We start from the raw sequence: 232,236 nt of genomic DNA, 5'->3' as shown, positions 1-232,236 counted from the left end.
GCTCTGCCATGATCCTTGCTCTGTTAGCGATGGCCAGGATGGTCTAGGGGTGATCTTGAATTCAATTAAGCCCTCTCGCCACCTGGTGGCCACGTTGCAGAACTGCAGCCCCAGGGAGCGCCATTGGGAAGCCGTCAGATGTGGCATCTAAAGGTGGGGTAGATACCAAAGGTGGTAAACAAGCAGGGTGAGAGGGAATCCAATGGGCGTGATTGCCCACGGCCTGAGAAGCTGCCTGTGAGCAAAAACTGGAGAGGTGGGGACAGGGCCAGGCTGCTAGGGCAGCGACTCTAAACTCGGGCTGAACATTAGAAGCACCTGGGGGGAGAGAAAACAAACCAAAAATGCCCAGATGCTACTTCCCTGAGTAACGACAGCCATCTCTCTGGGGCTTGGGTCTCTATATTTTCCAACGTTGCTCGGGTGACCCTAATGGGCAGCAGAGCTGAGAGCTACTAACCTGGTTGGAAGAACAACCCAGGTAGAAGGAAGAGCAAGAGTATAAAAGGCCTGAGGCGGGAACCTGGCTTCTTTCAGGAAATAAGGCAGGCCAGTAAGGCCAGGACCGAGGAGCTCAGAGAGGCAGAGGGCTGGCCGAGGGGGGAGGTGAGATGGGTGTATTTGCATTAGTTAAAGTCCAGTGGTTGGCAAACTGCGGCTCGTGAGGCACGTGTTGTTATAGTGTAACCCCCTTCTTACAAAGGACGCCTCAAAAAGCCGAATTATAAAGTCATTTCTCGACAAGCATTTTTACAGAAGCGAAATTGAGCAACTTAGTTATCTAAAGTATCTACGAATCACGGAGTCAACAGAAACACATTATCTGGGACCACCGGGGCAATTTAGAATAATTGTGCTGTCCAGATTCCGGGACCACTGAGTCAACCGAAACTCAGTTATCTGTAGCCTCTGAGACAATTTGGGATAATCGAGCTGTCCTGGGTCCCAGAAGAATGTGCTTCCATGACCACTGAGGTCACAATCAATGGGACATTCAAACCAGCATCCATGGAGTATTGGGACAGCATACATAAGCTCAGAAAATCAGAATAACTTTTAAATGGGTACAGAACCCAAAACAGCAAGGTTAAAATATTAAACAGCAGCAATTTTTACCCAAGTATGGTTGCTACCATACTTCAATGCCTCAATCAGATTGAGGATGTTTTTTAGCAAACGGCCAGCTTAGGAGTACCTTAATTAAGTTAATAACAATGTACCTTATCTATATAGTTTAAGTTTAAAAAATTTGGCTCTCAAAAGAAATTTCAATCGTTGTACTGTTGATATTTGGCTCTGTTGACTAATGAGTTTGCAGACCACTGGGTTAAACGTAGGTTTCACCTGGGTGTATCTGATAATTGAGTCTAAGTACCTGAGATATTTAATTGGCTGAACCTGGATACCATCTCGGTCTATCTGATTGGCTGAGCATAGGTCACGTGCTTAGTCCAATTGCAAGGGAGGCTGGAAATGTGACTGCGTCTGGTGCAGACTCCTGAGGTGGGGAATTGTCCAAACAAAAGGCCTTGGGTTGACAAAGACCTTGACAGCACCCACTGCAGAACTGTCCAAAGTTTCTGTCCGTCAGGTCAGTCGTAGAGAGCAGAATTCACCCAGTCAGTGAGAGCAGAAGGATTTGGTAAGCCCACAGGGGTGTAATCAGTATGGTGTCCATTTGGCTAGGTTGGGAACTACATTTTCCAGAATCCCTTTCCTCGAATGGTTCTGAGCTAGAATTGACCAAAAGAGCAACTTGTGTGAGATTTTTGAAGGTGGATAGGAAGCAGCGTTGGGGGCAGAAATAGAATACTGGGGACTAGCTATTAGTTATAAGAAATACTCATAAGAAATGTGAATCATGCTCTGTGAACTGTGACTGATTTGTTCTGGTTAGAGGTGTCGAACTCAATCAGAGAAGGGGCCAAAATCTAAAATCCAGCCTAAATCGCGGGCCGAATGGTTTACTGAACAGTCATAAACTGTCATTGTGATGGAAACGCAGCGGAGTGCAGTGATGACAGCGCGGTGCGGGCCACATTGCAAGGCCTGGCGGGACGGATTTGGCCCGCGGGCCTTGTGTTTGACACATGTGGGTTAAAGAAAGCACATTCTAACCTGGCTGGGAGGTGTACGGGGGACCTGGGAGCTCCCCGGAGATGCTGGTCACCCGCTCCATCCAGGAAGTGCCTGTTACCATGGAGAGGATAACCTTGTTGAGGAAAGGAGACAATGGAGTCCCCTGCCCTTTGCAAACCCTCTCCCCTCCACATTGCCCACGTTGCTTGTAATCTGTAACCATTATACCCATTCTTATTCCTGTGCCCACTTCCCCACACACCCTTCACCCTTGTACCCCATATGGGGGATGGGGTGCAGAGGGGATTTTTGTGGGTGACCTGCTGGCATTAATGGAATAAAGGCTCCTATATGATCCCACCCGGTCTCTGTTGAATTGGCTCAAACAGTGACCGGCAGCCTGGCCCCCTTGGCGGTCCAGTTTCAGCAGCAGCCTCTTTGCCAGGCCAGTGGCTAAGCCTGGCAGCTGACCGCGGCAGCAGGCTCCCTAGTCCTGGCTGTCCTCGGCGCTGCGTCCAGGGCTCCTGGGCTCCAGTGCCTGGCCCACCCCCTGTGCTTGGCTGCCGAAGTGATGGCTCCCCATCGACTTACCTACCAGTGCCCCTCTGCAGGCCCACGCGGGTGGCTGTTCAGAATGCCTGGCTGCTGGCTCCCTATGCTCCCCCTTTCAGACCTCCACTCCCCCAGCTCCTCCCACCACGGGGGAAGGTCCAATGCCCACAGGTCTTACTCACCCCAAACACCTGGGCCAGACCTGGCTGCGTCCCTGATTGGGTCTGTTTGACACCGGATGAGTATTTACAGAATCACTGGGAGGATGGAGAAAGCCACCCTGCGGGCCTGAGTCGCGGTGGGGGTGGGGGTGGGGGTTGAGTGGGGGTAGGGGTGGTGGTGCTGCTCCCACGGGAGAAGGCACGTGTCCCTAACCTTCCTCCCCATGGACCTCAGCACCTAAGACGGCCGTTCTCTGCGACGCGGCTGGCTGGCAGCCGCACCCGCTCCAGATCCCGGCTGTAAAGCGTCTGCGGGCCGGTTTCAGCTTTCTAGCCTCAGCAGCTCAGGGGAGCACAGCAGGAGGAGGAGGGCGGGCTGGATGTGGAACAAGCCAGTTTTCACCCAGAGACGTGGCCGGGGATTGAACCTCTGGCTTTGACATTCAGCCGGGGACACGGTGTTCTGGGAAACCGTTGTCGACCCGGCCCAGCATAGAGTCCAAGGCCAGGCCAGGGGGGCACCAGGCCGCTTGTTAGAACAACCCAGCAGTGACCTTGGCTCACCGTGGTAAGCGGGAGAAGACGGGCAGTATCTTTTACAGCTCAGGCAGTTCACGCACAGAGCACCGAAGGACCCGCTTTCTGCAGGGTGACATCAGCCCAGAGACTGAGAAAGCTGCCTGAGGTCACACAGCCGTTTAGTGGCCGAAGCTGAACTTGACCCCAGTCTGATGACACACAAAAAAATGCCTGCTCTTAGCCATTACTATACCTTTGTCACTACTGGAGAAGCTTTTGTATAAAAGCCACTCATTCCCTCACACACTCATTCTTAACTATGTACTCAGTCTCCGCTGGGCAGTTTCACGTGCTGGGGACAGTGGTGGACAAAACAGAGGTACTCCCCGACAGGTGTGGCTCAGTGGTTGAGCACTGACCTATGGACCAGGAGGTCGTGGTTCGATTCCTGGTCAAGGCACACACCTGGGTTGCGTGCAGGAGGCAGCCAGCCGATCAACGATTCTCTCTCAGCATTGATGCTTCCATCTCTCTCTCTCTCTTCCTCTCTGAAATCAATAAAAAATATTAAGAGTAGAAATAAAGAAAAGCCACACAAAAACAGACAGAGGTAGACAGAGGGCAGTGGTTAAGATGGGAATTACAAACTGCTCCCTGGGCCACACAAAGAATAGAAACCAGAGGAACAGTTGGGGAGGAAAGTAGACATAGACATGCTTTCTTTGTAACTTACACATGTTAGATTTGTGTATACTTTTTTTCCTCCTTGGCTTAGTTTTTGTTTTTCCACTTTTGATAGAAAAATATTTCTCCACGATGAAAAACACAGCCAGCATGTGTGATGCTAAGTAGTAATGATACTTGGCCTCAGTGTGTCGGGGAGACACTAGGGTGTGGTGGGGACTATGGCAAACAGGCGAGCTGGGAGAGTGCCTGCCACCGTGGTGTGGCTCCGGTGATCTGGGGCAAATGCAGGCCCAGTGCCTCCAGATCATCCACCTTTTTCTTTTTTTTTTTTTTTTTTTGAGGAATGTTGAAAATTTAGGCTTTGAGTTCCATCTCCCAGTTTTTTAAAATATATTTTATGATTTTTTTATAGAGAGGAAGGGAGAGGGATAGAGAGTCAGAAACATCGATGAGAGAGAATCATCGACCAGCTGCCTCCTGCACACCCCCTACTAGGGATGTGCCCACAACCAAGGTACACGCCCCTGACGGGAATCGAACCCGGGACCCCTCAGTCTGCAGGCCGACGCTCTATCCACTGAGCCAAACCGGTTTCGGCCCACCTCCCAGTTTTAAATAGTTGGATCAAAGTTTTGAGACATATATATATATGTATATATACACACACACACACACACACACACACACACACTAATAAAAGGGTAATATGCTAATTAGAATGGGTGACGGGACATCTTCCGGACTTCTGACTTCCTTTCAGACAGTTAGGGGGCAGCCAGGCAGGCAGGCAAGCAGTTAGGAGCCAGTGGTCTCAGATTGTAGAGGGATGTCCAACTACCGGTTTAGGCCCAATCCCAGTCAGACATCCCCTAAGGGGTCCCTGATTGGAGAGGGTACAGGCCAGGCTGAAGGACCCCCCCCCCCCATGCATGAATTCCATGCACTGGGCCTCTAGTGTGTGTGTGTATATGTGTGTGTATGTATGTGTGTGTGTGTGTGTGTGTGTGTGTGTGTGTGTGTGTATATATATATATATATATATATATATATATATATAGAGAGAGAGAGAGAGAGAGAGAGAGAGAGGGGCTGGGTCTCTGTAGGCCCATTTATAGCGGAGTGGGGGTGAGGCTGTAAGGGCAAAGACATACCCTCACTACCTACAGCCAGTGTTCACCAAATATATACATATATTGAATATTTTGCCAAGTAGTTAATGATGGAATTTAAAAAGCAGTATTTGACTAAAGCAAGTTTATCAGCATCCTCAGAAGTTCTGGATATAAAAATAAATCCCTATTTTCCCCAAACAATTTAAACTATTACATTCACGTTATTAAAAATCAGAGCAGGCAATGTTTTTAGTTGGGCAGAGCGTGGGGACCAGCGCTTCCCAGCCGTGGGGCCGATGGCTCCTGAGGCCACCACAGCGCCCAGTTGCCTCCCAGCACAGACACTCCTCTCGACTGGGATCTCCATGTGGCACAAGTCAGTGTACCAGGAAGCCCGGACGGACGGGGCCTGAAGGAGATGCTTTAGGCAGCCTTTCCAGGGCCTGAGCAGGAGGCTCAGGCCGGCCGCGGCACCGCACTGCCCTCTGGTGGTCACTGGAGAGCACAGCCCCGCCTGCGCTGAGCTTGCCTCAATAGGGGCTGAACAGTGCGGGCAGAATGGTCCAGCTTTTCCACTCAGCTTCTCCTTTACCCAGAAGGACTGCAGACCATGCAACAGCGGGAGCCACCTCAAAAGCACCAGGCGAAAGCGAAGCCAGGCACCGAGCGGGACGTTATGAGGGCCCGCTTACTCGTATATGAACTACAATAGATGTGGCCAAATGCAGCGACAACCTGAAGCCTGTGGAGTGTGGGCAGAGGCTGGGCAGGGCCGAGAAGCAGCTTATCCTCCATCTTGATCAGGGTGGCGCCACCCACGGGCAATCACAGGTGAAAACACATCAAGGTGCTTACTTGTGCTCTGTGAGTGAATGCCCTGGACTATAAAATAAAGCTAGAAAATCTCCTTTAAGTTCACAGGGAGTCCCGTGACCACAGGCCCTGCCCCCATCCTCCTCACTCCAAGCCATCCTCCCCACTGTGGCCATTCTCCCGCTTAGAAGTCTGGCGCCCTCATTGGGTTTGGAATAAAATCCCTACTCCACCAAAGTCCAAAAGCCATGACCAAAGGATCCAGCCAGATCCGACCCGGCCTTGCCCTCTGCCCCCTGGCCTCTGCCCAGGCCTCTGGCCACTCGGCCTCCTTTTGTTCCCTGCAGCTGGAAAGCTCCCCTCCCGCTCACCTGGGAACGCTGAGCCTCCCAGTCTCTCCCTGGAACGCGTTCTCCGGCTCTTCTCACCATCCGGGGCTGATCTCGGCTCTCCCCTGAGCAGAGGAGACCAGCACTGCATCGCCCCACCTGCAGCCAGGGCCTGAGGAGGAGGCAGCCTCCACCGCTGACCGAGCAGCTCCAGGCCGCGCATTCTGAAAGCCACAACCTCAGCCACCAGGAAGCCTGTCCCTGGGACAAGCACGGCCACTCTGTGGAGCCTGCATGCTGCTCGGGGTACAGCCTGGGACACTCACTCTCAGGACCCCTTTCAGCTGGTCTCCTGGATGCTGGCTGGCCTCAGCCTCCGACCCACCTCCTCCTCCCCCTGAGGTCACATGACCTGCTCTCCCCTCCTGCCCCCTCCTCTTCCTGAAAGGGGACTGAGGTGTGGTTCAAGCGGGAAAGCAAGGCCGTGTGCGGAGGAACAGGTGTGCGTGCTGGCTCCCTGCTCCCTCTCCGCCTTTCCTCTCACGGGAGAAGGCTGGTGCGTGAGAAAGCCGGGGTCACAGTGCGTCCGCCTGCTTCCTGGCATGTTCTCTGCGCAGGGATGTCAGCTCCGGGAGGGTAGGGACGGCTTCCGTCCATTCGCACCCGGAAGTCGAGAAGAGCACTTGGTAGATGGTTGTTGACCCCTTGACCCCGCCTGACCAGGTGAAGTGAATGAGTGGCTGCAGCACCACCACGCACACCTGCCGGGCCTTCCTGGGTCCCAGCCCAGACTGCTTTGGCGGCAGTGGCTCGGTAGAGGCGAGGCTCCTGGGATGGGGCAAGGAGGAGGTCGTCTGAGTCACAGAACCGGTTTTCTCAGCCTTCGCACCAGCACCATGAGGCCCATGAGGAAAGGGCTGGTGCTGTTATTTGGGGGGAGACTGTGGCCAGAAACAAGCTCCATCTGTCCATGCAAACACCTATTCACTCACTCACTCACTCACTCACTCACTCACTCACCTTTCCATAATACCACACCATCATCCACTCATACAAACAGCCATCCACCCTCTCATCTCACCACACAAGCATTTTGGTCATCAGTTCAGTCTTCCATCCCATCATCCATCTACCCATAACTCTCTATAAAAAACCATCTTATGGATAGTTAACCATCCATTTACCCATCCATCCTCCTATCACCCAGCTAGCCATTTACCTTCTAATTCTCCACTATCTGGTCACCTAACCAACCATCCACCTGCCCACCCAACTACTTAACCACATGTTCATCCATCTGTCCAAATGCCCATCTGACTATGATTCCAGCCATACTTCCATCCTCCCTTCCATCTCATCTAGAATGGGATTCCAATAGGTATCAGCATCCACTCTGTGCTTGCTCTGGGATGCAGAATCGAAACCAACAGAACCCGCCCCAAGGGAGCTCAGGGTCTAGTGTGTGGTCTGTCTCACCCTGGGTGATGGCCTTTAGCCTCAGAGATTCTAGCTGGGAGACCCCAATTACCTTGTCATCTCCTGACTCCACCCACGTGGATACACCAGCAACTGGTAACCTGAATTTCACCAACACGGATAGCGGGGGAGGGGTGGGATGGGGGGGAGCCTATACTTGCATTTAGCATCTAACCAGATGGATCCGGCCCTGATTGGACCTCTATGAGCAGCACCAGTCCTCCAGGTGTCCTCAGAACTTCTCTAAACGACCCTCCTGCCCCTCCATGGGTCCTTGGCTCACCCGCTGGAAAATAAAATCTCACCATTGGACCGGAAGGTGTTGTATTGTTCAGCCCAGCCCTCATTCCCCCCAGTCCTTTTAGTAACAGCCACTGACTTTCGCTTTGGGGACCAGCTCTCCCCAGCTTTATGCTCATGAGGGATCACACCCCAAACCCAGCTCCATGGAGCCCGTGACCCTTTCGGCCCGTGTGGTTTTGCTAGAAGATTCTCGAAGCCTCTCTGCCGCTCAGGGAAGAGCCTGCAGGGAAGGAAGGCCACCCAGGGGAACATCGTTTGGCCACCTGGATCCAGCCACGCCCAGAGGAGCCATCACCTAAAGTTTCCGAAAACTTTTTTATTTTTATTTTTTGGCTTCAGCAAGTCCGAGCTGGGTTTTATTCCTTTGTAAGTGAAAAGGTCCTGGAAAGACCAACAGGTTCAGAAGCCGCAGGAGTGGCCATGAAGTAACGACACCCTATACCCGGTTCAAAATGTAAACGTGGTTTTATTGAATGCCTTTTCTCCATCACAAGGTACCGCCTCCTCCCCACACCCCCTCCTCCAGAAAACAAGATGGCAGCATAAGGCACGTGCACTGTCCACACGATGTCAGGTTAGGTCCTTACACACAGAAATAAGCAACAGTCTTCCCACAGCCCCCCGGCGCCGCCCTCGCCGATTGCTCGAAGATGATTGTCCCCCCAAAAGCACGCCGGGAGCGGTGTGCCCACATCAGAACCCAGGCCGCTCTGCATGCCTGTTCCAAACCAAGCCGGGCCAACGCTAAGGAAACCAACCACACGGGATGAGAACATAACAGCGGGGGAATGAGATTCGTCCATAAATTAAGAAGAAGAAGGAAACCCGAGCCTTGTCCGGCCTCGTCCCAGCCCTCCCCCGGATCGGCCACCCCGTCTTTGTTCTGTGAGACTCGGAGGAAAGTCTGGCCTCCCGGTCAGCCCTCTCCCCCAAAGTCAGACGCCCCAAAGCCACTGCCAGGGACTCTGCGTCTCCGGACCCGCGTCTGGACGGGAAGAACAGCTTCAGGGATGGTCCCGGACGGACGGATGCCTCCTCCTGGCTGCAGGGACCCTGCCCCGGGCCCGGCGTCCGGCGGGAGGCGAGGCCTGGGCGGGTGGTCCGGGGGCAGGTGTGACGGACGTGTGGGCTCTGCTATAAATACTCCAGTTCCAGGGCATGCCTCAGCGCCTCCAGGTCGGCGTGGCAGGATATCCGCCAGAAAGGCATGTTGTGCTGGAACACAGAACACCAGCCCACGGTTAGGCCCTGCTCCGCACCTCGCGGCCCCCTGGCCCGCATCCCCTGGCCCTGTGTGATGGCAACGCCAGACAGCAGAGCCAGTGGGCATTTTCCTAACCAGGAGGCACCTGACGTCGTTAGCAAACTGGCACCCACCCATCAGGCCACACCTGTTTCACCCCCTCTGGCCTGTTCTGACCAGGTCATCCACCGAGACACCTGGCATTAACCACAAAGCGAGAGGGCGCCTGATTTAAAACGTGTTCTCAGGCCTGCTGTTTCCCTCCCTCTCTGTAAAATATCAATAAAATATATTAAAAAAAATAAAAAAATGTATTTTATTGATTTTTTACAGAGAGGAACAGAGAGTCAGAAACATCAATGAGAGAGAAACATCAATCAGCTGCCTCTTGCACACCCCCTACTGGGGATGTGCCCACAACCAAGGTACATGCCCTTGACTGGGATCGAACCCCGGACCCTTCAGTCCACAGGCTGACGCTCCATCCACTGAGCCAAACCGATTTTGGCTCTTTGTCACTTTTGTTTTTCTCTTTTCCTTTCCTTTCCTTTTTTTTTTTTTTTTTTTTTTTTTTTTAATATATTTTATTGATTTTATACAGAGAGGAAGAGAGAGAGAGATAGAGAGTTAGAAACATCAATGAGAGAGAATCATCGATCAGCTGCCTCTTGCATACCCCCTACTGGGGATGTGCCCGCAACCAAGGTACATGCCCTTGACCAGAATCGAACCCGGAACCTTTCAGTCCCTAAGCCGACGCTCTATCCATTGAGCCAAACCGGTTTCGGCTCTTTTCCTTTTCTTTATAGCAGGCGATGCTCGCTCTGTATTGCCACCATGGGATCAAGTTTCTTTTAATTTTTATATATTGATTTTATTTTAAAAAATATATATATTTTATTGATTTTTTACAGAGAGGAAGAGAGAGGGATAGAGTTAGAAACATCGATGAGCGAGAATCATCCATCAGCTGCCCCCTACTGGGGATGCGCCCGCAATCAAGGTACATGCCCTTGACCGGAATTGAACCCAGGACCTTTCAGTCCACAGGCCGACGCTTTATCCACTGAGCCAAACCGGTTTCAGCTATATTGATTTTATTTTTTTTTAAATGTGTTTTTATTGATTTCAGGGAGAGGAAGAGAGAGGGAGAGAGCCTCATCCACTGGCTGCCTTAGGCATGCCCCAAACTGGGGATTGAGTCAAAAACCCGGGCATGTGCTCTGACCAGGAATCGAACTAGAGTCCTCTTGGCTCATGGGTCGATGCTCAACTACTGAGCTACATCAGCCGGGCTTATTTATTAATTTATACAGAGAGAGAAAGAGAGAGAGAGAGAGAGAGAGAGAGAGAGAGAGAGACACACACACACACACACACTATGCATTTGCTGGTTGATTCTCTTACGCTGGGAGGGCTTTGCTGACCAGGGATTGAACCTGCAACCTTGGCATATAGGGACGACTGAGCTACCTGGCCAGAGCAGGATCAATTTTTGAAATTTAATTTATTTTTAATTAAATAATTAAATTTTGTTGTTGTTAATCTTCACCTGAGGATATTTTCCCACTGATTTCTAAAGAGAGTGGAAGGGAGGGGAGACATAAAGAGAGAGAGAGAGAGAGGGAGGGAGAGAAACATTGATGTGAGAGCACCATTGGTTGCCTTCCACATGCATTCGATCCCCAACCAGGGCTGGGGATTGAGCCTGCAACAGAGATATGTGACCTTTATTGGAATTGAACCCAAGACCTGCCAGTCCTCGGCCCAATGCTCTATCTACTGAACCAAACTGGCTAGGGCAGTTTTCCAATTTTAAATAGAAGTGAGTTGATTGGAAGGAACACATTAAGTAGATAATAGTGTAGGTCAGTGATTTTCAACCGCTGTGATGCAAGAATTTTTAAAGCATGCAATACCTGACCTCTTTCCCCTTAGATTGTCAAAGAAAAAAACAAACACGACAACATCCAACACAGCAACAGCTGTCCAGTGTTAATGAATCAAAATTACACTTTTTTTTTTTTTTGTCAAATCAACAACAAAAATTTTTTTTTGTGTGCCACAGAATTTTACAATAATAATTAGTTTACGTGTGCCATGAGATGAAGAAGGCAGAAAATTGCTGGTATAGGTAGCATGCAGATAGAACAAAAGTGGTGGCTAGTGTGTGAAGTGGTGTGTTAACGCTGAAATCACTCATGTGAGCAAGAAGTGTGTGAACTATTTCCACAGCCTGAGGGTTAGGAGCAGCGTCCCGGCCAAAGCTCGGCTCTACCGCCACCTGCTGGGTGACCTTAAGCAAGTCACCCTGCTGTTTTGTAAGATGTTAGCTATTTGCCGAGTCCCATCACCATGGCTAGTCACAGTGCACGTCCACTAAGTGCTCCATAAGTATTAGCTGCTATCATGACTATGTGTATGTACGTCATGTCTATTTCTACAAGGACATGTTGTATAAGTGGGACAAAGTCAGGAAGCATGCAGGACAGGCAGTATATGTGTGCGAAGGGATGAATCTGGGGGGTCTTCAGCAGTTTAAACAGTAAGATGTGCGATGTTTTGACACACCATGCTTTAAATAACAGTCTTTTAAATCTACTGTTACTGCCAAGACCTGTTTGGTTCAATGGATAGAGCGTCGGCTTGGGGACTGAAGGGTCCCTGGTTCGATTCTGGTCAAGGGCATGTACCTTGGTTGCGGGCATATCCCCAGTAGGGGGTATGCAAGAGGCAGCTGATCGATGACTCTCATCGATGTTTCTAACTCTCTCTCTCTCTCCCTTCCTCTCTGTACAAAATCAATAAAAATATATTTAAATCTACTGTTACTGAGCCAGACGCTGTGCTAGGTGCTTTATTATCTTGCCGAGTCATCCACACAAACAGAAACACTCAAAACAAAAAAGGCTTTTTCCAGAGAGGGAGGAGAAAGAGATGAGACTTTATGTGACTAAAGTTACCTTAGTGGCAAACTAGTGATAACTAGGATTGCAATCACAGTCGTAATGCAACACATTACTCCATCTAACCAGGTCAGGACCCTCCGAGAGAGGCATATGTCTATCTTATTTTACAGACGAGGCAACTGAGGCACAGAGAGGTCATGTCTGGCTCCGGAGAAGAAAGCTGACTGCATTTTGTCACTGGAAAATGTAACCATTGGCTAAAGTGGTTGCCTGCCCAAAAGCCATCCTTCCTACCCCTTGCTTCCAAAACCCTGAATCTAGCAGCGCCGTGACCAGCTGCAGGCGAGGACCTGTGATAATCCGAGTGAGCCATGCAACCCCATTCCTGTCTGCCGGGATTTGTCTGGCATCTCTCTGACTTGTGATCTATTGAAGCCAACAGGGAAGGTGGCTGGGGGCAAAGCCCTCCCAGCATAATCACAGCCAGAGGCTATGGTTATAAGCTTGAACCTATGGTCTGAGCACGGCTTGATAGAGTTCAGGTGCAAGTGGTTGAGTAGATTAGAACATTGTGAACATCTTGACCATGCCCTTACTTTGTCTGATGGAATCTGGCTATAAAGTGAAGACTTGGCTTGCGGGCACTGTCGCTGTCTCTCCATCAGAGAAGCAGTGACCCACAGAGAGCCAGCTTTCATTCTCTTGTCTGTCTTTTCTAAATCCTTCACTGCCCCCAGGTTTACCCTTGGCCGTGCATGGTGCAGGAAGGAGGAAAGAGGGAGGAGGAGGGGGAAGGTGAGTTCGTCAAGCAAAGTCCTCAACAAACACATTTCCTCTCTCTCTCTCTCTCTCTCTCTCTCTCTCTCTCTCTCTCTCTCTCTCTCCCTCCCTCCCTCCCTCCCCCCACCCCTCTCTCTCTCATTCTCAACAGATGGTGGGCTGCTAGCTGGCCAGAACCAGCCTTTGACATTTAGCACATTCTTTTGCTCCAGGGAAGCAGAATCTTATCCATCATGGGCACATGCCATCTCTAATGGCTTCCAGTGGCCCAGCTCCCCATCCTCCCCCCACCCTGCCCACCCTTCCTTCCTCTGCAAGGGTGGCTTCTGGTCGCAGCTCTTGTCCCCCTTTAAAGACGGTCATTCACTTTTCTGCGAGGATCTGAGCAAAGGAGGGAGGAAATGCTTCGGCCGCCTCCATCCCGGGCCTGACGGGCCACAGCACAGGCGGATTTATCACGTGCGGAGACGGGGAGACAAATGACCCACTAAGATGGAGATATTAACAACACTGTCGGCCGGAACAAAGCCCTCTGTCCTGTCGCTGTATTTCATGCTGTTCAGGTGTCAGGGGGGCTAATGACTGCCCCCATCAGGCCAGGAGAGCCGCTGGCACCCAGCGCTCCTCACTAATGGGCAGCCTGCTGCTTCTGACACTGGGGAGGGTTTTAGGGGAGTCGGTGTGTGTGGGGGTGTGAGCCCTAATCTCTGGTGGACTCCATCTCATCTGACAAGCTCAGGAGTGTGGTCTGACAGTGAAACTCCTAAGTCTGTCTCCTTCCTGCGAGGTGCTTGGAGCAAAACGCACATCAGTTTGCCTGTACCTGCTGTGTGGCCTTATTAAGTAAGTTAATTAACCCCTCTGAGTCTCAAATCTGTCTCCTGCAAAATGAAGTGGAATAATACCCATTTTGCAGGGAGGTCTTAAGGATTAAATAAAGTGGTAATGGCAGGAATAAAGAGCTGTAGTTAAGGGCATGAGTGTAAATAATTCTCCCGTTATTTCTCTAATAGAATCATTAGATACTGATGTTTTGGGCAGTTACCTGTTATACTATCATTAGTATTTCACTTCAGGATAATAAAGGGGTTATTTAAAAATATCTATGCCCTATCCCAGTGGTTGGCAAACTCATTAGTCAACAGAGCCAAATACCAACAGTACAACGATTGAAATTTCTTCTGAGAGCCAAATTTTTTAAACTTAAACTTCTTCTAACGCCACTTCTTCAAAATAGACTCGCCCAGGCCGTGGTATTTTGTGGAAGAGCCACACTCAAGGGGCCAAAGAGCCACATGTGGCTCTCGAGCCACAGTTTGCCGACCATGGACCTATTCAGTTGGGCATCTGGCAGTGACTGGTCCAAGGACGTCCCTGACATTCTCCAGCTGAGCTCAGGGCCACAGGCAGGGGAGCTCTCCAACCCAACTTTGATTGAAGCAAAAAGCTCAATACTCATTGTCCCGGCCTAGGGCGGGGCTTTCCGCTCCGTCTGCACTGGGAGGGGGAGGGGGCTCAGTGGGCTATGGGCAGTCACCACGCAGACCACGCCGGGACCTGGCACGGCGCTTCTGGCACTCCGGTGACTCAGGGATAATTCCGGTGACTCAGCCACCACCTTGGCCGTATTCTTGTGTATCGCCTCTATCACTGTCATTTATTCAATACGTTTCCCTCTAATCCAATTCATCGTTAAAAGTGAAAGCTCTTCCTCTTAGAGCGAGTGCTCAGAGTGAAAGCTGAGGTTCTCCTGAGGGCCCCTCCCCTCCCCGCCACCACTCCCCAGTGCCTGGGCCTCCTCTGTGGCCATGCCCGCTCCTGCAGGGGCTCCAGGCCTCTGAACGTCCTGAGGGTTCCTCGCGGAATGCCCTCCCTCTGATATCCACTTGGCTCACATCTTCAATCCGATGTCACCTCGCAGGGAGGCCTGCCTTGGCCCCGAGCTACACGTGCAACCTGCCCCTTCCCTGGAGTCCCCTCTGCTCCCACTTTCCGCTTTATTTCCCCTAAAGCCCTGCTCACCACCTGACAGGCAGTGACACTTCGGTGCCTACTGTCCCGGCCTGTGAGCTGAGGAAGGGGTGAGAGCCCCGTCTGCTCTGCTCACTGCGGGACCCCAACAACAGTGGCCGGCACACAGTGGGTACCAGCCAGTGGACCTTACACTGCGGCTGGAGGATTTGTGACTAAGCCACTGATTGCAGAGACAGTCCTCTCATGACAAGTGGGGACAACTTCCAGAAGAAAGAATAAGGACTGTGGGGGTGGGGAAGGGGGTCGCCGGCAGGACTGATGTAGCTGGAAGGGCAGAGGGGGAGCCGGTCTGAGAACTCCTCACGCAGGAAGTCCTGCTGGGCTGAGACTGAAGGATGTGTGTGTGTGGGGGGCGGGGGGGGGGGGGGGAGGAGGAGGGGGAGGGGAGAAGGGAAAGGGGAGGGAAGGAGCCTTCAAGGTGCAGGGAGCAGTGTATGCCCAGGTTCCAAGCTCTCCTCCTGAGCCCCTCTCCCACAACCTTGGGGTCCTCCCTCTCTTTATGGTTCACCCTCCGAGACCCTAAACATGGTTGCATTTCCTTGGAATTAGTTGCTGTGGAAGAGGGAGGAACCTGCCCGAACGAAGCTCTGTGACATTAACAATCCATTCCCAGGCCTCTGGGGGGGCCTGCAGGTCCCAGGGACGCGGCTGACGGGCCCTGACCCAGGCCTCTGGCAGCTGTTTCTTTTCCAAGAGCAGAGCTGCGGCTACCAGGCCCCTGGCCCCTCTCCCCCCGGGCCTGAGATCACACGCGGGACTTTCTTTCTCATTAGCCTAATGCTGCCTTTATTAACTGGGGAGGGTTCCTGGAACACGCGATCAGTGAGTATTAAATAAAGCACACGTGGCCCAGCCCCGCCGGCCTGCCCTGACAGCGTCTCCTGCTCAGAGCAGCCGTCCCAGAAACAGTCCAGGGCTGCCAGGACGGCGGCCAGAGGCAGGGAGCGGGATTTGCAGAAGGAAATTACTCGGGATGCTTCTGCGATGTGCAAATGGGAAGCAAAGAGCCGAGAGGGGGCCGCCGGCAGGCAGCAGGTGTGCTCAGAGCCCTGGAAACTCGAGATGGCTCCGGAGAGGAGCGACAGCACCAAGAGAGGGAAGAAGTACCTTTTTCGCTCCCTGCTCCTCTTCGACCCCGTCCCCGATCACGATGTACACGGCCTTCCTGCCGAACCTCTGCATTATCCGCTCGAAGCAGCTCTCCTTCCCTGCAGGCATGGAGACGGAGAGGGAGGAGAGAAGCTGGTGAGGCACAGAGCCTGGTGAGTGAGGCGCGCTGGCCGAGCCCTCCTGGGTGCACTGTCCCCCTCAGGGTCAAGTGCTCACCATCTCACCCTCCAGCAACTCCGGCTCACACTGGGTCGTCCCCCAGTGACCCATGACAACCAGAGGCGCAGAGAGGGTAAGGGGCCAGCCCAGGGGGACCAGCGGAAGAGGCAGCGCAGGGTGTGCAGCAGGCTCCGGAGTCCATGCAGCCGCCTGGGGGAGGAGTGACGGACCGTTTTCCTGAGGTGGTCATGAGGCTCGAGGGGCGAGGCGGTTTTCCCAGGGTCCCCGGCCCACCTGTCCTGACCGCCTCCCCCGTCACCTTCTTCCCGGTGTCTGGGCGGCAGCCTAAGTCCAGACACGATAGGTTCACATCTTAGTTCTTCCTGATTGTGTCAGCACGTTCGGTAACCATAACAACAACAAACCAGCACTAAATAATAATGAGGGACCGCTGCGCTGACTTCACTGTACACCGGGCTCTCTGCTAAGGGCCTCCCCGCGGCCATGTGGGCCGGGCGTCTGTGCTGTGGTGCATCCCGTGCCCTGTGGGCCAGCAGCATTCCTGGTCTGTGCCCCGTGGCTGCCAGGAGCAACTCTTCCGGTTATGAAAATGAAAACTATCTGGGAGGCACCTTGGCCCCACTGCTGGGAACCACTGACTTACATGAACTCACTCACTGGCCTGACACCGCGATCCTGGTGAAATTGGCATCAACACGGTCCCCCATTTTAGAGATAAAGAGACTGAGGCTCAAGGTCGTTCGGTGCCTTGGAGAGGAGTGGGATGGGAGGAGGAGGAATGAGAGCAGTCATACAATAGCTCCTGTTTTTGAGTGCCTGTGCTCTGCTGGGAGCTGCTCGATGTTTTACGCACACCATTCACTGGATGCTTAGAGGCATGAGAGCATCCACTTTACAGATGGGCAAGCTGAGGCAGAGAGAGGGGACGTCACCTGCCCGAGGCCAAGCGCAGGGCCAGGATTTGAACCCAGGCTGCCTGCCTCCAGTGTCTGAGCTCTGAACTCCTCTGCTAGCACTGCTCTCAAGGGACTCGACTCTGTCGCAGACCATTCCTCCCCGGTTTCCTTCTCTGTGGGAGCAGAGGCTGGGTCAAAGCAGGGGGTCCTAGCTGTCATCTGAGTGAACAATTACACCCACTGCAGTGCCTCCCACTAAGGAGGTTGGGCCAATGACATGTGAGGGACCTGCAAAGAGAAGTGGGCGTGGGTGGTCTGTCTCGGCTCCTTCACTTCTGCCATGGGAAGAGGGTGGTCCCGGGCGGCCGCAGGCTCCACAGGGAAAAGCCATGGGGAGCAAACTGGAACCTGGAGCCGAGCCCAGCACAACCACAGCTGAGTGCGATGTCAGCCTTTTATCTGGGGTGTTTGTGAGAGCAGGAGTGCAGGTATCCTAACTGTAGAAAACTGTGTTCCCAACCAATTTCCGGTTGGAAGCGTTGTTTTGGGGATCTGAGCCCTGTCCTTGGGCAAGTTCTGGAACATCACTAGCGTCTTCCTTGAACTTCGCACGCTGGGGGCGGAACGCTAACCCCGCCCTGAGTCCCCTGAGGCTGGGGTCCCCTTACCTGTCTTGGTTGCGCTGTAGATGTTCTCGATGGGAAACACGGAGCCCAGTCCGTACAGCAGGACTTTGGCCAGGGCGGGGATCAGTTGGGTGGTGGTGACCAGCACGTTGACGCAGTTGGGCCTGAGGTCGGGGAGACAGTAGTCAGAACCCCAGGGGACCCCCAGGCCAGGCCCTCGGTGGTCACGGCAGCTCCTTGCTCATCCGTGGCACCAGGCGTCCACGATCGAACGTCTGGAAAGTGCCGGTGAGGATCTGGAGAGTCCTGTTCCCTGAGTGTGGACATGGGAGGAGGGAACACGAGGGCTCCCACTTACCGGGAATGGATGAGGTTCAGTGCCTTCAGGGAGTGGGTCAGCCAGAGGTCGGTCAGAGCTTCCAGCTCGGCTCGGAGCTGCAGCCAGGTCTCTCTTTTGGGAGCGCCTATCAAGCCTGTGGGCGCAGGGAAGGAAGACATGGCGGCTGTCATTTACGAAGGCCTGGGAGGGCTTAGCACTAGGGAAGGGGAGTCGAGCTACTTTGAGGTTTCAAATCAGAGGACCCCCAAGGTCAGCTTCACTCCAGTAATCTCAATCTTATTTTGGGATTGCCTGATTGATCCGTTCATCCAACAAAAATTCAGAAGTGCCTTTGGCATGGTCATATTGTGACAAGCATGGAACATACAGGGATAAACAAAATATCCCAACTATAGAGCTTACACTGTTACAATGGAGACAAAAGTTAATAAGTAAAAAAAAGACTAACATTTATTGAGTGCCTACTGTGTGCAGGGCCCTGTGCTTTTAACATGGAATTTCATTTTATTGTTACATGGACCCTAGAGGTGGACACTTTTTGTTTTTTTGCGTTGAGATATAACATCAGGTTAGCCAGTTAAAGAAACAGGCTTTGTGGGGCTCTGTGCCTGGCTCACCATCGAGAGGAAATAATGGAGACGGGCAGCTGACCCCCAGAGCCCACTTCACGGTGTTTCTAACCCTGACTGTCCTCTCTCAGCCATCTGTGTCCTTAAGAGAATATGCACTCAACAGCCCATGGCCCTGCCCCACTGCCCTTATGTCCTTCCACTCCAGCCGAGGGGCCTCCTCATTGGTCCTTGAAATACCAAATATGTTCCTGCCTCAGGACCTTACACACCTCATGTCTACCCTGAACCACTCTTCTTATCTTAAAAAAAAAAAAAAATTATATATATATATATATATATATATATATATATATATTTGATTTTTTACAGAGAAGAAGGGAGAAGAAGTGAGAGTTAGAAACATTGATGAGAGAGAAACATCAATCAGCTGCCTCCTGCACACCCCCTACTGGGAATGTGCCCACAACCAAGGTACATGCCTTTGACTGGAATCGAACATGGGACCCTTCAGTCCACAGGCCAACGCTCTATCCACTGAGCCAAACCAGTTAGGGCTCTTATCTTTTTTAATCCTCACCTGAGGACATGCTTAGAGAGAAAGGGAGGGAGGGAAGGAGAGAGAGGGAGAGAGAGAGAGAGAGGGAGGAGACTGGGGATAGAACCCACAAGCTTTTAGTTTTTAGTGCACCGCATGATGCTCAACCAGCTGAGCCACGCTGACTGGGCCCACTCTTCTTACTTACCTTGCCTTTTTGCCTTGCTGAACCCTTCACGCTAATCATAAAATGCCATTAATTCTGGAAGGCCTATTCTGGTCAGTTCCTTCTACTTTATGCTCTCCCAACACACTGCACCTCTTCTCACAGCTGTGATTTAAAGTGTCTGCGTGATCATGTGTTTGGTGTTGGCCTCGGCCATTGGATGGTTGGCTCTGTGAGGGAGGAACCAAGTCGGTCTTGTTCCCGCCTCAGGAACAGCCCTACAGCCAGGCGAACATGGCTGGTGATGAGTCGATATGTGTTGAAGCAAGGATGAATCACTGGGACCAAGTGCTGCCTCATGCCTTTGCTATTTAGACAACATCCTCTCCACGCAGAAGACCCTCCGTGTGGCCTACAAGGCCTGTGCCATCTGGGCACTGGCCCCTCATCCCATCGCTTTCCGCACGCCCCCTCGCGGCAGCCACACTGGCTGCTGCTGCTGCTGCTGCTTCTTTTCCTGAAAAGCACCAAGTTCTTTTGTTCTTGAGGCTTTTTGTTTGCTATTTGTAGTGGACATGGCTAGCTGCCTTCTACTAGACATTTCTCTCCTCAATAATTAACACAATAACGCTATGACAATCTCATTAGTAACGAGAACCAGGATTTTTTAGCTAAGTACCTGGCTGCCACACTAGAAGGCTACATTCCTGTCTCCACTGCAGCCTGAGCAGGCTGGTTCTGTGATGCTCGGAGGTGGGGGAGGAGGCAGCAGAGACTGAAGAGGGAGAGGGGAGGGGGGCTGCTCACTGGCATCCCTGAGCTCCCGGCCTGTTGACACAGCGAGTAATTTCCCCTCAGTTTATGGGAAAGCAAAGCAGCCCGACAGAAACCCCGGGTATTTCCTGGGGCTTAACCTGGATGGGGGCAGATGGCCTCCACTGGCTGACTCCATCCCTGTCTCTCCACCCAAGCTCCCTTCCTCCCCTTTCTCCTTGTAGGGCTGGGTGAGCGAGCAGGGCTGAGCCTGAAGCTCCCTGCTTCACTCCTGCAGTCGATAGACAGACGGGTGTGAGAGGTCTTGAATGTGGGTGAGGTGGTGGAGCTGCTGGCCGGAGCTGTGTGATGCCGGGCAGGTTACTTAACCTCTCTGATCTCAGTTTCCACCCTCACCCTAACATTGGTGATAAAACCACTTAACTTATAGGGAAGTTGTGAAGAGCAACTAAACTATTAGACCACATGTGTCAAACACAAGGCCCGCGGGCCAAATCCGTCCCGCCAGGCCTTGCAATGTGGCCCGCACCGCGCTGTCATCACTGCACTCCGCTGCGTTTCCATCACAATGACAGTTTATGACTGTTCAGTAAACCATTCGGCCCGCGATTTAGGCTGGATTTTAGATTTTGGCCCCTTCTCTGATTGAGTTCGACACCCCTATATTAGACGAAAAGCCAATAACACAAAGTCTGGCATAGAGGAAGTGCTCAATAAACATTAGTTATTCCCAGGACTGCGTTCGTCTGCAGCCACAGGCGAGACAGAAAGTCCTGAAGAGCTGATGGTCCCTCTGGGAAAGAGGGAGACCCAGGAGATCCCGAAAAAACTCCCAAGCAAAACTGAAAGGAACTAGTGATAAATGCTACCATTTGTTACTCAGTGCCTGCTATGTACCGGGCCTTTTGTCTGTGTTAACAACAAACCTCTCCATTACCCAGGGAGCAGGATTATTTTTAGCCCCATTTCGTAGACTTAGAAACCGAGGCTCAGGGAGACTGACATGGAAGGTGCCAGCACTGGGAATGGAAGTGGAATCTACCCGGTGTGAGACCCTCCGGGGGTGGAGGAGGGAGCCTTGGAGCTTTGGGGCCAAGGGCATACGGTAGATGCTCCTAGCTTTCCCTTTGTGGGCTTTTCAGTGCCTCCGGGGATATCATCTTCGTTAAGATCCACGGACTTAGAGTGAGCGAGCTAGGGCCTGGGGACTGCCCTAGCTCACTCCCTCTAAGTGGGAGTCACCTGCCCCAAACCCCTCCCAGATGGCTCGTTCAGTGCGATGACACTCCGCTCTCCTGCTCTGGTCTGCCGCATGATAGCATCACCAGGGGACCGTATGCATCCTGATGCCGGGGCTGCGGGCAGACCGAGGAAATCAGATCAGACATCCCTCAGGTGGTGCCAATAGGAGCCAAGTTCGAGAACCAGTGGCTTCCAGTGCTTCTCGGACTCTGTTGCCACAGGTGACTCGGCGTCCTGAGAGCTAACAAGCATCCAGGTGATGCTCTTGCGGCTGGTCCACAGACCACAATCGGAGCAGCGAGGGTTGAAACCCCAAACCGGAGTGAGCATCAGAACCCTCCCGGAGGCGTGACAGAAACCGAAGGCCGGCCCGCCCAGAGCTTCAGACTCCGCAGGGAACCTGCATTTCCAGCCCCTCCAGGCGATGCCCATGCTGCTGACCGAGGACCACACTGGGAGGAGCAGTGGTTGTGAGGGAGGCGTGGGGTGGGGTCCTGCAATCTTGAGCAACATGCGTCCTCGACTCCTCCGTCTCCTCCCCGCACAGTGACGGTGCGGACACAGGGGCAGCATGAGGATGGCACCGAGTGAGCCGATCCCCGCAACCCGCTCAGAGCAGCGCCTGGCACAGTGCCCTCGAGGCCAGGGATAGCCATCCTGGGTGCCCTTCCCCTGGTGGGTGTGGCCCGCGCACCCACAGGCCCGTGACCACGGCGGCGGCCCTCCCCCGCACACTCACCGCCCACGTTGTTCTTGTAGGTGTTGTACATCTCCTTGACCCGCCGGTAGCGGAAGGCCAGCTTCCTCATCCAGTCCACGCCGCCGTGAACGCCGGAGCCCAGGCACAGGCTGGCTCCCGGGGCCGAGCTGTGGAAGCCATCGGCGGAGAAGTTGTACGTGCTGCGGAGGGAGAGGGGGCAGGCGGGAGAAGGGGCAGTGTTAATGAGGGAGGGGGCCCTCAGAACCATGGGTGGGGCTCAGGGACCCACAATGCCCCCCGCCCCCCCCCCCCCCGAGTGTGTGAGGTGCCGTGTGTGTGAGCAGCAGGACCACAGGGTTATCAGCTTCCCGAAGAATCGGGGTGCCTTCTGCTCTTGCCTAACCAGCACCCGCTTTCCTTTCTTTGGGTAGGAAATAACATGCCTATTTTCTTTTTTGAGGACTAGCCCTGTCCCTGTGTGCAGAGGCCACAGTAGGGAAAGCCCCTCTTTCTCCCTTTAGAATTTCTGGGTGAAAGAGAATTAAATGATAATACAAAAAGGTTGGATTTGGTTCATCCTGACAGAAGAGTCCATAAGAAAACCGGTTCCCACTACGGTGATCCCTGAATCTGCCCTGCTCCCCCTCCTTCTGAGGCCAGCCTGCCGCCCCGCTCCCCATTCTGTGAGCACCTCCACATCTTGCCACGGAATTCCCTATTTCAGTCCAGAGGCAGAGTGGATTGCTGGTGCTTGGCAGGTAGAACCCCGCCCCGAATGTGGCTGCTGGGCCACGGAGTTCCCGTGCGGAGACGGGGGCACCGGCAGAGCCGCTGGCCGCTGGGAGCCATGGGGACAGTAAGGAGGGTCCCACCCCCGGCAGCCACAGCGTGAGCGTGAGAACCCCAGCTCCCCAGGGCGCACGCTCTCCTCCCCCACCAGCAGCTTTGGGAGTAAATCACGGGGAGCGCTTGCTTTAAGGTCTCGGGGTGGCGGTGGGGGGGATACCTGAGTGTGTGTAGCAGGGGGTGAAGCCCAGAAGCTTCAAGGACACACGTGAGCATCCCTTTAGAGAGAAGAAGGCGGGAAGGAAACAGTCACTGGGACAGGGCCGCCTGTTTCAGGGTGTGGGTGCGGGTGCGGCTGATGATTTTCTCTTTGCACTATTTGCTCTTTCTGGATTTTCTACAAGTTCAGGAGTGAGACAATTCGTCTTTTGAAAAGATGCAATGTGAGGACAATGAAACAACACCTGGAAATTGTATCTTAAGTACCTCCTGGTTAGCACCACTGCTACGCGGAGATAAAAAGAAACGAGCCCGGCTAGCATGGCTCAGTGGTTGAGCATCGATCGACCTCTGAACCGAGAAGTCACAGCTGGATTCCCGGTTGCAGGCTCGATCCCCAGTGTGGGCTGCGCAGGAGGCAGCCGATCAATGATTCTCTCTCATCATTGATGTTTCTCTCTTCCTCCCTTCCTCTCTGAAATCAATAAAAAAAAAAAAAAAAAAATATATATATATATATATATATATATATATATATATATATATATATATATATATATGTATGTATAAAGGAATTTGAAAAGTGTGATGTGGGAACCAGAACGTGACGCGTTGTGACACGTGGCCATCGCCCACGAAGCCTGGGCTCAGCCTGAACACAGGCCAGGCTCCATGCCTGGGTGTAAAACTCTTTAATCAGCTTTACTTTCTTATCCATTTACAGACCAGAGTACTCACACATGCACACAGACCCACATAAACACTTATGCACCGTGTGAGGGAGCACAAAACCGGAAGCAAGAGAGGCACAATGCCAGAAAGTGGTCTGTCTCAGGTGTGTGTGTGGGGCCCCTACAGTGATTTTAGCCTCTTCTCTGCTCTTTACGGAATGACTCAAATTTAGAGAGACCTGTGGAGACATGACTGCTCTAACCACTCGTCTGCATAGACACTTCCTCTTTCCTGTGAAAGGTATGATGGATAGTCTGCTTCTTTGTCAGCTGTGAGCCTGGCTTCTAGTTGAGCTGTACTCCCTGTGGGAGCGCATTGACCACCAGGGGGCAGCTCCTGTGTTGAGCTTCTGCCCCCTGGTAGTCAATGTGCGTCATAGTGACTGGTCGATCGGTCGTTCTGGCCATTCTGCCATTCGGTTGCTGGGCTTTTATTATATAGGATATAATATATATATATATATATATATATATATATATATATATATATATATATATATATATATATATGTGTGTGTGTGTGTGTGTGTGTGTGTGTGTGTGTGTGTATACTAAAGAATGCAATAAAACTTTAGAAGAATATATACCAAACTCTTTAAAAAAATTAAAAAAATTTATTTCAGAGAGCAAGATAGAAACATCAATGATGAGAGAGAATCATTGATCAGCTGTCTCCTGCAAGCTCCCTACTAGAGATCAAGCCCACAACCCAGACAATTGCCCTCCCCAGGAATTGAACCAGGACTTGTAGGTCTGCAGGCCGAACTCTATCCACTGAGCCAAATTGGCTAGGACAATACCAAACTCTTAATGGTGGTGATTCTGGGAGGCAAGGTCAGGAGTGGTTGGATAAAAAAAAAATGTTTTTACTTATTTATTTATTTTTGAGAGAGAGAGGAAGGGAGAGGGAGAGGGAGAGAGTAAGGGAGGGAGAGAGAGAGAGAGAGAGAAAGAAAGAAAGAAATCAACGAGAGAGAACCACAGATAGGCTGCCTCCTGCACACCCCCTACTGGCATGTGCCCAGACCCAGAACCAGACTTCTAGGTGCATGGGACAACGCTCAACCAACTGAGCCACACTGGCCACAGGTGAATTTTTTTATAATGTGCATATATTACTTTAGCGAACAAGAAATAGAGAGAAGATCATAAGTAGGCTCACAGAGAATTAGTGGAAGTCTCAGCCTCAAGGACTTGAGGGGATGTGGAGGAGGCTGCAGGTGGAGGTGTGGTTTCTGAGCGCAGAGAAACACAAGTCCCAGTTCTGGCTGGAGGCAGGCGTGTCTTGTTCTGACAACCAGCCAGCCCCGCCTCTCCACTCCCTAGTGGAAGGCCAGTGCGATGACCAATCCAAAGGGGCTTACTTGACTCCCTCCACCCATTCCTACCTTAAATCTTGGCCGTTGTCATCGGATGAGACGTCATCGACGTGGATCTGGTCACAATCCTATGGTGCATTTGGCAAGAAGAGGGAAAGAGGGAGAAATGTGACTGGTTAGATGCCGCCTTTAAGAACTGGTTTCATAAAGGGAATTTGTTACAACGGCCACAGGAAACGGATACCTTTTCGGTTTAAACGAGAGGGGGAGGATGAGCACTGGATTGGGAGACAGAGCCCTGAATTCTAGCCTGAGCTTTGCCACTAAAGGCCGATGACCTTGGGCAAAGTCTCATTCCTCTTTCACCGCTAGTCTCCTCATAAACAATGGGTTGGCTATAAGGATATGATTTATCATGCAAACCAAGGGGCTGCTATTAATATCACATTGGGAGGATGGGCACACACTAGGCCCACCCTGTCTGTCCACTCCCAGGGACACCAGGCCACATGGTGGAAACCTCTGCTTTGTTCCAGGTGTTTCCTCTGCTTGGAATTTTCTCCCACCCTCACCTACTTAGTGAGCCTTGTCTTCTTCTGGCATTAGCTTCTGGATGTACCCCCTCCCCAAGTCCCCTTCTGCGTCCGATGACCTGAGATCATGGCCTATTGAGCACTTACTATGTGCCAGGCACTGTCCCAAGGGCTTGCCATTCAACAGAATCCAATGACCTGCTGCTTGCGACCACCCACAGGTCTCTCAGTTCCCTTGGGGAAGCACCTTATCAAAGGTGGGTTAAGACCACAGGGAGGGGAATGATGAAGGTGGGCACATAATCCAGGCCCAACCAATCAAAGGGACGACCTGGCAACCCTCTGGCCAAAGTGATTGCTTCAGGGAGAGCATGTGGTCTAAGCTGGACCAAGGGGAATGAGCCATGGGACTCTGGCTGGGACTTCTGGAAGAGAGGTGCTCTCTGGGAGCTGGAGGGACGGGTCCCATTGTTTGGTCTCCTGGATCCAGCCATCACTGAAACCAAGCCACCCGGACCATGGTCGGCTGGATAAAGGTCCCCCAAAGATGTCCACGTTCTAATCTCTGAAAACCTATCTGGCAGATGTGATTAAGTGAAGGATGTGAGGTGGGGAGATTATCTGGATTCTCCAGGTGGCCCCAAATGTAATCACAAAGTCCTGTAAATACGAGGCGGAGGGATATCTGATGACAGAGAGGATAAGGAGATTGGAGTGGTGCCCTTTGAAGATGGAGGAAGAGGCCAGAAGCCAAGAAATACAAGAAGAAGCCGAAAAGGCAAAGGACAGATTTCCCCTCCGAGCTGCAGGAGAAACCCCCCAGCTGACACCTGCAGCCCAGCGAGCCTCCCGTTGGCCTGCTGGCTTCCAGAACCGTAAGAGAATACACTTGTGTTGTTTTAAGCCGCTAAGTGTGCGGTAATTTGTTACAGCAGCCATGGGAAACTGATACCTTCTTGGTTTAAGCGAGAGGGGTTGGATTTCTGTCACTTTGCAACCAGGAGTTAAGAGCCATGCTAAGCACCCCACAGAAGCTGCCCCCAGTACACACCAATCCTGTCACCTCCACCTCCGCCGGAGCGTGCATCTGGATATGCTGATGCGGCAAAACCTGTGAGCCCGCCGGGCCAGCCCGTGAGAGCTCAGGCTCCAGAGCCTTACCGCCTGGGCTTGGGTCCTGGGTCCAACCACGTCCCAGCTGTGTGACCTCGAGCTGGTCGGGCTGGTCCGTGGAGATGCTGGTGGAACCTTTTCCACAGGGGTGACGGGAGAAAAAGGGAGATGCCTGGCACGCAGTAGGTGACACATAAATGTGAGTTCTTATTACTGCAAAGAACCCTGTGGGCAGTGAGTGGCACTCCCGGTTGTGAGACTCTTTGGAGAGTGCTGGAAAAAACTGGGGGACAGCGGGAGACCCCTATGGAGCCGGCAGATAACTGGCCTACCCCTAAAGCCTCTTCTGCTCATTATTTCGTATTTACTTTCTTCCCACGTACAGGACTCTAACTCATGTTTGGTGGTCTCAGGTATAATCTATGACCCCCTCCCCAAAGTAGCCGAGTTCTATGGGGCACCCCGAAGTTATAAACATCTCACCGTCATGTTAATATTGTAGCAATTAGCCACATGTGGTTATCTATAGTTATATTTAAATTAATTAAAATGAAAGAAACTTCATAATTCAGTTCCTTAATTCAATTTTTCTTTCTTTTATTTTTCCCTTCCTTCGTCCGATTTCAAGTGCTCAGTAGCCACACGGAGCTGGTGGCTACCATCGGGAATGGTGCATGTATTCCCATCATCACAGAAAATCCTATTGGCATGTTGAGGGATAAAAGAACCAGGCTGACGACTTATCCCCTAGCTGGTAAAGTCAATTGGGGAAGAGCTGACAAGCTGGCCGGGCGACACGGCTTATTTAGCCACAGAGCACTTAGCGTTTGTTTTTAGAAACCATACCTGGGTGAAAACTCAGGGAGTCTCCGTGTCTCTGTCTGTGTCTCAGGTTTTCAGCTACTCTGAGAGTTTACAAGCCCTGGCAATGCAGTGCTAGCATTCCTGTAACCTGGCAATGGGTGGCTGGGACAGTGTCTCTGGGGCTTTCACTTTACATCGCCTGGTCGCTTGGCCTCTGAGGGCACCTGCGTTTGAGACCTCTGTTGGAAGGGTCTCAGGACCAGTGCTCCTGGCATATTAATGAAAACTACTGAAGAGCCAACGCAGACTGGACAGACAGAGCACAGAGAAAATGAAATGAATAGCGAATTACCCCCAGCCCTTTGCTTTGCCTGAAATTGGAAAAACACCTCCCTATGCCCTCCCGTCCTTTGCTCAAGCTCAAAAGCTGCTCTGGGGGTCACAGGCTCTGGGCCCCTGGGCAGGGCTCCCTGTGCTTTCCCTGATGTCAGGGGAAAGGTATGTGGGAGGCTCTGGTTTTCTCATTTGCAGGGGGATTGTTGGGGGCGCTAAAGTGTGACAACAGTAGCGATCACATTTCGGACTTGGTAAAATACCATGACGCTCAGCGAGACACTACCTCATACTCCACCAGCTGACCTGGATTGAGTTACCTGCGCTGGGGGAGGGGGACGAGGCGAGGACATAAGGACGGTGCTGAGCTCTGGCGGAAGCGGGTCTTATGCCTCTCAACCCTGCTAATGGCTTCCCGGGGGCCAAGTGTGATTATCCTGGGGGGTCTGAGCCGAACCAGCTGGCAGAGACAGAGGAAGGAGGCGGGGGGGGGAGGGGGGCAATGGGCGAGGCCCCGTGCGATCCTGGCCTCAAAGAATTCGCGCTTTCTGACTCAGAGAGACACCCGCCAAGAGCGGTGCACGGGTGCCCATCCTCCCAGTGAGAAACTGGAAAACACCCGAAGTCCCCGAGATGGGACCAGAGCTAAATGAAATATGGTCCATCCAGTCCGGGGAGCCCTACCAGCAGCTCAGAAGAACGAGGTGGGTTTTCACGTTAGCACATGGAATTATTTCCAGGACACCCTATCGCGTGAGAAAAGCAGGCTGGAGGCTGTAACAGCCGTGGCACAGGACCTACCGCAGAGGGTGTCGTAAAGGTTCATGAACCACACAGGTAAAGCACTCTGGAAAGTGCTCTCCCACAGAAAATGCCGCGTGAACGCTTGGAGAAATCACTGCTGTTATCACCTTCCTGCATTCCATAGGCCCAAACTCCGTGCCTGGTACCATCAGGGTCAAATGAAACCGAGGTCGTCACCCCTGAGAGAGGCTCATGGAGGCCGTCCTGCCGGTGCGGCCGTTTATAAGGTGACCAGGTGTCCCGTGGGACGTGGAACAAATTGTTATAAATGGGGACTGTCCCACGAAAAGCGGGATGTCTGGTCACCTTAGTTCAGAAGCAAAGCAGGACACGGACTCCCAGCTCATGCTCCATGCATGCTCTGCACTCATGCACCCCAGGGAGCCAGGCAGACAAGGGCTAGGGCAGACACGCTAAGGTCCACGTGACCGAGACATGTGGTGCCCTCGGCGTTCCAATGCCCCTCTCTGGGCTCTAATCCCTGTCCTGCATGTTCCAGGTGTGTCATCTCGGGCCACTTGCTTAATACCTTTGAATCTTCAGTTGTTGTTTTAAATAAACTCTTAATGTTATTAATAGAATAATTTTAGATTTATAGAAAAGTTATGATTATTGTATAGGGAGGTCCCCTATCTCCAAGCCCAGTTACCCTCATTGTCCACAGCTGATAGTCCCTGTTAACACCTGATAGTTATAGTCACAACTAATACATAAACATCGCTGTATTATCATTAACTAATGCCAGTTCTTTATCTGTTGTGTTTCCACTCATGTCCTTTTTCTTCTTCTAGGATCCCAGCCAGGGAACCCCATCACGTTTTGTCATCTTGTCTCTTTAAGTTCCTCTGAGATGCTCTGGTTTCTCAGAATTGTTCCCTTGGTTTTGATGACAATTTAAAAGCATCATCAAAATTTTGTCGAGTGTCTCTCAACTGGAATTTGTTTGATGTGTTTCTCTCGGTTGGACTGGGGTTATGAGTTTCGGGAGGGGAGATCACAGCGGTGAAGTGCCGTTCTCATCACATCGTATCAGGGTGCATGCTACAGGCATGGCTGATCGCTGTTGATGTTGACCATGATCACCTGGCTCAGGAGCGCTTGCCAGCTTCTCCACGGGAGAGTGGTTCTCCCTCACCGTTCTTCATTCTACTCTCTGGAAGGAAGTCACGATGCAAAGCGACTACACAATGAAGGGTGGAGGATCTGAACAAATTATCTGGAGTTTTTCTGAATGAAGATGAGTTTATTTTCCCATGCCATGTTTAGGGTGCGTCTTCCCTGCCCCACAGAATTAGCCATTTCTTTAGGAGCCCTTGTTCTTTTTACTGGAGAATGGTGTTAGGAACCAAGGTCTGGGCGGTGGGTGTGCTTGTTGCTACAGGAGTGTCATGGCTTCCGAGCCCTCTCTAGCCACAGAGCAAGGCCTCCAGTTCTTCTTTTTTAAAAAGTATGAAACACGGGGCCCTGGGAATGTAGCTCAGTTGGTTAGAGCATCGTCCTGATACGCCAAGGTTGCAGGTTCTAGCCCTAGTAAAGAATCAGCCAATGAATGCATAAATACAATAGGTGGAACAACAAATCGATGTTTCTCTTTCTCTCTCCCCTGCCCTCTAAAATAATTAATTAAATAAACATGTAAAACTATGGAACAGGGCGACTGTATCCACGTCAGGTGTGTTACGAGGCACGTGGCAGCCCTACTACATGGCCCCAGTTAGGGTCCAGAGCATCCTTCACCCGAGGTCTGAAACGGACGCGCAGACAGGCTCCAAGTGGAATCACGTTCAGAGTCACAGGGCACCAGCAGAGCGATCTGAGGGGTCGCAGGGACTGTGTATCTGTCATGTGCCCAAAGCCCTGGAGATTTAGGATCAGGGCGACACTGGTCTCCTAAAAGGCGTGGGAGAGGATTCCATTTTTCTCTTTGCTCTGTAGTTTGTGCAAGACGAGACTTATCCTTTCCTTCAGTGTCTGGTGGACTCATGTTTAAAACCAGCTGGTGCCTTTTTTTTTTTTTTATTACATCCTCAACTACCATTTCAATTTCTCACGACCACAGGTTTCACTTATTTTTAAATTCCTTCTTGAGTTAGTTTTGGTAATTAGTATCTTCCTGAAAAGTGTCCACTCCATCTAGGTTTTCAGATTCATTGGTATAATATTGTACATGATGTTCTCATAATTTTAAAGTAAGGATCTCCCCTGAATCTGTAGTAACGATCCAGCCTTTTAGTCTGAATGTTGTTTATCATCGATCTCTTCTTTCTTTTCTTCTTTTATTTCCTGTTCATGCTTGCCAAAGGCTCCATGACCTCCACAGCCTTTTGCAATGACCACTTCTTCTTCGTTTTCCTGTTTTTCTAGTGAGTGTAATTCAAGGCTGGCTGTGTCTGTCTGGACCATCCTTTATCTGCATCCCACAGGTCTGGACACTTGGCATGCTCATTGTTGCTCGTTTCTGAACAGCAAGTTCAGGGACTAATATTTATCAAACAAACCCTTTTCTGATTAAGCTGGTGACAGCCAGGGTTCCCCAACCTGCCCTCCTATGGCCCGATCCCATTACTTTTTGTCCTTGGCTGCCTGGAGACTCAACTGCAGAAAGGAAATTGTTGACAAATTTGCTTGAGAAAAATGGCTCTTGTCAGGGCCCAGATGGGCTCGCTGGCCACCCCTCCTTGGAGTCAAGTATGTTTTTAAGTGCGATTGCTTCATGCTGCTGCTCCCCTCGCAGAGAGGGGCCTGCTCCCTGGAGGGGAGCCGGGCCATCTTTCTTGTGTTGTCTAAATGTTTAACTTATCTTAAGAGCATTAAAGAGGCCGAGGGCCGCACTGCATTAATGGCCAGTTGGGCAGGACGCCTTGGAGAGCGGCTCGGCGCTGACACGGTGAAATATTACCCGCCCCGATAGCTCCTGCAGAACGGTAAATCACGCCTGCCCAGACCCAGCCGCTCCGAGTCCCTCCGCAGAGGTCCTGGCCGAAGCTCCCCGCATGTGGACGCGCTCCCCTCCAGCCTGCCGCCTGCCTGGCCTCTCCTGCACTGGACCAGAGCTACCTTCTGAGGAACCCTTTAGGTCCGTGGTCGGCAAACTGCGGCTCGCGAGCCACATGCGGCTCTTTGGCCCCTTGAGTGTGGCTCTTCCACAAAATACCACGGCCTGGGCGTGTCTATTTTGAAGAAGTGGCGTTAGAAGAAGTTTAAGTTTAAAAAAATTAGGCTCTCGGCCGAAACCGGTTTGGCTCAATGGATAGAGCGTCTGCTTGGGGACTGAAAGGTCCCAGGTTCGATTCCGGTCAAGGGCATGTGCCTTGGTTGCGGGCATATCCCCAGTAGGGGGTGTGCAAGAGGCAGCTGATCGATGACTCTCTCTCTTCGGTGTTTCTAACTCTCTGTCTTTCTCCCTTCCTCTCTGTACAAAATCAATAAAAATATTTAAAAAAAATTAGGCTCTCAAAAGAAATGTCAATCCTTGTAATGTTGGTATTTGGCTCTGTTGACTAATGAGTTTGCCGACCACTGCTTTAGGTTAATCTTGCTTCTTATGAAGGACTCTTTCCTTCCACTCACTCTGCTGACCCGAGCTTACTCTCTGCTCCGCAGTGCCTCTGAAAACCACCTCCCAGGGAGAGCAAATGCCTCAGCGTAGAAGTCAGCTTGGCCGGGGGCCAAATCCACTCACTAGCTAGGAGACCCTGACCTCTTTGGGCCTCGCCTTTAAAACAGGTTTACAAAACCTCCATTGCAGGGCTGTTGTGAGGTTTCAGTGAGAAAATGCATGTGTGATGCCTGGCACGGATGAGGTAAGAGCTCAACACATGTCAGTGCCTCCGTTTCCTCACCTGTAAGAGGGGGACACACGGCAGTATGTATGTACCTCCTGTGGCTGTCTGTAAAGGTTAAAGGAGCTCTCAGTACCTGTCAGCTGTGGTCCTGTTTATCATTCCCCTCTGGACCCCCACTCAGCCCCACTGGCAGTCCACGTCCTCCTTTCTAGAAATGCCGTCAGACCTTTTGCATATTGCTTTGCTCACCTTCAGGGTTGGGAGTGACGCGCTTTCTCCGTTCAAAGTGGTTTTGGTGGTTATTTGTGTGACCTTTGTTTCGTGTATACAATGCGCAGATGTGCTGACTCCCGGAGGAGTTTTCCCTCTCTCACCCGTCCTCCACGTCTACGCCGGGGATTTCCCCTCCCCTGGCTGCCAGCCCTTGCTTGTCCTCCTTCAGGCTTCCTGGCTGCTCCATCCATCCCTGCTCTTCCTGTGACTCCACCCTCTCCAGGACTATGTAAGTCTAGATTTCTCGTAGGGAGTCTTCTATCTCAAACCAGATGGCAAGCATGTTCCCTGGGAAAACCCACAGCATAGCAAGTAGGTAAGTGCAAGGACTATGTGGCCAGGTCACACGGGCCTGAATATTGCCACTGCCACCTGTGTGACTTTGGGCTGCTCACTTAACCTCTCTGTGCCCAATTTCTTCACCTGTACAATGGGTGTTATGGAGTGAATTTTTGTAGTCCCCCCAGTATGGCTGTATTTGAGGATGGGACCTCTGAGGAAGTAATAACGGTCCAATGACGTCATAAGGGTGGGGGCCTTGATCTCAGAGGATTAGTGCCCTTTCATTAAGAAACATTAGAGGGCGCTCTCTCTCCCCCATCTGCCCAGGTATGGAAAAAAGACCAGGTGGAGACATAGTGAGAAGGTGACCTTCTATAAGCCAGGAGGAGAGTCCTCATCAGAAACCAAATTTGCAGGCATCAGAATCTGGGAGTTTTGCCCCCAGAACTGTAAGAAAGTTAATGTGTGTTGTGTATACATCCAGTCTGTGGTTATTTTGTTATGATAGCCCGAGCAGATAAATACAATAGAGATAATAATAGTGAAGATTAAATCAGTTAATATATAAACGGCTCAAGACGGTGTCTGGCACAAAATAACTTCTCAGTAAATCTCAGCTATGTCTACTGTTATCACCATAATAATGAAAAATGCAGTCCATATCTTACAAACTAAAACTCTACAGAGTTACACTGTCTGGTAGAACTTTCTATAAGGATGTAAATGTTCTGTTCTGTCCAATACCATAGCCACCAGCCACATGTGGCTATTACATTAAAATTAGAAAAAAGTTGCTTGGTGGCATTGTTCAGTGGTTGAGAGCACACCTATGAACCAGGAGGTCTACACTCAACCATTCAGTTCCTGGTCAGGGCGCAAGCCCAGGGTGCAGGCTCAATCCCCAGTGTGGGACATGCAAGAGTCAGCCAATGATTCTCTCTCATCATTGATGTCTCTCTCTCTCTCTCTCTCTCTCTCTCTCTCTCTCTCTCTCTCTCTCTTTCTCTCTCTCTCTCTCTCTCTCTCTCCTCTCTCTCTCTTCCTCTCTGAAATCAATAAAAAATCTTTAAAAATTAGGAAAAAAAATCAATAAAAATGTATTAAAAAGCCCAGCACTGCACAGTGGTTGAGCATCAACCCATGAACCAAGAGGTTGCTGGTTTGATTCATGGTCAGAGCACACGTCTGAGTTGCAGGCTCAGGAGGCAGATGATCAATGATGTTTCTCTCATCAATGTTTCTGTCTCTCTATCCCTCTCCCTTCTCTCTCTCTAAAAATAAAAAAATCAATAAGATTAGTTTAAATGAAATACAATGAAAGAGTCAGTCCCTCAGTTGCACTCGTCACATTTCAAGTGCTCAGTGACCACATGTGAGAATGGAGACCGCATGGGACAGGACAGAATGGAACTCGGATGCCATTGCAGAGAACCCCACTGACAGCACTGCTCTGCAGACTGGCTTCCCCATGCTTTTGACTGTGACCTTCAGTAAGAAATACACTTTCCATCACACAGACACTTACATGGCTGGAACACACCTTATACTACTGAGATAAATTTTAAAGCAATAGTCACCACTACCATTTGTGGCATTTCCTATATTCTACTTTATTCCTTACTCTTAAATTATTTAAGATATTATGCTGGTCTTGACCCTTTATGTGGGTCATGGTTTGTTCTACTGCAGTACTGATACTGAGTTATTGTAAAATCAGGGGTTGGGCAAGCTAGTTATATTTTCTAACTTGCAGTAAAATAAAGACCTAACAATTTGCACAATTTGCCCTTGCATAATACCAGTGGCACCTGTAGCCCTTGCTGTAAAGTCTGCCAGGCTCTGGGCTGACTGCTTTCATCCATCTCCCACCATCATCACCACCTTGGAAGGTAGAGGCTTTTTTTCTCACCATTTAACAGAGGGGGCTACTGAGGCTCAAGGAGAGGGAGCAACTTGCCCAAGACACAGCCTGGAGATGGTGGAGCCAGGACTTAAAGGCAGATTTGAACTGGTTAGGTGTTTTGCTTTCTTTCTTCTTCTTCTTCTTCTTCTTCTTCTTCTTTTTTTAAACATATTTTATTGATTTTTTTTACAGAGAGGAAGGGAGACAGATAGTTAGAAACAACGATGAGAGAGAAACATCTATCAGCTGCCTCCTGCACACCTTCCACTGGGGATGTGCCCGCAACCAAGGTATTAATACATGCCCTTGACCGGAATCGAACCTGGGACCCCTCAGTCCACAGGCTGATGCTCTATCCACTGAGCCAAACCGGTCAGGGCAGAAGGTGTTTTTCTTAAACTGAGAACACACATCCTGAATGGCCTGAGGTACAGCTAAACGTGGCACCTAATCTGTCTTTGATACGCCTCACAGGCTCTCCTTCTGAGTGCTCTGAGTCTGGGAACCACTGATCTAACATGGACACCTGTTTCCACCCCTGCCTCCTCCAGTCTGTTCTCCACCCAGCAGCCAGAGGGAGCCTCTAAACCGTAAATCAGATCATATGGCTGCCCGGCTCAAAACCCTCCAATCGCTTTTTGTCATCCTCAGAATATCATCCAAAGCCTAACAGCCTAACGACGAGATCTGCATCTAACCCCCACTGATCACCACAATCCTTCCTGTGCCTTCTGCTCCCACTACCATGTTCGTGTAACCTACCCCAGGGCCTTTGCACTGCTATCTCATGGCCTGACAAACTCTTCATCCAGGTTCTCACCTCCTTCCCATCTCTGCTCAGATGTCAAAGTAGCCTTATGCGGACAAGCCAAGAAAAATAACAGCCCTGTAGCCATCACCTCCCTGCCTCCACTGGCCTCCCTTTGGAGGCCTCCACCCGACATCATATATTCAGCTGTTTAAGGTCCGCTTCCCCAGCTGGAAGGTCAATGCCTTGAGGGTGGGGATCTTGCTGTGTTTGTTTGCCTCCGAATCCACAGCACTTAGGGTAGGGCTGGCCGAGGGTGAGTTCTCCCTAAATGGCTGCTGCAACCGGGAGCCGACCTATCTGCAGCCGGATGGCAGGCTCAGAGGGGACTTTGTTCCTTAAACCTACCATCCTGCAGGAGCCTGGCCTGCCCTGGCCCCCCACAGGCCCTGGGCCTCCCCGGGAGCCACAGGAGGCTGCCGTGAAATGCCCACAGGACCCCCTGCACCAGCAAGCAGTATGTTTTCACTTGTGCGAGTCTTAACTTCTCCATCGGTAACGTGGCTTCAATCCTGCCGAGATGCCCTGGGGGCTTCTGGCACTGGGGACGTTTTTGAAAAAAGTTGGAGAATAAAAACAAACTGCCTTTCCCTGAGCAGCTACAGCTGGTAATTAAGGTCCTTCTCCAGGAGCTGCAACCTTGCATTGGGGCCGGGGAGGAACAGGAGGGCAAGAAGCTGAAGAATGGCTCCAAACACACACCAATCTCGCAAAACACCTGCTCTGAGCCTCAGGTTCAAGCAAGACTGACAAATGCCTACTGTGTGCCTGGCGTTCTTACTGCATGGGAGCTTCAGGCTGGTATATCTGCCTGTCCACTGGTATCTCAAACCCCAAGTGCCCTTGACAGAGGACCGACTTCCCACTGCACACCCACGTCTTCCCTGCTTAGCCCATCTCGGAGAACGGCACCATCGCCCTGGTGGGACCACGCCCAGGGGTCCCTCTGACTCCTCTCTCTCCTCATTCCCACACCCAGCCTGTGAGCGAGCCCTCTGGTCTTTACCTCCACCCCAGGGCCCACAGCTTCTTCCCACCTTGACCCAACCCATTTTTCCTCTTTTGCTTGGACAACTGCAATATCTCCTTCTGGCTTCCCTGCTTCCACCTTTCCCCTCCTATTGCTCATTCTCCATGCAGTAACCAGAATGGTCTTTTAACAACCCAAACCAGGTCATGGGCACCCCAGCCCCGTGGCGGTCCACAGTACTTGCAAATAAACTTATGTCTGTGACCATGTCGGGCCCACGCCTAGGGCTCCAGCCTCATCTCTCCCACCAATCCTGCACTCCCCCATTCATGGCTCTCCTGTGGCCTCGCTGACCCCAGATTATTCCACATGCGTGCTCAGCTCAGGGCCTCGGTACTTGTTGCTCCTGCCTCCCTGGATCTCCACTCTGCTGGCTCCAGTGTCACCCCCTCCGGAGGCATTCCTGGCCCCGTGAGAATGCTGGTCACCACCCTGCCCCCTCTCACCCATCGCTCACTATCACATCTCACTGTTTTACTTTTCCCACATCCTTTTCACTACCACAAATTCTCTTGTTTATGGATCCATTTGGCTGTTTACTGCCTGGAAAGTTTAGGTAAACCAGGCAGACGTGATCCCTGCTCTCAGGAAACTGACATCCTAAGGAGGAGATAGGGAAGAGTTAAATCTACTTTTCCACTACAAAGGCCAATAACTCCCCCCCTTTTTTTTTTATTAAATAAAGTGAGTTGGGTTTCTTTTGCTATTTGCAGTCAGTGAAGCCTTTATTATGCTACTCCATCAGCCCTTGCTGAATTCACCTGACATGCTTATTTTGTTTTGTTCTGTTTAACTCTTAGTTTCTCTCCCTCTTCTTCTATTCCTCCCTCCCTCTCTCTTTTACCCCCCAACACATGAGAGGTCATTTCAAGAGAAGCTGCACACTGCTTTGGCTGGGGAGACAGTCCTGGGCCTCGGTGCTACTGGTATTCTCCTTCTTCATCAACAAGTTTCTACCTCAGTCCTCTCTTTGAAGCCCACGGAGGGCTGAGAGCAATGCCTTTTCGTAGACAGGAGGGCTGAGGCCCAGGCTGGACAGAACGTAGCCGGGTGCTTTCCCGCACCCTGGAACTCGAGGGCTGCCGGCTGGAAGGAAACCCCGAGTCCCTTCCTGATGGTGGACAACAGCAATGATCTGGCTGGTCAGGATGGATTTGGAACGCAGAGCCTTTACATTTCTGCCTCGTAGTCTAGTCTCCAGAGATTTCCCAGATTTCGGGGGGGGGGGGGAGGGGGGGAGGTGAAATTCCTACAATTTTCAGTAAAATTGGGATTCTTTCGCAAACAGTTTTATTTTAGGTTGCCTTTATTTCTCAATCTGGTAAACCAACAATGAGGATATAATTTATAAAGCCAGAAGATCCCTACATTACTCCTCCTATCAGCCAAAACAGCCCTTTTCACCTTGGAGAAAGCTGCTTGCTCTTTCTTTGGGGGAGGTAAGCAATGCATATTTCCCTTTTTGCTTTGGCTACCAGGAAGCTCGGGGATTAACTCCGAACTTAACATCAACAGTTGGCCTGAGCCGGATTTTTGGGTTACAATGCCTTGCCCTAGCTTTCTATTCCTTTGCTGTAGTAGTTCCATGGAAAACACGTTTTCCATTTGAAATGATGTGTACATCGTTTTGACACAGGCTAGATATAAGCAAACAAATTAAACTGATTTCTGAAGCTCTTCTCCTCCTGTGTCCTATTTCCTTTGAAGGGCGCTTAGGGCACAGAAGCAGATACTTTAAATAAGCACAGTCCCTCTGCTCGCCTGCTCTCTTTGTCAACCATGTTTTCAGGGGGATGTAAATTGTTTTTGAAACCTTCCATCCTGGCCCACTGCTAATTATTACTGACCCAGGAGGATCTGTACTAATTTGCCTTAATTAAGTTATTAAACAGCAAGTTTCGGGAGGAAGAAACTCTGCAGCCTTTACTGGATTAGCAAAGCTGCCAGGGGACATTGCCGCCAGAGCAGAAAGGCCCATTAACTGCTCTGGTCGCTGGGGAGATAATCCCGTCAAGTGTGTTTTCAATAAACTGTCGCTGGCCATAGTTTTGTGCCTTTTTTTTTTTTTGGGGGGGGGTGTGTGCTAGCACAAGTTTCTAGCCTCCAAAGCATAAAGAGGGGGCGCGGGAAGTTGGGCAGCATCTCTTCCGCTGAACCAGATGCAGGGGGCTACATACGGCGAATAGGAAACAAAACCAGCGATTCCAAACCTCCAGGTCATTGAAGAACAGGTGCGTGTCCGCAAGGTTGAAGATCATCTCCTCCATCATCAGGCCGATGCGCACGGACGTCGTGGTGTCCTGCCAGAAGGAAGGGGTGGGCCACGGGTGAGTGAGCCTCGTCATTACGGCCTCCAGCCCCCTCTGTCCCGCCTCCAAAAGGCCTTTCCTCAACCGCAGGGCCCAGCCTAAGTCGTGTCTCCGGTGTCTCGGCTTCTGAGACTTCCCTTCTAGCTTCTCATCTCTTGTATTTACCTTCTTCGTATCCAGTCTCCCCCAAACACCCCTGGAATTGCAGCCGTGTTCAGTGATGCAAGGACCAGAGTGGCTCTAATAGAAAGGGGCCCTGGGAAATGTGTCTTTAGGCAGGCCGGGCGATCTCGGGAAGGCAGTATAAACCATGATAAGCCGCTGGAGAGCTGGGATGCTGGCTCTCTCTTTACGACAATCTCTCTGTGGAGGCTGCCTTAGTCCTCCTGGTATTTTTAAATGCCACTAGTCCCTAACCATGGAGATTCATTTAAAAAACAAACATTCAAACAAAACCCGCTATGGTGCATCTGTACCAGGGAAAACGAGGCAATCATTAAAAAAAATAAAGTCATGCTTCTGCTGCTGACATGAAGCTGTCATGAAGAAATATACTATTAAGGGACAAAACCTAGTTATATCACAGTATCTGTGGGGAGCACACTGGACAACACAACAGCCCATTCTCAGTCTCCGTTTCTTGTCTGTACCCATGGCGTGTAGACTCTTCACTCAGATTTGGGATCCCTTCCTTAAGAATCTCCCTAGAGGAGGTGATGTCTACCAGGTGTTGGCAAACTACATATCACCTGCTGCCTGCTTTTGTATGGCTCATGAGCTAAGAATGATTTCTGCATTGAAACATTAATTTTTTTTTTTTTTTTAAGGAGAGGGAGAGAGAGAGAAACATCGATGCAAGAGTGTGACATTAATTGCCACCTCCCGCACATCTTCCCTGGGGATTGAGCCTGCAACCTGGGGATGTGCCCTGACTGGGAATCAGATCAGGCAATCTGGGATGATGCCCAACCAACTGAGCCATACCAGCCAGGCTGATTTCTGCAGTTTTCGACAGCGTTTGTCTATGACTACTTTTGTGCTTTGAAGGCAGTGGAGAGTCATTGCAACAGCAGTTGGTCTATGTCCCGTAGATCCTAACATATTTACCATCTGGCTATTCCCAGTCTGCTGGCCCCGATGTAGACCATTCCTATTGAATTCAGGTGTGATCATGTGACTTGCTTTGGCCAATGATAGCTGAGCAGCAGTCATGTTTCACTTCTGGTCAGAAGCTTTAAGAGTCAGTGCATTGTTTGCTGTGCTTCACATAAAAGCTACCCTAATAGTCTGGGTTCTAGAATAAAGATGATATGTGTTGGGGCTGCAACAGATCACAATGGACATGTACCATAAATGAGAGGTTGTTGAGATTTGGGGGATGTTTGTTACTGTAGCATAACCTCACGGATCTAAACTGATACATTTGGAAAATACGCAGCATAAGATTTCTCAAACCTGGCTGTACACTGCAATGATGTGAGGAGCATTTAAAAACCCCGAGGCTCAGCACCCCACACTGTAACATCAGAATTGCTGAGGGTGAGGACTGGGCATTGAGAATGTTTAAAGCTCCCCCACGTGATTTTAATGTACAGCCAAGGTTAAGAACCACTGACCTAAAGGGATATACACACTTAGGCATATTCCTGGTTAATACCTATTATTAATACATGTTTTCTCTGTGCCACTTTATAAATATTAACACTTAACTCAGACAAAGCTCTTTGAGGTGAGCACTATTGTTTTCCCATTTTATGGATGAGAAAACTGAGTCCCACAAAGGTTAGGTAACTGCCTCGAGGTCACATGGCTAGGAAGTGCTAGGATCGGAACCCAGGAAATCCGGCTCTAGAGCAGCACTGCTTTTGTGGGGGTCTTGGAGGGGCCGGCGATGGGGTGAAAGGGGACCTGTACTGTCACTCTGTATACCTCTTTCTGTTTGAATTTTTTTTCTTCCCACTGAAAGGCTGTATTACTTCTGTTATAAAAATAAAAACGACATCAACCCTTCTTGACCCTTAAAAAAAAAAAAAGGGAAAGAACGTGTAGCTGGTGATCTCAGCTTCACACACACCACTGTGAAGAATGAAGCCCAGGCACTCAGCCATTAGGGGAAACACCTCATCAGGGCCCCGACCGCCAAAGCTTAGCACTCTGAGTCCTGGCTGGATGTGGCGGGGTAGAGTCCTCAGTGAAAAATGGAGAGAAAATGAGGAAAACAAACTCCTCAGGGCCAAGGAGGGAATCATTGTGTGACCTGGGAAAAGGCTTTTGGGGTGTTTTCACACATTACTCATACCCAAGCCAATCCACCTCTGCACACTTGCACATTCTTTGTAGGCCAGGCTGTCTGAACACCTAACCACCGATGGCCAGCCCTCGAAGCACTGACAGGAAGCAAGAAGACGCTGCCATCCACAGGCATCCGCTGAAAGGATTGACTTAGAAAAATGTCAACTCGCAGGCCAGCACATAAAACAGGAAGAGTAATTATTGTGTACAAAATGGCTTATCTGTGAAACAGATTTGTGTAGTTATAAAAGGCAAATACTCTATGGTGATAAAGTGATTATTTATTGATATTGGGAGGAGGTGAAGAGAAAGTGTGCATGTGTGTAATGGAGGCAAGGATGAGAAAAAAGAATTGAATTCTTGTCTTCTAGTTTGGGAAGCCAGAGATCATGCCTTAAATAGACAAAAGAAGAACCAAGAAGTAGTAACATAAGTAGGTTCCTTAGAAATTTGGAAGTAAATACCAAAAGAATTAGCAAGAGTTGAAAGTTGTCACCTCTAGGCAGGCAGAGAGAAGGGGAATGGGGTGGTGGCACTGGGGACTGCTGTTTTTCATCATACTTCTCTTTGGAGGACTATCCGAGTTTTAAACTATATGCATAAATTTTTTAAAAATTTATTATTTTTATTTTATTTTATTGATTTTCCACAGAGAGGAAGGGAGATGGATAGAGAGCTAAAAATGTCGATGAGAGAGAAACATCGACCAGCTGCCTCCTGCACACCTTCTACGGGGAATGTGCCCGCAACCAAGGTCATGGCCTTGATGGGAATCGAACCTGGGACCTTTCAGTCCACAGACCAACACTCTATCCACTGAGCCAAAGCGGTTCCGGGTATGCATATACTTTTTGGATTAAACATATAAATTAAAAACAAAAGAAAACATTCTCAGTAATTCCACTTCTCGTTATCTATCCTAGAAAAAACCCTATACACGTGAGTAAGGAACATGTAAAAAGATGTTCATTACAGAATTGTTTAGAAATAGCCAAAGAATTGTTTGTCTAGCCAAAGGAGATTAGAGATATGAAATATCTCTCTATATAAAAGCCTAAATGACTGAATGACTGAACGAACTGTTTGACTGGTCATTATGATGGGCGCAGGTCACCAGAGGGCAGACACTCAAAGCATACATCCCCTGAAGGTCCCAGATTGTGAGAGGGCGCAGGCCAGGCTGAGGAATCCCACCAGTGCACGAATTCATGCACTGGGCTCCTAGTAATAGTAGTACTAGTAGTATATTCAACAATAGAAAACCAAATTCAATTGAAAGAAATTAATCCTACTTGACATGGATACATACAAAAAATGTTATTGTGTGAAAAAGTAGCAATCTTCTAAAAGTTATATACAAAGTTATTACCATATATTAGAAACACATAAAATGTTCTTACATATATTCCATGGGCACTTACATATTTATAAATATCAGAAAGGATATACCTGGAGTCAGAACAGTAATTACTTCTGGCAGACAGAGAAGAAGGAACAAGAATTAGGGGTGATGATCAAAGTAAACCAGCAGTATCTAGAATATTCTAAATTTTTTTAAAAGAGAAGGGATTCAAATAGTTATGTATAATTAAAAATTAAAATAACTCTAGCTGGTGTTGCTCAGTGGATAGAGCATCGGCCTTCAGACTGAAGGGTCTCAGGTTTGATTCCAGTCAAGGACATGTACCTTGGTTGCGGGCACATCCTGGTGGGGGGTGTGCAGGAGGCAGCTGATCGATGTTCTCTCTCATCAGTGTTTCTAACTCTCTATCCCTCTCCCTTCTTCTCTGTAAAAAATAAATAAAATATATATTAAAAAAATTTAAAATAGCCCTAGCTGGTGTGGCTCAGTTGATTGGGTATCATCCTATGCATCAAAAGGTTGCCAGTTCAATTCCTGGTCAGGACACATGCCCGGATTTTGGGCTCAATCCCCAGTAGAGGGTATGCAGCCCATCAATTCTTCACTCTGGCATTGATGTTTCTCTCTCTCCCTCTCCCTTGCTTTCTCTTTGAAAAATCCTATATAACAAAGAGGTAATATGCAAATGGTCATTACACCTTGATGCATAATGACCAGCCATGATGTATACAACCAACAGCAGGAGGGTGGGGCAGCGAGCTACAAGCAGCAGAGAGCTAGAGGAGGGCGGGCAGCAAGCTACCAGGCGGAGAGCTATGAGCGGCAGTGAGCTGGGCCGCCAGCTGGGGTAAACGGCAGCGAGTTACTCAAGTAAATAAATAAAACAAAAATTCAAAGATGCTCATATATTTCTGAGGAGAACTCTTAGGATACCAAGCTATTCCTTGAGCATTCTCATTATTTCAGGTTTTCTTAAAATCTGGGTGCATGTTGCTTATTAGGTTGTTTTAAACTGTGGAGGTGGGATCGCCTTTCAAGTTGTACAGAGGCAGAAAAGTCTGGAATAGCCCAAGAAAAGCACAACCGTCCCAATAGTTAAGTAATGCAGAGTGTTACCCTGGGCCAGACCATCTTCCAAGCAGAAGATGTTTTTCCAGGGTTGCAAAGACTGAGAAAATAAGAAAAAAAAAAGTTGGTGGCGACTTGGCATTAATGAATGTGCAATACATCTGGAATAAGGGTAAGACAAAAGCCATCAGTTTCATCGTGAGTGGCCTGCTGAATATGTCCCTAATATAATCCAGAAACACACCACCTGGTCTGGGCTCAGTCACCCTGAGCAGCTCTGAGGGTGAGGCCCCTCTGTCTGACCTAGCATGTCACCCAGTGAAAAAAGCCTCCTCGCCATGTCCTCAGCTAATGAAAGGCCACTGACCCATTCGAGTCCACTCTGATGCCTCTACCATCTACTGTCGCCATGAGGATGACATGGGATAGCACGTGTGTAAACACCAGCCCAACACGCAGCAGGCTCTGCAAGCGCCCCTCCTTGTCCAAATCCTGCAACCCTTAAGCAGAGAACACGTAATCAGACGGTACCATCTCACATGCACACCATTTTCTTCATCGTTCTATACTCTGCGGAGAGTAAAGACAGAAAATCAGTGTTTAATTTCCTAAACAAGCAACAGCAGAAAGAGATTTGCTTTTAAGAAATGAGCAGTTTAAACCAGAACAGAGAACTGAGAAAAGGGAACTTTTCCAAAACAGGCTTCCATTTGTACCTTGTCTGTCCAAGGACTGTGCTGGGGGCTGGAGCAGTGGGGTGGATGGAATGTCATCTTTGAGAGTTTGGGGGGTGATTCTCTCCCAGGGAAGAACCAACCGACTAGGGCACTGCAGTTTTTTTTTTTTTTTTTTTTTTTTTTTTTTTTTCCCCCTAATGCTCTATAGATTCTCAGGGTTTGGTTTTGATGATGGTGAGGTGGGCTACGCACCCACTCATTTAGGAGGCTCAGAGCACTGGACACCCCCTCCCTGGGCCCCAGGCAAATGCTGAGGACATGGATGCCGCTCGGTAACCTAATTATCACGCATTCTTGGCAAAGTTCTCTTAATTAGAAGAGTTGGTGGGGACTTCCACCATATGGACTGCTTTCAGATCTGCCTTGAGGACCAGTCAACGATTTTGTGATGTATGATTGCCATTCCTGGATGGAGGGGAGAGGGTAAGAGTGTAAAAAATATATTTTTATTGATTTCAGAGAGGAAGGGAGAGGGAGAGAGAACCATCAATGATGGGAGAGAATCATTCATCGGCTGCCTCCAGCACGCCCCTTACTGGGGATGGAGGCAGTAACCAGGGCATGTGCCCTGACTGGGAATCAAACCATGACCTCCTGGTTCATAGGTCGATGCTCAACCAGTGAGGCACTCTTGCTGGGCAAGAAAGTCTTTCTAAAAATCAAAATTAATCTGATGTCACACTCAAATGAGGAAAATGGCACGTGGATTCAAAACCCGAACGCAAAAGTTCATCAGGGTTAAGATGAGAGCAGTTGTTTCTATCAAGGGTCTCCACCATCCCCAACTTCCAAAGCTCCCCAACTGAAGCTGCATCTCTACAGGTCTACTTCCCAATCCCCACAGATCAGGAGGTAACCATTTTCATTAAAAACAAGTTGTTTTAATAACCCACAACTCTATTCATCCATTGAAAAATTTCCTGAATTTTCTAAGTTTTCTAATAGATGGGTTTAAAGGATGTTTAAGTCAAAGAAATGAGATCCACATACTCTTCAGCATCACAACCCTTTGAGGCACACCCTAAATTCATCTTGGAATCGGCTTTTATGACTATGGTCTTTTTGGATTCTTTCACAGCTGACTGAATAACAGTAACAAAAACAACAATAATAACAATGGTAACATTAGCCAGTATTTATTGAGTGCTTTGGAGTATATGTTAAAAAGGTGGGCCCTGACGCTGGCTGGTGCTCAGTGGTTAGAGCGTAGTTCTATAGACTGCAGGGTTGTGAGTTTGATTCCTAGTCAAGGGCACGTCTCTTGGTTGCAGGCTCCATCCTCAGCCCTGGTTGGAGTGTGTGAGAGGCAAGCAATCAATGCACCTCTCTCACATCGATATTTCTCTCTAACTCCTTCCTCCTCTCCACTCTCTCTAAAAATACTGAATAGAAAAAATATATCCTCAGGTGAGGATTAAAAAAAAAAAAAAAAGAAAGGTGGGCTCTGAGCCAGACAGCTTATAATCCAGGTGGTTCCATTTCTTACCAGCTAGATGACCTTGTACAAACAGTGTGCCTCAGTTTCTCCTCTGTGAAATGAGGTAATTTACATCATAGGATTACTATGAAGATTAAATGAGTCTTTCAAAGTGCAGGTAATAATCCTCTTAGTGAAAGTTTACTTTAACAACCAGTATTAAACAGGAAAAAATAGTGGAAGAAATACAAGAGAACCAGGGGTAAGTAAACTATGGCCCACGGCCTATATTTATAACTGGAGTTTTATTAGGACACAGCCATGCCCAGTTGTTCACGTTTGAGCTACAATGGCAGAGTTAGTAGTCACTACAGAGCCTAGCTTAAAGCCTGAAATGTTTATTAACCCTTTAGGAAAAACTGGAGGCCTGGTGCCCAAATCTGTGGGGTCCCTCGGCGTGGCCTGCAGACATTCCCCAAGGGATCCTAGTTTGCAAGAAAACGCAGGCCAGGCTGAGGGACCTCTCCAGTGCATGATTAGGGCTGGGGAGGGACTGTGGGAGGGCTCCAGGGCATGTTTGGCCCATCTCGCCCAATCGCGATCTGCTGGACCCCAGCAGCAAGCTAACCTACAGGTTGGAGTGTCTGCCCCCTGGCGGTCAGTGCATATTATAGCGACTGGTTGAACAGTCAAATGAATGGTCAGGCACTTATTAATAGCATATTAGGCTTTTATTATATAGGATATTTTGCTAATCCCTAGAATAGATGACAAAATGACAGAGTATGTCATATACAGTAATGGTGAACTATTTCGGTTGGAGTATATGTGTGTGTGTGTGTGTTTACTATATTTTATTGATTTTTTACAGAGAGGAAGAGAGAGGGACAGAGAGTCAGAAACGTCAATGAGAGAGAAACATTGATCAGCTGCCTCCTGCAAATCCCCCAATGGGGATGTGTCCGCAACCAAGGTACATGCCCTTGACCAGAATTGAACCCGGGACCCTTCAGTCCACAAGCCAATGCTCTATCCACTGAGCCAAACCGGTTTCGGCTGTGTGTGTGTTTTATATTGCCATGACTATTACTACTGTTACTATGTGACTTGTTCAAGGACACCTCTAAGAGGCAGTATGGGGACAGGAGCTCAGATTCCATAATCCTCTGGCTATGCATGATGCCTGTTCTGGCTTCCCTGCTTCGAGAGCATGTTGACCTCCCGTGGCCCAGCTGCATGACAAGAAAGAGGTCCCCTCAGGCCTTCATAGAACCTGGCGGTCTCCATTTGAACTGATCCCTTTAAATGATTTCACTTGGGGTCCTGTCTGTGCAGGAAAGACTTGACGCAGCAGGCCTGGGGTGATCGATCAAACCCTGCACGTCCCTAGGAGAGACCTGTTTTCAGGACTGGCCCGTGGCTGGCTGCTGGCAGATGAGCTCTGAGACCTGAGGCCACGCAGTCTCAGTCGCCCTGATAGTTGACGCTAACAATGTGATTTATGGGGAACACCTGTTTTTGTTCTGGGGGGCTGGCATCTGAGTAGCTGGGGTCAACCCCAAAGGCACACATGCCTATGTCATTGATCTCAATAAGACCCTGGACATCAAAGCTCAGGTGAACTCCCCTGGCTGGCAACACTTCCCGCGTGTTGTCCCACATCAGTGCTGGGAGAGTGAACGGGTGTGCGGGTGCTCCACTGGGAGAGGCCGCTGGAAGGTTGGGCCTTTCTCCCGGACCTCACTCCATGCCCCTTTCCCTTCGTTGGCCTTAAGATGTTTTCATCGTCATAAACCGTAACGGTATGATAGCTTATAGGCCCTTCTCGCTACTCATCCAGACAGAGGGTGTCTTGGGCACGCCCACTGCAGGGTCTTTATCAGACACCTTGAAAAAGAGGCAGTATGATATTGTGAAGCTTCGTAATTTCTCTGGGAATGAATTTCCATGTCTGTGAACTAGCGGTTAATCATTCTCATAAAGAACATACCCAGGATAATCTTCCTTCATAGGCCTGGTCGGGATCATAGTGACTGGTTCAGGATGGTCATGTGGTCAATGGGCCAATGAAAATTGGCTTTGGGATTTTAGCTAGAACTATTGGGAAAGAGGAACCTTCTAAACTCTAGGGAGGCAGAGTTGGTAGACTCCACCTTGAGGATGCTGGTCGCCATCTTACCATTAGCACAGGTGGAGCCTTCTTGACAGTGCACACAGATTCACATGAACGTATTTGGGGATCAGATCCCATTGCTCCTGAGGTCTACTGTGTTTTTCCATGTATAAGATGCCCCCCCACTTTTCCAACCCAAAATTCAGAAATCAATATTGTAAACATTTTGCTGGTTTTTCTCTTAAGGCCTTCTTCTTTTTTGGCATCTTAAGGAGTTATTCTTCCTGTTTTCCACTGTCTGGTCATACACTCAGTGGGAGGAGGTCCAAATTGTCTCTCTGCAGCTCTACTTCCATGCTCTTTTGCATAGCTGATTACATCCAGTTTGAATTTTTCAGAGTAAGATACTGGCTTACTGGTATTTATCTTTTTATTTTTTAACATATTTATGGGCTCAGAACACTCGGTCCCTGTTGCACCTGTGCACTCTCCACCTCCACCTCCAATTACGGCATCAGCTGTATACTCTTCCTAGTGCACAGCCAGCGTGGCTCAGTGATTGAGTGTTGACCTGTGAACCAGGAGGTCAGGGTTCAATTCCTGGTCAGGACACATGTCAGGTTGCGGACTTGATCCACAGTTGGGGGCATGCAGGAAGTAGCCAATCAATATATATATATATATTTTGTCATCATTGATGTTTCTATCTCTCTCTCCCTCTCTAAAATCAATAAAAATATGTAAAAAAAACCCCAAAAACCAAACCCAAACCCACTAGCTTCCCATGGCCTTTACTCAAAGCCAGCATCCTTCAGTGGCCACCATTTACTTCTCTGTCCAGCTCATTTCTCTGCTCCTTGAACCTGCCAAACTTACTCCTGCCTCAGTGTCTTTGCACTTGCTGTTGCCACTACCCAGAATTCCTTTTCCCTAGGCATTTCCAAAGCTGGTTCCTTTGTGACATTCAGTTCCCACAAAGGACTTCTCTCATCATTTCATCTAAAGCAGTGTTTCCCAAAGTGTTTTGCGTACCCCCAGGGGTACGGGAAGAGTTTGGTGGGGATATGCACTGCACTGTGCTTAGCTGCGCCTAATTCTATGTTCTCATGAATATGAGGGGTACTCAGCATTACGAAAATTATAGAAGGGGTACACATGTCAATAGTTTGGGAAACACTGATCTAGAGTAATCCCAATGCCCACCCTTCCACTCACTCTACACCTCATTATCCTGCTAAAGTTTTGACAGCATTTATCATTATCTGAAACTAGAGGCCCCATACAGGAGATTCGTGCACCTGTGGGGTGGGGGGAAGGAGGTCCCTCAGCCCTGCCTGCACCCTCTTGCAGTCCAGAAGCCCTTGGGGGATGAGCGACTGCTGGCTTAGGCCTACTCCCCATGGGCCTAAGCTGGCAGTCGGACATCCTTAGTGCTGCCCCAGAGGTGGGAGAGGCTCCTGCTACCGCTGCTGAGCTCGCCAGCTGTGACCTGGCTTCTGGCTGGGCGGTGCTCCCCCTGTGGGAGCACACTGATTACCAGGGAGCAACTCTTGAATTAAGCATCCGCCCCCTGGTGGTCAGTGCAGGTCAGAGCAACCATCGTTCTGCCATTTGGTCAATTTGCATATTAGCCTTTCATTATATAGGATAACCTTATTTTTAAACTTTTGATTTTTGATGCTTCTACCTCAACCAGAAGGCTCTATGAGAACTATTGCTATGTCCCTTTTACCTGGCACATAGTCCAATACACAGCAGGTGCTCAGTTAAGTATTTTTTAAATGAGTGTATGAATGTGTGTGAGCTTTATATACATTATTACATTTTCTCCTCAAAATATCTTTTCCGATTTCACAGAAAAATCAAGACTCAAAGCAACCATGTGACTTGTTCAAGGTCACTCTGCTAATAAGTGTCAGAGTTGGGATCTGAACCCAGACTATCTGCTGAAGAACTGCCCAAATCTTAACCTTTTTACTCACTGAATATGTCTTTGTTGGAACTAATAACATCAAATAAAATACTTTATTAGGGGAAAGGAGCTTAAGGCAGATTCTCGTCAGATTTTTAAACAAAAACAAATGCCTCATTTAAGAGGGTTGAACATCTATTTTTAGTGAAATGAATGGTCTATTGAATGAAATTACACTTCCATCCTTGGAAGCACTGACAAGCAGCTGCCATGAAAACGCAGCCCTGATTCCTGTCCCAGGCCTCAGACTGGCTTTCCCTTCTATAACCGTTGGGCTTTGGGAGGATAAAGCTGGACCCTGGGGCTGGGAAAGATCTCCCCTGACTGCCTCTGAGCATTGGTGCTTTCATTTCCTGGACTTGATATGAAAAAGCAAAGTTCCCTTGTTAAATCCTCACTCCTCACTGCCCTCCTCCCTGCCCCAACGCCGGGAATGGCGCTATGGAAACCAGACACCTTGGCGGAGATTGGAAACCAGATCACTTTAGCTGACCCTAGAGGGCCCAAAACCCTTTCTTTGCTTCCCCGCCGCCTCTACGCCCCTCCCCACACACTTACTGGTACCCCTGTAACTTTTTTAGGATGTCATCCTAGGAGTCAATAAGAGGTGTGATATGGAAAGACCCATTTTAGTAACCAACGTTAGGGCCTCTCTGGGTCCACTAATGGTTATCAAATGCAATGTTTCCAAAGCCAACTTTCAGAAAGAACCCAACCCACCCACCCACCCACCCACCCACCAACCAACCAACGGAGCAAACTAAAAGCAGAAGACAACACAATGTAAATGTCGTTTCGTCTTGTCTCGTTCTCACAGTGACCGTGCCAGCTGCTTCCTGGTCCGGGCCGCCTTTACCAGGGCTGGCTCAGGCGGAATGCCACGGTCAATCCTTTGAGATGAGGACAGGAAAGCCCAGTCTCTACTCCCAGATGCGTGAGTTCTGACATCCTGCCCATTAAGCGCCCTCCCAGTCCTGGTCCTCTGAGCAGGCCCAGGCCTGGGGCTGTTTGCTTCTTTCTCCTGCTCCGAACGCAGCTCTGAGAGCTCCCAGGAGGGGAAGGTCTTGGTGGCTCCCAAGAGGCACCGGGAGGATCCTGACCACTTCTCAGCACGAAGCTTCCGGAATGAGGAACTTCGCTTTAACCCTGCTTCGTGCTCCTCATGAGGCCTTTGTGAAGGAAGCTGGCACAGAAAGTCGAGGTAGATGTTTGGGAACTGGGACGTGGCTGTCAAACAGTCCTGGGCCAGCAAGGTCATCCGTGGCTCATGTTTGGGTGAGAACTGTTGGCTTCTTAGATGTGTTTCTGAAACACTTCTGGTGGCCTGGTGAACAGTCTACACCACTAAGATAATGACTTAATTATTTTAAAATTAAGTTTTAAATAACTTAATTTAAATTAAGACTGGGTTTGACCCAGTCTTTATGGGGTCTGATTAAGTGAGCACATTAATATTGCTTTTGTGTCCTTATAAAATATCTCTAGAGTGAGAAATGTGAGTGTTCAATAAATCCAGGTTTTTCAGTCGCAGCACAGTTGACATTTGCGCCAGATCTATGGTGGGCAAATCGCGACTCGCGAGCCACATGCAGCTCTTTGGCCCCTTGAGTGTGGCTCTTCCACAAAATACCACGGCCTGGGCGAGTCTATTTTGAAGAAGTGGCATTAGAAGAAGTTTACGTTTAGAAAAATTTGGCTCTCAAAAGAAATTTCAATCGTTGCACTGTTGATATTTGGCTCTGTTGGCTAATGAGTTTGCTGACCACTGTGCCAGAACGTTCTTCACCGTGAGATTGTGCTGAGGCCTCTAGGGTGGTTAGCAGCCTCCCTGGCCGCTACCCACTAGACACCAGCAGCACCCTTCACCCAGTGCCAGCCCACATGGCCCCTAGACATTGTCACAGGAATTAGGGAAGCAAAATTGAACCCCGTCCCCAACCCCTTCCCACACACTGGAGAACCACTGCTCCAATGATTAAAATAATGAAAAGGCCTGGGCCTTACTGTCCGTCAATCAACTCTGTACTTACAGAGTGGGCAACCTTGTTAATGAAACTGACTGTCTAACTAAGGGATCGGTTAAAAAAATTTTAATCTGTCAACCAGCTGAGTGGGAGAAGCTGTTTTCCTGTCTCGCTTGAGACCCTCACTGCATGGAGACCTGTCTGCGAGCCCGGCTCTGCCCTTCCTGCTGGAGGTGGGTGAATGGGGGAAGTCGCTGTGCCGTTTCCTCGTCTGTACGGTGTGGGCAGCTGTGGCATTCCCCTCCTGAAGTGAGGGGCAGAGCAGGGGAGCAGATGCATTATGGAAAGCATGGTAGTGGGTGTGGGCTCAGAGCTTGTGGTCCTGGGTGGGGGTGAGCCCTTATTCACAGGACGACTTCTTCCTGGGGGCTCCTTCAGCACTTGCCCGTGGCTGTCCTTTTCCCAGGCACTACCTGAAGGCAGGTCAGGGGATTACTGCAGGGTTGAAGCTCGGGTTGGCATTTTTCCATCGGGCCCTTCCTTCTCATCTCAGCGCCCAGACTGCCGAGAGCCAGGTTTGTGTCTCGGTGGGACCCTGTCTGGGCTTGCAGACTTCTGCTGCAAAGGGCAGGCGTGCCCGCTCTGGAGCCAGCTCACACACACAGGCAGCCCGCCACCTGCGCTCGCCTCGCTTTTCTTCTGCGATTACCCTGCCGTCCCAGGACAATGAGCTTCTGCACCTCTCCTGGAAGGGAGACCTCTCCCGCCTCCCTCTTAAAGAAAACACACACAAACACACCAAACCAATCAAAGCCATCACACCATGCAAGCCAACTGGGCCTTTTAAAAAAAATCACTGCCAAGTAGCTGTTTACAAGCTGAACAAATAATTACTCTGCCACAAGGAAGAAAAGTATTAATTAGAGCTATTCATTAAACCAGCCTCCCTATTCAGTGGGGCTTATCTCTGGGAAGTGTCAGCCAGAGGTTAGGGATGGATTAACACACAATGGAGGGCTTTGCCAGCTAAATCTCCTCCTTGTGGTTAGCTTTGAATAATAAAGTTGTCATTAAAAGAGAGAATTTAATGGTTTTAATTGGGTTTAATTACTTGGAAACTCCTGGAAAACAGATCAGCTTGTTTAAAAGAGGAAGACAAGAAAATGATGGTTGTAAGAAAAAAACAGGTTGATTCACATGTTTGAACAGTCAGTTAAAGAACACACAACAACCCGGCCTTTCCACAGAACACGGAAAATAGACCTTAGCTCAGCAAATGGGTCTGTTTGTACTAATAAGAATTTTACCCAAAGAGCTGTAAGATAAATCCCATCATGGCTGGATCACAAAAGAGTCAAGCTGACTACCGCTGATAAAATCCCAGTCAAACTCAAGAGAACAAAGACAGATGTCTACGCAGGTTCCTCTCTGGGAACTTTACGCAAATGCAAACGCTCGGTCTCCCAGGTCGGTTTATCCTTTGAAAAAAACGTTCTTTCGGCTGGAGGTATCTACCAGTGTTTAAAGCATTCCCTAGGATATACATTTAAAGTCAAAAGCAATAAAAAAAAAAAAAATAGACACATGGAGCTGCGAACGTAGAGTTGGAAACCAGCTGTCCCCATGTGCCCCAGCTGAGGGGGTCCTTGGGACCTGGGACCTTGAGTGTTTAAAATGTGGAAGTTCCAGACAGACCTAAGTGAGATGTTCACCCTAAATGCCCAGGACCAGGGGGACTGCAGGGCACGGAGTTTACAGAAGTTCATACAAGTGCCTAGAACAGAGCCTGACACTCAGCAAGCCCCTGCTGAGTCTGTCCAGCACCACCATTCCTCCTCAACTCGGTGACTCTTCAGGAAAACTTCAGCATGCCTTCCACGGAGGGGACATTCTGACACAAGCAGCAACAAGCCCCCAAAGCTGCAGTTCTTTAAAAGACTTTTATTCATTCATTCATTCATTCATTATTATCAATGATGATATTTATCCATTTACTCTACAAAAGCTATTCACTGTGTATCAGGCACAGCATCAAGCACTTCACATGCATTAGCTCATTTAAACCTCCCCACAGTCCTGATGAGGTAAGTATCATTGCTGTTAGACCCCTGTTACACAGGTGGAAACTGAGACACAGGGAGGCAAAGGGACTTGCCTGAGGTCACTGGCTAGACTCGGAGCTGGCTTTGAACCTGAGCAGTCTGGCTCCAGAGCCCATGTTATAAACCAGAAGTGGGTGACCTTCTCTATAAAGGGCCAGACAGCAAATATTTTAGGCTCTGTTGCCCATACGATCTCTGTCACAACTACTCAACTCTGCTGTGTAGCAAAAAAGCAGCCATAGACAAAATGTAAACAAATGGGCTTGGGTGTGTTCCAATAAAACTTTATTTAAAAAAACAACAACAGGTGGCATGCCAGATTTGGCCCACAAGATGGATGTAGTTTGCCAGCTGCTGGTGTAGACCTGTGGTCGGCAAACTGTTGCTCGAGAGCCACATGTGGCTCTTTGGCCCCTTGAGTGTGGCTCTTCCACAAAATACCACAGCCTGGGCAAGTCTACTTTGAAGAAGTGGTGTTAGAAGAAGTTTAAGTTTAAAAAATTTGGCTCTCAAAAGAAATTTCAATCATTGTACTGTTGATATTTGGCTTTTTTGACTAATGAGTTTGCCGACCACTGGTGTAGACTATTATGTTACCTGGCTCCTTGCTCTCAGACAAGAAAGTCCCTTGCCCCATGGAGCTTGCATTCTATTGGAGGGAGAGGGCCAGGAAAAACTAAGACACATTTCAGACAGTGACAGGTGCTCTGAAGAAAATGAGACATGAGGATTGCTGGGGGTGGGGGTTTAGTGGGTGGGAGGAGAGAGAGAGAGAGAGAGAGAGAGAGAGAGAGAGAGAGAGAGAGAGAGAGAATACACACAGTGAATGTGTATGTGTTTGAGGTTTATAGAGGACTACTAGAGAGGGGTGGTCAGGGAAGTTCTCTCTGAGGAGGTGACATCAGAGCAAAGACCCAAATGAAACAAAGATGCCAGCCAGGGGCAGAAACAGCCAGTGCAAAGGCCCTGAGGCAGAAACAAGCTCTGTGTGTATGAGAAAAAACCCCACAGAATGTCTGACATGGGGAGAAATTGACAGGGTTAGATTGCAAGTTTTGAACTTGGGGACCTTGTGGTCAGCCCGGATGCAGAAAGGCTTGGAATCGCCTCTGGGGTTCTGGATCTGTTTCCTTCTCTGCCTCTTGCTAGCTTGACAGTCTTGGCCTCCGTGTCCTCTGAGTAGAACAATGATCTCCATGTCTACCTTGTAGTTTTGTCTTGAGGACCAAGGCTATGACTCATGACTAGTGCCATACACGTGGGGAGAGATTTATAGTTTTTATCCCTATAATTGAAGGTGTCTGGGTATGGCTTCTATGCTACTAACTGAAAGTCACCGTGAAAGTAAATAGTTTGTTTATTTATTTATTTATTTTTAATTTAGCTCTAGACACATAAATTTGACAATGAACGAAATGAACCAGTTCCTCGAAAACCACAACTCCTAAAACTCACCCAGGATGAAACAGCTACAAGTATGAAAGCAACCGAATTCACAGTTAAAAACCTCCGAAAACAAAGTCTCTAGGCTCAGATGATTTCACTGGAGAGTTTTACCAAACGTTTCAAGAATAATTAGCACCAGTTCTCCGAGACCTTGGCCGGGAAAGAAAGGAGGCGGCAGCGATTCACAGCTTGTTTTATACGGCCAGCGTTTCCCTGACACCAAACCAGCTGAAGAGAAGCTAAAAACACACCAACAAACAAAACACCCCAATTTTTAAAGTAAAAAATGTTCATTTTTTTTACGGGCTCCGGGAAGCTTGTCCTCCATCAGCAGTTCCCACAGTGCCCTTTGGGAAACAGAGGAGCCTGGTCTTTTGAGGTCAGTGGGGCAGGAATGGTTATTCCGGTTTCACAGATGAGCAAACCTCTAGCTAGACAGTTCCAACCTATTTTCACCCGCTCAAAGAGGAACTCCATATCCCCGAGGCACATCTCTACGGCTTTACCTGTCCGGGACATTCCATATGAATAGAACTCCACAGCCTCTGAACGTTGTGTGTCTGGCTTCTTTCACTTAGCATGATGTTTTTTTGGGACCGCGTTGTAGCTCAAATCAGAACTTCATGCCTTTGTACAGCTGGAAAATATTCCATTGTGTGAATACCCTACGATGTGTTTATCCATTTATCCATGGGTGGATTTTTCCAAAGAGATTCTTAAACTGCATATTTCTACTTTGAATTAGGCCCCTTCAGGGGAATGTGCATGGAAGTTTCCCCCTCACCTGCCATCAGAAAGGCCTGCAAATTCACTAATTTACCTAGGAAGTGTGGGAAATAGGCATGGTGTGTGCGTGTGCGTGTGCGTGTACGCGTGCATGCGTGCGTGCGTGCGTGCGTGCGTGTGTGTGTGTGTGTATGACCTCCTATTTCCCCTAAGACAACCACCTTGACACCTCCCACCATCCAGGGAGCGACACCCTCACCACCAGGGGCTCTCCGGATTTCCAGTGATCTTTGGGCAGCTCAAGAGCCCTATTGTTGGAAAATAAGTACCGCAGACAGGGCAGGTGGGGCGCTGGGGGAGACAGCCTCTCAACCTGCTAGTTAAGTGTGAAGGCAAATTGTTCCCGTTATTGAGGCTCGCAGGGTACCTGGGATATTTTTTTCACCGCTTAGCATTGTGAGCGGCAACCCCTGTATTTACAGAAGACAAAAGAGCTTCTCACTCTTCCCCAACCGGCAATTTGTTGTAGATTTTGCATAGGAGACTTAAATCCCTCTTATTACCATCATTTTTTTTTTTTTTCAGTTGCCCTTCAGTACTCATTGAGGGGTGGGACTAAGAGAAGGGGTGGGGAAAGTTGGCCAAAGATGCCGGGGGAAGCAGTTGGCATGTGTGAGATTTGCGGGTGGAAAATGAGAGCATCGGGAGCCTTCACTAGCCCGAAACTCTCCACCTCCGACGAGTGCTTATGCGAGGTCTCCCTCCTGGCAGCAGTGAGCACGGGCCTTCAAAGGCAGTCTCTGCTAATGAGCACCTTCCTGACAACCCCAAACCATCTCTAAACTATATTTTATGTTGGAAATAATCCCTTAATGCTCTGAAATATATAAGCAGAGGCACTTGGGGAAGCGCTATTACAGGGGATTAAATCTACAAAGGGTCGCCCCCTACCCCCCAGCCCGTGGCCCCGGCAACTGTCATTCACCTCGAGGACATCTTTCAAAGCTCCAGCCTCCTCCTCAGCCCCCCCACCCCCCCTCGCCAAAATGACAGCTGCAGATGTCTGCTTCTTGCCCTGACTGGATGGAAAGAAGTGATGAGTTAAGTCACCATCCCTCATCCTACAAAGCAAATAATCATTGCAGGAGAGGGCCAATCAAAGCCACCACGTCTTTATTCGCCGCAAAGACCAAATGCCTTTTACTTAACGGAAAAAAGGGCTGGGGGTGGGGAGGGGGAGATTTTAAATACAAGGCTTAACCCCCAGTGGGGGAAAGAAATCTCTGACTTCCTCAGAAAATCCTTTCCAAATTGTATTCATCTTGACTTAATCCACATCTACCGAGTGAATTAGGCAGTATTTATTTTGAAAATCTATTTTATAGAGTTCCAAGGACTCTGTTTTCCTTGGGCAGGGCTGGAGGCCGCGGCGAGGGAGGGCCCGGCCGGGCCTGAGCCATCCAAGGTGCTCGCCTCACATGGCTCGCACAAGGTAAATAAACACAGCTGAGCCCGGGGAAGCAGGAAGGTTTTCTCATTAAAGAAATAAAATAAACAGATGTCCTTAAGCACTTTGGCTTGTGTTTTGTCAGAGGATGGAAAGCTCTGGATGGCGGAGGGCAGACGTGAATTAGAGCTGCATCTCAAAGGTGGACGGGAAGAAAGAGAAGGAAAGACTGCGGTCCTCTGAGTTAACTAATAGTCCTCCAGAGAGGGCACTTTTGATTTGAACCTTAGCAACTTCTACAAATAGTTTTTAACTGCAGGGTCATAAAAGTGGTTGGTTTTTTTTTAGTTTTTTTTTTTTTTTTTTAAATTTTTTCTCAGGTTTGTAAAGCAGTAACGGACAGGCCAGGCGGTGTATCGCCAACTGGATCTGATTACATCCCGATGGCACTGTGCTGGGGACTGGATTCTGGAACCCGAGCCGGGACCCTGTAATAACACGGCTGAGGATGGTTCCGGGGAGGCCTGGCTGAGCGCAAGGGCACGGGGGGCATGCTCTGGCCAGGTGCTCCCTGCCCAGCCTCTCTTGGGCCCACAGGAGGCTGGCTGGACCCCTGGGAAAAGCTGTCACCAGGCGAATTCATGGCTTACATCTCACTTCACAGACCAACATGTGAAGGAAACACCTGGAAGTCAAGTTGACATGTCCATCCTAGGTCAGTACCTCTGCAATGGGACCTGAGACCGCACGTCCAGCAGATGCTGGTCCCTGGACCACATTCCAGAAGCCAGGGGGGCCTGTGTTACCGCAGGGGTCTGCCAGTGAAGTGTTCGAGTTCTTGTAAGAAGTCTGAGCCATCACAGCCCCTCGATGGCTTAGTCTGCGTCTTCCCGAAGCACCCCCAGCCTAGGATTCAGGTGCACGCAGCTTCCCGGTGAGGTGACTGGGAAGCACTTGGTGGCAGAGTGTGGGGGTCAGGGGAAGAGAAAGGAAGGCAACAAGGGCGGGTGAATGAGCAGGCTGCTGCTGTGGGCAACTGGCCTCTGTCCCTCTGGGTGGCACGTGGGACACTGTGAAGAACATTTCCGAGAGTCACAGGTGCCCAGCCATCATGCCTATGAAAATGGGGACGCTGAGGGATAACAGTGGGGCCTTCACTATGCTGCTCACTGAAAATCCAATCCCAGCACGTTTATTTATTTATTTTATTTCAGAGAGGAGAGGGAGAGGGAGAGGGAGAGGAAGAGGGGGAGGGGGAGGAAGAGGAAGAGGGAGAGGAAGAGGAAGAGGAAGAGAGAGAGAGAGAAACATTAATGATGAGAAACAATCATTGATCAGCTGCCTCCTGCATGCCTCCTACTGGGGACTGAGCTCGAAACCTGGGCATGTGCTCTTGACCAGAACCGAACCTGGGACCCTTCAGTCAGCAGGCTGATGCTCTATCCACTGAGCCAAACCGGCTAGGGCTATTAGCGATGATTTTAGAATTCAAGAAAATCCCAGGAGACGCAACTAAACCTGTGTTCAGGCCAAATATAACCATGGGTTTCCAATTTGAAACGAATCTCTTCAGATTGAGCAGGGCACCTGGCCCTTTAAAGAAGTATGACACAGAAGGAAAGGATTCTGTTCAGTAGACGACAAGGGTCACGTGGCCCCATCCCAGATCCTCCACCTGCTAAAGTGTCAGTGGCCCCAAGCGTTGAGGAGCCACTTGCTACACACCCCACAGCCTCTGCTGAGCCCTGCTGTGGGCCGAGCTCCGGGGGAGGCCAGGCCAGATGGCACGCAGCATCTTGGCCCTGGAGGGACGCGGACAGGCCCCTGTGTTGTCACAGTGTGGAGACTTGTTCCTTCGAGGGCAGGCACCCTGGAACCTCTTTCCTGCCGTGCTTGCAATCACACACGCTGAAAAGTCCCTATCCACAAGCTGTTTATTTACTTGTGTACTCAACAAACTTTTGTCAAGTGGATGTGCCAGGCACTGCGGGGTGCCAGGAGATGAAGCTATGGACTCAGCAGACCCAGTCCCTGTGCTCTTGGAGCTCACAGGCCAAGCAGAAAGGTTTATTCCAGAGCCTCTTATTTTCCACCCCAGTCCATTCCCGTGACCCCTGGGGGTGCTGCTTAGATACACAGTTCAGAGCAGTGGGCCACATCCTAACTTTCATTCCTTCCAAGCTGGGTAACCTTGGCTGGCTCGCTCCACCTCGGAGCCTAGCTTCTCCGCAAACGGGCATCGCAGGAGCAGCCATGCCTTCTAGGTTTGTGGTGGGGATTCAGTGAGAGAGTGGGGTAAGGCTCAGAGCCGTCCTAAAGGAATCTCGCCACACGGCTGTCTGTGCTGGTGGGCAGTTAGCGGAGCCTGGTGTCCTCCCTGCGGGGGCCGCGGATAAGGAAGACATGGGACTTTGGGTTCAGAGCAGCAGTTCCTCAATAGCAGCACGATGGACATTGGGGCTGGATAATTCTCGGTTGTGGGGACCATCTGTGTGCGGCAGGATATGGAGCGGGATCCCTGGCCTCCACCCACTAGATGCCAGCAGCACTCCCCTAAGACGTGACAACCACACGTGTTTATGACACTGCTAACCGTCCTATGGGGCTACATCACCTCCAGCTGAGAACCACTGAGCTGGGCTTGTGGCAATGTGGAAGCATCTAGAACCACCATGCAGAGGGGGAAACGTGAGAAGCGCCGGGTACTTAATGCCATTGACAGACGTGACGAGTTAATGCACACAAAAGAAAAATTCAAGTTTTACAGGAAAGCAAACAAGAAGCCACACATGAAACCGTGGAGGGGGCGGGAGCATGAGTGGGTCTGAAAGGAAACACGCCCACCTGCTCTAGGTGGAACAAGAAGGGGACGTGTGTGGACAAAGGACATGAACAACTCCGTGTCCGCCTTTGAGGCCCAGCTTATAAGAACATTCATAGAAGTGCACTCGGTATATAGTGAACATGCAAAAAAGGGGAGAATTTGTCCAGCGGGAATTGAAGAATTTGTCCAGCTAATTGGAGAAGAGACCAGGTCCCTTCAGAGGGAGGCCGTGGGCAGAAAACAGAACATCCTTGTAGCCTGGGGGGTGAGAATAAGGAGTCACGTTACATCTGTGGTAAGTTCTGCCTTCAGAATGTATCTGCTTTAAAGGACACTATAAATAAAGTGGAAAGAAAAGCTACAGAATGTGAGAAAATAGTTGCAAATTATATGTCTGATAATGGACCTGTATCCAGAATATATAAAGAACTCTTACAACTCAACAATAAAAAGACACACTAAAAATGGGCAAAGGATTCGAATACTATAGCTATTTCTCCAAAGAAGATATTACAACTGGCCAATAAGCAACAGAAAACATCATTAGTCAGTCAACATAATTAGTCATTAGGGAAATACAAATCAAAATTACAATGAAATACCACTTCACATCCACTAAGAGGGTGATAACCAAAAAGACGGACAATAACAAGTGACGGTGAGAAGGTGGAGAAACTGGAGCCCTTACACATTGCTTATGGGAATGTAAAATGGTGCAGCTACTCTGGAAAGCAATCTGGCAGTTCCTTAAAATCTTAAACCTAGAGTTACCATATGACCCGCAATGCCACTTCCAGGTATATTCCGAAGAGCATTGAAAATGTATGTCCACGAATGTTCACGGCAGCATTGGACATAACAGCCATAAGTGGCAGCAGCCCAACTGCCAAGTGTTGAATGATGGACCAAACGTGGTAGAATGGAAAATTACGTGGCAACAAAAAGGAAGAAAGGACTGTGCATCTACAGCGTGGATGGCCACGGAAAACATCATGCCACGTAAAAGAAGCCTCACACCCAAGACCACATAATGCATGGTTCAGTTCATACACAGTGTCCAGAAGCAGCAAATCTACATAGAGGGGAAGATCAGCGGTTGTCAGGGGCTGTGGGGAGGGGGAGATAGGGAATGTTTATTAATTGCTATGGGTTTCTTTTTGGGTGATGAAAATGTTTTAAAATCAGACAGTGGTGATGGTTACACAACTCTGAATATACTAAAAGCCACTGAATTGTACACATTAACACGGTACATTTATGGTATGTGATTCTTTCTCACTAAAGCTGTTATTAAAAACACACACACAACTGGGCCTGGAGTTGAGTTTCCAATTGGTACTGAGTTGTCTGGAAGGCAAGTTACAAAGAAGGAGCCTGGGCTGAGCCACTGGGAAGCCCAGGACTGCTGAGTAATCCCTCCCAGAATCCTGGCCACAGGCAGAGACTCCTGACCACCTTGTCTGATCTCAGCTGGAAAAAACAGAGTTCAGGGACAGGGCGGGAGGGGGGAGGTCAGGAAAGAGGTGGCAGTTTCTGGCTCCGCCAGCTCTCCAGGGAACGCCTAATGGATCCACAGCCTGTGGGAAGGTACAGACACCAAAGGGATGCTCTGGCTCTGAGAACCGGGTAGGAAGAAGTGGAAAGGAAGTAGAGAGATGACAGCCTCGAGCAGCACATGCTCTGCCTGGGAACAGGAAGAGAGCCCGGTTTCTGTTTTAAAACTCAAACATTCTGTTTTGAATCATTCCTTCATCATTTTAGGTCTGCTGGTCTGATTTCCCTAAGTAAACACGGAGCCACCCCTTTGGCCAGGACCACAATCGATATGATTTCTGCTTCCTGTACGGTGCTCAATACAATGGCCACAGACAAATGGCGTGGATGTACAGGGGTCTTCGACTTCAGAGCCAATTCTGGACCTCCATCGCCTTCACCCTCTTCTGGAAAGAGCACTAAAGTTCCTTTTGGGGGACCATGCCTTTTTACAGGGTTCATTTGGTTGGGATGGAGCCGACCTGATTCTCTACTCTCTCCATGCCAGAAGTGGGCTGTTGATCTAGGCTTGCCAATCAGAGGCACAGAGGTTGGTGAGTGGATGGGCATTTGACCCAGTTGGGGGCAGTGAGATTTGAGCCTGAGAGTTGTGCTGGAATTTGGGAAGTAGAAGGTCTCCTTTTCAAGTTGGGATTGCTGAGAGGGATCCACTACATGAAGAAAGTTGGCTGAGGGGTGCAGAAACACTAAACTCTGAGAATACTGCTTGAGCTCCCGGATCCAGCCCAACCTGAATCCCATATACCCCTGGAATTTTCATTTCTTGTGATCCAGTAAGTTTCCATTGTAACCTAAATAATCTATTCTTCACACTGAGAGTCCTGTTTGATACTAGCTATTGTTTTTTCTTTAAATTTTAAAATTTTTATTTTTACTGTTGATAATACTAGATATTAATAATAAGCTCCACATGGCTGCAGCTACTGGAAAAGCACAAAGATTAAGAGCTATGGGCAAAAAGTCAAGGCCAAGTGTTTTAGGTCTGTTGTGAATACCTTGACTATATAACCTCCCTGTGTCTCAGTTACTCTGTCTGCAAAATGGGGCTCATGCTCTCCTATTCCTCTAGAATCTAGAGTCTAGATCTTCTATAATTTTATGACCTTCAAGTTTATAGTCCAGACTTCTCTTTGGATCTTCAGACCTACAAATCCAATTGAACAGAACTTTTGAACAGCACTGATTTTATTTTTCCACAAATATTTTTCTTTCATTGTTCTTCCTCTTATTACATGGTACTTTGTGCTGAAAATTGCTAGTTGTCTTCCAATAGCAATTCTTCCTTTATCCCTCTGAGAAAAATAGCCTCTAGATTTTAATGGGGCATATGACTAGACTACACATCTCAGACTCCCTTGCAGCTAGGTGTGGCCATGTGATCAAATTCCAGTCAATGGGATGTGAGTGGAAATGATATGTGTAACTTCTGGGTCTGGCCTTTAAAAAAAGGGACAATAAAATAAAATAAAATAAAATGAAATGAAAGATAGAGGGGTGAACTTCCCTTTTCCTCTTCCCCTTTTTAGCTGGCTAGAATCCAGATACAGAGTGAGCTATGTCTTATCTTGGCAACGAGGGCAATGCTAAGATGGCAGAGAGTAAGACAGAAGTTCCCTGGTGTCCTATAGCAGCCTTGTCAGCTTGAACTGCTACTCCAATTAGGCTAGGGCCGTGGTTGGCAAACTCATTAGTCAAAAGAGCCAAATATCAACAGTATAACAATTGACATTTCTTTTGAGAACCAAATTTTTTAAACTTAAACTTCTTCTAACGCCACTTCTTCAAAATAGACTTGCCCAGGCCGTGGTATTTTGTGGAAGAGCCGCACTCAAGGGGCCAAAGAGCCACATGTGGCTCGAGAGCCACAGTTTGCCGACCACGGGGCTAGGGGAATTTTCTATCTTGTTTAAGCCACAGTTATTTTGAATCTCTCTCAGGGTTGTTGAATTTAGTAAACAAAAAATACTAATTTCTCACCTAAGAGAGAGATGGAGGAGGGAGAGGGGAATTAATGAAGATGGCACAGGACACTTGGGGGTTCCAATAGCTTCTCATCTCAGTTTTCCCTGCACATCCCGAGAGCACAAGGAGGTATGTGAGCCTGAAATATGACTCATTCTGTCCTGGATGATCTTTTGCTGAGCCTCAGTTTCTCTTTATGTACCATGAAGACTAATTGGGCATGATGGTCTCCTAGATCCTTCCAGCTCTGAAGTTCTGTGGTTCTGTAATTTTAGGATGAATGTGGAAATTCAGATGCTAGCCCTACCTGATTTGGCTCAATGGATAGAGTGATGGCCTGCGGACTGAAGGGTCCCAGGTTCGATTCTATCAGGGGCACATGCCCGGGTTGCAGACTTGATCCCCAGTGTGGGGCATGCAGGAGGCAGCCAGTCAATGATTCTCTCTCATCATTGATGTTTCTCTCTCTCTCTCCCTCTCACTTTTTCTCTGAAATCAATAAAAAATATATACTTTAAAAAAGACATGTTCACTCAAAAATGATATGGCATTAAAAAAAAGAAGGAAATTCAGATGCTAATGGGGCCAGCAGGGCCCCATAAACAAATTAAATAGGCCGTGTTGGGGCTGTGGATGGGCTGGAGAGCATACAGCCTGATAATAAGGCAGTTGCTACTCTGCTCCTGCTGATAGCTGCCTTTGGGAATGTAGGATAGACAGATTTTCTAATTTTTCAAGAAGAGCTAGAAATCTAGATTGTTTTGGTCTGTGCAGTCTCCTGATTTTTAAGTGTTGGCAACAAATTCACATTTTTTCCAAGCACTCTAGAGACCAAACTAAAAATGTCTGCAGGCTGAATTTGGCTGGCAGCCATCAGTTAGAAATCTTTTGTTTTGGTATTATTTTCCTTCCTTCCTTCCTTTATTCAACAAATATTTATTTGATGACCACTATGTGGGGGGCACTGTCCTATGCCCCAGGGACAAAGCAGCAAACACAAAAGGAGAAAGAGTGCCTGTCGTCACACAGCTTTCATTCTAGAGAATCATGCTGATTCATTCATGCAGCAAATATTTATTGAGCAATTCTGGACCATGCATTGACTTGTTGGGTTGATAAAATAATGTTCATGGTCCCTGCCCTCACTGTACATATATCCTAGGAGGGATAAAAACAGTAAGTATAGAGTTATAATTATAAATAAAAAAAATACAGTTATGGGGAGAAATGCAATTTAGATGGAAAGTCCTCTTGGAGGCACTGAAAAGATAAATAGGATTTGACCTTGTAAAACAACTTTATAGATATAGTAAAGGCTTCTAATGTGCCTCTTTCCCAGGTCCCCTCAGCTGTCACTATTCCAGTACATGCCAAGGCTTTCCTTGCCCTCAACCCATGATAGAAGGGAGCCTGTTGATAAGTATATCAGCACCCTCATTTGTTGGGTGGGTCAACTCTGAGGGTTCCCAGTGGAATTGAACCCCAGCTATCATAGTAACTATTTATGCATGTTACATGGGCTGCCTCATTTCTTCCCTCTGCATCGAATGTCTCTTGGATTCCACCCCCAAATAAACTACCCGCACTCATTTGTCTGAGGCTCTTTTTCTGGAAGAAGTTCAGCGGATATGGGCGAACGTAGCAGGTTCAAGGACAGAAAGCGACTCAGGATGAGTAGGAGAAGATGGGGCTAGAGAGGGGGGCAAGAGCCAGCTCTTGAAGAGCCCGGGAGGCTGGGGCTAGGGCTCGTCAATGGGAGCCCACGGATGGCTTTTCAGGAGGGGAGTGATAGGACCAGGCTTGTGTGGGGGGCTATAAAGGGCAAGAGTGGGAGCTGAGAGACCAGATAGCTGGAGGTGAGGGTAGCTGGGATTAGGTGTTAGGGTTGGAGAGGTGGTTGGCAAGGAGGAATCCTATGGACCAGGTGACATGGGGTTTTTTGAAAGCAGCTCTTTCCTGGCTTTGCCCCTGTCTTGAGGGAGCCCACAATTCGGTTTAAGAAGTGGTGGTGGGACACAGACACAAAAATCATCCTCAAGATGACAAAGCCCTATACCATTCCTGAGAACCGATTGCTGCACAAGGTGTACAACCTCAGAGTGGGCTATCTCTAAGGAAAGAAGGGTGAAGGAATGCTTTTTGGGAAGGTGACTTGACCAGGGTGAAGGTGGGTAGAAAACCTGCAGAACACCCAGAGCTGGAGAGCAACTCCCTACAGCAGCCCCTCGGAACAGCCCCAACTCTTGGCAATGGTGGCCAACTCCACTTGGCTGTTTTCTGCAGCTCTTGACTCTGCCCTCCTTTACCTAACCTGTGCATAGACCAAACACGCATGCGGGATTTCCCGCAGGCACTGCTAGACATATTAACGGCATTCCTACAACCGTAAGATATTTCTGCACCACCAACACCATTTTTATATTCTTTACAACATAATGGCAGACGATAAATCTATCTTGCTAATTGCACATCCAGCTTGTTATACCTCCCATAAAAAACACGAGCAGCTGGAAAAACCATGAGGTGATGTCAAATCATATTCCTGGTCTCTAAACAGAAACAGAAATATTTTCCAGGCGCTGGCGAGTCTCATGGTTCCTACCCAGGCGTGGAAGCAGCTGCCAACAGGTCGTTCACCCCGGATGAGTTGGGAACTCGCCACCCTCCCACCCCCACCTGTCTGTAGGGATGGCAGACATCTGGTGCATCACATGTCGTCTGTTGGGAAGCCCACAGGATGGATGCAAAGAATCAGCAGGGTTTGGGTGTTCGCAATTGAGCCCATTTTTGCATTCTTCAGGTGGTTTCAATGTTTCTTCCATTCGCCACCAATCAGCCCTTAGCAACTACCCGGAATTCTAAGGGAATGGTTCCCCAACATCATTTGTCAGGGATACATTTGCAAAGCTGCTGCTAAGTTCCATGCTGGAGCTGACAAAATGCCTCCCCCTCATCTCAGAAAAACGGAAGGAAAATTAAATCCAACTGCTGGAAACACTAAGATAAACAACAGGGAAGAAGAAAAAAGATTTCACCTCATTTTATTTAAAGCTAGGATTACCGGGTTTGGACTGCAGCGTATCCTGGCCCTCTTAGAAAGAAGGTAGCCAACGACTATGAGCTTCTATCTTATCAAGTGGGTTGTTGAATGCTTCATGTGTTGGGAGAAAAGGCATGGGAGACAATAGAAGGGGAAGCTAATTCAATGTTCACATGTCAGGGGAAAATTCCGTAGGCTTTCTCCAGCAGAGGCAGACCCAAAGGGACTGCTTTTGTGTAGAGAAGCTGCCTCATAAACTGCCCCCACAATTCCCTGGACAAATCAGCTGCACACAAAGTCATGTTGGAAAAAAAGAGAGACAAATGGATTCTTACCTTCCCGTATCTGGATGCAAAAGTCCCCGTGAGTAAGGAGTGAAAAATAATTATTGTCTCATCCAAGTCCCACACGAACACACGCTGTGATAAAAAGAGAGGAAGAGAATGGAGACAAATGGACTCACTTGTGTCTGACTTAATGTCTGCAGGAATTAATTCCCTGGAGGAAAAAGAAGTCTTGAAAAACATCATCTTTAAGTTATAAAACATTCGACCTACTGATGCGTCCTTACGTCCCCATCCAACCTCAGCTGTGTAAAGAGTATGCTGATGGCCAAGTTTTGGGTTCCTCTCAACCCAGTCAATGCCAGAACCAAGAAGCCCGTTCCTGCCTTCCACATAAAAGCTCAAAAAAGGAAAAGTTCAGTCCAGAAATAGCAATAAAAATCATATAGCTCACTTGACAAAATGAAATATTAGCATTTGACATTCACAGCTCACCGTTAAGTCCAGCTACTTCTGACCATTTCTCTTTTTAGCAATTCTGTTTGGTTAACTCTAACCTTTTGCACTCCGCTGTCCCCTCTCAGGGGACATCGGAATTCTAGCATATCACTCGGATGTCTCCTCTCAGGGGACATTGCAGTTTATTAGTGATTACGGGGAATTGAGTTATTTCAACGCAACTTTTTGAGACAGGCGTCAAACCACTTATTACTGTCAAACATGCAATCAGCCTGCAATGCATATTGGGGAGTGTTTCAAAACTTACCATACTGTACAAAATTATAAACAATAAAATATTGGGTTTTTTTTTTTTTGCAAATATACATTCCTCGATGTCACCCAATTCATATAAGTCCAATATCATTATAATACGTTACTTGGTTCCAAAATTATACTAAATAATACGGGGGTCTGTAAATGCACGTTTCCGCCGCAAAGTAGCGTCGAGAGTAGCTGGTAGCCAATGTCCAGAACGGTTCGGAGTGCAAAGGGCTAAATAACACACTTATATCTTTGTTTATTGATGTGCCAACTCTAGACAATATTTTTTGACTGAAAGATTTGGGGTTTATTTCCCCCCATATATGAATGCCTCTATTTTCCTTTCCATCAGCTTTGGATATTCTTCCTTGGCTAAAACAATAAATCCAATACGAAGATATGAATATTGGAGTCCCTAGCCTTTTCCCTACTCCCTCCCCTCAATCAGTGTTCACCTTATTTCAGCATTGTCAGGGTGGATAAACTGGTTTGTGCATTTGGTTTAATAACTACACTTAAGGCTTCTCTGCTCTGTCTATATGTTGCTTTTATAAGTTGGTAACCAGTAAAGAGCACTCACATCTTGTGAAGACTGTTCACTGTAAAGCCAAGTAACGTACTAGAATTTCACTTCATTCTCCGTAGGACCAATGTTCTAACTCCAGAGCCAAGACTGTTCTTACCATCAAGATCAGTCTCCTTTTTTGCACTCCATCCAATTAAAATGATGCAATGTCTCAGTTTGTTCACATAGGAATCATACCTGTTAGATATAACTTTGTTTTTGCTGGAGTTTATTAATTGCCTTAATTTTTTTCTCATTTCCATTAATGTGCCTTTATTAGAATCTCAAATTCAGCCACACCCTCAGTATCGAAGTTGTCCATCTTCCGTGACAGAATGCTCTAATATGGTGTGGATCATCTTTAGTCTGCTGCATAGCTAGCATGACTGTTATTTCTGGGTCAAATCTGCTGTTTCCTAGATCCCAAATCTCTTGCTTTTCTTCCTTGTTGTGCCTGAGTACATCTTTGAGTTTCTTCTTCTGAAAGGGTTCATGGGAAATAATTTTTCAGAATTCTTGCATATCTGGTGATATCTTCATTTTGCTCTACAGTTGTTGTGGGTTCAGAATTCCAACAGGAAAACAATGCCCTCTGGTCCTTTGAAAGAATTCCTCAGCTTGTGGTGTCCAGCGTGATTGATGAGTAGTCTGATGTTTTGTTGGTCCTCATTCCTTTGTAGGTTTTACTTTTTTTTTTCCTCTTTAGAATTTTTTTAAAAGAATCTTTTCTTTATACTTGGTATCCTCAAAATTCCATAAAGATATATCTAGGTGTGGTCTATTTTTCATACATACAATTCACATTTCCGATCTTTTTTCTTTAAATAAGTTCCTTCCATCTTTCCCACTGTTCTCTCTGGAATTTCCAATAGTCAAATTAGACATCCTGAGTTGATGCTACTTATCTTTAAAAATGTATTTTCTATAATTTTATCTTTTTTGTTGATAGATTTCTTAAACTTTCTCTTCCAACTCTTCTATTAAACTCCTGATTCTTGCTGACATTTAAAAATTTACACTCGTTGTTTGCCTTTGAGTGTCCCTTTCCCAATAGCTCTGCATCTTAATTTTTTTAAAATTTCTTTATTGATTAAGGTATTACTCTGCCTCTTAATTTAAGAATGCAAGATCTTCAATCTTTATAAGAAAACCAATCAGAATTTTAAACATTTCCTTTCTCTTTCACCTTTCTTGATATTTATTTTATTTATTTTACTTGGACCTTGTTTTTCATACTGTTGTCCTAATTTTCCTAGTGATCATTATTTTTAAGAACCAAAGGCCTAGTGATCACTTACGTAGCTAGTCTTTGGCAACGTCAGAATGGGGGATAAATGGAGCTGCTAAGTATGCCATTGTCAACGAGCCACCTTTAAAACCTTTCTGGAATTCAGTGGCTGTATTTATTCTTTAGCATTTGCCATGCCCTTAAAGATAAAGAGAAGGGTTGTATCTAGAAGTAAAAAGGTCAGTTAGTGCAGGGATTTTCAAACTGCAGACCTGCATATTATTTTTTGTGAGGTTTTTTTTTTTCAAACTGCAGACCTGCATATTATTTTTGTCTTGTTATATATTTATGCATATGCAAATGCTGGGTCATGATATTAAGTATAGTTCTTACTTTGGGTCATAGTAAAATGTTCAAAAACCACTGTTTTTGAGGAGGGCTTCTGAAGTTTAAATATGCTAGTCCTAATTTATCTGAACTAACTAGGTTGGTTAAACTTAGACATTTTAGTAAGATAATTTAAAAAAATCAGCAAATAGTTTCAAATTTAATGCAGGCTCAATGAATTTACCTACATCACCTCTGAAGAAGGCCTGTCCCTGCCCCCAATAGCCTGCACTCTATCCCGCTGGCCTAGATCCTTAGTGGGCAAGTTCCTGGGGGCCATTCTGCAGGTAACCCTATTCCCTAGCCCACTGGGTTTGCTCTAGGATGGGCCACTAACCCCATTTGAGTCAGAGGCCTTGTCTTGGGAACTTAAAATTAGGGCCTGGCAGGAAATTAATCATCTTTGGGTGGTTGCTGGAGGCTACATGTGAAGGCCAGGGAAGGCCAGTCTGCAGAGAGAGATGAACAAAGAGGTGAAAAATGGAAAGACATGGCTTCAGTTAGAAGCAGAATGAGCCTGGCCGGTGTGTCTCAGTGGTAGAGCTTCAACCCAGGAACAATGAGGTCACCGGTTCTATTCCCATTAGGCACATGCCTGGGTTGCAGGCTCGATCCCCAGTAGGGAGGCATGCAGGAGGCAGGTGGTCAATGATGTTTCTCTCTCATCGATGTTTCTACCTTTCTATCCCTCTTCCTTCCTCTCTCCTAAAAATCAATAAAAACATATTAAAAAAAGAAAAGAAAAGCAGAATGGGCTGTGCCTGGGGTACTCAAAAGACATGCTTGCTTGGAGCTTCTGGCGCCTTCGCTGTGGTACAGGGGACAGAAGTGTAAATGCAATTCCTTGTCCTGGCTACCTGTGGTCCTAGGCTGATACGCCACTGTTCCCTGTCCTTGGGTTCTAAGAGAATCTGTGTATCCTTAAAATAAATTCTGCTTTTTCGCTTAAGCTAGCTCAAGTTGGTTTCTGGCACCTGAAGTCGAGGAATTTAAACTAATACACACTCAGAATTTTCCTGCTTTCCACTTCTATATATAATTTCTGTCTCACGGGCTTCAGTCATTAGCAAAACTGCCAAGACTTAGGAGGTGCGATCTTGCAAACCCTCCCTGTGACAAGAAGCACAGAAGTGAAACACGGCTCACACCTTTTCAACTGTTCCTGCCCAGTGGTACTTAATTTGGAATCAAGAAGCAGATGTTTCCAGAATAATATCACCCTGCAATCCGCGACTTCCATGCTACCTCCACCTCCCTCTCAGTTTAATGAAAAAAATGTCTTTTTACCCCACCATCCCCTACCAAGAGCAGAAACCATGTCAGCTGACTGAACATACAAGCATATTGTTTTTTAAATACTGAAGTATGGATTGCTCTGGGTGATTCCTATAGCTCGGCAACTTCAAGCTGGTAGAAAACCCTCAGGAATATGGGAGGGCAGAAAGCAGGGACCGCCTGGAGTCAAAACATTCCCTCTTCCTTTTGCTGAAGGGATTGTGCAATGTCTCCCCAAGTTTGAAAGGTGGGGGCCTTTAAGAATTAGAGGAAAAGCAAAGACAAAATCCCCTGGATTGAGAACAGTCCCACGTGGCAGGCTCCCAGGGTGGTCAACTCCCAGAGGAGATGGCTGCTGGAGGTGGACCAAATGTAGGGGACAAGCATGATGTCAGCGTGATGTCCCAAATACTTAACATCTGGGAATACTGGGACAGGCACCAGTTGTAAATAACCACTACAGCCCCACCAGTGAACACTGGCTGAGTAACACAGCCCTACTAGCAAACACTGGCTGAGTAACACAGCCCTACCAGTGAACACTGGGTAACTAGTATAGCCCTACCAGTGAACACTGGGTAACTAGTACAGCCCTACCAGTGAATACTGGGTAAACGTCAAATGCCCTGGTGGTGAGCATCTGTTATTTGGGCCACCCTCCTACTTACAAGAGCATCAGTTTGCTTCTTTGTCCACTGTGTGCTGTCTTGGTGGGACTGTCCATCGGAGGAAAGCATAAGAGCCATGCCAGGACCATGGGATGCTGTCTCCTTGCATTGGAACATGGAGTGACGTGGCACTAGAATCAAATGGCTCGCCTCCAGCGGGGGCTGGCATCCAAGGGTTCCCTGCGACGGTTCTTTCTAACCCTGGTTTCATGACTTCCTCCCAGTAAAATCCTTTTGGCTTAAGCATCCAGGACTGGATTCTGTTGCTTATAACCAAAGGATTGTAGCTAATAGTCCAAGGTTCTTGTCCTCAACAAGGATTTCCATGCCTGATGCACAGCACGGAAACCCCAGAGAGTGGTAGACTTGCACTGACCACAGCAGGCACTGTCGGTGAGGAGGGTGGCAGTGACCAAGCCACACTGGACATTAGAAGCTCTTCTTCTGATTCCTGAGACCACTTAAACCCCCCAATTCTCATACAATTCTGGGAGGAGAGGGGCCCCAATAATAATATGGTATTTCCTACCCACGCAGATGGGATGGGGACTCAGGGTCAAAATTACCTTGATCTTAAAGAAATGACGAAAATGGTCTTTCGTAGCATATCTGAATTTGTGGGCTGAGCTTTGTAGCTTTATATGAACTGGACAGGATAAGGAATAGGGATGTGATGATGCATTTGAGTTTTTGCACTGACACTGCCTTTGAAACACTATACACATTCCTATGGCGCACTCAAGCCAATGACTGACTGCCTTTTACAAATAAGTACAAACTACTGCACATGCTCATTTTTCTCCCTTGACAGATACTAGTTGCCTCTGTTTATTTTTTCTCCCCTTCCTTCCTTCCTTCCTTCCTTCCTTCCTTCCTTCCTTCCTTCCTTCCTTCCTTCCTTTTTTTTTAATGTCAGTGCCTGGTAATAATCCTACACCTGCTTTCTTACAATGAAGACTGGGGCATCCCTTACATCAGCCGTTCTCAGCCTGGGGCATACGCCAGAATCACCTGGATAGCTTAACATCCTGATGCTTGGGTCCTGTCCTCAGGGAGTCTGATTTAGTCGATCTGGGGTCCAGCTTGAGGACGATTTCTCAGAGCTCCCAGGAGATTCCAAGGTGCAGCCCAGGCTGAGAACCACCGTCTGAGAAACTCAGAACCATAGGAACCATGCATGCTCATCTGAGCCAGCCTCCTGTTCCCAGGCAGTTAGATATCTAGGCCATATTGGAACCACTAGGGGAGCTTTCAGAACTCCCTGCAATGTCTATTTCATTACTCTGGGGTGGGGCCTGGGCATCTATATTTTAAAAGCACCCCAGGTGATTCTAACATGTAGCCAGGGTTAAGAACCACTCTGCACCAATGCCCATTGTCCTGTGTATCAGGGGCTCCCAGAGTGTGGTCCCCAACCCAGCAGCATCAGCAGCATCTGGGAACTTGTTAGATATGCAAATTCTCAGGCCCTGCCCCAGATCTACTGAATTGGAAACTGGGGGGTGGGGCCCAGCAGACTGGGTTTTCCTTAGTCCCCGAGGATTCTGCTGCTGCTTATGCTTGAGAACCACACTGTTCTTTACTATCTTCAGGGCCACTTTTCCTAGCCCGCCAGCCAATAGTGTTTCTCTGTGGCCAGCCCAATTCTTCCCCACGTTTCCTCCAAGGACTCTTTTCTCTGTAACTGCACTTTGTGAATGCAAGCGGCCATTCTCCTCCATGTACGTGGACAGAACTCTGTCCCCTGGCCTTCTGTTCAAGCCAGAGATGGAGATTACATCCACCAAGTCAGAGGCAGTTGGGGTTACCTCGATCTCGTTGTCCCCTGCTGGGGAGGGGTCACTGCTCCGCTTGGAACGCCCTCGGAGCTTCCCGTCGGAGGCCCGGTGCGGCCTGTCTGTGTCTCCCTCTTTGGCTGGCGTGGAAGGTCCATTGTGCGTGTTATATTCACCTGGTGGAGGAAAGAGAAGCTTTGCTGAGAGTCTCCTCCCAGAAAATATCACATCAGAACTGTCTAACGCCAAAGTGGTGGGTCCCAAAGTCAGCATCAAAGGCAAAGATCATGTAGAATCAAAATCACTCTTGTTAGGCTCTTAAATTGCCCATACATACTCATTCATTCGGCCAACAAACATTTACTGAGTAGGCATGGTTTCAGGCACTGATGCTCATAGCAACTAAATTGTAGAGAGAGGAGAGACATTAGACAAACAAGTAAATATGTAACTTGCCAGATGGAGACATGGCTTATAGAGAATGAATAAAGTGCATGGGGATCAGGGAGTGCTGGGAGTGACTAATTTATACGGGGCCAGTCAGGGAAGGCCTTGTGGATAAGCGGGCATCTGAACAAGGATCTCAGTAAAGTGAGGGTGAGACCTCTGGGGGAACAAATACACTAATAGAGGAAGAAAACACTTTCTTATATGTGGCTGGGCCTCAAATTCTTCTACCCTTAAGAGACCCCCCTTGGGGCTAATGGGGTATTAGAGAATTCTCTATGATCCTGTCCCTATGCAGCTTGAGACTTGTCCATTTGAGAATTAAATGAGTTTATATACATCCAACACAGGGCTGGCAGTTAGATGCTCAACTCAACCCACATGCACGCAAGGGTCAGTCAGAAGGTGCAGAGCAGAGGGGGGCACTGGCTGCTTCTCATCAATGTAGTGCTTTTGGACACGGGGTGTTGAGAGGCTGCCACACACATGCCCTTGGGACATTGTCTAAGGACCCCGAACAAGTGAGCAGCACCCTCCTGGGACTCACGTCCCAAAGTCAGCACCCACGTTGTATTGTTTTTCTAAGCACGTGCGCTTTCTTAAAAAAATATGTTTTTATTGATTTCAGAGAGAGGAAGGGAGAGAGAAACATCAATAATGACAGAAAATCACTGATTGGCTGTCTTCTGTACAACCCCCTACCGGGCATGTGCCCTGTCTGGAATCAAACCATGACCTCCTGGTTCATGGGCCAAGCACGTAAATTTTAAATACATGGTTTTAAAAATTATTCTTGATTATCTTTGTTTAACTAATGAGGGAACTAAGGCTTAGTGAGATGATGAAGTCTGTGGTTATCCTGCAAATCAATGGTAGAGCCGGAGCTAGAACTTGGGCCTGGCCTTGTCAGTAGAGTGACAGAACTGTAGGCCAGCATGGAACCTGAGAGGACGTCCCATCCCACTTTCTCACTGTCCAGCTGCTTGTTTTGCTCCCAAATATAGACTCCACCTCTCCTTCCATAATTGCCAGGGCTTGGATCATCAGGGGAAAATGCTTTTGTCTAAAATACTTGGCAATGGACTGAGTTTTTTCCTACCCTGAAAGGATTATTTCCCCCCAAAACCCTAAGGACTGAACTTTGTTTATTTAATGTTTAAAAACTTCTTAGAAGACTAAGAACATGGCAAGAAGAGACGTGATTTTGAGTTGTCAGGACTGCTGGGCTGTCTCCAACTCCCCATCATTTTCAGGATACAGCATCCGAGGTTCCCAAACATCCATCTAGCAAAGACTTTCTTCTGGACCATGAGGAACAGGAGTAAACATATTCACAGATGCTTAGGAGTCATGTAACTAAGATTTATCCTCATTGACTTGGAGTTCTGAGAATGGGAGCTTAGAAAACACCTATAGTCACCATTAAAATCCAAGCAAATATTATTAAGCTAATATTATTACCTACCTAGAAATGTCTAAATATGGTATATGTAAAGCCAACTTATTAGAGGTGCCAAAATAAGCAGTCCTTTCCCACACATTATGCATTCTTGAGAATGAAGAGTCAAAGTTTAAGGTCATAGTCAGGTACACAGGCTAGAGTAGGGGTGTCGAACTCAATCAGAGAAGGGGCCAAAATCTAAAATCCAGCCTAAATCGCGGGCCGAATGGTTTACTGAACAGTCATAAACTGTCATTGTGATTGGAAACGCAGCGGAGTGCAGTGATGACAGCGCGGTGCGGGCCACATTGCAAGGCCTGGCGGGACGGATTTGGCCTTGTGTTTGACACATGTGGGCTAGAGCAATGTATGTAAACCTTTCTTGGAGTCATTCTACTCTTTGTATTTCTCCCTTTTTATGTTTTTTACTTATTTAACAGTTTTATTGAGATATAATGGACATACAACATATATATTTAGAGTGCACAATTTGATAACTTTTGACATACGTATAAAGCTATAAAACCATCACCACAGTCAAGATAATGAACAAATCTAGCACTTCCAAGAGTTTCCTTATAATGCCTTTGTAATCTCTTCCTCCTCTCTGCCCAGGCAACAACTGATCTGCTTTCTTTCGGTGTAAATTAGTTTGCATTTGCTAGAGTTTTATACAAATGGATTCACACAGTCTGAGTTCAAATGCCCGAGAACCAGCGGGGCTGATGGTGGAACTCCCAGTCTGCTGCTGGCGACTTGAGACTCGGGAGATCCCTGATGTCAGTTCTGGAGTCCAGAGGCCAGAAAACCTAGACCCCTAATGTCTAAGGTCCGGGAAAGATGAGAGACAGCTCTTCCTCTGCCTTTCTGCTCTGTATGGCCCTCAGTGGGTTAGATGAGGCCCACCCACATTGGTGAGAGCATGTTTTTTATTCGGTCTACTGATTCACATGCTCATCTCTTCTGGAGACACCCTACAGACACTTCTACAGACACACCCAGAAATAAGGTTTTACCTGTGATTGGGCATCCCTTAGCCCAGCCAAGTTGACACAAAATTAACCACCACACATGGGTTATTAAAAGTATGTTATTTACCTTCCAAACATTTGGGAATTTTCCAAAAACATGTCTGTTATTTATTTCTAATTTAATTCTACTGTTTTCAGAGAACATTATTTATATGACTCGAATCCTTTTAAATGTACTGAAACTTGATTTAAAGCCCAGAATATGTCTATGTTGGTAAATGTCTCATGTCTACTTAAAAAAAAGTCTTTTGCTGTTGTTGAATGGAGTGGACTACAGACTGTCTGTAACATCTAGTCTCTTCTTTCCTCTAATTCCCTCCCCAGAGAAAACGTTAACTATTGTCTTTGAATCCTTCCAGAAATTTCCTATGTAAATATGGGTATTAAACTATACTTAAAAAAAACCCAGGATCTTATTATACACATAGTTCTGCACTTTGCTTTTTTCCAACTCTCATAGTCACTCAGAGAGATTCATGTTAGTGTAGATATGTCTAGCTTACTCTTTTTAAAAAATATTCTTTATTTTTATTTTATTGGCTTACTCTTAAAAAATTTTTTAAAATTGATTTTTGGAGAGAGAAGAAAGGGAGGGAGGGAGTGAGGGAGGGGGAGAGAGAGAGAGAGAGAGAGAGAGAGAGAGAGAGAGAGAGAGAGAGAGAGAGAGAGAGAGAGAAACATCAATGTGAGAGTGGAACATCCATAGGCTGCCTCTTGCACATCCCCTCCTGAGAATTGAGCTCACAAATTGGGTATGAGCCCTGACTGGGAACTAAACTAGCAACTTTTCAGTGCATAGGACAAAGCTCAATCAACTGAGTGAGCCATACCAGCCATGGCTCAAGTTTACTCTTTTTAAGAGATGTATAGTATGTCACTGGTGGATGCACCATAAACTATTTAACCAGACCCCTGTTAATGTCATTTCCAGTCTTTTGCTATTATGTTGCTGCAATAAATAACCTTTTCACTTAAGTCTTTGGACCTATGTGGGAATTTATCTTTAAAATAAATTTCTACAAGTAGAAAAATTGGGTTAAAGAGTACACACATTTGTCATGTAGTTAGAGGTTGCCAAACTGCATGGAGGAGCTTCCAAGTTTCTTCTTCTTCGGAGATTTAAAAAACTTTTCTTCTATTGACTACAGGAAATGACCTCAGAAGTCTAAAAAAAATCCTCCCACTTCTTTTTAGATAATTTGTATCATACTTAAAAAAATTTAAAAGAAAAGAAGTTCTGAAGCCACACTACTGATTTGTCTTTTCTCTTGAGTAACGTCAGATGTTCAGGTTTTGCCCTTTACATCAGCAAATTGCCCTGCAATCATCTGCAAATTGTTGGGGCTTCATATGACTGTGAATGCATGTCCATGCAGAGTGCACTGCAGTGGGGCTGGGGATGGAGGGGAGGGGAGACGAGCATCAGGCCACGCGAGTGAGCGAGATCTCGCTGTAATACATAAACCTCTGGAGCCTCTGGAGCTTGGAGCGAACCACTCAAGGAGATTCTGAATAATTTCAAAAGTGGAGTTTTTATGGGAAAGTGGAATGCCTGTGTGTGTGTGTGTGTGTGTGTGTGTGTGTGTGTGTGTGTATGTGTATGCGTGATGCTCTTCCTTTATAATGGACACTGGGGAAAAGAGGCAGGATCTCGGTTGTAGCGGACAATTATGTCACTAGATTTTATGTGCGCTTATTAGACTCACAGTAAAAACCATCTCAGCCACTTATCACTGAACTGTAGACCAAAGGATGAATGAAGAACAATAAAGAAATATTTCAAAGAAACACAAAGAGGCTTTATGTTCCCTTCTGATGGGGAACAAAAATGACCTTCCCACCAAACCCAAATTCTTGTGAAGTAAGCCTGTGGAATCCAGTTCCCCGTCAAATCATAGAAAGGGGAACTTGCTTGGAGATTTCCTGATTATATTTCCTTTCTGAAGCCGGTTTGGGGAAGCCACATTATACATCTGAGAAGGATGGTCCAAGATACTTCAAGATTATGACCAAAAAAAGTTTGTTAAATTTCATATCCTTCAAAGGAAGCATTTTGGAAATTGCTAAATAGATACGATGCATTCATTAAATACCCAATAATGAGATCACAATGACCAAAATCAATGCTCAAGCCCTAAATTTCCTCAAAAGTTGACTTGAAAATGATTGCCCATATTGTCTCCATGTATTGCCAACCCAAGGACATCAAATTCACCTTCAGGTAAGAAAAATACAAGGGCAAAAAGCAACAATTGCACAGAGAACCCCAGGAAACAAAGAGGTGTTCTTTTTCCAACCATCAACCAATTAATATTTATTGAATGAATGTCTACACACCATCATGCTGGCTTACTCTACAGAGCTCCATAACATCAGTAGGTTTCAGACAAAAACAAACACACACACACACACACACACACGTGTGCACGCACATCAACAAAACATATCTGAAGACTAGAGTTAGTCCTTGGGTGACCAGTTCATTACAACTGAGACTTAGGTCCAGTCCCTCCTTCTTGAGTTCAGACCACAGCCATGAATGACCACAAGACAGTGACTGTACATACCTGGAAGCGATTCAGAACTCTGGCTGGGGACGTTGTGTGATGCCTCCTGGAGGACGTAGGTGGACGTGGAGATGGGGGAAGGGCAGATGCTGCTGGCTGCGACGTAAGGAGGGTTGTAGGATGAGCTGTAATACTGGGAGTATTGGCTCTGAGGGAAGCCAGGGTAGGAAGGATAGTCCTGAAAAGGGAAATATCCAAGTGGTGAGTGAGAAAGGTGGCCTGGTCTTGGTCCTTTAGTAAGCTCGGTCACAGGCTGATGAAGGCGAGGGGCCTTGTGCGATGGGTCTACTCTCTTTGTCTCCCATCAGAATAAATGCTCTATGAGGGCAGGGGCTTGACTCAGAGTCAGACATCAAGAGAAGGATGGGATGAAAGAGATTACCAGTTGGGGTGTGGGGAAGTGAGGTAGAGAAGGGAAGAGGGGAAAGCAGCCAATCCAGGGGCTCTAGGTGGGGATGGGAGTGAATTCTCGCAGGGAAATGCTGGGATGATAGAAAATACATATCTCAAAGGGTCTCTCCAGGGAGCAAGGGAGCTGGGCTGTTCATATGCCAACTGCAGCCAGTCTTTGAGAGCTGCTCCCAGGGGGTATCAGTTCCCTGGCTCTTCCTGCCTGCCCCACTCACCGATTCTAAAAAACAACCTAGATATGCAGAGATTGGCAGCGGGAGGTCAGCAGGTGTACCCTGAGGGACATGGGTGTGGCCTGGCAGCATCTGCCTTGCTCACTGCTGTGTGCCCTGCGCCCAGGACAGCGATAGGCACACTCAGGCTCTCAATAAATACTGGACGGTAAAGAACAAATGAATAAGTAATAAAGACTACACACCCACATACCCAGGAGAGAGGTAACATTTTAGGTTCATAAGAGGTGCAGATACCTGCATGGCATTAGGGACTCAGAAACTTCTGTGAGGGAGTCTTGGAAAGCAAACCAAAGAATGCCAATCCTCTTTTACCAAGCTCTGCTCAAGCCAACCAGACCTCCCAACTCTTCCATAATAGCCATTGTTTCAAACTTTCTGTTTCATCACCAGAAACCAGTGCTTCTCAACCTTGCAGGGAATCGTGGGATGTTCAGCTTCTCGGGCCCCTCACAGACCTACTGATTCAGAATTTCTGGGGATGGCATTTAGGGATCTGCATTTTTGACAAGCTCCCATGGTGAAATAAACTAATTCTCAGAAAAAAGAACTGTGCTATTTACCAGTATTTTATCTATGTATATATTATACTGCAAGTAATACAAAAACATGTGAACTAATTTTTGCATATTCCAAGGTTGAAGTCATTTATATTCTTCAGCTCACTGGAGAAATAGTGCATTCCTCATATTTAAATATGTTAAATATTCTGAAAGGCCCTCTACCTCGGGCCTTTTAACACTAGCTCGAAAGCATGTTAATCTTTTTTGTTGTTGTTAATTCTCACCTGAGGATAATTTTTCCATTGATTTTTAGAGAGAGTGGGAAAGACAGAAAGATATATCACTGTGAGAGAGACACATTTATTGGTTGCCACCGCATGCGGCCCAGATCGAGCCTGCAAATGAAGTAGGTGGAATTAAACCTGGGACCCTTCAGTCCGCAGGCCAACACTCTATCCACTGAGCCAAACAGGCCAGGGCTTAATCTTTTGTTTTGAAATAAGTTTAGACAGAGCAAAGGTGCACAGATAACACAGTGTTCCCGAATACCTTGGGCAGGTCGATTCTGAATGCACTCTCTAAAGTGAAACCATGGGAATCAAACTACCAGCCAGCGCTCATCTTTAAAGTATTGCTTTAGTCCGACTGAAGCTAGCATTTATAAAGTCCCCACTGTGTGCCCGGCACGCGACACTCAGATGCTTTCACCCTTGAGAAGCCCATGGTCTGCCAAAGAGCAGACCCTTGCATTCCTGCATTCTAGATTCAGCAGTCATTGGGTGTCTCTGGCTCAAGCCAGTATGTAATATAGAATATGGCCTCTCTCATCCAATTTCTCTGCCTCTACTCTGTATCTTTCCAATGGCCATTTACAGTCTCCTCTGTGGCTTCCATACGCAGGGAAGAAGAGACTGGGATTTCTGGTGGGGGTCAGGGGCAGGAGAAGGCATTCTGGGTGCCCTGAAGAAAGGCATTCTGGGTGCCCTGATGTGATGTTTTTTAAAGGAAAGAACGGAGACAACAACTGATGGGTGTACCTGGTGCACACTTCCGAAGCCTGCAGCGCTGGTCAGTCCGTTCGCTCCTTGATAGATCCCTGCCGTGCCTGCGGGGGAAAAGGAACAGGGGCGCAGGTGAGGTTTCTTCCAGTCAGAGGGGGATGTGGAGGAGGATGCTGCAGAGAGGTGCAGTCTTCCAAGTCTAACACGTTGGGAAGATGGAACCCCAAATCTCTCTGAATCCCAGTTCTCTCAGTCAATGAATAAAATAAATAATACCTCCTCAAAAGATTGGGTGACAAAGAAATGAGATGAAACTTTACAAATGATTTATTTTAAAAAAATTGTGTGGAACATGTACATACAATGTACCCTTCTGTGTTTAAGTGTACAGGTCAGTGGTATTCAGTACATTCATATGATTGTGCAACTATTGCCATCATCCATTCCCAGAACCTTTTTCTTCTTGTAAAACTGGAACTATTTATCCATGAAACACTCCCCAGTGTACCCTCCCCTCAGTCACCGGCCCCTACCCTTCTACTCTGTCTTTTTGAATTTAACCACTTTAGGTACCTCTTATAAGTGGTATCATGCAGTGTTTGTCTTTCTGTGACTGACTTATTTCATTTAGCATAACCTTTTCATCCATGCTTTGGAACTTGTTAGACTTTCCTTCTTTTTAAGGCTAAACAATATTCCCACATCTTGTAGGTATAGACCACATCTTGTTTATCCTTTCATCCACTTAGGGATACTTGGGTTGCTTCCACTTCTTTGCTTTTGCAAATAATGCTGCAGTTTTGTGTGTGTGTGTTTTTTAAAAAAATCATTTATATGCTGTAAAATTTCCCCAATCTGAAGTATCAGTTGAAAGATTTTTAAAGTCAGCACGATGCAGTTTTAAAACATTTCCATCACTCCAAAGTTCCCTTGTGCCTATTTTCAGTGCCTATTTCACTTCTCCAGCCTCAGGCAGTCACTAATCTATTGCTGATACTAGAGTTTTGATTTTCTAGAAATTTCGCAGAAATGGGACCATACACATGTGATTATATCTGGCCTCTTTCCTTGAGTGATGCTTTAGAAATTTTTCCATGTCTTTTTTTTTTTTTTTTTTAAATATTTATGTATATATGTTTTATTGATTTTTTATAGAGAGGAAGGGAGAGAGGTAGAGAATTAGAAACATCGATGAGAGAGAGTCATCGATCAGCTGCCTCTTGTACACCCCCTATTGGGGATGAGCCCGCAACCAAGGTACATGCCCTTGACCAGAATCGAACCTGGGACCTTTCAGTCCGCAGGTCGATGCTCTATCCACTGAGCCAAACCGGTTTCGGCATAATGAGGATGTGATGCTTGGAGTTACAGCAGCTGTTTTGGGACATGAGGTCACAAGTGTAAAAGAAAAGGCCTACATGCTGAGGCTGAAGGAGTGAAAGAATAAAGAGAACCTGGTCCTTGAAGATATAGTTGAGCTGCCAAACCAAGCTTGGGAGTCCAGACTTCTTGCTAAATATACAATAAATGACATTATGGTTTAAGCCAATATTAGTTGGTTTTTTTGTTACTTGCAGCCAAAAGCATTCCTAACTGATATAATGCTACTCAGCATCAGCCAACCTCTGTCACCGGGAAATGCGAGTCAAATGCAGTTAGGCCTTCTGATTTTTCAAGAGAAGCAAAACATTTTGATTTGTACGTGAAATTTCCCGATTTTTAAAACGTAGATGACAAATTTAAAATAGTTCGACAAACCAAAACGAAAAATATGTCAGCAGGGTGGATGTGGCCTATGGATGTTCAGTTTGTGACCTCTGGTCTGAGCAGGCAGAACAACAAAAGACTCCTGTGCCCACCATGTGGCAGAAAAAGCAGCAAAGAGCCCTAGGCTGGGAGGGGCCTCATGGGCCCACAGAGTGGACAATTCGGCAGCAGCCTGGTCCCAATGATAGAGGTTGGAGGAGCCCCTAGCACCACGACACACTGGCACTGAGAGTCCAGAACCTTGGCAAAAATTCTGGAGGGTTTGGGAAAGCCCAGAAAGATGCAACTTTCCCACCAGCCCAGGGAAGGGTGGCTCAAAATGGAAACTAGGTTGAAATGCCAAAAATAAAGTCAGTTCTATTTTTTTAGCCCCTTGAGCTCACAGATTAAGATTATACATTTTATACAACAGACAGAAGAATTCACTATGTCCCTGGAATTGTGGCTCCAGCAGTGGCAGGGAACCTGTGGTGGCAGCCTATCACCCCTTTGCTAGTCTGTAAAACATTAGGGGCTGGAGTTGGGTTCATTCAAGCTCACGGGCACATTTCCACATTAGTCTACCCAAGATCCCTCTGTTTTAAAATTTGTTTCCTCTCATTCTCCGTCATTCCACAGGTAAGAATTCTATTGTCTGCGCATATTCTCGACAAAAAGGACACTCATGTTTTGTGGGCAAGTATATAATTTCTGTAAGTTCTACAGTACATTTCATATGACTTCTTAGTTTCCTCCATCAGCATTAAGTTCTTAGGCCTCATCCATGTTGCTGTGAGAATGCTTCAGCTGTCACCCTGGCAGCTGCCCAGGCCTTCCTCGTGGGCATGCTCCATCTCTCTCCTGCCCTCTGGTCTGGGAGATCAGGTGGGATCCCTCCGTCCCTTCCTACCACTACAAGCCTGCCGTGAACATCCTTGGACCTGTCCCCATGGGGCCTGTGAGTTTCCTCAGGGTGTGTTCCCAGGAGTGGGCCGAGACCCAGTGTCCCTCAGGTCTGGGTGGGAGCTCTGGGCATGGCTGCCAGGTGTGCGTTCCCAGCTGCTGTGCCAATAGTTCCCATGTCTCCCTCCCACCTTCCCCCTTCCCTCTAACCCAGTTGTCATAGTCCCTCTTGCTGATTTCTGCTGTCCTGATAGGCCAAACATGCCAGCTCATCTGCTGTCTGTAACTTAAGAGTCCTCTGACTCTGCACATCCTTCCTCCTGGGGCTCGCTGCCTCCTCTTTTCAAGGAGGTGGTGACAATCCCCACGAAATCCTCGCCTTCTTCTGGGCCAAGCTCAGCTTTAACTTAATCCAAGCCCCTGGATGCCTCTGTTACTGGCATTAGCAGTTGGACCACTAATAACAATAGCCCCCATTTACTGAGCACTTACTACCTTCCCCAAGGCTGGTCACTTTACATGCTTTATCTTGTTTATTAATCTGCACCACAGCCCTAGGAAGCAGGTCCCTCTAGGAAGTGCAGGGCCAGGGTTCAGGCCCGGGTCACGCTGACTCCGAAGCCCAGGCTCCCAGCCAGCGTGCAGCCCTGACTTCGGAGCAGCTGTGGGGCTTGACACAGGTCACTGCCTGCCTCAGTGCTTTCAGGTCAACGTGATTTCACTGCACCCACGGTCTGACATGCCGTCCCAGGCAACACCCAGAAGGCTGCACGGATACTCTCAAGTGGCCCCTCCTCAATGTTCCTGCTTGGAATCCATCCCACAAAGGGTCCTACTGTGCTGGGTCCACAGTGACACTCAAATGCATGCATTCATTCATCTGAATTAAGTCTTCCTGAGGCCAGAGTCAGAATAAAACTATTTAAAACATATCAGAACTGCAAGTGAACAAGTTCTGGGTATGTAATTGGGTGTGCGTGTGTGATACGAAAAGAAGCCAGCAGTTACTGCATGAAGTGAAAAAGCCCCAGTAGGAGAGAGGCGAGTCTGATATGAAACCCCTCTGCTCAACTCCCCCAGCTTGGCCCAGGTTCCAGAAAGGAACAAACCACTGGTCCTCACAGGTCAGTTTTTCTGTTTTGCTTTTCCAAGAATACAGAGTGGTGGGGCCAGGGCTTGTGATCATTCACCTGGGCATTCACTCACGTATTCACTAAGTCGCTGCCGGGTGACAAGTATGTGCCGAGATTTCGATCTCGAGAAAGAGCCTTCTTGGATCTCAGGCCTGGAAGCGGGTGGAAGACAACAGAACCCACATGCAATTGATTATTTGCCCTGGCGATTACAGACAAGTGGTTGAAGTTTCTATGCCTCCGTGTTCCCACCTGTAAAACGGAACTAAGCATAGTTTATTCATCTGGTTTATTATGAGGCTTCTAGGAGATATATGGGGCAGGGCCCAGCACAGAGTATTCAATAAGCAGGGATTCTTACTGTTTGTGCATTAGTAATCACCACTGGAGATGTCAAGAATTCTAGTATTTCATTGATTCACCATTCTAAAAAAATACTCACGAGGCTAAAAGTATTCAGGGAAGGTTAAAATAAAAATACAAAACAACTTCGATAGGACCAAACAGCTGATCCTGAATGAAAACAAAAGGATTTTGGGGATGCAGACTGAGCGCTCAGCTTTGCAACCAACAGTGCCAAACGGCCCATCTGCCAGGAGGAGAGGAGGCGTCCACATTTTTCTGGCTGACACGGAGTCGTCTAGTCCGTTTTGCCATCTTAACAATCCAAACACACCCCCAGAGCCCGCCCCACATCTTTGCTCCACGTGCAGTCCAGCCCACATCTGTGTTTAATAAAATCAGTTGCTAAATGTCACAATGGCCTCATTCACAGGTAGCATAAAGCATATTTAACTGCCAATAAAACAATCCGCATTCCTGAGAATGCCATTTCAGATAGGCTGCCCTGTCACCGTGTCTCTGCCACACGAGTGGGAGTGATGCCCGGGGCAGAGACGGGGGAGAAAGGGGCGGAGGGGCGCAAGACCGCTGCCGAGGAGAAAGCGCCCACTCTCGGACCCGTGCGTGCTGGTGCGGAGAGATGTCTCACGTGCAGAGCGAGGTGGACAAAAGCCAGAGGCAGAACCGTGAGGCTGCTCTGAGCACACAGGAGACTAAACGTTGCTGTTTGTTCATTTCATGATGAGTTGGAGGGCCTCTTAGAGAAGGTGGTGGTTGAGCAGGGGCTAAATGGATGGGGAGGAACCAGCCACATGAAGGTCTGGGGAAAAAGCATTCCAGGTTGAGGGAAACAGCAAGGTAAGGCCCCAGTGGGAGGAACAGAGAGAAAGCCAGCGTAGTGAAAGGGAGAGGAAGTGGGGAGGCAGAATCTGTAATGAGGTCAGAAGATTTTCAGGTGCCGAATCATGCAGGGCTCGGCAGGGGGAGGCACAGCAAGGCAATGGCATTTATTTCTGATGCAACGGGAAGTCCCCATTAGAGACCTCTAAGCAGGAAAGTGACATGATCTGACACAGCACGGGGAAGGGTTGACTGTGTGACTTCTTGACTCCGTGCAGTAGAAACAGATCAGGGGGTCACAATGGATCCCAAGACCAAATGCATTGTTCTTACTGCCAGGATCCCCTCTGGAGGGATTCTTGCGAACGGTCCACCAGAACGATCAGAGTTTCTGAGGCAAATTGTAGATGTTGGAGAGAGATTTCACTGAGAGAGTGTCCTGGGAAACAGCGAGGTTAGACCTATCTTACACTGTCCTGGTGGAAATCTGGGAAGGGCAGAATATGTGACCCGGACCAATCAGTGCAACACATTCCCCGGACTGCCACAACCACAAGCCACTTGCCTACGGTCTGTGCATAGACCATGGGGCTGTGCCTCTGCACTAAGCACATCCAATGAAAGGGACTCCGCAGACATTGCTTGGGAAGAAGATGGGAGCTGTTGCAGCCACCTGACCAGCACAAGGGCCCTTGGGTATTTATCATATATATCTGCCCACCTCACAAAAGAAATAACATACCCATGTTTCACTGATCAGATATGCCAAGAACGTCCGTTGAAAGATAAGCATGGATGATGGCATCATCATCCTTGATGCTCCTCCTCCTCGCATGGATCTAAATATCATCACCAATTTCTGTGAACAGAGCCTCTTAGATACCATGCAAGTCTGTCCACTTTTCTCCATCTCCCCCATCACACCTCCACTTCCACGCCTCTGTCATCTCATTACATGAGGTCTGCACTCCCTTCACTGATTTTCCTGCATCTGTCCTGAGCCTGGTTCAATCCGTTAACCTCTTGGCCAGATCAGTAAGAGCCTCTCTCTGGCTTCCATCGCATGCCTAACTCTTCCCTGTGTCCACAGGACGTGTGTGATCTGCCTCTCCCCTGGCCTCACTGAGCACCCCTTTCCCCCCTGTTGTGAGTTAAACTATGTCCCCTAAAAAGATATATTCAAGTCCTAGCCCTCAGTGAAGGTGACCTTATTTGGAAATAGGGTCTTTGCACATGGAAGCAAGTTAAGATGAGGTCACAATGGATTACAATGGGCTCTAATCCAATGACCGGTGTTCTCATAAGAGAGAAATTTGGACATAGACAGGCAGAGGGAGGAATGCCATGTGAAGAAGGAGACAGAGACTGGCGTGATGAATCTGTAAGCCGAGGAACATCAGGGACTGCTGGCAACCCCCAGAAGCCAGGCGGGAGGCAACGAAGGATTTCCCCGAGGCTCTCCAGGAGGAACTGACCCTATAAATGCCTTGACTTTGGACTTCAGGCCTCCAGAACTGTAAGAGAATACACGCGTTGTTTAAAAGCGGCCAGTCTGTGTACTTCATTCTAGCAGCGCTAGGAACCTCCCCGACAACATCGCCTTTCTCCTGTGGCCTGGGCGGCTAGAACATCATTTTAGGATGTCCGTGTTTGCTCCTCTCTGCCCAGAATCCCATCCCCCCTTTTTAAAAAAAAATATATTTTATTGATTTTTTACAGAGAGGAAGGGAGAGAGATAGAGAGCTAGAAACACCGATGAGAGAGAAACATCGACCAGCTGCCTCCTGCACATCCCCTACTGGGGATGCACCAGCAATCAACATACATGCCCCTGACTGGAATCGAACCTGGGACCTTTCAGTCTGCAGACCGACGCTCTACCACTGAGCCAAACCAGCTTCAGCCAGAATCCCTTCTTGTAGCTTAGCAGGTCTCAAACGTTAGTGCGCACAGGAATCATCAACAGATCCTGTTACAGGACCAGATCCTGCAGGTTCAGGGTGAGAGTGAACACTCCCAGGTGATGCCATGTTGCCAGACTTGCCAGATGGGGGACAACAGTGGAGGCCTTGACCCCTCCCACACTGGCTACTCCTTTTCTCAGGCCTCCTCTCCGATGTGACCTCCTGACCACACTCTACCCCCGCCCCCCCCACGCTATAGCACCTTATACATTACTCTGGTTGTTTTTTCATTGGGCACCAGCGGCATCCTCTGAGCTCCGCGCTTAGATACACACTGATCATCTTATCTCCTTCCCACTAGGGTGCGAGCTACATGAGAGCAGGGGCTTTGCCTTCTGTTCGCTGTTTATGCCCAGTTTCTAGAAGAGTCGGAGTTCTCTGGAAATAACTTTTGAAAAAAGAAAGGAATGTCTGTCTTGTTCTTGGCCCCATTTTCAGCTTCTACCACAGTACCTGGCATCTAACAAACATCCAGTAGCTATTCACTGAGTGAATAAATCAAAAAAAGCGAGGGAATGGTCCATGGCAGTTTCTGATTATGGAGCATGTACGATGTGCCAGGAATGATGCTAATTCCCTACCTTGGTGAACCGAGCTTATCCCACTGACAAGAACTGAACAAAGGCTCTTCTCTGGTCCCTTTTCAAGCATTTCACCAATATTTAGCGAGCAATAGCCAAGAAGATAGAAATCACTGCTCAGTGGAGCTGACCTCCTAGTGGGAAATGGATGACGGGATGAGTATGTAAACAATGTGTTGGATGGGGATGAGGTGGAGATAATAAAACAAGGGTGGGATCTAGGAACGTGGGTTCATACAGGTTGAATGGCCAGGGGAGGCTCTACATTTCTGTAAAGATGGAGGCCTGGAGGTAAAGAGGTTATAAGTGGGAGAGCTGGGGTTCGAACCCGGGACTGCCTGACTCTGGGGCCTGCTGTTTCTCATCTCAGTGTTCTCCTACTCCCAACCTGCTGGAATTTCCACCGGCTGGAAGGTTCATTAGCAGTTTCCGTGGGTGTTTGATTTCACCTCGCTCAAAATTCCGTTCTCCTCTTCCCCCCAGCGTGCGCCTCGCTACCGCACTCGCTGCACAGGGTTCTGATCGCCCTCCCCCCCCCCCCCCCCCCGCCACCCCCACCAGATGGCTGCCTGCTGGCCCGTTTTGATCATGTTTGGCGATGCCAGGCGCCTGCACGGTGGCTGCGCTGCACTGAAGCCCTGCAGAGAGCACGTTCCTAACTCGCTGGCAGCCAGGCCTCAGCACGAGGGGAGGGTGTGTGGAGGCCAGCGGCTCGCCCTGGGGCAAAGAGGCCAACATCTGGTTTGTGACAGGATGGCCATCCAAGAAGCCACGGAACAGCCTCTGGTCTAAAGTTTCCCGGCAGTAAAGACAAGCTTCTCCAAATTGATACTTCTTCAAATAGGAGGTCAAGTGTTACCAAAATGACCTCCCAGGGCGATCCTCAAACGCCTCACGAGGTCACAAATCCTACCTCTGCCCGACTTCACGGGCAAAGAGCGTCGTAAACGACGCTCCCAGGCCCCCTGCAGGAGCACCGGGCTTGCTCTCCCCGTGTCGGAATGGACCCCGCCCTTCTGCGTCCATAGCTGCCTGTTTCAGGTGTTTACCATTAGGAGTGAGACCTGTGAATTCCGAGGGGGTCCACCTAATGCACCGCAGGAGGATGTGGGAGTAACGTGCGCAGAGACCACACTTCCCGGATGGTGTCTCCCACTTTCAGATCAAAGCCGTCTTGTTCTTGGTCTTCACAGCCGTAATTCACTCCGTGCCCTGAAACCTCACGTCGCTTTTAAAGATTTGATGGTCCGAGCAGCTGCAGACCTTGGCTTTCATCTCGGCTGGATTTATTTCCCTTCTCTGGTCAGCTCTTCCAATCTTTGTAGCTTAAATTGTTTCCAAAGTTCCAGAATTTGGGTACCATTCTTCCCCACACCCACCATCACGATGGGTGTTTTTCAGGCTGTCTTAAAACGCAGGGGGTGGTCACACTTACAGGCACCTTCTAGGCATGAGGCCTGACCACGAGCCCTGCTGAGTGCTGAGGGTAAATCTCCCCATCCCTTCACAAGGAAAGCATTTAAACCAATGGATGATGGGGTAGGGACTCTGAGGGTCAAGGTTAACATCACTGGTAATAAGAAAGACCCATGTTATATAGCAGCCCCTGATAAGATGCACTGAGGGCATGACATCACTTGTGTGGTCTTCTGGCCCCAAATGTACAACCTTAATTTAATCATGAGAAAACATCAGACAAAGCCAAACTGGGGGCCTTTCAACAAAATGCCCGACCAGTATGCATCAAAGGGTCAAGGTCATGAAAGACTGAGGGTCTGGCCCAGACTGAAGACCAGAGAGGCATCACAACTAACTGCCATGTGAAATCCTGGATTGGATCCTGGAACAGAAAATGGACGTTTGTGGAAAAATGGGTCAATTTCAAATAAAGTCTGTAGTTCAGGTAAGAGCATTATGCCGCTGTTAATTTCCTGTTTCGGATGACTGCATTATGGTTCTGTAAGATGTTCACATGGGGGGAGGGAGGAAGGTACACGGGAGCTCTCTATACTGGTTTTGCCACTTTTTTGTAAGTCTAAACTTCTTTTAACATGAAAAGATTAAAAAAAATATACAGATTCTGACTGACAGAATACATGACCCTGTGCAAGTTACTGAACCTGTGTGCCTCAATGTTGCCGTCTATAAAATGGGTATTAAAAACAGCACCCACCTGCTAGGGCTATTGTGAGACACCAATGAATGAATACATGTAGTGTGTGGAGAAGTGCATCTGATACTCAGAAATGCCAGAACAAATGCAATCCACTGATAGCATTCTTACTGCTCTCATGCTCCTATTTCCCGTTTTCTGGGAGAGAATGAGGTGAAATATGGACAACAATTCAGTATATTCTGTCAGCATATCAACCTGCTACATTTCATGATATCTACCAGGGAATAAGACTTTAAAAATTAATGCAAGTTAAAAACTTTATATGAAAGTACATCAAATACATACCAACCAACAAATGAATCTAAAAATCAAGTGAATAAAAAATCTGAAGAACAGAATGGACTGGTGAATATAATAGAATCAGGGACATAGAAAAAGAGTGGATTGACAATTCTCAGGGGGAAGGGCATCTGAGGGGTGTGGGAAGAGATTGGGAAAAAATCTTTCTCCTGTGGATGAAGACAGTGGTGGGGGGTAAGGGCATGGGGTGGGGAATCAGGTTGAGGGGAGCTATTGGGGGGGAGGGAGAGAAATACCTGTAATAATCTGAACAACTATATATATATATATATATATATATATATATATATATATATATATATATGTGTGTGTGTGTGTGTGTGTGTGTGTATACATATACATATACATATACATATACATATACACATACATATACATGTGTGTGTATATATATATATATATATATATATATATATATATATATTACACATTGAACAAAACGGTGAAGGAAGCTCTGGAAAATTGGGCCTGTTTTCTCACAAGCAATCAGACACTGCAATTGAGTAGTGCATACTCCCCATGTGCCCACACTCCCCTTCCTCCCCGCTGGCTCCCCAACACTTGGCCTATCACCCTTGGCCTAATATCTTTCTTACAGTTAAAAAAATATTTCTGTGCAGTTGTGGTTGGCTGAATAATGCTTCTCAAAGATATCTATGTCTTAATCCCCAGAACCTGTGAATGTGTTAGTTTACATGACAAAAGGGACTTTTCAAATGAGATTAAATTAAGGATCTTGAAGGTGAGGGTATCCTGGATTACCCAGACGAGTTCAATGTAATCACAATGGTTTTAATAAGAAATGTAGGATGGTCTGCATAAGAGAGGAGATTGTATATGGACGCAGAGGTTGGAGAGATGTGTTTTAAAGGTGGAGGATGGGGCCACAAGCCAAGGAATGAGGGCAGCCTCTCGGTGAAATGGATTCTCCCCTAGAGCCTCCAGAAGGAACACGGCCCTGCTGACCCCGATTTTAGATTCTGACCTCCGAAACTGTAAGGTAATGGATTTCTGTTGTTTTAAGCCACTAAGTGTGTGGTAATTCCTTACAGCACCTACAGGACACCAATGCAGCACTCATTCTCTAACAAAAAGGAGGGAAAAATACAGCAGAGGCCAGCCCACCTTACTCACTTCTGTGACTTGCCCTATTCCTGTGGGCATTTGTGTTTGCTGCCTCCAGACCAGGAGTCTCATATCATTCATTCATTCATTCATTCATTCATTGTTTCATTCATTTATTCCTTCATGTATGCTTTATATTACCCACTGAGGATACAATGGAGAATGACACAGACCCCTGTCTTAAGGATCTTACAGTCTAAGTAGATATTCAAGGGCATTGAACATAACATTTAAGCTCCTGAATGATAAAAAAAAAATCATCTTCGAAAGATACACGAAATGCATTTAGCAAGTGGGCAATGTTAATTAAGTTTGTCTTCACAACAATCTGGAGGAATAGCTATCATACCCTACCCAGACCATCTTAAAAGTAATAAAAGTGGAGCTCAGGGGAGTTAAGTAACATATTTTAGGTTGCACAACTGGCAAGTGGCAGGCTAGCTCCGATAGGAGCCTCAGTTTGTTCTATTTCGCCGTGGGGAACACACCAGGCTGTTGAACTCTTGAACTCACCCTTACAGTCTGCACTTCAGCAGTGGCACATTTTATAGCGACAAACCTGGCCCAGAGCTGGCCCTGGACTGGGCTGTTTGTGGTTGCAGCCACTCTGTGACACGTTATGAGCAGATGGAAGGACTAGCCCAGAAAAAGCAGAGCAGCGCTGACTCCACGCTTGGCTGGGAGGACTTGGATCCAATCCACCTCAACAGGAACCTCTCATCAAAGCTCATGCACTGGACATTTATACCAGGAGAGGCTGGGCATTCCAGTGCACAGCCTGCAGCCAACTGCTCTGTGCAGAGATGACAGCAGATGTGGTCACCCTTGGGCACATCCAAATGCTGATCCCTCTTAACAGTCATGGGTGACAGAGCTTGATAATTGTGTCCAATGTTCGTTCCTTCCTTCTCTGTCATAGTAACAAACCGCTAGGTGAGTTGGGACCATGGCTATCATGAATAAATATTACATCTCCCAACTTCCCTTGCAGCTAGGCATGGCCTAGTGTCTAAGAACTAGCCAGTGTTGTGTGAGTAAATGTGTGGTATGCAACATCTGGGTTGTACTCTAAAGGAAGGTAGGACTCTTCCTTCCCCCTCATTTCCCTTCTCTCTGGATGGGCGAGGCCTGATGTGAGCCATCCTGGGTCATGTGACTGAAGGCAGCAACTAGGGATTGTGGAACAACAAGATGGAAGGGGTCTGGGTACCTATCTTGGCGGAGCTGCTTACACCCAGACTGTTACGTAAGAGAAAAATAAAATGCTATCCTATTGAACCACTGTTAATTCTGGTCTTTGTTACAGCAGCTGAGCACACACCCATGATATTCCTAAACCCTCATATACCACTGAAGCCAAATTAAACTCTCAAAGACAGGGTCCTGCCAATATTCTGAAAAATTTCTTAGACAGCAATTCCATTACTTATATAATTGTCAAGGAAAAGAAGTTGGGGAAGAGAATGGGATAACCCCAGACAAAAACTTGTTCTAGTGACAAATCAAGGTGCCTAGCCCAGTGGTCGGCAAACCACGGCTCTCGAGCCACATGTGGCTCTTTGGCCCCTTGAATGTGGCTCTTCCACAAAATACCATGTGCGGGCACACACGTACAGTGTGACTGAAACTTCGTGGCTCATGCGCAGAAGTCGGTTTTCGGCCTGGGCGAGTCTATTTTGAAGAAGTGGCTTTAGAACACTCAAGGGGCCAAAGAGCCTCAGTTTGTTGCTCTGCTGACTAATGAGTTTGCCGACCACTGTGTAAGCCATTACCCTCACCCAGAAGTTTTGACTTCAAGTTAAAGACATTAGTAGATTATTAAAATATTTTTTAAGTGTTTTTCCCTAGCAGTGGTCGGCAAACTCATTAGTCAACAGAGCTGCAGTTTGCCGACCACTGGCCTAGCCTGTGGCAGCTTCAATTGCCAGGTGAGCGAAGATGACACTCCCAGACATCTCAACTGAATGTGGTGCAAGAGTGATCCCAGGCATCACCAGGAAGAGCAGAAAAACCACCCTGCTGAGCCCAATAACCCAAGAATTGTGAGGAATACTACACTGTTGCTGTTTTAAGCCACTAAGTTTTGGGGCGATTTGTTATGCAGCCAATTCATACATAGGGAACTATTTTATTTTTTCTTTGTATTTCCCCAGGACCAGTTATAGTTCCTCAAAACCTTCTCTTCTCTTCAAAGCAATGAGCATAACTGCAATCATTTCATTAGTGGATTATCTGTTCACATGCTTAAGTGGTGAGGAGCACTTGGGAGTTCTCAGTCCTAGACTCAGAACCAGGTTCTTCCACCCTCTGTTTTGTGATCTTTTGGCAGGTCACTTTGCCTCTCTGGGACTCAATTTTCTCGTCTGCAAAATGGGAGAAATATTAATACTTACATCATGAGAGATGAAAGGAGATAATGTTAGTTAAGCACCTGGTACAGTGGCTGGTACATAGCATGTCCTCAATTAATATTTGTTGATGAAGAAATGATAACAGAGTTCTACAAATACTCAATGGTTGCATGAATCAACTGCTCACTGTCACTGTCTTAGTGACACCTTGCCTGATCACATGATGGAAAGGTGCTACTTGCTGTTCCTACCACCACACCCCTGACCCTCCTGATGACTCGACTGTGTTCTTTATCCATAGCATTTACCACCCTACAGTATAATGTCCCTGTGTATCCTATTCCCTATAGTGGTTTTTGTCTGTCTTTTCCGCTACAAAAATAGATTCCTTTTGTCTATTTTGTCCCTTTGCGGCACCCCAAGTGTCTGGAATCATGCCCAGCATGCAGTAGATGTCAACAAACATTTGTTGAATGAATGAGTAAATGCAGTAAGTTTTCATGGGGACCATGAGGCCCTTCACTTTTTCAAAAGACACTTTAGCACCATATATTGAAAATGGTCCTGAAGACTAAGTCTTCGATGACTCTGATGTGAGGGGTGCCCCTGGGAGCTGTAAACCAAACGCAAAACCCCAATGGGAAGGGCTGTGCTGGTCCACGCTGCCCTGCACCGCTCCACACAAACAAGGCTCACGAACCCCTTCCCAATGCCCTCTCTCAAAAAACACAGGTTAGGTCTGTGGTTAAAATAACTTGTTGTCTCTGGACTTCACTGGATCTGAAATCTCATCATGTTGAGTTATTCTACCTGACCATTGCAAAAATGAAATAATGATTCAAAAACCTTCCAGTACTGATTGGGCAGGTGTCAACTCTGTTGACTCACTCACATGGGACAATGATGATGATGCAACAACCTTAACTGGAAAACCACATGCCAGGAAAGCCCCTGCGAGCTTTATTCATATTAACTCATTTAACTCTCATAACAATTCTACGAAGTGGGTGTTGTCATCAAGCCATCATACAGATGAGAATACTGCGGGTCAGAGAGGTTAAGAAACTTGTCCAAGGCCACGCAGCTAGAAAATGCTAAGTTAGGCCAAGTTATAAATGAAAGAAGTATTGCCTTCTGAGTGCAGCCCTGTAGGAAGGATGTGGTCCACACTCGTAGCCGTGGGCAGCTGCGAAGAAAAAAGACCAGCTCCAAGGCCGCCTCCTGGGCTCGGCTGTAGCTGGAAGGCACCTGACACATTCTTCCTGAGACTTCTACGTGACCTCCCCAGGCTGAACGCTTGCTTCCCCTTTTAAAACATTCCCTTTCCATGGGTTCCCTGCCTGTGCCTTCGGTGGGGCTTAAATATACATCTGCACCACGCTGAACTTTCATTCCCCTGGAGTAAGTTTGCCAGTAAAAACAAAAGTGGCCTCAACATGTAGAAGTTCACAGAAAAGCCCTTTTATGGAAAAATGTAACATTCATGCTCTTGGGCACTGAGCTCTGTAGGAGAGCGGAGGGAACATTCCTTTATCACAGCTCCATAGGCTGGAAGGGGTCTCAGGGGCTGACTCTCTCCCCCGCTCCCCTCCCGCCTTCCCTTCTTTAAGCATTTATAGTTGTCTGATGGGTGCTACTCAATGTCCATTTCCTCAGCCCAGGATCAATGTGACCATAGGTGGCCATTCCACACAAGCCCAGCCCCTAAAACAATACCTGAGGATATCTGTTTTCCTGATCTGGCTTTGCTCCTTCTGGGTTCTCCCTTCTCTAGCCTGCCTGGAATCTGGAGGTGAGGTTGGAGGAGAAGCAGCCATCTTATGGCTATGAGATGGCATGAATTAGGATGAAAGCTAGAGACTAAGGATAGCAGGGGAGACAGACAGAGGGAAGCTGGGACACTGGCTGAATGAACTCTACAATGTATGCCAGATGCTCTGGGTCCTGTGAGATAAGAGGTATGTCTGTCACACAGAAACTCAAATATAGCCCAATTCCTGTTCTTTACAGATGGGGAAACTGAGGATCAGAGTCAGAGACAGAATTAATTAGAACCCAGATTTATGTGTTAAGACTAAATAGATGAGTCCCTTTCCAATTCTCTTTTAACCTCTCTCATAGGCAGCCTCACTCAGTGGTTCAGAGTTTGGACTCTGGAGCTAGATTGCTTGGGACCAAATCCTGGCTTCACTGCTCCCCAGGTGAGTGACCCCAAACATGTTACTGGCCCTCTCTGTGGCTCAGTTTCCTCCTCTATAAAATGGACACAGTAATAATTTCTATATTATGCAGTAGCTGTGACATTTAATGAAGCAGCATCTGGAACACAGAAAGCATTACATAAATATTAATTATTACCAGGTCACGGAGAAAATCTCTAATACTCATGAATCTCTCTTTTCAGCTAAGAGAGAACAGCTTTGGGTTTGGAGCCTTGGCTAGAATTTAATAATACTGCTGTATTTTCAGTGATTTTATTTTTACCGATTCCTTCCATTTATGGCAAACAATACTAGCTTTCCACTCAAGGCAGGGCTATAAATTTGCCTTTTAAAATGAATTTATTTTAAGCCAAAAGAAGTCTGTAAATAAAAAAAAAAATAGTTCAGCTGGTACTTAAATGTGACAAAATTGTGAATATTATATTTGAGTGCCTGAGGTTTGGGAAGCACTTTCTGGAACAAGGAAGAAGCATCTGCAGCACCCACCCTGCAGCCCCCACTCCACGGCCATGGCAGACATCACTAATCAATCCCTGCATGCCTTCCCACGGAGGCTGGCAAGGCCTCAGATGTTCAGTGAGTGAAATTCACCAGTGGCTTTGTGGATGGGTCTTCTCTGACAGAATCTAGTACCCGATGCTGCTGTGATTTGGTGACGGAAAGACCAGAGTGGGTTGTTGTCAGTGGCTGAGAGGCCACGAGACCTGGTAGGTTTAGGACTGGGTATTTTTCCATCTGTATAGACAGAGCTGAATGTGACTTGCATAGACTATCTCTGGAAGGACACCCAAAGAACTGGTGACAGGGGCTGCTCCCGGGGAAGAGTCGTGTGTGGCCATGGGGCAGGGCATGTGTTAACTATTCAAAAGCTCTAATGTACCATGAAAGGAAAGGGCATGCGGGGAGGGGAAGGGCTCTGGTGAGTTGGATTGCCAAGTTTCTCACTTTCCAAGGATCAGAAGGACCTTCAAACACTGGAGAACTGAAAGCAGGTTTGTCTAAGAATTCCAGCTCCTGGGGTAGGGGTGGCAGCTGAGCTGTTCCAGCAGGTCAGGGGGTGTCATGCCCGTGGCTGGATACCTAACTTCCCTGCGGGAGGGTGGTTTATTCCTCCATCAGGCCCACGCTGCTTACCTTTGGGAGCCTCCTGGGGTGCTGGCCCCCTGCAGCTCTGAGCTTACAGATGGGGCACACGGAGGGGTTACCTGAATACGTGCCTCCGTGATAAGCCCCTGGATCTCTCTCCCCTCCTCTGCCCCACAGACACTCCCATTTCTAGAAACAGTTCAACACAGTGTTAACAGCACTGAATGCTGACCAGAAAGCCTGAGCTCAGATCCAAGCTCCACTTCTTCCTAGCTGTGTGACCTCAAGCAGATGGCTTAATGTCTTTGTGTTTTAGTCTCCTCTTTTGTCACATGAGGCTAATTTCATCACTTACATGTTGGCATTGTTGCTGTCAACCATAAAGTGTACTGAGACCAGCTACTGCTATATGGTTGTGATAAAAAAATAAAATAAAACAGGAGCATCAATGATGAGAGAATCATTGATTGACTGCCTCCTGCACACCCCATACGGGGAGTCGAACCTGGGACCCTTCAGTCCATAGGCCAACACTCTATCCACTGAACCAAACTGGCTCTGGCTATACGGTTGTCATTTTTATGTGATGATGAGTGTGTCACAGAAAGGGAAATAACAGAAGCAACGGGCCTGCACGTGCTGAGTGTCTCAGAGGCCACTTACCAAGGAACTTCCCCCAGATCCCCTACTCAGGAAGACATGAAGGGGGCAAATAACGGGGTCATATCATTCTTCAAAGACCACACTGTTCCCACTCTCGTATGGAACAGTATTTACAAACTGGGCAGACCCACTGGTGGGCCATGAAATGTGCCTACCAGAAGAATCCACCACTGTAGAAGAGAGAGACTTTAGTGCTGAAAGTGGCCAACACTTGTCTGGTGCATGGTCCGTGCCAGGCAAGGCTACATGTTGCACTTTCCCAAGTAACTTAGTGAAGAAGCTGAAGCCCAGGGGAATTAAACAGTTTCCATGGTCATGCAGTGAGCAGTAAAATCAAATGTGAACCCAGGCAGTCTGGCCCCACAATCAGTATCCTTTATCACTATAAGATCCCCTGCCTCAAGAGAGAACAGAAAATACTGGGACTTGCAAATGTTTTCTGTCAAGGGTCACACAGTTAATATTTTCTGCTTTGGCCGTATGGCCTCTGTTGTAACTGCTCAACTTTGCCCCTGGAGTGTGAAGGTAGCCATCGGCTGGGTGTCAATGAATGAACGTGGCTGTGTGCCAATAAAACTTTATTTGTGGACAATGAAATCTGAATTTCATGTCACTTTTATGTGTCTTCTTCTGATTCCCCTCTTCCCCCAACCATCAGAATGTGTAAAAACCATTCTTAGCTCCTGGGGATGAAAAGATAGATGGTGGGCAATTGGGCCTGCGGTCCCATGCCTGGTGTAGCTAAGAAACTGGAAACTCACTGATACAGAGCCTTCACCCACACCTGCCCTCCTGTTTCTAGAAGCCTTTACTCCCTTCTTTAGAAAGGCCCCTCAGGAGACACAGGCGGCACAATTCTCCGTCTATTCTATGAGCAATGTCAAATTGCCAAACACTTAAGAACAGGAAGTAGAATGGTGGCTGCCAGGGGCCGGGGGAGGGGAAAATGGGAGTTGTTATTCCATGGATATAGTTTCAGTTCTGAAACTCGAAAACGTTCTGGAGATCTGCTGCACAAGAATGTGCAACGTTACTGTAACAGCACTGTACTGTAGACTGAAAAATGGTTAAGATGGTAAGTTTTACGATATGTGACTTTTACCACAACACACACACACACACACACACACACACCCCTCTCAAGGTTCCTTCTGGCCTCTGTGCATCTGTCCCCGGAGCATTCGAGTGGGCAGAAGCAACATTTGACCTGTCCTACTGCTAAGTGTCAGACCCTCTCCTGCTGGCAGGGGACAGAGGGGTCTTCCGTGACTTTTGACCCTCTTGTCTAGGGCCACAGGGAGCCAGGAGTCTCCCAGGCTGGGTCAGGACAGGGCCACTAAGGGGCTGCTCACCCGCCTGCCTGTCCCCACGGTCCATGCCCTCCTCTCTCCCAGACGAAGGAAGTCACCACCCCGCTGGCCTCCCTGCGCTCAGCCCTCTGGGGCTGACAGAGCGCTCTCCACGTGGCAGACTCTGCTAGAACCCACAGTGCGTCAAACGGTGTTCCCAAACCTCCAATTCCTGCCCATCCAGAGCCTCAGGATATGATCTTCTTTGGAGAGAGGGTCTTTGCCGTAATCAAGGTAAGGGTTCAGATGAGATCCTCCTGGGTCAGGATGGGCCCTAAATCCAATGAGAGACAGAAAAGGACGAGACACCGAGCGGAGAAGAAGTGAGGATGGAACAGAGACTGGAGGGACACGTCTACGAGCCAAAGCACTCTGGGAGCCCTCAGAAGCGGGAGGAAGCAGGAGAGAGTCCTTCCCTACAGCCTTTCGAGGGAGCCTGGCCTGGCTGCACCTCGGTTTCACGCTTCTGGCTGTTGGAACCTGGAGAGAAGACATTTTTGTTGTCTTAAGCTACCTGGCATGCAGTCATTTGTGACAGCAGCCCAAGAAAGTCAGACAGAACCCGAGGCTCATTCTGTCCCTGCCCTTGGCATCATCTCTTCCCTCCCCGGCCTTCGTGACCTCCACTCCAGCCACGCTGGTCCCTTTGCTGCCCCTCAGGCACGCCAGTGCACAGCCCCCTTTGCAGTGCTGTTCCTTCTGCTAGAATGCCCTTCCCCAAGGGTTCCCTTCCTTTCCTTTTCTTTGTTCACCTTCTCAGCGAGGCTTTCCCGATCTCCCACTCCTGCCTCAAAGAGGAGATGGTCTGTACCAGTTTCTAATCTCCTCCTCTACTCTATCTTTCTATATGAATTCATCGTTGTCCAAAACACTCAGGACAGAGAATCTCATTTACTGCCTATCTCTCCTGTGAGTATGTGGGCTCTGCGAGGGCGGCGTTTCTATGTGTTGTCACTGCTGTGACCCCAAACCTAGGGCTGGATGAACAAATGTTTGTTGATCGATGAGTGAGCGGGTGTGGTGAGAAGAACATGGCACCTGTGACGATGTTGGTTTTCGTGGCAAAAGGGAATTAAGGTTGCAGATGGAACTAAGGTTGCTGATTAGCTGACCCCTCAATAGGGAGAGCATCCTGGGTTATCCAGGTGGGCACCATGTTACCATTTAAACGTGGACAAGGAAGTCAGGAGAGAGTCAGAGACGGATGTGACCACAGAAGGTCAGAGTGGTGAGATGTGAGCAGGGCTTGACCCACCGTCGCTGGCTCTGAAGATGGGAGGAAGGGGCCGTGAGCCAAGGAATGTGGGTGTCTCCAGAAACTGGAAAAGGAAAGGAAACACATTCTCCCCCAGAGCCTCCAGCAGGAATGCAGGCCCCCGACACCATGGTTTTAGCTCCGTGAGACCATGCTCAATTTTTGAGCTCCAGAACTGTAACATAAACGTGTGCTGTTTTAAGCCATTGGTTCTGTGGTAATTTGTTGCAGCAGTCACAGAAAACTAATAGACTAATAATACGCATCAACAATAAGAATTCCCAGGAAATGTGGTGTTTCCTCTGGGCCATGATCTAGTCTCAGAGTCTTACACGTACGCACATAAGTATGGACTCATTCAATCCTTGTGAAAATCTCACCACAACACAATGAGGAGGCGGAGACGCCTACGCTCTGAGTCTTACAGGTGAGGACGCGGCCTAGGGAGAGGGTGGTGGGTGGCCCAGGGAGGTGACGCTGCTGCGGGTCACGCAGCTATCGAATGGCAGAGCTGGGGTTTGAACCCGGGTGGTCTGGGTTCAGAGACCACTTTCCGAACCCCCACCCTCAGGGTGACCTGAGCTTGTGTGTGCGAAGTGGTAGAACCTACCAGAAGGAGACAATTAAAGGCAAGGACTTGGGATTCAGGCCTGGAGGGAGAGTCCTGGTGGATGCTGAGCCAGAGGCAGAAGGAAAAACGCTCGTCCCTATATTCACTTACCCACATATCCTCCCAAGTTTTAAACCAAGTGGGAAAGTTGTTCAACACCCTACATGACTCTACAGAACGCCTAAAAGGCACGACTCTACAGAACGCCTAAAAGGCACGACTCTACAGAACGCCTAAAAGGCATGACTCTACAGAACGCCCGTGTTGCTAAATGTGTTTGCACAACCTTCACAGACCCCCTGGCGGGACCCGTGGACTGTGTGTACTGAAACCATGGGTGTTCAGAAACAGCTGATCCCCGGCGCCAATAGGCAAGGTTGTAAAAAAAACACCGGTATGCCTTTATTTAAAATGTGGGTGCTTCATTTAAACACTGCACTACAATGCTGATCTTGATCACTAGCTTCTGGCACCCCTGAACTGATCCACCCGGGAGCACGTCTTGCTTCCGTCCCCTGCGTCCCAGGCCTAATCCTGGTTCCGTGGCAAAAGGGACCTTTTGCCATGGAATCAGGTTTGTGACCTTTGTGACCTTTCTTCCTTGGGAGCCTCAGCTTTCTCCTCTGTCAAATGGCAATGAACTTGCTCCAAGCACTTCAGTGAGGACGGAGGGAGTGAGTGCGGGCCAAGGGCTCAGCCTGGCGCCTGGCCCTGGAAACCCTCATCCTGCCTTCAGGACGATTCAGCACCTGCCACGGAGCTGGCCACGGATTCCTGGTGCCACGAGGAAGTTGGTAGTCACTCAATATTTATCCAACAAATGCTGGCTCTCAGGACACACGATTAGAGTCGCCGCCTCAGGGTTCTGAGCTGCCGTCAGAAGAGAACAAAGGCACACGCTGGCAAGGCATTCATTATGAAATTGTTCCCCCTTGGGGAGGGGGTGGCGGGTGGTGGTGGCAGACAGAAGGGGCCGGTTTTAAAACAATAAAGTCAATTTGGTACGGTCTGCTTCAGTGTTTTGAGATCTTTGAAAGAGATATTGTGTGGCGATGGGAGGGGGCGGTCAGGGAGGGGGTTGTATTTATACTGTAAAGAGCGAGCCCTGACCTTTGCTGGCAGCGGCCTCTCGTTGGTGAACTTGCCAGGGTTTGGGCTGCCTTTGCCGCCACCGTCTTAGACTGAGACTAATGCAAGCCAGCTGAGCGGCGGGGCCTTGACCGACCTCTTTTGCTTGGGTGGTTTCAGTTTTTGTAGAGCCCAGCTACCTCAGGGACAGAACACAGCCCTCAGCTCCAAGCCTCTTGCTGCTCATGTAGGAACCCCTGGGTGGGTGATCCTGTGGGTTGAACTGTGTCCCCCGAAAAGGTATGCTCAACTCTTAACCCCTGGTACCTGCGAATGTGACCTTATTTAGAGATGGGGTCTTTGCAGATGCAATCTAGTTAAGATGAGGTCATACCGGGTGAGGGTAAGACCTAATCCACTGACTGGTGTCCTTATGAGAGGAGGGAGATTTGGGCACAGCACAGAGGGAGGATGCCAGGTGAAGACTAAGGCAGACATAGGATGCCAAGGATTGCCAGCAGCCAACAGGAGCTGGGAGAGAGGCATGGGGCACCTTCTCTCTCAGAGCCTCCAGCAGGAACCAACCTGCCATACCTTGATTCAGACTTCTGTTCTCCAGAACTGGGAGCCAGTTAGTGCAGTGGTTCTCAACCTTTCTAATGCCACGAGCGACCCTTTAATACAGTTCCTCATGTTTTGGCGACCCCCAACCATAAAATTATTATTTATTTATTTTTTTAAAAATAAATCTTTATTGTTCAGATTATTACAAATGTGATCCTCTTCCCCCCCTCAATCGCTCCCCTCCACCAGGTTCCCACCCCACCCTCTGTCCTTTCCCCATCCCCCATTGTCCTCATCCATAGGTGCAGTTTTTGTTCAGTCTCTTCCCGCACCCTCACTCCTCTTTTCCCCGAGAATCGTCAGTCCACTCCCCTTCCATACCTCTGATTCTATTATATTCACCAGTTAATATTGTTCATCAGATTTTTTTAATTCCCTTGGTTTTTAGATTCACTTGTTGATAGTTACGTATTTGTTGATCATAATTTTTATCTTTATCTTCTTCCCCTTCCTACAATAAATAACCCCCTTCAGCAATTCATATAATTCTGGTTCGGCAGTGATGAACTCTTTTAGCTTTTTTTTATTTGTGAAGCTCTTTAACTGTCCTTTGATTCTGAGTGATAGCTTTGCTGGGTAGATTATTTTTGGCTGTAGGTTCTTGCTATTCATCACCTTGAATATTTCTTGCCATTCCCATCTGGCCTGCATGGTTTCTGTTGAGAAATCAGCTGACAATCGTATGGGTGTTCCTTTATAGGTAACTACCTGCTTTTCTCTTGCTGCTTTTAATATTCTCTCTTTGTCTTTTGCTCTTGGAATTTTAATTATGATGTGTCTTGGTGTGTTCCTCCTTGGATTCCTTTTGTTTGGGGTTCTGCGGGCTTCCTGGACTTGTAAGTCTATTTCTTTCCCCAGGTGGGGGAAGTTTTCTGTCACTATTTCTTTCAATATTCTTTCTGTATCTTGCTCTCTCTCTTCTCCTGGAATCCCCATAATTCTGATGTTGTTTCGCTTGAAATTGTCCCAGAGGTTTCTTACACTATCTTCAACTTTCTGGATTCTCTTATCTTCTCCCTTCTGCAGAGGAGTGTCCTCTGGCTCTTCGTGTTCTAAATCTTTGTCTTGATTCTTGTGATCTTCCAGTCTGTTTTTAGGACTTTGTATAATATTCTTTATTTCAGACAATGTTTTCTTCATTTCTTGTTGATCCCTTATTATTTCTAGTTGCTCTCTTTTAATATCCTCATAGGTCTCATTTATTTTATCGGCCTTTTTTAGGATATTGTTGAATAACCTTATAACTGTAGTTTTGAACTCAATGTCCAATCTTTTCTTTTCCTCCATCTCCTTCCTTTGTCTCCTTCCTCTTGTCTGCATTTTAGTTGTTTCCCTGATTTGATGGAATAGCTTTGTGTTCTAGGTGTTCTGGTAGAGCCCAGTAGCACAGCCTTCCCAGTTACCTGCGGTGGACAGTCTTGGTGTAGCCCTTTGTGGGCTGTGTGTGCAATCTTGTTGTTAAGCCTTGCTTATTGTTGGTATCACTGGGAAGCTTTGATCTCCAAACCAATTGGCTGTGAGGATCAGCAGAGTCTCAGCTAGGAGGGCTTCTATACTCTGCTTGGATAGGGCGGGGTCTCGGGGTGGCGCAGACAAGCTTTGGTTCCCTGTCAGTCTCGCCTTAGAAAAGACCTGTTCTCGGAGAGTTTCGGAAGATTGGTTGCAGGCGCGCGCACCTCTTTGGTAAAGGCACAAACAAGCTTTGGGTTCCTGCCAGTCCCTCCTTAGAGAAAGCCAGCCTCTGGGAGAGCTTCTGTGCTCAGCCAGAGATTGGGCGGAGTCTCAGGTTGGTGCAGACAAACTGTTTTCCCTTGGGCTCCTCCCCAAGTCCCGCAATAATGGCCTCTGGTTTCACACACATCTGAGAGATCTCTGCCCACTGCCTGACAGTCTGGCCTCTCCCTGTCTGGGGCCGTCTATCAGAGCAATAGGGTGATTCTGTTTTCCTCTCGAACAAGAAAGCCAGTTGCGCGTTAGCTGTCTGCCCTCTCCGCGCACCGGGAGTAAGCCAGTAGCGAACTCAGCCCGGCCCGCCCTCTCTGCGCTCCGGGAGTCCGCCAGCAACAATCTCTGTCTGGCCATTCCTCTCCGTGCGCCAGGAGTAAGCCAGCGCCTTTTCGCGCACACAGTTCTCCGAACCTTCACAGTTCCTGAGGTTTAGCGTGCCTTCTCTCTCCTTCCCAGATGGCAGAGCCTCCTCTCAGCTAGCCGTCCGGTGCTTCAGGGCAATGCCTCCCTGTTTTTCAGTTCTAAATTCAAATTTGTTGTGGTAGGCTGCATTCGGGTGTCTACCCTATGCCGCCATCTTGGTGTCTCCACCATAAAATTATTTTCATTGCTACTTCATAACTGTAATTTTGCTACTGTTATTGAATCAGAATGTAAATACCTGTGTTTTCCGATGGTCTTAGGCGACCCTGCTAGCGGTTCTCAACCTGTGGGTCGCCTAAGACCAACAGAAAACACAGATATTTACATTATGATTCATAACAGTAGCAAAATTACAGTTTTGAAATAGCAACGAAAATAGTTTTATGGTTGGGGGTCACCACAACATGAGGAGCTGTATTAACGGGTTGTGGCATTAAAAAGGCTGAGAACCCTGTTAGCGGTACCTTACTATGGCAGCCTCAGGAAACGGATACAGGGGGTCGTGATGAACTGCTGGTGTTTATCAGTCTTCTTTCCAACTCTGGTGGCCACAGGACCATGGGCACAAGGACAGCCTGGCTTCTAAATGGCAAAATTCAGAAATGCCCCTGGCCCTGCCACTGGGAAGCTGGACCACCCAGGCAGAGCGTGTTCCCTCTCCGAGTCACCATGTCCATGTCTATGCAAAGAAGACATCGACTAGGGTCGTGTGTCCAGACTTTACTCACCTCCCGACCCCCTATGTTCCTGCCATACCTTCAAACAACCTGTACTATTATTTTACTTAATATTTCTCTTAAATCGTCTTCTATTGTAAAGATAAAATCAATACCACTCCCCATCAATAATAAAAAATACATAGAAAACAAATGTTTACCTTTCTAGCTAAATACTGCTGTCCGCCAAAGGACCTAAACCTGGGTTCTTCCTCTCATTTTGTTCAAGATAAATATTTGCAGGGATCAGGAGGCACTAAATACGTACTAATACTAAATAAGACGCTTATTTGCTTTATTATTGAATCAGAAAGCCTGAAAGAGAATAGAAAGAGATGTAACTTCTTCACTATGTGGACCAACGACTTTCATTGCCACTTTCATGTACCCTGTAAAATCATCTCTGTGCCAATAAATCAGTCAGGAGAGGTTATAATGTGCTGTGATAACAAACACTGTCAATATTTCCGGGGCTTAAATACAATCCAAGTAGATTCTCCCTTCATGCTGTATGTCCACTCTGCTCATCGGAGTGACTCAGGGGCACCCAAGACACCCTCCTTCCAATCTGAACACTGTCAGAGACCTTAAAGGTCTCTATAAAAACAGTCTCAATATCTAGAGCACATGTGTCAAACACAAGGCCCGCGGGCCAAATCCGTCCCGCCAGGCCTTGCAATGTGGCCCGCACCGTGCTGTCATCACTGCACTCCGCTGCGTTTCCATCACAATGACAGTTTATGACTGTTCAGTAAACCATTCGGCCCGCGATTTAGGCTGGATTTTAGATTTTGGCCCCTTCTCTGATTGAGTTCGACACCCCTAATCTAGAGAGTGAAACATTGATGGGAGAGAAAAATATCAATCGGCTGCCTCCTGCATACTACCCACAGAGGACTGAATCCACAACCTGGGCATGTGTCCTGACTGGAAATCCAACCAGCCACCTCTCAGTGCACGAGATGATGCCCGACCAACTGAGTCACACCAGCCAGGGCCCAAGCAACATTTTAATGCATTTAATATATGTTCTCAAGAAGGAGAAACTAGCCAAACATGTCACAACAATGTGAATACAAATATACTCTTTGTGACATCATCTGTTAGACCAGGGGCAGCAAACAATTTATGTGAAGGGCCAGACAGTAAATATTTTAGATTTTTCACGCCATGAGTTCTCTTTTACAACTTCTCAGCTCTGCAATATTGTCTCATACTGTACTAGGGGTGTCGAACTCAATCAGAGAAGGGGCCAAAATCTAAAATCCAGCCTAAATCGCGGGCCGAATGGTTTACTGAACAGTCATAAACTGTCATTGTGATGGAAACGCAGCGGAGTGCAGTGATGACAGTGCGGTGTGGGCCACATTGCAAGGCCTGGCGGGACGGATTTGGCCCGCGGGCCTTGTGTTTGACGCGTGCCGTAGACAGTATGTAGCAGCTGTACGCAATATGAACATGAATGGGGCGTGATGGTTCTGATAAAACTTTATTTATAAGTAGAGGCTGCCAATTGGTCATCTGTAGTTTGCTGACTCCTCTATGAGATGGAAAAAACTGTTAACTCCTTAAGTGCCCATCATTATGTGATTTGTTAAATAAATTATGGCACACTGATACAATGGAGGTCATTCCAAAGCAGGTTCCCAAAGAAAGTTCAATGAGATGAGAAAACACACATAACATTTAAAACCCACAAAATGTAAATGCATGGATTCAATGTAATCTAATTTTGCTCCAGACTGTACATATGTTAAATTAAAGACATAAAGGGAACTGGTAGAACCAAAGATAAACGAAAATAGCTTAACCGAATGGTGGGAGTACAGATTACTAATACAAATTCCTTTACTGTGCTTTTTTGGTACTTTGCAATGATTCCACAGTGAACATACACTTTTAAGGCGGAGCAGAAAGAAATGATTAAAGAAAATTCAGCCTTCTCATTACAAGCCATCACCCGAAAGGACCTTATAGGTCAACTTGTCCAGAGTTCCAAACTGAAGGTCACGACCCAGGAGCGGGAGCGTATCAATTTGGGTCCTAACCAGCAATGCTTTACATGGAAAAGGACTGTGTTTTGTTTCCTTTTTTTCCCCTTCAGCGACCAGAAGAGAAACTGTCAGAGTACAGAACTATGGAGTGAGTGTCTTTTCTGTAGAACCTTTTAACTGATGGTGCACGCAAATATCCGCACGTTGGGTGTGACTGGCTGTGAGGTAAAATGTATTTTTAAAAATATATATATTTTATTGATTTTGAACAGAGAGGAAGGGAGAGAGAGAGCCAGAAACATTGATGAGAGAGAGTCATCGATCAGTTGCCTCTTGCACAACCCCCACTGGGGATGTGCCCGCAACCAAGGTACATGCCCTTGACCGGAATCGAACCCGGGTCCCCTCAGTCCCCAAGCCGACGCTCTATCCATTGAGCCAAACCGGTCTCGGCTAAAATGTATTTCTTAGTGTGAAGTGTGATCAAGTAAGATTGAAAGACACTGATTTCTAGTCCAACTCTCTCTTTCTACAGATAGTGCAGCTGAGTCTGAGAGAGAGGATATGTTATACCTGACATTGTTTCCCGCTGGCAAACACCAGAAGATGAGCCCCGTCTCCCTTTAAAAACCTGCCCCAACCTTCCATGTCAGGGCAATGGGCCAGCCCTTTCAATGTGCGGTATCAAATGTCCACATGACTAATGACCCCGTGACAGGTCACAAGGCATGAGAGAAGCTAAATCCTCAGCAACAGCAGATTCTAAAAATCTGGGCCCTCACAGTCACAAATCCCACCCTCCCCATGGCGGAGTCCTCCTATGCATCTTTTTAGCCCCATCCTTATTTTGGTCCCAGGGGTCTGAAAGGAGACCAGTCAGGCCTGGAGAATTTAAAGGTCAGGCAGCTGATTGGGGCCCAAATTCAGCAGCAGCTGGGATGGCCCCGGGCTCCGGCTTTGGGGGTTGCACAATCCCTTTCAGCAGCCAGTGCGGGGTGACTGCTATTTAGGGCTGGAGTGGCAGAGGCGGCAGGTCTGGGGAGACGTGGCGAGGCTTGCTGAAGTTGGAAGGGGCCTCTGGTTGAGATAAACACACAGAGATGAGGATCCCGGTACAAAGTAGCAGGGACAGCAAACGGCCCAACAACCAACGTTCCAGTGCAGCAACCAATATTCCTGGTAGCAGCTATCCTGTGGGGCAGACGCGGTACAGAGACCGTGAGCTTCGGAGGAGCTAAAAATAGTAAGACATAGGAAACAAGCTGATTGTCCTTCCAAAGGAGAATGAGTGGCTAAACAGCCAACACAAATGAAGAGGCTGACTAATCTAGGCACTGTCCTAAAAACCCAGGTACATATCACCAGCTCTCCAAGAGCCCATGAGGTCGGCTACTCCCCTAGATCCCATTTCACAGATGAGAACATCAAATCTCAGAGATGCTATTTGCTTAAAGTCACACAACCAGCAAGTGTTGGTGCTGGTGCTAGGATTCAAACCCAGTAGTCGGCTTTCTCTGTGGAGTACTAGCAGCCAGAAAATAGAATAAGGGTCTATTTGAACTGACTTTGAAAGATCTCCAATATACGTTATGTATTTAGTGAAAATATAGAAAAGGCAATTTAAAAACAAGATGCACAGCAAGATCTTATTTGCTAAAAAAGAATAATTTTCCAGTTGTGGGAGGAAACACATACACATACATACCCACACCCACATGCAAGCACGCACATACACACAGAGAAATTACAGAAAGGCATACACTAATATTACATACGTGATTTAAAAAATGTAAAAGCAGTACAAAAAGGCAGCGGGTTGGGGTCTGAAGGGAATTAGAGAAATTAAGCCCGGGGCCTGTGGGCACTGTTGAATATGAAATAATGCAGGTAGAAAGCACCCTACCTGAAGGGAATTAAGAGAAATTCCCAGCAAATTCCCTCCTTCCTCTTTACTTACTGAACTCTTAGGAGCAGAAAAAGTGAGATTTGCTTTAAGGGCGCAAATGATGTACCCCAGTCTGACTGTGGTTTCTCTCTAGCAAAGACGGATTTGTAGTATCTGTTTGTCTGTCTCTCTCTTCCCTCCCCTGGCTGTCCACCCCTAATTATTGCTTTCAATTCCTGAGCAGAAGGCCACTGCCCCGGGCTGGGAGCAGCCTGCTCTCCACTCTTATCTCTGAAGAGCTATCCTGGGCCTGTACCTCCAATGGGACCCTCCATACACAAAAGTGTCTGCAGTTTTTGTTTTTGGTTCCTTGCTGTTTTCTTTTTCTCACTCTTCTCTCTGACCCCAACATATCCTGATTATCAGAGAAATTTTTCATGTAACATTTTCAACGAATTTTGCAGACCTACACCTTGGTATGAGCTTAGTTCCTATTTCACTGACATGCTAGAAATAAAAATGAAAGCAAATAACACCAGAGTGACAACATCAAAGCCCTTCTCTGGGTCTTTGTTCCTTTGGGAATGAAAAGATAAAGATGATTCTAGAATCTCTGGACGGAGTCCTCAGGCCCTGGCCAGTATTGTTACAGGCAAGCTCTGTGAATGTTGGCTCCATTGTGCCCACGAGAAGGTCTGGAGGGAAGGGAGAGCCAAGGATGGGGTGGTCCCTGCCTCTGCGAGACTTTCCTCCTGGTCTCCTGGCATCTTCCATGACCCCCAGATGGTTCACTCTCCCCACAGCAGCCAACTGGTCTTTCTAAGACGCACACCAGATCGCCCTCCCTGTTTTGAAACCTCTGATGGCTGCCGGTGCTCTCAGGACAAAATCCAAACGCCCCACGTGGTCACAAGACTCTGCGAGGTCTGCCTCCTCCACCTTCCACCTCTCTTCCCCCTTGTGGCCAGCTGCTCGGCCTCCTGTCTGCCAGGAACACGCAAGGCCCATGGCTGCTTTTCTTAATTTGCATGTTATCGGTTCCACTGCCACCAGCTCAGAGACCCTGCCCACCATCCAAATTAGACCCCCCTCCTCAGTTTCTCTCTGCTACACTCCTTGTTTATTTTCCTAAGCGCACTCCTCACTCCCCGCATCATGTTAACATCCTCTCATTTCCTTGCTCACCGTCATGAACTGAAGTGTGCCCTACCTCCCTATCCCTATGTTAAAGTCCTAACCCCCAATGTGAAAAGGTATCCTTATAAGAAGAGAGGTAATATAAAAGAAAGCCACAATGCTGGCAGCCACACAGCCATGTTCTTCTGAGTCTTCACATATGTGTGTCTGACTATTTCATTATATAACCTAGTGTGGTCATCCTGGGTAGTTAAATGTTCTAAAATATAGTTTATAAACTTCATTTAATAGCACCCTCTTTGACTTTTACAAATATGCAAAAGTAGATTTAATTATATCTGAATTAAATTTTGAGGTAGTAGAAGGACTCTAGAGATAGCCACCTTCTCACTGTGTCTTCATGTGTGCAGGAGGAGAGAGAGCTCTCTTGCTCTTCCTCTTTTTAGGAGGAAATCAATCCCTAATCTAACCCTGATTACCTCTCCAAATACCATCACACTGGGTCAGGACTTCAGCATACGGGTTTTAGGAGAACACATTCAGCCCATCACACCTGCTAGCTCACCTCCCTAACCCCAGCAGTACCCAGGCTATGAGTTGGCTTTGAATTACTCTTTAGAGTTGTGCCGCCCAATATGGCGGCCTCTAGCCACATTCACATTTAAATTATAATTAGTTAAAATGAAACACCACAGCCGGGACCGGTTTGGCTCAGTGGATAGAGCGTCGGCCTGCGGACTGAAAGGTCCCGGGTTCGATTCCGGTCAAGGGCATGTACCTTGGTTGCGGGCACATCCCCAGTGGGGGGTGTGCAAGAGGCAGCTGGTCGATGTTTCTCTCTCATCGACGTTTCTAACTCTCTGTCCCTCTCAATTCCTCTCTGTGTAAAATCAATAAAATATATTTAAAAAAAAAATGAAACACCACGAATAATTCAATTCCTCGGTTGCACTACCCACACTTCAGTGCTCGGCAGCCACACGTGACTAACGGCTACCTGTGGGACAGCGCAGATGGGGAACTTCGCCATCACCACAGAAAGGCTCACAGCAATGCTGCCTGAGTGAGCTGCTTACTGAACACCCTCAAAACCAACTCAGTCTCCCCAGCTGTGCTCATGGATCATCTCCTATGGCTTCTGGAGATGGGGGCGACCAAATCAAACTTGTTATACAGTATAACCAGAAAAAATATGACCATTCATTTAACCTCTTTATGTCCTAAATCCAGAAGGCTTCAGCTCTGGCAGGCGGCAGCAAGCTGCCAGCACACACAGAGGTGACAGGAAGGTGACCACCAGGGAGGAGGTGTTGCGTGGCGCAAGAGTGCTGACATGTCAGAAAACCTCACCCACGTCACCGTGTGCAGAAGAGTTGCTGATTCACACCAGGAAACCGGACGTCAGTCCAGGAACCCGCAGGATGCCAAGCCTGGCTCCTGTCTTGACCGACATAGTGAGACCAGACAGACGTAACCTGCTCAGAACTGGCTGGGCCAGGACAGCATGAAATTTACGGCTGCCAAGAAGAAATGGGGAAATAATCTACTTCACCAGGAGGCCACTGGGTTCCAAGGCAGCTCTAACCACACCCACCATTCAAGCCCTCCCGGACATGCCTCACAGAGGAAGTAAGCCAGAGGTGAGGACCCAAAGGGGCGAGCTATCTGGCTTCCCAAGTCACCACTTGGGGAGTAATTTTCTCCTTCCTGATCTCACGAACTGTGGTTCGGTTAAGAAAACATGGCTGGGTAGGTATGTTGGCTAGAGCATTGTTCTGATACGCCAAGGTTGTGGGTTCAATACACAGTCTTGGCACATATAAGAATTCACCAAGGAATGCACAAATAAGTGGAAAAACAAATTGTCCTCTCCCCGCCCCCCAGAAAAAAAATTTTGAAAAAATTGAAAAAAAAAAAAAAAAAAAAGGAACCACATTACAAGATAAAGGCATAAGACCAGTCCTACACATGTTCAATCAGTTGCCACTATTATAAAAGAATGAGGTTTTACATTAAAATGTAGTCTTGAGGATTACCTTGAAAAATGGAAAGATTTGGCCTCTCTAGGGCTCCATTCTAGGGTAACACAGGTTCCCCAAACCTGATGGGCTGGATTCTCCAGTTTGCCATGGCCCTCCTCCTCCCCTGTAACATCAGATCTCCTCACTTCTCTCTTTTATTTAGAAGAATATCATCCCAGAGCAGGTTCAATTGGTGGAACTGTAGAATCATTTTAAAAAGAGTAACAATTTGTTTCTGGTTTGAGAAGAGAATATTTATTCACAGTTTCCCATCTGATTTTTTGTTTCATTTTGATTGTTTTTATTGTTCTGACTTTACTTCTGGTGTTCTTTGCTATGCAAAAAAATTTTTAAAAAATCAAAAAAATCTATAGTCTATCAATCTTTTCATTGATGACTTTTGGATTTCTGAGTCATGGCTGGAAAAGCCTTTTCCACTCCAAGGTTATAAAAATTTTGCACATTCTCTTTCTAGTACTTTTATAATTTTACTTTTGACATTTAAACTGTTGGTCCATTTGGATTTTTTTCTGGTGTATAGTGATAGGAATGGGTCTATTTTTCATCCCAGATGGCCAACAAGTTATTCCAACTCCATTCATTGAATATTCACCTTTCCCCACTGATTTAGATGTCATCTACCCTATTTTCTAAATTCCCTGATATGTTTGCCTCTTTCAGGATCACAGTCTCCTGTTAAACAAGCAGTCTGTTCATACATTAGAACCACACTGTTTTGATTATTGCAGCTTTATCATATGTTTGGATATTGGTTTGCCTTGCACCTCATCACTCCCCTTTGGCATCATTTTCCAAATCTAATCTTCTAGGCCACAGAAAAGGTAGACAAATTGTCAATATCTAAAAGGACAATCAGCTTTGTATCACACTTACTAATTACTGTTACACTGAGATAGAGTTTTTCATGCATCAGATTGGCAAAAACTCCAATAATGAGAAGATGGGGTTGATGAAGCAGGCACATTCAGAAAATGCTGGTGGGTGTTTAAATCAGTGGACTCCATATGGAGGTCACCTGGAGCTATCTACCAAATTTAATATCGACTTTCCCTTGACCCTGAACTCCACTTCTGGAAACGTATCCTTCAGATATAATTGCAGAAAACAAAATGATATAGAGTTATTCATAGACATTGGTGGTAATTGCAAAATACTGGAAACACTCATTAAGTAACTGGTTAAATAATTTATAGCACATCACTCAATGGAATAATAAGCATCTGTGAAAAGGATGTCTTAGAAAGTTCTCAAAAGCATATAGCTGAACGAAGAAAGCAAAGTGTAGAAGAGTGGGTATAGTATGTTACATATGAAAATAAGAATATACCAGAGTGTTTCTGCCATAATCCGGTTATCCTGAAACGCCATGCATTGGGAAAAATTGTGCCCTAAAATAAAGCTTATGAGTAAAAGTAGGCTTGGGCAGACTGCTAAAAAGCAATGCAGCATTATAACTAGGGCGTTAACAAAAGCAATACAGTCCCAATAAAAATAACAGAACAATGAAAAAATAAATCTATAAAAATAAAAGCATAATATGCTAATCAGACCGGATGTCCTTCCAGATGACTTTCTGGATGAAGCCATGGTGGCTGGGGCCGAGGCAGAGGCCCCCAGCTGAGGTGGGGGGCTAGGGCTGAGGCAGAGGCAGCTGAGCCCCTTGCACGAATTTTGTACATTGGGCTCCTAGTAAGTAAATAAAAAAATACACAGTTACATTACCCAGAAGACTTTGCTTTAAAAAGGAGCTGAAGGTATCTTAATGGAAGGGGGTTCAAGGACAGTGGAGGTGCTGAATGATGGAAACAAGGGCAAAATGTGCAAAGATTGGGGGAACTGCAAAATAAGTTCTTCAAACAGAGCATGTGGCCACACTGAGGTCAGAGGAAGAACACAGGACACCAGGAACAGAACGAATTCCTGCAAGGTTGGTTTCCTCACCTGTGTTGTGCATTTTGCAGTCACTGTATGGACAGAAAAGCACGCTAATGAACCAGTGCAGCATTGCTTCTTCTTTTGATCGAGACTGAGTCCGGGGACTAGTTTTACCCTCTCCCATGAAATAATTTAAAACTAGATTTCCAAGACATTGGGCATCAGACAATGAATGCTAGTGATGCTTTAAAAGAAGAGAAATGAGTGTTGAGCCGTAAGACTGCCCCGATGTGGGAAGTCCCTAGGGAGGGGACCCAGGTGGTGCCCAGTGGCCTCTGAATTGAGGAGATGGAGCTGCCTGTCCAAGGAGGCCAAAGTGGAGAGAATTAGCTAAGCAGAGTGCCAGAAAAAAGGGAGCAGCACTGCAGGAGACATTTCCCTTGGGATTATTGATTAGCACATACCTGTAAGGAAATTACTCAAGGCTGGAAGAGAACCACCTCAAAAGAGTAGAAAGATCCTCAGAGCTCATAATAAAGTCTCAAATTTGCATTCCTTTCTTCTCTGACCACAGCTACATAAAACTGAGCATTCAGTCCCTATTCCCACCAGCCAGAGTGCAAACCTCATAATTCATGGAGCACTGGGTAGAATAGTCAGAAAGGCTCCCTCACTAGTGGGAAAGACTGATTAGGTCAAGAGAGCTGTAGACCAAATGCTGCTCTGCTCTCCCTAACAAAGCATAAAGCAAGACCTGAAAGACTCAAATTATTTCCATGTAACTTAACTGCATCCAGGAACAGAGCTCAAGAATATTTATAGGAATATAAAAATTCTAGCACTCAACAAGGTAAAATTCACAATTTCCGTCATCCAATCAAAACTTACCAGGCATGCAATGAAGCAAGAAAATATGACCTATAGAAGAAAAATCAATGAAAATGAACCTAGAAATGACAGTTAGAATCAATAACTAAGCAAATTAAAACTGTTACTATAACTATATTCTGTTTGTTCAGGGAGCCAGAGGAATGACTGGACAAACATGGATGGTATTTTTTAAAAGTCCCAAATCAAGCTTGTAGAAGTTAGAACCATGTCTGAGATGAAAACTTCCTAAAGTGTAATTAACATCAGAGCAGATACAGAAGAAAAAATTAGCGAACTTGAAGACATGAGGGTGTGTGTGTGTGTGTGTGTGTGTGTGTGTGTGTGTGTAATATTTGAAGAAATAATAGCTGAAAATTTTCCAAATATGATGTAAACTATAAACTCACAGATCTAAGAAGCTCAATGAACCCAAAACCCTACAGTCATAAAGAAGGCTACATCAAGGCACATTAAAATTAAACTGCTTACAGCCAGTGATAAGGAAGAAATCTTAAAAGCAAGTGAACAATCCACCTTCAGAATTATACTGGTATCATTACCTTACTTATGACTCACGTATGAGTTAATTATTGTCATGGGAACATGCAATATAATAGATTGTGGACATTCTATTTGCAAAAGGAAATTCTGGATGGATCTATGGAACCTGGTTCAAGTGCTGAACCGCTTGGGGTTTGGAAACTGAGTGGATGTGGGATGAAGCGATTTCTGTAGCTGTGTAACTAGGTAAATGTATAACCTTACTCAAAACACTTACATAAAAGAAGAGTAACTTTAAATGTATCTTTTCTTTCTTATTACAAAAGGAAAATATATCAGCGGGAGGGGAAGAAGGGAGTGATGACTAATGGGCATGGGGTTTCCTTTCGGGTAATGAGAAGGCTGTGGCATTAGACAGTGGTGATGGCTGCATAGCTTTGTAAATACAGCAAAACCACTGACTTGTACATTTTAAAAGGATGAATGTTATGGTATGTGAATTGTATCTTATCAAAAATAAATTAACAAAAATACAGAAAAAAGGACAACGTACATGTTCACCATGAAAAAATTAGAGAATCAAACAATTTTAACATAGCCCAGCCAGTGTGGCTCAGTCGTTGAGCATTGACCTATAAACTAGGAGGTCACAGTTCCATTCCCAATCAGCGCTCATGCTGGGTTGCGGGCTAGTCCTCATTGGGGGGTGTGCAGGAGGCAGACAACCAGTGATTCTCTCTCATCATTGATGTTTCTATTTCTTCCTCTCCCTCCCTTCCTCTCTGAATTAATAAAATATATTAATTATATTATACATATACATGTTTAATAAAAATGTATTAAAATAATTTTAACATAGGAAGAAGCCAGGCCTTTCCTGAGTGCGAAACGTTCATTTGGTGAGAGGGTCCCTGTTTCAAATCTACCTGGGAAAATCGACTAACTGAATTCCATTCTTGGAGACACAGGCACGTCCTTCTGCAAGAGCTCTGAAAGTCCTGCAGCAAAGACATCTATTCAACGTTGAGCCACACGCTATTTACCAAATGTACTTGATGTATCTGACCATGACCTTCTCTGACCTCTTTATTTTTTCAGTGAGCATTAGAGCTGTGAAACAGATCGTGAGAGTTCAGGGACTTGTCCAAGGCCACACAGATCTTGCATGCCAGAGATGGAGCTAGATTTTATAAATCTGACATAAACTGGCTTTGGAAGTCTCATGCTGAGATTATGTAGCATATAAATCCCTTCACTGGCCTCATAATTTTCCTACATGTCCTCAAATCCCATACTTCTGTATTGCTCCTGAATGGCTCACCTTGGGTTCTGAGCTTTAGCACTCATGTTCCCTGGTTTTTAGTAAATACAAAAGGGATTTCCATGGAAGAGGGCTACCAATTAAGTCCCTCTAAAATGAGCAGTTTATGCTGATTCAACAGCTCAGGTTTGGATTCCTCTTTTCTCTGAGCACAGCTACTTAAAACTGAGAGTTCAGGGAAGAGAAGTGAATATGGGAAGAACACAGACCATCAGACATGAAATTAGAATCACAATAAAATAATAATATCTGTAGAGTACTTAGTTTATGGCATGTGGTGTTCTTTTAAAAATATATATATTATATTGATTTTTTACAGAGAGGAAGGGAGAGGGATAGAGAGTTAGAAACATCGATGAGAGAGAAACATTGATCAGCTGCCTCCTGCACACCTCCCTCTGGGTATGTGCCCGCAACAAAGGTACATGCCCTTGACTGGAATCGAACCTGGGACCTTTCAGTCCGCAGGCTGATGTTCTATCCACTGAGCCAAACCGGTTAGGGTGGTGATGTTCTTAATACCTCACAACCATTAATTCATTTAATTATTCAGCACCGCATGCATTAATACCCCCATTTTATAGGGGAAAAACTGAGGTAATAATAAGTAACTTGGCTCAATGTCACATTGCATAACTGGGAAGTTAACTCAGTCTGACTTGAGAGTTACTGCTTTTAACTACCATGTTAGTGAAAGGAGTAATAAAAAGGACAACCAGGTTTTATAGCCTCAGCTGAGGTGCCCAACAATCATTCCACTTAGTCCTTCTGGCAGCCCCATTTGGCCAACTCTCCTGCTATGATGCCAATCCCACAGATGAGGAAACTGAGGCACAGAGAAGTCAAGAGCCTCACCCAAGAACCATGGTGTGTGGGACAGAACAGGGCTGACTGCAGCCAGGTCCAGAGCTCTTAGCCTCTTACAACACACTCTCAAGATGGCTTTGTTCTTCTCTTTTTAATCTTTGTGGTCATTTCTGTGAACAGCAGTGTTTTAGCAGGAGAAGCCAAAAAGAAACAACAACAAAAGTCAAACCCATAAGAAATACATTTCAGCTATAAAAACCCTTGGGTGAACTTAAAAAAAGAAAATAAACAACCATGCAAAGGCTGGGCGAATGTTGTGAACTTTTCTCCTTTACGTTTATCGTACATTCGGTGGAGAGGCAGTGCTATCCAAACAGATACAGATCTCACAGCAGGGCCGTGAGGGGTGATGGCTCTCCAGAAGTTTCTGAGATTTGGAATAAGAGGGAGGGGTAGGCCTTGGGCTTACCTAATGCTTGCCCTGTGACTATACATAAGCCACTCCGCTGCAGTGCCTCAGTTTACTCATCTGTAAAATGACGGGGTGGATCCTTCCTTAGGTTCTTTTGCTTCTACGAAATTATAATTTTAATTTTTAGAAAAGAAAGACCCATTTTAGCTTCTAAGCATGGACTAATTTTACTCCAAGTCAATGCTTTCAGGCCTAAAACTGAGTCTCAGCCTCCCTCTTCATTCCCTCAACCACGGTCTTCCATTCTGAAATGTGCACAGAGTATTGGGAGAGTTTATTTCTCCTCTGGAGCAGCTTGGGGGGAAAAAAAAGTTAATAGGAAGCACATGGGCATGGTGTGTGAGCGTTCTGTGTGTTTGTGTTTGAAAAAAATACTTCAGGAGGAATATGTCAGGCTTGCAAAATGCCTGGGCTGTCTCAAGAGCGGTTTATGGCCATTAGCATTAGACTGAAGGCACTTAATTGGGACAAAGTCCAGCTGCTGCTGTAGCCTTTTTGGCATTCTGGCCATAAGAAAGATTAAGAAAATAACCTGGACTATTCTCATGGTGGGGCAGGTGAGGAAGAGCAAGAGATCTTTTTTCCATTTGTGAGGAGTTGGCGGGATTGTGGTGGTGGCGGGGTGGGGTGTAAGCCAGGCTAACCCATGGAGAATCATCACCTAGAAGAATCTACAAGAGTTGGAGGGCAGGATGGTGTGGTGGTTATCCCCCTGGGCTCTGGAGTACAATTGCCTGCCTCCAAATCCCACCACCACAGCCATGTGACCTTGGCCAAGTTACGTTGCCATTTTGTAGCTCAGTACCTCCACTTGTAAGAATGGGATCATGACAGAGCCTATGCCATCGGCCTATTGGGAAGACGAAAGGAATGGCGTATATGCAGAGCTTAGGAGTCCCGGAGGAGTCCTGGAAATAACACTAGGAGGATCAGCGTGAGCTCCAAAATTCCAGAAACCCGAGTCAGAATCCCAGCTTGGAACACTTGGGCTCTGTGATCTCAGGCAAGCCACCTCTCCTCTCTGAGCCTCGTTTTCATCATCTGAAAAGCAGAGCTGACAATGCCCACCTCCCATGGTTGCTGTAAGGACCAGAGGGGAAATAACATTATGCTTCACAGCCTGGTCCAGGGAAGGCGCCTGCTTCACCTTCTAACCTCATTTCCCTTACTCACTGTACCACAGTTCACGAGTCTGCTTTGGAGTCCTGCTTTCGAGAGCCTTTTCTTACCTAGGGCCTTTGCTGTTTCTCCTACAGGCTCCTATGATTATTTGCTGAATTTTCCACAATGATTTTACCTAAAAGGCTGGACTTGACATCCATTTTAAAGAATGTAAAGTGACAATATATGCAAACAGTTTTTAACGAGAAAAGTACAGTCACTCATTAGCCCACCACCTTGTCGTTACCTCTTCAGGCTCGCACATACCTTTCAGACCCTGGATGGTCATTTTCACAAAGAAAAAACACTAGGATGAAGATCTCCAGAAGTACTGCCATCAGCCCTCTGGCCCATGCATCAGCACTAACATGCTCCCAATGGTGGACTAGAGAAGAGAAGGGCACACTGGGGGTAAAAGAGTGGAGGTGGACACAGGAGAATCTTATAGGCCAGTTTCTTGGCCTATTTGAGGAGGGAGTTATGCACTGGAGTTCTTTCTTCTCCTCCGAAAGCCACCTTATGGGGATGTAGCCTTCAACCATCTGCTGAAATAGCTCCTTTACTTGCCTGGCCACTGCTCCCACCACCCAGCACTTCTGTGAGTGTGCAGTGAACTTCCTGTCTATCACACCTAAAATCAAAGCCAACAGCCCTCAAGGCCTGTGTGATTCAGCTCTGCCTTCTCTCCAACACTCTCGCCTCCTATGTCCCTGACTCTGCTCCAGCCTTGCTGGTCTTAGTTCTGTGCTTCAAATATGCCAAGACATTTCCCTCCATACAGGGTTTGCACTGATTTTTTCTCTGCCTGGAATGCTCTTCCCCTAGGTCTGCACATAGCTGGCTCCACTCACCCTTTGGGGTTTTGTCCAACAAAGAGTCTTTCCTGATGACTCTATCTAAAATTACATATCCAATGCCTTTTGACCCCCACCCCTCCTCAACTGCTCATCACTGTCTATCCAAACACCACACTCATTTGCTTCTATTTGCACTCAACTCCTCCCAAATTAGTTGGTTTATTTGTTGCTTTGTTTAGTATCAGTTTCTGGGAGGGCAGATCTCACATCTGTTCTGTCCACCACTGTAACTCCATTACTTGATATAGATCCTGGCACATAGTAGGTACTCAAATCTGCTGAATAAATGAGTGAATGACACCCAACTCAGGCAATGCCTTGGAGAGGGCAGGGAGGGGCCGCAGCGCCACACTGACCGTGCATCTGATAGGTGTACGGGCTCTGTCCGGTGGGTGGGGTGCTGAAGCTGGAGCCATAGCTGAGGAATCCACTTTGGCCTGGGGAATGGTTCAAGCTGTCTTCTGTCTTGATGCCTTGGAAAGAGGAAGAAGAAGCACCAGGGACACAGGATTAGGATGCTCCCTTGTCACCCGCAGAAGAGCTACTGAGTCAAGACAGCGTGCAAGTTTATCCGCTTCCAAACCAGGAGTTGCAAACTGTTGGCTTGAGTCTACAGACATATTTTGCTCTGCCTGCATATTTTTAAGGAAAATCTGTTTTTGTTTAAAAATCAGGAGGATTTCACCCCAAAATCTGTACTTATGCTTTCTCTTCAGCAATGCGATGGTGCTATGCCTGTGTTCCCATGTGACAACAAGCTATCAGAGGCTTCCCGGATTGTGTACCCGGGTCACCCCGGATTCTGTGCTGTCTCTGAGACACTGAGGCTGGTTTTAAGGTGCTATATCTTGTCTTGCACATGTGGCCAGCTTCCTGCTTCCTGCCTGCCTCTGAAGGAAGTGAGTTTACAACCCCCTACTCCATGGAGCGGCACCCTGTATGGTTTAAAGTTCATCAGGAGAAGGTGTTAAATGGACCATCCTTCCTCTATAATGATGATTCCACTTAGCTCCAAGACACGTTCTTTGTTTGTTTGTTTGTTTTGGAGGAGGGGGAAGAGAGGCTTATCCAAAGGCCACAGTTACAAATATGCCTCTTGACCCCAACCCCTTCACAACTGCTTATCACACTCTCTATCCAAACACCATACTCATTTGCTTCTAGTATCAGTTTTGCCTAACTGACATCTTCTCCAAACTACAGGCTCCAATCCCATGAGCAACTGGCTGGGGAAGGGATTATATCAAGGGAGGGGGGCTAATCCACTATCAAAAGCCCAGATATTGTATTTTCATTGAAAATGCAATAAACTTTGATTATCTTTGTCTTATAGGTATAAAATAGTACTTTGATACTATTTAAATGTGTGTCTTTAAAAGAACATTTCTAGTTCTGGGGATGGTTTTGTAATTGTGGTTTCCCTCCTCCTCACCCATTCACTCCCATAAATGAAGAGAATGCTTAGAAGGGTAAAGTGATTCCTTGGTGACTAGGACTAGGCTTCTTTTTATGAAGTAACATACTGATACTTGCCAGCAGGGTTGTCAGGAGATTAAAGGAAGGGGAAAGAATGAACATACCAGGCTCTGAATGAGGAACTTAGCCACATACATCTCTCTCATTCTCACAACGCTCCCACGGGACAGACAGCATTGCTTTTCCCATTCTAAAGATATGGAAACTGAGGTTCAGAAAGCCAGGCTACTCAATGGGGCCTCACAATTGGCCAATAATTCTTAAGTAGAGGTTTTCCCTTCCTTCTCTTGCTGCATCTCAATAATGGGTGTGAAAGGATTGTAGGCAATAGATGGCATAGGACTTCAGGTGCAATCACAGTGACAGCAACAAGCAGTATTACAGGCACTTTCTTTGGCTCAGTCTGATAAGAAGGTTAATGGTGTATCGTGTACTTGGAGTCAAATCTAAACTTTTTGGGTGGCTCCAAGGTCCTACATGACCTCTGCTCACCTCTCTGACCTTTGCTTGCTCCATGCTCCCTCACTCACTCTTCTCAAACTGTGTGCTCATTTGTTTTAGTGGCCAGATGGAAATCCAAAGTATGAATATTACTGTTTATTCAGCCAGTCCCCTGATGATGGACTCTAGGTGGATTCTAATTTTCTGACTATCACCACCTGTGGCAGAATGGACATGCCTCCTCATACAGGGTTAGAATGCTTGTCTAGCTTGGATATGAGAAGTGGAATTGCTGAGTCCAAGAGCATGTTCATTCTTCATTTTAAATAGATATGAAAAAAAAAAACCTGTGAGAATATGCTCATTCACTCATTCATTCCACAAACACATACCAGGGTTGTAAATTATGGCCCATGGTCCAAATGTGACTTTCTGCCTGTTTTTGTAAACCACATTCTATTGAAATACAGACATATCCATTCACTTGTGTATTATCTGGAACTTTCAAGCTACAATGATAGAGTCCAGTAGTTTTAATACTGTAGGGCCTGCAAAGCCAAAATTCACTGTCAGGTTTTTTTACAGAAAAAGTTTGCTGGCCCCCATGGCACACAAAGAAACGATAAACAGAGGAATGATACAAACATCAATTCCAGGGCTGTGAGTATCTCTTAGAAGAAAGGGACAGAGCCTCCCTTTACATTTTATTTTTGAAGTTGGATGGCCAGTTTCTACGGGTATCTGTAGTGTTATTCTTTATGCTTTTACATATGTCCTTGAACGTTGCATAATCAATTGAGAAAAAGGCTCAATACTCCTAATCTCCTTGCCTCTAGTTTATTCAATTGTGTTATTTCCCGGCAACTACTTAAATAAAGGTAATAATGCCAGGTGCCAAGGAGCATAAGGTAAGTTTCCTAACACGATTCAACAAGGTTTCTCCAGACAATGAGCAAACGCTGCTTGCTCAGGCACTGGCATATGTGAAGGACAATGGCTTTTCATCCCACCTGTCATTATTCTGTGACAAGGACATTCCAGGTGTACATAGCAGCCTGGCTTCTACACGCTGATGGAGCATTTTCTGTGGGCCAGGCCCTGTGGGCTAGGCCCTTCATGAAGGTCAGGGCTTGGCAAACTATGGTCCGTGGGCCAAATCTGGCCCACTGCCTGCTGTGTCAATAAAATTTTATTGGAACACACACTCATTACATACTGTCCGTCTGCTTTCATGCTCCAGTGGCAGAGTTGAGTAGTTGTGACCAAGACTGTGTAGGCCACAAAGCCAGAACTATTCGCTATCCAGCCCTTTACAGAAAAAGTAGCTGGGCGCCTAGGCAGATGATCTCATTGCATCTTCACAGCAACCGCAAGGAGGCCAGACGTGGTTTGGCTCCACTGTATGAACGACGAAACTCACCCAGGGCCTCAGGACCAGCAAGGGGCCGCGGTGGGGTGTGAGCCCAGGATGTGTGTGCTCTTACCACCTACGCTGTGCTGTCAGAGAACAGACGCTCTGAAAGTAACTGAAGCCATCCAATGACTTTGAACCAAATTAATTTCCCCCTGATGCCATGTTTTGTCTGGGAACAGGAGTGGGTTTCTCTTTTGTGCTGAAAAATAATATGGCTTCGTTTTTCTTGGCTGTCGGCCAGGCGGGTAACTTACGTGTGACTGTACTGCAAGTCTTCTAGCGCAGGAGGGACAGAAAGTTAAAAGCGGTGCCCACACCTGTTGGCCAAGGTCTGTCACAGGTAATCCCCCAGGATTTATGGAATGCACACTCTGGCAATGAAGCTTGGTCTTGGGCTTGAACTTCTGAGCCAGGCTGTCTGGGTTTAATTCCACCTCTGCTACTGACCTGGGTCACCTTGGGAGTTATTTGCCTTCTCTGAGTCCCCACTATGTATCCCTCAAAAGAGGATAATGGTGGGACCTTCCTCGTAGGGTTAAGGAATTAGTGGACACATAGCACTGAGAACTGCAGGTGGCAGCTGCTCAACCATGCTGACCATTACCAATGCTTGACCCCAATGCCCACAGGACTTATCACTGCCACCTCTACGACTGCTCTTGAATCTGCCTATTTCTGTGTGTACTGCCCTGTCCTGGGCTCTCACCACCACCACACTCCTTCCTGTTTCAGTCTCTCATTGGCCTGCCTGCTTCTCCTCTGCTTCCCTGCAATCCAGCGTCCCCATAGCAGCTAAATGACCTGAAAAGCACCCAGAATATACCCTACAGCCCTCAGCTTATACACCTGCCAATGAGAGTTCCTGTTGTACTTGTAATAAAACCCCAAATCCTTCTCAGGCCTCTCGGGCTCTGCCCACCTTGTTCCCCACTGTGCCCCAGCTAACTGGGCTTCTGAGACTTGCCAAATGCCTTCCCATCCCAGGCCTTCCCACTGCGGTCCCCTCTGCCTGGACGCTCTCCCTCCCGAGCTTGCTCATGCTCTTCTCTCAGTGCTCAGTTCCTCATCTAAAAGGGCTGCCTGGCCCTGGAGCCTAAATTATTCTTTCTTTATAACTTACATCCATATCATGACACCACCGCTCTCCTGGTTCCCCAGCTTGCTAACTGCAGATCTTGGAACTTCTCAGCCTCCATAATTGGGTGAGCCAATTCCTATTATCTATCTATCTATCTATCTATCTATCATCATCATCATCATCTCCATCCAATTGGTTCTGTTATCCTGGAGCACTCTGGCCAATGCAGACAGGTGAGCAGTGGATGGTGGGCCTGGTTCACTGAGTCTCTAGTTCTTAGCAGTAAGGTTCTGACAGTCAAGGTCTGTAGCTCTGTTGATTTTGCCTTCCCAGCATCCAGTTTTCCTTCTGACACCATCACTGTGCTTTCCTTTAAGAGAACCATCCCTCCCACTTGTCTAATCCATAGTCTTCAGCCTCCTTATCTCTCGCACCCCAACCTTCTTGCCTTGTCACATGACCCAGTTTGGGCCAGTGAAGCTCAATATGGGATTTTGGTGGAACTACTGGGAAAGATGAGTTCTCCTTTCACTGGGAGTGCTGAGCTGAAAGGATGCAAACTCAGAGTTGACAGGCACCATCTTTGCAGCCACAGGAAAAGAACCTGTGTGGGAGTAAAACCAACTCAGGGAAAAACATCTGAAGATGGAGTGAGATGTACTCTTCCTGACATCATTTGAGCACCTGGACCCAGCCATTCCTAATGTCAGACCCCAGTGTGTGAATCATTAAATTTACATTTTCCCTAAGCCAGCTTGGGTTAAGTTTCTTACTCTAGCAATCAAAAGAGGCCTTGATATAGTCTTTAGAACTTGTACCATATTTAATGTGTCTGTCCTCTTCTATTGCTAATACAAAATCAGGCTGGAATCACTTCTGATTTAACTGAGGCAAGAGGACAGAGAAAAGACCACAATATTGGGGCCCCACCTGGAAGCAAGGGCTTTGGCTGGTACTCACTGTAAGAAGGTATCCCATAGGCTTGCGCCGGAGGTGGGTAAGCTGTGTAGGGGGTGGCCTGTTGGATCCCCGTGCTGTACTGTGTCTGGCCGTAGGCTGCCATGGCCGTGGGAGGCTGGCTGGACAGGACACGTGGGCAAGGTCTGCATGGAAGGAGAGAAGATGAAATCTCCAAGCCCAGCCCAGCATCCCCTCCCCCTTTTTTGGTATCAATACCACCATTTTCCTTTGGGTATTGACTCTTTCCAGGGCAGAGACAATGGACAAAAACTACAGCATTTCCTTTAAGATTGGGAACAAGACAGGATCGTCTGCTTTCACCACTCTTATTCACATTATTGGAAGTCCTAGCCATAGCGATCAGGCAAGAAGAAGAAATAAAAGGCATCCAAATTGAAAAGGAAGAAGTAAAACTGTCATTATTTGCAGATGACATGATACTGTATATAGAGAATCCTAAAGATTCCACCAAAAAACTACTAGAATGGATAAATAAATTCAGTAACGTAGCAGGATACAAAATAAATAGCCAGAAATTAGTTGAATTTTTATACACCAATAATGTACTATCAGAAAGGCATACTAAGAAAACAATCCCATTTACACTTTGTATAAAAAAAATACCTAGGACTACATTTAATCAAGGATGTAAGAGACCTGTACTCAGAATATTATAAGACAATGAAGAAAGAAATTGAAGAAGATTAAAAATAAGTAGAAGTACATACTGTGTTCCTGGATAGGAAGAATTAACATCATTAAAATGTCCATACTACCCAAAATAACCAACAGATTCAAAGCAATTCCTATCAATGCATATTTCAAAGAACTAGAACAAATGTTCCAAAAATTTATAATAAAGACCCCTAATAGCCTCAGCAATCTTGAGAAAGAAAAATAAAGTTGGTGGAATCATGTTACCTGATATCAAACTATATTAGAAGGCCAATCAAAACAGCATGATATGGCATAAAAACATCATAGAGATCAATGGAATAGAATAGAAAGCCCAGAAATAAACCCACACCATTAATGGTCAATAAATATTTGACAAAAGAGGCAACAACATACACTAGGGTAAAAATAGTTTATTCAATAAATTATATTTGCACCCTAGCTGGTTTGGCTCAGTAGATAGAGCATCAGCCTGGGGACTGAAGGGTCCTGGGTTCGATTCCAGTCAGGGGCATATGCCCAGGTTGCGGGCTTGATCCCTAGTAGAGAGTGTGCATGAGGCAGCTATTGATGATTCTCTCTCGTCATTGATGTTTCCATCTCTCTCTCTCTCTCTCTCTCTCTCTCTCTCTCTCTCTCTCTCTCTCTCTCTCTCTCGCTCTCTCTCGTACTCTCTGAAATCAATAAAAATATTTTAAAAATGATATAGGACAGATACATGCATAAAATAAAATTAGACCACCTTCTTATACTACACATGAGAATAAATTCAAAATGGATTAGAGACTTAAATGTTAGACTTGAAACCATAAAAATCACAGAAGAAAACAGACAGTAAACTTTTGAACATTTCTCACAGCAATATTTTTTCTGCTATATATTCTTGGGTAAGAGAAACAAAAGAAAAAAAAATGGAACTACATCAAACAAGTTTTTGCACAGCAAAGGAAACCATCAACAAAATGAAAAGATAAGATCATATTTGCCAATGATCTTGCTAATGAGGGGTTAATATCCAAAATTTATAAAGAACTTATAAAATTCAATACTAAAAATACAAACAAATCTAATTAAAAAATAGGCAAAGGACCTGAATAGACACGACTCCAAAGAGGACAACAGATGGCTAAAATACATATGAAAAGATGCTCAAAGTCACTAATTACAGAAAAACGAAAATGAAACCACAATGAGATATCATCTGACAGCTGTCAGAATGGCTAACATCAATAAATTGACATATAACAAGTGCTGCTGAGGATGTGGAGAAAAGGGAACCTTGGTGCACTGTTGCTGTGGATGCAGACTGGTGTAGTCACCGTGGAAAGCGTCATGGAGTTAACGCAAAAAATTAAAAAGGTAACTGCCTTATGACCCAGTGATTCTAAAGAAACTTGAAACATTAATTCAAAAAAGAATATATGCACCCTCATGTTGATTGCAACATTATTTACAATAGCCAAGATTTGGAAGCAGCCCAAATGTCCATCAGTAAATGAATGGATAAAAAAAGCTGTGATACATTTACACAATGGAATACTACTCAGCTGTAAAAAAGAAGGAATCTCACTTTTTTTTTTTTTTTTTTTTTTGTGACAGCATGGATGGACCTGAAGAGCATTATGTTGTGTGAAATAAGTCAGTCAGAGGAAGACAAGACCATATGATTCCAGTTATATGTGGAAACTAATGAACAAAATAAACAAACAAAATAAGAACAGACCCATAGATATAAAGAACAGCTGTCTGATGGCATTTGTGGGGACTGAGTAAAATGGTGAAGAAACCCCACCAAACCTCATAGACACAGACAAGAGTGTGGGTGGGGGAGATAGAAGAGGGAAAGGGAGAAGAGGGAAAAGGGTATAAATGATGACAGGAGGATACTTGACTTGGGGTCATGGACACACAATATACAGATGATGTATTATAGAATTGTACACCTGAAACCTATGTAATTTTATTAACCAGTGTCACCCCCATAAATTCAATAAAAAAGAGTACAGAAACCTCAAAAAAAGTCCCTTTGGGCTTACATCAGCTGGAGTCAATTTCTGTTACTTGCAACAAGAGAGCACAAATGGATTCTGCACTCCATGGTGAGTGACAGGTCCCATGAAGGGCTAGGATTTTAAGGGCTCCTTTCTAAGACATCTACACTAATAAAAGAGAAATATGCAAGTTGACAGTCACTTCATGACACCCATCAGCCAATCAGGTGTGAATATGCAAATTAACCCAACAAAGATGGAGGCAGTGATGCCCCGCCCCCAGCTGCTCTAGGCCTCTGGGCAGCACCCATGCAGGTGCCAAGCAGCTGGGGAGGGTGGGACACCTGCCATGAGGAGGAGGGTGGGGGGTGGAGGGAGCTACAGGAGTGGTGCTCCAGCTGGAGCGAAGACTGAAGGCAGTGGCCAGAGCGAAGGCCTGGGAGCCAGGTGCTGGAGGAAAACCGGTGCTGGCAGCCAGGAAAAGGAAGGCCTATTACATAAATCTAGTGCAATGGGCCTCTAGTCTGTAATAAAGTAACTACTACCAATTACTGAGTGCTTACCATGGTTAGGAATTGTTACTGAGGCCCAATGCATGCATGAAATCTCATCATATGCTCATATCAACTCTCTGGTTGTGGGTGGGAGTCTTACACCTCTTATTTTAGAGAAGAGAAAACTGAAGCTCAGAGACCTGAAGTCACAGCTAGAAAGTTGGAAATCTAGAACTTAAACTCTGGAATCTGACTCCAGAGCCCACAGTTACATTGGGAACCATGAAACTTTGTTGCCTCTCAGTACTTGGTTGAAGCAGCAATAAAAAAAGTCAAGGTGGGCTGTTCTAACAGGAAGGGGGCAAGAGGGTGGCCCAGGGGCCATGTGCAGTCAATGCATCCATGGATATAATTTCTTTGGCCAGTAGTTATTTATTTGAATTCATTGCCAATATTTTAAAACTAAGAGGTTTCATGCTCTCCCCTTCCTTCATATTACCCACTTCTCTTGCAAAGCAGAAGCTTTGGCAAGCTGAGTGTGCACTCTGGTGTAGCGCCATCAGCTGGAGTTGAGAGCGGCCACCTCTTCAGACTACCACACTCTGTCAGCAACAGTCTCCACTGGACCACTTCATGTTGAAAACAGCTAACCATTCTTGTGCTTTTCACATGCCAGGCTCTACTGTCCGAATTACTATTATGTGGATTGGCTCATTTAAACCTCACAACTGTGACAACCCTTGGAGGTAGTGACAAATCAAATCCCCATTTTCCAGGTAAGAAAACAGGCAAAGAAAGACTAAGCAATGTACTAAAGGAACCCACAGCTGATACAGAATTTGAACCCTGCTGGCAGAGGCCATGGCCTTAATTACTGCGCTATGCCCCCTCACCCTTCAGTTACATACCTGGACACACACAGCCAGGTGTACTTGATGTCCTGTATCTAACTATTCTAACAGGCATGTTTGCCAGTAAATGTTAATGAGATTCCCCCATCTGTATCTAATTCTATTTTGGTTACATCACTTTAAAGAAAACCTGTTTGGTTCCAGAGTCCCTCCTACATAGGAAACCTCATGGCAGGTGTGAGACGGATGCAATACTTCATGGAATGATAAAAAGATGTTCTCGTGTCTTTCTTTCTTTTTGATTACTCCTGTGATAGAGGGTTGGAGAAGTGGTTCCAAAATGCATATGAAACTCATTTGAACTGGAGACGCCAGAACCAATACGAGAAGGCATTTGACCAGCCGATATTTTCTTCCTGGGAGGTGCCTGGAAATGCATCCAGTTGGTTGGGACCTAGCAGTGAACCTTATTGGAAATGTTCCCAATGGACATCTGTCCTTATAAGTAGAAAGTGGAAATCTGAGATGATCAACTCCTGCTTCCCATCAAAACCAATTTACCCCACTCGGATTAAACTGGGGCTGAAATGAAAACCTGGGAAAAGATGAGGGAGCTCTCTAATCCCGAGGCCATAAAATAAGCTAGTAAGAGTTAACAGACCTTGGTTGCTACTAACAACCCCAAAAACATCTGGAGGGAGAGGAAGGCTGGGAAAGATGCTCCTTAGAAATAGCTTCTCCAGGGTTGTCAAGGGAGGAGCACTTCCAGATAAGGAGCTGCTGGCCATTCCACAGGCCAAACCCAGGGGGCTCCCCAGGGCAGGTCACTGAGGGCCCTGGTAAGCTGTGTCCCTCCCTAAGTTCCCTCTGCCCAGCGCACATCCCCAATGGAGCGTTTCTGCGGCCGGCATGCAGTGTTGAGATTTCTGATTTACTGGCCCGTCTCCCCAATGGATTGGAAGCCTTCTGAGGCAGGGACCTCCCAGACTCCAGGGCTGTGTATGGGATTTGGTACTGAAGTGTGTTGGGTGAATGTTGGAGCAGAAAGGATGAAAGGAAGGAGAATGAGGGAGGGAGAGAGGAAAAGAAAGAGAAAAGGATGGGGAGGAGAGAAGGAAGGAGAGAGAGAGAGAGAGAGAGAGAGAGAGAGAGAGAGAGAGAGAGAGAGCGAGCGCGAGAGTGCGCGCCAAAGAGATGTGGGAGAGAGAAAGCAGTGAGAGAGAAGAGGAAAGGAAAAAGGAAAAAGGAAAAAGGAAAAAGGAAAAAGGAAAAAAGGAGGAAGGAATTGAGAAAGAGTCTATGCATAGGAAAGGAGAGAAGAAAGGAAGAAAAAACTGAAAAATGAATAAAGAAAGATGAAAAAAAAAAACAAAAAAACCCACAACAGCCAACATTGAAACACTGTTCCAGGCCGCCTTCTTAGCGCTTTTTATGTTTTAGCTCATTTCATGGGACAGGCACCATGTCTGTCCCTCTTTTCCAGATGGTGAGACTGAGGCCCGGGGAGGTGTGTCCTTTGCTCAAGGTCGCTTAGTTAGTTAAGTGCTGGCCTTGCAATTCCTCCCTAGGAGTCTGGCTCTAGGTACCTGTCCTCCAAGAGAGATAAAGGCAGAGGGTATGGGGAGCCAAGGCGAGGAGTCAAGGCAAGGGTACTCACCTTGCCAAGAGCTGGGACACGCGTGGAAGGGCCGATGCGGTGATGCCTGGAGGGAAAAGACAAAGTGGGAAGGCTTTAGTGACCAGAGTGGTGTCCCGCAGCAGTTGTGGCTTCAGATGCCACTTTAAGTGGGAGAAACTTAGAGAGTGGCTGCTGGGACCTTCTCAACCACAGTAGCTCCCGTGAGGCACATCTTAACACTCTCCTTGAAAGCCCCTACTGGGAGAACTCTGTCTCCAGCACTGATTGAAGGACTACAGAGAATGACAGTACCTCAAAAAATCAATGTAGAATCCATCCTCCCACCCATTGCACAGGGAGAAACTGAGGCCTCAGAGACAGAAAGAAGGTACTTGACCAGGTCATATGACTAGATAGCGGCGCAACTGGGACCTGAAGTTGGTTTCCTGACTCTCAATATCCATTTCCCTTCTGGTGACATCACGTCGATGTTTCTCTCCTCCCTCCCCAGTTTCAGTGTATGAGGTTCAGGTAGGGCTGGCCCCAGCACTGAGGGGGAGGCACCTCTCAGAGCATCTCCTAGGCTCCAGCGAGGGTATGCAGCAGGGAGATGGCAGTGGCCTGAGCTCCTGACTCATCCAAATCTCTGGGCACACAGCATCCAATCATCAGTGGGAGACAATAAGAGGAGGTGACAGAAAGGTGCTAGAATTAAGCAAGGAGAGATGTTTGCAAGAGAATAATTTTACAAATGGACAGTCCAACTCTATGTCATCTTTCATAGCACAACTCAGTGTCCTCACTGTGAGACCCTGGAAAATCCTAGATCCCATATCTACTGATGGCGCCAACCTGCCAATGCACAGTCTTTGTTGTGTAGGGCAGTGGCTCTAAGCTTGGGCCTGATCCTCCCCCAGTCCCTGAGATGGAGGCTATTCCAACTCTACCACGGGTAGCAGAGACTTTGGGCAGTTCCTCCTGTGAAATGGGGGGAAAATCTTCATCTCACAAGGATGCATGAGAATTAAATGAGATGACGATGATGTCCATCATTGACTCAGTACTTGTGATGTGCCAAGCTTTCATCTAAATTTGTTATCTGGATTAATTATCTTAATCCTCATCACCACCCCATCTAGTCACATCCTCCTGTTACAGATGAAGACCTGGAGGCACAGGAAGTTACTCACCCAAGGCCACACAGGTCTGTGATCTGAACCTGGGTGGTTTGGCTCTGGAGTCGGTGTTTGCAACCAGGACACTGCAGCCCACAGTGATGGCCAGCAGCTCTCACCCACTGAGAAGCTCACTACATGCCAGGCTAGGAGTTCACTGCCTGTAGGCATGATCTCATTTAGTCCTCACAAGGTACAAGGCAGGCAATGGCATTTTCCCCAGCACACAGATGGAGGAACTGGGGAAGGCCAAGTGCCTTGCTCAAGCCAAACCACCTGTGGGCATGGGACCTGGGACTTGAACCCAAGGGTTATTTCACTGCCAGGTCATTTTTCCTAATCACCAGATTTAAATTATGAGTTAAAAACCACTGGGGTGAGGGTGGGGTCCTGAAGTCCATTTAGAGAGCTACAACAAGAATTAGAGAATAAAAGAGACAATATCAGTGTGCTCAGAGTATAAGGAAAGGTGTGAAGCTTTTGTTCCAGCTATAGACATGAGAATGTTGTGTGTGTGTGTGTACAGAATGGCAGTGTCAAAAACACATTTCTTACTATGTGTCGTATTAAAAGAAAAGTTGGAGCAGGCTAATATCAAGGGAAGCTCCTGGCACACAGTAGGTGTTCATTCAATACTAATTTCCCTACTCCCAGGTTTACTGCTCTGGGCAGGGCCTCCCACACCTCCTTCCTCATCCTCCCCAGGACTAGGGAATGAACTGTCTCATTCTGAAGCAGCCACAGTCTCATTATTGGTAAAAGCCTATGATCTGAGTGTGGAAGGTACATAAGGTACTGAATTAAACATTTTTAATATGTTTTCTTTAATAAATATGTAAATATTCATATAAACCTGAATCTATGAAAACATTCCTATGGGCTGGGATCAACGTGGCAGCCAATACATCTGAGGCGAGAGTCTTTGCCCCACAACCAATCTGCCATGATTTGCATGTTCCCCTCACTCGGTTCCCTCTGTTCCTCTGAACTGTAGAGAGATCTGCCTTCCTTTCTCTCCTGCTGTGTAACTCTCTCCCATCCCCACCCTGGCAATCCCGGGAAAACTGTGCAAGCCAGACACAGGCATTGGGGAAGTGTAAAGATGGGGTGGGATGCGGTAAGGAGTCTTTCCACGATGCCAAAGTGTTACAGACCCTGGCAGAGGGTGTGAGGGGGGCAAGTGTGCCCCACCCACATGGCCAGGTTCGATGAGCCTGAGGAGGGGTGGTGAAGGATTAAAGAAGACAGACAAAGGAATACAGCTGGGGCTAGGTGGGATCACTGTTCCTGGAAGAGGAAACAGTGACCCAGCCTGCAAGCCGAAACTCTATTTTATAGTCAGAGCACACAAAGCAACACGAGTGGTCAACATGTTTACAGTGTTCTTGTGAGTTTCCCCTTGTTTTAGCAGCACTTGCTGCACCTCCCACAGACCATTAGCTACCCAGGAAGGAACTAGGGAGGACTAGAAGGTCAAGCTTAATTATGCTAATAGGGCTCTGCCCTCCATGCTGGGACTTGTTTGTGTCCCTGCCACAGGTCAATCTGAGGGTTGGCCCTATAGCCCCTCCCCAAGCATTCTGGCAATCTAAGGGAGTGATCACGCTGCTCATGGTCACCCCATCATATACACGGGGCTGTGAACACAAGGGCCAGAAAAGTCTCTGACTCCTCTCTTCAAGTGAGCCCCACGCATCTTTGGGGTGGTGATGACAATCACATTCAGCAGCAGCAGCTCCGTTGATATTTGTGGGATCTGGTGCCTGTAGAATAATTCAGGGGTCCTCAAACTTTTTAAAGTGGGGGCCAGATCACGGTCCCTCAGAGAGCTGGAGGGCCAGACTATATGAACTACTAATTCCTACTGTAACACCTCGGCTGCGCTCACTGCCCAAAAAACCTGGCGGGCCGGATCAGACTCCTCTGCGGGCCACATGTGGCCCGCGGGCCGTAGTTTGAAGACGCCTGCATGGAGATGGACTTCCTCGTGACCACAACTTCCTGCTCTTAATTTTGTCAGTGTCACTGAACTTGCCATGATGGGTGAGGGTGAGGTAAAGGGGGGAGTCATTGATGGCAACTCATATCCATGTTGCCAGTGGCGGAAGCAGCCCTGGTGGCTGACTCACCAGAGCCACATCTGTTGACTCCAGGCTCCACCGTGTGTCTCAGAGGGAGTGGCTGGCACACCAAATGGGGCAGGCAGCTCTCAAGAGGAGAGGAGAGAGCTCCATTTACTTCTGAATTTAAAACTCTAAGCCTGATCCTCCTCCCCAGCTTCCCATAGGTGAAGGGAGAAGGATGAGCTCAACAGATGGGCAGAGCCTCTGGGATGAACTCATTCACTCATTCATTCATTCATTGCCCACCAGGTGCCAGGCTTATGTTAAGAATGGGGTTTCAGTAGTGAACAAAAGCATTCAGGGTCCTGCCCTCATGAACCCTCCTGTTGAGCAGAGAGATGGATGGCAAACACAAATCACATCAATAAGTACTTCATTGTAATTATAACAAGGTACAAGGCGGAAAGTGGATGTTGTAGACTCTAGAGCACATGTGTCAAACACAAGGCCCGCGGGCCAAATCCGTCCCGCCAGGCCTTGCAATGTGGCCCGCACCGCGCTGTCATCACTGCATTCCGCTGCGTTTCCATCACAATGACAGTATATGACTGTTCAGTAAACCATTCGGCCCGTGATTTAGGCTGGATTTTAGATTTTGGCCCCTTCTCTGATTGAGTTCGACACCCCTACTCTAGAGCATTGCACCTGGAATCTTAACAGCACAGCTCTGGCCTGGGGATCTTGCTAAAATGCAGACTACAGGTCTGCAGGGCAAGGAAGCTCCCAGGTGCTTGCTGATGAGGCAGGCCCAGAAGCCACACTCTGAGTAGAAGAGTCTAGACCAGTGGTCAGCAAACCGTGGCTCGAGAGTCACATGCAGCTCTTTGGCCCCTTGAGTGTGGCTCTTCCACAAAATGTCACGTGCGCGCGCGCATGTATAGTGGGATTGAAACTTCATGGCCCATGCGCAGAAGTCGGTTTCGGCTCTCAAAAGAAATTTCGATTGTTGTACTGTTGATATTTGAGTCTGTTGACTAAGAAGTTTGCCGACCACTGGTCTAGACCATGAGCTAGTAAAGAACCGCAAATTACGAAAAGGTATCATAATTCTGGGTTAATAAAAATAAATCTCCATTCCTGAAATTACAAACTCAAATGCATATTGGGACCAAGAAGGTAATATAAATGAGCAAAATCAAGATCACACTGTAATATGAAGAAACTAAAGCTGGGGTCTGTGTGTGTAAGTGCACACTTATGTATGACTGTGTGTGTATGTGATTGTATGAAGTAACTTGCCCACATTGTTCATTCATTCATGCACTCAACAAATGTTTTTTATGTTCCTACTCTGGGCTAGATCTGCAATCCAAATCCCAGAATTTGTTAATTTAATATTCCTTCTGAAGAAAGCATGGGGGCAAGAAGAGGTCAGATCCAAATTAAAATCCCTACTCTGCTTCAATAAAACTGTGTGACTTTATGCCTGTGACCTTCTCTCTCTAAGCCTCGGTTTCTACATCTGCAAAATGGGGCAACATCTCACTCCCCACAGCTGCTGCAAAGATTACACAGGTATGTACCTACCACATGGTAACTGCTCAACAGGCAGCAGCTATTATTAGCTTCCCAGTCTCTCGAGGGCCCTCACTTAAGCCATTTAAATCCATGAGCCCAATTTGAATGTTCACACTTTTTTTTTTTCTTTACTTCTCACTGGGAGGATTAAGAAGCTAATGACTCTGAAAGCAGCAACCGCTATTAAGATGTCTAACTGGCCCTCAGGGGCTGCTTCTAACTGATCTCCGAGATACGAGATAATTTCTAGTGAGATGTTCTGAAGCAGGTCTTTGCCATAAAAGGTGTGGGTCTATAACTGTATCAATTCAGTTCCCTCATGTGGGTGATAGAGATTGCTCCCAGACCAGGGGCAGGGACAGTAGGAGGAAGCACTGTATTAGGAGTCCAGAAGTGAGCACCTCAACTTTTTTTTTTTTTTACATTTTTTTATTAAATTATTATCTGTGTACATATTTTAACATTGCCTCCCCCCTCCCTCCCCAGAGTTTTATGTCCATTGGTTAGCACCTCAACTTTGACTCTCATTGAGTGACCATGTGACAGTGAAGAAGTCATTTGTCCATCTTGGGGCTGTTCCTGAGGACTGAAAGGCATGAAGCCAGAGTATCCCAGGGTGTGGGGATTTGAGGGACTATGCATATACACATTTTTATATTTAAATCATCACAGACTTTTCTTAAGGAGTATGAGAATCACAAGTGTACCAGAGCTGTTATTTTTTCATTTCTGGAACTGGCCTTAAGTCATCCTTTTAAAACGAATTTATTGAAAGGGAGTTGCTTTAAAGAAAAACGAGTAAGCAAGTGACAGTATGAATATATGGCAGAGAAAGGGGCTTGAGAATGTGTGAAGTTTGTGAGATGCCACCATAAGTGCAAGTCCTTTGCCCATGGAGGAGGGCATTAGGTCATTCATAATACTCAGTGCCCTGTCTCAAAAAGAAGGGATTGTTAATTTCCTTAATGCTAAACTAATTCTGTTCTGTGCCAGCAGAGGTCATTCTGGGTGCCAACTCCCCCAGGAAGCCAACTGAGATAGAGGTGGGAAAGGTGAAGGTGACCTGTGGCTGCCCGGGTGAGGACCTGTGCAAAGCTCTGGGCAGCTCAATCGGGCTTGGGTGGAATGCACAGGGCCTGCCAGCCCCAGGCTGGAACCGGTGAGACTGAAACTCACAATCAGACCTGGCCAGGCCCAGGGCAGAGGAGTTGAGTTGCAGGAAGTCTGAGAGAAGATGACAGCCCAGCTTGTGCCACAGGGTGGTGGTTTCGCCTCTCCAAGGAAACACTTAAAGAGATTATAGCCTTGGATTTTGCAAAATGTATCTGCATTTTTTTAAAAATATATTTTTATTGATTTCAGAAAGGAAGGGAGAGGGAGAGGGAGAAACATCAATGATGAGAGAGAATCATTGATTGGCTGCCTCCTGCATGCCCCTCACTGGAGATGGAGCCCGCAGCCTGGGCATGTGCCCTGATCAGGAATTGAACCATGATCTCCTGGTTGATCAGCACTCAACCGCTGAGCCACACTGACTGGGCTTTATCTGCATTTTAAAAGAAAAAAATTTCTCTATTCAACTTTACTTTCTTAGTTCTATAACTTCCCTGGCACCCTTCTTCCAGAAGATGGAACATGATTCAAATCCAATTTTCCATTGAATGGTAATGAAGGATGGCTAATATTTCTTGAGTGGTTCCAACAGGTCAGGCACTGTGCTAAAGGATTGCATGGCTCTTATCTCTTTTATTCCCACAACAATCCAATGAGGAAGTTATATTATCTGTAATTCTCACACCTGCAAAATGAAGTTGGTGAAGTAAAGGAAACTTTATTAAGAGTTTAAAGCCAATATCAACCTGAAGTTATCTGTGATTCCTCAAGACTGCTCTGTATTCATCCAACTGCCCATCCATGCACTTGCCCATCCATCCATCTTCCATTCAGCTATTCATTTATCCATCCATCTACTCACTCATCTATTCACCTATCTATCCATCCATGCATCTATCCATCCACCCACCCACCCACTGACCTGTCCATCCATCCACCTATCTATCTATGCACCCCCCACCATAAATAATTTTGGGGCATCTACCATAAGCCAGGCACTAAGCAATGTACTCATTTGGAACAGAAATGAAAATACATACATACAAATTAAAAATTATCTTTGTCTTGGAGGAATTTAGTATCTAGAACAACAGTTCCCAACCCTGGGTGCACAATAAACTCATTTGAAGAGCTTAAAAAAAAAATCTTATTGTTTAGGTCACACTTCTGACCAATTAGACTCTCTGAAGGTAGGATTTGGACATTAGCATTAATTTTTTTTTCACTTCCCAAGGGACTCCAACGTATAGCCAGATTTAAAACCAGTACTGGAACCTGGTCCTTAGAGTGTGGTCACTGGACCAGCAGCATCAGATTACCCGGGACTTGTTAGAAATGCACATTCTCAGAGTCCCCGCCCAAACCTTTATAGAATCAGAAATGTTCAGGGTGGGGCTCTTTGATCTGTGTGCTAACAAAACTTCCAAGGTGATTTGATGCACAAGAGGATTTGAAAACCACCAGCTAGCACCTTGCTACTCAGAGTGCTGGTGAACCACAGCGTAGGCATCACCTGGGCGCTTGTTAGAAATGCAGACTCTGAGGCTGGATCAGAATCTGTGGTTCAACAAGGTCCCCAGGTGATTCTCTGCACATTAAAGATCAATGACTGAGTGAAGAAGTGGGGACTCCGGAGCCGAAGTGCCTGGGTTTGATTCCTGGCCCTGCCACTCAACCTGTACGACTTTAAGCTGGTTACTTAACTTGGCCTTGCCTCAGCGTCCGCACCTGGAAAGCGGGATTCTAGCCTAACAGGAGAGTGATATTACATGAGAAACAGTCAGTGTACTCCTGACGGAACAGACTTCGGAGTCAGACCACCCAGGTTCCATTGTGGCTGTCGCTAAGCTGCGCCTCTGACCAAGCTGCATAACGACCCTGAGCTGCCGTTTCCCCTCGTGTAAAGGGAGGTTAGTAAGCCTCCACTTCTCAGAGTTGTGGGGCCTGAGTGCGTTCAGACATTAACGTTGGGCACACGGCCCAGTGTTCGCTACAATGGTGACAGAGGAAGAGGAGGAGAACTAATCTAGATTTACACTGTTCTGAGTGGTGCCGGGCACAGAGTATGTGCTCACACAAGTTAAAGACATAAGGTAGGGACTCACCTATGGGACAACTGCCCCAGGTTCCCACTGTGGCAGCCAGGTCCGGGGTCTCTAAAGCGCTCAGCATTTCAAGAGAAACTGGAAATCCAGATTTTCATCTGAACTGTCCCAATTTTTATAACTTTTATTTAAAACATGGTGTAACACACACACACACACACACACACACAAAACAACAAAAAACAAACAAACAAACAAACAAAAAAACAAAATCAAAACCAAAACAAACAAACAAAAAACCCGGCATGCCTGAAAGTTAGACTGGCCTGTGAGCTGCCAGTTTGCAACGTGCAACTATGGCTTTGAACTCACTGTGGTTACTGGAGTCGGAGGACAAAGACAATGGAATGATAGGTTAAACCATTGTACCACGCCCCCAAGCTGGGCCAGGCACTTTGTATAATATTATTTCATTGCTTCTTGCAGTAAGCGCCCTGTCATGATTATGCTCCCTTTTGATAGAAAATTGAGAAAACTGAGGCACAGAAAAGCTCAACAATTTGCCCAAGACCATCGGGCGGGTTGGCAGTGGAGCTGGGACTCAGACTTGGGTTTTCCTTACTCACAGCCTATGCCTTGTCCCATCTCCTGGCTCTGAAATGAAGATGATCTTAAGGTAACTTGTGCCTCTTTTCTATAGAGAGAAAAGGATGACTGACTTTGAATGGGGCTCAATACATCTTCTCCAATTCTGTAAGAGCCCCAGGGCTTTCCACACACGCTCCTAAGTGCCAGGGAGAACGAGGTGGTGTTCTCTGCCCTGCGGTTTGGGCATGGGAGCCCAGCCCCTGTTGGTGGCACTCAGAGGAGGCTTGTTCCCGCTTCATCACCGGCATGGAAAGGAAATGTCATAATCATGGTGACATCAATAATGACTCCCAGAAGCCTGGAGTTGCTTAAAAGCAAATTCCTTGTGACGTTATAGTACAACTAGAAACACATCTGGTCTTCCACGACAGTTACATAGCATTTGTGCCCCATGAGCTGGCATCAAACCCAGATGGTGAAGGAGAGACGGCTGGGGCGGTCCCAGGGTACAGGCAGCGAATCCCACAGCTGGCCCAATAAAGGGTTAAGCCCAATGGTAAACAGAATAGCTTAATGCCTTTTGTTAACTCCAGCTCTGCCAGGAAGGCTGACAGATCCCAAACAAGCAAACAATAGCTGGAATTGTTCTAGTGAAAACTCGTCTGGCTGCATCATTTGCCAATAATTTTAAAAACAGCGTAACTCTCCTCTGCTTCCTTGACTTCAACCCGACCAGAAAGCAAAAGGTGGACGGGTTCTTGTCCCAACACCAACCCTCTTTAGACAAGACGCCTGTTTGGAGGGCAGGAGGGCGCGGAGGGACAGGGCGCAGAGACCAGGCCGGCCCTGGAACACGCCCGAAACTGTCTACATCTGGGAACGTGTCAGCAATTCTTGGAATTGGAGACCGAGACAGGAAGTTCAGAGCATGAACGAGCACACTTTCCCCGCCAATGACTAGACAGAATTGTCAGCAACGTACGCTAAAGTTTTGGTCTAGAGGCAACAATCTAAATGACCAGAGGAGAAATTGTTCTAACGACGGTACTTTTGAAAGGATGGGTGACTAACTCCGATAGCCCCTTACTCTATTCCGCCGGCAGGGCAGGGACCACCTCCGGTCCACCATGGCTCACGCCAGGAGGCCTACCTTCTGTGCCACTCAGAGTCCGGACATCGGCGTCAGCAGTGAGCTTCAGTTTACCCACACAGGTGCTGTTTACAGTAAGACTGGGTGAGAGCACTAGTTCTAGCATTTCCTTGTACCTGAAAGAAAACAAAGGGAAATGTAATTTATTCATCAATTATGCATGCTTACTAATGATTTCTCTTTCTTTCCCTAAGAGTATAAATATGAAAGCTGATTACCTAAAGCCAGCCGTCTTTTAAATTCTACATCATAAAAATTCACTAAACTTTTCATCAGAGGGAAACGAGGCATTGAAATGAAGTACTTGCTCCCCTCGGGAGAATACGCCCACTTGATTAAAACTTTCCCCTTCTTCCTCCTATATTTTGCCATTAGAAAAAAATTATCATTTGGTCTCTTTCAAATGCCATGTGAATGAGCTGGAGTGAGCCAGCGAGACTTCTCAGGAGAGGAAAGGAGACACGGTAGGGAGAGAGTGTTTGAATTTAGATTCCTCAAAGCCAGAGGCGTGGGGAGAAGTCCGAGTTGACTGTCATTAAGAGGGGAAACGGATAAGGTATTCCGGGTGTGACTTGCTCAGATGGAGAAAGGCTCCGAAGGCATTACTGATATTGAAGTCCCTCTCTAGGCAGCAAAACTCACAGCCCATCACTGCGGTCCCTCCCCAGAAAGAACACAGTAGCTCCTGCATTACTTACAATTTTGATAAAATGTGAACGGAGGCAGGGACAAGTCTCCTGGGCTGTTTGATTGAAAACTTTTCCAACCCTTGCACCATGTCAGTACTTATTCCTCCCAAATTCCTACCCACTGTGGTTAGGAAATGAGGTTTCCGGTTCATGAGCACAACGTTGTACATGGCAGTTAGCAAAGGACTCAACTACAACCAGCAACGTTTGGCACTGACTCAAGTTGTCCTCAGAGAAAGGCTAAGTTTACTGGCTGCACATCTGTATCCAAGGTCAGGATCCGGATATCATTGTGTTAATAAACACCACGTACTGACTGAAGGTGAAGTGGTTATGGACTCGGATTTCTTCATGAAAAGGTTGTGGGTTCAAATTCCAGTGTCACTATTCCCTAGCCAGAGCAAGTGACAGAAGTGCTGTAAGTCAAAGTGTCCTCACCTGGATAGTGGGGGTTATCAAAGTGCCTCCTTGACGAGGTCATGGTGAGATGGAAAGAAATGATACATGTAAAGAAAGGACTTAGCAGTGGCAAGCCCATGAGTAACCAGGCAGTATGCTCACACAATGGAATGCAATACAGCTGTGCAAAAGGCTGAAGGAAGCACAACAGACAGATTGCCAGGCAAAGTTCTGAGCAAAGAGGTAGGAGGATACCCAAGGGATGATACTACTTCCATGAAGTGCAAAATACACAAACCAGTATTATATACTGCTTAGGGATACAGACATATGCAATAAAAATATAACAGTATGTATAGAAACAATAGACACCAATTTCAGGACAATGGTTAACTTGGGAACAGTAGGAGGGAGGGAGGCAATTTGGGAAGTGGTACCTTGGGAGTGTCACCTGTGTGTGTGACATTTTCGTTCAGGGGTTGACAGTGACTGTGGCCCATCAAAATCCAGCCTGCCATCTGTTTTGTGTGACCCAAGGATTACTTTTACATTTTTAAATGGTTGAAAACAATCAAAAGAAGAATAACATTTCAGGATGTGAAAATTATATAAAATTCAAATTTCAGTGTTCATAAACAAAGTCTTTTGGTGCATAGCTCCAAATTGTCCATGACCACTTTCATGCTGCAACTTCTGAGTAATTGTGGTGGAGACCCACAAATATTTGATATCTGCCAGAAAATATTTACCAGCCCAGTTTCAGTTTGTAAACAGGGTGATGGGCATACTACTGTTACCCTCTGTTTCCTGGTTACCGTTGCTACCTGGCATCTTTGTGTGCCTAAACCACTTAATTAAAAATGTTTTTATTGATTTTACAGCGAGAGAGGAATGGAGAGAGATTGAACCAGGGACCTGGGCATGTGTCTTGATTGGGAATCGACCTGGTGACCTTTCCGTGCATGGACAATGCTCAACCATCTGAGCCGCACTGGCCAGGGCTGAACCACTTAATTTTTTTTTTAAAAAAGAAATAAATCAGTTATTGTAGGTCTTACACACATGAAGTATTTTTATATATACTTTTTGATCTGATAAAAAGAATTCCACACAAATCAGCTTCTACTGCTTATATCTTTATATTATTGGATTCACATTTAGTTCCTAAATGTTCCCAGGTATGCATGTATGCTGTGTGTCTGTTTTCTTGTTCCCTGAATGCCACAGTCACTCCAGGAGAGAGGCCTGGAAGTCTCATTCTTTGAATACTTCAAACATGTTGTATGGAGCTCAGCAAATAGCAGACATTGAACCTATTGTCTGACTGTAGGTGCCAGAAATTTGCATTTTATCTAAACTCATTCCCTTCATCCTTTTGCACAAAGGTTATTCAGGATTAAAAATAAACAATGATGTAAAAGATAGCACTGGTTTCTAAATATCCAGATGCTATGAGTATGGGTATTAGAGGCAGCAAATTGTTAAAGGACCAAATCCAATTAAAAACAAAATGAATTGTCTCTCTGCATCCTCAGGGTTTAAAAGTCATTGTCAATATTTTAAATATATATTTTATTGATTTTTCATAGAGAGGAAGGGAGAGGGATAGATAGCTAGAAACATCGATTAGAGAGAATCATCGACCAGCTGCCTCCTGCACACCCCCAACTGGGGGTGTGCCCGCAACCAATGTACATGTCCTTAACCGGAATCGAACCTGGGACCTTTCAGTCCGCAGACTGGCGCTCTATCCACTGAGCCAAACCGGTTTTGGCCATTGTCAATATTTTAAAGTAAAGCAATTTCATACAGAAACTTAGATTTTCAGCTTCTCTTGAAAAATGGAAGAATAGTGCCACATTTCTGCATGACAACAATTGGCTGGAGCTGAGTAGTGGCAGACCAACTTAGTGAAGGCCTATGGGCTCCAGTTTGCCACAGTCCCCACCCCTCCCTAGTGTCTTACATTTGACTCTCCTTTTCCATTTATATTTCCTCCTGGTCTCTATAAGCCTTTGCATTTGAAACCCAACAGGAAAGCCTGACAAGAAAAGAAATAGCAATGTGACTTCTGGCCTCAGTCAAATAGCTTATTTATTTTACTGAGTGTTGCTGTCATCCTCAAGAGCTCTTAGCACATCCAAACAGCATTTGTTGACATTACAGCAGAGCAGGAATGTGTTTGTGAGTTTTAACTCTGGGACAGAGTATTGCTGCTAAAGCTTTTGGTGTCTTCACCCCTTGCCTAATATCCTTGCAGACTAAGGAACATGGAAATCATCTGTATTTTCCCAACAGCACTTGACACAGAATCTTATTCATTATGTCATCTGATTGACACCTGTGGAGATAAGAAGAAGGAAGGCGTGGAGGAGGAGAGGGACTAGATACAGGCGTCTTCAAACTACGGCCCGTGGGCCACATGCGGCCCGCAGAGGAGTCTGATCCGGCCCGCCAGGTTTTTTGGGCAGTGAGCGCAGCCGAGGTGTTACAGTAGGAATTAGTAGTTCATATAGTCCGGCTCTGAGGGACCGTGATCTGGCCCCCACTTTAAAAAGTTTGAGGACCCCTGGACGAAGGGAGGGAGGAAATATAGAAGTGAGTGACTAGCTTCTTTCAACAAGATTTTTAAAAATTCCTGTTTATCCTCATGTTTCCAATTCATCCTACATAATAACTCTAATGTATTAAATGTGTCTTCTTAAACGATGTCATGTTTTTTTTTATGTGACAGACATGTTTTAATTTACATGAATAATGTTGTCTTTGAGATCTCATTCTGTTTATTAGACTTCACCCCTAGTCTGCACTATGATTTTAAAATGGATACATATTGCTGGATGATTCTCTAGCTTATGGCTAGAAATCCATATTGTATAATCTCTCTATTTATTTATGCATTGCCCTAATGATGAACATGTAGGAAGACTTCATCTCTCAGCCATCATAAACAATGCTGCAATGAACATATTCATTTAAATTAATAAATATTTAAAAATATAAAACATAATTAAATCATAAAACATTTATGTATAAACACATATATTCTTTATATATATAAATGTTTTATTTATGTATAAACACACACACACACACACACACACACACACATATATATATATATATATATATATATATATTTGATGATTATATATATAATATGGAGGATTTCTGTGCCATTGGGTACACATGAACTCAACTTCATAAAGTACTAGCAGACTGCTCTCATAATTCCTGTATTAATCTATATTCTCACCAGAAGTGCATAAACATTCTAGTTTCATAAATTTTTTTTAAAAAAATCTTTGTTTAAAGTATTTCATAAGTCTCCTTTTCCCCACATTGACCTCTCCCTGCCCACTACTGCCTCCCAGCACCTGCCCCACCCCCCTATTGTCTGTGTCCATTGGTCATGCTCATATGCATAGATACAAGTCCTTTGGTTGTTCTCTTACCCTCCCGGTAGTTTGATAAATTATTTCTAACACCTTGCATTGTCCACCTTTCTAATTTTTGCCAAGCTGAAGGGGTGGAAAATTGTACCTTAGTTGTTTCAAGTTGTATTTCTAAGATTACTAGTGAGTTTGAACATATATTCAACCTAATTATGGGGCTTATAAGTTTTGGAGAACTGTCTATTTATATCCTTTATCCTTATCAATTTTTCTATTGGATTTTTTGTTTGTTTTCTTGTTGGGTTGTTGGAGTGCCTTGTAGAATCTAGAATTCTATATTTTTAGATGCTATAAGTTTCCTTAATCTTTGATTTTCTTTATTTATAGTGTTGTATAGAATTAAAAATGTCATGTATTTGCCCAATAAGTTCTCCCCCCCCCCCAAATATAAAAATTCTTCCCCTAATCCTTGAACATTAAAGTTTGTCTACATTTTAACTACTGACATGGAATTTTTTCATACTTAAGTCTTTAATTCATCTGAAGTCTTCCACTTAGTATGATTTAAAATTGCATTTCCCTCCAATATCGGAGAAATGAAAATAAGCCATTTTTCCTAATATGTATTCAACCCTCTAACTGAATTTACTCCTCAGATATTCTGGGGTAGTTTTTATTTTGGTTTAATCTCATTACACAATAAAAAAAAAAATAAAAGCCACAAAACATTGTTTTAAGGTACCGGAGGACAACCAAGGCAGGCGTGAGGGCCCAGGATCCTAGAGAAATGAGAAATGGACTGAGTTAAGTATGACCTCTACCACTTTTTCTTGCAAGACATTTGCCAATTTATAAGCACAGGGGAAGAAAGTAAGGGTTTAGAATTTTCTATTCTCACTGGGCTGGGGAGACAAAAATTGTTATTCAGGGCTACTGAACTATGGCAGTTAGCAAATATCCTAGAGAAATGAGAACAATAGAGAAGTGAGTCTAATATTGTTGACAGTCACTACCTTTGAGGCATTTGCTGATACCTAAGCTGGGTGGGGTGAGATCCAGAGAAGTTAAACAGAAAGGGGTAACTAAGAAGGCAAGAAACGAAGCAGAGCTTTTGGCAAAAGCATATTTTGGAGTTCATGGTCCATTAAGAATGAGAGGCCTTGGTAAACACACCAAGCTTTTATTTTTAATTTAAAAAATTTTTATTTTTTAATTATAGTTTAACATACACCAAGCTTTTAATTGACACCCCTGAAGGGTTATTGTCTTGGAGCAAGGGCACACCAAATAAAGCCTGCCTTGAGTCATCTTAATCCCTTACTGGATCTAAGTGGTTTGTCTCCTACTTATCACCACCTACCAGAAGAAAAGTAATTTTCCATTTGGAGAAGATGTCATTTTCCAAAGTCACCATGATTTTTATACACAATGCTTAGCATTTATTAAAAATCACGAGGCATGCAAGGATATAAGATGAAATGATAAAAAACAAAGACAAAAACCCTAATCCATATAAGATTCAGATATGGGAATTATCAAATATGGATTCCCCATCAACTTTGATAATATAATCAAGAAAATAGATTTAAGGTGTAGAATGCCACCAGAGAACTAAAATCTTAAAAAAAAAAAATCAAATGGAAATTCTAAAACTGAAAATACAATAACTGAAATTCAGAACTCAATAGAGTAATTGAACCATAGATTAGATATAGCAGAAGAAAAACTAAATGAACTGGAAGATAAGTCAGTAGACAAATCTCAGAAAGAAGCTTGGAAAATAGGTTTAAAAACACCATAAAAGAAACATGGGACATGGAGAAAAGGTCTAACAAACATGTGATAGAGGCTATAGAAGGACAGGAGAGAGAGAACAAGTCAGAAACTACATTTAATGAAAAACTGACAGAAACATTTCCAAGATGGATGAGAGATATCAAGCTCATGGAATGAAAAATTTCCATACCTCCCAAGCAGAATAAACAAAGAGAAAACACTCATGGGCATATATATCACAGTCCAACTGTACATGTGTGAAAACATATTAATCTTAAAAGCAGCCAAAGAAGAAATAAAATACAGGTTATCTATAAAGAAGGAGAAATAAGACTTCTCAATAGAAATGATGACAATCAGAAAAGAAAATAAAAAAAAATAAAAAAGAAATATCACCTGCCAATGTAGAATTTTATGCCAGCAAAAAAAAATCCTTCAAAAGTGAAACAAGACAATATTAAGATTATTTGCCACTAGAAGCCTACACTACAAAATAATGTTCTGGGAGCATGAAAATTCTTCAAAGAAAGGGAACTACATAAAAAGGTGACTATATGATCGGAGAGGGATAAACAAAGTTAACTTGTTTTAAGGACCTTGCATTTTCCTGGATGTGAGAAAAGTACTAATTTATAGTACTTTTATAGTAAAAGATTTGCTGAAGATATATGCTATGATGTTAATTTCAGCACAAGGTGAGCTTTATGTTTGTGTTTTGTGGGTCATATTGTTTTATTGTTGAATTACGTGGGGCAGTGGAGGAGGGAGGCTGATCTCTTTGGTGTTTTGAGGCCTCTGAAGGTCTTACCAGGTCCTGATTACAGTGCTCGTTTTACAGAGAATTCTAGTAAAAATAGCTAACACTTAAAGAGCACTCACTCTGGAGCCAAGAGATCTTTGCATATATCGGCTCACTTAATCCTGTGAAGTTAGAGATGAGGAGACTGAGGTTCAGGGAGTGACCTGGTGGTTAGTGCTAGAACCAGAATTCACAAGCAGGCACTCTGGCCCCAGGGTCTGTGATCTTAACCACAGCTTGTAAGTAAAACTGGGTCAGAATTTGAACTCAGGGCCCATCCAGCTCCACTGTATCCCCAAGCCACTGGGTCAGAGCACCGGCTCTGTCATCTGCCACAGGGGCTCAGATTCCAGCTCTGTGTCTTACCAGCGGTAGGACCATCGGCAAGTTATTTCATGTCTCTGAGCCTCATCGATAAAGATGAAGAAAGTAAGAGGCTATTCTACAGATTAAGCGAGAGAAGGCATGAGCCAGTGGGTGCTCAACTGACATTGGAGGGGTTAGCGACCTCTGACATGATTTGCATTCACACAGACAAAAGCCTGAAACATACATTCCCGGTGGACTCTGGGACCTGCCATGAAGATCATCCGACAACCACTGGTTCCTACTGTGGCCTGACGGACAGAGTTGAGTTCGTTTACAGTTTAGGGGGAGGCCCCCTTCCCATCTTCCCCTCTCCCCGCCTCACAATTACCTGAAATAGGAGACCAGCTTAGCCTCTTGGCAGGGGAGGGAAGAGGGAAATCAGTCTAACAGAATCTGGAGGGGGGCACAGGGGATGGGGAGGATAGAAAGACTTAGCTTCTCTTTCATGAAGGCAGGGAAAGGAGGAAAGGTATGGGATTCATTTACAAAAAGTCTCTGCCCCTGCTGCATTGTTGCAAAACCCTGATAGCCCCGCTGCTTGCTTCCGAAGCAGGCCAAGAGCTGCAGAAAGAAAGAGGCATTCGAAAGCCCCAGCCCTCTGGCCTTTTCCTTGGCCGGCTGCTGCCAGCGGCTTGCACCATTTGTTACCCTTGTCACCACCCCTGTCCCCAGGGACGGGGAAGCACTGGGGGAGTGTGAGGCTGCTGGAGGAGCCTGAGAGATGACAGCTGGAAGGTGGGGGTTGGGGGAGACTTCAAAGGCTGGGAGGGATCAAAAGCAGATGGAGGGTCCCAGGCGGGAGGGGAGCTCACCTTTCCACCCCCTTGCCCCCCAGCACACTAGCTACCTTTGCTGAGAACAGTGGCCCTGCCTGCTGGCTGGAGAGGACAGATGGCCAGTCAGCCAAGAGGACTGGAGAGGAGGCCAGCTCCCAGCATCTTTCAGGGGCTTAGAAATCCAAACGTGCCGACAGCAATTACGGGTTTTTCGTTGGACAGCAGCTGTGGCCCAACCTGGACATTTCTGGCCGCCTTCCCACCTCCCCCCACCATCCACCCCCACTTTAATTCTAAATACATCTGCTAGGCACAAACTGGTTCTGCCCCAGTCTCCCCTCAGGGGGAAAGTTACTCACATTAAAAGCCCAGGATTGTCCCCCTCTTCCCTCTCCGTCTACTCTCATATCCAATCCATCTCTGGGTGTCATCAAGTGTACCTCCTAAACATTCATGGAACTCACTGACTGCTCTCCACCTCCATGGCCACCACCCTCTCTGCCCTGGACAGCTCCCTCAGGCTCTGCACTCACCTCCTTGGGGCCACGGTGGCCTCCGTCCAGGTTGTTCTCAGCGCAGAGGCCTGAGGGACTGCAGACAACATAAATGAACCTGCGTCCTCACCTTACCCTTGCTTACAACCGCCAATGCTTCCCGTTATTCTGAGACTGAAGCCAAGACACAGCCTTGATCAGGCTTTCCTTCCGTCCATGTCTTTTTCTAGCACCAAGGCCTGTCACCTGCTGTTCCCTCTGCTTGAAACACCACTCCCTCCTGCTTACCCCTCAGAGGTCTCAGCTCTAGTGTGATTTCCCTAGGCCCTCCCTGAGCTCAGCCCGTTCCTCTAGGGCAGCGTCCACAGGCCCACATCCCACCCTCTCACAGAGCAGTCACTCTAACAAATTTCCAGGCGAATGTAAGTTATTCATTGGTCTTCAGACTATAAGCAACCCGAGGGCAGGGATATTGTCTGTTTTGTCACCAATTACATTCCCCAAATCTTCTGCAGGGCCTGGCCCTTGAGAGCTGTTTAATAAATATTTATGGCATAATAGGTGAATTTACTGTATGAATAAATGTATTCATTCAACCAATATGGACGGAGTTCCTGATATATGGGCTGGACACTGCTATTGCCACCACCCCAGATGGGATACTCATTATATGCCTGCCTGGCCCCTCTAGGCATGAGTTTGAGACCCCTTGGTTCACTCTTCTTCCCAGTGTTAGGACGGTATGTAGGACATGGTCAGAAGGATGTGGATGTTGGATGTTACCGTCCCCAGGCCATCCCAGAAAGGAGAAGTGGTCTAAAAGTTCCAGGTGACACAAGGTACTCGTTAATTGTGGTTATGAGTCTATTAAGCTCTGTCTGGCTGCCATGTCTTTTGTAGTCCTGCTCCACCCTATCCCCCCATAGTTTATTATTTCCAGCTTTATTAAAATGTAATTGACATATTATGTAAGTTTAAGGTGTACATGAGATGATTTGATACATGTACATGTACATATTGCAAAATTATCTCGGTGGTCCTGCTTGGAGCTAAGAAAGCAGGAGGAGAAAGTAGGAACTTCCAGAGACTCAGCATGGAGCCATCACTAAGAAGGAGCATGCAGGAGCAGTGGGGCCCTGGGTTTGGCTTGGTAGGTCTGGTGGCAATAGCATTCTTTCTTTCTTTGGGGGAACTGTGTCTCCCCTACTCTCAGACAATGTGGCCTGGGTGGGGCTGACCCTGAGCCTGGCAATTAGCAACTCCCATCCCCCCATCTACAGTGACTGGCTCAGGGGTAGTGGGTCACGAGTCAATGGAAGCTAATGAGAGGCCCAGGGTGAGCTCCTGCAGAAGAGATACCCTTTCCTGCTGGGCATGAGCCTTAGGAGGTGCCTATGGGGAGCTGCTGGCAATACAGGGTCATGGCCTACATTTGAATAGCACTATCTTAAAAGACTGTGACCCCCATTCTGGTCACATGTGCATCACATCTTTGGAGCTCAGTGTGAAAGTTCGAGTAGAAATCAACTACCTACCAGTGAAATTTGGGGGCTGCTGTTACTGTGGTCTACTTCTATGTCCCCAGGAAGACCCCACATGCTACAATGGTGCAGTCACAAGCCTCTTCTCCTGTCCACATCCCCATCCCTCCTCCCCACCTCCTTTACAACGGGAAGGTATCACTTAACAGAAGTTGTGGGGGCAGGGCTGGGATACATAGGCAACCGTCTGCTCAGATGAACAAGATACTTTCAGTCTCCTCTCCAAAGGCTATGAAGAAAGCAGATAAAGTAGGGACACAGTGGATGCTAAATTCATTCACTGATTCATTCATTCATTCATTCATTCATTCAGGCTGCCAATCATTTGGCATCTATTCGTATCGCATACAAAAAAATGAAAGTCTGCTCTTTTTACTAACTTATTTTTTTTTTTTTTGAAGGCCAAGGCCTGTTTCAGGCACAGGGCAACATCAAATCAGACAGACCTGCTTCCTGCTCTTATAAAGTTGAGATCTAGAGTGGGGCTTGCTATCCAGTCTTAGGTGTCATTCATCAGGGGTGACTCCAGAGAGCTGGGATATGGACAGCCTAGTCTCATAGCTGTGTCTCCTCAAGCTGAGAAAATAACTGCATTAACTTTTCTTTCTTAAGATAAAAATTTAACCACCCAGGTAATACCTCAAAACATTTGTTAATAAATTTAAAAATTTTAGATAAAACTAAAGTTGCCTTTGACCACTATATCCAAATTACTAACAGTATGAATAGCTCTGAAGACCTTTCTCTGGACATCAACATACACAAACGGTCAATTACTAGTATGTCCCTATGTACAGTATTTTATCAACATGTTTTAACCAATGTCATCGATCCATACATCCTATTCCAAAACTTCTTTTTCACTCTAATCATAAAACTATCTATTTTAAAAAATATTCATTTAATTAATTTAAAGAGAGGAAGGGAGAGGGATAAAGAATTAGAACCATGGATGAGAGAGAAACATCAATCAGCTGCTATATGCATGTCCCCCACTGGGGAGGAGTCAGCAACCAAGGTACATGCTCTTGACCAGAATCAAACCTGGGACCCTTTATTCCAAGGGCCAATGCTCTATTCACTGAGCCAAACTGGTTAGAGCATAAACATATCTGGATGTTCTTTTCATGTCAGGATGCAGAGATCTAGCTTATTCTTTTTCCCTACAGCTCAGCATTCCCAGGTATGTCTATACCCCAGTTCCTTTCAGCCAGTCCAGTTTTCCCAACTTCTGTTATTGGATATTATAACCAATGTCACACGGATGGCCTGGGACAGATTCCTGGGCACACAATCATGTAGCTCTCTAGGTGTGATACCCCAAAGTAAAATTGCTGGGTCTACCTTAGAAATTGTCAAGGACACTGTCAGAGTGGCTGATCCAATTTATATTCCCAAATGGTCGTGTCCTGTCCTCACCCTTGTGTTGTTTCTATTCCCCGAGCTGAAAGCTTTTATCCAAAACCCTCATAGGAACACATAGCAATTATTTTAATATGCCTCCTCAGAGTCAGCTCCTCACCAACATCGTTCAGCCTGATGTTGTAGGGAGTCCTGTGGGTAAGGAGAACCAGCCCGGGTCTAGAATCTTAGCTTCAGACTAAGCTCTCCCACCCAGGCGGATATATTCTCTCCATGGGAACTTGGTGCAGAATAAAAACGGTTGAGGGAGAGTTTTATCACACTCCCCTCATTCCTACTAGCATATGAAACAAGGGCCCTTTGTTTTGGCTAATCCAGTTTTGCTGTCCATGGGATATATTTTTAAAACTTTTTATTTTGACTTCATTATAGATTCCTAACAAGTTGTAAAAAAAATAGTAGAGAGGTCTGGGGTATCCTTCCCTTAATTTCCCCCCACTAATCATATGCTACACAACTGGAGCGCAATATCAACACCAGGAAATGGACATGGGTGCAACGTGTGAGCGTGTAAAGCTCGGCATCATTTTATCACACCGATACAGAGAACTATTCCATCACCACCAACATCTCCCTACGCTGTCCCTTCCCAGGCTCACCAAGCCCCGCCCCCAGCACCTCCAATCCCTGGCAATCACTAATCCGATCTCCAACTCTAAAATGTCATTTTGAGAATGTTATGTAAATGCAATCATGCAGTATATAACCTCTTGAGATCGGCTTTTTAAAAAACATGACTCAAGTCCGTATGCCTGCATTTTACAATGCGCTTTCCCAATATTCCCTAGGCCCACAGAGGCAGCCTTCAAAAAGTACCCAATGTGCGGTGACCAACCGGGACAGGACCACACACATTCTGCTGATTTCAGGTTGGGTTCAACAGGGCCCTGGAGCAAGATGCAGAACTTTATAGAACATTTCTCAAGCAGAGCCATAGAAAAAAAAAAAGAAGAAAAAAAAGAAAAACCCAACCCAACCCACAACCGTCAAAACAAAGCACAAAATGAAACACCGTGACGTTGCCTGTAAGGGAAGGCCTGGCCCTGCCAGTGATGGCTGGAGAATGTCAAGTGCTGGAGGCGATGGGGAGCCCCAGCACGGGCCCCCCAAGAGACAGGAAAGGAAGCAGCAGGCTGGAGGCTGCGTTCTCTTCGGTTACAAAGGCATTTTGTTTTGACTTTACATCCTCTGCCCTTTGTGGATACCACACAAGCATCGCTGCCCGTCACTGTTCCTCTCCTTCTTGCTCACCCAACCACAACCGACCGCAATGACCTGGACCCATTTTAAACTATCGTAAGCCATGGAGAGACTCATTCTGAAACTCCAGACGAGGTCATTTTAATTAACTGAAGGGGAATGGATGGAAGAAAAATACTGGAGAAACGATGAGAGAAACTGAATGCTAAAAACTGAATATTAGAATACCTTCACGCTCCCCAAATCCTTATTCGTGCCCCCAGGAAGCAATGACCATTACCTGGAAGTAAGAGTAGTCCACATGCAGTAAGTGCCAGGCACTGTTTTAAATGCAATTCACGTTTGAGCTCACTTAGTCTTCCCCGTAGCCCCTAGAGGGGAGGGAAAATTCGGATCCCATCTTATAGAGGAGGAAAGCAGGGACCGGAAGTTCAGGTCACTTGCCTAAAATCAACTCTAAGTGGCAGAGATGGACTTAAAGCCAGGATGTCTGGCTCTGAATGTTCTCCTCTCCTGCCATCTGCCACCGACAGCAGCAGATGTCTTAAAATTAATCTTCCCTAATGACTGATCTCCTCTGATTACATCATTACCCTGCGTTTTTAAATGTTTTTCTTCTTGTTTTGAGGCTGCCTCAATTTTATAATCTCATACAGTGAGGTCTTTTTTCTTTTTCCTCCTTGTTTGTTCTTTTTGTTCTCTCTCTCTCTCTCTTTTTTTTTTAAATGAAAAATCTCAAACATATGCAAAAGCAGACAGAATAGTAAAATGAGTCACCAAATACCAATGACAACTACTTTCAAGATTTTATCACATGGGTCTCTTCTAAGCTTTTTTATTTGTTTATTTTTATCTTCAGTGAAGTTTTAAAACCAATTTTGAACTTGAAGTCTTTTCTCTCTGCCACATTGCATTAGAAAATATGGACATACCTAACAGAATTCACATCCACACCTGTGCCATCTTAAATACAGTCCCTACTCTACCTCTCCCCAACTGTCTCCACGTGGCCTTTTAAGGCTGGTTTGTAAGATTTGGGCTCTAAACAGAGTCCACATGTTACATGTGCTTAGGTACCTTTACTTAATCTAGCATAGCCTCCCTCCTTTTTATGCAGACTATTGACATGTCGACGAAACTAGGTTGTTTTGCAGAATATCTCACGTTCTGGATTTTTCTGTTTGCTTTCCCATGGTGGTGTTAACTTATTTCCCACATATTTACTTTAAAATTAAATTAGGTTCAGAGTAATTGAAGGGTGGGGCAGTCATGCTTCGAAGTTCTTCCCGCTCATTGCATCAGAAGGGGCACCGCGTCCAGGTGCCCCTTCTACGGATATGAATAGGGGTCAGTGGGTGTGGGTGGCGACACTCTCCTTCCATTTTAAAATTCTCCATAAACCTCTGATCTAATGGTTTCATCACTTACGGGATGAATAAATTATTTTATTAGGGGCTTATAAATTTAAAAAAATTAAGGGAGAGAGAATATTAAACACATTCATGGCAAATTGCTGTCACAAATCTTTCTTCACTGCATTCCCTAAGCAGTGAAGCCAGCTGGAGCCAGGAAGAGTGGGGTGACTATGCAGGCTCCCTCAGGTGCTTAGGTGCCTGGGTCAGACCCCAGCTCTGCCACTTCCTAGTGGAATGGGATCTGGCTTGACATGTCTGCCACAATTTTCTCATCTTTCCAGTGGGGATACAAATGGTAGCACATCCTAGGGCTGTGGTGAGGATGAAATGACATACTATTTGTGTAGTTCTTAGAACAGAGCAGGATCACAGGAAATGCTCTTCTCCACCCTACAAGGGAAAGGACAATCCTCCTATATAATAAAAGAGAAACATGTAAATTGACCATACCTCCACTATGCTCACCAGCCAATCAGGAGTGAGTATGCAAATTAACCCAACAAATATGATGGGTTAATTTGCATTCACAGGCACCAGCCAGAGAGCAGAGTGGGAGAGCAGAGAGGGAGAGCTAGTGGCTTGGGGGAGGACTTGGCAGAGTGGGAGGTTGTGGGAGGGAGACAGAGTAGAAAGGGAGCGTGGGGAGGACCAGGAATGCTGGGAATTGTAGTTCTGGTGGCAGATGGATCTTTACACTAGAGCAAAGTGAGCCTGGAGCAAGTTACTATTGCAATGGGGGCTGGAGGGAAAGCAAAGGTGAGAGACATTAAGTAAAATCAGATTGTCTAGGAAAAATTAAAAGGAAGATATTCTAAAACTTCCGGGAATCTCCACCAATGAAGCAAAGCAAAAAAAAAAAAAAAAAAAGGCCTCTATTATTCTGTGAGCACCAAACCAAACTGGGCTGGGGTCTCAGACAATTCACTCATATGACTGCAAAGACAAGACAGAAACTCCCAGATTGGAGAGGGTGCAGCTCGGGCTGCGGGACCCCTTTCCTCTCTCACCCTGGGCATGAATCTTCCTGCACCGGGCCCCTAGTTGTTAAACAAATGTCCTCGGGTCCCTCTGCGAATGAGACAGGCCCAGCTGGAGCAGAAACCTCGTGCCCCTGCATTACGTGAAGTCGATGGAATGTTTTCCCACATTTGGAAAATAATTGCAAATAATTAGGGAAAAACACCTTTTGGCCATAATGACTTCTGGATGGCTTAATATAACCCAGAAGCCAAGGCCCCACACAACGTGGGCCTTGAGCACCCCTTCATTCTCATCGCCTTACTGCTTCTCCTGCAGGGACACTGCCTTCTGCGATTACTCAGGTATCTCATGGTTTTCCACTTGCTGTTCCTGCCTCCTCAATTCCTCTCCCACAGCTCTTTTCCTGACTCACTCCCTCACTCCACTCAGGTGCTTTCTCAGATGTCACCTCCTCAGGAATGACTTCCCTGAGCATATTATCAAACCCCCACTTCTCCAGCCCCTCCCCCCGCTCCCTGTTTTCCATTCCCCAATGATGCTGTATTTGTCTTTACAAATCTGATCGCTATCTTAAGTTATGCTGCATATGTATTCCACCATTATCTGGGGGTGGGGATGGGGCCTTGCATCCTTGGCATCTACGGCCGAAACTGTAAATGGCACTAAAAGTCAGCCAATAAGTAGTAGTTAGATGAATGCTGACTAAGGACCCTACAGCCTCATATCCTGTACACAGAATATCGCACGCACCATTCATCAACAGCACTTACAATATTTAACGTTTTGTAACATGCGTGACCTTCCACATTCCCCTCAGCCCCACGTTTAATAGTAAACTGTATTGTAACGGTGTCTGTGCACAAAAGTGGGAGGAGTTTCCTAGTTCTTAGTGAAGGCTAAACTCCTCAACCTGAAGCAGGGATTCCCCTTCTGAGATCTGCCCTTGGCCAGGTTTAAAATCCCACCAGAACCTGCTGGGAAAAACTAAACAACCCCCCAAAGGATGCATCGTGGGGATGAAACAGGTTTGGGGCTCTGAGTTACATTGGCTCCTCTGATGACCCTTCAGCGGATGGCGGCACTGAAGAACCCTGGGAGTCTGTCATCTCTGATATTCACAAGGACTGAAGTCAAATATTCATTCCATAAACACTACAGAGCACCCACTAAGTGACAGGCACTGATCTAATTCCTGGTTATCCAGGAGGGGGCTGACGGCACTGCTGACACCCGGAACCAACAGCCTGGTAGATTTCACTGCGGATCATGGAATTCACTGGTAAAATCCAGCTAGCAGTTCCCGTTACCTGAACACAGACAAGACCGAGGGGCCTCTGAGCCAATCTTCACACTGAGAAGGGCTCCTCATGTGCCAGCACTACGTTAGGTGTTTACATATACTGGCTTATTTAATTCTCAAAACAACCCATGAGATAAGCAGTATTGTCTCCTCCTTTCACAGAAGATGATGCCGAGCTCCAGGAAGAGGAAACAACCTGCGGGGGACATAGAGCTATGCCGGTGGCTGGCGCTAACTCATCCCTCAGAGCAGAGGTTCTCAGTGGGGGCTTCTGTCCTCCAGGGGTCGCTTGGCAATATCTGGAGCCGTTCTTGGTGGTCGCACTTGGGGGAGGGTGCTACTGGGACCTCGTGGGAGGAGGTCAGGTCAGGCATGCTGCCAAACATCCTGCACTGCATAGCACGGTCCCCACGACAAAGAAGCATCGGGCCCCAAATGTCCCAAGAGCCAAGGTTGAGAAACCTGTTTCTGAGCAATGTTTGTTCCTTGCCACCTTGGGGTGTATGCACAGCTGTTCCCTTCGCCCCGGATGCTCACCCTGCCTCTCTCACTTTTAGGTTTCTGCAAAAATGTCGTAATGTCACTGCTTCCAGGAAGCCTTCCCTGACCTCTCCTGGTATCACCACCTCCCTTATTGGATTAGCTGTCACCGCACCCTGAGCTCTGCATTCATGGCGTTCGTTACCACTGCAACGAATAATGAGCTGAGTATTTAGCTGTGTTGTGCTCACCTCTCCCATTAGGTGCTATACGGTAGCCATGAGCCACCTGTGGTTTTTGAATATCTGAAACATGGCTAGTCCAAACGAAGATGTGTCCCAACACACCCTAGATGCCAAAGACTTAGTACAAAAAAAATAAATAAATAAAGTAAAGTCATGTATTAGTAATTACAGAAATGTTGACTATATGTTGAAATGATAATTTAGGTAAAATAAAATATATTAACATTAATTTCTCTCTCTCTCTCTCTCTCTCTCTCTCTCTCTCTCTCTCTCTCTCTCTCTCTCTCTTTCTCTCGCACACATACACACAATCCTCATTTGAGACTATGCTATGATTGATTTGAGAGAGAGAAAGAAACATCGATGTAAGAGGGGAACATTGATCTGTTGCCTCCATACTCACCTGGACTGGGGATTGAACCTGCAACCATTTTGGTGTATGGGACGATGCTCCAACCAACTGACCTACCTGGCCAGACTCTCTCTATTTTTTAATGTATCTACTAGGAAATTTAAAATTACATATGTGGCTCACATTTCTAACTCCCATTACAGTTCTATTGGACAATGCTGCTTGAGACCTTAATATGTCTCACAAGAATAAGAGCCTAACAAGACTGTTCCCACTCAATACCCACGATTTGGAAGTAGCCCATGTGCCCATCAGTAGGTGAGTGGATGAAAAACTGTGGTGCATCTACACAATGGAATACTACTTGGCCATAAAAAAGAAGGAAATCTTACCTTACAGCATGGATGGATCTGGAGAGTATTATGCTAAGGAAAATAAGCCAGCCAGAGAAAGACAAATATTGTAGAATTTCACTTATATGTAGAATCTAATGAACAAAATAAACAAAACAAAACAGAAACAGACTCATAGATACAAAGAACAGACTGATAGATATCAGAGGGGAGAAGATGGGGGTGGAAAGATTAAGTAAAAACAACAATAACAAAAACAAAACCCTCATAGAAACAGACAACAGTATGGTGATTGCCAGAGGAAAAGGAGCGCGGGGGAAGGTAGGAGAACACAAATGGGACATACTGGTAAATGGTGAAAGACGAGACTTGACTTTGAGTGGTGAACACCCAATACTATATACAAATGATGTATTGTAGAATTTTACACTTGAAACCTATTTACTTTATTAACCAATGCCACCCCAATACATTTAATAAAAATGAATGAATGAATGAATGAATGAATTAATGAAAGAAAAGGGAGTGGCTGAATAAAAAAAAAAAAAAAGAACACTGCACCCACTCTATCCCTAGACCTAACAACAGTGCCTGGCACAGAGTATATGCTGACTAAATATTAGGAAGGAAGGAAGGAAGGAAGGAAGGAAGGAAGGAAGGAAGGAAGGAAGGAAGGAAGGAAGGAAGGAAGAAAGGGAGGGAGGGAGGGAGGGAGAAGGGTAAGAGATATATTAGTAAGAGCTTGTTTTGTTGGTATCCTGATTTCAGGAACAGTTTGCTTATATATTGCATTTTAAAGCTCTCCAAACGTTCACCAGGGGATTCACTTCACCTGCCTAGTCCGGGTCAATACAGACACCAGCTTTCTCTTCAGACACAATCCAGCTGGTTCCCTTGCTTCCTTTGCTGAGTCCACACCCCAGGAGAGAGGATGAGGCTTGAGAGAAATATCCTAGAGAAACAGCCAGAGACTCCCACAAAAGTCAACAGACAGTGGCTTGGGAAGTCTGTCAACCTTGACTGAACACACAAATTCTAGAAAGGGCTACTCGTACTTGCAGGGAACGGCATGGCAGACGGGAGCCAAGGAGGGCAAGGCTGTGCCAAGCTGGGGGAGTCAAGAGGCCAAGAAGAAGTGTCTGGGAGGCTGAGCAAGCCTGGGCCTGAACCAACCAGGTAGGGTCACCTGTCTCCGTCTTGAGCCAAGGAAAACAGTTCTCTGAGGCACGCCGAGAAGCAGGCACATGAGGTCAGACTCAGGAGCTGTGCAGCCTGGGGGCCCAGGCCGGCATGGCCCTGGGGGCTGTGACTCTGCATCACTCTTGGAGGCTGCCCCTTTGAGGATCAGGGCTCGGGGGCCCCGCTGGCCCCAAAGCTCTAATTAGGGCCCACTTCTGGGTGGGGAGAAGGGATTAAGAATGTGTGGGGGCCAGAAGAGAAAGAAACCAAACTCGGTGTCTTGGCCCCTTTAGAATGGGGCTTTAGTTGCTCAGGAGTGAGTTGAATGTGAGCCTGCACCCCAGTTTGGGTGCTCGAATTACCGTTTGACCTTGAACAAGACCAACATGTCACACTTAGAAAGGGTTCGCAACTGAGGCCCGGCTCAGTGCCAGGTGCTTGACATTCAGTGCCTAACAATGAGAGCTAATACTCAATACCGCAGGTCAGCGACCCAGAGGGCAAGTGGCAGAGGCGGGATTCCAGCCCAGGCAGCTCCAGTTCTGTCCACCCCTTCCATGAGTGTGAACCCCATCTCTACTACTTATTTGCTACATCAAGTTGGGAAACTGTAGCACACCGTTAACTACGATTTATCCAACATTTACCAAGTTCCAGTCACTCACTGCTCTAAGTATTATTACTCACTGAACATATTACTCACTGAATCCTCAGGACAACCCTTGGCTGTTATTGCCCCATAAACTTGAACTTGGGCAAAAACGGCTCCTATGGAACCACTACAGAGGCTGGAGAACAGGCTCCAGAGCCACACTGCCTAGCTGGAGTCCCAGCTAGCAACTTGATGGTACCCTCTTTGGACCTCATTTTTTTAAATCTCTAAAATGGGAATAATAACAGTACGTTCCAATGGGGTTGTTGTGAGAGTATCCTACATAATAAAATAATAGTATGCAAATTGTCCTCTATACTGGAAGATTTACCATGGGGCAGGGCCGGCGAGGGGGAAGGGAGGGAGTACCTGGCTGGTAGCCAGAAGCCACTAGGGACCCTACCATGCTTTGGGCCTCTAGTTAAATTCATAAATACTTGAAAGTGTTTAGAGAGTCGTAACCAGTTTGGCTGGGTGGACAGAGTGTTGGCCTGTGGACTAAAGGGTCCCGAGTTTGATTCCAGTCAAGGGCATGTGCCTTGGTTGCGGGCACATCTCCGGTAGGGGGTGTGCAGGAGGCAGCTGATGGATGTTTCTCTCTCAACGATGTTTCTAGCTCTCTCTCTCTCACCCTTTCTCTCTGTAAACATTTTTAAAATTGTTTAGCAGTGTTTGGCAAAGAGAAATGTTAAAGAAGAGCCCAATATCCATCATGCCTGCCATACCTGGGCCACAGGAGAGCTGACAAGTCAGACTCCCCAGGGAGGGGTGGGAGGCAGAACCCAAACTCAACCTCCAACCCTCCAGCCCCTGCCCTCCCCGGGCACTTCGTGTGGACACCTGCCTCCCTTCAGCAGCTACCTGCAGGCCCTCCACCCCCCACCACCCAGGCCTCCTCCTTAACCCCCGCTGACCAGCTCCAGCGGCCCGTGTGGCGCTTCCCAGCCTCCACACACCCAGAAAGAGATTTTAAAACATAAGCCTGACCTTGTCATGCCCCCGTTAAAACCTCTTTAATGACTCCCCATCACTCTTGGGCCCAGTTCCAAACTTTCACAGGGGTGAAAAACAGTGGCTTTCAAAATCTTTGAGGTTCACAGTAGAAACACATTTTACAATGCAGTGCAGTGTACACCTTTATAAAACTTGAAATAAAACTTTCAAGAAACCACACTGAACTCATATGCGACACCCATGAGCACTTTCTATTCCATTTTTTCTCTTCTTAATTTCCCCAGTGCTGGCTGTGGCCCACCAAGTTCATTTCATGACCCACTGATACGCTGAGACCTGCAGTCCGAACGGCAGCGGCTTTAGAACTCTCAGGCCCCCCTTAGGCCTCATTTCTCCTGACCCACTCCTGTCAGCCCACGTCCTGGTCATGCCGAGGCCCCAGCATCACGTTCCCTCTTGCCACTGGGCCTTTGCACATGCTGTTCCCCCTGCCTAAAGCAGTCGTCCTACTTGTCCATATGGGCTAGCCAAAGGCTACCTCCAGTCCTCACTTCGGATCAATTGAATTAAACATTTCTGGGGGTGAGGCCTGAACACCAGCATTTTTAAAACTCCCCAGTGAGTATCCAGAGCCCCCCTAGGTCCAAGAACTCACCCTGTTTCATTTCTTACACAGCACACAAGACAATCTAAAGTAGCTCATGTGTTTGTTGATTTGTTTGCTTGTGTTGGATTTATGAATATGCCTGTCCCTTCCCCCAGGGCTGAGGAAGGCGCCTACACACATGGTACTGGATTGGTCTTCAGCCAAACCTCCGAGAAACAAGATGGAGATGAAAAGTCAGCTTTCTGGCGGCAACTTCGCAGCGCCTCCCAGGATGCTAGCTTTCTTTCCAGTAGCTGCTGAAACGCTCACTCATTTAAACCTACAAAATACACCCCAAATCCGGCATGGCTTAGATAGCAGAATGGTGATTAGGAAAGGCCCCAGAGCAGGGCTGGCAAATGTTTTCTGCAAAAGGCCATGCCATATTTCTGGGAATATTTTAGGCTTTGTGGGTCACAGCGTCTCTTTGCAACTGCTCAGCTCTGCCATTGGAGTTCTAAAGCTGCTCCATGTAAACGAATGAGGACTGTCTTGTCTCAATAAAATTTTATTTACAAAAACAAGCAGTGGGCCAGATTTGGTCTTTGAGACATAGCTTGTCCATCCCTGCACTGGAGTGTAAGGCTTAAGGGTTGGATTAATGAGGCTCAGTGATGTAGCCTTAGGCAAGTCATTTAACCTTTCTGTGCCTCAGTTTCCACATCCATTAAGCTAGAAAGTATCTCATTCACAGGGTGTTTGGGGGGAGGATTAAATAAATTAATGCATGAGAAGTACTCCAGATAGTACTTGACATTCAGTAAACACATCAACACATCTTAGCTGTCTTATTATCACTGTCTGGAAGAGGAGAGTCCTGAGATCAATCCTCCCTACACCTCTTACCAGGGTGTTCCTTGGGCAAAGTGTCTCTCTCAGCTCCCATCTCTCAGCTGTAAAATGGGATGATAATAGTAGCTGCCCTCAGGGTTGCTAAGGGAGGAAATGAGCAAAGATATGCCAACTACATTGTAAGTGCTCCACAGCCGAAGTCAATAGTACTGCATTCTTCCCCAGAATGACATGACAGAAAAAAATAGAAGAAATCAAAACAAAACTTGGGTGGGTTGCAGCCCCTGCTGTGGGCTCAGGCTCCAGACCTGGCCTGAATCTGGTAGGTGTGGCTGGAGGGGCCCTTTTTTGTTTTCTTGCAACTCTTTCCACACAACCCCTATTGAGATTTCAGAAGGCAAAGAAAAACACTGGGCAAGCAGTTTCCAGCACTCCCCTGCACCACCCAGTCTGCATCCTGCGGACTTCAGTGGGACGGGATGCCTGGAGATTTTCAGAGAGAAAAGATGCCCTAGATCAGTGGTTCTCAACCTTTCTAATGCCGCAACCCTTTAATACAGCGCCTCAAGTTGTGGTGCCTCCCAACCATAAAATTATTTTCGTTGCTGCTCATAACTAATTTTGCCACTGCTATGAATTGGAATGTAAATATCTGTGTTTTCTGATGTTCTTAGGCTCTACAGCTGCAGTTCTCGACCGTCTAAGACCATGGAAAAACACAGATATTGAAAAACCAAAAATCAAGTAAAAGCAAACCTAAATTAATCTGTTTAGGTACAAATTACTTTGGGGAAAAAGCGTGGAAGCTAAAAAGGTCAGAAGTTGGCAAACCATGGCCCGAAGGTCACATCTGGCCCACTAGCTGAGGTGTAAATAAAGTTTTATTGAAACACAGCCATGCCCTTTGGTTTACATATTTCTATAGCAGCTTTCATGCTATGTTGGTGGAGTTGAGTAGTTATAATGGAGACTGCATGGCTCTCGGAGCCATAAAAATTTATTATCTGGCCCTTTACAGAAAAAGTTAGTTGACCCTTGTGACAACACAGGAAAAATAAAGATTATGCTATATCCACAAGCGAACTACTACTTGTAATGAGACAGAATAGATCTAGATATGTTGACATGGAAAAGTGTCCAAACATAGAAGTGGAAAATAGTAAGTTACAGGGTACAAAGTCTGATCCTATTTTTGTAAAAAGAAAACGACACGAATTTGCAGGATGGTGAGTGGATATATTAAAACCCATCTGCAAGTGCCCCCTCCAGCCACTGTCCTGCTGAAGAGGAACCTGGGGATCGTCTGCCTTTTACTCCCTGTACTTCAGGGTCATCTTAATGTCTTCAGGTGAGCATGCTTACTTTTGTAATTAAAAAGAAAACCAGTAAAGAAAAGACAGTCACAAGAAACTTGAGCCCCAAAGAACGTAAAAGCTGCTGGGGAAGGAGTTTGTCCAGTGTGGTTCTTAAGCCTCTTCAGATTCTCTAAACACTAAGCTGGGGCCTGGCTGACACACAGTAGGTGCTCGTTAAATGTACGGTGCCTGCGTGAACAAGTGTTGAAGAAAATGAATAACACAGTAAAATAATGAGAGAGAGAAAACGGAAAAGAAAAGGAAAAACCTAGTTCTCTCTGTTCACCAGCAAGTGCCAAGACACCAACCCAGGCTGAGAAAATGGCCACAGGATGCGCTGATATTCCAGTCTGACCTTTACTATAACCAAAGTTACTGTCTCTGCTTCTTCCTTACCCCCAAATCAAAGAAAACAAACAAACAAAGACACCGAGAATAAGTCCTCTGCCAAAAAATGTCCGGCTGGCAGCCCACCAGCCCAGCCTCCCCTGGGCCTCGTGTACGCCTCCTAACAACCGCGCACCATCAGAGCCCGGTGCCCTCTGGGTCCCATTCGGGACTGACGTGAACTCACGCAGTTCAAGGTCGCGAATGAGATCACGAGGAGGACGAGGTGGCACTGGGTGTTTCTGGTGCGTGGGGAACGACACCAGGAAACACAAGTTTCTTCGTGCGCTCACCCACTCAGAGGACGGAGCGGAGCATCTGTTTATGTTATTGCTGTTTTAGCACAGGTCGCTCATCAGCATGGTATTTCTGGAGAGAGGCAGCACAAAAATCACGTTAATGTAATCCCTCACAGGGAGCTGGCTGCCCAGAGCCTGTCTGCTACGCAAGTCTTTTGTCCATAAACCACAAGTTGAAATGAGATGGAATTCAGAGAAAAACACAGCTGTGTGGGTTTCAGGATTGCTCCTTTACTGTAAGCTCCTGAATTTACTGATTTTATTTATCTTAATTGTTCTCCTTTCTCTGTCCCTTTCCCCACCCCACCCCTCGCTCTCGTCCACAAATATTTATTGACATTTTACCACATGCCAAGCATTGTTATAGGTTTGGGAGATGGAACAATAAACCAAACTCCTAGCCCTACTGGAGTTGACATTCTGGTGGGAGAGACAGACCATAAATTGGGGGACACATACATATTCTAGATAGGATGACCAGGAAGGCCTCTTGGAAGAGGTGATGTTTGAGCAGACACTTGATGTGGATTAACAAGTGATACAACAAGGAGATAAGGATGAACCACCAGGCAGAACAGCATGTACCAAGGCCCTGAGGCAGACATGAGCCAGGCGTGTTTAAAGAATAGAAAGCATAACAGAGCAGTCGGGATGTGATGGTGAATGGAAAAGGGGGTAGGAGGGCACAAGGAAGGAGTAGCCAGGGGCCGGATTGCACGGGGCCTTGTAGGCCTTGGCAAGGTTAAGAACATTGGGAATTCCCTGCGAGGTTCTGAACAAGAGTGGCACGATCGTTCTCAATGAGAGGTTCTTGGTTTAGTCACAAAACCCATGCCTATTAAAGGAAACTTGTAAATCACAGGAGAGAACAAGGAAGAAAAAATGCCACGCGTGATCTTAACAGCTACACCAGTAGTTCTCAACCAGAATGACTTTACCCCCCAAAGGGAAACTTGGCAATGTCTGGAGACGTTTTTGGTTATTATAACGGGAGGAGGAGCTGGGTGCACTGGATGCTACCGGCATCGAGTAGACAGATGCCAGGGATGCTGCCAAACATCCTATGACGAACAGGACGGCCCCACAACAAAGGACCAATGTCAGTATTGCCGAGATGGAGAAGCCCCACTCCAGACCAATGTTTGAAACATTTCATCTACCCCTAACCTCACTAGTTCCTGTGTGTGTGTGTGTGTGTTTAAATATATCTTACTGATTTTTTACAGAGAGGAAGAGAGAGGGATAGAGAGTTAGAAACATCGATGAGAGAGAAATATCAATCAGCTGCCTCTTGCACACCCCCTACTGGGGATGTGCCTGCAACCAGGGTACATGCCCTTGACTGGAATTGAACCTGGGACCTTTCAGTCCACAGGCCGACGCTCTATCCACTGAACCAAACTGGTTTCAGCCGTGTTGGTTTTTTTTAATGTAGATAAGCACCTACTGAATTTTCTATGTTGATGTGCCCTTTCCACAGAACATAAAAACAATTATTCCCCAAGATTTTTACAAATACCCATGATGGCATCACATTCCTTAGGGTTGGGTATCATAACTCATTAACATGTTGTGGTGGTGACGGGCACAGCTTCTGGGCCCCTCCTACCAGCTGAATTAACAAGAGGAGTTAGTGAGCCTGGGACCTCAGTTTCCACATGTGTAACACGGATTGAGAGTAAACCTGTTTCAGAGGGTCATCATACAGATGAAATGAATTAGTGTATGCAAAGCAGCAAAAGTGGCACATTATTAAGTACTGGAAAAAATACTAGCTATTATGATTACTCAACTATCTCTCCTTTACTTTTTCTAAGTTTTAATATTAGAAATAATGCTGTTAAAATATTTTTTTTAAAATAGAGTTCCAAGACTTCAAACTTGGTTCTCTTAGAGTGGAATGATATTTGAAAATTGAATTATATGATTTGTGCAAAACGAAAACATAATGAAATGGAAATATTGATGAAGTACCATTTTCCATGCATTTAGACACAGAATGACTTACTTTCATTTCCCTGGGGAAATCTCTTAAGTTTTGCATCTTAAAATAACTGGGACTGCAACCTCTTCCATTAAAATCTCAAGATGGCCTGCTTCCATGCTGACCTGGTGTGAGGTTCTTTAGAGGGAGTGACTTAAAAAAAAAAAAAAAAAAAAAAAAAAAAAAAAAAAATATATATATATATATATATATATATATATATATATATATATAATTTTATTTTTTTCATAGAAAGATGAGAGAGAGGATAAGAAAGAATCATTGATCAGCAGCCTCCTGCAAACCCTGCACTGGGGATCGATCTCATAACCCGGGCATATGCCCTTGATCGGAAATGAACCCAGGACCCTTCGGTCCACAGGCTAATGCTCTATCCACTGAGCAAACCAGGGAGGGCTAGAGGGAGTGATCTTATAGGGATCGGGGGCTGGATGGCAAGACTCAGTCCCACCCGTGGCCTCCTTGTCCTTAGGAAGAAGAGCTCCAGGTGGCGGCTCAGGGAGAGGCGCCTGTGGAAGAGTCTGGGCTCCACTTGTCTTTTGCACACACACAGCTTCTCCATGTCCCACCACCTTTAAACAGGATGCACTGAGAGCTATTTCAACTGTTGAGCACTTACTCTGTGCAGGCACTCTGTTGTGGTGCCTGCAGAGTGGAGAAAAACACGGGTTCTGGAACTGGCCTGCTGGGTACACACACTGACTCCACATTCATCATGCACAAGCCACTAGGCTTCCCTGTGCCATGCTTTCCTCACAGGTCATAAGCACATTACACTCGGGTGGTTGTGAGGATTCAGTAGGTTAATACATGCAAAGCCTTCAGGATCATGTTTGGCTTTTGGTGAGCCATCAGTAAATGGAAAGTATTACTAGGACCTCGTTTGAACTTCCTGGCAATTCCATGAGGTGGGTGCTATTCTTAGCTCCCAGTACGCAGATGCAGAACTGAAGCAAACAGAGGTTGAGACCCTTGCCCAAAGCCGCACGGTGAGCTGGCCAGCCAGAGGTTGCAACCAAAGCAATTTGCTCCCACTCTTAACCTCTGTGCTCTACACACACAAATGCAGAAAAGCCTTAAAATGGGTATCAACGTTAACACCTAGACAAAGGTATAAAGCATTTAAGCCAATCTCAAGCAGTCCGTTCATTTAATAGTTACTGAGCACCTACTGTATACCCGAGAGAATGTGGGCATGGAGCTACCGACCGCATCTAGCTCCTAGTTCAGTCCGAAGATGGAGCCAAAAAGGTGGAGAACAAAATCGAGAGTCAGAAAGCAACTGGAACCTGTTTTTCCCTGATCCATACCTGAGGATATGTTTTTAGTAACTTTAGAGAGGTAGGAAGAGAGGGAGAGAGAAAGAAAGGGAGAAAGAGAAACATCCATTTTGAGGGAGACACATCCATCGATTGCCTCCTGTACATGTCCCGACTGACGGGGCACTGAACCCACAAAGACGGCGTTCCAACCAAATGAGCCACCCAGCGGGCAGCAACGGGAATCTTAATTGCAACATCAGAGCCCTGATCCAGCCACACCTGAATGCAGCCCCAACCCCAGCTCGTGCTTTCTGTTTACTGGCTAACCCAGTTTGCATTGGGTTTTCTGTTACTTGTAACTGGAAGTCTTGATTATGGGAGCAGGTTTGGCCCAACTTATTCTCATATGTAATAGCAGGACAGCTTCTAAAGTACTAACCCCTTCCTAACCCCCCAATTTCACCATTAACTTCGTATTTTTTTTTTCCATAAAAGAAGCTGGGTTATCTATGTTTTATAATACATTCCTGAGTTGACCCCTTAGCTCTTAAAAATAGGGTCTCAAGTGCCAACAGAAACTTAACCTTGTGTTTGGAGTATGAGACACCCTGCTGCACTCCATATTGGTGGCATGTCTGAGGCAGCATGGGCCGCCTAGTGGTTAAAATTTACACTTGACCATGACCTTCATGATCTTAGGCACATGACTCTGAGCTATAGTTTTCTCATCTGCACAATTGGAATGACATTAGCTCCTACCCCCTGCACCTTTTGAGAAAATGAAATGATACTGTATAATAAATCACCTGACACAATAAATGGTAAATGTATTCAATAAAACAGATATATGATGAACTGCATTTCCTGAAGTATAGATTTCAACACTACATTTATGGAGCGATCATCTCAAACATTTTCTGTGACGGGCTGACTAATAAATATTGAGGGACAACAGTCTCTGTTGCAACTATTCTACTTCATCAAATTAGAGGGAAACAACCACAGACCTTACAGAAGTGAGTGGGTATGGCTGGGTTCCAAAAAACCCTTCACTGGTAACCTAGAGGCCTTCCTTCCTCCGGCTGCTGACACCAGCTTCCCTCTGGCACCTGGGACCCTGGCTTCTCTCACAGCCCCGGCTTCATCTGGAAGGTCATCCAGGAGGACGTCTGAGAGGACGGCCGGTCTAATTAGTATATTATGCTTTTATTATTATAGATTAGGCAGCTGGCCAGACTTGATCCATGGGCTAAAATTCGGTGACTCCTACTCTAGGGGATCAAATAAAGAAATAGAAGCAGGCTGAAACCGTAGGAAGGACTTACACATTAGATTCACACAGGAAGATAAGCTCCTATTAGAACAAAGCCCCCATCATCTTCGTTAGGGGTCAGCCAACTATGGCCCCTGAGCCAAATTCCAGCAACCATCTCTTTTCATCAGTGAAGCTTTACTCATGTCTGCGTTGTCTATGGCTGCTTTCACGCAATGACACTGAAGTTGAGAAGCTGCAACAGACACCATCGCATAAAGCCTACAATACTTGCTATCTGGCTCTTTACAAAAAATGTTTGCTAGCCTAAACTGGTTTGGCTCAGGGGATAGAGCATCAGTCTGCAGACTGAAAGATCCCAGGTTTGATTCCGGTTAAGGGCATGTACATTGGTTGCGGGCATATTCCCGGCAGGGGGTGTGCAAGAGGCAGCTGGTTGATGTTTCTCTCTCGTCGATGGTTCTAGCTTTCTATCTCTCTCCCTTCCTCTCTGTAAAAATCAATAAATATATATTTTTTAAAAATGTTTGCTGATTCCTGGTGACACGGCCTTCTGCATGCCCAGGCGCATGTTTAAACAATGGCGTTTAGGGGCTCCGGGTGGACCCAGGGCCATATCCTGAAAAATCCTTAGAACAAAGGGAGACCCAAGCAAGCAGGATGATATTTTTAATAAAGTAAATAGGGCAGAAACTAAAAACAAATCAAAGTAACGCCTGGCCCTGCACCCTGGAGTGATTTTGACCGCAGTGACGCTCAAGAAATGAGTTCACATCTAAGACGTGTGCCATAAATGTTAAAATAACAAGAACAATAAACAGTAATAAAACACAAAGCCACGCACCCGTCTCCACGGGCAAGACCTCCCAGGGGTTGGAGCTTAGAAGTAAGAAGGGAGCAGCCCTCGCCACTGATGGCTCGTCTTGGCAAAGCGTTTGCCGGTCCTACAGGGACCCCGTGGGCGAGGTCCGGAGGAGGAAGAAGTTCAAACACAAGCAGACTCTGGAGAAAGACGACCTCGGTCATGAAAACTCCAACTCCTACTGGGAAACAGAACCCGGATCCTGAGGTCAACACTTCTTCTTGAGGCCCTAGGTGCTCAGCTCTCAGAACACTGGCTTGTCCCGCTGCCAGCCAGAGTGATCACGGAGGCCCACTGTGAGGCCTCGCCAGAGCCACTGTCGCCAGCTGATGGCTTGATTGGAATGTCCCAGCCCCTCCATCCTCTGCAGGGAAGAATGCAGAAGGCCAGAAAAGCGAAACCAAAACACACCACCAGATCAAGAGCTTCCTACAAAAGCAGATAGGAGCAAGTATTCACTTCTTTCCCGCAACAGGCCCAGCAGGCCTCAGAGGTGAAAGACAGAACCCCTCCCAAATACACTAATGACCAGTGAGGAGTCATGAAAAGTCTACCCAACCCGAACTTCCCAAATCGCCGAGCACTGGAGAACGTGGTAACGGTACTTGTGATGGTCTGCGCTCCTACAGGCTCCCAGGGTGCAGGGAATACACTGCATAGCATCTTGGGGAACTCAGCAGAAGGCAGGCCGAGTAATTACTTTTTTTTTTCTTTTTAAATTTATTTTTAATTTATTTTTTAATTACTTTATTAAGGTATCACATATTTGTCCTTATCCTCCCCCCCCATTCCCATCCAAAACCCCTCACCACGCATGCCCCCCACCCCTTGTTGTCCGTGATCATTGGTTAAGTTCATATGCAAGCACACAAGTCCTTTGGTTGATCTCTCTCCCTTATCTCCACCCTCCCCTACCTTCCCTCTGAGGTCTGACAGTCTGGTCAATGCTGTTCTTGTTCATCAGTCTATGTCAACAGAGTAATTCCTTTTACAGAACAGAAGCCCTGAGGTGTGGGAGAGGTTGTTGAACTCTGCGATGTTCTGAAGTTGGTTTAGAACAGGGAGCTTGAGCTTTCTAAAAACCCATCAGACAGTCCCAGAGAGTACGGCCAGCCGCCCTGGCTCAACATCACCAAATTCACAGGGCACTTAGGAGTGGCAAGTATGTTCTAGGGATATTCCGTAGAAGATGTCATTTAATCCACAATGCCCCTAGGATACAGATTCTGTGATTATCCCCATTTTACAGATGAGAAAACTAAGACCCATGGAGGCTAAGACCGCTGGATAATGGGGGAAGAGGCGCACTTCCTACTGCTACCTGCAGGGGGCCTGTTCTTTTTTTTTAAGAGCCAAAGGAATTGGCAGGAGACATTTGGCACTGAGTCACTCTTTGTTGGGGAGGCAGTCCTGGGTACTGCAGACTTTTAGCAGCATCCCTGGCCTCTACCCATGAACAGAGGCCTGCAGCTTCCTTGCCCCAGTTGTGACAAGTGAAAGCACCTGCAGACACTGTGAAGTGTCCCTGGTGGGCTGGAACCACTGTTCTGCATGGGTTGCCCACGGAATGCTCCATGTGAGGCAGATCTGTTGGTGCCCTCACTTCATAGATGGGGACCTGGCTTGCGGAGGGTGAGTTGCCTGCCCTCACCCAAAGTCACCCAGCTCATGCCAGAGAAGGGACCAGAGTCCAGTGAGCCTTGCCCCAGAGTCTGGGTACAGAATTCCTCCCACGCCCAGCCACGTGGATGACTACATCTTCAAGGCTGGCTGAAGTTGGTTAAGAACAGGGAGCTTGAGCTTCCTAAAAACCCATCAGACAGTCACAGAGAGTACGGCCCAGCTGCCCTGCCTCAGCGTTGCCATTCACATAGCACTTAGGGAATGGCAAGTATGTTCTAGGGATATTCCGTAGATGTTCCATTGGCAAGATGTTCCATTTTGCAGCTGGATAAACCCAACTCTCAACCATGTGGAAGTATCCCCAAGTTGTCAGGGGGCCCTTTGCCCCATCCCCCATCTTTTCTCTCAAAGGGTATTTCTTTTATAAAAAGGTGCCTTTCCTCAGATTGTCTACTGCACCCTTCTTGGTGAGGAATGTTCTAGAAAGAATGTTAATAATAAGAGTGCTAGTAACAATCAGTTCATGGTCAACAAGCACTTTCACAACATTAAGGGCCAATATCGATACTGCACTAAGCTCCAAGAGCTTTTTAATATCCATCTATCCCTTATGAATGAGGCTTTGAGGTAGAGGCTCTGAGCATCTCCATGTTACAGACTAGAGACTGAGGCACAGAGAGTGGAAGTAACTTGTTTCAGGTCACACAGCTGGTAGCGGGCAAAGCTAGCACTCTTAACCATGGTGCCGAACTGCCTCTCTTAGTAATGCTCACCAAAGTGTTCTAGGCATTTATCTTTTTACCACAGCCCTGGCATATAGGCACTAGCACCCTATTTTAGGAACTGAGCCTCAAGAAGATTAAAGAGACTGCTTAGGCCACACAGCTAAGAAGGGGAAGAGCCAGGATTTGAACCTAGGAATTTGGTTCTAGACCTTGTGGAACCTATATCATGTCACTAAGTCCTCCAGCATCTCTTTGGGGTCTCCGTGCCCATTTTAAATAAGACTTGTGTGATAGGTGGGTGACTTGCTCGAAGTCAGGCAGCTCTTAGTGGAAGAGCCAGGATTTGAACCCAGGCAGAGGGGATTCCAAGGCACAGCTCCACCATGCACCATACAGCTGCTAACCTCTGTGCTGGTGCTGGTGCCTCTGATCAGCCAATTCTGCAAATACACTCTGTCAGCTAGCAGGCTTGGGGCTTTGGAAGGATGGGTGTCTTGCACATCTCCTCCGACTCCTAGTTGTTTCCCTGTGTTCACTACGGGAAACACTCAGAAATGATACTTCCAGGTGGTGAGACAGATGGCAAGTCAGGAGGCTGAGGAGCCGGCAGGCAAATCTTTCACCTCAGGGTCATGCCTTGCTCTGCAGGTCACACCACTGCCCTCCCACAGCTGCTGGGCTTCACCCAGGAGGGGCCTGGGGGTGCTTAGACCTGGTCAGTGGCAGACAGCTGGCCACAGCCCCCAATGCCACCAGCTGCCTGGGGCTGTCCGCCCCTCCCTCAGCTGCCCGTCAACTTCCCCTCCCAGAGTCCTTTGCTTAGGCCTGGCCACCCTCACAGAACAAAGCATTCAATCCTCTGGGGGACAGAGGCCGACAGAGCTGGGCTTGAGCCCCGGCTTTGTGTCTTTTAAAAATATCCTTATCATCATTCGAGTTTTGTGCCTATTACTGGGTGACCTCAATAACTGCTGTTCTTTTTATTTATTTTCTTCTTATTATTTATTTATTTATTTATTTGGTAGCAGTAGTTTTTAGAGTGGTTAAGACACCCAGACACTGCAGGTGTGGGGGAGAATCTAATTCTCGGTCCCCACTTAGGACCAGAGATTTTGGGCAAATGGTTTAGCCACTCTGTGCTTCTGTGTCCGTATCTGTAACAGTTCATCCCCATACCCACCTCAAAGGCCATTAGGAATACTGCGAGGTGACACGGGAAAAGCACCTACAATCACTTCTGGTACCTAGAAAGTGTTCAATAAACATTAGCTAATGTTCATTTGTGTGCCTGCCCATTCTGTCTAGGAAGGACTCTATCTATTTATGCACGTTTTTAAATTTGAGTGAATCCGTGAAAGGCCACAGCAAGCCTTTTCTCCTCAAGAATATTTCTGATAGCAGGGCAAGCACGTTAGTTAGATGTCTCATGTATCTTCTCACAGATCCTTGCACAATATTGAACACAAAGGTATTTCATCTAATAACCAGAGGCCTGGTGCATGAAATTCATGCATTCGGGAAGGTCCCTCAGCCCAGCTTGCACCCTCTCGCAGTCTGGGAGCCCTTGGGGGATGTCTGACTGACAGCTTAGGCCTGCTCCCTGCAGGTGGACATCCGTAGTGCTGCTGCGGAGGTGGAAGAGGTTCCCGACACCGCCGCTGTACTTGCCAGCCAGGAACTCCCCCTGTGGGAGCGCACTGATCACCAGGGGCAGCTCCTGCGTTGAATGTCTGCTGCCCCTGGTGGTCAGTGCAGAACATAGAGACCGGTTGTTCCACTGTTTGGTCAATTTGCATATTAGCCTTTTATTATATAGGATAATTATGGATAGGTATTACTGAGCACTGACTATATTGGTAATTTCACTGGGATGGGCAAACCTATTCCGGAAGGTAGGAGGCTAGCATTTTCTCTGCACCATCTCTTACAAATAGCAGGCAGGAAGCAAGAAACTCTGACTTCTATGCATATCAGCCCTGCGTTCTCACAGCAAACTCCTGCTATAAACAAGTTAGTTTTTGTGGGAAGGATTTACAGTAAGCCATTCTCTTTCCCTGGAAGATGCATGTATTACTCATCAGCACCCTTTCCATTGCAACCAACAGGAACTTTAGCTCAGACTGGTTAAAGCACAAAGGGGAACTTATTGACTCACATAACTGGAAACCTTAGGAGTAGCCAGCCTTGAAAAAGATGCCCTAGTGACCTCTGCTTCCTGGTCTGTGTCACGCCCCCGTGAAGTCCCCTCCCACATGGTCCCAGGGTTGGTCCGTGTGACCAATAGAATATGGCAGCCGTGAAGCTATGTCACTTCTGGGATTAGCTTATAAAGGACTGTGGCTTCCATCCTGGCACGCTCTCCCACCTCTTTTTCTCTCTCTCTCTCTCGTCACTCACTTTGGAGAAAGCCAGCTGACGTGTCTTGAGCAGCCCCAGGAAGGAGCCCACGTGAGGAGGAGCTGAGGTCTCCTACCAACAGCCAGGCGTGAGCTCAGTGATGCCTAACTGCGCGCAGCCCCAGCTGACAGCTGATTCCAGCCTAGGACAAACCCTGAACAGAGGGCCCAGCTAAGCTGCATCCAGATTCCTGAACCACCAATATTGGCTTTCTAATTTTTTTTTTTTTTAATTTGGGAGTCACTCATTATGCTGTAATACATAATTACTACACACACTGAACTATTTGCAGAATCAGGATCTCTGCAAGTCAATGGTTCAGCAACAGTGTGTTGAGACAGAGAGCGATTCACCAACTATGGCAAACTTTTAACAATTGGTGAGCCCAGGTGACAGGCACATGATGCTCATGGTACCATATCAGCAACTTTTCTATAGGATTGATATTTCCCAAATTATAAAGCTGAGGAGAAAAAGAGAGGAGTTCAGCCATTGGAGCCAGGCTATCTGGACTCTTATTGACCAGCTATGTGCTCGCGGGGTTACTGAACATCGCTGTGCCTCAGTTTCCTCATCTGTAAGTGGGGATAAAGCAGCAGGATTGTGGTGATGGTTAAATGGACTGATGTATGTATAGCTCTTCCAGCAGGGCCTGCTTCCTCAAGAAGTCAGGTTTGCTACACCATCTCACTCTGTGCCGGGAACTGGGTGCAGCGACCTGGCAACTACGAAGCTCATTAGAAATTTTGTAGGATGAATGAATGAAAGCGTCAACTTTCTATCGAGTGGTTTGTAGCCTTCTCTCCGTTTTTGAAGAGTTCCTCTGTTAGCTGATGTGGCCAGGAAAATCTCTCTGGAATTCAAGAATTCTAAAAGGCCTTCCTGGAAGCGTGTCCTGAAAAGTTGGATTAAAAAAGAAAAGAAAAAAATCAAGGCATGATGAAATGCGTGCATTGGACTCCCAGCTAGAAAACCAAGGAGGAACAGACAATTATAGGTTTCTGTTGCAAACAACAAGGCCATTCTCCAGCCTGGCTTTCCCATTGCCAAGCAGAAAATCACCACCAATCCCCAAACAAAAGTCTGTATAAGGCAAACAGTAACTAATTCTTCCCAACTGTGTCCACTGTTCTGGGCACTTTTCTAACTGCCTTACATCCAATAATCCATTTAATCTTACAACAACCCTAGAAACTAGTACTATTATTCTTTCCATTGTACAGATGAGGCACAGAGAGGTGAAGTATCTTGCTCAAGGTCACACAGCATTGGAAGCTGTGATCTCGGGCAGTCTTGAATCAAGTCCTTGCGAATAAAAATCCTATTCTCCCCGAAGTTCCTCCTATACTAGTATTTTAAGTCCGTGCACATGAATCCAACACCAATGCCCCAACCAGCAGAGCTGCTTTTTCTCTGGCAACGTGAGCTGGGTATGTCTGTACTTTCTATACACGTGCAGGGACTCTCTCCTTTGCAATCAAACTGCTTCAGAGCTGGGTTGTCTTTTTCTTCACAGGGCACGACTGTCACAAATGAAAAGGGTTCCCCATTCAGCCTGGCACTTAGCTGGGCCACTTAAGATCACTTTGGACTTTGCCCTCAAGTGACCTTTTCCAGGCATCTCCTCAGGCATCACTGCTTCTGGGGCCTGAGTGGGGTGTTGATCACAAGAGCTTCCCTCTTGTAAGTGGAGCCACAAATTATTCCCGGCACAAGAAAGAGGAGGATTCCCCAAGTCAGGAAACTGCCATGCCGGTTACATTTATATTCTGGGAGCAACAGAACTATTGGTTATCCTGGAGAAGTGGGCCAAGGAGAGGAACCAGCCTCATTCTTCTGTCCTGATTAAAAAGTTTGGGGAAGTTTTCCTCAATGTCTTTCTTCCTACCCAAGGAGCAATATTTCATGTCCATGTGTTCTGGGTGGGGGAGGGATGGGGGGTAATGGGGGGTGAGGACACATATGTAATACCTTAATCAATAAAGAAACTTAAAAAAGACATATGCCTTTTTAGAAGGAAATAATGTCCTTTTTGCCCCCCAACCAAATGCTATCATTTCCCCTCAAAGTATCTGATGGGAAAATGATATTATTGATAACAGCCACCACTTAATAAGCCCCATATTACATCATAACTTCACTTAAATCACTATCACTCCTACTTATTAAAAATGTACTTTTACTGCTCCTCATAATAGTATCTATTCACTTGACAGATACTGAAACTGTTCTATGTACACTTAAATCATTTATTTATGAATGTATAGCAGCCCTGAAAGGAGGTACTAATATTAGCCCTGTTTTTTCAAATGAGGAATCTGAGGCACAAAGAGGTGACGTCATTTGCCCAAGGTCACACCGTCACTGGGCCGTTTACCTCTCCACTGAAGTTCATGCTATTATGTCACCATTTTCCAAGGGAAGAAGAGGAATATCGGGAGGCGACGCCCCCTGAGGTCAGTCATAGTAATGACGGAAATGAATAGCGTCACTATTTATTGAGCATTTCTTACGTGGCAAGCACTTTGTTCCCATGGTCCCAGGAGGTAGATACTATCGTTAAGCCATTCAATGGGCGACACCAAAGCCCAGCATGGTAAGCCATTCAATGGGAGACACCAACAGCCAGCAGTGCACGGGGAAACAAGGATTCAAATCTAGGCCAAGCAATTCCGTTGCTGGCAGCCTGTGCAAACAGATGCTACAAAACTGTGCCCAGGAGACTGCCCTGAAGGGGCACCAAGCAAGACTGAAAACCTGCCTCAGAGGTTTGGCCCAGGCTTGGCTCTGCGTGGAGCTGTGGTGCGGGGGAAATGCGCTCCACACACCAGCTAGGTCTTTCCTTTCCTTCCCGGATTGGAGCACCAGCCCCTCTCTCCACCGCTGCCCCCAGACTCAGTGCCTCCATTCCGGCCTCCTGTCGTTAGAAAGGAACCAGGGACTTTGTTCAGTCCCACCCTAGGTGCTCAGCGAATGTGCTGGGTGACTGAGTCAATTCTGAAACACAGATCAGACCACAGCACTCTCCTCTTTTAATTGCTTCACATTCAAGGACTCTGGTCACTGGCCGCTGCTCAATTCTCCAACCTGGCCCACCTGCCTGTCTCCCAGCCCCAGTGCTCCACCTCCGGGAGCTCAGCTCTGTTTCCTAATCACGTCCGCCTACCCCTCTGGGCCTGCTCTCATGCCGTTCCCTCCTAGGTTCCCTTCCCTCTTCAGTTCCCGTCCCACCCTATAAACACTCACTCCTTCAGCCCACACAGTCAGGCTCCAAGAAACGACGTTCCTTCAGGTCCACTATACACCCATTGTCTGTACCTGCCCTGCACCTGTCTTCTCTCAGAGGGTCCCGACTTTCCTTTGGAGAACTGCTCGCTGGCTTCACGTTCCGTGTCGACATAGTTCGGGCAGAGCTGACCCACTTCACGGTCCAGTAGTTTAAAGGGCCCACGTCTCAAGCCTGATCAATCAGAGCCTTGCCCCACCCCTGGACATTTCAATTGGTTCAGGGATTGGCAGGTATTCCAGGCCTAGCCAATCAGAGCCTTGCCCCACCCTGGACATTTCAATTGGCTTAGGGATTGGCAGGTATTCCAGGCCTAGCCAATCAGAGCCTTGCCCCACCCCTGGACATTTCAATTGGTTCAGGGATTGGCAGGTATTCCAAGCCTAGCCAATCAGAGCTTTGCTCCACCCCTGGACATTTCAATTGGTTCAGGGATTGGCAGGTATTCCAGGCCTAGCCAATCAGAGCTTTGCTCTACCCCTGGACATTTCAATTGGTTCAGGGATTGGCAGGTATTCCAAGCCCAGCCAATCAGAGCCTTTCCCATGTCTGGCCATAGTGATTGGTTCAGAGGTGGACGCGGATCTAATATTGACCAATGAATGAATGCCCTGCCTTTGGAGCTCTGGGGAAAGAGGAACCCTGAGGTTGCACTGTTGCTAGTTGAAGCCACAGGGTGAAAAGTCCTCTGTCCCGCCCCGACTGCCCTGAGCCGCTGCACATTTTCTTGTGCTGTCCCCAGCTCTAAGGGGTCCCTTTCTGCCTCGCCCTCTGGACCTAACACTTGTTGAGTCCTTACCAAACGCCTGGCATACCTTTCTTTTGAATCTAAAATGACCCGAGGAAGATATCGATCAGTCTTCCCATTCTAAGGGGCAGAAACTGAGGTTCATAGGGAGTAAACCCTTTTGCCTATACTTAACAGAGCTGGCATTTAAACCCCATTCCAGATCGCACATCCTCGGAAACCACACATGATCTGATAGGAGAGGCAAAGGGGTGGCCCCAGGTTTGAGGGATAGGGGTAGTTAGGCAGGTGGAGACAAGGAGGTGGATAAAAAGAGGGTATACCAGATGGGAGAACTAGCAGACAAAGGTCTGGCGGTGGGAATTCAGGTGGGGCATACAACAATTCCATCTGGCTGATGTGTTGTAGGGCAGAAGCAGGCTACGGTTGTGGGACGGTGGGTGTGAAATCACAAACAACCAAACTACTTAATCGCATCCCACCATTCTCCGTTCCTGCGAGGTCTCCTAGCTAGGCAGGCCGAGCCGTGAAGGCAGCCCTGTGGCTTTCCTGGCTGCCAAGCTGGCACCCTGAGGAAATTTCAGGGCATAGAAGATCAGAGCGCCGAGGACACAGTGTTCGAGCTATTTGTGGCCACATGAATTAATAATCTCTTCCATGTGCAAAGATATTTCCATAATTCTACCGAGACTCCTATTGGTGGGGAAGGCGAATGCTTGGATGGCTTCTCCTCGGGACACTCAAGCCAAATGCGGCTACTTCTGCAGGCCGGAGATGATTGCACAGTGGTCAGCGAAAAATCGACCCAAATTGCAACCCCAGGCTCAACAGCAAAGGAGCAGAGTCAGCCACTTCAGAGATGGCGCCCTGAAATATGTCACAGGGGCCCTCGACCCAGGACTGGGTATGGGAAACAGATACATGTTGTTTTACATTTGCAAATAAGAATAACAGCTCAAATAATAATAACAAATAAATCAAGGAAGAACAATAGCTCATATTTATCAAAGCTGGATATCATCTACCTGCCAAGCACTGTTTTATTCACATTATCTTATTTAATCCTCACAACAACCCTGGGAGGAGATATTATCATTAGCTCCATTTTATAGAGAAGAAAACGGAGGCCTGGAGTTGTTAAGTAACATGCCAGAGTTTCCAAGCTGGTAAGAGTATTAAATAAAGGCATTTGGCTCCAGAGCCTATACTGCTAAGACTTAATTTTTTAAAGAGTAGTTTTAGGTTCACAGCAAAATTGAAAAGAAGGTACAGAGATTTCCCTTATACCTCCTGCCCCTACACATGCTTAGCCTTAGCAGCCTCCACCATCAACATCCCTCTCTGGAGTGGTACATTTGTGACAACTGATGAACTTTTAAATGGATACATTACCACCCAGAGTCCACATCAGCAAAGGAACCTCTGGTTGGCAAGATGATCAAAGGCAATATACGTGACATGTCCAATCACATGAGGCCAGTGGTTCGCAACTGGGGGTGGTCCTGCCTCCCCGGAGACACCTGGCAACCTCTGGAAACAGTTTTTGTCGTCACAACTGGGGACGCTACTGGCCTCTATTGGACTCTAGAGCAGCTAAGACATCCTAGAGTGCTCAGCCCCCATGACAGAATTACCCAGCCCCAATGCCAGCTCTGCAAGGCTGAGAAACCCTGTGGCAGGCATTCCGGAGTGGCCTCCACAGTTAATACTTCTCAGGGGTAGGTGGGTTGATACTGACATACATTCCTAGCCCTGTCCCTGGCACAGAGTTAACTCTTCAAAACAGCTTGCTTGCTCCCAGTTTGCCTCCCTTCCATCTAGGCCAAAATGAGAGGAGAAAAGAGCAAGTGTCACATGCAACTGTTCATCAGTCTCTCCGTTAGCATCACTGTGTCTGTTTCTCTGCAGGATTTCTCAGAATGTACAGTCTAGAAACCAAGCCACAGACTCCTTTTCTGTCATCTTCTCTCTTCCAGTTATCTTTTAGTCTTTTCTGCAGTAGCACTCACCTCCCCATCCTCTCCTCAAACCACATGGAAGTGGAACCCTGGGCCGGGGACAACAGAACATTGTATATATGAGTAAGAGATAATTCTCAAATAAACAAAAATACTGGACAGCTACCCTCTCTTTAAAACAAAATAAGTCACTTCAACTCTCCGAGCCTGTTTCCTTATCTCTAAAATGGGATTAATTAAATACAGTAATATTAAAAACAAAACAAAACTCCTTAGCACAGAATTCAATAAATGGCAGCTATTATCATCTGTCTTTAATTTTTACAAGTTTTTTTTATTTTGCCCTAGCCAGTTTGGCTCAGTGAATAGAGCGTCGGCCTGCGGACTGAAGGGACTGGATTCGATTCTGGTCAAGGGCACAAACCACAGTTGCAGACTTGATCTCCATTGTGGTCAGTGCAGTATCTCTCACATCAATGTTTCTCTCTGTGTGTCTCTCCCTCTCCTTTCCACTCTCTTTAAAAACCAACGGAAAAATATCCTCGGGTGAGGATTAACAAAAATTTTTTTTAATCAAAGTTTATGCAAAAACATACATGCAGTTTTAAAATTCATATAACAATATAGAATTAATACTTAAGAAAAATCTCACCTCCAGCCTGCTTTCCCAGGGGCAACCACTGTCAACATTTTTAGCTGTTCTTTCTGGTAATGAACTCCACATCTCCAAAAAACATGCTGACACAGTCATTTCTCTCTTTCTTTCTTTCCCCCCCCCATTTCTGGATGTGTCAGTTTTAGGTTTGACTTCATACACATTCCCCTTATCCTGTTTCATCCAAATCAGAAGCATATTTTCATAGAATCACAGGATCTTAGCAATGGAAAAGACTTCGACATAATCGAATCCTGATACTTGCAGACTTTCACATTCCACAAACCGGTAATTTTACAGAGGACACAGGAACATCCAAACACAGGGAGAACATAGTCTCCAAGGACAATCTTCTACATAAACATCAATTCCATTTTCCAGGTTAGAACTTCCCTCCTCCATCCTCTTTGCCCCGGAACGTGGAGCGATGTCAGTGAACCCCTGCTCCAGTCCTGCATCACGGCTCAAAGCTAGAACCGCTGCATCATCCCCAGCCAGGCTTCGCTTGCATGCTTCTGAGGACGGTCCGCTCACTACCGCGGTGGCAGTCTCCTTGCAGCATTGGAAGCTCTCAGTAGGGTGGAGTTGGAACTGTCCTTACAACCTTTTATCACATGATACGAATTCATCCCTGAGAGCTCCCATTTCCTCAAAAAAAGGGTCTTTTCTCCAGCATGCTCTCCACCCACACGTGTATTCTCCTGCCTCTCGCCCTTCACTCAAGGTCACTGCTATCTCACTGTGCCCCTTCCAGCCTCCGGATGGATGTTCCTTCTCCAAACATCCCTCACCTCCTTCCGATGAGATTCCACGTGACCAGGACACGGATCCTTCCACGGTTGGTCTTGAAGGGCCTCTCTTCCCTTCAGTGTTAAGGACCAACGTTAGGTGACTGTTATGATTATTGTTGCTGTTGTTGGTATAGCTTATTTGTGATGGCAAGCACGCCTCCAGGCCTGTCTCTCTCCCTCACCCACCCCCCAGTTCCCTGAGCCTGCTCCAAACCCTCAAAAACAATGCTTCCATTTTGCTATTTTCTCACGTTTCTCTCCCTCTGATGGCCTGCCCTGCCTAAAAGTAGCTGTTGGCAGCAGGATCCGCATTTCAAGTAGCCTGGGGGGAAGAGCGGGGCTGGAACACAATGTGCTCTTGTTGCCTGGAGGAATGTGCTTGTAGTTCAGAGGCAGAGGCTCCGGACATTAGCACAGTGCCACTTCCGGGCCACACAGCCTTCCGAGCCCCAACACAGAGCAGCCCCTGGAAGCTGTCCCTTCCCCGCCATCCACATCCTGACCCAGCAGGGGCAGGAAGGGAGACCCCAGCAGCGGAGGTCAGTTTTGCACGAGCACATGGGACGTCACCATCCCCAGCATTGGTGACTGCACAGGCCTCCCATCATAAGGGGACACGGTGCAAACATCCCTCCCCGCAGAGCCGCGTTCATCAGCTTCCTGTGTATCCTCTCAGAATGCCTTTATGTAAATAAGGAAGCCAACAGCAATGTTTATTGCTATTCACGCCACGCCTATTTTTTAAACAAACAGCAGCATGCTACAGGACTTCCTTTTTGTAGCATTCCTGGGGAGGGGGGGGGGGCTTTTGCCAAATTTGTGTCTGGATCTAGAGTAGCGTCATTCTCCGTCACTGCTGCGTTGTACTCCACTGTGTGGATAGACCTAGCCCAGTGGTCGGCAAACTCATTAGACAACAGAGCCAAATGTCAACAGTACAGCGATTGAAATTTCTTTGGAGAGCCAAAGTTTCAAAACTTAAACTTCTTCTTACGCCACTTCTTCAAAATAGACACACTCAGGCCATGGTATTTTGTGGAAGAGGCACACCCAAGGGGCCAAAGAGCCGCATGTGGCTCTCGAGCTGCAGTTTGCCGACCACGGACCCAGTCTATGCAGCCATCTCTCTCTCTGTAAGCACCTGGCCCTCCCTGAATTTCCATGGTTAGAGATAGGCTACAATAAACACTTACAGGTGTTGCTTTGCACAGGAATAATCACCATCAATTCCTACCGGGGGATGCCAGGTTAAAGGGTGGTTGCATTTGTCATTTGGAGAGATCCCGCCCAACTGCCCTCCAAAAGGAACCCCTAAAAGACCAGACAGATACACACTCCAACCAACCAGACGAGTGTTTGCTTCCCCACAGCCTCGCCCGCTGGAATTTTTGCCCATCTTGGGGCTGTGGTTTTAATTGTGTTTCTCTTTTTTCTTGAGTTGCCTGATCGCATATTTCTTCCAATTTTCTAACAGATTATTGTCATTGTTTCCTTACCAATTTCCCTCCAGAGTCTCTGCCTGCCTGCTGACTCCTTTTGTGACTCGGCGAGAATCAGCAAGTGTTTGGTGTTCACAACCATCTAGCACCGACCTGAGACTTTCTTCTGGAGTTAAAGGAAGTGAACGGGAATGGAAATGAGGTTTGAAAAATCACCGAGTGATTTAATGTTATCACCTAGAAATCGCACAAAAGGTTGGTTTCCCAGGCTTTGGGACATCCTGGTTTAGTAGAATAGAGTGGGGGTTCTGGAGAGATTGACTTCTGTGAGAACACGGCTTTCTATGGAGTTGCTAAGAGTCTTCCCTGCCCTGAGCTTCCACTTCACTGTCTGTGGAAATGAGCATGTTAACCGCCCCTGATGTTAGGGCTTTCTGAGGAGTAAATCACATAACTTGCCTGTGTCTCGCTATTCAATAAATGCCACGTACTATTATTGTGAAATATAGTTTTTGCTGGTAATAATTTTTATACTTTTTATTTGTAATTAATTTCAAACTTACCAGTACAAAGAATACTTGTATATCTTTGGATGCACCTGCTGTTAGCATCTCATCCCATTTGATTTGTCAATTGCGCTCTCTCTCCACATATGCACACAGATGCATGCAGCACATACCCATCTGTTGTTTTTTTTTTTTCTCTGAACCATTTAATAGTAAGTTGTATACATCATGAACCTTTACCCCTGAGTACTTCAGAGTGTATTTCCTAAGAATAAGGGCATTCTCTTACACGACCACAGGACAGTTATCAGCATCAGTGAATGTAACCCTACAAAAATGTCTTACCCAGTCCACTCTCCGAATCACCACCTGTCAACTGACTCCTGTCCCTGGTGGCACTTCCCCTCCGATGTAGGATTTGGTCTAGAATTAACTGCAGTTACTTGTCATCTCTGTCAGGCTCCTTTAGCATTTCCCCTGCTTTCTCCGTCTTGTGACATTGGCATTTTCGAAGAATACGGTGCCCTTTAGGAAACAGAACGCTCCACATCTGGCTTTGTCTGCTGGTTTCCTCACAATCATACAGGTTATCATTCTCTGCCAGAACACTGCGTGGCGGACAGGGAGTCCTTCTCAGGGTATCACAGGGCCGCCCTCCCCTTAAGATGGTGTTAATATCCACTCACTGTATCCTCCGATTTGGCCACTGCACAGTGGCTATTTCCGGCCTTGAAATTAATAAGACATCTATGGGGAGGTCCTTTAAGAGCATGCCAATATCCTAATCCTCATTAACACACCCCACCCCAGATTTTGTATCTATGGGTGAACTCCTGGCTGAACCAATCTTTACCATAATGATCACAAAATGATGTGTTTCTAACCCAGCCCTCCTCCCACATTTCCAGCTGGTCCTTGCCATTCTACTGTAAACAATAACCCTCCCTCCTGTTTATTTACTTATCTATATATTATTGATATAGACTCATGGATTCATTTTTTCCTCAATGGTTTAGAAGTCAAGTCTGATGCTTGTTCCAGATGAAAGCCAGCTGCTACATTTCAAAATTCATTTATTTGAGTATAAAACCATCCAGATCCCTATAAATGTTTTCAGGATGTAGAGTACATACATAAAGTGAAAAATAAGTCTCCTCCCACCCCCATTCCACGTCCCATAGATACCTGCAGTTAATGATTACCCTCCCATCTTCCAGAACTTTCTATGTATCTATTGTAAAATTACCAGGAGTCTTCCCTGTTCTTGCTTGGGTTGTTCTTCAAATCCCTTTGCACTCCCCTCCTCTGGGGTAGAGGTGCCCTGGTTATTAAAAACAGTCTTTCTCCAAAGTGAAAGTTGGTGAGGGTGCTCCAAAAAGAAAAGAAGCAAACTTGCTTTCCCTTCCCTTCTGTGTCTCAGATCCTTCATCAACAAAACAGGCCAATGTTGCCCTAACCAGTTTGGCTCAGTGGATAGAGCATTGGCCTGGAGACTAAAGGATCATAGGTTTGATTCCGGTCAAGGGCATGTACCTTGGTTGTGGGCACCCCAATAGGGGGTATGCAGGAGGCAGCTGATCAATGTTTTTCTCTCATCGGTGTTTCTAACTCTCTATCCCTCTTCCTTCCTCTCTGTAAAAAAAAATCAATAAAATATATTAAAAAACAAGCCAATGTTGTCTTGTAGAAATATGAGTCCAATTGCTATGAAAAGGCATTCGAGAGTGCTTTATAAGTGACAGTTTCCTTATGATTAAAGGAAGCGGGGCAACTCAGCAAACAGGACAAACTGTATTAGTCTGTAGCAAGTGGGAGGAAGTCCACTCAAACTTTTTTGAAGCAAAAGAAAAAGAATTGAATAGCCTGTGGCTCTAGCTTTCAGGAGAGCTGGATGCAGGTGCTCATGTGCTGTCCTGGGGAGTCTTTTGCTCAAGTGATGTCATCAGGCCTCCATATCGTCCCGCTCAGGTTGCCTTCATCCTCAGGCTGGCCTCCTCTAAGCAACTTGGCCACATTCTACCAGGCTAGCCAGCCAGCGCAAAGGCGGTAAGGACTCCTTTCCCCAAGAACTCCAGCCAACTTCCCAGGACTGGCTCCCATTCAACTCGAGTCTAGTCCCTGTCCCTGAGCCAATCCCTGAGGGCTGGGGATGGAATGCTGTGTCTGGCTGGATCCACACCTGGAACTCGGGAGTAAGAGCCATACCTGGTCACGGGTCCACACCTGGAACTGGGGAGTAAGAGCTATACCTGGTCACGGGTCCACACCTGGAACTGGGGAGTAAGATCCATACCTGGTCACGGTCTAACCTGGAACTGGGGAGTGAGGTAATGCCCTGTGGATGCAATGGGAACCAAAAAGGGAAGGACAGGAAAGGACACCAGAAGACTGAATGCAAGCGAGGCTTCGTTCACTTTGGAGGATGCAAATGGAAACAGGAGAAAATAAGTGTGGATGTCCTTTTAAACTGTGAAGAGCTGCATAGCCTTAAGAGTTTATACTCTGGGCTCCAACCAGAGGCATCCTGGAACCTAGTAAACATCTGGGCCTGTCTTGTCGCATCTACCAGTCTCTTAAGTTCCTTGAGGGGAGGAGGGCTGGGGTACTTCAGCCCTGAGTCTCCATAGCTGCTGTCACAGCGTCCCCACTCTGGAGGTTCCCCAATCAAAAGCCAGTCTAAGTCTGGTCACAGCTGGATGTCCGGCAGGGTGTGGAGAGGTGGTACCCGGCCAGTTTCCCAGCCAGTTTCCAATGGGCAGACCTTCCGAGGGAAACCCCACACCACGTGTAGTTACAACTACCAGTTAGATCAGGATTCTGGATCAGTCTAGGAAAGGCAAAGACCATCTGCATTGTGCTGGCAGGGAAAGCAGCGAGCAGAGCTCCAGGAGAGATGTCACGCCAACCAGAGGCATCCTGGCAGCTCCTGCTTCTCCCAGAGGCATGGTGGCCCTGCCTGCCCACGGCACGGGGAAAGAGGGAGACAGGCCTGCCCTCACCTCCAGGACAGGAAACGGGGAGTCCAAGGAAAGTCTGGAAACCTCATCCTGTTTCAAGAAGCAGCTGGAGTTGTCTGAGGGTCCTCAGACTCCAGGATTCCACCAGCTAGAAAGTCTCAAAAAACAAGAAAACGCTGGGAGAACCAACGCAAGAGGCTACCATTTTGGTCTGCTAAGCAAAATGTTTAAAGACCACAAATGTGCAATTGTTTGGCCATAAAAAGAAAACACAATACCTTTAAAATGGAAAGGAAATAAAATAAAAGGAACAGTGCATTCTTTACGTTGAACCGTCTAGCTTTTTGAAATGCTCTGGATCTACCTCCTTTTCCTCACTTTGCTACGGGCCCGATCAGGTCGTGGTCTGACCTGACTCCCATGTGCTGGTGTTTGTACTGGTTGGTGCTTGGCAAAAAGTTTCTAAGCTTTGTGCAGCCTGAGAGTCATGAGTTAAAATCTTGGCTTTGCCATAATCTACAGGCCCCTCTGAATCTCAGTTTCCTCATCTATCAAACGGGACCGCCATTCCTGCCTTGCATGATGCCCATGCATTCTTACGCTACTATTTCGTGAGCACACTCTGCCGGATGCTGGGAATACAACAATGAATCGACAGGCATAGACAGAGAAGTATGCAAAAGATCACACAATCATGTATTTCATGAGAAGCTTAAGTGCTCTGAGGAAGTACAAGATGTGACAAACTTCAGGGTGAGCCGACCCTCTGACCACTTCCGAGTATTGTGAGGATTAAATGAAACCAATCATTCTTGACTTTGACACATCCCCAAACCACCTGTACCGCTCGCATGTTTTTCTTTAAATGGACTCATATTCTCCCGTAAGCAAATCGAGCCTCGTTCTAATAAATACCACTCATTTATGTACTTGATAGGCTACCTCGCTCTATTTCTTCCTGACACACACGGAAATGGACGTGTCAATATTGAAAGGAAGTTCCCAAGCCCACTTTGGAAAGCAGAAAGGCAATTGTTTCACGAGATTCTGGCACACAGGTATTCTGGAGATGTTATTCTCTTTTTTCTTGGTCAACTCGCCCACACAAAGAGGGATGGTCATTTTTAAAAATGTGGTGCCCTCAACTCTTCTCTCCATGAGCCCTCCAATGTGCCCCAGAAAAGAAAGTCAATGTTAACCCAGCTCCTGGATAGAAACTGAGAGTTATACCCACCCTGGGTTTGCACCCTGGCTTACATTTACAGCAAAGTCCAGAAGCGGCAGTCCCAGAGCCAGGGAAAACCCACTTTCGTCCAATTCTATTCAGGGGAAATCCCATAAATCAAGAACACATCACATGCGCTTGCACATACACGCACACACGCACACACAGCATACTCATACGCACACTCTTTCTTGAGCAATTAAAGGTTAGTTAAGCTTTTAAAAACTTTAAAAATTCAGTTTGATAGCATTTCAAGTTTCAGAGAAGTAGGGCAGATTAAGGTCACCAAAGTTTAATTCTGCCTTAAAAAAATAAGTGGAGACGATGGCCCTGGCATGCAGGGCCCACAGAGTAATGTTGGCAGAGGAGGGAAGGGAGCGTCAGTGAGTGAAGGGGCTGGCTCTTTCAACACTGATGTTTTCTGTTTGCATATTAAATTCATAGGAATTTCTTTCCTTACCATAATAATGCTTTGTATCATTAGGGTTTTGTTTTTGTCTTTAAATTTGATTTGAGAGCGAGAGAGAGAGAGAGAGAGCGAGAGCGAGAGCGAGAGAGAGAGGGAGAGAGAAACACCAATGGGTTGCACAGGCCCTGAAAGGGGATGGAGCCTGCAACCTAGGTATGGACTTTGACTGGGAATCCAACCCACAACCCTTCAGTGTAGGGGAGGGCACTCCAACCAACTGAGCCACATCGGCCAGAGCTGTACTATTAGTTTTTGAACCAATAGCTACTTCATTTCATCTTTTATTTCTTCACTAGAGTCCTGGTGCACGAATTCATGCACAGGTGGGGTCCCTCAGTCTTGCCGGTGATCAAGGCCTATGTGTGTGGGGGGGCAAATTGGGCCTATCTGGGGGTGCAGCTGGCAGGGGGAGGGGCTACGGGATGTTGACTGTGGGAGTGCACTGACCACCAGGGGGCAGCTCCTGAGTTGAGCATCTGCCCCCTGGTGGTCAGTGTATGTCACAGCGACCAGTCAACTGATAGTTCCTGTCTTTCCGTTCAGTTGTAATGCTTGCTTAGGCTTTTATATGTATATAGATTTTTGACAAAGACACACGTTCAAGAAATGTTTTACTTTCCTCTTCATTCCACCATCAGAGGACCAGGAAGGGAAGCTCTATAACAGCAACTGACATTCAGCCCCAGGGTCCAAAGACACTGGAGGGAGGGGTGGGGACTGTGGCAGACTGAAGACGTGCTCTGCTAAAGGAAGTGGTCATTACTGAGATCCTCAGCTGTCACCATGCAGGAATGTGGACCTCATTTGGCCGATCTCCCACTGGACCAAGAGAAGCCAGAAATCTGGGTTTTTATAGGAATCTCCTGATTTTTAAATGCTGGCAACGCGTTCAAATTAAAACACCCTCGGGCCAACAAAAATACATCTGTGGGGTAGAGGTGGCCGCAGGCCGCCTGCTTGTGACCTCGGACAAAGGAGAAGGAAAGGAGTCTTCCAGAGATCTGGGTCTAACGGGATCTCGGAGACCAACATAGCCTGTGGCACTCCTCCCTGGCCTGTCGGGGCCTCAGTTTCCCCATCTGTAGGATGCCAGGGCGGCCTAGATAATAGCCGTGCTCAGCCATCTCAGCCTGTCCGCAAATGCCGTGAATGGAAAGACTGGCGTATCGACACCATGAGAGTGGGGCATAATTTGACACCATTTCAAACACTGGTAATTCAACGAGAAATGTTTCTCTTCCCCGGCTGAGGTTTTTGGAGGCAGTGGGCGTGTTTTTAAGAAAACACAACACACCAAGTCAGGAATTTCATCAGGAAAAAACGTGGCAGCCACGAACGGGCTCACATCTGGGGATTTGCTTGCTGAGAGAACATGCCGTTCTGTCTTCGACAAATGACAACTCAAGGCAGGAGGCTCTGCGGGGCCGAGGCCGGCTCCTCTGGGAGCCGGGCAGCAGAAAATGGCCAGGGACCAGCCGCCTGGTGCGCACAGCGAAAACACAGAAAGAGGCCTCCAATCTCCAGCACTTCCCTCACCACCCCCCCCAACCCCCCCAAAAAAAAGGAAAAAGAAAGGAAAAAGCCAAACCTCAGAGCTCTCAGTCACCATGTGCTTTGCAATCCCCGGCCTAGCGCAGCTTCTAAGGTAACTCAGCGTTTGTCCAAAATTGAGCCCAACTTCCTAATTCCCTCTCTCAACCAATAATAGTCCTGAGACGCCAGCACCCCCTCCCGCAGCCCCATGTGGGGGCGCGGGGCTGGGCACAGTGCCCCGTGCACAGCATCGCATCTCATCAGAGAGGAACCCGTGAATAAGCCCCCTCCACCGAGGAAAACACGGACGCTCAGGCAAGTGAAGCTGGGAAGCGGTGGGTTCCAACCCATGTCTGCCCAAAGCCAAAGCCTTCTCAGCTATCGACTGCTCATTTTTTTTTAAAAAGTGTGCATTTTACAGTGGAATATTAATCTTCATGGGGTTCATCCAATGAAACGGTCGGGGAAAGAGGCTGGCGATGGAGCCACTGAGCAGAACCAAGTGTGCTTGCCACAACGGCTGGGAGCTCTTCCTGCGCCAGGGAGAGGGGCTCGGTGCCTCTGTCAGTTCCTTTCCAGGGTTCCTGCACCTCCGTGTCCTCAAAACAAAGGGGAGGAGTGGGGCCAGGAGAGCCCAGCAAACAGGGCAGGACAGCGCAGTGGTAGCGTGCTGGGGTCTGGCCTGGCCATGCTGGTTAAGCTCCCCGGGTCCCTGTCACATCTTCTCTAAAACGGGACAATGAAAGAACCCACCAGTGAGGACAGGAGGCCATGGTGCATGTAAGTACTTACTCATAGGAGTGCTCCAACCTGCTCCTCCCCCTGCCAGCCCCATCCTCCCAAATGCCCAGGTCATTCCCTCAGCAAAGGCCATCATCTCCACCTTCAAAATATATCCAGGGTCACTTCCTTCTCACCACTCCTGCTGCCACCCCCCTGGTCCAAGTCACCGTCACCTCTTTCCTACAGTCTCCTCTTAGGAGTCCCTGCTCTGCCTTTGCCGACTGTCCCCCTGATTTACCTTCTGTTCAAGGTATGTCAGACCCTGTCCCTCCTCTGCATGGAGAGCTCCTAGGGCAGTGGTCGGCAAACTGTGGCTCTCGTGCCACATGCGGCTCTTTGGCCCCTTGAATGTGGCGCTTCCACAAAATATGTGTGTGATTGAAAGGTACAGTGCGATGGAAACTTCATGGCCCATGCGCAGAAGTCGGTTTTTGGCTCTCAAAAGAAATTTCAATCGTTGTACTGGTGATATTTGGCTCTGTTGACTAATGGGTTTGCCAACCACTGTCCTAGGGCTCCCACCTCATTCAGAGTAGAAGCCAAAAATCTAACCATGGCATAAAATGCTCTGGCTACTTCCCTGACCACATCTCCTGCCCCGCCCCCCCTCAGTGCTCCAGCGACCATGGACTCCTGGCCCTTCCTGAACACAGGAGGCTCTATGCCATTAGATCAGCCATGGTGAGAGTATTTACACAACAGGAAGTGGCAAACGCTACAACTCATTGCCTTTGCTTTCAAGAGAGCCAGATTACCAGCACAGCACCACAGTGACCACTGTATTTTAAACTAAAATTAAACTACACACACCACTCTTCCCTATTCTTCCCTTTTATTCCCACCCCTGCTCCCTTTTATTCACAACACTTAACACACTGTTATACTAAATCTATACTTGCTTATGTCCTTGTTTGTTGTCTACCTCTCTTCCACCAAAATCACAAGCTGCAAGAGGGCAAGGTCGAGGTAAGCTTTGCTCTTAGCTTCTTGTCAAGTGCCTAGAACAGGAGCTGCCTCATAGTAGGTGTTCAGGAAATACCTGTTGAGTGGATGATTGGCACCTATTATCATTATTATAAGGAAACCCAAGCATGGCTACTGCAGACCCTGGCTGGGCTCTGGAGCACGTGGTCCACAATTCCAGCCTACAGGACTGCTCTTCCTCCCTGGACAATCCAGGTCTTCGTGGGTTCCCATGGCAGACCCTGTTACCAACTGCAAAGATGCGGTCTCGGGGAAATGCACTTTCGGTGCTGTAGCTTCACAGAACCAGAGCTGGAGGATGCATCCACGAGCCAGCCTTGATAGCTGCCCAATCACCTTAGTAAAACCCACTGTTTGCAAATTTTTTCCAAGTAGCATCTACCGTGGCCTCTCTAAGGTACATGTTAAGAAATTCTCCAAGATCGTTCAACCTCTCATCCAGCGCTAAATTCCTTCTCTAACATCTTAGGCAGGCAGTCTTAAGTGGCCTCCACAGTTGGCAAGTCCACCTACGATTAAGCCAAAATCAGCCAACTCATAACCTCACTGCCAATCTAGGCCTATGGGGACATAATTCTGATCAGTGTTTCTTACTTATGGTGAGAAAACTTTTTTATTTTTATTTTTACTAAATTGGTTGTGTGTGCCTGGACCTCAGGAAATGATTTACTTCTGAAAGGGGTAAGGTCCACATGTGGACGTGTTAAACGCCATCCTATAATGCACAGGACGAACCTCCACAACAAAAATCGTCCAATCCCCACTGTTCAGTGTCCATGTAGAGAAAACTTGACTTACCCAAAGACACATGCTTTTTTCCTCATTTCCTTAACACTAATGACCAACTTGGCTTATACTTCATTTTCATACTTTTGTTGGAGACCTGGCTGTAGGAAAGATGTCCTTTCCCTCTTACATCTACTCTAGAACAACCATCTCAACAGTCAATGGTGACTGATCCTGAGCCTAGGGTCAGGGAGACAATAGGGAGAGGTGGGGACTGTGGTAAACTGAGAACTCACCCTTCTACAAGAGACAACCATTTCTCAGCTCCAGCCAATTGAAATCATGTGGAAACGTGGGCACAGTGCTGACAGATCTCCTGATATTTTTAATGGAAGCTAGAACTCTGCATTTGTGTGTGTGTGTGTGTGTGTGTGTGTGTGTGTGAAATGTCTAGATTTTCAAGCACTGGCTCCCTTTTCTGCATTAAATATTCTGCAGACCAAATCGAACGCATCTCGGTTGCTGGTGTGCAACCTCTGTCGTGTCAGATGTTACTGCAGTGCCCCTAGATTGGACATGGAAAAGTCCAGCGGAGGCAAGAATGGAGGGCAAAGCGCAGAGGAGGAAAGGAACCATGGGCTGATACCAGAGGCCCACAAATGGAAATGGGTATGTCGTCTACATTTGAGTTCTTGAACCAGCCATACCCAAATGCAGGACTCCCCAGAACTTGTCATTTCCCCACGTCAATACATTTCCTTTTACTGAAACCACCTCGAAAGTAAGTTCTCTGTTTCTTCCATGCAGAACAATCTCAACGCCTGTGTGGCTCCGTGGTCGGGATTTTGCTGACCCTGAGCTTTGGGGTGGGGAAGGCGGACTTTGGATTCAGCGTTGTCAGCTTGGACATCTCGGTTCTTTAAAGCTCTGAGAGCTGAGCTCACTTCCACACCCCACCGTCCCTGCCTAATTACTCAACTCTCCAATCTCCTGTGTGGAATCCATCACGCCCCCCCTCCCTCCTTTTCCACGTTCATGTCTGTAGCCATTGGAAACTATCACCCCGTCCCTTGCAATGTGAACACCACAAGCAATGCTTTGCCATTCTAAACAGTGGCTGACAACCATTTAGGAAACCTGCAAACATTTCACCACTCCTAAATCAACCCCAGATGACAAAATCATCATCATCAGGAAACTAACGAAAACCCGGAGGAGGGTAGATTTGGACCACGTTGCCATTACCCATGAGGAGGGGGGATCAGGAAAAAAATCCTGAGAAAGACATAAAAATGAGGCACACTGATTGCTCCTTGGAAGAAGTCGCAGCCCCACCTCCCCAGGAGACTCGAGTCCTACTTTTTCCTGGAAACAATTTTTTAGCATCTCCTAGCATCCTTCTGGCCAAGAATTGGTAAAAAGAAAAGAGAGAATGAGAGAAGGCGCTATGCCTTGTCACTGAAATTAGATCCCTAGGTTCTGTGAGCAAGTAAGTGCGTTTTGGTGGGTCCTCGTGGTGATTTAAAAATCAGGACATTTCTCATAAAAAAATCCAGAGTGTAGTGTCCTTTGAGAAGTCAGAATACACGGCCATACATGGTCTTCATTCCTCACCACCCAGCCCACTTCATTAACTTTGTTATCTGTCTGGCCACTTTGGGTATCTGAGCTAGCAATTACTGATTTCAGATTTAGGTCCTACATATCTATTAAAAAATCATTTCAAAATTATAATGATCTTGACTTTATACGTGTCTGATTGACACAGAATGGCTGTGGGATTCCAGCACAGCCCTACCTGATCAGGCCCCTCCTCCATGACCTCATCTCCCCCTGCCCCTGAACCACTTGATCTCCCCCAGCCCCATCAGCCTCCAGGCTGCTTCCATCCCAGAGCTTTTGAACTTGCCCTTCCCTTTCCCCCCAGATATCGGCACCCTCCCTCCTTCAGAGCCGTGCACAGTGGCTGCCTGCTCACAGAGGCCTCCCTGTCCCAGGTACATTCCACTCACCTTCTCTTGATTTTGCCACACAGGCTTGTCACCATCTGACAATCTGGGTCCCTTACATGTTCATGTGCTTATACTTGGTCTTTCCACACTTAATTGCAGCTCCAGGAGGGAGCAGGTTTAGGTTGCTTTGTTTACTATTGTATTCTTTGTGCCCAGAGCAGTGTGCCTGGCACACATTTTTGAATGAATGAATGAATGAATGAATGAATGAATGAGGAAGTTCCATTTACCATATTCTGGAGGAAATGGAGGTGGGAGGTGAGGTGGAGGAGGATGAAGGAGGAAAACCCAGGAAGTTTGTCCCCCCCACCTAGTCACTGAAAAATCAGGCAGACTTTCTAGAGAAAAAGACATTTTCCATGACAGAAGAAAGGAGATGAGAAGAAAAATGAAAATCCTGAAATTGGAGCCTACGGCAGCATTGCAGTGCCAGGGTTTTGGTGTGTTCTTCTCCACCTCTGAGCCAGAAAACCCAAAGTCCCAACTCTTCTTGGGACCGGGGGGGGGGGGGTGTGTGTGTGTGTGTGTCTCTGCCACGACTGGCCTTGTGACCGCGGCAAGTCCTGCCCTGGGGCCTCAGTGCCCTCGTCTGTTCCAGTCCTGGCAGCAGCTCACATGGGGGCGCAAAGAGCCGTGTGCAACCCTCGTGGGTCAGGGAGGGGTCTGCGTGCCCGTGTGCTTGCTCCAGAGGGGCTGCCTGCCCCAGCCTCTGTTTCCCCATTTGTTAAACAGGTACACATATGTCACGGGGTTTTTGTTCTGGCTGTAGAAAGGACTGAGTTTTTCGAAGGTGTTTGACACCTCATAACTCTTGTGAGAGACGTTTAAATCCACTTCTTCACTCTCCAATTCTCCTCCCTGAATACTGAGATTATTTTGATCCAGAACTCTTCAGGTAAAGGCATACTGGTATACTTTACTTCTTCGAAGCCCCAGAAGTTTGGAGAAGTTTCGTTCATGTGATAATGACACAAGGTTAAAACATTACCAGGGATAGCTAACTCTTACACATTCGCATAGCCCTATACAGCATTTAATCTCCGTTCTGGGAACAGGGAAACTGAGGCACGACCTGGCAGCAGGGCTCCCAAATCTCGGCTCTCCATCATGCACCCATCATGCACTGCACTATCTGTAAGTCTGGTGAAGACCAGGATTTAGTCTAGGTCAGTGGTTGGCAAACTCATTAGTCAGATATCAACAGTACAACGAATGAAATTTCTTTTGAGAGCCGAATTTTTTAAACTTAAACTTCTTCTAATGCCACTTCTTCAAAATAGACTCGCCCAGGCTGTGGTATTTTGTGGAAGAGCCACACTCAAGGGGCCAAAGAGCCTCATGTGGCTATCGAGCCACAGTTTGCTGACCATGGGTCGAGGTAGCTGGTAGAGCATATCAGATCTGGGACATTCTGAGTGGGTACCATTCAACCTGGGGTTAGGTGCGGGCCATGCATCTTTGGCAGGATAAGGCAGCAGGGAAAAAAATGAGAAAACTTTTGTTTTTCTTTTTCAGTTCATTAAGGTTTGTTGGTGTGAGCAAGAACCTCATTTTTTTTTTTTCCTTCCCATGACTTCCCTTTTATTTTAACGGGGAAACGTGCATTTCAAAGACTGCTCAATAGCAGCGTTGAAGTCTCGGGTTCAATCACAATGTCCCCATTGTGGCTGGGGGACTCCTTGGCCTTTCAGCTCGGGTTATAAAAATTTGGTCTGAGCCCAAAGTCTGGCTTTAATAGAATATTTTAATTTTGTTTAATGAATATTACTTTAAATCTGTTTGGCAGTTTTAAAATGTGTTCTTTTATTTTCCAATTAAAATTTACTAATGGCTCAGTACTTTCTTGGGTGTGGGGGTGCAGCAGGGAGTGGGGGTGATAATAATACAAGCTACCATTTATTGAGTGCTTACTATGTGCCAAACACCCTGCTGCGTGCTTTATGGGTGCCACCTCTTTCAACCCTCACAGCCACCCAGGGACAGCGGCCCTGTGCCCCCACTGCCTGGGGGCTGAGAGGTCAGCTCCCAGCCCACCAAGGTGGCAGGGTTAGTGAACGGTGGACGTAAGGCTCAGACCAGATTTGAGCTCAGGGTCTGTGCTATTCGCCGTACATTCCCTTGATATTGAAAAAGGACTTGACTGACCAATACCTTACAGGCATATCACTGACCTAGGATACAATTCTCTGTAACTTCGAGGGTAGTAATAGCTGGCATGAGCATAACGGCTAGCTTAGTAAGCACTCAGCATAGACAGGCACTGTAGCAAAGTGAGGTGTTTTACATGTAATACCTCATTTAAATTATCACAAAGACTCTTTGAAGCAGTTATTATTGTTATTCTTATATTATCCCAATTTCATAAAGGAGCAACTGAGGTCCAGAGAGCCTAAGTCATTTTCCTAGGGTCACACAGCTTAATAAAAGTCCTATCCAATAAAAGGGCAATATGCAAATTAACCATCATTCCGTCACAAAGATGGCAGTGCCAATAGCCATAAGATGGCAGCGCCCAGTCCTCCCAGCCCTGCTGGAGTCCCCCAGTCCCAGGGTGGGGGGCAGCTGCTGAGAGCAGGCAGCATGAGCATTCCACGCCCAGCCTCGGATGGGTCTCTAGGCAGCGGGCACGGAGCAGCCAGGCCCTGCAGAGAGCTACTGGCACACCGATTTGTGCACAGGGCTAATAGTAATAATAACAATAATAATAATAATAAACCAGTAACCAACACTGATAAAATTCATACTACTTGCCACATACTATTTCAAACACTTTATATTGATCTCCACAATAACACTTTTAAGAAGGCATATTATTATCCAGCCTGTTTTACAGATGAAGAAAGGGAGGCAGGGAAAAGTTTGGTAACTTGCCTAATGTTAAGTAGTTGGTTAATGCTGAGCAGGGATTTGAACCCAAGCAGCCTGGCCCCTGGGTTCATGCTCTTAATTTCTAGGCTAGTGGTCGGCAAACTGTGTCTCGAGAGCCACATGTGGCTCTTTGGCCCCTGGAGTGTGGCTCTTCCACAAAATACCACTGCCTGGGCGAGTCTATTTTGAAGAAGTGGCATTAGAAGAAGTTTAAGTTTAAAACATTTGGTTCTCAATAGAAATTTCAATCATTGTACTGTTGCTATTTGGCTCTGTGGACTCATGAGTTTGCTGACCACTGCTCTAGGCTATAAGTCAGAGCTAACGCTCAGGCAGTCTGACCCCCTCCCCTCTCCGACTCCCACTTGTTCCTCACCACCTCTTAAGGAAAGCAGAAGGTTGACATCTGTCTGAGGCAAGAAGTGGGCCATGGCATGGCCTGACACAGTTCGAGGCGCAGAAGCCAAGGCACTGCTCTTACTGACTCAGGCGTGGCTTCGCTGGAGGAGGGTCTGCAGAGTTGGTCTTTCCCTCCATCCTGCTGCTTGAACATTGCAAAGCTCAAGAAGTCATATCGCTGCTCTCTGAATCCTCAATGGGAAAGAGAGGCAGTGAGCTATTGGTAAAAACACACTGGGATCCTGCTATCAGAGGGGCCAAATTGGGTTCTTCTTGCTCCGGATCCCCAGCAATCAGCCTAGCACCTAGAACACAGCTCAGCACATATTGTTGAAAAATGAGTGAAAGAATGAATGCATTGCTAATTTTCTCTCGTCATGTGCAATGCATCAGGCATGTAGGAGACATTTGGTTAATCATAAATCAGTGAAATGGTCTATGAAATGTCCCAAGAGCATATTCTTCCTTGTCAACAAAATTTGTCTTGTCATATTGCAATAGCTCAGGAGTCAGCGCACCTCTTCGGTAACGGGCCAGAGAGGAAAGAGATTAGGCTTGGCTGGTCATGTGATCTCTGTTATTGAGTTAACTACTCAACTGCTGTTTTAGCATGAAAGCTGTCACGGGCAACAGCTTAGACCAGCGAACTGCAGGGAAGCAGCCGCCAGGTCAGTAGATTCCAACTTTAAACCTTCCTCGAGTCCTACAAGGACAGGCTGAAGAGTCTGGAAAGCAGCAGGTGTCTCATAACTGAACCCAACTTTTGTTGGCTGAACCCAGCCTGGTCATCAGTTAATATCCCCAAGGCAAAAGCAGCTCTCCCAGGCAGGCGGGCGGGCAGAGGAAAGGTAGCTCTTATGAAACCAGAGGGATGGGCCTCAGAATCAAGACTGGGTTCAGCCGAAACTGTTTGGCTCAGTGGATAGAGCTTCAGCCTGTGGACTGAAAGGTCCCAGGTTTGATTCCGGTCAAGGGCATGTACCTTGGTTGCGGGCACATCCCCAGTAGAGAGTGTACAAGAGGCAGCTGATTGATGATTCTCTCTCATTGATGTTTCTAACTCTCTATCCCTCTCTCTTCCTCTCTGTAGAAAATCAATAAAATATATATTAAACAAACAAACAAACACACACACACACAAAACCTGGGTTCAGTCCTGGCCCTGACACAAGCCGTGCAGCCTTGCACAAGTTGCTTCCCCTTCCTGAGATGCAGTTGCCGCAGCCGTAAAACAGGGATAATAAGAATAACAGCATGTTCCATCGAAGGCTATTTAGAGGCAAAAATATAAGTGTTTGCTTAGCACGTAAGTGTTCAATAAATATGGGCTACTTGTTATTTCCAAATAAATCTTGTGTTCTCTTAAAAACAAAAACCAATTTACGAAAAATAAACCTGGCTGCCAATCAACACACACACACACACACACACACACACACACACACACGAGTGCGTGCTAGCAGAGCTGCAGGAACAGACATTTCCCAAATCAGCTTTCACTCTAGCAAGGCATTCCAGGGGTCCCAAGCTGTCAGAAATCCCCCCACGTTAGCTCAAGGCCCCCAATCTCTCTGCCTGCATCTATGTCCATTTTTGTCACTTTGCCTTTCTTGTCGGTGTCAGAGAAAAATTGAAGACATTCGGAGCGTTTCAGACATGTGAAATTTTGAGTTTAAGACATTCTTTCTCCTTCCCCTGTTCCACACCCCAACACTGACGTCTCCAGGGAGGATGGCATCTTTGGCCAGAGGACAGCTCGGGCCCATGGCAGACCGGAGGTGAATAATCTCCTCGGCTCCATTCTTGTTCACGGCTGGATGGGACCAAAACTCTGCTTACAACACAAGGGGCAAGTCACAACGTGCGATGCCACATGACACCATCCCAGCAGCGAGGCACGCTTCCTGCTCCCGCACCAGGCACACAAAGGCCGGAGGTGCGGGAATCTGGCCGCGCTCCTCCCCCGCCACCCCCTTTCTGACCAAGAGGGACACTCAGACCTTCGCTAGAGAGACAAATGCTTCTAGAACACACTGAAACCAAAGTGCCTGGACATGTAAACAGTACACACCCACAAAAGACAACAACCTCTCTGCACGGACACCCTCCACCCTCTCAAAAAAAAAAAAAAAAAAAAAGTGTTCTCCCTGCGTGGAACTCCCATCAGCACCTGGCTGGTACCAAGCAAGAGGGTGCATGGACACCTCCCCCACACCCTGTCTCTCCGTATTTCGGGGAGCTGCCAATCAACAATAACCTAAAGGTTCTCACTCATTGTACCTCAAATGCTAAAAACAGGTATATGTTCGCAGGAATAAAAAAAATTGTTCTGGGCCAAAACCGGTTTGGCTCAGTGGATAGAGCGTCGGCCTGCAGACTGAAAGGTTCCGGGTTTGATTCCGGTCAAGGGCATATACCTTGGATTCCGGCACATCCCCGGAAGGGGGTGTGCAAGAGGCAGCTGATGGATGTTTCTCTCTTATTGATGTTTCTAACTCTCTATCCTTCTCCCTTCTTCTCTGTAAGAAGTCAATAAAATATAGTTTAAAAAAATTGTTCTGGGAACTATTCATACCTTCATCACAAAGTGACCACAGAAGGAGATAGGAAGTGAGGAAACCGACTGGAAGGAACACAACACATTTTCAACCGTTGGCTTCCGGGCACCCAAACACCGGGGATAAAATGTGTGCGGGGGTGTGTGTGTGTGTGCCTCCTGAACCCACTTTTTCTCCTGAGCAGCAGGAGGGGTGACTGAAGGAGGTGGGAATCCTGGGCCTCCTACCTCACTTCACCCCAAGGATGTCTTCTGTTGCCCTCAGAATCCAAGGCGATTGGAGACTGTTCGAACCGTGGGCTCAGAAAGCCCCTTTCTGAGTGCACTTCAGCTACACACGTCTGTGAGGCAGGAATTGGGACTTGGCCGAGGTAAGGAGAACTGGTGATCCCCCCCCCACACCCGCCCCACCCCCCATTTTGGTGACCTTCATGGGCCTTATTTATACACTTCAAGCTCATGACCTAATACATGTTGGTTTGGCTTCTCTTCTCATAATAGCAGCCTGTAAAAAGCTTTTGAGAATTCCCCATGTTTTCTTATTTTGGGTCAAGAAAATAAAATCGATATCTAAGTACCCTTCAAAAAAAATGGCCTGCACAATCTAAAAATTTGGAATGTTTCCACGAGGGCCAAGGATATCTCTTAAAGCCTCAAAGGTCATCCAGATTCAGATCAACTTTTGCCATTTTTTAAGGTGCGCTATGTGGTAACGGCGATATGTGAGAATTAGCTAAGAGGGACTTTTTGACATAAGTCAAACAATGACATTTAAAACTCACGTTAAAGCAATTACCGCGCGGAATTTTCCGTGTTTTTCCCATTTCTTAAACAGAGTGTATATGTTTTCAACATATTTCTTGCTATAATTTTCTTTCTTGGCAAACCCACCTCTTACCATGAAACCCCAAAGTATGCACGCTTCAGAAACAATAATGGTTGAAACAGACCCGGCTGTCGCAGGCATGACTTTTCTTTACGAAATTAAAATGTCTTCTGGCTCACACGCTGTATATTTCAGCTACGAAAGACGGTGCTCGGGAGATGACTAGGAGAGAAAGGGGAACTGACAGATTCAGCTGATGCGAGACAAAAGTAAGTTGCTGTATTCACACAGTAGTCAGGCCCTCGCCAGTGCCTCATTCTTTGGGGGAAAGAGACGTCGATTTGTATCATTTTGCTTCAGTTAAATGCACAGAGAATTGAAAACTCTCCCTGGAGCGGCTCTGAGCAGATATGTATGACTAGGTTACATCTGGGAATGCATAGATTTAAAAGAAAAAAAAAAAAATCTAACTTTGCGCTCACAAAGAAAACAGAGGGGGGAAATCCAAAGCCATTGACATCACACACATTTTCAATGTATCGACGTATCACTACGGACACTAAATGCCAACCTCATTTCTAGCCTCTTTTAAATGCTTCCCTCATTTAAAAATATGTTAAAATTAGCATTATCGGGGCAAGACAGTCGGGCCATGGGCACGTTCTGAAAGCTGGTAAGAAGGAAGCCGTCTCCCGGCTAAGCTGTTCAGCGAAGTTCCTGCTGCAAATGCCTGCATCTATCCGACACAGAGGCCGACGTTGCCAAGCAGCTGAGCAGACACATCTGCGCCCTAACTAGCATCCTCCGGAGGGCGATGACAGCGGTGACGAAGCTGTGCTCCAGGCCCAGGACGTGTGCAGAGACCCTCCCATCCATCCCGCCAGGCTGCGCCCCCTGACCCTCAGCCTGCCTATCCCTGATCCAGGCGGCCGATGGCCTCCCTTAACCCTCACAGTGGAAGAGAAATTTTTCCAGTTACCTGACTCTGGGGACCACCTGTTCCAAATTATTCTTCGCTCTCCAAATGTTTATAATCTAACCCTCCAACAACCACCCACCCCATAGCAATCTAGCACCTTCCAGTAAACTCAATTTGGGCTGCCTCCCGTAACATTTTAGGGCCTCGCCGCTGCCGATAAATTTATTGACTCTTTTTAGGAACTGAAATGTGTGGTGTTTTAGTATCGAAGGAACAAATCAAATTAGCCCTTGTAAATAAACAGTCATTTTTCTTTACGGAACCACACACACACACACACACACACACACACACACACAGCCTGTTAAATATCACAGCTCACAAAGGCTTATAGCTGTGTTTTCTAAATAATATGATTTTTTTTTTTCTGTTTTTAAAACAGCAACAAAGAACTTCAGGGCAGCATCAGAAAGTAACTGTGCTCACCCGGCCAGCATGGCTCAATGGTTGAGCATCAGCCTATAAGCCAGGAGGTCATGGCTCAGGAGGTCACAGTTTGATTCCTGGTCAGGGCATATGCCCGGGTTGCAGGATCGATCTCCAGTGTGGGGTGTGTAGGAGGCAGCCGATCAATGATCCTCTCTTACCATTGATGTTTCTATCTCTCTCTCCCTCTCCCTTCCTCTCTGATGCCAATAAAAACATATAAAAAAATCATAATTGTGCTCCATGCACTTAAAACCCTCCAAACTCAGCATCTCTCTGCAAGGGGAATGGGGGCATATATGTTCTCTGGGCCTAGATTCTGGTTTCACTTACTCCGTGGCCTCTCACAAGTCATTGGACTTGAGACTCAATTTTCTCGTTCACAAAGTTGGAATAACAATAATAATAATAGAATAAATACCCGACTCTAAGGGTTGTTGTGAGAACCCATCCTAAAAACACGTCTCAGAGTCGCCTCCAGGCCTGGCATACAAGTGCTCAAATAAGTGGTAGCTACTTCCACCATGATCATTGACACAAGGATGCAATTTGCAAATGGAGAGAAATGGCAAAGGCACCGATACCATGAAAATGGGCCAAAGGAGGGCAGCAAAAAATAAATGTAAAAGATGGTGGCTTTTTTTCCATCCTTTTCACCCTAAAGACAACCTGGCAGGTACTTTCATATCTTGAAATTGATTTTAAATCGCACGCAATAAAGAACCAAGTCCTGCCCTCCTTGATTCATTTACAAGGAGACCAGCGAGCCACAGCCAGTTACACTAAGTACTTGCCACCTAATGGGGGGGGCTGCCCCCGGATTAGAAGAGGTGCTAGCCAAACACCATTAGGCCCGGTAAGACCTTCAAACAGCAAAAATGAAGCACTGTCGCTCGGCTAATTGTTTCCCTACCAGAACCTTCTTTCTGTCTTGTGTGTTCGGGGCTGTTTGAACTGCCAAATTGATTGGGGGGAGGAGGGAAGGGATGGAGGCTATTAAGAAAGCTGTTATGATATTGGGGGATGGGGATCGGGGAGGAAGGTGGGAAGTGTGGGTGAGTGTGTATGTGTGTGTTTTCTGTCAACAGGCTGTGTTTTCTCAACTGTGGGGTTAATTCTCTGCAAAGAGATTCCTTTTGAGCGGAGTCCACCAACTCCTTTTGCAGAGCAGCTAGCCGGGAGAAAAGTTTCCTTCCACTCACAAAACCAGACTTGGCAAGAGCCAGCGGGTTCGGCCTTTGGAGGTAACCGAATAACCAGCCACTTCACGTCCACAAACGCCACAGATAAGCACTACGTAATTAGGCGAATTCCTCCTTTACATGTAATCTTTGGGGGAGACGGTTCCCCTCTCTCCTGCGGAATTCCTGTCTTCTCACCCAGCCAACACACACACACACACACACACACACACACACACACACACACGCCACTCAACGCTCCAACACACGCCATATGCACCTCTGACCTGTGGCCACTGCATGCGATCTCTTACACGCAATTTACATGCTGACCCTTTTACATCTACCCCAAGCATTTTGACACGAAGGAGGCCTGCCCAGCCAAGACAAAACCTTACCCCGGCTGTAACTTCCACCCGTTCTCTCCCGGAGGCTAATGCGTTTCTCATGGTGTCCGTGGATATTTAGGGACAAGCAAATATCGAAACAAGATATCTCACTCCCTTCATCTGCTCCTGACAGCCCCGGGGCTCTCTCTCTGCCTGAGAGAGGCATCTGTCAGGAGCTGCTGGGAACCCCACTTATGCACCATAACGGCCTGCGATTTTATTATACAAGGAGTTTATTGCTGGCCTAATTAGTTTCAAACTGGGCATTCCAGCTGAGGACACCTAAAAAACATCTGGTGGAAGGAGCGAGAAGGAGTCCTTGTTCTGAGCCGGTTACGGTTGGATTTCGGCGTTACTCGGGTCTCCTGCACGGGACACAAGTTATCTTTGGAAAAGTAACTGAAAAACAAAATAAGGAAACGGTTTCTTCTTTGTGGGAAAGGAGTCGTCTTGTCAGGGGGGAACCGAAACGTCTTAAAGTGGACGTGCTCGGACTGTGTGTACCTTCCCCCAAGCTGCTGGGATCTCTGTAGCTTGCTCAGACCCTAATGCAAAATGTACTTGGCTACACCACAGGGCGGTTTTGCTGAGGACTGTTTCGTTCTCCCAACAGCAGCTAGCACTTTATCAATTTATCCGTCTGGAGCAGGGCTTTCCATCGCTTACATGCAATTTAAAGCAGAAGCAATACCGCTGATTTGAAACAGCGTGTCTTGGGTGTTTTTTGTTTTTTTTGCCAAATGGTAATCCTATAACAAGTCAACAAATCCTATCTCTTTATGTGTTCAATACAACACAAAAGGCATGAAAAGAAGATTCTAAAACGTAAGTGATTAAAGCATCCGTTGCCTAAAAATCCCAAAGTATTGGGTCACATCTTTGTTTTCTTTACTTCACTTTAACTTTCTCTAGTTATTTAATATTTGGGAAAGAGATGTATGCATTTACAGAGTTTTCTCATACCCACAGCCACTGTACCCGATGAGCTATTTCAAGCTGGAGGAAAAATGCTAATTCCTTTAAGAGAAAAATAATAATATCGTGAAGCCTACGTTGCAAGAGAAGAATGGAGTAACTATGAAAGCTGTGTATGAGGCAAATGAACTCATTAAGAAAAAGTTCAGCTTTCGAGTCTAGCCAGCTCTGGTTGAAATGGCAAAATTCGGAGTTTCCTCCAAAGGACAGGAGATGACGAATACAAACACTATTTATAGGTAGTCAAGAGCAAGATTCAAGCCATCCTCATTTGTTACATAAAATTTTTGTTAACTTTCCTTAGTCTGAGGATGTCTAAATGCAAGCAACTAAAAGTTTAAATGATGGGGAGAGGAAAGTGGGGAATGAGTAGGCAAAGTTGCCTGCGAGATTTTTTTTTTCCACAAAGATTATTTTTTTAAAGGAAGGTCCTCCTTCTCTTCCCCCAAATGGGGCATCAGCGGGTAATACTGCTAGCTACTAGCTCAGAGCTCATACCCTGGTAGCAGAAATTTCACTCAAGCAAGAGAGGAAGGGCTCATGAAATTAATACATTCGGTTTGAAATACAACAACTGTCCGCTGGCCATAATTTCCTTTGGAAGGGAGCTGCCTAACTCAAACATAATTCAGCACTCAGATTCCTACTTGATGTTTGTAAATCATTCTACCTCCCCTCCGCTCTGGTGAGCAGCTCCCCGCTCTGATACTCACTCATTCTGCTGCACCTCATAATTAAGAGGTACCTCCACCAGGAGTGATTTATACCTTCATGGTATATATATATATATATATATATATATATATATATATATATATATATATATAAAAGTAATTAAAGATTACGTAGCATTTCGGGGAAAGGGGAAGAAAAGAAAATAGGATCCATAAAAAAATTCGGCATTGGTCTAGTCACGTATTTTCTTTTTAATTTTTAGAAAAATAACACTAATTCAGAATGCAGCCTCGCGCACGCTTGTCACTCACTGAACGAGGCTTCACTTGGGGGTGACAAGGCGCCCCACTTTCAACAGCTGAGAAACGCGCGCTGATGCGAGTATTTGTATTTTTACCAGTCAAGCTTTCCTAGCATTCTTTGAGCTTACAAACTATTCATTTGGGGGGGCAGGAAATATACTTTCAGGAGCTAGAGCCAGCACGGCCTTTGAACCTGAGACGCAGGGCTGGAAAACAATTCCATTCTCTACCTCCTCCCAGTACAACAAAACCCTGGCCTCCTCCTAAGCATCCTTTGGAGGTAAAGTTTTCTAAGTTTCAACTTCAACCAGCGCCAGGACGCCCGCTCGCTCACAAAGCCGGGGGAGCTGGACCAGCAAAGGCCGAGCGCAGAGGAACTTGAAGAAAGAAACGCAGCCTCCGGGAGGAGAAGGCTCAGCAGCCCCGGCCCCGCATCCCAGCGGGGGCTCCCCGGTGACCCCAGAAAGCGCGCCCTGGGGCGGGCGATGGGTTCCGGCTCCCGGTGCCTGCTCGGTCCTATGGGGGGAGCGCCCCTTTGGAGAACCACCCGGGCCCGTAAAAACTACCCAAACGCAGTCCGGCCGGACGCGTCCACACCATTGCGCGGCATGCACTTGTCCCGCGCGCGAGTGCAAACTCCAGGGTCGCGGCTCCCCAAACGCACGCGAGGACACCGAGGCCGGGAACCGGGGCGGACTCTCTCCGGAGAGGAGAGGATCTGTCCGCTGTCCCCGCTGCCCTGGTACCTCCGCAGGCCCGGGAGCCCCGAGGGAGCCGTGCGCCCCCAGGCACCCCAACTGCCGCGGAGGCCCAGGCTGGGCAATGCTGCCGAGGGGCGCCAGGCGAGGGGCTCCGCGGCGCCCCCGGCCCGGCGAACCCCGCGGGCGGCCCCGGGGCGGGCGCCGCGGGAGGTACTCACCGCGCGCAGTGGAGAGGGCGCCCCGGCGCGGTGCGGGCGGGCGGACCGGCGGGCGCGGGTCCGAAGCGGCGGGCACGTTGCCGCCTCTGCCGCCGCCGCCGCTGCCTCCGCCTCCTGGGCTGCCGCGGCCGCTGGCTCCGGGAGGACCGGCCCCTTCCCCTCCCCGGGCCGGGCCCTCCCTCTGCCCCCGCCCGGGTCCCCGCGCCGGTGCGTGGGCGCGCGGGGGAGCCGGGGCGCGGCGCTGGGTTGGGCGGGTCACACCTCCGGCGCCGGGACGAGGGCGCGGGGCTCCGGCCCTGCCGCTGGCCGCGCTGCCCTCCGCGCCTGCAACCCCGCGGAGCTCCTGCCGGTCCTGGAGGGAGGCGAGGGCCCGGCTCCTCCCCACCCACCGATAGACACCCCGCACCTCCTCCCTCTGCAGCCCAGGCGCGGCCTCGGAGAAAGGAGAGACTGCCTGGAAGGGACCTCAACAATGACACTCCATTCATTCATTCATTCATTCATCCATTCATTCATTCATCCTCCTACTCATTCAGCGTACAGGGCTATGGTGCCGGGTACAGCACCTGGGAGATCCAACTCCATCAAGGTGGACTCCGGTTGTCTGCCCTCCCGCAACTTGTATTCGCATGGGGACACAGACCATAAACAAACAAGCACAGAGCCAAGACAGTTTCAGAGAGTTGTAATTACCGCGGAGGGGGAAATGATGTGCTTGGGAGGGTAATCTTAGCCAGCGAGTCAGGGGAGACCTCTCTGAGCTGGTGGCCCCTGCAGGATGAGAAAGCTCCACTGCTGGTGATACCTGCCAGAGGAGAGTTCCGGGACCTCCTTGCACCCGTTTTACAAACAGGGAAACTGAGGTCCCTACACTTAAGTGGCTAACCCAAAGTCAATGGTGTAATCCCCTCTACACACTCCCTAAAAGTAAGGCACCCCCTTACTCTCATGGCCACCGCTTTCAATCTTCCCCATAATAAACCGTCTTGAACAGAGTCTGTGTGGCATTTTTCTCCCTCACACCCACTTTCTAATGCCTATGAGCCCAGCTGTGGGACACTCAGGATGCCTCCATCACTGCCAACCAATCACTGCCCGCATTACCAATCACTGCCATTTGTTAAGCTCAGTAAAATACAGGATCCCCCGATAAATCTGGATTTCACAGAAACAAGGAATGAATTTTAGTCTAACTGGGTCCTATGCAATAGGTGGTACATACACTAAAAAAGTATTCGTTGTTTCTCTGAAGTTACATTTAAGTGGGTGTCTTATTTTTATTTGCTAAATCTGGCAACTCTAAGCCCCATCCTTCTTTATTTCCTTTAATCTCCCAAAGACACTGGAAGGTAGAAGCTGCTAGCACGCTCCTTTTACAAATGACCAAGTCTAAGTTCAAAGAAGGCAGAAAGCAGCTGAGCCAGGGCTGAAATTCAGGCCCAGCTGACTCCGAAGCTCTTGATTTTGAGATAATGACATCGGGCCTGTTGTAGGGTTACTGGGAAGCTGATGAAACATAAGCTCCTGACCCCTCACTTGCTGGGCCCCCTTCTAAGGCCTGGGTAGCGGCCTAGAAATGTGTTCACGTGGTCACTTGTTCATGCAAGATTAACAAAAATCATTTGCTTTTGACATTTAACAGCAATCAGCAGAAACACCATCTCTTTCCACGTAGATTCCCCACTACAGCATTTGACCTCGAGTAGGGTGGGGTGAACTGCCCACTGGCACTTTGGGGATTCAGTGAAGGGAAAGTTGATTTGAGACTTTGTGATGTTTGCGGTATTTTTCAGCTTCTTAAAAATCTGAATTTTGCTGAAACCGGTTTAGCTCAGTGGATAGAGCATCGGTCTGCGGACTGAAAGGTCCCAGGTTTGATTGCGGTCAAGGGCATGTATTGATACATTGGTTGCGGGCACATCCCCAGTAGGGGGTGTGCAGGAGGCAGTTGGTCGAAGTTTCTCTCTCATCGACGTTTCTAGCTCTCTATCCCTCTCCCTTCCTCTCTGATTTTTAAAAAATCTGAATTTGTTGTGATATCTTTTAATTCAAAAAAATATTCACTTTTGTAATTTTGGACTCATAATTTTGAATTCTTTTTCTTAACTAAGACCCCCAAATTGTGAATGTAGCAGGCCCCAAATACCTGGATCCACCTCTGGTCGTAGCTTATTTCAACCTCCTTCTACTCCCAAAACTTCAGACAAGCAAATGTGTTCAGTAAGCACAGTTGTTCTTCCATGAGCCGGGCCAGGGGTGGACCTCCTGCTTCTGGGTGAAGATGCTTCTTCTGCTTTGGACATAGGTACTTGGCCTTGATTTCCTCACCCCTAAAATGAAGATAACAGCACTCATCATGTATTGTTATTGTGACAATTCACTGAGATCACTCTCATGAAACACTTTCTACTGTGACTATTGCTGGCACTAGCAATGGCTCAACAAATATTATGACTGTATATGCAACTTCACTTCCCATCACACCTTTGCAAAAGCTCCAAGTCATTATCAATGGAGCGCCTTAATGCTCTCCAGAGGTGTTTAATTTATTTTGGCCCACAAACCTTAATATAATGTTGTTTAAAGAGTGTTAGTAGGCAGAATTTTTTTTCTTCCCCTTGAAGGAATAGAATGGAAGAGACTGGAATAGAAAAATACCAAATGAATTGCATGGAGAAAGAGGAGAGAGAGAGAGAGAGAGAGAGAGAGAGAGAGAGAGAGAGAGAGAGAGAGAGAGAGAGAGAGAGAGAGAGAGAGAGAGAGAGAGAATACTGTGGGCCAGGATGGGAAATGTTTCTTCTTCGAAGATCATGAGGACAGTATTGCAGATCTCTCATGAGCTAAGGGTACTCTGTGGAATACAAAGGGTCAATCAGTATCCGCCCAACCGTTTTAAGGGCTCATTATCTCATACATCGCAGCCACACCCTGCAGCCCCCTGAGAGATCTACAGGAGGCAGGTGCTTATTAGTTTTATTTTTCCTTCTCTTAGGGCAGTGGTTCTCAACCCTGGCTGCACATTAGAATCTCCAGGGCAGCTTTTAAAAAATCCCTATCCTGGGGCCCCACCCCAGGCCAATTAAACCAGACTCAGGGAGGGACCGAGACATCGTATTTTTTAAAGCTCCCCTGGCGATTCCAGTGTGGAGCAGAGAGAGAGTGAGAGAGGGACTTTGGAAGAATAAGGACTTGACCCCAGATTCACAGGAGATGAGGTAGAAGCTGAGATAAGACTTAAGGCTCTCAATTTTTCTTCAAGACATTGAAATCCATCCACCTTCCCATGTAGGAGTGCCCCCTTCGCATCTCTTTCTTTCCCTGGATTTCTTCTTGTGAAGTATTTGGGCTCTAATGACCAGCATCAAAATCCCAGACAAAAATTGAAAATGCTAAACCATGAAGCAGATTCTTTAGAGGGTAGACCACAGACACGCCTACCCTGGAATAAAACCCCTTTTTCCCCTGAGAGTCTTCCAAGTAAATGTCCTCTGAAGCCAGAAGACCAGCCTCCCCTTGAAAACTACAAACTTCACAATGTGTCCAACATTCATAGATACATCACACAAGCACACGTATGTATTCTCCATGCCAAATCATGCTTTATTTCTGTACACATGTCTTTCCCGTTGTGCAGCAATCTTCTCTACAGAAAAAGCACTCCATTAAAAAAAATTGCTTTATTTAAATATTGGCTCCTTTTAAAACAGATCTGAGGCAGCATGCAAAAACATATATATGGCAACAGGGAAAAGAAAACGAGAAAATCAGTGAAGGAACCTGGGGAAGAAAAGAGATGAAAGCCGAGGGTGAGGTTTGCACACAAAATGTCCATGGTGGACTGAGAATTAGCTGCTGAGCTTCCTGGCAGCCAGTGCGAAGCAGAAAATGTGATAAATTACATCAGTGCTTTCTCACTTTCTGTTCTTCAAAAGTAAGCACGTTGCACTCATTTCAGCGGCATATATACTGAAAGTGAATTGAAACAAAGAAGATCAGCATGGCCACCATGCAAGGATGACACACACATTTGCAAAGCATTTCATATTTTTATAGATGAATTCAAAAGAAAAAAGATCAAGTATGCACAGAAACTCAATATGAAAAAGAAAGTAAAGGATTCCATCCCCAACTTCATGCCTCACAGCTTCCTCCTGCGGGTACTTGTAAAGCATTTTAAGTATTTGCTCCCATTGTAGAAAAGTATTTGGGGGCTGGGGTTGAAGTGTCATACATTATAATTTTTTTTTCACTTAAAATTACAGGAAATCAACTCTTGGGCATCTTTTTAGACAGAGCATCAGAATTTCAGGATCACTAATGTCCAGTGGGAGATACTTATTCTCATATGGAGGGGCCTTCCAGACACCCACACATGCTGTACCTTGGCCCACACCACCCTACAGACACAGTTCCATGGATTTCATCTTCACTCCATTCAGGACTCTGCTCAGATGTCTCCACCCTAGAATGTTGGACACACCTAGTGGTCCTTTTGACCACTCTGTCCAAAGCAGCATCCTCAGCCAGCACATGCATTTATCACTCCCCAACACTACAACACACATGTATATCAGCTCCATGTGAGCAGGGACTTGACTGTTTTGCTCATGGCTATGTCCCCAGTGCCTAGAACAGTTCCTGGTACACAGGGAGGAACTCAATCAACAGTGGATGAATGAAGACAAAATACAAATGAAAGGATACGGCTCTTGATGTTGCCCAAAATGACCATAGTCACGCTGCCCTTTCTAATTTCCTCTATTGCCTACCCTAAAATAAATAAAAAGGAATAAAGGTGATTCAGAAACACATTCTTTTGAGGAACCACAAAGAGCTCAAGGTAAGGTCAAGGTTTTCTTCTCTTTTTCTTTTATGCTCTCTCTTTCTAGTTGTTCTTCAGCAAAGATCCTGAGGACTCAAAGATGGGGAGTGGAGAGTAACCCAGATGGCTAAAGTCCATTCCTCCCTTCAGGGACTAGTTAGGAGGCAACAGAAGTTAACAAATGAGAGGAGGAGATAAAGCTTTTGCCGTGTGATGATAAAATCCAACAATAGAACAACAGCCTTCATGCAACTGCCCAGACCCTATAGTCATGAACAGCTTCCCAATGGATCTATATGTGACGAGCACTCATACCACTCCAAGTATAATAGGTTCTTGCAGCCAACATGGGGCCAGGCTTTAATATTAATCCCAGAATTTCTACCCCTCACCTCTTTGGCATTTCCTTTCAAGACATGCCACTTCTTGTTTTCTTTTTTTTTCCTTAAGGAGAACAAGCATATAAGATGGCTTTTAAATACACTTTCTTTATGCTTTTAGTTAGACATTATCTTTGACGGTGAACAAAGCTGACTGGTCTTCAGAGGAAACACTGACTGAGACATCAGAGGTTTCCAGGATTCAACCGATATTGTTCTAAATTCTAAAAGAATTTGTGTCCTGAAGATAGAGGGAGTATTCTCGGGGATTACAGAATTCGAAGTTCAAAGGTCTAGAGACTTCTGGTCGAGATGGCAGAGTAGGGAAACACTGTGCTGACCTCCTCCCATGACCACATCAAAATGATAACCAAATTATAGAATAACTGCCTTGAGAACCAGCTGAAGTCTAGCTAAACAGAAGTCCTGTAACTGAGGAGATGAAGAAGCCACACTGAGACTGATGGGAGGGGCAGAGATGTGAAATGGGCTGGTCCCATACCCAAGTGTGGTGGTTCAGAAACCCAAAGGATGTTTTGACTGCAGAAATCCCCCTGAGGAGCTCAGGATCCAGCCCCACACTGGGCTCCTCAGCCAGGGGCATCAGAACCAGGAAGTCAGGAGTCCCCATAACATCTGGCTGCCACAGACAGCCAGGATTGCACCCCCGTGAGGTGGAGGGCCGCCTTAGTCCCAAACATTCCTCTTGAGGAGTTTGCCAATAGACTCATTTGCTCAAAGACTCATATGCTCTGAGCTCCAGTGCAGGGGTAGCAGCTCAAAAAGTGACAGGGTCATATGGGGAGGAACTAAAAGGCTGCAGGAGGAGGGCTGGAGGGGCAGGAGTCAGGGTGGCTCTCTCTGGTGACAGAGCATGGGCAGGTGCCATTGCTTCTTTGTTCAGCCCTTCTCCATCCAGCTGCCGGTTTAGGTGGGCCCCAACTCTGAGGTCTCTGTTAACCAAAGGTCTAGAGACCTTTGGAGAGTGGAACATTTTGAGAGTGAAAGGGATCCTGTTAATAATAAAGCATAAACCAGGACTATCCCAGGAAAACAAGGACAGATAGCCACCCTACCTAAGCAGGATGACTTAGATATGTCCTGAGAAGCAAAGACGTCTTACATTTAATTGAGTAATCACATGGGAAGTAGTTGCAAACTTTCATGAGTAGATAAGGACTGTGAGCAGCCCTTCTTGCAACTATGAAATTGACATAACAGTTCTTGTTATGGTTCAGTGGATCTCATCCACATCTCTGACAATCCTTTAGTGCCCTGAACCAAATCGCTGGTTGCTATGCAACCTCATCGTGCTGAGAAATGGTCTCTCCAAACCCATGGGATGCTATGATGGATTCCCACATGGATACTGAAAACACTTTCCCTGGATGTCTGCAGTCTCTTATCTCTACTCTGCTGGAATCTCTAGAAGATGTGCCAGGGACCTCTTTGGCAGTTTGGTGAAGTCTAAGGACACCATCTGAAAACAGTGTTGCTAAATACATAAAAATGCATGCAATGTACACATGGTGGGAAAATTGAATATCGATAAGAAAAAAATTAACATAGATTCTTACCTCATAATAGATAATATGCACAAAATCAACCCAGAATGAATTACAGACCTGAAGGTTAAGCCTAAAACCATAAACTCTCTAGAAAATAACATGGGAGAAAATTGTTGCAACCTTGGTGTAGGTTAAGGTTTCTTATAACACAAAACATAGAAACCATTAAAAAAAACATTGATAAATTAGACTTCAACATAATTTAAAACTTTTGCCGGTTAAAAGACAAAATTGAGAAAATAAGAGGCAAGCTACAGTCTGGGAGAAATGCAGAACACCTATTAGATATAAAAACATATATAAGAAATGTATAACAAATACATGAACATATTTTACAACTCAATAGGAATACAACAAATAACTCAATTTTTTAAAAGGGCAAAAATTTTGAACCATTGCTTAAAAAGGAAGATATGCAGATGGCAAACAGGCACATGAAAGATGCTCAACACCATCAGTCTTGAGGGAAATGCAAATTAAACCACAGTAAAATACCATTACATACCCATTAGATCGGCTAAAATTACAAAGACTGAATGTAGCAAGTGTTGACAAGGATGTGGAGCAACTAGCCTCTCATATGCTGCTGGTGGGAATATGAAATGGTACAACCAATTTGGAAAATAGTGTGTCAGTTTCTTAAAAAGTTAAAAATTCTCCTACGATATGACCCATCCATTTGACATCCAAGAGAAAGGAAAACATAAGTCAGCATAAAGATTTGTATATGAATGTTAATAGCAATGTTGGGGGTGGGAGAAAAGGTTAGTGCCTTGTGGGGATGGCTTCATGATATATATGTAAAAAATGATAACATTTAACACTTTAAAAACTTCCAGTTTATTATGCTTCAATTAAGCCTCAAAATATTAAAATATTACATTATAGTCATGAATTGCCTTTGGAAGAGATACTCACCCAGTGAGGCAGTTGACCGCAGCCTCCACCTGGGTAGAATAATTCTGATGAATTTGAGAGCTCACGGTTGTTCGGCGATAAGGAGTTAAGGTAGGAAAAAACCCCGGTGTGTTGGCTGGTCCTGAAGGTGCTTCTGAAGGTGGTGACAGGATAGGACACAGGAGAGAGGCTGGAGGTGGAAGAAGGGGCATCCCTGAGCCTATTCTGTCCTAACGCAGTTGAAGCCAGAGATAGATCCCAGACCACCGAGGACACTCGTCATGAATTTCTTTATGAATACATTAAAAAATAAGATTTAGCCGAAACTGGTTTGGCTCAGTGGATAGAGCATCAGCCTGCAGACCAAAAAGTTCCAGGTTTGATTCCAGTCAAGGGCATGTACGTTGGTTGCAGGCACAGCCCCAGTAGGGAGTGTGCAGGAGGCAGCTGATGGATGTTTCTCTCATTGATATTTCTGGCTCTTTATCCCTCTCCCTTCCTCTCTGTAAAAAAAAAAAAAATCAATAAAACATATTAATAATAATAATAAAAGACATTTTAGGATATTTGTAACTACCATAATCCGACGTGAACATACCTGTGATTGATATTGGTGACAAGATCAGAGGTCCTGCTAAGGCTACTGTGGTTAGTTGCCATTCATATTGGAAGGGAATGCTACATTCAGGTAGAGGTTGGTGAGAATAAATATCCTCTTTTCATTTACACTTACAGACCCCTCTGAATTCCATCCATGGATCCAGGTGAAGAGTGAGTTGGAAGCAGCAACCTCAGCCACCTCAGATAAGAATATCCCTAAAAGGTAAGCATCTTCACACCCCAGGAATATTTAGAGTTAATTATAGAAATGTCCAAAGGAATGTTATCATTAAGCATATTTTGAGATAAGATTCAGAAATAAATGTGGAAGACTCTGACAGGGTCAAAAATCATGATATTAATATTTTTTTGTTAAGGAGGAAACTGTTCATACTTAGTATTATAATTTACATATTTTAAGAGGCTTATGTGTAAGAGATAAAGGGCTATTAAAATAACCTATTGATCAGACATGTTGAGTATAATTTAAAATGTAATTGAATGATTGCTTAAACATACAATTTTAAAATTAAAGTCTTACTAAGTTTATATGCAATTGTAGGAATGCTGAAGAGAGCAGAGTTGCCGTATAAGTGTAATTTGTTAGACCCACAAGAGTGAATGAAGTAAGTAGAAACATTGGACATTTGAAGGCTTGCAAAGAAAATCCAGAATATCAATTTTTTAAAAAAGCAGTTTAAAATGATTAAAGGCATTGAATTAGCTAAGCTTATAAATGGGGCCAAATATTAATCAACGACTTCCTTAAAAACAGTGGCTGATTTTGGTTCTTCTAGTCTTAGAACAATAGATTTGAAAAGAAAACTTAAAAACTCAAGCCGGAAAACTAGAGTTGGGAAATTGTCATTTTGGTAATTCTAAATTATTTCCTAGAATTTGTGTACAATTTATTCTGATACAAATCCCGTCCAAACTCTCATAAGACAGAGTGGATGACTGAAAATAGAATGAGCCGTAGGAAATCCAGGATCCTTCTCTCATCCCGTGTTTATTTTTCACCTAAGCGTCTCTCCTGTCCCCTTACTTGGGCCTCTGCCATGGGGGAATTAGCCACAAACACAAGAAAATTCTTTTCAGTGACCTGAGGAGAAGAAAGGTCACTCGTTACACTGGGCTTAGGAACAAATTTAAATTACTGAACCACTTAATTTTCAAAACAGTGGAATCTAAACAAATGCTAAACTGGTGAACAAATGTGCATTCATTGCCAAAACCCCAGTTGGTTTGGACAACATTTCCCCCTAGTTCCTTCAGCAGAGCTGAATCCCTTGGCCTGCCCTCTCCAGCAGTGCAGAAAATTCCCCAGCAGAATAAAACAGTCTGACAATAAGCATTTTTAACAATCTACAACATTGATGGCCGCTAAATGACAGTATATTAACTTCCCTTTTCCCAGAATTACTGGGAAGATATAAAATGAAGTAATCTTTGTATGATCTCCGCAATTTGACATAATTTCTTTCTTTCCTAGATAATTCCCTTTCAGCATTCAGTGACTGTGTTATTTAGGGCATCAATTTGATTGCTGTTATAAGCAGACATCTCTCAAAAGTGGCTTTTATTTGACCCCTTTCCCCTCTCATTTAAAAGCCTGGGTGGGTGCCCTCACTGGTTTGGCTCAGTGGATAGAGTGTCAGCCTGTGGACTAAAGGATCCTGTGTTCGATTCCTGTCAAGGGCATGTATCTCGGTTGCAGGCTCTTGGCCCTGGTCCAGGGCATGCCTAAGGCAACTGATTGACATGTCTCTCTCACATCGGTGTTTCTCTCTGTCTCTCCCTCTCCTTTCCACTCTCTCTCTAAAAATCAATGGAAAAATATCCTCTAGTGAGGATAAAAAAATAAAAAAATAAATAAAAAATAAAATAAAATAAAAAAAAGTCTGGGTAGATGATTGATGGCTGGTTGGGTGGCTCCACAATCTAGGATCCAAGGCCCTTCTGTTCTATTGCTCTGCCATCATCAACAAGTGGCTCCCGTTTTATAGTCCCATGTGGCTGCTCTAGCTCCAGCCATCACATCTGCATTCCAGCCTGCAGGAAGCGGGGAAGAGCTGTTGGGCTCATTCCTTTCTCCCAAAGGAACTGCCCAGAAATTACCTCCATTCACACCCTGGTGACCTAATGATATGACACCATGCTTAGCTGCATGGAGAATGGGAAATGTAGACTTTATCTAAGCAGATGGACAAAGCCAAGCTAAACACTGCATTACTATGGTAGGAATGGAGACTATGTACTGACAGCTGTCAGTGTCAATCACATTCTCCATGAAACTCTCCATGTCATTGAATTTTGTGTGCATTGTGATTTCTCTTGTGAAACATTCCTTGTAAGCACAAATTGATGTGACGATTATCAAGGGAAATTTGGAAATACCTACTGAGCTTTAAAGTGTTACTCAGGAATTCTATTATCCATTCTTTCTAGAGAAATGCGTAAAGTAGTCTACAATGAGCATAGGCAAAGAGTTCATTGAGCCTTGTGCATAAGAGTAAAAAGATGGAGATAAATACCAGTCAAAGAGAAATGGCTAAATGACCTCCCATATCCATATTTGAGAGCACTTGAGAAGGAGGTGATTCTTTATGTGTGGAAAGTCTAGTTTGTAGAATGTCATAAATGGTATGAGTGACATTGTTTGCAAAGTTAAAAAAAAAAAGGATGGAAATAAATAGCAGTCAAAGAGAAATGGCTAAATGACCTCCCATATCCATATTTGAGAGTACTTGAGAAGGAGGTGATTCTTTATGTGTGGAAAATCTAGTTTGTAGAATGTCATAAATGGTATGAGTGACATTGTTTGCATAGTTTAAAAAGAATACATGGCCCTAACCAGTGTGGCGTGGTGGATGGAGTGTAGTCAATCTGCAGACTGAAAGGTCCCGGTTCGATTCTGGTCAAGGGGATGTACCTTGGTTGCAGGCTCTCTCCCTGTCCCTAGTCGGGGCATGTGAGGGAGGTAACTAATCAATGTGTCTCTCTCACAAGGATATTTCTCTCTCTGCCTCTCTCCCTCCTTTCAACTCTCTAAATATTAGTGGAAAAATATCCTTGGGTGAGGATGAACAAAAATAAATACAATAAGTTACAAAACCTATCATTTTAAAAATTATTTTAGGTTAAAAGAAATGCAAATCACATAGTATAGACCTGGCACATAATGCAATCGGAGCTATCATTACGCTATTTTTAGAGCTTTTTAACAAAATCGATTTCCCAGGATTCCAAGTTCCCAGCTTTCTCATTAGTTTGCCCTGTGACTGTTCCCATTTCTGATTCCCGATTGCTCCTCTGTCAAATGAAGGGGTCGGATTAAAGTCTCACCCGGCATTAAGACTCTGTCTGTCATATGACACATTTTGCAAAAGTCCACACAAATGAATTTTGTGTTAGTTTCCTATTGCTGTGGAACAAATGACCACAAATCCAGTGGCTGAAAACAACATCTGTTTACTAGCTCACCACTGCTGTGGGTCCGGAGCACAGGCCCGGCCTCACTGGGCTCTCTGCCTGTCTCCCCAGGCTGCTGTCACGGGAGGGCCTGGCTGTACTTTCACCAGAGGAGGACCCACTCCCACGCTCACTCAGGTTACTGGCACCACTCATGTCCTGTGGCTGCATGACGGAGGACCCAGCTCCTTAGGGAACGCGGCTGGAGGCCACTCTCCCATCCCAGAGGCTGCCTGCAGGTTCCCGCCACGTGGTCCTCTCGCCATGGGCAGTACAACTCACCAAAGGGACTCACCCTCGCCATAGACAGTTCACACATAGTTGTTTGCTTCTTATAGGCCAGAATCTCTCTTACTCTAGCGCATGCTAGCAAGATAGGGTCACACACACACACACACACACACACACACACACACCCTTTATATTTTATATGTAAAATTCCTGTGATTTGAGTGTATATAAATTAAATATACAAATATATGTAAATTATATATATGAAAATCACAGGAATGACTTCCTTCGCCTTTGCCATATAATGAAAACTAATGAAGGTAGTGAGCTTGAAGCAAGTCACAAATGCCCCCGCTCCTGCAATCTACAGGGCATAACACCAGGGAGTGGAGATCATGGGGAACCTTAGAATTCTGCCTGTCTCAACATCTCTTAAATTGCAATTATTAAAAAAACAAAACAAAAAACCCCCCCACAATCTTCTGTCTTTACATGATAAAATTATTTGACAGTGGAGTAGGGGGCATGCAAAGGAATTTAATAAGAAAGGTAAATTTTCATTTTCAAAATGGATTTCTGCAGCAAAGGTGACAAAGCTTCCCTGCTAGAAATTCTATTTATGATTCACAGCCTATGATACTAGTATACACTAGTTTTAAGTCGTCCCTTCAAGCCATAGAGCACTGAAAAATGCATATTTAAAGAGCAGGTGAAATTGAATCACCTCTAGACAATTATTTTGAAGAATTAATTCTTGCCTGATATATATATAAAAAATCAAGTCCATCATTTAGATTCCATTTCTCCCCATAATTTTTGTGCAATCATATTAAAAATTGAGCATGGGGTGATTGGCATGCTTGGAGGGCAAAGTTAAGATTAAAGAATCAAGTAAAATGACTCCCTTTGAAATGTGTTTTGAGGCTGCGATCATTTGCATGGAATTGTGTGAAACAAGAAAGAGAGGCATTAACCTGATATGCGTTAAAAAAAATTTTATATATATATATATATATATATATATATATATATATATATATATATATGGCAATGTCAAGCAAGGAGCAGGCCCTGAAAATAAAGATGGCTAGGCGTAAGAGAAAGGGAGAGCCGAGCTTCGCATGGGGGAGAGTTGTGTGTTTGGATGGCGTGGACACCACGGTGACTCTCACGGCCTCCCTTGGATGTCTGGTGTTGCATCCGCAGTGCTGAGATGTGAACTCGCACCCCGTCCGGACAGGCAGGCGTCTTCCTTCCATCCCTAGACTGCAGTGGCCTCTTTTCCAAAGGGAAACAAGCAAATCTGCAGACGCTTTTCTGAAGTGGCCTAACGTCATGTTTGTGGGGGGAAAGGCTTGGCTGTTCTTCTTGGCCTCCCAGCAAACGCATGATTTGCCACAACAGTTAAAACAAATGTTTGCGTTCGGGAGCTACTTCCCAGGCGAATAAACCTCTTTAGCAGAAGTAAACAGGAAGGGTGTTAGGCCAGAGCAACAGGAAGTCCTTGGCAGCCAGGGATGCCAGTGAAGTTGGAGTGGAGTTATGAGTGAAACTGTCCTGAAGCAGCTGGCTTCAGGGTGGACGTTACCCATCCGTGTTTCAAAAAAGAGTGTTTTAATTAGATGTCATTATTAACAAGAAAATTTCATATAATATCTGCAGTCCTAGCTTTTCCTGAAAAAAATAAAAAGGGGAAGGAGTTGGCATCTGTCTTATATTCCTGCCTAACTGACATCAACTGATACTGAGTGGTGGTTATCCTCTGCAGTTCACCGCTCCCTATTGCTTCACACGTGAACTTCTATGTTCATTTATCTTTATTCCCTGGTCCCTGAAGGAATTTGCACTTACAGCCCTTGATTGGATGCATGGCTTAGCTTTTCAACTTGGAGAACATCAAGTCTAACTTTCTGATCTGACAAAAGGCAATCACTGAATTGAGACTGAATTGAACTAGATCCCAGTCTCCTGACTCCCCCCACCAGATTTATTGAGATACTATCTATCTATCTATCTATCTATCTATCTATCTATCTAATCTATTTATATCTATCTATCTATCTATCTAATCTATTTATATCTATCTATCTATCTATCTATCTAAAAGCCTAAGCGACTGTCTGACCAGTAGTTATGACACATACTGACCACCAGAGGGCAGACGCTCAACACAGGAGCTGCCAAGCTGGGGGTGACTTGGCAGCTGTGGTTCTCAGGTGACACACCCAGAACTAGAGAGAAGGGAGCCTGATTCCAGGGTGCATCACTTGAGAACTGCCCTCTTACAATCTGGGACTCCTCGGGGATGTCAGAGAGCCAGTTTTGGCCCAATCCCCACAGGCCAGGCCAAGGGACCTCACCTGTGCACGAATCTGTGCACTGGGTCTCTAGTTAACATGTAACACTGTGTAAGTTTAAGATATGCAAGGCGTTGATTTGATACACTTAAATATTACAATATGATTATTAGCTAATGTCTCCATCATGTCATGTAATTACCATTTCTTTTTGTGGTGAGAACATTTAAGATTTACTCTCTTAGCAACTTTCAAGTATAATGCAGTATTGTTAACTGTAATTACAATACGGGGCATTAGGTCCCCAGAAATTATTCAATTTCTCACTAGAAATCTGTGCTCTTTGACTTGTCTTTCTGCTGTGGCCCTGCTTCCCTTGCTCCACATTCCTCACTAGAGAATTCAGATTCTCTAAATTTCCTTCTAACTATATGATTAAAATGTTTTATTGAATCTTCTACTTCCTCCTCCTACTTCTTTGAGAAACCTTAATTGCTTAGCATCTGTTTGAGCAGAAAGTCTGCTCTGAGGCTCCTCAGTGACCTCTCATTGGAATTCATGACTTAGGGCAGTGTCACCAATGCGTTCTAGACCAGGCCATCCAGGAGATCTGAAGACAATATATGACTTTCTATTTTTAATATATTATTTTAATCTAAAATAAAAAGAAAGACTTTCAGCTTTACTAATACTTAATATTCCAGCTGGCAGTGGAGCCCCCTTTGGCTGTGTTAATGGTCCTGGATCTGGATGTCTCAGACATGCTCAGAATTGGTGCTCTCCTAGTTAGAGACCAGGGTGCCAGCCTACTCGGTGAATGGTGGACTGGCGTGGATCTGAAAGTCTCAACTGACCAAAATGAAGTGACTCTCTTTGGGGAACTGGGAGAGAGAAAATTCACAGTTCTGCCTCAAATCTGAAAACCCATTTTAAGGGCTACTCTTATGACTTCTACTGCCATCGTGAAATTCTTTCCAAAAAATAGGGGACGAGGGCTGATGAATAGTGTCTGAGAACGGAGAGGGCATACACATAATTTCTAAGGAGCATTTGTGAACCTCTAAGGAGCATAAGTTAATTGGCTAACCATCAACACACCACAAGTGTGTTGCTCCCCAGTCCTTGGCATTAGAAAACTCCAGCGTAAATCCTGGTGTACTGTCTTTCTCAGGCCAGCAGCTGCCTGGAGACCTCTCAAAATAAGAACTCAAATTAGAGTTTGCCTGACACTTTAACGGGAAATGAGGATGGCCTTCTGAAGTGGCTGCCCACCTAGAGGAGTAGCTGAGTGACACCAATTTGGCCTGAATAACTGTCCCTATCAATTATACTCAACTCCCGATTACCATATATCTGAATATCAAAATGTTAAACAAAACATGTTCTAGCCTCTTACTCTTACAAATACACCTTCATGATGACCTGGAGGGCCAGGTTCAGGTTTAGGATTCTTGGGCTTCTCTATGTTCTGGCTGGAATATCACCCAGCCCACAATGCATTTCCCTTTCTTTCTATCTCCAGCTCAGTCTTACTACGAGGGGCTCTGTGCACGTGCATTTGCATGTGCCAGCCTGAATGTCCACTTCCATGGCCTTCCTGGGGCTGCAGGGTGTGTGTCTTGCTGATGCAATCTGCTCTTGGGAGGTCAGCCCTGGGGAAGAAGCTCACACAATCCTGGAAGAAAACTCCAGGACCCCAGGGTGCATGGTCTGGGAGGCTGAGTGTGGACTGTAAGAGTGTAGTCCCCTTAGTCTTGCTAACTCTGCCTCCATGAAGAGGGAACAGAGAAGAAGGACCAGATGGTGGCTTTGTGGCCACTGCACTTTTAATTGACCCAACCCTTCCCAATGGCAATGGACAAGTGGCCAAAGAGATTCCTTGGGGAGAAGACGAAGTGAGTAATACAAGCACGGGAAGAGGGCAGAGTTCACATTCCTCCCATTGCAGGCCCTGGATTAGCCACACACTTATTCCGGGCCTTCGGGGTAAAGGTGGCACTTGAAAAATGAGAGAGACAAGGATTGCTTTTTAAAAGAAAACTGGACTACAGAGAGAGCAATGTGAAGAGAGATGTTTGGAGTGCTCTTGTTAAAGGATTGCTGTTGACATATTTACACTTTTGAAAATTATGTAAATTACCTATAGAAATGCTCAAAACTGTACATAATTTAAAGTCCTGGAGACAGGATTTTCTGATATAATTTAAATCATCCCAACCTAGTACTTCTGTGGATTTTAAAGTTTTGTGTTAAAAGTGTGAAGACTCAACACTTTTGATTCATTTTCAAGAAGAGTAGCTTAATCTCAAGGAAGAGAGAAATAATCAAATACATTTCAACAAACACCTTTGAAAAATTGGTATATGGGATTGGAAGGTGAAAATCATTTTTTAAAAATAACTACATCCAATGATATTCTTCTTCCAGTTGGAAGACATATCTTGATGACGTTACTTTTTCATTTATGACAGCCATTAAAATCAAATGTTGATATAAACTGGACCATATCATTATACACCAAGAATTTCAAAATAATGAAAGATTTTGAATGCCACTGTTTTCAATATTGAAATGTTAATAGTAATTTAGTGAGAGTAAAAATATTTTAATGTGTTTTAGTAATTTTTCAAAATATCATTTATTTCTTCTTGATCACCTTCTCTTTACATTTTTTCTTGCATGTGATGTAGCATTCACAGAATATGTTAATATAGTAGTATATAATAAGAAGATCAATAAATATAGAGGGAGTTGTTGCAAATCACTATGTCTGATCAGAAGTTTGGAGACCACTGATTTAGAGTAAAAAATGATCCAGGATAAAGCCAAATGTGGCCCGCCCCTTTGTCATCGACAATGTGGCAGGTCAGTCCAAGAATGGATGCTTTCTTTCTTTTATTTTTTCCTTTTGGACCTTTCCCACTAAATTCTACCATCTGCTTCTGGGGGCAGGAAGGACTGGAGGGAGGGGGCCGAGGGGCGGAGTTGTTATCTTGATGCATTCAGCACTCTGGTTTCTATTTCACAATCCCAGTGATGCAGGCAGCGGGGAGGCAGAGTTTGCTTTTGTTTAAACTCTTGGTTTTGGGGACTGATCTGAGGAATCCTGTTTACTGAATCCCAAGCAGAGAAGTCACTGCTGAGGGCTGGAGACAGTGGGAGCCATCGGGCAGTGGTGAGCATGGTGGTGCTTTGCAAGTGTTAGGTAACAGATGGGAAGGAGCTAGCAGTAAAAATCGCTATTGTTTATAGAACCGGCACCTAGCAGTGCACTGTGGAACTCGGTGCAGATTCCATCCCTATAAGGCGAGAACTACTATTCACCCCAGTTTTAAAGTCTGCATTTTGAAATAATTTCAGAAAAATTGCAGAACTAGTATACCCATCACCCAGCTTCCCCTGTTAACAATTTACATAACCATAGTACAACTGTCAAGTTCCAGTCCCCTCTCAATTAACATGGGCTCGATGCTACCAACTAAATTACAGACCTTATTTAAATTTTACCAGTGTTCCCGCTCATGTCCTTGTTCCATCCCAGAATCCAGTCTGGAAATCCACATTGCATTTGGATGTTTCATCCTCTCCAACCTGTGACAATTTCTTTATCTTCCTTGTGTTATTTTTTTCATGGCCTCAGCTCTTATGATAAGCAGAGGTCAGTTATGTTGAAGAATGTCTTTCCACTTGGGTTAGTCTGATGTTTTCTCATGATTAGACGGATGTGGTGCATTTTGGTAAGAACTCTAGAGAAGCAATACTGCATCCTCAGGGCACCTTAGAGGGGCGAGTGAGGTGGATGTGTCTTATTACTGCTGATGTCAAACCTACATCACTTAGTCAAGGCAGCGTCTGCTGGGCTTCTCCACTGTGAGGTCACCAGGCTTCCCTTTGTAATTAATAAACATCTTGGAGGGGGAGGTGAGTGGGGGGGAAATGTCAAGGCTATTCTGTTCCTCTGCAAACCATTGCCCTCCGATCTTGGCAATCACGAGTGGATCTAGTCTACAATCATCATTACTGTGGCGTTTGCCTAAGGAAACTCACCTTCCTCTTGTACATGAGGCAGGTGAGGCTCACGGAGTTGAAGTGACTTGCCCAGAGCCACACAAACCGCCAGTCTTGTCTGTCACCATCCTGCCATGGCCCCCATCTCAGGGGAAAAGCCAGTCTTGACAAGCATCCTGAAGGCCGCCCACCATCGAGCCCCTATTTTATACTTTATTTTCTACCCCGACACCCCCCTCGCGCTCTTTCCCTGGGCCACAATGCCTTTTTTGCTCTTCCCAAAAAAATGCTCCTGTGTCTGGACCTTGGAACTGGCTGTTCCCACAGCCTGGAACACCTCCCTTTGGCCAATATCTGCTTTGCTCATTCCTTCACTTCCTGGAGTCTCTGCTCAAATGTCACCGTGGCTGTGAGGCCTTCCCTGACAACCCTATTCGTCCCTCCCAGAACCCGGGCACTCTTTATCCTCCTCCTTTGTTTGCATTCTCTGCACCTGACATGCTATTTTTACTGACCTTTATGTATATGTGCACGAAGGTGACACTGATTGCCTGCCAACCCTCCTCGCTGCCATCTCCATGGGGACAGGGAGTCTGTGTGTCTAGGATAGTGCTAAGTGTACTGTAGACGGCAACAGTTGTTGAGTGAATGATTAAGCTTTGGAGCATGAATGACTGACCTCTGCTTATAGGTAGTAACAGAAAAACACAACTCAAAGCGACTTCCTCTGAAAGGAGGCTGGAGACTGGCCTGCCTGCAGGTCTGGAGGTGGGATGGGCTGCAGGTGGGCGCTTTCAGAGTCTCAGCTCTCCCCGTCTTCTGCATGCTGTCCCATTCTTGGGCTGTCTCCCCCCCCCCCCCCCCGAATCTCTAGAACTTCTCTTTCCCCTTCAGCTCGATTTTGCCTATGGAAGGCTTCCCTCTCCGGTGGGTCCTCACCAGGTGATGGCCCCTGGCTCTGCAGGCTTGCCCCACCTTCACAGCTCATGTTTCCAATGGTAAGTGAGGTCTTCTCTTTCCCAAGATTTCCATTAAGATTCTGGGACTGGGGCTCCCTGGCTCAGGTCGCATTGAATGTCCATCCCTGAACATTGTGGACAGATGGACTAAATCCTCTGATTGGCCAGGAGTAGGTCATATGCTCACTTACTGAGGAGCAATCATTACCCCCCTCCCCAATTGTATGGACTGAAATTTGGTGAAGGGGTTTTAGAAGGAAAACTGGGGTTTCTAGAGGAAAGGGGAATGTATGCTGGCTGGGAAAAATTATTACCCTTCTGCATGTCAAATTTTATGTACCCTCCCTGGTCATTCCCACTGGGATTCTGCTGCTCTAGGTCTGGGGAGGGGTCCAGGAATTTGTATTTTTAGGAAGCATGCCAAGGGGATTATGATTTACAGCAAGGATTGGGAATGACTGGTTTATGGAATTTGTATTAATCTCCCTGGAGTAAGAAGGGGGCCCATTTCATAAACGTGATTCTAAAGTTTCTCAGTTGAAAGGCATTGACAAGAGTTCACATCCATTGTGTTGAAACTGTGATAGGAGACATCTGTTAGTTTGTGCTCTGGGCATCCATTCATCCTCCTATATAGGGGCTGTCAATCATTACCATCCCAACCCTTCCTCAACACTCCCACCTCAGGGATGACCATGTGACTCAGGAGGGCCAATCACAGTTCTCCATCGCCCTAACTATAATACTTGGTTCAACAATGGGCACATGAATCAAGCCAGGCCAACAGAAGTCCTTTCTGGGGCTTTGTTTGGAGCTGTCCAGGAAGTGTTGCTCCATTTACTTTGGGAATACAGTTATGAGGACCATGTGAGCCCACAACTGTTGACAACAGTGTTTATCAAAATGGGAAGAGGTCAGCCTATAAATAAAACTAACCTAAAAGAAAGAAGAGGTAAGACCTGGAGAGAAAAGATAATAATGATTGTTTTTAGTGCCCTGAATTCAGCCATGACTGAAACTGACTTTTCAGTTGCCTGGTCTAACAAATATCCTTTGTTTTGTTTAATCAGTTAGGGCTGTATGTCTGTGACCAGATTCCAGAGGAGTCCTAATTAACTTGGTATGAACTACAACCACCTCAATTTGAGACCTGTTGATGAGGTGAAGACTGATATAAGAAAGACCTTTGAAATATAAAGAACAAACCACCCCACATATTCATACAAATATTACATGCAAGTCTACATGTATATTAAGCACCTTCTATGTACAAGGCAGAGTGGGAGACACTATAGAACAAGTAAAGAACATCCTAAAGGTAAATAAAATATAGTCCTGCTCTTAAAGCCTATATAACCCTATGCAGTCATCTCAAACTTTTTTTGTATGCATAAACATTACATGAGGAACTTATTAAAGCCCAAGGTCCTAGGACTCAGTCCCAGAGATTGATTCAGTAGGTCTGTGTTGGGACCCAAGAATCTGGGTTTTTGACAAGTCATCCTATCTCTCACCTTGCTGGTTACTCAAAAAATATTTGAAGAAATAATGGCTGAAAATGTCTTAAATTTGATGAAAGACATGAATTTACAGATTCAGGATGTTCAATGAACATCAGGAAGAAAAAGATGACAAAGACCATGCTGAAGTCAAACTAAAGAAAAAAATGATGAAAACAGCAAGAAAAATAAAACAGGTGATATAAAAGGGACAATTTGAGTAATGTTTGACATCTCATGAGAACCCAGAAGAGAGTGGAACACCATTTTTAAAATAATGAAATAATGGAAAGTAAACTCTGTTAACTTAGAATTCTATATCAGGGAAAATATCCTTTAAACATGGAGAATATTATCAGGTAAAAGAGAACTTAAGAGAATTGGTTTTGCCAGCAGATCTGTACTACACAAAAAGCTGGTTGAAGTTCTTTAGGCCAAACAGAAATGATGGAAATTTGGTGCCTCAGAAAAGAATGAAGATCACTGCAAATGTTAGGTAGCTAATGAATACCAAAGATTATGTTTTTGTGCTTATCATCCTTTATAATACATATGATTGTTTAAAAAAAAATACAACACTGCCATGTTGGGTTTACAAGTATGTTGACTTGATACATATAACAATTATAGCAGAAAAGATGGGAGAATGTGGACCTATATGATTATATTTCTACATTTTATAGGAAGTAGTATAACAGTAACTCTAAATACAAGACTATTAAAAATGGAGTTTACTTTCCATTATTTTAAAAATGTATATTAAGGATATACATTTCAATTCCTAGAGCAACCACTAAAAAATAATGCAAAGATTATGGCTAAAGGTTAATATAAAAATTAAAACATAGCTATATAACCAATCATTGGGCTGAATTGTATCCCTTTCCCCAATCCATATGCTGAAGTCTTAACCTCTAAGACCCTACAATGTGACTGTATTTGGAAATAAGGTCTTTAAAGAAGTAATTAAGCTAAAATGAGGTCATTAGGGTGGGCCTCAATCCAATATTACTGGTGTCCTTATAAAAAGAGGAAATTTGGACATAAATGGGTATGAAGAAAACACTTTGTGAATACAGCTGTATATACACCAAGGAGAAAAGCCTTTGTTGAAACCAGATAATGATTTCTGGGTCTCCCAACAGCAGCTTATGCCAATTCCCATTGCTCTACCTACTTATGAATACTTGGTTTTGCCAAATAAACTATTTTATTGGATAACTTTAGAGTTAAAGAAGTAATCGTGAAGTTAAAATTCTTTATTTAAAAAATATTCAGAACTTATTTGATCATTGAATGATGTCCAGATAAGAGTCTGATCAGACTGAGAACTTGTCAAGGCAGGTGATTTTTTTCCCCTTTGAATCAACTTTAATGAGGTATCTTTTATATATAATAAAATGCACACATTTTAAGTTACAGTTCGATGAGTTTTAACAAAGGTCTATATCTGTGTAGTCACAACCACAATCAAGAGATAAAACATTTGCTCCTTGTGCTCCTTGACAGCTAATACTCGCCCCCACTCCTGGTCCCAGGAAACTGCGGTCTGCTTTCTGTCACCACAGATTGGATTGCTATTTTCCAGTTTCTTATAAATGGAATCACACAATATCAACTCTTTTGTGTCTGGCTTCTCAGGTTCAGCATGCTTTTGAGATTCATCATATTATTGCATGGGATGGAAGTTCCTACTTTTTTATTGCTAAGTAGTATTTCATTGGATTGCTATTTTGGATACATCACATTTTGTCCATGGATACATCATGGATACATCACATTTTGTCCATTCATCTGGGTGGTTCTATTTTTGAGCTATCATGAATAATGCTGCTATGATAATTTTATGCACAAGTCTTTGTGTGGACACGTGCTTCCATTTACTTTGGGTAAATAAGAATGGGATTGGCTATTTAGGGCAGGTGTG

General features: G+C 46.4%; 1 protein-coding gene and 1 non-coding gene across 2 annotated transcripts; one reads left to right on the top strand and one right to left on the bottom strand.

Annotated features, from left to right (window-relative positions):
• Positions 1-8,477: 8,477 nt before the first annotated feature.
• EYA2 (EYA transcriptional coactivator and phosphatase 2) lies at positions 8,478-209,897 on the bottom strand. Its single transcript, XM_036419140.2, has 16 exons — positions 209,578-209,897; positions 142,613-142,728; positions 132,940-132,985; positions 127,272-127,414; positions 122,259-122,375; positions 81,812-81,879; positions 79,628-79,805; positions 74,175-74,317; positions 67,533-67,616; positions 39,072-39,161; positions 25,263-25,321; positions 22,178-22,338; positions 18,168-18,282; positions 17,852-17,973; positions 16,105-16,205; positions 8,478-9,246 (listed from the first exon to the last, which is right to left on the bottom strand). The coding sequence occupies exons 2-16, from the start codon at positions 142,716-142,718 to the stop codon at positions 9,166-9,168; spliced, it is 1,614 nt and encodes a 537-aa protein (XP_036275033.1). The 5' UTR covers positions 142,719-142,728; positions 209,578-209,897; the 3' UTR covers positions 8,478-9,165.
• Positions 209,898-213,517: 3,620 nt separating this feature from the next.
• On the top strand, positions 213,518-213,626 carry LOC118708518. The gene has a single exon (XR_004984598.1). It is a non-coding gene; the product is annotated as a U6 spliceosomal RNA (small nuclear RNA).
• Positions 213,627-232,236: the final 18,610 nt, after the last annotated feature.

Source organism: Pipistrellus kuhlii, unplaced genomic scaffold (genome assembly GCF_014108245.1).
Source record: "Pipistrellus kuhlii isolate mPipKuh1 unplaced genomic scaffold, mPipKuh1.p scaffold_m20_p_6, whole genome shotgun sequence".
Lineage (NCBI taxonomy): Eukaryota > Metazoa > Chordata > Mammalia > Chiroptera > Vespertilionidae > Pipistrellus > Pipistrellus kuhlii.
Note: the sequence above shows the minus strand (reverse complement) of the source record. Positions and strands in the feature narration are given on the sequence as shown.

Bases quoted from the DNA above. Each gene is read 5' to 3' on its own strand.
- EYA2 (XM_036419140.2), bottom strand. From the start codon at position 142,718: ATGCTAGAACTAGTGCTCTCACCCAGTCTTACTGTAAACAGCACCTGT. The intron at 122,376-127,271 runs GTGAGTACCAGC...CCTCTTTCCAAG, and splicing joins CTATGGGATACCTTCTTACA to GCATCAAGACAGAAGACAGC. The intron at 22,339-25,262 runs GTAGGAATGGGT...CTCCCTCCGCAG, and splicing joins GACAACGGCCAAGATTTAAG to CACGTACAACTTCTCCGCCG.